The 251,873-nt window shown below is 41.4% G+C and overlaps 3 protein-coding genes and 1 non-coding gene across 21 annotated transcripts; 2 read left to right on the top strand and 2 right to left on the bottom strand.

Annotated features, from left to right (window-relative positions):
• Positions 1-30,687: 30,687 nt before the first annotated feature.
• IL23R (interleukin 23 receptor) lies at positions 30,688-88,622 on the bottom strand. Of its 3 annotated transcripts, XM_070486565.1 has the most exons (13): positions 87,748-87,850; positions 85,283-85,579; positions 84,608-84,699; positions 78,768-78,891; positions 67,783-67,934; positions 66,941-67,146; positions 66,150-66,310; positions 61,376-61,521; positions 55,882-56,038; positions 44,034-44,123; positions 41,477-41,582; positions 38,863-38,953; positions 30,688-35,620 (listed from the first exon to the last, which is right to left on the bottom strand). In XM_070486565.1, the coding sequence occupies exons 5-13, from the start codon at positions 67,783-67,785 to the stop codon at positions 34,973-34,975; spliced, it is 1,608 nt and encodes a 535-aa protein (XP_070342666.1). In that variant the 5' UTR covers positions 67,786-67,934; positions 78,768-78,891; positions 84,608-84,699; positions 85,283-85,579; positions 87,748-87,850; the 3' UTR covers positions 30,688-34,972. The 3 variants fall into 3 exon arrangements, with proteins under 3 accessions (XP_070342666.1, XP_070342664.1, XP_044605458.2); XM_070486563.1 differs by lacking the exons at positions 66,941-67,146; positions 67,783-67,934; positions 84,608-84,699 and adding an exon at positions 88,451-88,622; XM_044749523.2 differs by lacking the exons at positions 66,941-67,146; positions 67,783-67,934; positions 84,608-84,699 and adding an exon at positions 88,482-88,621.
• LOC123277768 (U6 spliceosomal RNA) lies at positions 68,931-69,036 on the bottom strand. Its single transcript, XR_006514984.1, has one exon. It is a non-coding gene; the product is annotated as a U6 spliceosomal RNA (small nuclear RNA).
• Positions 88,623-127,966: 39,344 nt separating the features above from the next.
• On the top strand, positions 127,967-183,695 carry C16H1orf141 (chromosome 16 C1orf141 homolog). 16 transcript variants are annotated; one of them, XM_070486546.1, is made up of 10 exons: positions 127,967-128,204; positions 131,152-131,327; positions 137,621-137,712; positions 141,314-141,471; positions 154,729-154,841; positions 162,617-162,684; positions 171,300-171,444; positions 177,670-177,739; positions 178,953-179,142; positions 180,844-182,981. In XM_070486546.1, exons 3-10 carry the CDS (start codon positions 137,638-137,640, stop codon positions 181,429-181,431), a joined length of 1,407 nt encoding a protein of 468 aa, XP_070342647.1. In that variant the 5' UTR covers positions 127,967-128,204; positions 131,152-131,327; positions 137,621-137,637; the 3' UTR covers positions 181,432-182,981. The 16 variants fall into 16 exon arrangements, with proteins under 16 accessions (XP_070342647.1, XP_044605373.1, XP_070342661.1 ...); XM_044749438.2 differs by having other exon boundaries at positions 131,146-131,327; XM_070486560.1 differs by having other exon boundaries at positions 178,953-179,023; positions 180,844-182,537.
• A 13,466-nt stretch (positions 183,696-197,161) lies between these two features.
• Positions 197,162-250,080, top strand: SLC35D1 (solute carrier family 35 member D1). Its single transcript, XM_044749049.2, has 12 exons — positions 197,162-197,711; positions 198,323-198,356; positions 198,454-198,540; positions 199,224-199,291; positions 200,900-200,971; positions 202,399-202,467; positions 205,103-205,205; positions 208,840-208,932; positions 226,936-227,003; positions 228,126-228,204; positions 231,523-231,605; positions 245,514-250,080. The coding sequence occupies exons 1-12, from the start codon at positions 197,509-197,511 to the stop codon at positions 245,620-245,622; spliced, it is 1,068 nt and encodes a 355-aa protein (XP_044604984.1). The 5' UTR covers positions 197,162-197,508; the 3' UTR covers positions 245,623-250,080.
• Positions 250,081-251,873: the final 1,793 nt, after the last annotated feature.

Below are 251,873 nucleotides of genomic sequence, written 5' to 3'. Positions count from 1 at the left end.
AAGATTTATCCTAGGGGTCGGCCTGAGGAGGAGTGGTTAAGCTTGCGTGGCCTAGGGTTTCCCCTGTGGGATCCTGGGCGCGGACATGGCACGGCTCATCAGGCCACGCTGAGGTGGCATCACACATGCCACAACTAGAAGGACCCACAACTAAAATATACAACTATGTACTGGGGGAATTTGGGGAGAAAAAGCAGGAAAAAAAATTGGCAACAGTTGTTAGCTCAGGAGCCAATCTTTAAAAAACAAGAATTATCCTAGTTAAAAGTGAGTTATTATTTTATTTCTCTCTCTTACAATAAGAAAGCAAATATTCTAAATTTGCTGTAGTGATGTGTGTCTCTCAGTAGTATGTTACCTAATAGATATTTCTGAAAAAAATCACAGGCTTTTGTTCCTTCAAGGTAAAGATAACATTTTAACACTGCACGAGAAAGTGCTATGAAGAGAACATTTGAAAACAAATATTTCAAAATTTTGCCTTTATTGTGTGGGTTTTTTCTTTTTTACTAAATATTATGTAAGTTTTAAAAAAACTCAGAGACAATTTGCTATCTTGTTTCAATCTTTTAATTGAGTAGTTCAGTGAATTTTGAACCCATTTGTTAAAAAAATCTAAAAATGCAGCAGCTTCTGATTAGTTTGAAAGAACAACTAATCAATATCGGGGTAACAAATTATGGTAACCAAATGTTAATAATAAGCTTGTATAATTCATAGATTAGCTTATTTTCAATAATTTTTAGTGAGAAGAAAGGCTTTTATTTTGTTAAATTATTCCAAAAGTGTATTTTACTCTTTATCTCAGTTTAAAATTTAATTTGTATTTTTGTGTAGATTTTACAATATTATTGTAAATATATATTTGCAATATATATTTATGCATATGTAAAATTTATAAGTAAATGAAAAAAACAACTGAACATATATTGGAGGTGTATTCTCAAATTCCTTTTTTCTGAGGGAGTGCACAATCTAAAATGTTTAAAGACCACTAGTCTATTAACTTCTAATTGCAGCATCTTATAAAATTGCTAAGCCAGACGCAAGATGGTGTTCCAAACGCATCCGAGCCATTTCCTGTATGGAAGCAGATGAGCGGTATTGGAGAAAGGACTTGAATCTGATTGTTAAGCAAGAACAATGAATTATGAGAATACAGTAAGATGCAGGGAACAATGATAGCCTTCATTCTTCTTTTCTTTTCCCTAGATGCAAAAAAAGTCAAAAGATGACCAATCTTACAGAGAGCAATTATCATCTTCTAAGTCTATCAGTGTATCATTCAGTTTTAGGGTAAAAGATCAGGGGAAGGTTTGTGCTAATCGTTACGGATAACAGCAGTTCTCTCATCCTGCCTGCATCTCCCCTGTATTATAGGCTCCATGAATGCCAGGACCACATCTGTCTTGTTTGCTCCCTTATCTCCAGCACCTGGCACAGTGAAGGGCACAGGTGCTCCACAAATGTTTACTGAGTTGAATTGACTTATTCTGGAGCGATCTCACTCCCTTTGGTGAACCAAAGTTACAGGTGGTGTTGAATCTTCAAAACTTTCAACGAAGTAAAAAAAACAAGTGGTTGGAAAGTTATCTATAGTTTTTCTTAGCAAGTCAGTGACCCTTCCGTATGGGATCTAACCATCTGTAGAGGGCTTTTTGTTTTCTTTCTTCCTTTCTCTTTCTCCTCCTGCTCCTTCTCCTGTTAGTATCTGGGGAGTTTCCTTAGTGGATGCGTGGCTGTTGGCAGTGGTTGCCTGTCTAGCGAGAGAAAAAAAATCTTGCTTCTGTGTTTTCTGAGAACAAGGCCTAAGTAGTGGAGAATGCCTGATGAAGCAAGAGCCTAACATACCACCCAGAGCATCAACCTATGAGCATTAGGATGCTTATTTTGAAGTCTAGGGGTGTGAGATGGCCTCCGCGTAGCTCTAGCTAGATGAATCAAAAGCTGAGTTAAGTGAATAACCACAGTGACAGCAACAAAGACTTTTCTAGGAAATACTAGCTCAGGTTCCATTGCTGGTACTTTTCCATTCCTTTAAGTGTCTATTTTGGTTCACTGCTGATACCAAAAGTCCTGAAAATACCTACTCACACTGTGCTGTGAACCGCTGTGTGTCATTTGTCAGAATAAATACTAAGAAGGTTGCCAACATAGTGACTTAGTGCCTCAGACAAATGTTGGCACAAGATAAGCTTAGTAAGAGGGTTTTGACGTGCATTTTAACCTTTTATTTTAATCAGGAGATCAGAAGCTAAGATTAATTATTCATCCTTGCTGCTTCACTGTGCAAAAGTTCCATTTCTAAAAGTTTTCGCTTAATTATTCGTTTTACTCATCTGTCCAAAGTGTCACACTTACAGGACACCAATATAACTCCTAAATTTACTTGTAATGTTGTATGTTGAAAGGCTTATATAGAAAACTGTAGTGTAAGATTCTTAGATTATCAGTAATCCCCAAAGATTCTTAAAATGCAGAGTTGTAACTTTTCCACAGCTGGCATTCAGCGAGCACAGATGTTGTCTATAGATGAACAGACCACAGGGAACATGCCGTGTCTTGGGGAGGAGGGATGCATTTTCAAGAGGTTTTAGGTTGCCAGAGCCCTTATTAAATGAAAATAAAGGTTAAAGAGTAAAATGAGACATGAGGCAAATTTAAAACACTGTCAGCTACAGGGTCCCATTCTGTATAAACTTGGTTTACAATCTGGCTCTGCTCTTCTCAACTGGTGAGTTACAGGATTCCTGGATTCCGTAATGTAATGGCTTTTAACCTAATCATCAGAGGCAGAATTTCAGTGGCCCGAGAGAAAGTGTTTCATAGGTTCTTATAAAGAAGAGAGTGATTCACATAAAAGACATTCCTGCACCAAACCGCACATATGTTCCTCATTTATTTAGTTAGTTACAGAGTTCCTCAATGAAAGCCTAATGTAGAGTACTCTGGAACGTGGATGCTCGGTGAGTATTAACATTCTTTTCTACATTTCAACCTTTTACGTTCCAAATATCCCTTTGCTCCATGCTTCCCAGGCATAGAAAATACTCTGATTTCCCCAGTGAGACACCCCAAATCCTGTCTGGTCGCTTCATCCAGTGCAGAGCCACGTTCTCTGAGTAGTGAGCAGTGGCAGCCACCTGTGGTCTATGACTCCTCTGGTCCGCTGCCTGTAATCCCCAAACGCACGTTTCCTGCTCTCCACTCCCCACCCACGATGTAAAGTGGTGGAAGGGCAACAACGAACGCTACCCCTTGGAAAGGAGGAAAATGTGAGACATCAGAAGTCGCTGGTGTGGAGCGCTGCTGTCTGCTGGATGGTGTCTTAGAGTTTTTGATTTTGACCTACAGGACCTCTGCTAAAACTGAGACAGAAAGAATCTCAGATAAGTATCCTTTCCTACTAGTCAAACACAACAGAGTAATATCAAATTTTAATAATTTGTCCTCTCCCCTCCAATCTTTCCCCCTAAAGTAATAGTTTTATGAGACTCTTTCCACATTTTTCTTCTTGCCATTATAGATATGTAAAAGCATAATAGGCTTTTTCTCTACATTTAAATAAAAATTGAGCCATGCTGTTCAACTATCTATGCATCCATCTGTCTATCTTTTTGTTTTTCTTTACCACATGGTGTAGACTTCGTTCCATAACATACATAATAGATCTAACTCATTTTCTCAATAGCTGCAAGTATTGCATACTATGCGTGTCCTAAGGTTTAGTCAACCATCCTCTTATTTATAGGTCTTCGGGTTTTTTCCAATTTTCCCCCAAACAAAAATACAGCATACTTACCAAAATAAAAATATTCTTACACACGGCTGTGTAAAAATATACAGTTCTTTTATTTGTGTGTAGTAAAGTCTCCCGTGTGGCTTGTTGAATCAAAGTGTAAGAGCTTCTTTACTTGAATGGATTATGCCAGATTATTATCCAAACTGTAGTAATTCACGCTCTTACTGGCATACCACATTATCACCAACAGTGAGTGCTCTCCATCTGCTGGAATTTTTATCAAACAGGTGAAAAGTGGTATCTCATGGATTTAAACAGTATACCCTTGCCTACGAACATCTTTTTCATACGTCTGATAGTCTTTACAAATATGTTTTATTAATTTATCTCAGTCTACTTTCAAATGGTGCATAATGCAGGAACTTCACAGCAGGGTACTTGTATCTTCATTTCTTCTACGCTATTCCATTGTACATTTTACTTTCATATTTATCATAAGTCCCACAATACGTTGTTACTACTTTTATTTTAACTGTTTACCTTTTAAAGAAGTTTAAAAAAAGAAAGCAAAAGTTTTCTATATTTTCCCACGTATTTACAATCACCAGTGCCCTCATTCTTTTGTATTGATCAACATTTCCATCAGGTATCATTTCACTTCCACTTTAAGAAATTCCTTTAAAATGTCCGATATTGCAGGTGTGCCAGTGATAAATTTTCTCAGCTCTTGTTTGTGTAAAAATGTCTTTATTTCACCTTCATTGTTGAAGAATTTTTTTATTGTATATAAAATGACAGGTGTTTTCCCCCTAGCACGTTGAAGACATTGTTCCATGTTTCTGCTCTGCATTGTTTCTGGTGAGAAGTTCTCTTGTACGTAATGTCTTCTTTTCTCTTGATGCCTTCAAGATCTCCTTATCACGGATTTTCAATATTATCTTGTGACGTGCCTTGGTGTGGTTTTCCTGGTGTTTATTCTGCTTAGTGTCTGTTAAGCTTGTTAAATCTGTGGGTTTTTAGTTTTGCCAAATTTCAAAAATTTTTCAGACGTTATTTCTTCAAGTGTTTCTTCTGCCCCACTTCTCAGGTTCCAGTTACACAGTGCTCTATATTCTCCCACAGGACACTGAGGTTCTGCTCTTTTTTTTCCAACTTTTTTTCTCTCTTTGCTTCAGTTTGGATAGTTTCTCTTGCTATGTCTTCAAGTTTATTGCTCTTTCTTCTGTAGTGCCAAATCTATTAAATGCACCCAATTAGTTTTACATACGATACTAAAATATTTATCAGCTGTAGAAGTTCCATTTGGTTGCTTTTTCATGATTTTCATCTCTCATCAGTTTTTCCTTTAAATCCTTGCATACATTTATCATAGTTGTAGTAAAGTCCTTGCCTGCTATTTCTATCTTCTCTGCTGTTTCTGGGTTTATTTTCATTGCGTGATCTTTCTCCTACCTATGAGTCACATTAATTGTGCTTCTTTGCACATCTAGTAATTTTTTTTCTGAATTCTAGAGATTATATATGTTATGTGATCTACAAAGGCTAAAATATTTGCTATTTTGTCCTTTACAGGAAAAGTTTGCTCACCTTGCCCTAGATGTATAGAATTGCATTGAGTATGATTGTCAGTACATGGAGTATGCAGCATGCAAGTCTTTTAAAGTCCTGTGCCTCACCCCTTTTTTATGACTAATACATCGGTACTTTTGTGTATGCATGTGTATGTGAGGAAGATTTACCCTCAGCTAACACCCATTGCCAGCACTCATCTTTTTTTGCTTGAGGAAGATTAACCTTGAGCTAATATCTGTACCAATATTCCTCCATTTTGTATGTGGGATGCCTCCAGAGCATGGCTGATGAGTGGAGTAGGCCGGCACCCTGGATCCAGACCTGTGAACCCCAGGATGCCAAAGCAGAGTGCGCAGAACTTTAACCACTAGGCAACGAGGCTGGCCCCCCCCCTTTTTTTTTCAGGCAAGAGTCATGAATACAAAAGAGTGGAGAACAAAATATGAACAATGCCATTTGTCCCACACCCCCATCACAGACTCAACAATTGTCACTCTTTGGTGTATAGGGAGATTTTGGTCCTCTCATAATCTCTTTCAGTCCTTCCACACCATACTTTGATAGTGACACTTTCTATTTTTTCGATTTATGCAAAGTTCCCAAGCAAACATGACTTTGAGCTGTGTCTACTGTTAACAATTTCTAATCTCTACACCCACTTTCTATTCATCGTATTCACAAACATACCCCTTTCTTTGTGTGGTGTGTTTGGGACCAGAGTATGCTTGTTGTTTCTTTACCAGCATTACTCATCTTGAAGTTCTTTCCACATCAAGGTGTGTGACTCTACCTCATACTTTTCTTAAATAACTTCCTCATATCAGAAGTATATATAGGCCACAATTCGTGCACTATTTCCATTTTAATAGACATTTTTATTTGTAATTTCCCATTATTATGCATGATATTGCAAGAAATATCCTTTATATAGTTTATCTACTTATTTCTGAACATGTGTGGTTATTTCATGGGATAAATCTTTCGAAGTAGGATTTCAGCATCAGGGAAAGTGCATGGTTACAATTTTTTTTATTGAGATATAATTGACATATTATGTTAGTTTCAAATGCACAACATGATGATTTGATATATGTATATATTGCGAAATGATTGCCACAATGTCTAGTTAATATCCATCACCATGCATAGTTACAATTTTTTTCTTGTGATGAGAACTTCTTTGATTTCCTATCTTAGCCACTTTTAAATATACAGCACACTATTAACCATAGTCACCATGTTGTATATTACATCTCTAGGATTTACTAATTTTATAACCAGAAGTTTGTACCTTTTGACCACCTTCACCAATTTTGCCACCCCCACCCCCTGCCTCTGGTTAACCACCAATCTGTTCTCTATATCTATGGGTTTGGTGTGTGTTTGTTCTTTTCTTAGATTCCACATTTAATGAGATCATATGGTATTTGTCTTTCTCTGTCTAACTTATTTCACTTAGCATAATGCCCTCAAGGTCCACCCACGTTGTTGCAAATGGCAGGATTTTCTTTTTTGTGGCTGAATAATATTTTATTGTGTGTATGTGTGTGTGTGTATATATATATATACACACCACATTTTCTTTATCCATTCATCCATCAATGGACATTTAGCAAGTTTCCATGTCTTGGCTATTTTAAATAATGCTGCAGTGAACAGGGAGTGCAAATATCTTTTCAAGTTAGTGTTTTTGTTTCCTTCAGATAAATGCCCAGAAGTAGAATTGCTGGATCATATGGTATTTCTATTTTTAATTTCTTGAGGAACCTCCATACTGTTTTCCATAGTGGAAAACAATATGCACCAATTTATATTCCCACCAACAGTGTACGAGTGTTCCCTTTTCTCCACATCCTCACCAGCACTTGTCATTTCTTGTCTTTTTGATAATAGGCATTTTAACAGGTGTGAGGTGATATCTTATTATGGTTTTGATTTGCATTTCCATGATGATTAGTGATGTTGAGCACCTTTTCATGCACCTGTTATCTATTTGAGTGTCTATGTGAAAAATGTTTATTCAGATCCTCTGTTTTTTTTTTTTTTTAAAGATTTTATTTTTTCCTTTTTCTCCCCAAAGCCCCCCGGTACATAGTTGTGTATTCTTTGTTGTGGGTTCTTCCAGTTGTGGCATGTGGGACGCTGCCCCAGCGTGGTCTGACGAGCAGTGCCATGTCCGCGCCCAGGATTCGAACCAACGAAACACTGGGCCGCCTGCAGCGGAGCGCGCAAACCCAACCACTCGGCCACGGGGCCAGCCCCAGATCCTCTGTTTTTTAATCTGATTTTTCTTTGCTATTGAGTTGTGTGAGTTGTTTATATATTTTGGATATTAACCCCTTATCAGATGCATGACTTGAAAATATTTTCTCCCATTCAGTAGGTTGCCTTTTTCATCTTGTTGATGGTTTACTTTGCTGTGCAGAAGACTTTTAGTTTGATGTAGTCCCGCTTTTTGCTTTATTTTTGGTTTTGTTGCCTTTGCTTTTGGTGTCAAATCCAAAATATCATTGCTAAAACTGATGTCAAAGAGCTTACCTCCTATGTTTTCTTCTAGGTGTTTTATAGTTTCAAGTTTTACATTCAAGTCTTAATCCATTTTGAGTTAATTTGTGTATAGAGTGAAATAGTTTCATTCTTTTCCATATGGCTATCCAGTTTCCCCAACACTGTTTATCAAAGAGACTGTTCTTTCCCCCTTTCTATATTCTTGGCTCCTTTGTTGTAAATTAATTGACCACAGATATGTGGCTTTATTTCTGGGCTCTCTATTCTGTTCCGTTGCTCTATGTGTCTGTTTTTTATGTCAATATCATACTGTATGATTACTATAGCTTTGTAATATAGTTTGAAATCAGGAAGTGTGATGCCTCCAATTTGTTCTTTTTTTCTCAAGATTACTTTGGCTATTCAAGGTCTTTTGTGGTTCCAAACAAATTTTAGGATTCTTTGCTCTATTTCTGTGAAAAACACCATTGGAATTTTGATAGGGATTGCATTCAATCTGTAGATTGCTTTGGGTAATATGAACACTTTAGGAATATTAATTCTTCTAATCTCTGAGCATGGAATATCTTTCCATTTACTTGTGTTTTCTTCAATTTCTTTCATGAGTTTTTTATAGTTTTCAGTGTACGTGTCTTTGACCTCTTTGATTAAATTTATTCCTACGTATTTTATTCTTTTTGATGCAATTGTAAATGGGATTGTTTTCTTAATTTCTCTTTCTGATAGTTCATTATTAGTGCATAGAAACGTAACTGGTTTTGTATATTGATTTTGTATCCTGCAACTTTACCGAATTTCTTTATTAGTTCTAACAGTTCTTGGGTGGAGCCTTTAGGGTTTTCTATATACAATATCACGTCATTTGCAAGTAGAGACAGTTTTATTCCTTCCTTTCCAATTTGGATGTCTTTTATTTCTTTTTCTTGCTTAATTGCTCTGGACAGGTTTTCTTTTATTATGTTGAATAAAAGTGGTGAGGGTGGGCATTCTTGTCTTGTTCCTGGTCTTAAAGGAAAAGCTTTCAGCTTTTCACCATTGTGTATGATAGTAACTGAAGGCATGTCATATATGACCTTTATTATGTTGAGGTACATACCCACTTTGTTGAGAGTTTTTATCGTGAATGTGTGTTGAATTTTTTCAAATGCTTTTTCTGCATCTATTGAAATGATCATATGACTTTTATCCTCCATTTTATTAATGTGGTGTATCATACTGATTGATTTGTGGATGTTGAAACATCCTTGCATCCCTGGAATAAACCCCACTTGATTATAGTGAGTTTTCCTTTTAATGTTTTGTTGAATTCAGTTTACTAATATTTTGTTGAGGATTTCTACATCTATGTTCATCAGGGATATTGACCTGTAATTTCCTTTTCTTGTAGTAGCCTGGTCTGGCTTTGGTATCAGGGTGATGCTGGCCTCGCAAAATAAGTTTGGAAGTGTTCCCTCCTCTGCTATGTTTTTAGAAGGATTTGAGAATGATTGGCATCAGCTCTTCTTCAGATGTTCATTAGAGTTCACAGGTGAAGCCGTCTGCTCCTGGACTTGTGTTTTTGGGGAAGTTTTTGATTACTGCTTCCATCTCCTTACTAGTAATCAGTCTGTTCAGATTTTCTATTTCTTCATGATTCAGTCTTGGTAGGTCGTATGTTTCTAAGAAGTTATCCATTTCTTCTAGGTTGTCCAATTTTTTTGGCCTATAATTGTCCATAGCAGATTCTTATGATCCTTTGTATTTCTGTGGTATCCATTTTCTGATTTTATTTCTTGGAGTCATTGCTCTTTTTTTTGTTGTGTTGTCGAGTCTAGTTGATGTCCCTTTTAAGTTTTTGTTTGGTCTTCTTTTCTTTTTTCCTCATTTATCCTCCATCTCCAGTCCTCTTCTCCTTCCCACGGCATTGACACTCTCACTTACGGAATATATGTCTTTCTAATCCACATTCCATATGTTTATTTACATACATATGAATGTGTGATAAATATCTAACATTGTTATGTTTTAAACATTTAAATGAATGGTACTATTTTATGAATTTAATACTGTTTTTACTTTTATTTCTGTCTCAACATCATATTTTTATGGTCAATTCGTGTTGTTACAAGCAGCTTAGTTTCATTGTTTCAGCCTGCTGCATAGCATTCCATCAAAAGTTAACCCACATTTCCGTATCCTTATTCATATGGATGGGCTTCTAGGTTGCCTCCAACTCCTTGCTACCACAAATAATGCCTGGATGAATGAACATCCTCAGGTATGCCTCTTGTGCCTGTACATGGATGTGTCTCTAAGGTGTGTACCCAGAAATAGAAGAGCTGGGTCCTAATGATTTGTTGTCAGTGCCGTTGAGTTGATTTTACTCCTAGAGACCCTGTGTACAGCAGAGTGGAACCCTGCCCAGGCTCTTTGCGCCATCCTGTCACTTTCTGGCACTGTATCAGACAATGTTCCACTGATGTTCATAGAGTTTTCATGGCAATTTTTTTCAAAAGGGGGTGGCCAGCTCCTTTTTCCTAGTCTGTCTCCCTCTGGAAGCTCTCTTGAAACCTTTCCACCATGAGCGACCCTGCTGGTATTTGAAATACCGGTGGCATAGCTTTCAGAGTCACAGGAACAGACAGCCACCACGACATGACAACCAATAGATGGGTGATGTGATTTCCTGACGAGGAAATGAACCAAGCCACAGTAGTGAGAGCATCACACCTTCACCACTACCCCACCAGGGCTGGCTGTCATAAATGATGCACACGTTGAGCTGTGCTACGTACTATAAGATTGCTCTCCAAAATTGGCTGTACCGCGGGCTGGCCCCGTGGCCAAGTGGTTAGGTTTGCGCGCTCCGCTGCAGGCGGCCCAGTGTTTCATTGCTTCAAATCCTGGGCGCGGACATGGCACTGCTCATCAGACCACGCTGAGGCAGCGTCCCACATGCCACAACTAGAAGAACCCACAACGAAGAGTACACAACTATGAACCGTGGGGCGTTGGGGAGAAAAAGGAAAAAATAAAATCTTTAAAAAAAAAAAAATTGGCTGTACCAGTTGGCACTCACATGAGTGGCACACGAGGATATCCGTTTCTCCTCCTCCTTTTCAGAATTTTGCATTATCCAATTGTATTTGTTTCCTATTGCTTCTGCAGCAAACTGCTACAAGCTTGGTGGCTTAAAACAAGACAAATTTTTACAATTCTGAAAGTCAGAAGTCTGAAATGGGTCTTAATGAGCTGAAATCAATGTGTTGTCAGGCTGCATTCTTTCCCGGAGACTCTAGGGGATAATCCGTTTTCTTGCCTCTCCCAGCTTCTAGGGTCTCATGTGTTCCTTGGCTCATGGCTCCCTTTCATCTTCAAAGATAACTACGGCCAGTCAAGTGTTTTTCACATCACTTGACTCATGCTCTCTCTTCTGCCTCTCTCTTTCACATTTAAGGAAGCTTTGGTTACATTGGGCCCTCCTGGATGATCTCCTTCTCTCAAAGTCCACTGATTAACAGCTGTAATGCCACTTGCAACTTTAATTCTCTTTTGCCTGTGTGTGCGTAGGATATCTCTGAAATAATGCAGGAGAAGCTGAGTGGCTATCCAGGAAGAGGACAATTGAGTGGCTGAGGAAGGGTGAGAGGGAATTTTAAAATAATATTTCTTTCTATGTGTACTTTAAAATTTCAAACTATATATATGGTATAGTCATTTTATTAATAATTTTTACTTAAAATTTTCTGCATAAAGATCTAGCATTGCTTATTATGTTAATTCTGATCTGTTTTATTGTTTGTTGGTTTATAAATGAAATCTTTTGATTATGTTCTCTAATTGGACATTGCTGGAACCAAGGGACACCAATGATTTTTATATACTGATCTTGTTCTGGTAAATTATTATAACAACCTTTGATGATAGTTTATCTTATTGGTTATCGTAGTTTATTTTGGATTTTTTATGTAAATTATTATATCACCTAAAAATAATGAAACCTTTGTCTCTTCACTTCTAATTCTGTTACTTCTTATTTCTTTTTATTGTCTTATTGTGTTGGTTTGGGGGAGATTTCCTAGTCTCACTTTCACTAATGGGACCGCCTTGTGTGGTTCAGAGGATCCCTCAAGCTTTCCATCAAGCACAGTTCCTAGGCTGTTTGCTTGTTCTCTTCAGAGGCAGTAAAATTTTAGTCCCAAAGGTCTATAATTATTTCCTTTACCCCCGTGAGCTGTTCTGTTTTAGCTCCTACTCGATGCTCTTACTTTGAGCCCCTCTTCATTTCTGGCAAGTGGGGCTGTTCTCTCTTGCTTTTGGCTTGGCTTTATATCGTAAACAATTTTTTTTAATATTCAGTATTTCTGTGTGTTTGGAGTTAGAGACAGCTTCCTATATCAGCTACTATCTGATTATCTGGAAGTCTCCACTTGCTATGCACAGAATGTGTCCCCCCTAATTCGCATGTTGACACCTTAATCCCCAATGTGAGGGTCTTTGGAGGTAGGGCCTTTGGGAAGTAATTAGGTTTGGATGAGGTCATGGGGATGGAGCCCTCGAGATGGGATTAGTGCCCTCATAAGGGGATGAGAAGATCCAAGCTCTCTCTTCTGTTGTGAGGAAGCCAAGAAGAGAGCTCTCACCAGAACCTGACCATGCTGGCTCCCTGATGCAAACTTGCAGCCTCCAGAACGGGGAGAAATAAATATCGTTGTTTACGCCACCCAGTTTCTGATAATCTTGTTATAGCGCCCTGAACTGACTAAGACACACCTGACCACCACCCCCCTTTTAATACCCATTACTGTCCCTATTTCTTTTCCCAGTCACTCAAATGTAGATTTTTTTTTTTACCCTCTTTGTTCTCTCCGTATTCTTTTTCCCTTGATATATTAGTATTCTATTGCTGCATCACGAATTGCCACATATGTAGCAATTTAAAATGACACACAGTCATGCATCACTTAACTATGGAGATAGGTTCTGAGAAATGCATCATTAGGCAATTTCATCATTGAGCAAACGTTATAAATGTGTACTCACACAAACCTGGATGGGATAGCCTATTACACACTTAAGCTATATGGTACTAATCTTTTTTGGGGGTGGGGGGGAAGATTAGCCCTGAGCTAACATCTGCTGCCAATCCTCTTCTTTTTGCTGAGGAAGACTGGCCCTGAGCTGACATCCATGCCCATCTTCCTCTGCTTTATATGTGGGATGCTGCCACAGCAATGGCTTGACAAGCAGTGCATACGTCTGCACCTGGGATCCAAACCAGTGAACCTTGGGCTGCTGAAGCGGAATGTGTGAACTTACCAGCCGTGCCACCAGGCCGGCCCCTATATGGTACTAATCTTATGGGACCACTGTTGTACATGCAGTCCATCTTTGACCTAAATGTCGTTATGAAATGCATGACTCTATGCTTATTATCTCACAGTTTGGATGGATAAGGAGTCTAGGCACAGCTCAGCTGAGTTCTCTGCTCAGCCTGCGAATCTGCTCAGGTTCACAAGGTCGCAGCCAAGGTGTTGACAAGGGCTATGATATCATCTGAAGCTTGGGGTCCTCTCCCAAGCTCACAGAGCTGTTGGCAGAATTCATTTCCATGCCACTGCAGAACTCATGATGGCTTGCTTCTTCAAGGCCAGAAGGAGAACCTCTCTGAACTCAGGGAGGGCCTCAGTCCCTCATTGAAAGGGCTCATCGGACTAGATCAGGTCCATCCAAGATAATATCCCTTCTGGTTAACTCAAAGTTAACTGATTTGGGACCTTAGTTACATTTGCAGAATCCCTTCGCCTTTGCCATGTGAAGTATCTAATTACAGAAGTGATAGCCCATCACTTCTGCCATTTCTGTTGGCTAGAGACAGGACACAGCTTCCACCCACACCCAAGGGGAGAGGATCATACAAACTTGTGCCTACAAGGGTGCAGGAATCCTGGGGCTGTCTTAAAATTCAGCCTATTAGGCTTGGTAATCTCATACTTAGATATATGAAATTCACTCCTCAGCAAGATGGACTCTCAAATCTGCATCTCAATTTCAGTTCCTTTTCCAATAACCATTTCAATTGTCTAATAAGCATCTCTGTCTTTGTGGTCCATTAGCATTTCAAACTCAACACAGTAAACCTTGATAGTCAAGGTGAATGAATATGTCTACTAATTCTTACATAAGGAAATGCTTGATTGGGTTCACAATTTAAATTTAGCCTTTAAAGCCATGAGTTTCCTTTGCGTATACCCATCCCACAAGCTAATCTTTTTCACTTTGTTAGGGCCGGTGTATAAAGAAGTTGAGTTTCCTTTGCTAGGCACTCAGCTGGGCTAACTAAGTGACTTGCTGTTATATGGCAGTGCCCCAGGATTCAAATATGCTTCAGTATCCTTGGAAATTACACATGTCATGCTCTCAAGGGTCTCTCTAGAGAAGTCAAAACCATGCACACTACAGGATCTTCTATATTCTCAAAACCCAACTTCCCTCCATGCCTCTGAACCAGCTATTTTTCAAGTTGTTCATAGGTTGGTTAATGTTATCACTGTCCTCCAATCCATCCAATTTCACAGCTTTCAAGTAGTGATGTGTGAACTTGAGTGGGGGATGTTTAAGAAAGGAATCTCCTGATGTAATATGCAAAAAGATTTTGTGAATGAGCGTATGTGCATTTTTTCAGGAATGAATGTCCTTAGCTTTCTTTAGATTTTCAAAGGGGTGTATAACTGAATAAAATTGACTTCGAGTAAATTTTGTTTTTTCTCTCTCTTTCTTAACTTTTGCTTGAATGTCAAATCCTTTTAACCTTGCCGCCTTGATACTTTTAGTATTTCTGTCATCACTACCAGCATCCTAGTTCAAGTCTTCATTGCCTTTGTATTATACCCCCAATTACTTTTTTGCCAATTTAATCTTCCTAAAGCTCGTATTTGAATTTGTTTAGCCATTCAACCATTCATTCAGTTTACAGTGCCAATCGCTGAGACTGCCAATGTGGGTAGACATTTCATGTCCTCAATCTTTTCCCATTTTAGTGAAGAAAACAAATACAAAAAAACAGCATATGTGCAAGAGTAAGGTTTAGAATGTACACACTGCTATGGGAATAATCAGAAGAGTATCTAACATTTTGAGGGAATCAAAAACAGAGTTACACAGAATGTGACACTCACAGCGGGTCTGGAAGAATGAATAGGAACATGGAGGATGCATGAGCCCAGTGTTTTGCACATAGAAGTTGCACATCAAAGTTAAATGAATGATTACATGGACAAGAGACTGACAGGCTGATAAGATGGAAAGGGTCTTTGGAGGAGAAGACAAAGGAAGAGGCATGTTATGTTTAGGAAATGTAATTGTCCTGAAGATAGAGAGCTAGTGAAGAACTTAAAACCAATTCTCAGGACTTGACCTAATTCTCTTAAGTCATTCTTGAAACAGGGAGAATGATTGGAGGAAGGAGAGAGTGGGTACTCTGTGAGCAAGGCACAGAGATGTAGAGGATAGTGTGGAATTAAGAGACATTTAGAAAGAGACTCCAAAATAAGACTCGACCAGGAGATTATGGAAAGTTACAGAGAAGATTGAGTCTAGGATGACTTGAGGGGTTAAGAAACTTGAAGGGGGATCAGGTCTGGGGAAGAAGATGATGGGTTCAGCTTTGGACGTGCTGAGTTTGAGGCAGCTTGGGGCTAGCATGGAGGATGTCTAGTAGGCAGCTGGCTATGTTAGCCTGGAACTTTGACGAGAGATCTAGCCAAGACATAGAGCTGTTGAAGTCATCAGCATGAAGGTGGTAACTGAAAACATGCAAGTATATAAGATCATCTGGGGAGATTTTATAAAGTTCCTGGGACCCTTAAAAACACCCACTTTAAAGGATGTGAAAAAAAATGAGATAGACAAGAAGTAGAAGAGATAAGAGAAAAATCAGGAAGAGGTCAGGAAAATCAGGAATCAGGTCACGGAAATTGAGGGCGTCGTCCTGGGAGTAAATGTGAATGGGAAATAGGCTGGCTTCACAAGAACCGCAGCCTCGCTTTGCATTATTTTAATCTCGGATTGCTTTAAGATGACCCACCTCTGACCAAACTTCCTGCCAGAAGTAAAAGTCAAACAGAGCCTCAAATTGCCTTTATAATTCTTCATGTACAACGTCTAGAACTCAATAAAAAAATAATCACGGGGCCGGCCCCCTGGCCAAGTGGTTAACTTCACGTGCTCTGCTTTGACAGCCCAGGGTTTTGCTGGTTCGAATCCTGGGCGTGGACATGGCACCACTCATGAGGCCATGCTGAGGTGGCACCCCACATGCCACAACTAGAAAGACCCTCAACTAAAAAAAAGAAAAATACAACTATGTACTCGGGGGCTTTGGGAAGAAAAAGGAAAAAAATCTTTAAAAAAAATAAAATAATTGAGCCTACAAAAATAATAATTGACCTAAACCAGAAGGAAAATAGAAACAGAGTCACAGGAGGTACAAACATTAGAGTTTTTAGACATGATTTTAAAATGCTATGAGAATATGTTTAAGAAATTAAACAACAAGTTGAGGAATTTTGTCAGAGACCTGGAAACTATAAAAATGAATCAAATGGAAGTTATAGAACTGAAAAATACAAAGTAAGAACTGAATGGATTGATTTAATAGTAAATCAGAGGCAGCTAACGAGAAGATAAGTAAATTAGAGTAGAGGTCAGAATAAAATATCCAAACTGAAGCCAGGAGAGACAAAGTGTAAGGGACATAAAGGACACAATAAAAATGTCTAATATATATGTCCCTGGAGTCCATAGAGAGAGAAGAGGCACATAGGACAGCATCCAGGATACACAAAGAGCTCCTGGCAGCAGACAACTCAAATGAAAAATAGGCAAGAGATTTGAAAGACACTTCCATGTAAGAGAGTGTTATGTGTTACGTGAATTGTCCCCTCTCCCCAAATTCATATGTTGACGTCTTAATCCCCAGCACCACATGATGAGACTGCATTTGGACATAAGACCTTTAAAGAAGTAATTAAGCTAAATTGAGGTCATTAGGACGGGCCTAAGCCAATGTGACTGGTGTCCTTATAAGAAGAGCAGATTAGGATGCAGACACACACAGAGGGAAGACCACGTGGAGACAGAGCACAGCCACCCACAGGTCAAAGAGAGAGGCCTCAGAAGCCAACCCTGCTGACACTTTGGTCTCAAACTTCTGGCCTCCAAAATCATGAGAAATTTAGTTTCTGTTGTAGAAGCCACCCAGTCTGTGGCTCTTTGTCACGGCAGCCCTGGCAAACGAACACAGAAGGTATTCACAAGGCCAATAAGCACACAAAACGGCGTTCTACCTCACCAGTCATCAGGGAAATGCAGATTAAAACCACAATAGGAGACCATCGCTCCCCACCAGAACGGCTAAATTTAAATGTCTAACAATGCTGAAAGTGTTAACTATTACTATAATTGTCGACTCAGTTAATAGATATTTATAAAACATGGTCCCAGGCACCACACTAGAGAAAGGGTCCACCGAGATTAACAAACAGCCTGTGTCCCCACCCTCCTTGAACTTATGGTCCAGGAAGGAAGACAGACCGCTGAGCTGGTTGGCAGAAATAATACGTGCTAAGTGCTATGACGGGGAAAGTGTAAGGTGCCTTGGGGACACGTAGCAAGAACACTAGCCTAATATGGGAGTAAAATCAGGGGCAATTAAGAAGCAGGTAAGCATTTTAGGGCTTTTGTCAGGAGAGTGGGGCTGAGGGACGTGGGCTCCACAAGAAGGCTGATAACTGGTGCTCCTCCAGAGAGAAGTGTTTCAAATAGCTGTTCAGCGCCTGTTCAAAGGTGAGGCAGAACCTGTTTGGGAGAAGAACAGAGAAGGACCGCAGGGTCTGCCCCAGTCTCTCTCCCACCATTCATGGCAATCCTGCTCTGGCCCCAGACTCACCAGAACAGGAGGCTGCAATCAAGGCTGGCTTCACAGGTGTGTGAGCTGTGAGGTTGCACGGGCCCTGAGCTTAGAAGAGCCCTGGGCTTGGTTTAACTCTCTGCTGTCACCTTCTTGAAATTCTTAATAATTTTTGAACCAGCGAACCCACATTTTCATTTTGCACTGGGCCTCTTAATTTCTGTAGCTGGTCCAGCCTGCAGCTCACTATACTTGAAATCCTAAAATGGCAGTTTAGCATGTTAAGCGGAGTTTCATATGTCCAGGATTGTTGCAAATGCAGACTCTCTGGGCCTACTCCAGATCTACTGAATCAGAATCTGCCTTTTAAAAGATCCCCCCACCAACTTAACGCACAGTAAAGTGTGAGAAGTGTCAGCTGAGAACACGTCATCCCCCATATGTGCTAACCCCTGACTCCTCTCGTGAGCATGTGACTCGGCCTGGCCAATGAGAGCATTGCATTCCCTGGCACCAGTTTTTAGTTTAGAGATAAGCATGTGACGCAGGTCATGCCAAGCACCTAAATATTGGAATCTGTGTAGGAACCACTCAGCTGAGACCATCTCTTTTTCCTTGGGACTGCTGGCAGTGAGAGTGCCCTGAGACAGGAGGTGTTCTCGGCCGCCATATGAAACCTGAAAATGAAACCAACACCGCAGAAGGACAAATCAAGGGATGGGGAGAAGCTGAGTCTCGAGGCCATCGCCTGAGCTCCTGGGTCAAGGACTCGAAGCTAACTCTGCCCCTGGACTTTTTAGTTACTTGATCCAATAAATTCCTATTTTCCTTTAAGTTCATTTGAGTTAGGTTTTCCGTCCTTTTCTACCAAAAGAGACTCCGTGGATAAACCCCTGTTCTGTTCATGTTTCTGTAAGGTGATTCTCGGAGGTAGAGAGATGTTTGGCTGTAATGGTGTGATGCACCAACAGATGCACTTTTTGCTTGAACTATTCAGTTTGTTTATTGAGTTGCAGAAATTCACCACATAATTACCAAATTTCCGCTTTGTTTTACTTTAAATGATCCCTGACCTGGATCAAAAATATTTTCTCTTTGCTTGTGTTTTTCTGCTGTTTCAAAACACGCAGTTTCAATTGTAGCTGTTAATGGAGGGCCGGTTAATTCCAACGTGTAATAACACGTTTCCTCCTGGGGTGTGACTTCCTTAGGCGGTTCACCGAGCCAACAATGGATGCTCAGAACGGGAAGCTCCTGTTTTCACATCAGGAATTATGGCTATGAGCATTTCTCCGACCAAACCGCTCCCCCCCGCCGTGTTCATTATCTCCTTTAATTGTAGCCTAAGTTCCATTATCTCAAGGAAATAATTAACCAAGCTTTTTCTTTAATACAACATCAGAGTCCTTTTTCCTTCAAAGCATTCCAAACCATGCTTTATTCATCTCTGACGACCTTGGTAGGTGGCTCAGGGCCCTGCGTAAAGTATTTTCTCAATACGTGCTTGTTGAATTCTGTTCAATTAGTCTACACACACTCATGACCAGGCTAAAGGTTGTAAAGCTTGTTAAGGTTACAAATCTAACTCGAATGTAGACCGTCAGAGCTGGAAGGGACTGAGAGATTCTTCAGCTGAAACCTTTTATTACTCTCTGTGTCTCTCTCCATCTGTCTCTCTGTCTCTGTCTCTCTCTCTAAGAAATAAAACTATAGATACAACTAAAGCCCATCCTGCTGCCCCTTATCTTCCCCCCCAGAGGTAACCTCCTTGGTGAAGTTGGTGTGTATCAATCCAGTGTACGTGTTTATCCTTTTATGATGTATTTTATTGTCTGAAAGTTTACATAGATGGGACCGTATTTACATAGCCTTTTGCAGCGTGCTGTTTTTCGCTGTTATATTCTGGAGTTTATCCTCGTTGATGCATGTGGATCAACTCTAGGGTCAGCTTGCACATGAGCACAAGGAAGCCCCTGCACAGCTTCTCTGCAGCGCCGTCCGGAGCAGTGGGAAAGTCAACGCTGTCCAGGGTGGGGATGGACGAGCTGAGGATTCTCCCTGTAGTGGGATGCCGACCCACCGTTACACAAGGAACTTCTGTATTTTACGTGGTCCAGAGAGGTTACATGAAATGACAAATGCCACTCAGGTAGTCATGGGAAAGCTGAACCTGGGTCCAGGACTCCTGGGTCTCAGCCTAGCGCTTTTTTTATTAACCTTATATTTTGAAATAATTTCAAACTTACAGAAAAATTGTGAAAACAATGCATGCAAAGAATTCCTATACATCTTTTACCAGATTATTCATAACATTTTGTCACTTTTCCTTTTTCTCTCTCTCTCTCAATACAAATTCTTTACTGAGCTATCTGAGAGAGGTTGCTTGCATATATTATGGCCCTTTAGCTATAATACTCCAGTGTGTTTTTATACAAATAAAGGTATATTTTTAAGTATTCGCAGTATAAGTATCAAATGCAGGAAGTTTAGCACTGATACAGCATTTAAAAAATAATCCACAGCCATATTAAAATTTTGTTGAATGTCCCACTAATAATCTTGGTAACAAATCTCCTGTCACGCTTGCCCTTGGCATAGGATTCAGTCCAGGGTCACGTGTTGCACTTGGTGGTCAAGCCTAGTTTTTAAATGATTTGTTATTGCCGACTCTGAAAATGTTTCAGTGATGTGCCTTTCGTGATTTCTCTACTACACGCACCTGCTGGCTTTAATATGCTCTGGGGAGAACCGCTATATTCTCAGTGTACTGCTGGCAAAAAGGAGATTCCAGTCTTTCGTGGCATGTAAATTTAAAGAAACTGTTTAAACAGCAGCTCCCACACCTTGAGGGATTGACCGTAGGGCACAGGTAGAATTGGGCACACGGAGGGAATGAGGTGACCTACGTCAAAAGCTTACTAGCTAGGTGAGCCTGGCAAGATGCATCATCTCTCTGACTCAGTTTCCTGAACTGTAGAGTGGCGATGACAATACCGCCCAAGTTGCTGGGAAGTTAAGTAATGTACAGGAAGAGCCCAGTACGAATTCGTGGAACTCATTGATAGCAGATACTTTCTTTTTTCAGTTTGTGCACTGAGATTTAGTGTCTGGCAAGTTCGTGTTAATGATTATGACACCCAGTAGCCCTGGAGTCTGTTTACAGCAGAAGATGTGGGAGGTGACACTGAAGTCATTTCTTCCCCAGTTTAGGATAGTGTTACCTGGCTTCTGCACGAACACAGATAAGGTGCTTTCTCTTTTACATGCTACACCACATAAAACTTGATATCGTGAGGAAGGTTTTTGTGTGCGTGGTCATAGAAAAGAAAATTTGCCTCAGTTCCCTTGAATATTTTGGTTAGCCATACTTTGCTCACATTCTGAAACTTAGTCATGTAATTAAAGGGATTTTCCCCATCTCAGATAATATGTAATATCTTTATCCAGGCATGATCGCTGAGATGGAAACATGCAAAGTATACACATTTATTAAATAAAAACATTAGTGCTTCCTTTCTATTTTAGTCTTTGAAACTGGAGGCACAAAGAGTTGATAATGCAATCCAGTGGTCCCTCATAGCTTTTAATATTTATGGTGTTTTCTTCAAGCTGAATTGCATTTACTGTGAATTCTTCTGTCTGTAATTGCAAAGAGCTTGACGTAGGGAGAAGTTGTCAGGATGGCTTGAGGTTTCACTCCAGGAACAATTTACTGAAAACAATGTCGGGGTATCTTTGTACAGTTGTCCCTGTTCAATTTCAGGTAAATTAGAGTAGAAGATAAAACAAACACACAATCGTTGCTAATCATTGTTAAAAGAAAATCATATAGATTCTGGGAGCAAAATACAAAGCTTTTTTCTTTTTAATTCTAAGGGGTTGTATTGTTAGGACTCTCAATTATAAATAACAGAAACACAACTCTAAGAAGCATAAGCAGAAAGACTGTATGGTGGTTTCTCATCTCCTGTAAGTCATGAATGTGGCTGAGCGTTATTAACAGTGAACACCAGGGGTCCAGATGCATTTAGAGTTCTCATTCCATCTCTCCTCTCTGCCCGTTTCTGTTCATCTGTTCAATCTTCTTGTTCTCTGTCTGCAGACATCCTCCTTTTATTCTGGCCACATAGAGAAAAAGACAGCTGATGACAGCTTCTGAACTGTGCATCCAAAATTCTGTGCCTGGAGAGAGGCTATGTTTCCCCAAATTCCCAGGGAAAGTCTTTCATTGGTCCAGCATAGGTCAGGTGTGCCCCTCTCACCCAATTGTTACAACCAGAGGCAAGTCCTGGGGAAGGCCTTTGATCGACCCAGCTCAGATTAGGATACCTCACAGCAATCCACTGTAGCTAGCTGGCCAGGGAACGTGTGACGCTGAAGGAATGTGTGGATGGGAAGAAAGGAGCAGTTCCCAGAAACAAGGAACTGGGGAGACAATAGATGAGTACCCCACACAACATGAGCGTACACCATAGGGCTGTATTCCATCCATTCTTTGAAAAAAGAATTTCTGATTACCTACTGCATCCATTAGAATTAATTCAGCTACAAATAGCAGGACCACCAATCAGAGTGATTTAAAAATATTCGTCTCATCTAAAAGTAGAGGTAAGTGCTCCAGGGCAGCTCCTCAAAATCATCAGGGACTTGAGGCCAGCCTGGTGGCGAAGTGGTTAAGTTCACTTGCTCTGCTTCATGGAGTTCGTGGGTTCATATCCCAGGCATGGACCTACACACCACTCATCAAGCCATGCTGTGGTGGCATCCCACATAGAAAATAGAGGAAGACTGGCACAGATGTTAGCTCAGCAACAATCTTCCTCAAGCAAAAAGAGGAAGATTGGCAACAGAAGTTAGCTCAGGGCCAACATTCCTCACCAGAAAAAAAAAAAAAAAAGCAGGGACATGGGCTCCTTCCATCTTTCTGCTCCACCATCCTCAGTGCGTGGCTCCCTCCTCCAGGTCATCTCATGGTCCCAGATGGCTGCTGGAACTCCAGCTATCATGTCCACTTTCCAGTCCTCAGGAAGGAGGAAGGAGGAGGAAGAGGAGAAAATATTATTCCACTCATCTCTCTCTCCTTTTAAAAAGACTTCCTGGGTGATGAGAGGGAAGCACACAGCTGGGCCTCATAAGGTATCTCATACATAAGGCCACTTCTCCAAGATCAGGAAACATAGCCAACTCACCTAATACATAGAAATAAGCACAGAGAAAGAGGCATAATGATGAGACAAAGGAATACTTTCCAAGCAAGGGAACAGGACAAAACCCCAGAAAACAACTAAATGAAACAGAAATAAGCAACCTACTCGACAAAGAGTACAAACAAAATATCGTAAGGATGCTCACAGATATTAGGAGAAGACTGGATGAACACAGTGAGCTCATCAGCAAAGAACTGGAAAATATAAAAAAGAACCAATCAGGAACGAAGAATACAATACTGGAAATGAAAAATTCACTAGAGGGACTCAATAGCAGAGTAGAGGATGCAGAAGAATGAATCAGCAAGCTAGACGAAGGACTAGAGGAAATCACCCAAGCTGAACAGAAAAGAGAAAGAAGAATTAGACAGAATGAGAACAGTCTAACAGAACTCAGGGACAATATCAGGCATGCCAACATTTGGATTATAGGTGTCCCAGAAGGAGAAGAGACAAAGGGGGAGAAAATTTATTTGAAGAAATAATAGATGAAAATTTTCCCAACCTCAGGAAGGAAACAGACATCCAAGTACAGGAAGCACAGAGAGTGCTAAAAGGAAAAAACATCAGGGTTGTCATTCAGAATGGAAGGAGAGATAAAGAGCTCCCCAGCAAGCAAAAATTAAAGAAGTTTATCACCAAGAAACCAGTTGTACAAGAAATGCTGAAGGGACTCATTTAAGTGGGAAAGCAATGACCACAAATAGAGAGAAAAAAGTTATTAAAAAAAAACAGGCAATAAAATCACTTGCAAAGATAAAAGTATAGTAATGGTAGCAGATCAACTATCTGTGAAGATGACATAAAGGTTAAAAGACGAATGTACTAAAATCACCTATTTCAATGATAAGAGGGTAATGAATAGACACACACTAAACAAGAGACTATATATGATTTCAAAAACACAAAATGTGGGAGGAGGAGAGTAAAAAAGTAGAGATTTTAGAAAGAGGTCAAGCTAAAGAGTCTATCAACTCGATATAGACTGTTATATACATAGAATATTAAATAGGGTCCACATGGTAATCACAAATCAGAAACATATAATAAGCAAGAAAAAAAATAAGACAAAAGAAATCAAACATATTACTAACAACAGTCATCAAAGCACAAGGGAAGAGAGCAAGAGAAAAAGAAAGGAACAGAGAAAAGCTACTAAAACACCCAGAAAAAAAGTAACAAAATGGCAATAAATACATATTTATCAATAGCTCCTTTAAACGTCAATGGCCTAAATGCTCCAATGAAATGCCATAGGATGGGCAATTGGATAAAAAAACAAGACCCATGTATGTGCTGCATAAAAGAGACACACTTCAGACCTACAGATACTCACAAACTGAAAGTGAAATGATGGAAAAATATATTCCATGCAAATGGCAAAGAAAAGAAAGTGGGGGTAGCAATACTTATATCAGACAAAATAGACTTTAAAACAAAAACTGTAACAGGAGACAAAGACGGGCACTATGCAATGATAAAGGGAACAATCCAACAAGAAAATATAACATTTGTAAATATCTACACACCCAACATAGGAGCACCTAAACATATAAAGCAATTATTAACAGACATAAGAGGAGAAATAGACAGTGACACACAATAGTAGGGGACTTTAACACTCCACTTACACCAATGGATAGATCATCCAAACAGAAGATCAACAAGGAAACACTTGCCTTAAAGGACACATTAGACCAGATGGACTTAGTAGATATATACAGAACATTCCATCCAAAAACCACAGAATACACATTCTTTTCAAATACACATGGAACATTCTCCAGGATTGATCACATATTAGGCCACAAAACAAGTCTCAATAAATTTAAGAAGATTGCAATAATACCAAGCATCTTTTCTGACCACAAAGGTATGAAACTAGAAATCAACTACAGTAAGAAAACCAGAGAAGCCACAAAAATGTGGAGATTAAAAAGACTTCCTGGAAATGACTCTAACAGCTTCTATGTATATGTCACTGGACAGAACTCAGTTGCATGCCCACATCTAGTGGCAAGGGAGGCTGGAAAATGTGTCTTCTCTCAGGGCGCATTGCTGCTTCAATAATAGAGGAGTTCTGTCAATAAGAATGTGGGAATGGATGTTGAATAGACAATTAGAATTCTCTACCACAGGTCTATGAGCAAGACACTGGAAATGGGAACAAGATGTGTGTGATATACAAGCAGACAACTGCAGCCAGTCCCTAGGGAGGCCCAGATGAGGGGAGAGTCAGGGCCAGGTGGAGAGGTCAGCCTGACACCGGGAAGCTGTCCCTCTTTTGTTTTATGGAAGTAAGGAGAGAGGATGGATGAAAGCAAGTTTGGATGGGGTGGTAGTGAGGTGGAGGGACTCCTATTGATTGTCCTTTGTTGTCCCTAAGAAGAGGAAGTGATGTGAGAATTGGGAGTGCTAAATAATAAAGGACAAAGGCAAAAAGTCCCTTTTCACAAGGGGGAGCAACGAAGTGGGTGGTTTTCAACCCTGGCAGTGCACAAAATACCCTTGATGAACGTTTAAAAAAGTATCACTGAGAGACTGGCCCAGTGGTGCAGCAGTTAAGTTCATGTGCTCCGCTTTGGTGGCCTGGGGTTTCCTGATTCAGATCCTGGGCATGGAACTATGTACCTCTTATCAAGCCATGCTGTGGTAGGCATCCCACATATAAAATAGAGGAAGATGCGCATGGATGTTGGCTCAGGGCCAATCTTCCTAAAAAAAAAGGTATGTTGAGACTGGTGGTGATGATCAGGCTTCAGTAGTTTGGTTTTTCCTTTTTTTTAAAGTCCTCAGGTGGTTCTAATGTTAGGCAGATGAGAACGGCTGGTCCATTTCTAGACAGCTAATCTGGTACAGGTTGTAGGAGCCCTGGGCCAGGATCAGGAAGGTGGGGTCTGCCCCCAGCTCCGCCGCTCTGCACAAGCCACCAAGCCAACCCGCTTCATTTAGAAAACTAACAGGCTAGATTGAAAGAAAATTAGATGACCTTTAAAACAATAAGAAAGAAAGAGAAGTGGGGGGAGGAGGGAGGGAGGGAGAGAAAAAGGAAGGAAGGGAGGCAGGCAGGAAGGAGCACATGCGTACTTTCTATGGGTTATCTCTACTTCACTATTTTAGGTAGAATTCAGTGACATTTCTTTACACCAAAGTTCATATCAACTATAAGAAAGCCCCGCCTTTTAGAATTTAGCTGTTGTTCTCTATAAGCAATTTGGTTAATGTTCTGCAAGGCGAGTACACCTGCTTGTCTGCGCGTTTTCTTTAATACTCCACACAATTTGCCTGCCCCAATTATCAGCCGGAGAGCTGTCTGATGAGTGTAGAGTCTAGAAACACTGCCTCCTGAAGAAATGAAAGATACTGTTTTCTCACTGACATGTTGTTAACTCTGCCGCATGAATCCATTTGAAGTAGGGGTTTTGGGCAAAAGTGAAAAAGGTGGTTGAAAATAACTGTCATGTAGAAATGATCCAAGAAATATAAGAAAACTGCACAGTTGAAAAGAAAAATGAATATTTTTGCATTGTATCATTGCTTCTTATCACACAGTGGCAGTTCGGAGAGAAACGACGACAATGGTGATAAATGAATAGAGTGTTACAGAAGAGCCCCGGGAAGCCCCTGCGGTCTGCCAGCGCCGCCATGCTTCCTGTAATGTCGCTTTCCTTCTTGTGGGAAGCAGCTGGAATTAATAGACTGGGGCACTGCCTATTCTTCATTCATTCTTTCAAAAAATATTTATTGGGCGTCTATGTACGGGCACCATTCTAAGCATTAAAGATTTATGGGGAAACACGCAGACAAATACTCCTGCCCTCACGGATCTTGTATTGTAGCGGGTGACAATGAACAAGATCAATGTGTGAAATGTGCAGTATGTTCGATTTCAGCTGGTGGTGAGTGCTACAAAGAAAGGAGAAGCGGAGGAGGAGAGCAGGCAGTATGGGGAGGGGGTATGCAATTTTAGATCCAGTGACCAGGGAAGGCCTTGAGTTAGTGTCCTAGTGAGCAATGCGACAATCTCAGGGAAGAGCGTTCCCGGAAGAGGGAACAGCAAGAGCAAAGGCCCTGAGGTGCTTACTAGGTGGCCAGTGGGACAGAGAGAGATAAACCAGGGGGGGCCTCATAGGTCACTGTAGTGACCTGGACTACTATTGGTTGTGGGGTGGGAAGCCATTGACAGGTTTGGAACAGACAAGTGTTGTTTCAGTGGGATCACCTAGTTGCATCTAGTTACTGTATTGAAGATGGCCCTTGGCAGACTTTTATAATAACCCAGGCAGGGGATGATGGTGGTATGAACGGGCGTGGTTGAATTGAGGTGGTCAGAAGTGACCTAATTTCTGGATTTATTTTGAAGGTAGGGTGGATAGGATTTCCTGACAGAGTAGACATGAGGAGTGAAAGCAAAAAACAAAGTCAAAGATGACACCTAGATTTGTGAGCAACTGGAAAAATGGCAATACTGTTTGCTGAGATGGGGACGTCTGTGAGAAGAGAAGACCTGGGAGGTCAGCTCACATTGGATCTTACAGGCTGTGAGGACGCGCAGACGGATTGTCAGACAGACAGTTGGATGTGTGCGTCTGGAGTTCAGGAAGAGGTCGGGCTAATCTGTTTTCACGACATGTCGATAGCGATTAAAGCCACAAGCATGGATAAGGTCACCAAAGGAGAAACTGAGGCCTGAGCTGAGGGGCCTCCAATCTTTATGTGACAGGGAGGCTAGGAGAAACCAGAAAAGGAGGCTGAGAATGAGCGGTCAGAGAAAGGGGTCTTGGGCATGTGGTGTCCTGGGAATGGAATGAAGAAAAGGTTTCAGGAAGGAGAGAGTGGACGACTCAGTCCAATCTTCTTTAGCAAGATACGCCAAGATCAGTGTCCTTGTCCCAGAAAATAGGCCAAGGCCAGAGAACATGAAACTCCAGCAATTGTCCAAGGTCACGTACTTGGGGTGCGGTGGATTCAAAATTCAAAACCCTGATCGTTTGACCTTATCCAGGCTCTTAAAGGGAAAATGAAAGAAGAAAGTTGAGTCCACCTATTTGCAACATCAGCTATGTTTGTGGTTCTACATGCTTGTCTGCAAATTTTTTGCTAAATGAGGATTTGCATTGCTTAGTAAAACAAAAGAAACAAAATGGAAAAAAGAATTTTAAAGAGGGCTTTTAAAAATCATTTCATTAAAGTGATGAGGATAGGTTGACTCTGTCACCTACTGTGTTTCTGAAGAGTCTCTGGGTTGTGTTTTGTTTGTTTTTGCATTAGAATTCCTTTTCTGCACTTCTCTGGGCTTTAGCAAGCTCCCTCCCTTCTCTCACAGGCTTCTGCTTCTGCTGCCTCTATTCAGTCAAGGGGAATCTCCAAAGGAGCTCATCGAATGGAATGTGCAATGAATACTAAAAGAGGAAAAATGAACCTGCAAATACTCGGCAGCTGGCAGCTTCTTAAAATCTCAATCTCCTCATTTAATGAAACACAAGCGATTTTCAATTTGAGCAGTAAGATAAGATACATCTACATTGAATCCAGAGGCAAAATGAGTGCTGAACTTTAAGTCCAGATAAGGAGAGGTTTGGAATGAGCATCTCATCAGCTAGGATCCAGTGAATATCAGATTTTGGACATCTTTAGGAACTCCCGAACAGGAAGGCAAAACAGCAGGAGCGGGGTAGGGATTCGGGGCTGGCGCTGTTCCCTGGGGGCACAGGAGGGGCCTGAGCCACCTGCACCCACACGCTTTCCAGCTTTCCTCAGCTCCTCTTCATTCCACCAGCTACTGACATTTCCCGCCTCTCCTCTCAGGTTCCTTGGATTCCCGTTATTGCTCCATCCATTTAGGCACCTATCTCTCCCCCCAAATTCTCTTATGTGTGTACGAGCATTCATTACAGGAATGAGTATAATACTGAAAAACTGAAAACAACCTAAATGTCCCTCAACAGGAGAACAGGTAAATATATTAAAACACATTTATTCTATGGAATGCTATGCAATTGTTTAAAAGAATAAGATAAAGCTATATATAATGACGTGAAGATTTCCAAGGTATATCAATAGGTGAAAATAGCAAGTCGTAGAACAATACCGTATGTTAACCATTTAGGTGGAAAAAAATTGGAAAGAAAAACACTACCTTGTTGAGAGTCACCACTTTTGATGATGGAGATGGGGTGTGGGAGGCAGGGGTGCCAAGAGGGTCTGTCACTTTTCACTCCATTTACATTGCTATTACTTAGACTTTTTAAAGTGTTTTTTCATGAATTACTACATAGCTTAGAAACAAAATTTTTTTAAAAATTCTACTACTGTACTCTTTCTCTCTCACTCACTTCTAATAAAATTCTCTGGCAGGATATGAACAGAAAGAAAGCAGCTGGGTTTATTGACTTCCACATGTAGGGAGGAGGGCATTTCCTCTCCCCAAATGGGGGTTCGTCTGGCCGGAGAACGAATTAAATTCACATGAGACAGAACAGCAAGAGAAAATTAAACAAAGCTTTATGAGGAACCATGGCCCGGGGCCTTTCTTCCCGAAGGAAGAAAGGGCACCGAAGAAGTGGGGTGCACATAGTGGTTATATACCCCCAAACAGGGTGTTTCACATAGGATTGAAATGTCCCTCCCACAATAGTCACAAGATTGCCCTGTCGGCACAGTGCTTGATGGACACAGCAGGTAGGTCTGCCGTCTCAGTGAGCGCCGCAGGGTGGCAGGTGTGTTACCTCGGGCTGGGGGAGTCACAGATGAGTGCTGCAATCGGTTCCCAGCCTAAAGAAAGATGCTTAATCTTTAAGAAATGCCAGCATTGGGAGGGGGAGGGAAGTTAGTTACAGGAGGTTACCAGACTAGCACAATAAAATGCAGATTTTAAGTCCTTGCCTTTGGTATTGATTAAGAGTTTTTAAAGAGAAGGTCATCTCCTTTCTTCTTCCTAGTACAGAGAGGGAGGCACCTTTACAGATAGAGATCTACCTTACAAATGCAAATGTGTCCTAACAAAGGGCAAGTTCCATTCCTCAGAGCCTCTTTCCCTGTCCCAGTTTATCAAAAGCAATCAGCCTCAAATAATCCTGATGCCAAAGAGACATATCTTGGAGTGGCCATTTCCAGGTCCCCACACACGTCTCACCCTTGGGCTCCAGTGTTTGACTATTTACAAGTTCCTTCCTATCTTCGACAGAGGCACTAATTTTGGGTATGCCTTCTTGGTTAGAAAAGCATCTTGTTTTGCTTGAATTTTTGAACCAATGATCTCAGGAAAGAACTGTTTCTGCAACACTTGCTTAGTATAGTTCTCTTTTTTCTTCTTATGTATGTAAAGAGGCCAGAATTGTCTCACTGCCCCCCAAAAAATGGATCATTTAAGAATAAATTCTTAATTTGTTGCTAAATGTTAATTATGAGTATTAGATAATAAGTTGTTTTCCATAACATAAGCATAAAGGAAATGTGTCTTCAGAAAATTGATGAAAATTCTGGCTATAAAAGTTGCAGAGGATTTATCTTAAATTAAGTTGAAAAGTGAAATTAGCAAAATGGCTAAGCGGCCTAACATGAGATGTTAATCGGAATTTAACGGTGTAGTCTTAGCGGTGGGAAAGACATAATAACACTCCGTCAAACCTTTGTTGGAGTTCTTTGTAGTATCGCCTTGATTATCGCATCCAGCAGTCCCACACAACCCATTCGGAGTCAGAATCCAATTATTTTATATTGGTTTCATGCTTTCACCCAAGAGAGCTCCATAAATGGTTTTTAATCACTTCTTTTATTTTAAATCAATAGTGTCTGCCAAGTGGGTAACATTTCCCATTAAAACATCACCTCCTATAATTGGTGTAATTACTTCATAAAAAGATAAACTGCAGCACAATTCGACAATCTTTGGGTTTATAAAATCTAATTACGTTCACAACACAATATTTTATTCTTAGTGATCACAAAAGAACATAAATTTGAACAAAATCCAGACATTTATGATAAAGCAGTTGGAAAGAAACAAGTTAATTATTGCATGTGGTGCACCTCTGTTGGCAGCCTCTGAGAGAAAGCTCCTTTTGCAAAGCCGTTCAGGCTGTAGGGAGGTTTGGGGGAGTCCTGGTCCCCTCCACCTGGGCCGGCAGGCTTGTGGCTGAGGCGGAGAGTTTGGTACAGTCTGAGGTACAGGCTTCTCAAGGCTGGGCCAGGACCCAGCTCCCCTAGGTGTGGAGAGACCCCCGGCTTGGATTTCCATGCCGCAGGTCTAGGCTGCTTCAGGGGCAGGTGGGAGTGGGGGCAGGCATGACCTTCAGCTGCTGTTTCAGCTGGAGATTTGCTTTCCCCTGGTTTACATTCTAAGCTTCTGCAACGCATTTCCTTTGGAGAACGGGGATCAGCGGCTAAAATTTATTTTTGAAAGCCTCTGCCCTATGCCATAGTCATGCACTGCCTCTATCAAAGGGAGGATGGCTGAAAATAAAATAAAAGACGCTGGGAACACCGTCCGGACCAGGAGAGCCAAACAGCAACCCGTGTTACCTGAGAACCACAAGCTAAAACGCATAAGCCTTCTTATATCATCAATATCATTTCTAATGCTGGTGGAAACAAATTCCTCATTAAAAAAAGGATAAAAAAAACACACACACAAACCAAGAAAACACCCCAAAACTGTACTTTAATTGTGCCTCCCCTTATTGCTTCTATGTAAGAAAAGGGAGGTAGGGGCGAGGAAGATTCTGGAACAGGAGGAAAATGGATTCCCCAGAATCAGCTTTAGTATTGTCCGGAATTGTGGCATTCCGTTTTCCTTCAGCATTACTGAGTAATGATCTGTCTTTGTTTCCTTGTATTTCTCTCCCCTTCTTTCCTCTCAAGGGTATCTCCAGGGGCTTTTTCTTCCTCTTTCTCTCTTCCTCCTCCTCCTTAACCCACACTAAGAAGCATGACACATCCGTTTAGGAAGCAGCAACTTACAAAGGCTGTGAGACTCAGAGAGAGAAAATTGATAATACACCCAAGGGCTAGATGGAAATGTGAAAACATACACACTTGTCCCCCAAATCTATAGAAAATTCTGGCCGAGGAAGGGTGAGGTGGCAGGCAAGTGGGGCTTGGGGCAACTTGTGCAGGAGGGAAGAAAGTAGAGACACTAGCCACTGGAGAGTTTTTCTATCTAAGGGACTTATCATTGGCAAGCTGACTCTCATACGCTGGCTCCTGCCTGTGATTCAGATGGCAACGTCAGTGTCCCCTCCTGGGAGACACCTTTCCTGACCGCCCAGCATAGTGTGGCCACCAAGTCCCTTTCCACCACATTATCCCGTTTTACCTCTCTACACAGCACTTATTATTATCTGGCATTTTTCTCCTTTATTTTTTTCTGCCTGCCTCCATCTCCTATCCTCACGGGCTTCCCCACTGAAATGTAAGTTCCTAGAAGGATGATGACTTGGCCCCATGTGTTGTCTGTGTCTTGCTCCTAGAATATAAGCCCCAAGGTTTTGTTAACATCCACATCACTCCCAGTGCCTGGCACATAGTAGAGACATTCAACACTTCAGTGGATACGTGTTGAATAAAAGAATCAGGGAAAGACAACCGTTGCCCGTTTACCAAGGTCGCATTGCTGACAAGCAGCTGAAATTTTCCGGGAGTTGGGGTAGTGGCAGGCACGTTGCCTCCATTAGAGGCATAGCCTCAAGTTTTAGTCTGTTGGGGCCAAGAAGGGCTAATGGCACAGATGGCACTAGCAGTGTCCCCTCAGTGCTGAACAGTGATGTGGGTGTGGGGAAGGTACCATAGGAAGAGAAAGCAGCCGCTCCAGCAGGTAAGAAGGAGAAGTGGTAAGGGAGACGCCCGTGGCAATGGAAGCTGCACAGATCAAATAACGCTGCCACCCCTTAAGCTTGACAAAAGCTTTTTTGATATGCAGCAGATTATAATCATACTGAAATACACTATGAAAATATTCCTCACACGTTAACAGCTGTCTTCATGAGGTTGGTAAACATCAAAGATTTGTCTCAGTCTTTTGTTATTTCTACCTCAAATACGACCTGCCTCTTCGCTTCGTGAGATTCTCTCTTTGGAGAGGAGTAAAGCAAAGAGGTATAATCATTTACAAGCCAAGATATTTAATATTAGCATTTCATTAGTGACTCAAAATATGCTCCTTTCAGAATACGTGAAGTACAACAAATGTTTACACATTTAAGGATAAATAGAATAGAATTTCACAGCACGGGCTACTTTTTTTTACACTGTGAATAGTAATGATCCATTTTGAGGAAAAAGGGCTTTAGTGAATGATGTAAAGCAAAATAAAGAGGATTGTCAATGTGAAAAAAGAGATGGACTGTGATAAATTACTTATATGATGGACCTTATGCAGTCTGCATGGATAGAGTAACCACGTGCTTTATCATCCAAACGGGATGCTTCTGAGAGTGAAGGGGCACGCTGGTCATAGTGAACTCTGGGACAACAGTCAGAAACCAGGACAAACCAAGGATGTACGGCCATCCTCCTCATGGGGACACTTAATGACAACAAAACAAAATGGCTTGCTCATGTGCTAAACACATGACAGGCAACTCGTTGTTTTTTGTTTAACTGTTTGATATGTTATAACAAAATTAAACTATTACATCTGAATATAAATTATTATTTTTGACAACTGTCAGAAGAGAAAGAGAAATTCAATGGGCAATGTACCCTATTTTCAAATCGTTCTGATCATTAGAAAATTTTTCCCCTTCACCATAAAAATGAATCGGTATAGAGAAGTCTGCTGGATACCATTTCTCAGCTTAAAATACGCATTTCATGTTTTTAAGATCACTCACCGTTCAACATTGACCTGGTTGGCAGATAGAGTTCATCTCAGGGCCCAGCCCTATCGGCCGTGCCCCTCAGGGGTGCCACGTTGACAGGATTCTGAGGCCACTTTAGGGCTCAGCAGAAAGGCACGTGGTGATCAGTTAGCGATGTCTGCAGAGACATGGGATGGGGGCAGTGGCAGGTGTGGCAAGTATTGCCACCTCAGATTTGGACAAATGTCTGTTTTAACAACACTTTTCTGACATATATCTAGTACATGGTTGATGACTAAAGAAATAATCCCTCCTTGCTGATCCGCTGCATCTGCTACCTCGTTAACTCTACTTAGTGTGATTGATGCACCAACTACGCCACGGGAGGAAAATGCATCACTCTAACGTGAATGAAGACAGCCACCTCATGATCGCCACACGTCACCGTTTCATAGCTCTCTTAGGCCAAAATCAAAAGAAGGAAAGATCAGATCCCTAACATCTGAATGGAAAGCGATAGAAAAAAATAACACAGCAAACAGGCTAGTTAATGGCGCCTCTGTTTCTATCCTTGACTTATTTTGTTCTTGGGGGCTATGTTTTTGCCTACTCAAGAGAATTTTAAGCAACAAAATGAAAATTAAATTTGCTTCTCCCCTTGCAAGCAAATATTAATGTCTCAACTTTAAAAAACTATTTTCAGCATTTATTTCACTGCCTCGTATTGTGTATTATTTATCCTTCATACAGCAGAGAGACCTGTTCTGTGCCTTGCAATGAGGAAAAATAAAAAGGATGTAGTCGATACTTTGAAAAAAATACAGGAAATATCACTAATATCGCTGCTTCTTTTGTGACCATGAAGTATGTTCCATCTTTGTCTTTTTTTTTTTTTTTTGAGGAAGATTAGCCCTGAGCTAATTACTGCCAGTCCTTCTCTTTTTGCTGAGGAAGCCTGGCTCTGAGCTAACATCCGTGCCCATCTTCCTCTAGTTTATACGTGGGACGCCTACCACAGCATGGCTGCCAAGCAGTGCCATGTCCACACCCAGGATCCGAACCAGCGAACCCCGGGCCGCTGAGAAGCAGAACGTGCGAACTTAAACGCTGCGCCACCGGGCCAGCCCCAGTATGTTCCATCTTTGGATCTCAGTTTTCTAATTGTCAAAAGTAGGCAGAATTAAATTCACATTGAGGGGTGAGCTCCAACTGGATTGTAAGGCGGCGTGCCCTTATTCATCTTGACTCCACAGCTCTACTCTTCCAAGAGTGAGATCCTGTTGAAGTGGCTTTCCAAAATATTTTGTGGAAAATAAGGATTAATAGATGGCAACTCCTCGTTCATGATCCCCAAACAGGAGACGAAGTCATCAGGCAGCAGGTTCTGTTCTGGAACAGTTTCATCGGGCGAAGCATTTTCCAGGAGCACGGGGCTTTCCCTCTCTACTGAGTTTTGCGTGTCCGGGGGACTGCACTCTCCTTGATTTAAAATGAGGCTTAATTCTTCGAGGAATAGTGTGTTGCTCAGTGAATTCATAGTTGCGACAGAAAGAGCAAAATTAGGATATTGTTTAACCCTGGCATTCTTTCCCAGGTCCAAGGAAGCAACCGGCCCGAGGGTTGAGGAAGCTGTCTCATCACCATTGCCGACATGGTTTCCCCCGGTGAGAAAATTGGAAATCTGGGGTTTGTAGCCGGTGTTGAGATCAGGAATGTACACGATTGTCGTACTGGTGAGTAGTGACTTCTGCAGGCGGTCCCTGGGCTCCAGAGATGCTGCATTCTTGTCCTTGTAGGCCGTGGGCTTGTGTTCTTCTGGGAGAAGGATTTCTATCTCTGTAATCACCGGATCAACATATAGGACCTGTTCACTGGAACTATTATTCATAAATTCATTTTTTTCCTGGGAAGAAAAGACATTGTTTTATTTTACAAAACACATTTAAAGAGGCCAACTGGATAATTGAATCAGGACTGGAATTCAGCTTTCCCTCAACCTTCCTTCCCCTCCCTTTTCTCCTGTTGTTTCTCTTCCCATACGATTTCCTGCTTTTGTCTCGTGTTATCCTGCTTGATTCCAAATCTTTATTAAATTCTCCCATGAGGAGACTGAAGGAAAGGAATAATAAAAATAATGCACAGTTTAAGCACATGTCTTGACTTAAAAATTTTAAAGAGAAAGAAATGTCTTGCATAGTAACTCGCATATTATTTCAGGGCCTTCTAAAATTTGGATTTTGGAATATGTTGGAATATTTCTTAATATAATGGGGCCTTACTACAGGAAAATATTTTGGTGCTTAAATAAAAGAAAAGAGGAGAGGAGACTCCTATTTTGCTGCCGTTCGAGAAGAAGGTTGTAATAAATGCTTTGTGCTGAGTTTCTAAAGGTGTGTGGTTACTTACAATTCAGACATGTTCGTGATGACTGGGAGGGTGAGTGAAGGAGATTTTTATTTGTATAAAAGCCTGATGACTCTTCTGGGTAAGAAAAGGACTCGAGGCCTTCCGGTTGACGGCTAGCTTCCCAGGGTAAACAACTGTCACCCAACACCATTATAGAATTATAGCCGCCTGCTGTGAACTGAAAGTTTGTGTCACTCTAAACCTCATATCTTGAAGCCCTAATCCCCAATGTGATGGCATTCAGAGGTGAGGCCTTTGAGGGGTAATTAGGTCATGAGGGTGGAGCCCTCACCAATGGGACTAGTGCCCTTCTAAGTAGAGACAGGAGAGAGACAATCTCTCTCCAGCATATGAGGACACAGCAAGATGGCGGCCCTCAGCAAGAGAGCTCTCCCCAGGAACCAAAGCTGCCAGTGTCGTGATCTTGGACTTCCCAGCCTCCAGGACAGTGAGAAACAAAGTCTGTTGTGTAAGCCACCCAGCCTGTGGCATTCTGTTATAGCAGCCCAAGCTGAGTAGAACACTACCCCTGAGTCTTTGAGCAGAAAACAAAGCCTCATCTGAGGGAAACCCTAAGGTTCACTTCTAACTCCAGGAGCCCAGGATGGGAAGGAAGTTTGGCAAAAAGGAAGACCTTCAATAAAGCAGTGTGAAGTGTCATTCAAATTTTCTTCAGCCTCCGCCTCCCCAGGGAACTTGCCGGGTTTGGGTTGGGATGGGCAGACATGTAGTCCAAGGTCAGAAAAAGTCAAAGGAACTAGACAGGCTACAGGAAACTGGGAATGCAAGGCGGCTGCGCTCTGAGGCAGGAGGCGTTCGCTTCAGGCTGAGTGGGGCATGGGCGGAAGTCGGACCACAGTGAAGGACACAGAAGAGCAACAGGGAGTATTCCAGAGTGAGGACAATACAGGAAGAAGAGGACCTGATCACAACGAGGTCAGGGACAATGCTGTGAGCCACAGGAAGTCCCCAATTCCCTAGGATAATTACTAGAGGAGCAAGATAGAACCGTAAGTGGAATGAACATCAAGACTACAGAACCTGTAGTTCTGAGAATATGCTCTTGTCGCGTGGTTAATTAACTATGTACTTCATTACACATGTGGGTTCAGTTGTTCTAGAGCATCCCTCCACTGTTAGTAGGCAGCATTACCTCCTTTGAAATCAGCCCCGTCCACACCCTTTCCATCCTTCCAGTATCAAGGGTCCGTCCTCCTTTTGGGATCACCAGTGACCTGCTCCTTGTCACATCCCATAGACTCATTTCACTTCTTATGTTGCAGACCCTCTACCAAGTGTTCAGCCCTGTGGAGCCTTGCTTCTCGACGCTTTGCCCACACGTCCCTGCACTCATTTCTCTGGCCATCCTATTCCGCCTCTTTCCTAGGACCACGTCACTTCCATCTGGAAACCCCTCACTGACTCCTCATTGTCTCAAGCACTACTTCTGAGCCCTTTAACAGTGTCCTCAACACATGCTGTGTGATGAAATCCCTCGGGAAGCTTTGGAAAAGACTGGTGCCTGGATGTCCCCTGCCCTCCCTCTCACAGAGATCCTGGGTGGTGGCCTGGGTGTTGGGATCCTAACACAGCTGGGAACTGCTGTCTTGGGGACCTCTCTGAGGCTGGGGAAGGAGTTGTTTAATGGGCTCACCAGAGCTCCAAAAAGAGCCACTTGTATTTGTTTTACAAATACTTGTCTTCCTCTTATCATTGGAACCAAAGTGTCCGTGGCTACAAACAAACAAACAAAAAATTTGTTTGAAAACTATTGGTCAACAGCATGAAGTCTGAATTCCATGACAACAAGACCTTCTGTGACCTGATCCCAGTAACCACTCCAACGTTATTCCAGCCATTATTCACATCAAGCTTTTCGATAAGGCAACACCCAACACGCTCTTCTCACTCCTGCGCCTTTGCTCTTGTTGTCCTCTCTATTGTGAATGTCCTGTTTCTCCTGAGCAAATCCTTCTCATCTTTCCATGTGTTTCCTCTGTACTCCCATCATTTCTGTCTCTGCACCTACACTGCCGCATTGCAATGCTTGGATGATGTGTCTGTCCCATCGACTGGGTTTTGAGCCCCTTGACAGCCAGGCCAGAGTGCCGGAAAGTAGGAGAAGCACACATAGCAGATTCCTTCCCCTCCTCCACAATCAGCCACAGTCCCTCCATAACCAGCAAAGTCCCTTATACCCTCTGGGTCTTCCCAGCGCACCCTTCTCTCCCTTGCTGAACTGGAAACATGGCTCACCCCTGGTAACACCATATCCCACAGTCCTCTCATATTTATCTTCTCTAATTCCATCGGGTCTCAGGAATGAAGTGGTGTCCTCCTTGGGCTCCACCTGCTTCTCCAATTTCATGCAAGACGGGGACTCCCTTTGTGTCTTTGAGGCTCATTCTGCTGAGATTTTCTGCCCTCCTCCTTTCATCCCTGAAGACACCTACCAATTGCTTGTGACTCTGGCACCTGGCCCACAATCTTCCACTCCACTTTTCTCTTTTGAATAGCATTGTTTCTTTCTTCCATCTCTATTTTCTCCCCCTAACTCCATTCTCTCATCTGTCTTAAGTATGATTTGAAATACGTATAATTTTGTTGCTACTTATGTTTATATAGTTGTGCTAATATGCACACACATTTATTAATTTGAACAGAAATTCTGCTCTAATTATTTGGACTGCACTCTTGGTCTCAGCTGCCATTTAGTTTTTATTTAATGGTTGTACTTACCTGTAGCATTTTCACAACATTACTGTTTTCCAAATCAGGGATATCTTCATGAAGCCACTTTGGTATTAGCAATAAGATTCTTCGTTTAATTCTAAAAACCAAAAATGACTTATTAGAAGAAGCATTTCATTTTAGGACCGGTGCAGACAATCGTGTGGGAGATTAGAAAATCAACTCGACTGGTATGCATAATAAAAATCAAACTTTCTGACGCAGGAGCTAAGATTTCCATCTCTCACTTTAAAAAGTTAAGTGGGAAGTTGATTCAATATCTTTGCAGATTTTCCTCCTTTCTCTATGGCTCTGCTTCTCTCTAATGAGCCGGAACATTTAAAAACACACTAGATTCAAGATAAGTGGGAGAATCACCCCGGAAGTGACACTGTACATGTGTTAAACATGGTAGACCATGACAAGCAGGAGAGGCCAGTGTGGAAAAGTCTGGAAGACTTAAGGGATATTTTGCAGAACTTTCCAAGGTGACCATAACCACAGAAAAATATTAAAGAAAAGAATGTTGTGTAAGAAAACCACATAATTTGAGCTCCTCTAATTCTGAATTTGTAATGATTACAAATACGGTTGAAATGATAGTGGTGACGCCAAACCTCGGTGATGTGGACGGAGCAGGAGGCTGACGAGGTTGTTTTGCAGTGGTGTGGCACAGCGAGAAGACTGGCTTTTAGTTAGCCTGGGTGCTTATTAACGATCACTGGGGTGGGGTGAAGGAAAGAAGAGGGAGAAGCTGTGAACACCCCGCTTCGTCCCACAGGCTGTCCTTTGGCACCGCCACTGTGTTGAAAGCGCTTTCTGCTTTTTACAGTACAAATTGATTTGGGCAAACAGGTTGTACCAGGAACTTAGAACAGACTAAGCTGATCTCTGGCGCATTTTTACGTGTTAATAATGGCCCATTAACCACAGATCTGACTTGTTTATCTGTTTAAGCTGCTTCTCTAAGGACTTTTACTAAGTAGCAACCAAAATGGCTGGATGAACTCTGGGAGCCCAATTTGACTCTGAACTGTAGGGTAAAAATAATTTCTTTACACATATTTATATAATTAATGATTCAGCTTTTTTACCAATTCACACTCTCTTTCTATATCTAAACAGACTCAATTAGTAAGTTCACATATTGTAGAAAAGTTTTTATACAGAATGCTGATACAGTGAGAACATATTTATATATATATCTATTTTTTTTTTTTACCTATTCTTGGTTTCATTATATTTAAAATGTTTCGCCCTCTGTTTTCCAATTCTGTTTCTGAAGAAAGGCTTTTATAAATAATGTATAGTTACAGCAAATAATAGTATCTGCTCACATGTAAAAAGTTGTATCGGAATTGTCTCTTCTTTCTTTTGTCTTTTTAAAAAGAATACCTATTTAAATAATTAAACTAGCAAAGAATTGTCCTATTTTCTTATATGTCATTACCGATAGATAGTTAACTTTTAGGTTATTCTTAGTAACAAGCTTAATGTTATTTCAAATTTCACACTAAATAGGATATCTTTGGATAACAACACAAATATTACTATTTTTATGTGGTACAAGTTTGAATATTAAGATATTTCAAAGGGCTTTATAATCAAGTATACATTAAAATAAAGTTCCATATTAGTTTGCCCACCTCACAAGAATACCAGGGATGTGTTTATTAATGTGTAACTTAAATACTTAAGTTCTGAGAAAAAAGCCTAGTATGCTCTATTTAGTAAATAAAAAAATTACTAGTATACTCTATTTAGAATAGCTCATTCCAAATCTTTCTACTGCATTTCGATTATAAATTTGAAAAAAAGAAAGATGATCTCATGAAGCAAGTGATGGCGAGAAGGAGAAACCCAGAGCAGGGCGGGCACAGAGCAGCCGTGTGTGTGAAAATCTGTCATGTGGCTGGGGGACCACCCCATCAAACAACGCTGGTCTAGTAACGGATTAAAAATACTCAGTGAAGCTGGGCAAATTTAGGAAAGTGAAGACCTTGAGCTCCTCCAAGTCTCATTTTTCAATAACTAGACATAGATCTTTACTAATACTATGTTGGAAAAAAAATGATTGAAGGAGGCCAAAGAGAACGGGCACTGGGGCTAGATGCCAAAACACCAACACAACTGGTATCAAAACGAGGAATTCAGATGCTGCCGCTTCTCTTCCCGCCAATTCCGGGGACTCACTTGGGTGGAATTGGAGGCGGGGGACGCTGTGAGCACTCTGAAGAATCCAGCACTGTAGGTAAACTGGAGGGCAGCGAGACAAGGCTGCGTAGTGAAGGAGAGAACATGGCTGTGATCAGCCAGGTCTGGACTCCTGGCTTCGGGCTTAGTGACCTTGGGCTGACCACTTCACCTCTCTCAGCCTCCTCCTCTCAGTCACCTGTGGAACAGGCCTTTGAGCTTTTCTGGCAGGGTCATTGTGAGGATAAACGAATGACATTTGTAAAGCGTTTGGCGTGAGTAGGTACTCATTAAACACTCTTCCTTTCGTTTTTCCTTTCTCTGAATAAAAATGTTTATGGATTTTTCTAGTAAATAACTGAATTGACTATATTTGGGTGGCACAAATATGTGGTTTAAATCAGCAAACAGAAATTTGACAAAAACCTACCCAGTTCGGAGGGATCGGTTAAAGATCCCAATCAAAGAGAGAATCGACAACATGACAGCAAAGGAGACGGTTCCCGATAACAGGTGAATGTCTTGTTGCCCGTTGTCTGAAAGGAAAGAAAAAGAATTTTAGCTAAGCATTCGTGTCCGTGTGATGCCAGAATCATTGCTCTCTCTACTCTGCTCAAAGCGAAGGTCATTGACCTCAAAGGAAAAGAGGGAGGGGGAATAAAATTAACCTTTATCTTGGACTTTAGTGACAGCCCTTCCAAACTGCTCACGGTTACCTCTTGTTTGAGAGAACTGAGCTGCATGTATCTGATGTCAGCGGGTTTCTAGAAGTGCATCTCTGGCAAATGTGGTCAGCATTAGACAGTTTTCTGAGCTTATGCATGCATATTTTATATAAAAGTTTCAGTGATAAACCTCATTTGGTTTGTTGGACACAAGTAAGAATTTCCAGTTGCTTGTAACAGACTCTAAAGTTGGCCACAGTCACAACTGAGGTTTTTAATTTTTTTTTAACCTTTTGTGCAAGAGAGAAGTTATGCACAACTTGTCATCATTCTTCAAAATCTATTGTTCATCAATTTTTTCCTGCTGAGAAATGACATTCACTCTACTTAGAACAATATATAAGAAAGAAATCCAAATTGCTATATATCTTGCTCTCACATTTTATTTTAAAAACAATGCTTTTCTTGCATTTTGAAGTTGAATTAATCACCTGAAATTTTTAAATAATTAATATAATATATTCAACATGTGTTACCTACCGGGCTCATCACATATTCTCCCTAGTACATGAAAAACTCTATTTCCTATTTTCAAATATAGACTATAATTGACACAAATTACACTGGAGTTGGTTCTGAGTCGTGCTGGGTACTGGCCTCCCTTCTGTGCTCCTTCCTGCCTTCCTCCCTCCCTTTGGCAAATATTTATGGGATATTTACCACGTGAGGGACACTCTATGAGCCGTGCCCTGGTGATTCCCCAGCTGCACCTACCATACACTTGGGGGTCTCAGGGTGCCCAGCCCCTGTCCTAAAGACTATGGGTGGGCAGGGGCCCGAGTAGCTGAGCTCACTCCAAAGCCCCAGTAGGGTATGGGATTAGTGCTTTCCTAGGACTAAAACTCTATTGCTGGGGCTGGCCCCGTGGCCGAGTGGTTAAGTTCGCGCACTCTGCAGCAGGCAGCCCAGTGTTTCGTTAGTTCGAATCCTGGGCGCGGACATGGCACTGCTCATCAGACCACGCTGAGGCAGCGTCCCACATGCCACAACTAGAAGAATCCACAACGAAGAATACACAACTATGTACCGGGGGGCTTTGGGGAGAAAAAAGGAAAAAATAAAATCTTTAAAAAAAAAAAAACTCTATTGCTAAAGATTTCAAACAACTAATGAGAGGTCATGCTGCAACATACCCTTGGGCATTCGTGCCTGGAAGAGGATAGAGAATCCCCACATCAAGATGGGGCCGGCAGAGCAATCTAAGGAGGAGAGCAGAGTGACTGAGAACACAACCTGAGAAACCCGGGTTTAAAGTGGACTCTGCCGTTTACTAGCTCCCTAACCCCAGGGCATAATTACAAACTTGCTGAAGCTCCAGTTTCCTCTTCTGTAAGACAGAGACCATGGTCCCTGTGAAATCGGCTGCCGAGAGCCCCTAGCCTCTACGATTCCCACGGAAACATCAAGGTGCAGGTCTGGGTGGGCATCCGTGATTAGGGGTCTGTTCTGAACCTTAGCGCTTGGCTCCTGGTTGATTCGCATCTGCAAGTTCAGGGCGCCCTCACCTTCTTCCTGTTTCTCTAGGACACTTACCACCACCTGACCTTCTTTTACGGTTTTTCTCCCCTGTCTGTCTAGAATGGAAGCTCCATGAAGACAGGGGCTGTGTTCATTTTTTCACTGCTGACTCCTCAGCCCCCAGAACAAGTGCCTGGCACAGAGTGGCGCTTAATGAATATTTGTTGAGCAAATAAACGAAAGTCTAAAGAATGTCAATATAACCTGCAAAAGTTCTTATACTACTCCTGCAGTATTTCTGTGCAGGAGATAAATGGTCTACGTGGTCAGTGGGGAATAGTCATGCCTGAAATTTTTCCATCTGAAGTTTCTCTTTAAAGTTGCATTTGTCCGTTGTACAACCTGATCTAATATCTTTTTATGCTTAAAACATCTAGGTACGTTCACCAATGGAAAATACTGAGTCACACTAACAAATAAAACGGGAGCTGGTTTGTATAATAGAAAGAAGGCAGACTTCAGGATTTAAAAAAACAGGATTTGGGGTCTTGGAGTTTTGGGGTCTTGAGCCCAGCACCTACTGAAATGAAAATGTATCCAATCCATAGCAAAAGGTGGCAAAATCCACCTAAACCACTCCTGAAATTCAATTTTAAGCAGATCTTTGTTGACTATTTTCCTATAGAAAGCATATGGCATATCTTATTATCTAGAAACAGGCCTGACGCAGGAATTTTCACTATAGAGGGTTCAAATGGATGATTAGTAAAGACTACTCAAAAAACCTGACTAGCATTTTCTTACCAGAAGTAAGGTGCCCTTTAAAAAGGGAAGTAATTAGAAGCCCAGAATTCTGAGAATCATGTTGGAATGATTTCCGCGTGACCTGGGGAACTGAAACGAAAGCAGAATAGCATTAATCTCTTACATTTTGCACTCAGGTTGACCAGTTTCCTGAGTGTTTCTTCCCTTGTTTGGAGATGATTAAAGTAAAACAGTAGCTTTAATAGGCTCGAAAGATGGACTGAAAGCAGTGGCCTCCAAGTATGTGTGTCCCGTCTTCTTTCTATTTAATTGGGTAAATCCTAAGGGGGAGACACTGAGAGGACGATAAAAACTACCTAGGGTTTGTAAACCTTCAAAGCGTGCCCACTAATTTCGTGAGGCTCCTAGGCAGCAAATAGCGAGGAGCTTTATTTCATTCACTGAGCCAGAAAAATGCACCATAACTGGTCTCTGCTTGGTTCCTTCCGGTAGACGGTGCAATAAAGTTCAGGTTTCCGTAAGAGTCTCCAAGACGTGTCACTTCTGCCTTTGCACAGTCTTTTTTTTTTTTTTCTTTTGAGGAAGATTAGCCCTGAGCTAACTGCTGCCAATCCTCCTCTTTTTGCTGAGGAAGACTGGCCCTGAGCTAACATCCGTGCCCATTTCCTCTACTTTATATGTGGGATGCCTACCACAGCATGGCTTGCCAAGCGGTGCCATGTCTGAACCTGGGATCCGAACCGGTGAACCCCAGGCCACCAAAGCAGAACGTGCGCACCTAACCGCTACACCGCCGGGCCGGCCGCTGCACTGTCTTTGAGATGCTGTTGGAGAACAGCATCTTGGCTCCACATAAGGAGCCCAGTTTTGATTAGTTGCCACTTTGAGGATGTAACACGGGGATGGAATGCCATTAATGACTTCCCTCTGCTCCTTTCCCGCTGGCAAGGATCCTGGCCAGCCCTGTCTAGTCATAAAGGCTGTCAGGACACTGCTGATGAAAGCTTCTGACCAGGGTGGGGTGACCAGCCTTGGCAGCTAACTCGCTTTTAGTCTGAACTCAAAAGAATCGTGGAGCTTCCTTACCCATCTCCTCTCTCCTGATAATTAAAAGCTGTCGATGGTGACTTCGAGGACGTGACTCTCCCAGCTGGCAGACGACATTCCTGAAAATGGTTCTAAGCTCTGGAGTCCCAAGAGTGCCTCAAGCCCTATTTATTCAGTCTTCCAATTCTTTTTAAAGAATTACTTTTGGGGCCAGGGAGAAATCACAACTTGAAGTGTCCTTAACTGCCACCGAGATATCGCAGGCCTGTATAATGAGCTATGTGGCCTGGGCAACTCTCTTTGAGAAAAATATCATAGAGTTCCAATAAAAAGGTTCCTACAGGTCTTTGGAAATTTTTGAAAAAGTCTGATCTGAGTGTAGGCACAGGCTCAGTGGAAGGGAAGTTTTCTAAGAACAATGAGTGGGAGATTTTAGAAGATAACATCAGAAAAACCGAAAGCTCTTTCCTGTGTTTTTATTCTGGCTTCTCTGCAGCAAGAGGACAATGTTTCACTGTGAATTGTGACAAATCAGAAATTCTTTTCAGCTTCTCAGTGCTTCACTAAGTCTCTTTTGTTCCCAAGTATGTGGTTCCATCGAACTGCGAGGGAGCAAGGTTGTGCTCCAACGGCCAACAGCCAGGTTTTTTCACCTAAATTATTGTTTTACAGGTTTAAGCTCATTCTCAGGGAGCCCAAGCAGGAGTCTGTGATACTCTGAAATTTTAAGAATAGCAATATTACATTAAAGTGTAAAACAATTTTCGGTTTGGCAAGATCATGGGTTTATAGCGTAAGTTGCTGGATTATTTTTGTTTTCACTTTCATGATTTTAAAATTAGCGTTTTTATTTAAAAGTAACACATGGTGCTGTCGGTCCAGGTTAGTAAGGAGCCAGCTCAGTGGTGTAGTGGTTAAGTTTTCACACTCTGCTTTGGCAGCCCAGGGTTGGCGGGTTAGGACCTGGGTGTGGTCCTACGCACTGCTCATCAAGCCATGAGGGGGCAGCGTCCCACATAAAAATAGAGGAAGATTGGCACAGACGTTAGCTCGGCAACAATACTCCTCATCAAAAAATAAATAAGTAAATATATAAATATGGAGTATTCTTTTTAAAAATACAGTTTAGTGTAATTCTGTTGTATAAACTGCAGAAGGTTATTTGGCATTGAAATTTGGTTATTAATTTGCATCACATAAAGATAATTTTCACATCTGAATAGGGCTTTATTAGTCCTAATAGAAAAAAAATATCATCTTCCTTTAGAATCTTTTTGTTATCATAGTTTCAAATTAACCAACTGCATTAATTTAAATTAGATTAAATTAAAGACATTTAAAAGAGATGCTTAATTATCAGAGGGTAATTTCACAGAGAATCAGATATCTGAAGTGACACAATTTGTAAGCAAGATTGTCAGAGAAGAAATCCAGCCCGATGACAAAATTTTCAAGCATAGGACTGAAATGAAGCCATATAGACTATATTCTTCACAGCATACTGCCACCAAGTGGCTAGGTCACTTCTTTTTCTTTCTTTCTTTCTTTCTTTTTCTTGTGAGGAAGATTGGCCCTGAGCTAACACCTGTGCCAGTCTTTCTCTATTTTGTATGTAGGATGCCGCCACAGCATAGTTTTCACAAGTGGTGTGTAGGTCTGTGCCTGGGATCCAAACCTGGAAACCCTGGGCCACCAAAGCAGAGTGGGTGAACTTAACCACTACACTACGAGGCCAGCACCCTAGGTCACTTCTTTTAAAATCATAGTTAACATTTTTCATTATAAAAGCAGTAGCTATAATATAGAAAAGAATTTTAACAGGAAAAATAAACAGGAAAGAGAAAGAACTATCCCTAATCCCATCCCCTTAATTCACTTGCTATTAGTATTTTATAGTATTTCCAAGAATATTAACACACAAAGGCATTCACAAACACAGAATGGTGTACACACACAGAGCCTTTACAGCTGAAAAACGTTGTTTATATCAGCTCCAGTCATCGGTGTATTGCTTAATGTGCCAGGAAAATCTCATGACATTTTCATTATTTATTTAATGTCTGTGGAGTTATGTCCATAATGAGACCAGTCTGTGCCTGTAGAACATTAAATTGTGCTTCTTACTCCGCGGCACGTACTTGAGTATACTCAGAAATCCCAAATCATCTGTAATATGGTAAGAATGTTTATATAACTTATACACACTGACATTGGACTTTAGAGTTGGTCTTCAAGAAAATAATGTGCTCAGAGGGAACTTAGAGTGGTTTCAAACAAAAAAATATGTAGTTCCTTATTCCTGGACAGAGCTAGAAGTATAACATAACAATATTCTGTGGCCCATCAAATACCAGCCTAATTTAATCAAATCTGCACAAAAGGCCTTGGTTTTAGTGATAATGCATTCCATCTGTTCCTTAGGGTGATAATCAGTCTTCCCAGCCCTTCCCTCTGTGTCCGCCGCCACGGGGCAAAGCGAGTTTTGCTTTTCTTTTTAAGCGACCATTTACTGGGGACTAGTTATGTTCCTGGTAATGTACTAGACTCGACCTGTTCTCCTTCTCTGAATGCTTACAACAACCTAATCAGGTAGATGAGACTATTGTCCTCATTTTACGGGAGTGGAAACTAAGTTGTGGAAAGGGTAAATGACTTGCCCAGAGTCACCCGGGTCGGGGTCGAAGACTGACAATTCCCATCCAGTTCTGACAACATCTGTGCTGGTCACTGGCCCCCGTACTTATCACCTCACTTCCGCAGCAGGATGGCTCCAGGCTCCCGTGCTAAGGCTTGTCCCTGGCTCTCCTGGGGGCGTGCCACAGTGTAGGAGGCACCCCACCACAATGGGCTATGGTTGGCCCAAGCCAATTAGCACTGATTTCTAGAATCTTTTAGTCTAGAGTTATTTTCTTCTGACAACCAACTATTTTCCTTGATTATACAAGCAATACATGCTAATTGTAGGATGCTTGAAAGTATAGAAGAGTATCGAGAAGAAAGTACAATTTTATCATTGTTCCCAAACTAGACACAGCCATTTTTCTACATTTGTGTATGTCTGCGCCCCTAGTAGAAATCATGCTCTTCACTAAATGTTGTCTTGTTTTTTCTTTCAATATCATGTCATGAACATTTCCTCATTTTATTAAGAATTGCTCAGAACTGTCATACTAATGGCGATTTAATATTTCATCATTTGCACTGTATTTATTCAATCAGCCCTTTACTGAGAAACTGATAGCTTGCCGGTTTCAAACACCAGATTTGGACTCAGACAAAACTCAGTTCAAGTCCCGGCTCCACCGCTCGGAGTTGCACGGCCCTGGGGAAGTTGCTCCACCACTCTGTGACTCACTTTCTTCATCTGTAAAATTGGATGATAACAGCACTTCACTCCTGAGGTCTGAGGGCAGTTCACCTCAAGCACTCGGTACCATGCCTTCACAAATTGAAAGTTTACTTAGTGTTAGCTACAGCTATTATTGGGCTCTTAGGTTGTTTCCAAATTCTTACCATTATAATTAGCTTAGGATAAACATCATTGTGCATAAATGTCCTTTCGAGGTCTCTGCTTATTTCCTAAGGGCTAGATTTCCGTAAGTGGAACTCCTGGGCCAGAGGATATAGACATTCACAAGGCTTCTTTATTTGCTTTTGCCTTTGTCAATCTTGGTCTCAAAGCCACACTGACCAAGGCCTGTATCTTAAAGGCTTTGACCAGAGCTGACATGGGGACCTTCTAGGCCCTTCTTTCAGGGTCTAGATATTCAAGAAAGAGGAGTCAGATGAAAAGAGACAAAGGGTGTGTTTTTCAAATTTTGGGAGTTTTTTTCTGTCCTATTTTTCTTAAAACATAAACTTTCCTTTGGTTTCCCTCTTTCTAATCTCCTTCTCCCAATATCTCCGTTGTTTCATAGTATTTAAGTGCTATCTCCCCAGGCCAGCTTAGCCCTGTGGTTGGAATTCAACCCTACTGGGCTGAGGATAAAGATTTGCCACTAGCTGGCATCAGTTGGCAAAGCAGAAGACAATGGCTGCAGAAGCCCGGGGAGAACAAACTCATTCCCACACCTTGAAAAACAAGTCAAACTATGAGTCATTTGACATGTTGCACTGCCACCCTTGGATATAAGGAGGGGAGGGTGTGCCTAGACAGGGTCGCGGGATTCTCTTCAGGCTTATACTCCAGGCTGTGAGTACGTTAGGGAGGAGAAAGTAAGAAATATATGTCTGGCAATCATATTGTTAAAGAGAAAGAAGCAGAGGAGGAAAAGACAAAAAGCAGCAGGCACCAGGGAACTTCCCTAAGTAACATGGACCACACAGAGGTGTGGGACTGATGTCAAAGTGTAGCAAAACTCTGCATGCAAGAATGGGCAGCTTCCTAGTTTTACCCAGTGGTTGGAGATTCTTCCAAGGTGCAGCCTTGCTCTGAAGCATAAGATGTACCTCTTCCTGAGTGGGAACAGTCTAGCGGACTTTCGCCATATTTTAGTTGCTCTGCACACGACATGCTTCTTTGTGGGCATCATAAAATAGGGAAGAGGCAGGTAAGGCTTTCCCGCTGTGGAAGCCTCAGTGGAGCGGAGACTCCCTCCCCCCATGGCTAGCAAGTAGCTACAAGCTGACGACCTCAGCCTGGCCCACCAGATGCCCTCGTCTCCCACTCACACAGGACACACAGCTCCAGGAAATCCCGTCTAGCAGCAGCTTTGTCTAAGGTCTGGTGACAGCAGCACCAGCGAGGTGTCCAGGGCACAGAGCAGGCTGTGGCAGTGACCACAGTGCCAGCTGCAGAGCCCTCACCAGATTCTTCCTAGGCAGCGATTCCGGCTGTGGTTCTGGCTCCTGCTCTCCCTTGGATACTGTTTACGACCACTTTGCCAGCTTTCCTACCTGTTTCCAGCTATGTTTCTAATAATTCCCTCTCTGCTTCAGAGAACCGGAGTTGATTTCTTTTGCTTGCTCTTAATCACAATGACTGGTAGAAATTACAATAGCATATGGTGAGAGGATAAGTGAGGAGATGTGGTAGGACAAATAATGACATCCCCCCAAAAGGTGTCCACGTCCTAATCCCAGAACCTATGAACAGATTATTTGATATAGCAAAGGGGACTTGAGATGGCGAGATTATCCTAGGTTACAGGAGTGGGTCCAGTGAAATCACAAGGGTCCTTTTAAGAAGAAGGCAGGAGGGTCAGAGTCAGAGAAAGAGATGGGAAGATGCTGTGCTTCTGGATTTGAAGATGAAGATGGGGCCAGGAGCCAAGAAACTCAGGCAGCCTCCAGAATCTGGAAAAGGCAATGAAACTGATTCTTTCCCAGAGCTCCAGAAGGAACATGGCCCTGCGGATACCTTGATTTTAGCCCACTGATACGGAGTTTGGATTTCTGACTTTCAGAACTATAAACAATACATTTGTATTTTAAGCCACTAAGTTTGTGATAACTTGTTACAGCAGCAAAGGAAACTAATACAGGAGATGACTCCTTCCTCATAGAAAAGCATAATCTTTGTTCCTTATGGGTGGATATTGCAAACCTCAGAGAGATTATGAAACTCTGATGAGCTGTTTTTATTCTATAGAACCCTGGTGATTTATTAGGCATAGGACATGAAGAAGATTAAATAAATCCAGACAAAGGTTTAAAATGATTAGTACTTCAAGGAAAACTGTGTGTCTGTTTAATAACCATGAATCTACAAATTTATAACCCATCTCAATATGAATGAATCAGAAATCTCTAATTATAAATAATGGAATTTTTGAAAAGTACATTCTGGGTGCCACCCTCTAATTTGCGTTATACTTAATATCACCTATATTTAGTTCCATTTGACATAACATTTGTTTTTGCTCTTTTAGCCACTAAATGTCCTGAAGTCCTGAAAAATTAATAAGAATCTCTAAGGAGTCATTGGTAATGCAACAACCACTAGTATTTTGTGAGAACAAAGTACAATGTGGTTTAATATCTTGCTCATACTTGCCTTCCTTTGGAGAATTGTCAAAAAAAGAATAATACGATTTCTCTGGGAAACTTTTCTACTGCAGGTAGCAATTCCAGCAAGCTAATTAGTCATTATGAAATGTGACTACCCTTCCATCAGGCCTCTGACTTGTCATCAGAGGGATTATGGAGTTTGCACCTTTTCTCATCACGAAGGGACCCGTATCACGGTGCAGAACTGAGCAACACTCCTACCTAGGAGCCCTCTTCTCACCTTTTTACATCGGCAGTGGGGAATTTAGGGAGCTGACTTTCACGTTTTCAGCGTTGGTTTTCTACGGTGACAGGTTATCTTTTCCCCTTTGGGGCTCTTTCCATACTGTGTAAAGAGCCCAGGGATTTTTACAGTGACCGTCCGGGTTGGAGGTCTAGAAACTCCGACCACAGTCCTGGGTGGTTCTCAGCCTCAGCTGAAACCTCACATCCAGAGGGCAGAGGGGTAACGTGGGACGTCGTATTCATAGTCCCACGTCCTGTGCTTCTGGGGCTCCTAGCTGCTGAGGTGGGCTGGGACGATCAGCGACTCAGGAAGTGGTGGGCAGGAGGAGGAGGAAGCAGAGAGGTGACCAGATGGTACAAGAGATAATGGCCTGAGGCTCTTACATGCCCACCCTTTCCTGCTCCCCAAACCATCACCACTAAGGCAATGGCTTCAGCAATCAGGTCTCCCCCACTCTGTCCACATTTCCTGCCCACCCCCTATGCCATCCTTCATGACACTTCTCCCTCTTAAAGAGTGCCCTCTGGAGCAGTGGTTCCTTCACCTCACTGCCAAGGAATCGCTCGGCGAGACGCTCAGGAGTCTGCGTTTAAAACTGGTTCTCAAGCATTTCAGATGCAGGTGGCCCACAGACCCCAGTCTGAGAAACACTGCTTTCTAGACACTTTACTGGACCAGGGCCACTGGAAAAACACATTATGAATTGCCCTGCAGTGGTCCTGTCTTGGGCAGGGCCACCTGTTCGCCCTGTACTCTGTCCTCATTTCAGACTGCCTTATCCAGTCCCAAGGTTCCTGGAGTCCTGTGGTTTCATTCTCATTGCCCTAACCCAAATCTGCTTCCACGTCTTGTATTCATGCCAAAGGATTTCGAAATAGTTGATAGCATCTTATGGTTAATAGTTGTTCGCATTTTCATAACAAACAGTACAAGAAAAATGAAGATCTTTTGGCATAGTTTTATTATAGCCAATGTGTGGAGGAGGATCTGGTGAGGTGGCTGACGGGAGGCTGACTTGGGACCCTCCTGGGTCTCTTGGGAAGGAGAACCGCAGAGCTAGAGTGGGGGTGCTGGAATCCCACAGCCTGATTATGCCCTGGCTCTACCATTTACCAGCTTTATAACATTTGGGAAAACGCTTAATCTCCCTGGGCCTCACCTTCTTCATCTGCACGATGGGAATAATGATTTTATAGGGCTGCAGTGATGAGGAAATGACAGTTCACATGTAAAATGCTTATCACAGTGCCTAACACTCAGGGAGCCTCCAGTCAAGGTTATCGATTATTATTTGTTATCCTGAAGTCTCCCTGGGTTCAGTCACTCAATTAGCTTCTTGCTATTGTACCAGGATAGGAAAATATGAGTCTCTAACCCAGAGAAACTTCTCTTGTGTGTTTGCTAAAGCCTGATGTTACATTCTAAGACACTGAGTTTTTCTTTTTCTTTTTTCGTGTAAGGCTTTGTTTTCCATTAAAGTCTGACCACTCCAAGGAAGCATAAGAGAGTAAGTCTCATAAGTCATTTAACCCTCACTCTAATTGAGTTTGTTCCGTTTCTCTTGGAGACCAGGTCTTTAAACGCCAAGGACAGGCACTCTCCAGAGGTAGGGTGACCCAGGAGAACGTGGAGGGCCCACCGACAAGCCATACCCACTTGGTGGTTTGCCCTCTGGTGCCATCTGGGCATAAATTTTGAAAGCGCATTGTTTTGGGATGGATAAACTCAGTGATACACGTGTAAGAATTTTACAGAACAAAACAGGAGATTCTTGCATGGAGGGAGCACTATTGCCTGGGCTGTGTTTCTTCGTAAACAAATAAACCTTTAATTAATCACTGGGAAAGTTTGACTGGGCAAAAACCCCATTATCAAACAAGTCGATTAACTAAAGTGTCACAGAACTGCATTTTTTATTTTTTCAATTGCGAAACAATTCAAAGTCCAGTTGTGAGGTCTGATTCTTACTGCTTTCATTTATCTCTTTATTTGTAATACTATGTAATTTACTTTATTATTTTTTTTGTTGACTGCCTTCTCCAGAATTAAGCGATCTCTCTTTCCTTTGCTCACTGAGGTTCTGCAAATACTTAGCAAGTGCCTGGTGCACAGTAGAGGCTAAATGAACGCTTCACGAATGACTAAATGAGCGACTGTCTCTCCATGGATACCTTTTTAAAAAGCAATTGATATTAAAGATTTGCTAAAAAGCTGTTTGGCAATTTACATCAAGCATCTTACAATGTGCTTAAGTCTTGAGTCAATAAGACCTAAAGACATAAGGAGAGTTTATATACAAAGCTATTTAAAGAAGTTGATTGATAATGAAAAAAATGCAATAACCTAGATATTGCTAAAATAGGTAAATGATTAAATAAATTATAGTACATCCATAAACTGGAATGCTGTGCAGCCATTAAATAGGTTTTTAAACTCCACAAGATAGATTAAATAAGAAAATCAGGATATAAAACAGTATAGACACCACAGCAACAATCATTAAAAAAATGTGTGCATAGGAAAAAAACAGTATTAAATCCATTAAAATATAAACAGCAGTTATATCTAGGCTATAAATTACAATAAACTTGCATTGCTTTTACAAGCAGAAAAAAGATGAATTTTCAAAAAGATTTAATATTAGCACTTTCCCCAACACACTTTCACTGTCTCTCGTTTCATGTGTCTTAGAAAGGAATGTGTTGATGGTTCCTCTTTGATGACATGTTAAACTTGGATAGAAGCAACTTTTCAGGGATATCTAATTTTAAGTGGTGTCTTTGCCTCTTCAGTGATTTTTTCCTTTGGAAACAAAGACTGTACATGTAGACAGGCTGGCTGTGGGGCTCCTGCACCCTTCCCCTGGGGGCTTACGACCTTTACCTCTAAGGGAGAACGTCTGTGGTCCTGTACTTAACTGGCAAGACACTTTAGGCAGCTGCTCCTCCACTTTGTTGTAATTGGTTAAAAAGAAATTGCTGAGGGCTGGTGGTGAGTAAGGAAATTTGTGTTCTAGTTTAGGTACCATTACCCACTAGCAACGTGCTATTTAGCAAGCCGTGCCTTGGTTTCCTCATTTGTAAAATGGTTCCAATTACACCTCCAGACATGGCTGATGCAAAGATCAGACAAGCTTATTCATAGTAATCCGTCGTAAGTGGCTAAGTATCAATTTGAATAATCTTGCTAGACAATTTCAGATTTCATCTTAAAATAATTGGATTATCAACTAAATTCTAACTACTATAAAATGGCATGTAAAGTCCTAAGAATTCTTAACAATATCAACTGAAGACAGAATACTTTAAATTAAAAACTAACTTTTAAGAAAGAGAACTGATGGGGTCGGCCACGGGGCCGAGTGGTTACATTTGCTCCCTCGGCTTAGGCGGCCCAGGGTTTCGCCATTTCAGATCCAGGGCGCGGACATGGCACCGCTCATCAGGCCATGCTGAGGCGGCGTCCCACATACCACAACTAGAAGGACCCAAAACTAGAATATACAACTATGTAGTGGGGGGCTTTGGGGAGAAGAAGAAGAAGAGGAAGAAAAAGAAGATTGGCAGCAGATTTTAGCTCAGGTGCCAATCTTTAAAGAAAAGAGAGAACTGAGACTTGGGATAATGTGTTTCTAAGATTTGGGCATTAGGGGGCGCCAAAAGAACTTTGTAGTTAGACTTCGCCGCTTCAGCTCCCTCTACTTACTTGGCGGCCATCAATATTTATAATGTATGTCAAAGTACTTTGAAACATAAAATACAATTTCAAGATGTTATATAATAACAAGATGATATGAACAATACTGTGATTATAATTAAGCCCTTCAGTTCTGAAAAGAAAAAATTAAATCTAACGTACAAGCTACCTGCAGCAGGGAGACCTCTCCAGCCTAATGGGGCCATCATGGAGTTATTATGCATTGTTATGACAATTACAATAGATTCCTTTTATTGTTTGCTTACAACTGAAGTCTGTTTGGCTAAGATTTTATTGAATGACATATGTAAATGGATAGAAAATTAATAATAAGAGCAGGGAAATATCTAAAGATAAACAAGAGGGCAACTAGATCTTGTTGAGAACAGAAATAATCCCATATATTTAAGTGTTTTAACTCTTTCTAATTGCTTTGCATATAGTAGGTAATCAATATTCATTGATATGATTTGACTTGTGTCTCTCTTAGGTGAATATAATTTATCAGCGTGGCCTAAAGAGTTTAATGTAACTCTTAATAATGCTTTTCAAAACAAGGTCTTAGAGTATTATAAGCCCCACAGTCACCCAGGACGTTTGGCAGAAAAGCTGACTGTTGAGCACCTCTCATCCCCCTACCTCAGGCCCGTGGACTCAGGCCCTCTGGAAGCAGGGACCATAAACAGGCGTGCCAGCTGGCTTTCGTGCCCAGGAATGTTTGAGAGCCATTATGTAAATTGTAGTCAGCCTTAACAAAATCAAAGCAAAACAACAATTTGAACGTTACCACCTGCCCTAGTTGGTTTAGTCAACTTTGATAGAAGTCAAGGAAAAAAACGTATATGTACTTAGAAGAGAGTCAGAGGGCAAAAGAAAAGCCTAAGAGATTAAATATGTAAAATCACTCACCTGCATCAGGTGTTTTATGAAAAAAAGGTGGACTCCAGGGCTGCCAGTAAATTTTACCCGTTTCTTGACATCTCACTTGAAATACGTACTCAGTGTTTGAGTCCAAGTAGAATTCTGACTGTTGCACGTATGTGAAATTGGTGTCAAATTCTTTAACCTAAAGTGGACGAATCACAATAATGAAATGATACGGTGTGCCTTTAAAACGAACAATTACTCCATTCAGCAGAAATGGATGGAGAACCTATGATGTTCCAGGCACTCTTCTAGACCCTGGGAAAACGACGAGCAATAAAGTGCTTTCTAGAAAACATGGCTATAAATAACCAGAAAGTGAAACGCACATTGCATTGTGCTTGACAACTCCCTCAAGGTTTTAAATCCCAAGAAAGTCCAAAACGTAACATATCCTTAATTTTGGAGTAGCTTATTTTAATAGGGTGGGAAGTGGGGGACCAATTAGCAATTGTTTGAATCCAATCTGTCTTCCTCCTTCTCGATCTCTCTCCCTGCAGCTGGATATTTAGATCAATAATTACTCACGAACGATGAAATAATTTCACTGGCTAATGATGACTTGTAGAAAAAATTACTCAAGCTGAGCTGTTAAATTGATTCTTATTGCAAATTTATGCAGATTCTATAAGGCCTAATATATATGTATGCGTGAGACAAAAAAATATCTAAGAATGTTGAACTGTGAAAATCCAGTGGAAGAGAAGCAGAAAATAGCTGAAGGATAAACTTACACATCATTTTCTGGGGCGCTACAGCCTACTGTGAAACATAATGAAAAACGCCCCCCGAACGAGCTGGTTGAGAGGGGAGAAACCAAGGCATTTACACAGCACTTCAGTAGGTTGTGTGATAAGCAGATTTACTGAAAAGGTGAAGCGCGGTTGAAAGGAAAACATAACGTATGTCTAGAAACGCATTTATGCATGCAGCAACTAGGAGAAAACAGTTACCAGACACTCGCAAAAGAGAAAGTTGAAATTATCAAGATTAAAAAAAAAAGAGCTAGTTATCAACCTCATTTAGGGATTCTTCTGTTAAAACCAAATCTTAATGTAAATCTTTAAAACTTGCAATGCATTGAAAACGTGATTCAAGAAAATATCTATTTGGGGGATGTCATGCTCCCTATAAGATAACATTGAGAGTTCCCATAAGCCATGTCTTTACCCATGGCCCTTGGAATTTCCTGCTTTGTAAATATGACTGGCGGCATCTGGGGTCTCCTGGAATCCAGGAGAGATTTTACTTGTGCTGAAAGTTTGAGTTTCAAATGCACTCTGCTTCATATTCGCTTCTCTTGGAGGGCAGTTGTTATTCTCCAATATGTCTCTCGCCATTACGTTTATAGAGAAGCCCTCTTGAAGAAGAGAAATGCCCTAAAGCACTGCCAGAGTTTCAAAATAGAAAGAAGAAATTTTTGTTGTTAATGCTGTCGAGTCCATTCTGATTCCTAGCGCCCCTGTAGACAGCAGAGTGGAACACTGCCCGGTCTTTTTGCACCATCCTCTCATCTCTTATCATCGCTCTCACCCTCTCTCAACACTCTCACCTCATCATCTTTCATCTCTCATCCACTTATCAAAGAAGAATTTTACGGAACTGTTAACAGAGTTGTTTCTGCTACGAGGCAAAGCTGGTGACTGCCTAGGACCTTGCAAGCACAAGATGATGCCTCAAAATGATCCTTGAGAGGCTAAAACGCACATTGAGAGAGCTGGACCTAACAGTGCCTATGGAAAGAGTTTGATACTGAGAGCAAGAAATACAGCTTTATTTTTTATAGCAGTTAATTTCTATTTAGAGCCTCAATTCTAAAGGTGGGGCCATCAGTCTAAGGTACCTCTTTCCTTAGGGTTATGTCTAAGTGTCTGGGAGCATCCTTGGGTGAAGGGAAGAGGAATCTCCAATCTATGCAGAGAGTTCTACAATCCCACTTGCTCCGACTCCCAACCTGGGACATGGCCCAGTGGGCCCTTCTCTGTGACCCACTAGTGTCTAAACTCTTTTGGTTCCTCTCCCTTACCCGACCCTGCAATGTACCCCTCTCTCTGCCCAGGTAACGTTTCCCCTGTGTTTGCTGGAGGAGGGAGGGGGCGATGCCTGGGAAACTTAGTCTTGACTAATCACATGTTCCTCCAAGTCTTCTGTCTTAGGCCAGCATTTACACTTTGGAAATGCAAGGACCAAGGATTTGCCCTTTCCTCTGTGGACTGTTCGGTTAGCCTTTCCTGGAAAAGAATGAATGCTTGATTTCGTGCAGCCCATGAGCTAAGGATGGGTTTTACATTTTTAAATGGTTGAAAGACAGTCAAAAGAAGAATATTTCATGATGCATGGAAATTACATGAAACTCAAATTTCAGGGTCCAAAATTAAAATTTTATCACGCCCCTTCATTTGCTTATTTTCTATGGTGACTTTCACGCTACAAATGTAGAGTTGAGCAGCTGGGACAGAGACCAATGGCCTCAAAGCCTAAAATGTTTACTCTCTGGCCCTTGAATAAAAAGTTTGCCAATACCCTGGTCTAGCTTAATTGGAGAAAGGAGTTACCATTTACCGGAACCTATAGCCAACATTTCCCTACCTTATGTCACTGCTGTCGGGCACCATTAAAGGCAAATAATAACACTAATAGCTGATGTTTCAAAATATCATCTACATAAACTAGACATTATAAAAATTAATGGAGATACAAAAATGATTATGGACCAGCCCTGTTTTCCAGGGGCCGATAGTTAAAGGATGGGGAAATGGAGATGGGGGGTGAGTATATACAGCATGGCGATTGCTCCCGAGGTAGGGGCACAGAAGGGGGCGAAGATTGCTGCTGAGGATCGTGAGTGCAATTCTGACACAAGTTTTAGGGAACAGGGAGACAGTTTGTGAAGATGACTAATAAGTCGATAAATATTCTCTCTGTGGTGTCGGCCTTGCAGGATCACCTGAAGGCCTGGCTGATGCCTCGTGGTCTTTATGCAGCTGAGCTGGAAGGGGCTGAAAAGCCCCCTCAGTGCGCTGGTTTTGATTTTCAGGTGGGCCACCTTTACTCTACCATGCCTGCGGCGTGGCTCCCCTTGAGGTTTACACGAAGAGTAACAGTAACAGCCGCATTCAGTGCACGTTAACTCTATTCCAGGCTCTGGGCTACCTTCTTACATCGTTTCATCGTCCCCACCACCATAGGAAGTAGGCGCCTATCTTATTCCCATTTTAGGTAACAGAATAATGAGGCACAGAGAGGACAAGGAACTTGCCCACAGTGGCACAACCACAAAGTAGCAGAGCCAGGCTGTGCCCCAGAGCCTGTGCGCTCAGCCGCCAGGCTTTCCTGCGCGCTGCCTGCCACTCTGAGGCAGAGAGCCTCCTCCAGCAAATCTGAGGGAGCCAGCGCCGAGGTGGGAGCACGTCTCCAGTCTGGTGTGTGCCCCCAGTCTTTGTGACCCTGACCGCCGGTCTCCCCACACGCAGGCAGATAGCACTCAATGTGTGACCCGGAGGAAACTGATGAGGCGGTAGATGTCAAAACCAAAGCTTCCCTCTGGCTCTTACCCACTGGACTTGGACTTTCCAGATGGAAATAGTAATCCGCCTTTTTCTGCCTGGGTGAGGAATCATAGTAGAAGGGATAGGATGCAGGTTTTTAATCAAAACCTGTTCTTTCATTCTCTGAATATTTTTGGGTGCCCAAAGAGATGGAGGGTCTGTGAGAGGCACTTAGTCACTAACAGAGTAAGTTTGAGAACTCGGCTTAAGCTCCTTCGAGCCCTGTGTCCTCATTTCTATAATGGAGCTGACACCACCTGTCTTGGAAGTTTGTTATGAAGATTAAATGAGACAAGCATTCTCTGAGCTCCTTCATTTGCCTTCTTCCGATAAAGAGATTTTGAAAAGTGAGCCCAAATTTACCTCTTAGGTTACTAGGTCTCACAGTAGCCTATGTAGCACACCAATGGGGGCAGAGGACAAGAGTTTCAACCGGGAAACAGCTGGTTTCTGAAAACCGATTTAGAGACACTGATAATATAATTCCTTTCTATTTTCTAAATGTTCTTATAGCCTCTTACCTTCTCCTACTTACACCAAATAAGGCAGTCTCATATTCTCAGTATCATCCTATGACCGTGACACTACACAAGGGCCACAGGTGTCCTATTGAGTAAAACCCCATTGATTCAAAATCAAAGACCTGTGAATTTTGATCATATTGGTTTAAAATTTACATAAAATTTACATATGCAAAAGATTGTCTGTGGTTTTTGTTTTGTTTTCATCTTGCTTGTCCCAGGCTTTCAGTGTGGGGTTGCTGTGCACACAGGTGCCCTAGTTATTTCATCAAGGAGTCCAGCAGGATCTTCATTTAGTCATTGACCAAAGGACACAGAACATGGACTTGCATCTAAGTGTAAGCTAGACAGCTATAAAGTTCACATTTCTGATCTAAGTGAACAGGAGGAAATAAACAAGATGACATCAGGGATTTACTGTGGAAGAGCAATCTTTAGAGAACATCACGAAATCAGTAGAGTTGTACACTCGCCTTCCTGACACTGTTTAAACCCATTGCTCTACAGGAAAACCGAAGCTCAGCATGATGAGGCGGGAACAGCAGAGGACTTTGGAGTCACGCTAATCCCCAAAGATTAGTGTTAAATACATACCATTTCATTTAACTCCCTGAAAACTGGTAAATTCACGTGATACATAACTCTTAATTAAGCAAAGCTGGAGACTCCATTCTTTAACTATGTTGACTAAATGGCAGTTTATTGTATTTGAAAATAATAAAATGGCATTTCTTTTCAAATACACCAAAATTGGAACTTTTTCAATCAGACTGGGGTTCCCCCATAGTTCAAATTAGTGAGTTCTTATTATAATGTTCACAGATGCTGTCGTGTGATATGATTTTACTAATGAACCTTGTACCTCTCTTGAGACACGTGGTAACTTACCGTTGGTATTTAAGGATGGTTAGCTTGTCTAGACTTTCACTTTTTACCTTATGCTCATCTAAGACTGAGCCTATGCTATAAAAATCTTACATTTTTGAACTACACATTTTTCATTTAAAAAGAGACACCCATAAATCTGAAGTTCTTTTTGAAATAAAAATCTCGGTTTTTATTTCCCTGGATTCTGTTAAATTTTAGCATGGAATCCTTAAATTTTACATCTGTGATCCTGGATGTAAATTTCACTCTGGAGACACCGAATTGCAAGGAGCTAAATAGACAGATCCCTTCTGGTTGGACATTTGTCCATTTAGCAATTTACAAAAGGCAAGAGGACCTTTTAGGAAACACCTCTGTTTGGAAGCATATGGTAATCATTAAAACCAGAGTGGATTGAATATCACACCAGCCATCGGATAAAAACATGTAAAATAGATCATTACAGGTCCACTGTGGTCACTGATGGTTGGTTGGCTTTTTTCCATTCACTTTCATGCTAAAGAATAGTGAAAGGCGGCTTACATTCCAAGTTTGGTTTGTTGTAGCCTTGTATCTCATTTCACAGGAAACCTTTTCGATTGTTGATTGACTATTCCAATGAATTATAGTCTTGGGCACTGTAGTATTTATATCCTCCGCCCCGGAAATGATGGACGCAGAAGGTATCACTAGAGAAAAACAGAGAAACAGAAACGAAACCCCAGATTTAAAACTTGCCTAGAGAGAAATCGATATCTTTTCATCAATATATAGACATGTTAAAACTCACAGTACTAAAAAACAGTCATGATCTAATGAATAATTAATGAGTTTTTTCTTTTTTCTAATCTATTATGTAGGAGAAAATTGCTGTTATTCAGTAAAATTCTATTCAGCCTATTCTCCATTTCTTTTTTTTTTTTTTTTTTAAAGATTTTATTTTTTCCTTTTTCTCCCCAAAGACCCCCCGGTACATAGTTGTGTATTCTTCGTTGTGGGTTCTTCTAGTTGTGGCATGTGGGACGCTGCCTCAGCATGGTCTGATGAGCAGTGCCATGTCCGCGCCCAGGATTCGAACTAACGAACACTGGGCCGCCTGCAGCGGAGCGCGCGAACTTAACCACTCGGCCACGGGGCCAGCCCCTATTCTCCATTTCTTTTAAATGGAACTCTAACGGTCTTGTCTTTCTCCCACTTCCCACCCCATTACAATCCTAACTAATGAAATTCCAGAGCCTGGCGTTCTTAGCAGAAGAGGGTGAAAAAGCTATAGAGGAGTTATCCTTTCTTCTGTGCATCTGTTTAGGGAGAGATGATATTTCGCATCCCAAATTCAGTTCAGAGAATTTGATATGATAAGATGTTAAATTGAGACCTTTCACAATATTATTTTGATTTTCTTGTGTTATAGGGAAATTTGTATGAATATTTATATTTATTGCTAACTTGTTTTGTTCTCCATTAAAATAAACCTGTACTTGAAAGTATGATTTGAACAAAGCAAGTCTCCAAGACTCTAAGATTTTACCGATTATCTCTTTGTTCTATGATAATAACTATGAGAAGGGAACTGAAATTCTGATTGGTTATCCTACTAGTTCTTTTGATGTACTGGGAACAGTGGTGTAACTGGAATCTCTAGATTTCTAAACTGTGTAAATACTGTGAGTCTGTTCTGTCCGAACAGAATAGAACCATGGCACTTTCCATTTCTCCCATATGCAGGATAGAAGAGTGAAAACCTATAATTTTGCTAGATGTATTTTTAACAAAGAGCTCAAGAGCCTGTTTGTGTGTTTTTAGGGACCATTGTTACAGTTTAATATTCTCTATGAAATAGTTTTCATTTATTCTAAGTTTATAAACTACTCTTTGGGAAAATTATTGTTTTATTATCAATAACTGTCATCTAAAATTATGTGCATAGGTATAGAGAAATATAAAAATTAAAGATTTGCTCTCTAGTAGCACAGTCTTATAATAAAATCCCTGGGCTAAACCTAGCATAACACAAAAGTAGTAGTAGCAGAATTAATCTAATTAAAGAGGTTACTGCACTGCACTTTTATCATCTGAGTTTCCTAGTAGGTTTCCTAGAAATCAGTATTCAGAGATTTCTAGAATCAGGGAAGTGGATCTGCAGAGCGATGAGACCAGTTGGGCCATTTCGGCTCCCTCAATGCTGTAGGTAAATCACCCGCCCTCTCCTGCCTCCCCTCTGAGTTTGGCTTCCACTGGTGTAGCGGCACAAGCATGCTGAGACCCTTTTGCAGAGAGAACTGCTCTGAGGAGGAGCCAAAAGTCTGTTCAGTCCTGAGAAATGCAGATCCCAGGAAGTCAGGTTCAGGTTGGAGGTTTAGCACAGAGCAGGCCAACGCGGTAGAGATCCAAGCCTTTAGGTCTGAATGAGCTCATATTTTTTCAAATAAACCTATGTTATATAACATGTACTTGATCACATAGCCTATTACACAAGACCCAGAGGTTGTATTTTTGCTCTCATTGCCCAGGTTTCAAACATTCCCATAAGATCTTACATTTTTAAAAAATTGTCTAATCCAGACCCAACTATAAAAGAGAGCTTAGCATCTGATAAATCATATGATAAAACCACAAAAGGAAATATCTATAATAAGAAGGAAATGATAAATATTTTGAAATGACCAGCCATGCATTTGGAAAACAAACAAATTCAATTAGATCCTGAGGAAGGCGTGACTCATTGGCTGCAGAACACCATTCCCAGCCTCCTTTCCTCGCCCACCAGAGGAAACTTCTATCCTTCATTTTACGGTAACGGTTCTATCGCTTTTCATTTATATTTTTTTACTTCACATGTGTTTATCCATAAACAATATATTGTTCAGTTTTGCTGGCCATGAAATATTTATAAATTGCAAAAGAAAAAAAAGCCCAAAACTATCAAATCATCATATATGCCATATTTTCAGTTTCCACTTGTATTGAAATAAAGAACCAGATTATCGTCGTTTGGTATCTTCCCAAAAGCATGTATTTACCATAATTATTCAATGGGGACGAGAATTAATGTTGAAAATGGCAGCCAGAAGCACTGCACTTTCCTATTCAAATTCATTTCTCTACAGGTTGAAGCATCCCCCGCATGTCTTTTGGCACGGTGTTACTGCGCTCTTAACTCAGCCCTGCCTTTCAGCACAGCCTCCTTAACTTAATTAAACCCCAATCCCGGAGCTGTTACATGCAAATGGCTCCCAGGAGAGTCTTCTGTCCTCTGTTTCATAGAACAGTCCATTTATCTAACTTGCAATGTCTCATTCTTAAAGTGTCACGAATGAACATAGCTCATCCATTAAGAATCTGGCGCTCTGTTGGGTGGAGCCTCCTACACTGTCAACTGGTATTTTTCCACTTTGTTCAGTGAGAAAGGAGGAGGAGAAATAACAACTCTGAACAATAGGCTCCCGGTCTGCAGTCTGAGAACTCAGGTTTGGAGGTGGTGGCCAGAGGAGACTTTCCCTTTAAGGGGGGGGGGGGCGGTGGTTACCTATCGCAAGTCTGGAACCAAATGTGGCTCTCCTCCTTACTAGCTGTGTGACCTTGAGCAAATTATTTTATCTCTTTCTTCATCCATAAAATGGGCACAGTAGTACCATGTATGATTGTTTCCAGAATTTAATGTGATGTTCATGTTAATTGTCTGGAACACAGTAGGTGTTCAATAAATAGATACGATGATACTAAGATCATGATAAGACCACAATGATAATAATTATGGCAATACTATTAATAATAATTTACTTCTTAAAAATGACATTGCCAGAATGATGCTAGACATGATAGCCTTTAAACGTCATTAACCCATTGAAGGGAACCTGTTTTAAGAAAGGTCATATTACAGCATTACGCCTCAAAATGTAAATTTACAAAAATGTGTAGATTATGGTCAAGAGAACTATAACTCCAAGAATATACAATACAATAGAGTTGTCGTTCCACCGTAGTCAGCAGTGTTTGTTTTCAAATCCAATATCCAGAGCATATGGACAGATCTTTAGACTAATCCTGTTAGTTGAGATAATTGGGTTTTGTGAAGAAGGGAGTTGAGAAGCTGAGATATTAGTTTCCATAGAAGACCCCAGTGATCTCCCAAAGATGCCCATGTTGTACCCCAAGAGAAGGCATCACATCCTCTAGGTCCTTAATCAGCAGGAGCTGTCAGACACATTGCATGTGCTTTTAAATAAAGACCGAGGACAGGAGTCGAGGAGATTGGAATGAGAAGCTCCCTAGCTCTGCAGTCTCAGATTTCCTAATGCTGCCTGGCCTCGGTTTCCCCGTGTGTAAATTATAGTCTCTCCTACAAAATAGGGTTCCTGTGAGAGCTAAATAAGATAACGTATGTGAAAGCGCTTAGCACTGAAGAAAATGCTCCATAAATGTTAGCCTGCTGAAATCACCCTTAATAATAAAACAGGAATAATTGCCCCTGGGATCTCCAAATGAAGGGTGGTTCACACTTGGTGGCTTTAGGCCTGGGATGAAGGTGTAAAAGATTCAAGGGCAATTACTTTTTGGAATTTATCTTGAGGAAACAACCAACTACTATGAAAAAATTAGCCAAAAGGTTGTTCACGGCAACATAGCTTATGAGGGTGAAAATTTGAAAACAGCCTAAATCTCCAACAGTAAGGGACTAAAGACATTCATTAAAAATAATATTGTAGGTTAAATTAATAGAAATATTTATTCCGTACTGTAAGTTAAAAAAGGCAAAGTCTAAAAATATCTGAAGCAAAAAATGTTAACCTTTGTTAAATCCGGTTTGTGAACATAGGGATGTCGACATGATTCTCCACAGTCTTCTATGTATTTTGCAAAACTTTTCAAAATAAAACCAGACAAAAACATAACTTGCACAATTGTGTCTAGAGCAGAATTCTTCAGCCTGTTGTGCTCCTCACAACATTAGACTCATAGCACTCTACAGTAATCCTTGTTTCTTTCCATCCTCTCTGGCAGATTGCAAGATATTTAGGGCAGCAGGTACCTTGTCTATCTTATTCTCCTTGGCTCCTAGAATAATGCTGAACCATAAGAAGTTATCACTAAGTATTTGTAAGAACACATACACCCGTGTAGAAATTAGACTGGAAGGATACACAGTGCAACGATAGCAGTCCTTATCTTTGAGTTGTCTTGGGCAGGTAGATTATGGGTGTTTCTTGTTTTCTTTATCATGATCTGCAGGACCTTTCAGACCTGGACTTTGTTTGACTAGGTCAGCACAAATTAATTGTTTCTTTGTAAAGACATTACAGACTTTCGTGTTCTTTACCTATATCATCCAGGTGAACTCGTAACGGTTTCGACTTCTCTGTGCCCAGCACATTTGCAGCTTGGACCCAAACCAGATACTTCTTGCCTCCTTGTAATGAATCAGTGGAGATGTTAATATAATCTGAGGTGAAATATTCTTGCTCTTCTTCTGTCTCTAAACTTAAAAAAAAAAGATTATAATCACCAGTTATGTCTGATTTGAATTAATTATTCCTCAATCTTTGGATGCTACCTGTTTAGGCTGCTTTCAGAATGCAAACTTTTACTGAAAAAACTGAATCAAAATTGATTTTATTTTGAGAATTTTAAAAAAGAAATGCAAGACTGTCCAGGGCCACAGCATGACTTTCATGGGCCCAGGTATTTTTGACCCCCTCTTCCATCAAGAAAAAAAAGTATATATGTGGGGCGGAGGTCTTTATGTTTATATATATACACACGTATGTTCACATAAGTTGTGTTTTACCATACAAAAGCAAATATATTAACGTTACACATGTTAAAATATTTTCTTTGACATTCATTTTTTCTTCTGATTTTAAGTGAAATGAAACATCTTTGTGGACTCCTAAAAGTATCCAGGGCCCTGGGCACTTTGCCCGCTGCGCCTATTGGATCAGTGGGCTCCGGACGTAGTCTGAAATAAATGAGCACCCTCTGCGAAGGAGCCTTGCCTAGGGTTCAGTCAGACACTGCTGCCAGACGTAGGTGGAGGGTGAGGGGTAAAATGGGAGGAGGGGTCAGGACGGGATGGCAGATCTGGGGAGGGGAGGGGAGGAGAAGACCAACCTTCCAGGCAGGAAAACCCAGCCTGTTCCAATACAAATCAATGAAATGACATGGCATTTTTTGGAACGTTCAACGAGTTCAATACTCTGCAGCGTGAATGTGCAAGAAGTAACTTGAAGTAGATCAGAGCAGGTCAGAAAGCCCTTCGGTGGATTTTGGCCGGATGTGGGGGCTGATTGGGTGCGGGGAAAGGAAGTCGTTTCTTGCTGAAGAGGATGGGGGAGAGAGAAGGAGAGACCCAGTTTGGAATGAGAGACAGAGACAACTATTAAATTATTACTTCAAATTATATTTATCTAAGTTTCTATAATTGAGTGACTGAGCGTCTCTAACCAGCCCATTAAACTTAGTAAAATTTCAAATGCTATTTGTTAAGGCTAAAATGTAAAATGTTATTAGTTGACGTTGGCTTTGGTCAGAAAGTTTGACCTCTCTTTTAAATCTTTTAAAAATGTCTACTCCACCATCTTTTTAGGGAGTGGGGTTGGGAGCAGTGGTGAGGAGAGTGCTGGGGACTGTTTCTTCCCTCCTTTTCCAGTTTCTGTGAGGGGAGATTGTCCTTAAACCTCCTGTCTCTTGTCCCACCCTTCCACCTGAAGCTGGGGATGACTCTCCCCATGAAGATCTGGGTGGTGGAGCCTCAGTCCTCTCCTCTCTCCCTTTTTCTCTCGGGAGTCCAAAGACCACCGAGGTGACCTGTTCGGGTCTGCTCCTCCGAGATGCTGTAAGAGTTAGAGGAGCGAGTCCCCGTGTGGGGACCTGCATTGTCCAGTCCTGGCTGTGACTGGGGGTGACGGCAGGAAACCTATTTATTCCAGGAGGACCAGTATTAGAAAGTTTACCATTGCCACATTCCAAAGCCATGTGCTCCATTATCAAGCTTCATCAGGAATACATATTATAAAAGATTTAAGATACGAATATTTTCATATTTTGATTGTCTCCTGCTGACTCTTTGATTTCCCTCAGTTGGTTCAGAACTCATGAGGAACATCTGCGGAGATAAAGATCGGCCCCTCAGACTCTCAAACATTGTTATCTACAATCAAGTCCATTCATAACAGGAAAGTGTTTTCACTAGACTTCACTGAGTTTACATTTCAGGAACCCTTTGAACTACCAATCTTTTTATTTCCTCTTCTTCGGCTTCTCAGTCAGAATTTCTGCATCCTTGGTAATTACATTGTTACAGTTCCATTTGTTCTTTAAGCCTCTTGTGATTTCTGCCTTGACTTTTCCTGTGAAACGGCTCTTCTAAAATGGCATCTTTTCCAGTGCAAAGTCCTCTGACTCCTCCTTTTAGCATCTGCCTCTCTTGATTACTTAAAATTCTTACTCCCCTTGGCTGCCCAGAGCCTGTGTTCTGGGCGAGAGCTCCTTCATCTCTTTCTCACATCTGCTTGGTGACATCTCTCCTCCGACCCTCCACCTGCCTTCTCCCCCCAGCTCCTCTAACTCCACCACATTGAGGGCAGCCCTCGGCACCTGCCTTTTTCCTCTGCTCTTCCCCTTGGCTCATTCACCTTCCTAGCTTCAATCGCTATTCCACACGGACGACCACCCCGTATCTACGCTCTCCCTGGGAGCCGCATTTGGACATCTGCCTGAGACCAGAACTATAGCATATTTACAGCCCAGTTCTCTTTCCATGTAAATCAGCACTTTATGCCAGTTTCTCCATTGAGGTCAACAGCGTACTGCCTTTCTGATAGCCTCAGTATGCCGTTTTTAACAAATTTCTCTCCACCATCCTTAAAAGCCAACAAAAGAAAGTGAAGGATTTTTTAAAATATTATTTTCTTATTTTATCTTTCTTCTGTGTTTTGGTAGTTGTGGCCGTGGTCTAGGCTCTGTCTCTATTTTATCTATTCGGTATATTATTGTACTGCATTGTGAAACCTAACCTGACATACACATGCTAACTTAGAAGGAAAATAAGCTTGGAATTTGAACAATGGGGAAAAGACAAGTACCCTACATTCTTGTCTTTAGAGAATAGAAATGCTTCACGCATTTGCATGTCATCCTTGATCAGGGGTCATGTCTTCTTCTCTGCACTGATCCAATTACAGTATTTGTGCTGCTGAGGCAAGCGCTGGCCTGATGTCTGTATCTAGAACCATCAACTGCTCTCTGTCCCAGAGGACTGATTTGATAGGTTTTGTGGGGAAGAAAGAGTTTAAAAATCACTGGCATTTCATGAAATCCCGAGAGCTCCACTTCAGGTCCTGTTAACTACTGTGTATCTATTCAGCAACTCCCAAATTTCTCCAGCCCCACAATATCCCGGCAAGGATGACAACTTGCCAGCCACTCAGATCTGTTGGAATCCAGAGTGAAAGCTTGCTGAGACAGAACTCCAGGGAGGAAAGGACGAACCAGCCTTACACTACCAAGCGATAAATGCGTATGTGAATCAAAATACTACAGAAATTACCTATCTATATTTTAAACATTGCCGCTACCAGAGCCTGATAACCTCAGCAGGCAATCAAGGGGTCTCTCTGAGGCTGGCACGGGGGGCGGCTGGGGGGCAGGGTTCAGAGCGTGCAGGTGCAGCAGCTGCTCCACTCAGCTCAGGTTTTTAGCTCTCAGTACATATTTTCTGGTGCTGCCTCTTTCCTCTGTCACGAGCAGGGAGCACTCTACGGACACCAGGAGAGGACAAGAAGGACAGATCATGGTGACGAACAGCACAGGGCTTGGGTTTTAGAAGCAGCGCTAGTTTCAAATCACAGCTCTGCCCCTCGATCAGTGGTGGGACTTGGAGCTAGTTACTTACCCTCTACATACTTCAGTTTACTCATCTTTAGGACAGAAATACAACATTGTTGTTGTTGTCATAGGAAATGAGGTAAGGAAGCAGGGAACAGGTGGACTAACCCATAATAAAAGGCTTATTAAACAAACAATTATTATTATGAATTAAAAGGTATTAATTGATGTGGATCAAGGCTGCCCCAGGTAGAGAAGCCCAAGGTGACCTGGCCTACATGCCGATCTATATGACCCGATGAATTTTATGGTGTGGATTAGGGCTGCCCCAGGGAGAGAAGCCCAGGGCATCCTGGCCTACATGCCAATCTATATGACCAGATTCACATCTAAAGTTATATGACCATACAATAACCAGACCCCATCTGCACTGAAAGCATTTAATGACTTTCTACATCATCTTTTCTTTGTCTAGTAAAAATAAGTCACACACCCATGCCTTATAAATTTAGCCCTAACCCTCAACACATTGCAGCAGCTCTTCACTGCCCATGGGTCCTGTCCCCATGCTATTCCATACCATTCTCTGAATAAAAGAGCACTACTGCCAGACCTTGAGAGTCCAAGAAATCTTTCTTTCGACTCCTTGACTCACCGACCCCACATCATTCATGACGTGCGACTTTTAAACATTCTAAAGAATACAAATGAAACCTTAAAAAATTGTTATATCTCAACAAGTGAAATTTCTTTGCTTGTATCTGAAGTCAGAGTCTGCCATTAAATTCAGGTGTTTACAATTTCGCCTCATATTCTTTCTGAAATAAGGTGGAACATAAACACATTAACAGAGAATTTGTCATAAATTGTGCTAACCTCGTGCCAAATAAGAATTCAAATGTGAAAATAAGAAAATGGTAACTATGTATAAGTCGTAAGTAGGGCATCTTTGAGTATTTTCCAGTTAGAGAAAACCACTTACATGTTCTTAACTGGTTTGTGGCTAATTCTTTTACCACACGTATTGAGACCGCAAGTCAAAATGGAAACGTATTCTCAAAGCGACATTAACCATAGTCACTAGGTAACTTAATTCTGCTTTTAAGGTCTACCTTCATATTAGCACCTAGACCACAAAGCAGCTAATTTAGATGAAGAATCCCGTAATAATGCCTGACTATACTTTAGAACTATTTTCACATAAAACTGTACATTACAAAGTTTTTGAATTATTTCTATTTCTTTTGTATGTGTGCTAATAATGCCTAAATTATTTGTTGAAGGAAATCAGCATGATGTATATTTCTCTGAAGTTTCCTGTGCACCCAGCCCTAGTTGTAGTTAATAGATCCTCAGTAAACACTGTTAATCTGTGGTGAAAACATGAATGGTGTCTTCCGTTGCTTTAATCACTCATTCACAAAGTTATTTATGTAATGCCCACTGTGTTCCAAGCACTACTTTAGTCCCTGGTGCTACACCAATGACCAAAACAGTTTGTAAAATCCCAATCTTCCTGGAGCACAGATTCTGGTGGAAAGAAGTAAATATATAATGCATCCTGTGGTGATAAATGTTCAGAAGAAAAATAAAGCAAAAAAAGGAGCTAGGAAGTGCTAGGAGTAGGGATTGGGGTTTTTTTAGGGAGATGGGGAAGGCCCATCTGAGAAGGTGACACTAGAACAATAGAGGATCAAGTCTTGTGGTCCTCTGGAGGAAGGGCATTCTGGGTGATATGCAAAGGCCCCAAGGTAGGACTTTAGTTGGACTGTTGAAAGATCAGCAAGGAGGTCAAGGAAGCTTCAGTTGAATGAGGGAGATGGAAAGGTGTTAGAAATGAGATCAGAGAGGTTTGGAGGAGGGAGAGATAAGCAGGCACTGTAAGGTCACATAGGGCCACTGAAAGTCTCTGGCTTTGATCTCTGCATGAAACAGGAGGTTTTGAGCGGAGGAGTGACATGACACGACCTGAGGTGTGTGTGAAAAGGTTTACTCTGGCTACTTATGAATAACGGTCTGTAGAAGGGCAAAGGTGGAAGCTAGGGCAACAGTTAGGAAGTCTTTGCATTAACCAAGATGAGAGATGAGGGGCTTAGACCAGGGTCTCATTGTAGGTAGTAAGAAGAGGTCAAATTTTTAAAGATAGATCCAGTAAGTTTTGCTGATCAATTGTTGAGGGGCATGATAGAGAGGAATCCAGGAGGGCTCCAATGATTTTGACCTGAACAATGTGAAGGATGGGGTTGCCGTTTACTGAAAGGGGAATGCAAGTCTGGGGAGAAGAAACTGGGTGTTTGGCTTTGAAAATGTTACCTTTGAGATATTTCTGGACGTCTAAGAGGAAATGTTGAGTAGGATGTTAGATACCTGGTGGCTGCAGCTCAGGGAGATGTCTGGACTGGAGATGGTTAAATTAGGGAGTTTTACACCGTACATTTGGATGAGATCTTTTAGGTAACGAGTGTGGATAGAGCTAACAAGAGATCCTGGGATAGAGCTCAGAGGCTATTACTTTCCTGGAAATGAAGAGGAATCAGCCAAAGAGACTGGGGAAAAGCATCTAGGAAGGACATAGGAACACCAAAAGGGAGTGGTGTCCTGGAAGCCAAAAGAAGGAAGAAAAAGCTAAATTAGATGCTCCTCGTAGTAAATACTCCTGCTAAGGAAGATCAGGACTGAGAATAAACCCATGGATTTGGCAGTGGGGAAGTCATTAGTGACACTGATAAGACCTCTTTCAGTGAAGGGCAAAGACTTGACTCAAGTAGATTAAAAAGACATAAGAGAGGAAGGAGAGGCAGAAAGCACAGACAACTCTTTTGAGGAGTTTTGCTGTAAAGAGGAGCAGAGAAATAGGGTGACAGAGGAGAGAGACCAAGGGAGAGTTGTATTTTTCAAGAGGGCAGATGCTACAACGTGTTTGGAAGCTGACGGGAACAATCTAGTAACAATAGAAAAAGTGATGCTGCAGAAGATGAAGAGGAAAATTGTTGGAGCAACGTCCTCCAGGAGGCAGGTGGGGTAAGAGCGAGTACACAGTGGAGAGTTGGCCTGAGGACAATGATGGTCCATCCACAGTAGTCGAAGGGAAGATCAAGTGTGTGGGTGCAGATGTCAGTAGATTGTGGCCTTTCTCACTGCTCCTGTTTTCTCAGTGAAAGAGGAAGCAGGTCACCAAAAGAGAATAAGGAGGGAGAAAATATGTTGGAGGCCAGAAATGAGAGAAGAAATAATGAATTATCTGGCTCAGTCGGGAGTGACTTGGCCAGTAAAATGTAGGGGGACCACTGGGTGGCTCTCTGGGCCCAGGTGAGCTCCATGGTCATGCGTATAAGGTAATATCAGTCAGTAAAGCTCGTGTTTGTCCCCAGCCGTAATTAGCTCTCTGAGGAGAGGTACAGAATCAGTGAGGAAATGAATTGAAAAATATGAACTGCTTATTGAGCCCTAATAGAATTCCTGAAACATCAGAGTCTTAATATTTGGAATAATATCTAAGAACTCTTTCTGGTTAACAGGAATACGCATATGGAGAAGATGTGGCAAAAACAAGCAGGGCTGATGAACTGGCAGAGCAGGCAATTGATTTTAGGGGGTCTGAAATGGCAGCTCATCTAAAAATAATTGCCCTATTGTTCTTTCACGGTGCCTGAAAATTCCACCATTGGTGTTATTCTAAAAAGCTTATGAGCTTGTCGTGTACAGAGATGGTGCCTGTCTAAAAAAAAAAGAACCTCTAGAGTTTAACACAGTGCCAAGAAGACATGAGATGTTAATAAATATTTGCTAAGTTGACTTGAATGGAATAGAATGAAGGGCCATCAGGCATTCATTTTCATTTAAAAAGTATTTATTGAGTAGAAGGCACTGCACCAGACATTACAAGAGCTTTCAAGATAAAGAAAGAACGTATTTACATGAAGCTATTGAAGGCAATAGGACAACAGTAGGTAGATGCTTATTAGCAGAGGTTTATTTTTTCTATCACCACACAGTGATACATAGCAAATACAGAGGGGTACAGGAGGTGTGTGAATGGCCATACAGCTCTGCTAATGGCGTCATCCCAAAGCTACTGGGGAGAGAGAAAATTCTTGAAGCGATAGACACAATTCCTCTACTTTACAACTTCAAGCCAACACCCAAGGAGGCCCAATGGCCCAGAAGCTGCCATGGAGGGAATGGCACCTTTCTACCACCAGTGGAACAAGTGGGTGGCCTGAGCAAAACACCTCTTATATTTGTGATTTTACGGGAAAATGGAACCACAGAAGTTGGAAGTGAAACCTTGCAGATGCTGAGCTCTACCTATCTGCCCGAGTGGAAAATACCCTAAAAACCCAGGATCTAAAAGAGCCTTTTTAAACCTGATGCTTACTACCTCAACCACAAAATTCATTATAAGTCAACTTTTTCCTGGAGGGAGAGTTTTTCGACAGTTCGAAAAATTGACTTTCTCATCTCTAATTTTTTTCAACTCATGGGCGCAGTTTTAATTAATTGTAAGAGGAACGGATGTTCATTTCTGTTTCCAATTTGTGCCTACAGGAGGTCATTCTTAGAATTTGCTAGAGAAAAACATTCATTTTTGTGCTAATCCTTCACATCCTTATGTCCTCTTTAAAATATGATAAAATTTCATTAATCTGGACTCTATCCATTCAAAATGTGGGTAGATTTGTTTAAGTTTGGCTATAATTTACTGTTGGATTTCAGGAAAGATTGTGAAAAAAACCTGATTTTTAAAATATGTACAACTTTGTGTAATTATTATTTAAAGAAACTATAATGGGAGAATGCAGAAAATGTCTATTTCTACTTATCACTTAGAATAATCACTCAATGAATATTGATTGAGCTCTTACACTGTGTCAGGCCCCGTTCTAGCCTCAAGAGATATAGCTGTGAACGAAACAAGCAAAAATTCTGGCCCATGTTGAGTCTACACTCTACTTTGAATGAATGAGTGAATTTACTATTGACATATACACAACAGCTAGAAAATTAGTCTTACTTAGAGCACATTTAACATCTCTTTCTAGAAAGTCATCTGTCCAAAATTAGTCACTTGAAAATAATGTAAACAACATGATTGTTTATAATATCCTGTAAACGATCAGTTATTTGTGGCTTTACATTAATCTTCTTTCCCAAATCAGTTGAGTTTTGATGTCAGAATGAACCAAACAAGCCTAGGGAGTCAGCCTTGGGTGTCACCATAATATTCTAATGTCACCTTTTTGGTTGTTGTTTCTAAGCATTTCCTATTTGCGCGCCATTTCCTATAATTTGCTTTCTTATAAGTTTTATAACAACTCAGTATGGTATTAATTATCCTCATTTCACAGGAGACTGAGGCTCAGCAAAGCTAAATAACTTTTCTAAGATCACACAGCTAGCAACTATGGCAGATACTGTTAGAAGATGGTACTAAAATCCATCTACAAGCCCTTCTCCCGGGTTCCCATCCACATAGAGTAGACGTGTGACTCAGTTCTGGCCAATAAGATGCACATAGAAGTCCATGGGAGGATGTCCTTTACCCTTCACCGCTTTTCCTGCCTGGAACTTGGATGAGAAGCGTAGAGGGGCAGCATCTGAGAATTAAAGCCAACACACTAGAGAGTGCAGTGGGGAAAGGTGGAAAGAGCCTGGACCGTGCAGTATCCTGGAATTATCCTGCCAGCTCTGACTACCTACCATGTTGGCTTGATGTAAGTAAAGCCTCATCTGATGGAGTCACTGCACTCGAGTTTTCTGATATTTGCATCATAAAAGACAGCTACCTGACTGAATAATTCTCAGAACTGGAAATCAGTGTAAAACGCTAAAGCCTCTGCTCTTTCCAGTGGATATCTCTGACAGTGTAATCTTTAGTAAATCCATTCTTAATGCTTTTAGAGTGAATTTTGAGTACTGAAAACAATCTCAGTACTCATAATTAATACAAATATTGCCTGCTTTGTAAAATAGATACGTCCCTCAAGGGCCATGTCTAAATAATGTAAATATATATAATTGAATGCATTAATGGATTTTAAAAGAAATCTATAATTACTAATTTTATAAAATATTTGGAAAATATTTTTATGATACTAAACAATATTTTTACGATACTAAATAATACTTGGTTGGCAAGTTTCTGTCTAACAAATACATTTTCTCAAGTTGTGGTATGTCTGTTCCAAATTTACAATGCAATTTTGTCAGGAACCAGAGAAAGCAGGTTAGTGGGGCTTGAAAGAATTAACCAACACCCGCTAGGATGGCAACAACCAACATGATAATAAGAAGTGTTGGCAAGGGTGTGGAGAAATTGGAACACTTATACACTCCTGGTAGGAATATAAAATGGTGAGGCTGCTTTAGAAAACACTATGGCAGCTCCTCAAAAGGTTAAACAGCAAGTCTGTTCCTAAATATCTGACCAAGAGAAATGAAGACATATGTCTGCACAAAAACTTGTACATGAATGTTAATAGAAACATTATTCATAATAGCCAAAAAGTGTAAACAACCCAAATGTCCATCAACTTATGAATGAATAAAATGTGATATATCTGTACTACGGAACATTATTCAGCCATAAAAAAGGAATGCAGTACTGAGACATACTATACCGTAGCTAACCTTGAAAATATTATGCAAAAGAAGCCAGTCACAAAGGACCAGGTATTGCATAACTCCTTTTATATGAAGTGTTCAGAGTGGGCAGACCCACAGCGGATGCAGGGCTGGGAGAGTTGAGGGGAAATAGAGAACGACTGTTAACAGATATGGGTTTCGTTTTGGCATAATGAAAGTGTTCTAAAATTTATTGTGGTGGCGGTCACACAACTCTGTGAATGTACTAAAATCATTGCATGGTATGTTTTAAATAAGGTGAATTGTATGGTATGTAAATTCTACTCAATAAAGCTACTGTATTTTTTTTTTTAAAAGAATTAGCCAACAACCAAGATCAGTGGGTCCACGAGACAGTAAAAGGTTCTAGGAGACAGGCACCAGGCTTTCTCTGTCAATTAGGCACTACCTAGTTTTTCTGCGAGCTTGAACTGTGGGGTTTGCTCCCTTACTGCCCTCATTTTCACATTCCTCAAGTTCACTTAGCAATGAGACTGTAGTTTCTTGTCCTCACGGCCTCTTTTCCTCTCTAGGGGACAGAAGTGAGGGGTAGAGGTTACGTCTCGGACCCACGTTAGAATCCTGTCTCCCTTACTCCTTAGCCAAGTGACCGTGGAGAGGTAATAGGGGCTCCTCAAGCCACCTATAAAATGGGAACAACAAAAATAGTCACCTCGTGTGGTTGAGCTGAGGACTGAAGATGTAATGGACACGAGGTATGGAGCGCAGCGCCCAGCATGTTGTATATCATCTGTCAACACGACCTTTCCCTGATCTCAGCATTTCCATCTCTCAGTGATGCCTGACAGCGCCTCCGTCTACCCTCTCCTTAGAATGAAAGATGTGAGCTTCTTGCCCACGCCAGGCAGCCAGTAACTCTAGACATAGCAATGTATTCATAGTATCTGTCTGGTTTTTACACAGAATTTCTTGAATGAAGAGGTGTTACTTTTTATGGTTCACTTAATCACAATTATTCTGAGTATCTAACAGGCAGAGAGAGAGAGAGTGAGATTGCAAGGTTATCCTCTTCCATAACGATGACACCTGGACGGCATCTCTTAGCTACGCCCTGTGATCTGGTTCCCCACCGCTTCAGCAGAAAAGAGCTAAATTAGGAAGAAGGCAGCCTGTCTAGCCTGGGCACAAATCCCACGTCTTTCCCTCTGTAGCAGCTTGGCCCTACGCCAACCTACCATCGCTAAGCCTCGATCACTGTGTCTGCAAAAATCGGAAAACAATTGTATGTACCTCACACGGTTGTATAGGAAATAAAATGATGTAGCACATAGAAATCTTTGGGTCCAGTGCTTGCCAGACGGTAGGGTCCCATAAATGCTTTTTTAAAAATAAGGAGTTTATGAAATTTTTGAGAATTACTAACAGAAAAAGTGTACTTCAGATACACTATTGAAGGCATTCTGTTTAAAAAAAGATAAAATAACAAAACAAGGCACATGGATAAGGTCACCAACTTATCCCAGTTTGCCCACAACTTTGTTTTTTTGAATTTAATGGTTTTATTTCCGTTTTTAACACTGTCGGAGGAGTTGAAAGCAGACTGATGCACATGGATATAGTTTAAACATAACGAAGAAGGATTTGAACTATGGACATTGAGGAGGGAAAAGGGATTTTTCATATGAACCTTTTCCTATTTTGCAGTTTCTAAATAGAAGATCTAAACATGCTTTTTTCCCCCAATTTAATTTACTATGAAGTAACACAATTTTTATAATCAACCATTTCTCTTTAAGTGCAAAACTTAGATTTTGGCTGCGTGATTGTCTTGGCTCGTGAAGTCTGGCTATGGTTAGAACACAACAAAAGAGCATTTCCACAAAGCCCTTCTTGACTCCAAGTAGAAAATTATTACTTTCATTTAATTATTACTTTCAGTTTTAAAACTGAAAATCCTGTGTCCCGGGAACTCTCTTAGTCTCAGGCAAACCAGGAGAGATGGTCAGCCCGTACAGACACCGAATTTAAGATTTGGAGGTCATTATTAATAAGTCATAGCTTCCATGAATTTAGTGCTAACTGTGGGCTGTGGTCCTTTAGCGGCCAAATTCTGCTTAAATAATTAGAACAATCCTGTGCACTAAGTTCTATTTTTAGACTCATTTTAAAGATAAAGAAATGGCAATTTGGAGAGATTAAGTTGCCTAAACCTTAGAAGGATATAGAGCTGGGATTTAAGCAAAGGTTCTTTAAAACTGCGCTGTGTTGTGTCACCCTTAGGCCCTGCCACCCGTCACCTACTGATGAATAAAAAGGGCAGAAGGATTAGAGAACCCACTGCCCCACAGAGTGAAAATATCAACAGCCTGAGAAGGGCTGTGGAAGTTTTCCAATCACAGTTAGGGAGTTGGGGCTGGTCAGGGTACATTTCCTGTTTGGGGCTGGCTTCTTGGATCCTGCTGGAGGCAGGACACTGGCGGGGCTGCAGGGGAAGTGCTCGTGATAAGCTGTGGAGGAGGGAACCTACCTCTTCACATGCACCACATAATTTGTGTCTATGTAGGTGGGCTTCCCGGCATTCCAGGTACAAGTCATGTTGCCTGAATATTCATAAATCACACAGGTTACCTTGTCAGGGACATCTGGTGGATCTGCAACAAAATGGATCACTTAGGAGCCACCATAGAAACAAAAGGTCTTTATAAAGTAGAGAGCTGATAAACTTTCCGTTTCATTTGGGTCAACCTGCTCTCCGCACCTCCCCGGTGCCATCCTTACCGGCTCACTTTGCAACCCACTTTGCCATCACACATACCCTTCTCCTTTGCACTTTTTACTACATTCTCCACTCCTTTGGGGATGTTAACATGATCAAGTTCATCTCTTTCAAAAAACCAATTCCTCCCCAAATTCTCTCCCATCAGCTACCACTGTATCTTCCTCCTTTCCTTCACAGCTAAACTTTTTAAAAGAGCCCATTATACTGGTGTTTTTCTTTATCTCCCATTTACTCTTTTTTTCCTCTGTTTCAATTATTTTATTGAGATCATAATGGCTTATAACACTGTGTAATTTCAGGTATACATTATTATTTATCAGTTTCTATATAGACATCATTGTGCTCACCACCAGTAGTCTAATTTTTATCCGTCACCATACTTATGTGCCCCTTTATCCCTTTCACCCACCCCGCAACCCCCTCCCCCTCTGGTAACCACTAATCTGTTCTTTTTATCCACGTGTTTGTTTATCTTCCACTTATGAATGAAATCTTGTGGTGTTTGTCTTTCTCTGTCTGGCTTATTTCACTTAACTGCATACCCTCAAGGTCCATCCATGTTGTTGCAAATGGGATGATTTTGTCTTTTTTATGGCTGAGTAGTATTCCATTGTATATATACACCACATCTTCTTTATCCATTCACCTCTCCCATTTACTCTTGAATCCCAAACAATCACAATTCAGCCTACAATTCCACCAAACACTGTCACTAAGGTCATTACTGACTTTCTCATCGACAGATCCCAGGGTCTCTTTGCTATCGTCATTGAGCTTAATCGGTGCAGCATTTGGTATTTTGGTCACTAGGTTCTTAAAACCTCTGTCTTTTTGACTCCCGTGAAAGAGTTCTCCAAAGTGCTTTTCTACTCCTCCAGCAGACTGTCCTCTCCTCTGGCGCCTATTCCATCACTCACTTTAAAAGTTCAGTGCTCGTACATACAATGGAGTATTATTCAGCCTTACAGAGGAAGGGAATTCTGACACATGCTAAGACACGGACGAACCTTGAAGACATCAGGATAAGTAAAATAAGCCAGACACAGAAGGACAAATACTGTATGATTCCACTTATATGGGGTATCTAGAATAGTCAAACTCACAAAGACAAAAAGTATGTCGAATGGTTGTTGCCAGGGGCTGGGGAGAGGGAGGAATGGGGAGTGATCGTTTAATGAATACGGAGTTTTAGTTTTGCAGATGAAAAGAGTTCTAGAGATGGATGTTGGTGGTGATGGCACAACAATGTGAATGTTCTTAACGCCACAGTACTGTACACTTAAGAATGGTTAAAATGGTACATTTTATGTTGTGTATATTTTACCACAATAAAAAAAAGATTAAAAAAATTTTGGTATTCACGGAATTCTATTTCAAGGTTCTCTCTTTCTCCCTTCCCTCACCCCTCCTCAGCTTTCTCTGAGTGGCCATATTACGGACAGCATTGTTAGTTTTTCTCTGCTAGCATCTTTCTTTTTTGAGAACTGACATCTATCTCCCCTTACACCCAACCTCATCCCCACCCACTCTACCTCCGCCCAAGAGCTGTCAATCACTGGGCTCCACGCAGAGTGTGCCTTGACCCAGGCTGATTTATTGAGTATTTCCCTTGGAAGTGAACATATGACTCAAGATGAGCCAATCACAATTCTCCCAGGGACTTTTCCTAGAGCCAATGTAAAAGAGGCACTTTCTTCTCGCTTGAAATTGCTGTCTCTCAGTAATGTGTGGCTGTGAGTTGCTGGCTGGCCATCTTGCTGTCATAGTGAAACAGTCTATTTAAGAGTGAAGCCAACAGAGGGGGAAACAACACCCAAGAGGTGGGAAAAGACGAGAGGGTTCTGATGACATCATAGGAGCCCTTGGGGCCTCTGGAGCCATGAAACCCCCATAACGACAGAACAGCCCCAGGAATTTTCATTTACATCATCCAATAATAAATTACCAAGACCAAAAATGAAGGATGGAAATACTGAGAGTTGATCATATGCTCGCTTTTCAGTTGTGGTTCTCTCAGAGTGCCTTACATACACAATTCTGTCTGAGAAACTAGACTACTCAGAGAATGACCAGACAAATGGGAGAACGGGGGCTCATAGTGAGTAAAAACACGGATATTTATGCACCAGAAGCTACACCCACAGATTTACCCTAAAGAGAAATATATTCCTGCACTTCACCTGCAAATCACTGACCAAGAATATTACTTGTAAAACAAATAACTATACGAAAAAATTTATCCTCATTGCAAATTGAAACAATAATAGACGTCATTTAGACTTATCAAATTGGCATGGATTTTGAAAAATGGTAATCTGCAGTGTTGGAAAGGACTCAGGGAAATCTTCTAACACACTGCTGGTGGGAGTGCTAATTGGGGCAACCTTTATGCAGAACACTTTACGTATCACAATCTGATCTCTAAAAACTGGAGTAATATCTTGCAACCCAGCAATTTTACATCCAGGAATATATCCTTCATGAAATATTCATAGATATCCAAAAATATTTGACTAAAGTTTGTGCCTGAAAGTATTGCTCATAATAATGAAGAAATTGGAAATGACCTTAATACGTAAAAATGAGGTTAAATAAACTATAATACACTCCTAAAATACATTCAAAAATAAAGTGATAGAGGACAACTTAAGCATCTGGTCTTTGGAAAGCACTAGAAATATGTTTAATTAAGTAATGACCACATGATAAAGTGAAAAAAGTAGGTTGCAAAATAATATAATATAGTGGTCTCATTTGAGAGAGAGAGAGACAGACAGACAGACAGACAGACAGAGGGGTAGAGGGAGACAGAGAGCGAGACAAACTTGAAAGACATATTTCAAATTATTAAAGAGGGATTCTGTTAGTGGTGAGATTACAGGATTATAGAGATGGTCGCTATTTCTTTTTTGCTAGTCTAAATTTTTAAAAACTTCTACAATGAATGTAATTTGATTTTACAATTAAAAAACTTTTCAAACAGTAAGAACACACTAAAGCATTTTAAAACATTTGGATGAGTTGTGGCATTGAGTTACAATGGGGAGAAATGGAGCTCCAAGTTGGGTAAAGAAATCCTTTAAGTTTTATTTGAGCTTTAATGGAGGTAGGTGTGGAAACATAAATTTAAGTCATTTTAGATATTTACTGTGTTGTGGTCCCTCATTGATTACAGTGATTTGTGCTGAAGTAATTTTTTCCTCTGGTTTCAGATGGAGAGTAACATTGATTTAGCTTCATAAAAGACAACTGTCTATCTTTTGGGCTATGTTATCCCACAGCATTCTATAGGAAGTGAATGCTCAGGGTTATAAATGTCTGATGTTTAATTAACTGTGCAAAACATCAAATGGATTCTATACACATATGCAAATAAAGACAATATTTGTTAATGTGAAGCGATGTAAAGATGGGAGTGTGACCACGGTTGTGAAACTAAGACCAAATTGTTAGATCTCATTGCCTGGGGACTCTATGTCCAAGGATAAAATCCTGTGATACAGCCAGTTACTAGGGGAGACCCTGAAATACACAAGGATGAGGCTGAAGTTTGTGCTCTTTCCTACCAGTTCAACCCCTCCTTTATTATTGGGGCTCTCATTAATCACAGGCAGGTGCCCTGTCAATTCAAAGAGTAGCCAAGGATCGTTTTCTACTGAGAGCTTCTTGAGTCAGAGGCTGTTAGTCTTTCATTCAATTTCTAGCATTTAACACATTTTTGGTGCATAGTAACCTGCCAGTAAAGTGTATCCCATGAATTGATTGCCTTGATGAATAAAATGGTAATAAGAAGAAGAACTGGAATGAAGAGAGGCCCAATGCTTCTGGCGAAAATCGCTCTTCAGTTCCTCGCCCAAGGAGAGCACAGGCCAGCCTAATTATGCCAGTATTGTTGCTTAACAGCCGCATTAAAGGCGAACATTCAGAGACTTTTATTGGATAATAAGTTTGCTTTCATCACAATAAGTAGAAATCAAAGATGGCTAAAATTTAAGTAAAAGATTTAAATTTTTAAATAAATGATTAAGTGGAAACATGACTATTCCATGTATGGTTTATTTTAATTTGGTATTTTTAAATGAAGAAAGACATCTTATAGTGTTTTATCCTATGATTGGTGTGAGTCTGATAGAACAAACTTTCCATAATATGTGCATTTAATCACAGGTAAGAATTTAAGAAGTGTTTAAGATTGTGGCTAAAAATGGAAATTGTGATGTTTGTATTTCACAAATAACACGTTAACGTAGCCAACCTTTTCAATATATTTTGATATCTTTTCAGAGAAAGCAATGACTCATTCATCTTCTGCCTTTTCTGATTTCTCTCCAGTCTAAAAAAATACACATAATCATTTTGTCCACAACAGTGAGGATAAGCTGACATAGTGAAGCTCACAGGACAACTATCCTGTGACTCAGTGAAAGCAGTGTGATTTCTAGAGGACCACAAAAACCCTCAAAAACCTTTTTCTGACCTACTTAAACAGGAAGTTTTGTTTGCTAAGAATGTAGAGGCCAAGAACACAGCGTTCTTGAATCCAGGGGTTTGAGTCAATTCTTACCTGGCAGTTACAAATTCACCCTCATAACCAGAGGTCTACGTAAGAAGTTACAGCTCATGAGTAAATAAATGGAAAGAGTGATGCTCTTTCTAAGCTGCCATGAGCCCGAAATATAAGTGCTTCTGTGATATTGCGCCGGAGGGGGAGCAAAGGCGTTCCCTGACCCCAAGCATTGCCTGGTGGCTGTGTTTGGGGGCCGAGGCCCTCAGCTGACACTGGGAGAGCCCTCGGGAGCACTCGGTCACCAACTGCAACACAGGCAAGGAGGCCACACTTCTTCTGTCTCCTTTCTCTCTCTGGCTTCAAGTAAAAACCAGCCTTTTCCCATAGCCGTGGAGGTGGCTTGCGTGCCCTCTGAAGAAATTGTATGTTCTCTCAACACCCCCACCTCCACCCCAAAGGATAAGTGGTAAAGTATTTAAGCATTAAGGGTCCTTCATGTTTCCTGAGGATGCGGACAAGCTAAGGTCTTCATACATCAGATAAGATGTCTGCCTGTGGTTTCAATTCCCACAATTTAGCACAAGTTTAGCACATTACCATTAGGTTAAGGCATGTGTGCCAACCTTATTCTGTGACTGTAAAACTTATTTCTTTCCTTCCCCAATTCACCTTCGCTCTTCTGTCTTTTGAAAATCACACAAGATCAGATGCCCAGAGTTCAGTCGCACAATGGCTGAACTTAGTGATGTATCCTTCGCAATAGTAGAACCAAGAATTGAGTATATAATTACACAAGTCAGCCCATATTACTATAATAACTTAAACATCTCCAGAATACTTTAAACATAAATTGAATTTAGCAAATATTTTTAATATTAACTTGATTAAATTTTTTCTTAACGACTATAATAGCAAACAAAGTCATTCACAGTTGGGGCAGTAGGATTAGGACCAGGGAATTGTATCCGAATCTTCCCATGCTTTATGAAAAGGAGGGATTTTTCAAGGTTTAGGCGCATTAGTGTTATACTTTAAAGTCTACAATATGCTTTCAAATAAATTATTAAAATTTGGTGCTTACCACAGCCGGGATAATTGGCCTCATTTTACAGACATGGAATTGAGGCTCAGATTGGTTAAGCAACTTTCCCAAGGTCACACAGCTGGTAAAGACTATAGCAGGAAGACAAAGCTAGTTAGTTTTGCAACTGTTTTTTCTCCCTAAATCTTAGCCTTAAATTTCTCAATGGAATCTGCTTCAAGGTTAATGATATTAGTTTGGAAAGCAAATAAAGAAAAAACATAAGTGAAAAGCAGATTAAAAGAGCCACATTTTTAACCTGAGGATGCTGCCCCTCACATGTGCTGTGTTTGGCCAGCCTAGTGTTGAAAAATTGTTTTTGAGTGCATTGGTGACATTTAAAAATTTGTAGAGCTCACATTAAAAACTCACATTTCTGTTTTCTTTTGCAGAGTCAAAAGATCTAGGAACACCGGGCCCTCATAAATGCTGCAGCTGGACAGCAGCCGCCCCTGTGGACGCCTCCACGCTTTCCCGTCTGCACACCGCCCGCCAGCCTCCTTAACGCGTGCCTTTCACCACCCCGGCCCCTGAAGACGTCTGAGTTTGCAATTCCTGTCTTAAACTACTGTAAGGAGTGAACTATTTCAATTTGCCTCTATTTTTAGACAAGATTGGTAATTACCAGTTAATCATTAGATTAGCTTTCATTTGCATTTTGAATGCGACACTTACATCCGGAAGAAATGTCTTCCCCGCATATCAATGTCTCTTGAAAATACCCCGGACACTCCGCGGTGCAGTACACAGAGGCGTGTGGTTCCAGAAAGCTGTTATACTGCAGCCGAGCTGTTGTTTTATTCATTCTTGTGATTTGAAATCTTTCTTTGATGCCGTTTTTATAAAAGTAAATTTTCCTTGGTTGGCAATTCTTAATTGCTGCTTGGCAGTATATGGAGACATTCATACCCATCTTAAAAATTTTGGCTGGTTCTACCCAGATGCGTCCAGAACAGTTTATATTTGTAATTCCTGGAAACAAATAGATAAAATAATAAATTACATGTAAAACATTAAAATAGGAGATTCAGAGGAATATACCATTGCATTTAAAATGTATCTTTTTCTATTAATTAAGTGATTTCCATTGGAGAAGAGTTTAGGACTGTGTGTGTCTTTCAATGGATCAGTTTATTATAGTATGTTTTGGCCATGCTTCTGTTCACAGCATGACACACAGCTAGAGTCGGTCTTAAAGCTTCTCTAATTGTCTAAAGAGCAAACAGAATTCCCTCTCCCATTTTAGAGAACTGAGGCTTTATGAGGCTACACCGTTTTTCAAAGGCAAGATCAGAAATAACAGTTGGCACTGCAGACTCCAGGGCCAGTTTAAAAAATTATATGGTGAATGTATTAGTTTTATCACAAAGAACCATTTATATAAAGTGATTTTCATAAACCCCAATGACAATGCAATGCAATATTAATTAAATTCAATTCACATCAAGGAAAACATACTAAAGTTTCTGTCAAATTTATTATAGACCTTTTCTGGAAACGCTTGTATTAAAATATCTTAAAAGGTTATCAAAATAGTGATAATTAAAGGTCAGTAGTTGATTTTAAATGACCCTTATCTTTGGAATACAAAGCTTAAAGAATTAACTTGTTGTATAATATAAATGTACCTCAATATTTCCATTTACGTAATGAACATTTACATATAAACTATAAATATTTAAATGTTGAAGTAGTGACAAAAGTAATTCCATCATTATCAACGGGGAATTGAAGCCAAAGGCATGAAAATAAAGTTTTAAGAAAGCATCTGACTGCTTTCGATGAGTTCAACATTCAAGATTAGACAAACTACATCTCCAGCACCTTAAAAAAACCTGTGAATACTCTCATGGAACCAATGTGAGTAGTGTTTGAGAATACATAGAAAATGTCAAAAATGTCAGAAGACCAGATTTGGACAAATGTTGTCCTGGTTTTCAAAAATCAAAGAAAGAAGAACCCCAGAAACTCTGTACCCCTGAGTTTCCCAACATTTGGGAATGTATTAGTAAGTCAGTGATTTTTCAGTGTATAGGGAAAATCAGTGATCCGTAGGAGTCAACATGGATTACACAAGAATAAGTCATACAAAAATAAGTTAATTTCTCTTTTTAATGCGTTATGAAATTAGTCAGAGGAAAGTTAAATATGTTATTTTTCATTTTAGCTAAGCTATTGAAAAGGAGTAACATAACATTGTAGTAGAAAACTTGGGAAAATGTAGTCTGGATGATATTAGAAATACTCATAGCAGATTGAGCAAAAATACATAGCATACTATCTAACGGACATCAGAGAGTCCTCTAACACCACGTCCCGGGCTCATCTTATTTCCCTCTGCTGTATATTGGTCACTTGACCCTATAGACAGAAGTCCTCCTTATCATTTGCCTATATCAAGAAACTTGGAAAAAGTAGTTAGTGTCTTATTTCCCCTTAATCTTCTTGGATAGCTGTTGGCCTGACTCTGGCAGGTCCAACACCCTGCTTGAGGGACTCCAGTCTGAGGATGGGGCTACCTCTCCATCTGTAATATAATTGCACCCCACTGTCTAGAAAACGGTTTTGCTTTTGTCACTATTCTGAGTAACTTGCATGATCTGCAAAGCTTCCTTTAAGGTCTAGACCCCTGCCTTGGTTTTGCTTGTCTCCTAGTAATGGAATCTCTGCCGCCTGCCCAGGACGCTCTTGGCCCCAATAGGAACACCCAAATGCCGATGGGTGCCCCTCCTGAACTTCTGATGACCCCCTTCCTGGATTTCTCAAAGTCATAGTGCCAGATGGTTGTGTAAATTATCAGTTATCAACAAATGGTTTGTGGAATTGAGTTAAATTCAAACGTCTGATGGATTATCATCTAACAGTCACCAAAGCTCAAAGAGAGAACATTCCAGCTCAAAGTAGTAAGGTCCTTCGTGGAAATGTTCATCTGTGAGTTAGAGGCCGTCTGTTAGGGATGTTTGAGAAGGGAATCCTGCATTAGGAGGGAGGTTGGACTTTTAAATTTCATTACAGATAATTTTTCCCAATCTAATAATTTTTGATTCTTCAGAAATCCAAGCATGATGCCTTGAAAATAAAAAGTACTTAATATTTTACTTGCTGAATAAAAGACAGGATAGATACTCAAAATACTATACCTCCATGACACCAACTGAAGAAAATGTAAAGGGCTATTATCACGTCCCACTGGAGTGTGACCTGGTTCATGCCGGAAAGCAGGACAAGGCTCCTGGTTCCCCGCTGGAAAAAAAAAATGAAAACTGTTTAAACTGTAATATTTTAATAAATTAGTAAAAAGCATTATATTTGTTCCTAACAGCTATTATTGTCTTTGATGAGAACCTTTGATTCGGAAGAAAAGAAGAAAGGAAGGAAGGAAAGAAAGGGAGAAAAGAAGTCAGTAGTAAGTGAGGAGGCATTCCACAGAGCTTTAGACCCCTGGAAAGTCACGGTGAATGGCCTTAGTAGGACATTTTGATCCCCGATAAAATGCAATTCCTCCTAAGCCAGTCTCTCTCCTCAGAAGTCTCCTCTTTCTGCTCTAACTCCTGATGATGAATTCTTCTCCTGACCAGATTTACGCGCCTATCAGGCTCCAGAAATACAGTCTTTGATGAGTAAAACTTGGGAAAAGCCCAAAATTTCAGAATGTCCCGAGAAAAAGCAGTGAAAACGAAGAAAGATGAAATGAGATGAAGGCACGTGTTCCATCGCCAGCTACACCTAGAAAAAGCCCTTCCAGCTGTGGAGAGCTCAAAAGGAACACATCAGTGACGTTCCAAACAAGGCAGCCATCAGCCGGCACCTGGAGTTACACTGTTCAGAGAATCAGCTACTTACGTTAAGTATTTGGATGATCATGTCTCTTTACCTTTCAACCTGTTGGAAGCGCATCATGTCACTTCAGAGCCAGGCTGTCACCCTCGTCACCTGCATCGTGTCTTTTTCCCCACTGCCCGCCTGGCCACGATCACTACAGATCTTCAGCTATGAGGCGGATGGAAATGTCAGCAGAGCCCCGACCTACATTTCAGATTCTTGAAGAGGAACTCAAAACCGTCCAGTTCAAAATGACTTGCTCTCATGTCACTATTTGGGAAAACCCAGTTTACCGAAAGTGATCTGCTTAGTCAGTACTTTTTTTTTTCTCAGCTTCATTTAAAATGATCTGTCTCTCCAAGAAATGGAACACATACACGTGGTTCGTCTGTCAAAATCTTTGACACCAAAAATATGCTTGGCTTTCATTTGCAGCCAACATTGATATTAATTTTAAACCTGTTTCTTAAAAAAAGACAGTTTAAATGCTACTGTCGACTGTTCACTTATTTAACAAGCATTTTTGAGCATTGAATATGTGCCAGGTATTGTTCTGTGTGTTAAAGATATGTTGTTGATTAACTACAGGATAGCTCCTTTATTGTATTGTTTCCAGTGATTAAATTACAGATTAGTTGCTTTGACCTATTGTTCACGGTTTTGCATGATTCTCCGAGCAAATTAAAAAATACCAAATATTTGGTTGGTTTATAGTAGGCATCACCGGGCCTTTCCCGGCCTCACTTTTCTTCCTGCCTCCTCTCTTTGTTCTACATGCATACCTTTTCACTCTTTATACTCCTTTCTCTTGTAAATGACAATTAATTTACTTGTTTCCTCTACAGTGAACTTTTTGAAGTTAGAAATTCTGTTCTGCCTTTTCAATTTTTCTATCGTTAGTCCCTAGACATTAGATACTCTGGGGGCACATTTAGATTTTTCCTGTCCTCAGATTCCCTCTAGACAGTGAAATCAGAATTTCTGTGGGTGGAGGCTGAGCATCAGGTGATTACAATGAGCAGGCAGGGTTGAGAACCAATGGATCACAGCCGTAAGAGAGTCCTTGAAGACCACACAGAAGAAATGACTGTCAACTGGGTTTTAATGATTAGTAACAGTTTTCCACGTGGTGAAGAGAAGGCGTGGGAAAGCACGTGCAAGTAATATTGATGCACTGGGACTGGCAAGTTGTTTCTCTAGATTGAGGGGAATAGCATTTCAGCTGGAAACTCAGGTCAATGGCAGATGCAATGGGCTTTGTATTCCTGCTAAGTGGTTTAAGCTTTATCTTGAAGTCAGTCCAGAAATAGCAAAGATTGTTAAGCAGAAATAACATGATCCGATCGGATATTAGAAAGATACTTCTAATTATTGCGTGGAGAATTTATTGAAGATGAAGAGCCCAGTCAGGAAGCTCTTGAAAGTCCAAGCTGATGAAGGCCTGATGCAAAGCAAAGGCAGTAAGAACTGAGAGGTGGAAACAATCGCTGTGTGGAGGCAGGTTGGGCAGGCCGTGGTGGCCGGTAAAGGAATGGTGAGCCTGGAGTTGTGCAGTGAACAACCTGTGCAGGAGGTTAAGGATCTAGGAGCATGAAAAATGACTCTGGTGGCTATTTTTGCTCAGCCAGCAGGTAATGACACGAACCTCGCACACAGAAGGAGGAGTGACCAGGGGCAGTGATAAATTTGGTTCCGCACATGTCAATTTGGGGGCGCTTGCCACTTGTTCACAGAGAACTGTCTGGTCGGTGTTTGTAGACATTGGTAAACTTGGGAGAGAAGTTTGAGCTGGAGAGCTAAATTTGAAGATTTCAGCGTGTCAATAGTATTGAAACTAAAATTAGAATAAGAGAACTCAGAGAGAACATCCAGAGGGACAAGGAAAGGGAGCAAGTGGTCAGAACCAGAAAATGTTGACCGAAGGACAAGAAGAGATCCAAGAAGGAGTGTGTGGCCAGTTTCGAATGGTTGGAGATTACATACAACAAAAACTAAAAAGAAGTGTTGGGTTTGGCAATAGTCTTCCGTGAGAACAGTTTCAGGAAAGAAACAGAGGTGGAAAGGAGATGGCAGTGAGTAAGAATAGAGGACAAAGGAGAGGATGCTGGCTAGTCTTTCAGAGATTTGGAGAGTGGAGATGGGATTGATGGAGAGCTCAGTGCAAATCAGGATTTGTCCATTTACTTTACTGGGGCTGGTGGTGGTCTTAACTGTCTTTTCATGTGTCTGTTTGCCCTGCATATCTATTCTTTGGTGAACTGTCTCTTCAAATATTTTGCCCATTTCTGCTGGTTTGTTGTTTATCTTATTGAGTTTTGAGAGTTATTTATATAATTTGGAAGCATTCTGCAAATATCTTCTCCTAGTCTGTGGCTTATTGCTTCATTTTCTTAACAATGTTTTTGGAGAGCAGAGGTTTTTAATTTTGATCAAGTCCAATTCATTAATTATTTTAATGGTTCTTTTTTTCTTCTGTCCTGTGAGCCTCTGCTCACATTTTGGTCGACAGATCCATACATAATCTTGTTTTATGCATTTTTCTGTTTAAAGACACCTTATTTAATATATGCATATTGTTGATTCATTAACATCGAACTCAGGGCCAACAGCACTATCATTCATGCCTGAGTGAAGCTTATCCAGCCCACAGATTTTCTCTGTAATGTGCATTGCAGCCTCCTTGAACTCGGGAGCTCTAGACAGAACTTCTGAACTAGTGGGCTATTTTAAACAGCAAAATCACCAGAAAAAGCACAAAATGTAAAGAATGTGGCACTAAATAGACTTTGGAAAGGACCCTTGTTTACAGCATGAGACCCAAAACACGTTCCTGAGCTGAGAACTTGCACATTGGGCCACTCAGATCTTTCGCCGTTCTGCACGTCTGCAAACAACTGACACACTGGCGCAAGGACTGATTTTGCGATTACAAGTCAATTTTAGCTAGTAAGTGAGTTCACAAACACAGAATCTGGGGACGATCAGGATGGACTATACAAAATCTCATCTGTAAGAGGTTTGGCTTCATTTGCTAATCAGAAAGCGTCCAGACTCATCGTCTTGGCTTTCTCCCCACAGGCAGGGCTGCCCTCTGGGTTTGCCCAGGTTAGTCCAATTTAAACTTGTCCCAGAGTAATTATAAATAACACTCCATTTTATTTTCAAAAGTATTCCATTTTTGGAAAATACATTCTACTGTCACCCTCTTGTAAGCCTGCTAGTAATAAACCTTGTTTATTTCCTAAAAGTTACACAACTTCAGCTTTTTCTCTAGCATTTGGTAAAAGTTTGGAATGGGTGTTGGCTGATGGGAATGAAAAGAGTGAGCATAAAATGCATGATTCTGAAAAAATATATTAAATTAGTAAGTGTATTTTGAGTTACATCATCAGGGCAAATACATCATAGTGCAATATTTTAGATTTTTCCCAACTTTTAAAAAAAAATCCACTTCAGGAATCTGAAAGCCAGAACAGAAGACAACAGCTAGAAATGTAATCCTTGTGGAACTGTGCTTTTCTATAAACTTACCTGCCTATTGCAAACTGAAAATATCTCCTCTTTCCCTGTCTGGAGGCAACAAACTTTGTCATAAACTAACTGGCTACGAGAAGGAGCTCCTTGCACTGGATTGGTTAGGATCTTTTAAGAAGTATAGCAGGACCAAGACCTGGGAGGTTCAACTGTTGCCTAGCAACACTGGTCTACCCACTGGAGAGCAGACCTAGAGGGATCTATCTTGCCTCAGGACCCAGATGCTATGCATGAGCGGGAATGAGCAGAACAGGAAGCGGACTGTTGATCCCTGAAGCAGAAACCTAGTGACTCCCTGACTCTGAGTAGAGGTCGAAAACCTACCGCCTCTATATGGGGAAGTGATATGGGAGCCCCAACATTATTTAAGGCCAGTAATCTAGTTACAGAAGGGGCCTAGGAAACTTGTCCTGAATTGGTGCTTGCAGAGTGAGTATGCTATTTTCACTTAGATTACTGTGTTTCTTTGAAGTGGCTTTAGAAGGGGAGAGCATCTGAATGCTGTAGTGTGTAAAACTTCTAAGCCATCTTCTGGAGGTACCACTGAATACGCAAATCCCATTAGGTAGACTTGATTTGGGCGGCATAAAATTTTGTGGCATAGCGATGTAGCAATTCTGTATGGGATGAGGAAATCAATAGGTTAATGGGTAGTTGGTTGAGTTGGTTTTCGAAGCAGAGAGGATGGCCATGGCTACCCATAGAGGCTAATGGAGTCTCCTAACGTGTGGGTATGCTCGTGGAAGACACCTTCTACATAACGGCATGATTCTTGGGAAGTTGGATGCAGTGGTCAGCCCAGTCTCTCTCTACACCTGGGTGGGAAACAGGTGTCCCCATTTGAAAGGACTTATGTACTACAGTGGGTGAAGTGTGATGAGTCCCTCCTCACTCCCTGCCTGGCACAAGACACATACCCCGCTCCTTCTTGGGCAGTCACAAATCGAACCAAGAGGACAGAAGAGGGCCTTTGGAAATGCAAGGCAAAAATGAGACAAGACAGGAGGGTTTTTTTTGTTTTTCCTAAAACAAATAACAAGATCTATGCTTTGAAACAACTCCCCAGTTCTTGGTAGATTAAGTCTAATTCTTTAATAGATTGCTAACTAGGAAAGTGGCTTCCTCCTCCCAATTTCTTCTTCAAAGAACCAGGAGAGAGGCAACTGCATGGGTGGGTTCCCAGAAATTGATGATGAAATAAGAAAAGCCCACTGTGACCATGGATGGACATGCTCAGTGAGCCCCTCCTCAGGGACTATTTAAGGTCATCTCTATACACTGCACTGAGGGGCTTGATCCTGGAGTAAAGCACTCTTCTGCTCTCTCCAGTATACTGTAGACTGTGTGTGCAATTAAAGTGAGGACTAATTTGATGTGTGATTTCGCCATCCTGCCTCTCTGCTGTTAGAGGCCTAACAGAGGGGCTGCACATTTGTTGAGAGCCTTCCTGTGCCAGCATGCACTGCGTTAGGGGCTGTGACCACAGAAGAGGATGGTCATGGCTTTCAAGGGCCTGAAGTGGGAGGAAAGAATGTATTTGAAAATTACAATGCAAGAGAATAAAATGCTAACGGAAAGATATGAAAAGAGTCAAGGGAGCAGAGGGGAACATACAGCAGCCGCAAGTCCACACTTTTGCAAGCTTCAGCCATGAGTGCCAGCTCCTACAGGAGTTTACCTGATCTGGCTCAATGAGTCAGGCTCAGTTTTTTTGCCTGTTCCCTCCAATTTGATCTCATACTTGTGTCACTGAACTGGATTTTATGGTACCAGCATCCCTCTTTCAAATGCCTCTCCAGCCACCCCATCATCCTCCAATGGGTGTGGACCACACCATCTCCTCTTTGCTTCACCATAGTGCCCAGCTCACTGATTGGGCCTGCCCTACCTTCCAATATTCACAACTCTGAGTAATTACGAAAAGTATAATTTTAGTTCCATAATCTTTATGTGAGAAAGTAACAGAAAATATTATTCATTTCAGAAAACTTATTATCAGTAATATTGAACTTATTTTTCTGACTTCATAGCCTTGAAGTTATAAGTTTTAATTATCTTGAGGATACTTTTACCTGGAAGAACTCATTCTTTGAATGTGCCAGCTAAACGAGATGTTGCTTTTTTTAATTAATTTTCTCAACCACTGAATTAATAACCCAATTATTCATATAGAGTTATGTAGACTCTTTGAAGAGAAATAAACATCACAAATCTTTTGACTCATCCAAAGGATGGTACCTACGTGGAGCTGTTCGATTCTTCTCAGCATCAAACACCTTCTGGCTCATTCAGCTCTCTTGGAGTGGGTGCTACAGGCTGAATCATCACCATTTCCTGTGAGGTGTGTGTTAAAGGGCAGCTTGGCCTTATTTCTTATTAGCGTGTTAGAGACTTAAGAAAGCTAAGGAGTGGAGGTGAATTCATAACCTCCAACGTACAACTCTGGCTCTTGGAGACTGTACGCATACTTGTAAGGAGGAAAATTTCCAGATTTTCAACTTCCGTATGCGTCTTTTCCTAAACCTGATGTTTCTGAGAATGAGCCTGGGTTCACAGTAGTCATTCTCTCTCTTTGTAAGGAATGGTGTCTCTCTCCCTCGGTTCTCAGTATCGTGCGTTACCCTTGGCATAAATAGCTCCAAGGGACCAAACAAACAGCAATGGAAATACTGGGTTTAGGGAGGCCTCCTGGGATAATTAATCTAGTGGCTTTAAACATAAGGCTTCCGCCTATATAAGTTAGAATATAATATATATATATATATTTGTTTGTTTGGTTTGGTTTTCTGTTGTTGTTGAGGAAGATTAGCCCTAACTACTGCCAATCCTCCTCTTTTTGCTGAGGAAGACTGGCCCTGAGCTAACATCTGTGCTCATCTTCCTCTACTTTATATGTGGGATGCCTGCCACAGCATGGCGTGCCAAGCGGTGCCATGTCCGCACCCGGGATCCGAACCGGCGAACCCCGGGCCGCCGGGAAGCAGAATGTGCGCACTTAACTGCTACACCACCGGGCCGGCCCCAATATAATATATATATGTTTTAAGTGAAGCTTACTGAAACACTTGTGTTTCAGCCTATGTTGAGATACTCTGAATTTTAGCCAATTTGAGCCCATTTTGGAATGGTCTGAATCCCAGGCATCAGAAGAAATACGGGGGATCTATGGCGATCCTCTTAAGTGTAAATGAGAGTTTTGATGGACTATCACATTTTCTCTAGACACATCAGATGAAATTCACGTGTAAAATGTTATTGATTTCTTTCAGATATGCTGTGCTGTATCCAATAATGTAGTTAAAGGTTATGCTATCAAGTCACATCATGGCATATTGGTTCCTACTACAGCCTAGTCTCATTTATTTCATCTTATAAAATGTTCAATAATTTCTATTGTCTATTTAAAAGGAAGTAAACTTAGGGCCAGCCCTGTGGGCTAGTGGTTAAGCTTGGCGCACTCTGCTTTGGTGGCCTGGGTTCGGTTCCCAGGCGCAGACCTGCACCAGTCATTGGCGGCCATGCTGTCGCAGTGACACACAGACAAAATAAGGGAAGATTGGCACAGAAGTTAGCTCAGGGTGAATCTTCCTCAGCAAAAATAAAAAATAAATAAAAAGATGTAAACTTATTTAGGCTGTTTGATATTTTAATATTTCAATGAAAAAATATGCAGGGGGAGATATAATTTTAAATCTACTTTTAAGGGTATTTAAGGAAGACTTTGGGAGACCACTGCACTAGAGCTCAACTCTACAAGCCAGACCAAAACCGGATGTGGAAAGAATGCACCAAAATATCAATAGTGGTTTCTTTGGATTATGAATTATGGCTACTTTTTCTTCCTTTTGCTTTTGTATAACTTTCTATTTTTTTAGGATGAGTATATTATATGTGATGATTTTTAAAACACTTAACAAATACTAAACACATTAAAAGACAAGGAAAACTTTAAAGGAAGGGATATAAGGGGAAGCCCCTTCCTAGCTGATGCGAAAATATGAGATAGCTGGAGGGAATTATTGACGCGTCTACTGATGCACACGTTTCACTGACGCAAATTTGGCTATAAGGGGAGGGAGACAGAGAGTTTTCATACCGTGAAACTCTCCCTCATTCTTCTTCTGTCCCCTTCAAAATAGACCTTGAACCTTTAGTGACTCAAGGAAAGAAGGCCATGTCAGAAATACAATAATAATAATTTTTTTAAATTGAGGTACAATTGACAAATAAAATTCTATATATTTAAAGGGTACAACATGATGGTTTGGTATATATATACAAATGTGAAATTATTACCACAGTCAAGTTAATTAACACACCCACCACCTCACATAGTTACCTTTTTTTGGTGAGAACACCTCAGATCTACTCTCCTAGCAGATTTCAAGTATACAATACAGTAATATTAACTGTACATTAGATCCTCAGAACTTATTCATCTTATAACTAGAAGTTTGCACCCTGTGACCAACATCTCCACATTTCCCCCACCCCACAGCCCCTGGCAACCACCATTCTACTCTCTGTTTCTATGAATTTGACTTTGTTTTAGATTCCTCACATAAGTGATACCATACGTTATTTGTCTTTCTCTGTCTGGCTTATTTCACTTAGCATAACGCCCTCCAGGTTCATCCATGTTGTTGCAAATGGCAAGATCTCCTTTTTGCTCATGGCTGAATAATATTCCATTGTATATATATATGGCATCTTCTTTATCGCTTCATCTATTGATGGGCACTTAGGTTGTTTCCGTATCTTGGCTGTTGTGAATAATACTGCAATGAACATGGGTGTGCAGATGTCTTTTCAAGATACTAATTCAATTCCTTTGGATAAATACCCAGAAATGGGATTGCTGGAGCACACGGTAGTTCAACTTTCAATTTTTTGAGGAAGCTCCATGCTGTTTTCCATAATAGCTGCACCGTTTCACATTCCCACGACCAGTGTATAAAGGTTCCCTTTTGCACATCCTCACCAACATTTGTTATCTCGTGTGTTTTTGATATTAGCCATTCTGACAGGCATGAGGTGATATCTCCTTGTGATTTTGATTTGCATTTCCTTAATGATTAGTGATGTTGGTGATTTGTGTATCTTTTCTGGAAAAATGTCTATTCAGGCCCTCTGTTGTTCTTTAATCAAATTAATTGTTTTTTGCTATTGATTTGTATGAGTTCCTTATATATTTTAGATATTAATACCTTATCAGATAGATGTTTTGTAAATATTTTCTCCCATTCTGTAGGTTGCCTTTCCACTTTGTTGATTTTTTTCTTTGCTGTGCAGAAACTTTTTAGTTTGATGTAGTCTCATTTGCTTATTTTTGCTTTTGTTGTCTGTGCTTTTGGTGTCACAGACAAAAACATCATTGCGAAAACCAATGTCAAGGAGTTTTTTCCCTGTGTTTTCTGCCACAAGTTTTACGGTTTCAGGTCTTACACTTAAACTTCTAACCCACTTCAAGTTGTTTTTTGCGAATGGTGTAAGACAGGGGTTCAATTTCATTCTTGTGCATGTGGATATCCATTTTCCCAGTACCATTTACTGAAGAGTCTATCCTTTCCCCATTGTGTGTGCTTGGTGCCTTCGTCAAAGATTCGTTGACTGTATTTGCAGGGGTTTATTTGTGGACGCTCTGCTCTGTTCCATTGGTCTGTGTGTTTGTTTTTATGCCAGTACCCTACTGTTTTGATTACTGTGGCTTTGTAATATAGTTTGAAATCAGAAGTACAATGCCTTCAGTTTTTTCCTTCTTTCTCAAGATTGTTTTGGCTATTCGGGGTCTTTTTTTGGTTCCCTCCAAATTTTAGGATTGTTTTTTCTATTTCTGTAAGAACTGCCATTGGAATTTTGATAGGGATTGTATTGAACCTGTAGATTGCTTCAAGTACTATGGACATTTTAACAATACTAATTCTTCCAACCCAAGAACACAGGATATCTTTCTATTTGTTTGTATCTTCTTTAATTTCTTTCATCAATGTCTTACAGGTTTCAGTGTACAAATCTTTCACCTCCTTGGTTAAATTTATTCCTAAGTATTTTATTGTTTTTTATTTTAAATGGAATTGTTTTCTTAATTTCTCTTTCAGATAGTTTGTTGTTAGTATTTGGAAATGAACTGATTTTTATATATTGATTTTGTATCCTGAAACTGTACTGAATTTATTAGTTCTAATTGTTTTGGGGTGGAGTCTTTAGGGTCTTCCATATATAATAGTCATCTGTAAACACAGACAATTTTACTTCTTATTTTTTGATTTGGATACTTTTGATTTCTTTTTCTTGCCTAATTGCTCTGGCTTGGACTTCCAGTAGTATGTTGAATAAAAGTGATGAAAGTGGGCATCCTTGTCTCGTTCCTGATCTCAGAGGAAAAGATCTTAGCTTTTCACTGTTGAGGATGATGTTACCTGTGGGATTGGTGTATATGACCTTTGTTATGTTGAGGTACATTCCTTCTATACCTAATTTGTTGAGAGTTTTTTTAATCATGAAAGGATGTTGAATTTTGTCAAATTTTTTTTATGCATCTATTGAGATGATCTTATGACTTTTATCCTTCATTCTGATAATGTGGTGCATCACATTTATTAGTTTGTATACGTTGAACCATCCTTGCACCCCAGGGATAAACCTCATTTGATCATGGGATGTGATCATTTTAATATTGTCATTTTAATATGTTGTTGAATTCAGTTTGCTACTAACTGTTGAGGATTTGTGCATCTATGTTCATCAGGCCTGTTGGGCTGTAGTTTTGTTTTCTTGTATCCTCGTCTGGCTTTGTTATGATGGTAATGCTGGCCTCATAAAGTGAGTTTGGAAGTATTTCTTCCTCTTCAATTTTTTGGAAGAGTTTGAGAAGGATTGGGGTTAATTCTTCTTTAAATATTTGGTAGAATTCACCAGTCTAGCCATCTTATCCTGGACTTTTCTTGTTAGGAGATTTTAGATTACTGATTCAATCTGCTTACTAGTCATAGGTCTATTTGTATTTTCTATTTGTTCATGATTCAGTCTTGTTAGGTTGTATGTTTCCAGGAATTTATCCATTTCTTCTAGGTTATCCAATTTGTTGGCATAGAATTGTTCGTAGTAGTCTCTCCTGATCTTTTGTATTTCTGCAGTATCAGTTGTAATGTTTCCTCTTTCATTCCTGTTTTCATTTGTTTGAGTTTCTCTCTTTTTTTCTTAGTTAAGCTTAAGGTTTATCAATTTTGTTGTCTTTTCAAAAAAATAGCTGTTAGTTTCATTGATCTTTTCTTTTGATTTCCTAGTGTCTGTCTCATTTATTTCCACTCTGATCTTTGTTATTTCCTTCCTTCTGCTAACTTTGGGATTAGTTTGTTCTTCTTTTTCTAGTTCCTTGAGATGTAAAGTTAGGTTGTTTAATTGTGGTCCTTCTTTTTCTTAATGTAGATGTTTATTGCTATAAAAATTATGATTAACAATGAAAGTTAGTATTTATTTTATATATCTACTATTATTTATATTAATATTATTCATTATTATTAATATTATTTAATATTATATATTATTCATTATTATATATTATTCATATTGGCTTTGATGGAAAATTTCTATTATTTGCTAAAAATAATAGACTAGAATAAAGATAGCTTCTTTATTCATTCACTGCTGTCAATCAGTGGGAATAAATATTTATAAAGTCTTTCATGATGCTCGAAACATTTTTAGAGAATCTTTCAGGTAAAGAACAACAGGAGTCAGGATGATCAAGGCGCACATTCGTCACTGTTGTGTAGGCCCCTCATTCGCCTGACCTTCACATACAATTCTAAGGGACACGTGCATTGTAAAGGTGATTTTAGGCTGTTCAAATTAACAAAGATACCAATAAAATATTCTAATTTTCAAATACATTCATGAAAACGATTTTGATTTTTGAGATTAAAAGTTTCTTCAAGAAAGGTTTAGAGTTCTATCAACTCAAACAAAAGAGCGAGAACCCGGCCACATGGAAGCTGATGATCTTCAGTGGTTTTCATCGCCTCTGCTCATCTCCTCCAAAAATAAAAATCTGAGACTTAAGAGGACTTCAGGTGGTACAATTGACCATGTGAAAAGCACCATTTAAATACTCCTCTTCAATTTTCAATTGTGTGCTCAGGGTTTTTTTGCTGGTCCATCTGAACAGTGACTACATTATGCTTTCAGGGCAACCATTTTAACACTCCTGTGACCAACAATTGTGAGCTTCTCAAAGTGGCATTTCAGTTTAGTGCTGAAAAGAATGCAGGAACAGCCTGGAAAATTGAGTGTGTGAGAAGACATACAGTGCACAGCATCGTCCAGGTTGTACGTTCTGTGAATGGTTCCAGGAGAAGATTCAGTCACGGAGGCTCACGACGAGCACGGGCGGAACGGTGGCATCCCGCTCCTGGGACTCACGTAGTGTACAGATTCCCACAGCTCCACCTGCCGTAGTCTCATCCTAAAAAGTCAAGTCCAGAAAAATCCCAGTTGTGGTATGCGAGTTTTATTTTTCCTGAAACACATTTAAAAAAGCACTTGGCTATTAAATGAAAATGTTCACCTGTGCACCATCTAAAATTACTCATTTATCACCAGGACAAGCACTACACCAAGAAAACTTGTTTGGAGTATCCCGTGTAGCAAACTACATTTTTAGAGAACAAAAAAAACTTAAAAAAAATTTTCTTTGGCATATTGTCTCTGCCATTCTGTCCATATATATATATGTTCGAAAAAAGAACTGAATGAGTGTGTTTTTGTTGTTTTTTATTTTTCTTTCTTCTCCCCAAAGTCCCCCAGTGCATAGTTGTGTATTCTAGTTGCAGGTCCTTCTAGCTGTGGCATGTGGGATGCATGACCTGATGAGTGGTGCCACGTCCGTGCCCAGGATCCGAACCAGCGAAACCCTGGGCCGCTGAAGCAGAGTGTGTGAACCCAACCACTCGGCCAGCCCCCTGAATGAGTGTGTTTTTAATTAACAATGTAAAACATACCATAGAATCATTCTTGCTTTCTAGAAGCATGCACTGAGGGGTATAATTTAAGTGAAAGGAAAATTGCTCTCCATCATTTTGCTCCGTCCATGTTTGTTCTGACTTCATGTACTTATCTTCACGAATGCATTCATTTTTTCAAAAGATATTTATTGAGCGTTTACTATGTTTGAGTAATTATTCCAGCACTGGGAATAAAGGGTAAACCAAACAGACAAAAGTAGAGCTGACCTTCTAGCGTGAAGAGACAGACCGTAAGTAAAATAAATAAATAAAATGTAGTTTTAGATGGTGATAGCGTTTGGAGAGCAGTAAAGTGAGAAAGGCAGGCAGAGTTCATTGTGCTCAGAGAAGGTCTGGCTGGAATATATCATTTGAGCAAAGATCTGGTAGAAGTGAGGGAGGGTCCATGGAGCTAATTTGAGGAAGTGCTTCAGGCAGACAGAGCGGTGTGGGCAGGGAGGGGAAGAGAAGGAAACTCTGGGCTCATCTGAGGAGCAGTAGGGAGACCAGCGTAGGAGGAGCAAGGTAAGCAGAGGAGAACGGCAGGAGATGAACTCAGAGGAAAGGAGGTCAGAGAACAGAGAAGTCACTGCCGTGAGGGGAGGAGGCAATGGTAAGTGGCTGCAATGATGGAGATGAGAAGCCATTGGAGAGTTTGAAGTAGAGGGGACAATGATTTGACTCCAAGGATTCTGGCCTCAGCAGCTTGAGTTGCTTAAAGAGGTGAGTAAAGTGGCCATTAATTGAGATGGGGTAATACTTGAAGGGGAATGGAGAAGGGAATTAGGAATTTGTCTGGGGACACGTTAAGTTAAGAATGCCAATTACACATCCAGAAAGAGGAGTTGAATAGGCAATCGGTCCTATCAGGCTGAAATTCAGAGGAGAGATATGGGAGGGATATAAACATTTGAATGTCATCTGTGCATAAATAAAATTTAAAGGCACAAGCATGAGTGAAATTACCAAGAAAGTACATATAAACTAGAGATAGAAAAGGGAAGGAGTCCCAGGACCAAGCCCAGAACGTTCCTGTGTAAAGATATTGGGGAAAACAAACCAAGGCAAATTTTCTACTAACTATCCTCAGAAAGTTACCAGGAAATTAATTTATTTGTGATTGGAAAAGTGATTAACTGCATATATCACAAAGCTAAAGGATCTTGAAGCTAAAATATACCTTAACCTAAAGGATGATCAGATTCAACCAGTTGACCTTTCGGCAACAAATAGCTTGACCTTTAAAAACTTAGCTGAACAAGTCATTCGTCCAGTTTCGATTTAAAGGTTTAATTTCAGTGAAATGATGTGCAATGAGTGAAATACGAACCTCCAGTACAGAGGAAGTGGATTAGAGTAAATGTGGGCTTAGTGGACAAAAGGAGGGCTCTGGTTATAACCCAGGGGTGTGGGTCGGGGACCACTCAATTCCACAAACTTTTACTGAGTGTCTATTATGTGTCAAACACTGGAGAGGGTAATTTGGACAATGCAAATATGAATAAGACTTTGTCTTCTTTTCAGAAAGATCACAACAGAAAAATGGAGAAAAAGGTAAGTAAAATGTGATAAGAGCCATAGAGAGACAGAAGCACCTCATGGTTCAAGCTAATGAAAGTGATTCTCCATTGGGAACATCTTAGAAGCTCCATAGAAGACATGATATTTGAAATACCCACTAAAATATGAGTAGGATTCGATTTTGACAGGTAGAAGTTATGGTATGGGCAAATGTCCTGGGGTGGGAAAGCTCAAGCATATGTTCACTGGTGGGTATTTATGTCCTCAAACCATTGCTATTGTCATCCATATCTCTTTCATTTTTTTTTTCTCCCAAAGTGCAGAAGCAGAGATTGCATAAATAATTATTAGTTTGAATCCATTGAGAAAATATGTGCGTATTTGCACATCCATGTTCATTGCAGCATTATTCACAATAGCCAACATGTGGAAGCAATCTAAATGTCCATCAGTGGATGAGTGGATACAGAAAATGTAGTATATACATATAATTGAATATTATGCAGCCCTAAAAAGGGGGAAATTCATATGTTACAACATGAATAAACTTTGAGGACATTATGCTAAGTGAAATAAGCTGGTCACAAAAAGACAAATACTGGATGATTCCACTTATATGAAGTATGGAAAGTAATTAAACTCATAGAAACAGAAAGTAGAATGGCGGTGGCCAGGAGTAGGAAGGAGGTGGAAAAGAGGAGTTGTTCGATGGATTCGGCGTTTCAGTTTTGCAAGACACACAAGTTCTAGAAATCCGTTGCACAACAATGTGTATACAGTCAACACAATCGTGTTGTGTTGGTAACGTTTATGTTGTATTCTTTTACCACAATAAATAAAAAGAAAAGAAAAAAGTGTGCATGTGCCCATACTCATTTGGTCATAAGTAACTGAACCCAACCAAAACAGCTTAGTCAAATAAAGGAGAACATATTTGTTCAGAGAAACTAGGAAAGGGTAAGGATGCAGTCGGTGGGGACTTAGCCACTGCAGCCACGAGCTCTTATTTGTCCCTCTAGGTGTCACTCTCTGCCTCCTGCTTCACCCTTCTCCCTGCAAATCTGCTTTCTCCACAGGGTGGCCAACATGGCTAATGATAATTCCCAGGTTTACGCCTTGGACTTTCTGCCACAGAAGGAGTCCCAGTGTTCTCCCTCCAAGTTCCAAACATTGAGAAGAGTTGTAAGTGGCCCAGTTGACCTCTGGACCAACTGATGACAGGATCTTGTAAGATGATATTACAAGGGGTCAGATCTTACGAGAACTTGGTAAGCCCAATGGGACCCATATGATGGGGAGGGGGGTGGGGGGTAAATCAGCTAGCTATTACCACCTCCATGCTGTATAACAAAGCACTCCAAACGAGTGGCTTAAAGCAGTGTCATTTATTTCCTCAGATCTGCAGATTGGCTGGGGCAGCTCTGCTTCAGGCTGCGGTGGCTAGGCTGGCTATATTCCACACGTTGGTCATCCTCCTCCTGGGGCCAGTCAGCTAGCCAGGGCACCTGAGAGACCTCTGACGTTTAGGCCCAGAACCATCCTAACGCTGCCACTCCCACTCACATGCGATTGGTCAATGCAAGTCACATGGCTAAACACTGGGTCAAGGGGAAGAGAAATGCTTTCTGCGCACAGTGAAGCTACAGTCAGAGTGGGATGGAGGGAAGTGAAGGGCCGGGCTAAATCATTTAATCTACCGCAGAGGATGAATGTGAGAAACAGTTCCCGGGGAAAACTGGATGTTAGGCAAACAAGACAATAGGTGTCCAGTATAGTATTATTACATAGACACAACACAATAAAGTTGAGTACAGTGGTCCCCCCTTATCCCTGGGGGTATGTCCCAAGACCCCCAGTGGATGCCTGAAACCTCAGACAGTACCGAACCCTATATATGTGATGTTTTTTCCCGTACATACATACTTATGATAAAGCTTAATTTATAAATTAGGCACAGTAAGAGACTAACAACAATAACTAATAATAAAATAGAACAAATACAGCAATATATTGTGATAAAAGTTACTGTAGATCTTAGTAATCTCAGCATACAATTTTTTTTCATTCCTTATTAGATAGAGAAGTTTCACCTTTTCACTTAAAGGAAGCACTTTATGGTTTCTCTTTGGCATATCTCAATTGCCAGCATCGCTGCTCTTGTGTTTGGGGACATTATTCAGGAAAATAAGTCTTCCTTGAACACAAGCACTGCGATACCATGACATTCTATCTGATAACCAAGATGGTTACTAAGTGTCTAAAGGACGGGGAGTATACAGTGCCCAGGGACGATGGGGAACACGCGAGATTTTACCACGCTACTCAGAACACACAATTTAAAACTTACAAATTGTTTACTTCTGGAATTTTCCACTTAATATTTCCAGACTGCAGTTGACCACAGGTAACTGAAACCACGGATGAGAGAGGATGAGTGTAGTAGATTTGATCACTCCCAAAATGCTGAAGTAGAGAGCGGTGGGAAGACAACTAGTCAGCCCTTACGATGCTACAAGCATTGCACTAGGAATTTTGTAGACATCACCTCAAAGGAGAAGCAATAAAAACTATGATTAACCTGCAACAGCGACATTTTGCCCATAAACTCTGTTAGGTTTCAGAGAATGTCCTTGAGGATTCCAAGCTAGCATGCCTTTTTCCAACTGCTGCTTCTCCAAGGGTGGGTCGCGCCCTCAACTTCCTAATCTGATGTCTGTGAAACAAAGGCGCCGGCGTGGAACAGTGGGAAAGAGACATGTTCTGAAGCCAGGGGGACCTCAGTTTACCTTCTATCCCAGCCACTTACTAGTTGAATGATCTTAGACAAATCAGCAACCCATTTTACCATCAGTTTTCTTCTCTGTAAAACGTGACTAAAATATATACAATATAGGATTTGGAGAGGATTGAAAGAGTGTATGTCTACAAAATGTACATCACGGTGTCTGGCTCATAATCATTCAATAAATGTTAGTTTCTTGGTTATGGAAGTAACAAATGAAATAAGGCAAAATTCTTATATTAAGTTCAATGCTTTGCTCTTTTCCACACTAAAATCTAACACCATTCAGAATGGAAAAATTCTCAAATAAAATGGAGCACAAGTTTACATAGAAAAATAAAAAGGAAAGCACTGAAGTTATTAGCACCATACTTGAAACCAAAATTCTATTGAAAAAAAAAGCGGCTGTTTGTTCCTTTTTTTTTTTTGAGGAAGATGAGCCCTGAGTTAACTACTGCCAGTCCTCTTCTTTTTGCTGAGGAAGCCTGTCCCTGAGCTAACATCCGTGCCCATCTTCCTCTACTTTTTTATATGTGGGATGCCTACCACAGCTTGGTGTGCCAAGCGGTGCCATGTCCACACCTGGGATCCGAACCGGCAAACCCTGGGCCGCTGAGAAGCGGTGCGTGTGAACTTAACCGCTGCGCCACTGGGCTGGTCCAGCAGCTGTTTGTTCTGTCAACTGTTTTTCTCGGAGGAATCTTCCAGCAGCCTCACCTTGAGAGTTTCCATTTCATGTTTCAGTCCGCAGAGGCGCTCACGTAGTTTGTCATTAAATTCTGTTAGAGGACAGTGGCCGAAACGCTGAGGAACCTGACACATCTTTCACCATTTACAATTTGCCAGCAGGATTCAATTATTTTAACTCAGGAGAGATGTTCACTTTACCGTCAGTAGCTGACTGACTTTCCCTTTCAGTATATTTCTTCCACATGCCTTCTTTTCTTCACAGTGTTGGGAAATCAAGGTGTTTGCGCTTGTAAAAACATTGTAATAAGGTAATTTACAGTATAAATGAGGTTGTCAAACTTCTACTTTCTGTTTAACAGAGTAAATCTTGGATGATTAATTTAATTAATTTGTCTTCTTTATACTTTGCATGTTTCATCAGTGGTCCTTGCTACGTACGGCCTTGTTTATAAGAACATTTATATTTTGCTGATATTTCCTTCTTAAGTTAATACTAATCAGTTGTTAAACGAAAGAATGATTTGATATGTTAGAGTTAAACTTTTACTCATGTTTCACTCTAAAAAACAATAGAAAACTTCATTAAATCCAGAGCACAGTGTGATTCAGTCGTGAAGAACTCTCAGAGAGTTTCATTGCTTCGTATTATATCATATATCTTTTCTGGATGCCAAAATTATAGATATATTCATTTCTTAAGTGAAAATTTTAAATTAGAGTTGCAAGAGAAAATAGTAAAGTTGACCAACTTTTAAAATTTTAAATTTTGCTTCAACAGAGCATATATTTTCTTTTTCTTTACTGAGCTGACACAGGTTTATAAAATTACGTACATTTCATGGGTACAACACTGTAAAGAATCTACTTTCCATCCATCACCATACAATTGGCCCAGTTTACCTATTTTTCCTTCTCCCACTTCCTTCCCCTCTGGTAACCATGAATGTGTTCTCCATATCTATGTGTTTATTTGTTTGTTCATTTTTTTAAATATTGAACATATGAATGAAATCATATGGTATTTGTTTCTCTTCATCTGACTTATTTCACTTAGCATAATACCCTCAAGGTCCATGCATGTCATCACAAATGGGAAGATTTCGTCTTTTTCATAGCTGAGTAGTATTCCACTGCATACACACACACATGCACACATGTATATATCTTCTTTACCCATTATATATATATCTTCATTACATATATATATATATATCTTCTTTACCCATTAATCTGTTGATGGGCACTTAGATTGTTTCCACATCTTGGCTATTGTGAATAATGCTGCAATGAACATAGGGGTACAGATATCTTTTTGAATTAGTGATTTCATATTCTTCAGATAAATACCCAGCAGTGGAATAGCTGGATCATGTGGTAGTTCTGTTCTTCATTTTTGAGGAGTCTCCATACTATTTTCCATAGTGGCTGCACCAGTTTACATTCCTTTACATTTATAAGAGAAAAGTGTGCTCTTTTCTCCACATCCTCTCCAACACTTGTCATTTCTTGTCTTTTTAATAACCTCCCTAATGATAAGTGATGTTGAACATCTTTTCATGTGCCTGTTTGCCATCCGTATGTCTTCTTTGGAAAAGTGTCTATTCAGATCCTCTGCTCACTTTTTGATTGGGTTGTTAGTTTTTTTGTAGTTGAGTTGTATGAGTTTCTTATATATTTTGCATATTAACCCCTTATCAGATATATGATTTGCAAATATCTTCTGTTCAGTAGGTTGTCTTTTCATTTGTTGGTGGTTTCCTTTGCTGTGCAGAAGTTTTTTAGTTTGACGTAGTCCCTTTGGTTTATTTTTGCTTTTGTTTCCCTTGTCTGAGGAGAAATATCCAAAAAGATATTGCCAAAACCAATGTCAAAGAGCATACTGCCTGAGTTTTCTAGGAGTTTTGTGGTTTCAGATCTTACATTCAAGTCTTTAATCCATTTTGAGCTAACTTTTGTGTGTGGTGTAAGATAGTGGTCTAGTTTTATTCTTTTGCATGTGGCTGTCCAGTTTTTCCCACACCTTTTATTGAAGACTTTCCTCTCTCCATTGTATGTTCTTGGTTCCTTTGTCATAAATTAGTTGTCCATGTATATGTGGGTTTATTTCTGAGCTCTCAGTTCTGTTCCATTGATGTGTCTGTCCATTTTTCTGCCAATACCATGATTGTTTTGATTACTATAGCTTTGTAGTATAATTTTAAATCAGAGAATCAAAATTGATTCCTCTAACTTTGTTCTTTTTTCTCAGGATTGCTTTGGCTATTCAGGATCTTTTGTCATTCCTTGAAAATTTTAGGATTTTTTGTTCTATTTGTGTGAGACATGTCAGTGGGATTTTCATGGGGAGTGCATTGAATCTGTAGATTGCTTTAGGTTATATGGACGTTTTAACAATGTTAATTCTTCCAATCCATGAGCATAGAATGTCTTTCCATTTCTTGTGTCTTCTTCAATTGCTTTCAACAATACCTACTAGTTCTCAGTGTACAGGTCTTTCACCTCCTTGGTTAAATTTATTCCTAGGTATTTTATTTTTTGTGTGTCTGATTATATATGGGATTTTTTTCTTAATTTCTCTTTTGGCCAGTTAATTGTTAATGTATAGAAATGAAACAGATTTTTGTATATTGATTTCATACTCTGCAATTTTACTGTATTCATTTATTATTTCTAATAGTTTTTTGATGGAGTCTTTAGAGTTTTCTATATATAAAATTACATCATTGCAAATGGTGACAGTTTTACTTCTTCCTTTCCAATTTAGATGTCTTTTATTTCTTTTTCTTGCCTAATTACTCTGGCTAAAACTTCCAATACTATGTTGAATAAGATTGGCAAGAGTGGGCATCCTTGCCTTGTTCCTCATCTTAGAGGGATAGATTTCAGTTTTTGTTCATTGAGCATAGTCTTAGTTGTGGGTTTGTTATATATGGCCTTTATTGTGTTGAGATACATTCTTTCTATACTCATTTTATTGAGAGGTGTTTTTTTTTTTAACATAAATGGATGTTGAATTTTGTCAAATGCTTTTTCTGCATGTATTGAAGTGATCATATGATTTTTAACCCACATTTTTTAATATGGTGTATCATATTGATTGACTTGAGGATGTTGAACCATCCTTGCATCCCTGGAACAGATCCCACTTGATCATGGTGTATGATCCTTTTAATGTATTGTGTCTTCAGTTTGCTAATATTTTTTTGAGGTTTTTTTGTCTATGTTCATCAGAGATATTGGCCTGTAATTTTCTTTTTTTGTGTTATCCTTGTCTCGTTTTGGTATCAGGATAATGTTGGCCTCGTAAAATGAGTTAGGAAGTGTTCCCTCCTCTTCGGTTTTTTGGAAGAGTTTGAGAAGTGTAGGTATTAAATCTTTGAATGTTCGGTAGAATTCACCAGCGAAGTCATCTGGTCCTAGACTTTTGTTTCTAGGGACGTTTTTGATTACTATTTCAACCTCCTTACTAGTGATTCAGGTTTGATATTTCTTAATGAGTCAGTCTTGGAAAGTTGTATGATTTGAAGAATTTATCCATTTTTTCTAGGTTGTCCAGTTTGTTGGCATATAGCTGCTCCTAGTAGCCTCTTTTAATACTTATATTTCTGTGGTGTCCATTGTAACTTCTCCTCTTTCATTTCTGATTTTACTTATTTGGGCCTTCTCTCTTTTTTCTTAGTGAGTCTAGCTAAAGGCTTATCAATTTTGTTTATATTTTCAAAGGACCAGCTCTTAGTTTCACTGATCTTTTCTACAGTCTTTTTAGTCTCTGTTTCACCTTTTTCCACTCTAATTTTTATTATTTCCTTCCTTTTATTGACTTTGGGCTTTGTTTTTTCCTCTTTTTTCCAGTTTCTTTAGGCGCGATGTTAGATTGTTTATTTGAGATCTCTTTTGTTTCTTAAGGTTGGCCTGTATTGCCATAAACTTCCCTCTTAGTACTTCTTTTGCTGCATCCCATACATTTTCGTATATCATATTTTCATTTTCATTTATCTTCAGATATTTTTTATTTCATCTTTGATTTCTTCATTGATCCAATAGTTATTCAGTAGCATGTTGTTTAGTCTCCACATATTTGTGATTTTTCCAGCTTTCTTCTTGTAGTTGATTTCTAGTTTCATACTGTTATGGTCAGAAAAGATGCTTGCTATGATTTCAATCTTCTTAAATTTATTGAGAATTGTTTTGTGTCCCCATGTATAGTTTGTCCTTAAGAATATTCCACGTGCACTTGAGAAGAATGTGTATTCTGCTCCTGTTAGATGGAAGGTTCTGTCTATATCTGTTAAATCCACCTAGTCTAGTATTTCATTTAAGGCTGATGTTTCCTTGTTGATGTTCTGTCTGGGTGAGCTCTCCATCGATATAAATGGAGTGTTAAACTCTTCTACTAATATTGTGTTTCTGTCAATTTCTCCTTAGGTCTACTAATAATTGCTTTATATATTTTGGTGTTCTTATGTTAGGTGCACACAGGCATCCCTCAGAGATATTGTGGGTTTGGTTCCAGACCACCACAATAAAGCTAATATGACAATAAAGCAAGTCATACAAATTTTTTGGTTTTCCAGGGCATGTAAAAGTTATGCTTACACTAAACTGCAGTCTATTAACTTTGCAATAGCATTATGTCTAAAAAATGTACATACCTTAATTAAAAAATACTTTATTGCTAATAAATGACATGAAGTGAGCAAATGCTGTTGGAAAAATGGCATTGATGACTTGCTCCACACAGGGTTGCCACAAACATTCAATTTGTAAAAAACACAATATCTGCAAAGTGCAATAAATTGAAGTTTAATAAAATGAAGTATGCGTGTATATATTAATAAATGTTATGACTTCTTGATGGACTGCCCCCTTTGTCGTTATATAATGTCCATCTTTGTCTCTTGTTACCTTTTTTTGACTTGAAGTCTATTTTGTCTAATATAATACACCTGCTTTCTTTTGGCTGGCATTTGCTTGGAGTATCATCTTCCATCCCTTCACTTTGAGCCTGTGTTCATCTTTCGAACTGAGTTTGAGTCTCCTGGAGGCAGCATATAATTGGGTCTCGTTTTTTAATCCAACAGCCACTCTATGTCTTTTGACCGGTGGATTCAACCCATTTTCATTTAGAGTGATTATTGACATATGAGCACTTAGTGCTGCCATTTTACCTTTTATTTTCTGGTAGTTTTATATCTCCATTGTTTCTTTTTCCTTGTGTTTTTGCCTGCCATTTTAGTGTGGTGGTTTTCTGTGATGTTTTCCTCAGTTTTCTCTTTTTTGTGTATTTGTGTCTGCTCTAGATATTTGTTTTGTGGTTACCATGAGGTTTGTCTGAAACAGCTCATAGATAAAATCATTCTTTTTCTGATGATAGCATCTAATCTTCCTTTGCCTATACAGCTTCTGTCCTTTTCCTCATCTCCTTTTATGTTTTTATTGTCACAAATTGTCCCTTTTTATATTGTGGCATTACCAAATTGAAGTAGCTATAGGTTTTTTCCCCTTTTTTTTGGTGAGGAAGATTGTCCCTGAGCTAACATCTGTGCCAATCCTCCTCTATTTTGCATACAGGATGCCACTACAACACTACTTGATGAGAAGTGCGTATGTCTGTGCCCGGGATCTGAACCTGTGAACTCCAGGCTACTGAAGTGGAGCATGTGAACTTAGCCACCAGGCCTGGCCCTGCTATAGTTATTTTTAATAGTTTTTTTCCTCTTACTGTTTATGCTATAATTAAGTGTATACTAAGCTATTCTAATATAGAATTGCAATTTTCTGATTCTGGCTGTCTATTTACCACCTTACTCAAAGTTTTGTGTACTTTTACCTTTTCATTTATGGTAGATGAGCTCCTTTCAATATTTCTTTTTTTTTTTTAAAGATGTTTTTTCCTTTTTATCCCCAAAGCCCCCCGGTACATGGTTGCACATTTTTAGTTGTGGCTCCTTCTAGTTGTGGCATGTGGGATGCCACCTCAGCATGGCCTGATGAGCAGTGCCATGTCTGCACCCAGGATCCAAACTGGCAAAACCCTGGGCCACTGAAGCAGAGCACGCGAACTTAACCACTCAGCCACAGGGCTGGCCCCTCAATATTTCTTGTAAGGTGTGTTTAGTGGTGGTGAACTCCCTCAGCTTTTGTTTGTCTGGGAAAGCCTTTATTTCTCCTTCATATCTGAAGGATAACTTTGCTGGATAGAGTATTTCTGGCTGGCAGTTTTTATCTTTCAATATTTTGGATGTATCACTCCATTCTCTCCTAGCCTGTGGAGTTTCTGCTGAGAAATCTGCTGCCAGCCTAATGGGGGCGGATTTGTAGGTCACTGTCTTTTTTTCCCTGGCTGCCTTTAAAACTCTTTCTTTATCGTTGACTTTTGACAATTTTAACGTAATGAATCTTGGAGAAGATCTTTTTGTGTTGAGATAATTAGGGGTTCTGTTAGCTTCTCGGACTTGTATGTCCAGTTTCTTCCCCAGGTTTGGTAAGTTCTCAGGTATTATTTCTTTAAATAACTTCTCTGCTCTCTCCTCCCTCTCTTCTCCTTCTGTGATACCGATTATCCTTATGTTACCTTTTCTAATGGAGTCAAATAGTTCTCATGGTGTTTTTTCATTTTTAAGAGAATGTTAGTTCTCTCCTCTTCCACCTGCGTCATTTCTAGATTTCTATCCTCAGGCTCTCTAATTCTCTCTTCCATATGGTCAGCTCTATTTCCAATGATTTCTACTGCATTCATCGTCTCATTTATTACGTTCTTCAGCTCCAGAATCTCTTTTTGTTTTTTTTTTTTTAAGTTTCAATCCCTTTGGTGAAGTATTCCTTGTGTTAATTAATTTTATTCCTGAGCTCATGGAAGTGCCTTTCTGAGTTTTCTTTTGGCTTGTTGAGTTTCTTCATGACAGCTGTTTTGGATTCTCTATCAATTGGATCACAATTTTCCTTGACTTTAAGTTTGATTTCCAGAGAATTGTCTCTTTTTTTTTTTTTGGTGATACCATGGTACTTGCTGAGCTGTTCCTCTGCTGGCACATTTGAAGTAGCGAATCCCTTTTTTATTTAGGTAAAGCTTTATTTACTTTGATTCTAACAATTCAACTCATTGGCACTTGGAGGCCTTTTAAAGTTTCGCAGTAGGTGGCGCTATAACGTGAGTTTTTGGTTTTTCTTGCCTGAGCTGCCTCTGGCTATATTTGAGAATTGGCACTTTCCACTCTCCACCACTTCTGCCAGAGGTGTCACCAGTGCCCTCTCATTGCTGCTTATGCCTCTGGGGTCGCTGGTGCCTTGCTGCTGCCGGTGTCGCTATGGTCCCTGGCACCACTGCTGGGGGCCTGGGATGGCAAAGGCCTCTACTAAGTGCAGGGTTGTTGGGTTAAGAGGGGGTGGTGCAGAGTCACAGGCACCTCCACAGCTGGAGGGACTGGGGCCTTGGGCACTGCCACTGCTGCTGCCCGGGTTCCTGTGGCCACGAACGCTGCTGCAGCTGAAAGGCTGGAGTTGTGTGTGCCACCTCTGCCACTGCTACGGGGTTCCCTGGGGCTGTGAGCTCAGGCACCACAGCCGGGGCCAGGATTGCAGACACTACTTCTGCTCTCTCCCCTGTTCCACCTCCTCTGTGTGTTCCAATCCACACATTACAGATGTGTGGCTCTCTCTGGCATGCTGTTGTGTTGGGCAGAGGAACCTTTGCTGAGTTATGGATGTTTTACTAGTTATAGATTGAAGGGGGAGCTAAAGGGAGTGTCTCATGATGCTGATGTCCAAAAAGCATATTTTTCCATAAACTTTTCACATTACAAAAAACTCTGAAAGTCTAATTTCCTTTTCTTGAAGATTTGTTAACCTCTTTAGATCACAGTAACCACAAGTTAGATACAGCACTCTGATTTCTTATTCGATAACTCTTTAAATATACCACAACCTCAGCTCTTTTTACTTTAAGTCATTTTCCCATTATGAATATAAGGCAGATAACTTAAAAACAAGAAAAAATATTTTTAGCTTTTTGGCATGCTTGTATTTGCAATAGTCACAATTTTTTTTTTTTTTTTTTTAGCGTAACTGATAGAAATGAAACTCAAACTACCTAAGCAAAAAGTGGTAATCAATGGAAAGAATGAGGCCTGTTATAGAATTGATGGGATTTCTGTCGGGGGCAGGTAACATCAGGTATTTCAGAGAGAGAAACTTCTAACTTGTCACAATCAGGATTCACGCTCTTTCACACCATTTATCTCTCATCTGCTTAGTTTTTCTAGCCTTCGTTCTCTCCAAGTATTCTCCACATAGAAGCCCAAGATTGCAACCTTCTTATTCTATGCCTGAAGAAAGAAGGAGTCTCTTTCTGAAAAAAATCTCAAAGAAGGACTCTGATTGCCCTACCTTGAGGTCTGCACTTACTCTTTACAACAATCTCTTTTCTTAGAGAGATGAGGTACCATGACTAACCAGAGCAGGGTCATGTTCCCATCCCCGTGGGCCAGTATGGAGGGATGTACTATAATTGACAGTCCAACCACAACTGATTGGAAAGGGGGAAGGGCAATTTTCCCAAGAAGAAGGGTAACTGTTAGCAAATGAAGGTGGGGAGGGGAGAGGTGTTCTGCACTGATTAAAAATAGCAATTTAATGTCTCTAGCCTTAATTCACTAGAATCTGGGCGTGTTGGACCTCTTGGTTTTGGTCTTCTCTGGACATGCCTGAAGGTCTGGTGGAGTTTGTAGCCTAGTATGTGTTTACATGAAGGACTTTGGTGCCTCTTTGGCAAGATTTCAATCAAGGGAAGGGAATGTCATGGCACAGAAGAATGGCTTAGGGACAATTGGCAAGGCTAAAGGAAGAGAAATGACTATGAATGTAGCACTAATTCTGTCTGTCTACGACTCAGATTATTTACTGGCTCAGCCCCCATGGATTCATGCCTGAGTCCTAAAGTGACATAGGTGCAATAAAAATGTAAGTAAATCTGGAGGGCTGTTTCACAGTGATTCCTGTGGGACGCTGAAGTGCAAGAGGTCAGCAGCATTCATGACAACAGCTCCTGTGGTGACCTAGTCCACACCCTAGTGTAGACATCTATACTCTCAACATCAGTTACCAGCAGAATTAGAGTGGACATTGACAGGCTCTGGTAACCATAGCAAAGACTTGGAAGGCAGCAGAATTGTCACTTTTGTTGTTACACGCATAGGCGACATGATCACATAAAGCCAGAGTAGGAGGGAGGGAGTTGACTGGGCGAAGCTAAGGTTCTTTTGTCCCACATGACATTGACCAGGGCTGCAGCCATCTGTGGCTCAAACAGTCTGGAATATCCGAGACAGCTCATTCACATGGCTGGCAGCTCATGCTGCCTGGCATCTGGGAAATCAGCTGGACTATTGGGCAGAGTGCCTCCATTTTCCTCCCCGTGTCTTCTCCATGGCTTCGGCTACTCACAGCACGTTAGCTGGTTTCCAAAAGAGAGTATCCCAAGCAGAGAAATTGGAAACTGCAAATGTCTTAAGCCCAGCCTTAGAAGTTGTACACTGTCACTTCTTCCACACTCTATTGATTAAAACTAAAGACAGGGCCAGTCCAGACTCATTGTGGGAATGGTTTACATAGAGTGTGACTATAGGGAGGCACAGTTCATCGGGGGCATCTTTGAAAACTAGCTACCACAGCCAGAGAATGCAGCTCTGTGACTGTCTTAAGGATCCTGCTTTCCCTACATGCTGTCTGGGAAACATATTATAGCTCAAAATATTATCCACTCACACATGTATTCATTAACCCATTCAACAAATATTTAATTATCTAATATGTGCGAGACACTGTGCATGGTAGTGAAGATATTAACATGAATGTAACAGTTAGTGAAATGAACACAGACATGGGAACAAAGAGTTCCCATGCAATGGCACAGGGCTGGAAAAGAGGAGGGCCATGGGAGCACAGAAAGGAAGAGATAGAATAAAGTGCCAGGGAAGATTTCTTCCTAAAAGGCAACAACTGAGTTGAATTTCAAAAGAAGCCTAGGAGAGGCATTCCCAGAAGGAGCAGCATGTTAGGAAGCAGAGTAAGGTGCATTTGGGGACCTGAATGGGATGAGTATGAGATTGAGGGGAGTGGCCAGTGAGGTAAGTGTTGTCAAGAATCTTGCAGCCTAGGGGCCGGCCCGGTGGCGCAGCAGTTAAGTGTGCACATTCCACTTCAGTGGCCAGGAGATCGCTGGTTTGGATCCCTGGTGAGGACATGGCACTTGGCAAGCCATGCTGTGGTAGCCGTCCCACATATAAAGTAGAGGAGGATGGGTACAGATGTTAGCTCAGGGCCAGCTTCCTCAGCAATAAAAGGAGGATTGGCAGCAGATATTAGCTCAGGGCTAATCTTCCTCACAAAAATAAACAAAGAATCTTGCAGCCCATGCTGAGGAGTTTGGGCAGTATCTGCTGGGGAATGGGAGGACATTTAAAAATTTTAAGTTAGAACAAGGCATTAAGATAATATTATTTTGAAGGGTCACCCTGACTGCACTGTGGAGTATGGATTGGAGATGGTTGAGAACAGAGGCAAGAAGATCAGAGATTTCGAAGGCTCTGGTAGCCGTCCCAACTAGAGAAATCGTGAGGGGTCAGCTAAGGCACTGTGGAAAGAACAGAGAGGTTGAAGAATTAGGGAGGAAGAGGAGATTTGGTGATTGATTGGAATATGGACAGTGAAGGAGAGGGAGGAGTCTATCGGCACATTGCTTGTCTTGGTCAGGACAGGCTAGGACATGCTGAGACAGCAGCAAGCCCTGAAATCTCCAGAGCTTACCACAAAGGGGTTTCCTTACTCGCATGGAGGCTCCTCCATCTGTAGCTATGCCATCTGGAATGCATGGCTCTGAGGTTGCTGGAGCCGAGGAAAAACAGATGGAGAGGAACACTCAGCCAGGAAGAGACATGTATCTCTTCCATTCCCATTTTACTGGGCAGAACTAGATAGATGATCCCAACCTAGTGGCAAGAGAGGTGAGGAACGTTTAGAAATGTGTGGATATTTGGTGCTGTTGTCATTAACAGTGTGGATTAGCAGTATGGACTCTGAAAACATGCTGCCCGAGTTTGACTCTCAGCTCCTCTACTTGCCAGCCCTGGAGCTGTGGGCGAGCCTCTGTTTCCTCATTTATAAAATGGTGTTAACAATAGCACTTACCTCACTGGCTTGTTTTGAGCATTAAATAAGGTACTGCACAAAAGACTCAGTGCCAGGGACAAGGTAGGAACTCAATCAATATTTATTATTATTATTCACATTAAAATGATTCCAATATTTCACTCTCAGTGACCAGGGAAACAGGGTGTGAGATGGCCCCAGTTTGGGAAGGGATATAAATTAACTTGTAGACATGTCGAATTTGCAGTGCCTGTGGGGCCTCCAGTGGAGACGGAGCCAATCACAAATGAAACCCAAGTGTCCGAGACAGACCTGGCTGGAAATACAAATCTAGGGATCATCAGCTAGTAGGAGATGACTTACACTTTGGATATGAGCGAGATTGCTTAGGGGAAGTGACTAGATTAAGGAAAAACAGAAGTTTGAAGACAGAACCCTGGATAACACCAACATTTAAGAGCCCACGTAGAAACAATTGGATCAGTAGGCAGAAACCAGATGGAAATGAAAAGGGAGTTTGAGGGAGTCTCAGTTCTTTTAGAGTTAATAACAATTTATCAATATCTAATTTTACACCTGGTTCAAAGATAATAATGGTATTTGATACAACAAACTTTTAATTAAATTTAATTAATAGAGTTTTAAGTAAATCATTATAAGTAGATTAAGAAGGAATGTGAATAAAACACAAGAAGTGAATACCAAAGAATGATTATAGTTATCAGCATTTATGATCATTTTTTGTCAGCATTTTGGTTAGGAAAACAACTCCTCTCTTACTGAGAAGAAAGATCTTCCTGTTTCTACAAGGAATGCCAACATAAAGAGACAAATCAGTCCTCAGGAGCAGCAAAAAGGAAAGAGAATACAAAGTAAGAAAGTGGTTTGAGTATTAATTCAACAGTTTCACTGCCCTGTGACAGTAATTTCATGACTACAGTAGGTGTAAAAATGAGCAGGGGCTGGGGGAAAAGGGAAGAACTGGAGAAAGAATCTTTCTGAAAAACCTACAATGTAGCAAAAGTAGCTTAATCTTCAACTGGAAATGGGCACATTTGGGTGAAGTTGTTTTGCAGCGGTTGTCATGAGACACTTGGTGTCATTTCAAGTCATTACTTGTATTATTTTAAACTATCTAAACTTTCACATACCGCCACCAAGTGGTAGGAGGGTGTATAAAATAAGAGGACAGCATTTTTCTTTTCATTTTATTCTTTTGAACCCACTTATCTTCTGAAACTGCATTTTATTCTACTGCAGTTAGACACACACACACACAGGCGTATGCGATGTTATTTATCAGTCCCTATGGCCGACTCTGTTGACGACCCGCCTATATCCTCTTGTCGACGAAAATAATCCATAACCAATCTATAAATGAGAATTTGGGTGAGTTTATTCTGAGCTAAAATCTGAGGACCATGGCCTGCATCCTTTCTTCCTGAAGGAAGAAAGGGCACCAAAGAAGTGAGGTGTACAGAGTGGTTATATACCCCCAAACAGGATGTTTCACATGTGATTGAAATGTCCCTCCCGCAACAGTCACAAGATTGCCCTGTCAGTACACTGCTTGATGGACACAGCAGGTAGTGGGTCTGCTATCTCAGAGGGCATAGCAGGAGGCAAGTCTATTGTCTCGAGCTGGGTGGTCACAGGTGAGCGCAGCAATCAGTTCCTAGCCTAAGGAAAGATGCTTAATCCCTAAGGAAATGCCAATGTTGGGAGGGAGAGGGAAGTTGCCCCTTTATCTCAAGGGCCTTTGTTCTTGCCATAGGGAATATCTAAAGCAGATATACAATGCATGCTCAACGGCCTCGGTCAGGCCCTTTTGGAAAGACAAGGTCAGGCCGAATTAGGTTTACACCAAATGTCTTCCTCATATACTCCAATATCCTATTGCTTGCCATTTTTATTTGTCACTCTTGGTCCACTTTCGAGGTCACCTTCGGCTTCATGGAGAATTCCTGTATGTGCCAGTGGCCTCTTACCTCAAGCATCTCTGGCTGTGCCTGGAGCTTTTCTCTGGTTTCAGGAGGGAGCTCAGCCCACTTCTGGGACAGGGTGGAGGTGCGCGGGGTGTAATGACCCACAATGACCATCAACCAATGGGGGATGAGTGCTGTAGATGGACAGCCTAGGGTCCTCACCCAGCGAGGGGCCATTCTGTGGCGTGTTCTCCATCAGTTCCATTCACTCGCACAGCTCTGGGGACTTGCACCCCAGCTGTCCACAGCAGTGACCCCCTCAGGAATGCACTGACTTTTCTTCTTTCCTGCTTCACTTCTTCATCACACTTCCTGGGCTCACCTGCTAAACGTACTGCTTGTACCAAAATCCTTGTTTTCGATTGGTCTGCTTTTGGGAGAATCCAAATAAGACAGTAGAATCTTTTGTAGTGATCTTTACATTTTCATAGCAAATCATCTTTAATTTTACTTTTAAAGCAGAAATCCTTCCCAGCACTATATGCTAAGCCATGCTACTCATCTCCAAACAATCTCAATATTGTTTGTCTCTTAGTGTTACCACCCAAGTGGGCTCGTCTGCTCACCACAAGTCATGCCAGTAGTCAAGAGGCAAGGTGGTAGGAGAGAAAGGACTTTATTACAGCTTGCTAGCAAGAGGGAGGATGGCCAACTCATGTCCAAAAGAACCATCTCACAGAACAAAGACTACAGGTCATTTATATACAGGGTGGTCTCCAGTTGGGGGGGGTGGCGGGTCTCTGGGTGGGGCAGACATCTGGTTCCAATTCCTAATAGTCCTTTGTTTTACTGGATATGCATCAGAGAATGGAGCAATGCCCTCTACCCTGATCTTTCAGTTCTCCTTGATGATGGCTATCAGCGTAGGCTCTCTGCCTGGGGGTCATCACATTCCTAGAGAGCTCAAAAGAACAAAATTATCATCTTAGAGCAGCTGGGAGCAGCCACAAAATCTACAGAGCATGTCTGGGCTAATCAGGTCATTTAAAGTTACAATATGGTTTCTTTTCTACAATATGGCTTCCCTTCTATCAACCTTCTGTTGCACTAGTATCATTAGCAAACTTTAAAATTTGTCTTGAGTCACAAATCGGGGACTCACTCTGCCTAGGTTTTGCCTGGGAAGCACTTGCACAGCCTTTGACTTTGTTATGTATGCTGCAAGGGGGAGCAGAAAGATCCCGGCTTTGACGGGACAAAAGAAAATTGACCTCTCACTACCTAAGTATCTTCGTCAAACTACTTAACTATCTGAGTGTCACTTTCTCATCCACAAAATGGGTGTAATGATCCCTACCTTTTATGCCTTTGGGGAAGATTAAACGCGGTTATGCCCTGAACACAGGGTCCAGCTAAAAGTGATCTGTTCTTTAATGAAAGAATGTAGATCGAGCATCCGGCAGAATACCTCACACATGTGTCTTAGCTCCTTTCTCCTTACCCTCTCTCTCTAAAGTTTTACCTTCTTTCTCTAAATGGTCCCAAGGAAGAAAATAACAAAAGAGCTATCTAGGACATAGTCTTATTTTCACCATAAAACCCTCCATGATTATTTTTCGTTATTTATAAGTGTTATTTATTTGCTCTTTAATTCTCTCCTTCCTATTCAATTCATCCTTTTTTCTCTCTCTGTCCTTGGGATCTTCCTCCGACCTTTCCTGTGGACACCACTCCACCCAGCGTTGCCTGGTTTGTCGCTGGTCTGCTAGGACTGTAATAATAATATTTTTATAATTTAATTTTAGAGTATTTCTGAACAGTTTAAAGAAATAAGACAGATTTCTTAGAACTTTCCTTAAAAGTAACAGAAACCCCTGCAAAACATTTCAAATGAGACATATCAATATTTTTAAATCACATTAAACTGGTTTTCTATCACAATTCTAGAAAAGTTGAAAAACTGGTTTTGGAATTATAATAAGATTCCCAACACTAATTCATAGCAAGAATTCTACATTCAACTCAGTGTTAGAGATTCTATTTTAATTCAGCCGGACGGATCCTCACTAGTGTTAAGTAATAAAAATATTTACATCTGATTTTATGAGTCATGGGAGCAACTAATCTATTATTTCTACTCCAGAAGACAAGCAACATTTAGGAGTCTTGAAGTCAGAGTTAAAATGTCCTGCCTACTTCAGAGTTTTCCTGCCTTAGGATCAAAACAGACTGCTGCATTGTACCTGCAAACCTCGCCCCCAGGGGAAAGTGCCACAGCCTGGAACAGAGCAGAGAAGCATTTAGAAGGAGGTTGTATCAAATTATCAACAACATTCCTTTGGTCTACTCTCAGCTTTTCTATTTTTCATTGGTTTATCCTTTACTTTTGAAATCATTGTTTTTTTAATCTTTAGCTTTATGTACTTTTATAAAAACTTTTTGGATGGCCAAATGAAAAGACATTTCAAAGCTTTTTTTTGCAAACAGGCTTTTGAATTTTCCAATCTTACAAGAAAAAACTTGGGGCCAGATTTAAATATTTTAGTAACTTGTTAGCTTCAAAAATTTTACATATTCATGTATAGACTCTACTATGCATTGGTCTTTGAGAATTTAGAAAATACAAAACAGTACAAAGTAATAAAAAATCTCTAAGGTATAATTTTACCACCCTAAGATAACCATCTTTTAAGGACGTTCTATTGCAGATCTTTTTCTGTGACTGGCGAGCCATACTTTATTTTATTCAAAAAGAAAAATCTATATGTAAAGTCTGAGTTTTTCAATTAACACAATATTATAAACATTTTCCTATATCATTAAGTATTCCTTTTGTGGGGGACTGGAATTGGCCACCCCAAGATATGTCTCTTTGGCATGAGGATTATTTTGGGCTGGTTACTTTTAAAAACTGCAGACAGGAAAGAAACTCTGAATAGTAGAATTTAACTTACCCTTTGTTAAGAGACATTTACATTTGTAAAGGAAATCTCCATCTGTAAAGGTGTCTCCCTCTGTGTACCAGGAAGAAGAGGGGATGATCTTATCGCTAGAAACTCTTACCAATGGGGAAGGCAAGGACTTAAATCTGCATAATAACCTTACCCTTGTTTACTGTACTTGTCTGGTACCCTCCCATAACTGATTCCCCCCATACCCAACATCCTCCTTTGTCTTTAGCTGAGGATGGTATTTAAGGTGGGGGGGTTTCAGCCATTTTGACAAGTTGCTCAGTTTGCCTGAGCCTCTCCCATGTATACATGTTATAAAGCTTTGTTTAATTTTCTCCTGTTATTCTGTCTCATGTGAGTTTAATTTGTTTTCTGGCCAGAAGAACTCAGAGCGAGTAGAGGAAATGTCTTCCTCCCCTACACTTTATATCACTTTTAATAGCTGCATCATATGTAACATCCTATGGCTAGTCAAAAATTTTGACAAGATAATATGAAAATAGTAGTAAAGATGATAGTCTTTGGAAACAAATGAGATAATATATGTGAAATTCAGTACAATATTCAACACACAATAAATTTAATAAGCGGTAATTCAATAAATAAATACTAGATAGATGCCATTATCTTATTTTTAATTTTTCACACCATTATAAAGAACGTTACATTAACATCATTGTTCTTAGTTCTTTGTGTATTTCTGTTATTAATTTCTAAATATAAATTCTTGGAAGTGGATTTGCTGGGCCAAAGTTTCCATATATTTTTAAAGGTTTTATATAAGTTGTAAATCACCATACTACGATTTATATGTCTATCAGTAGAGCATAGGTGTGCATGTTTCTCTATTCCTTTCCCCAACTTGCAAATATGATAAGGGGGAAGTTATATTTTGTTGGTTTAAGACCATATGCCTTTGAATATTTTGTTGATATTAAAAATATAATTAATGGTCATTTGTAGATATTCTTTTGCATATGGACTGTTTATATTCAACACACTTTTTTTATTATTGTATTTGTCCTTTTATAATGATTTGTAAGATTTTTAAGATACTCTGTTTACACATGTTGGGCAGTGTTCCAAGTTCAACATGTTTTAAAATTTTGTTATGATGTTTTTGACATGCACAAATTTTAAATGTTTATGAAGTTAGATCTAACAATCTTTTACTTTAAATACTGTGTTTTTGCAAGTTGAGCAAGCAAAACATTTTAGATGCTAAACAAAGGGATATGTTTAAAGTTGTGATCTTTAATAGGAGGAAAGGATTTATGGGGAAAACATCTAGGATTTAATAATTCAAATACTTGAGAATATGTGCTTCCTCAGTACTGTAGAATCAAGTTCAGGTAAGAATTTTGAATTTTGTGTGTGGACTTTGGGGGGATAGGGAGAAGCTGAGGAGCACAAAGACACAACTGAATCTTGGAGCTCTTATGCTCAGCAAGAACATTCAACCTTTCCCCCCTAACTGCCTAAAAGAAATTTAAAATAAAGTCCTGTCCCCAGGACAGGCCATCACCATAGATAACTTTGGGTTCCGGTAGACTAGGAGGATCCTTGCTAAGCCCACTCTTATCAAAGTCTATTTACCAAATATTTGCTTTGCCATTTCCAGGTGGGTTGCCTTCCTCCCCTTTGAAGCCCCAAATCGCTACCCCAAATGTCCCCCTTATCTGTAGATGAAGATGCTTAATCAGACAGCCTTGGCCAGTTGGCTGAGTTACTCAATGTCCCCTGAGTTTCTCCCATGTATACGTGCTATTAAACTTTGATTTTCTCCTGCTAACCTGCATTTTTAACTATTTGACCAGCCATAAGAACCTTAAGGAAAAGGAGGGCGCGGGATTCTCCCACTTCCCTGACAAAATCCAAGCTGGCTATGCACAAAGAGAACTTATTATCACATCAGCTGAAAAACCCTGGTGGTGGCTCTAGTTCCAGTGGTAGCTTGACCCTGGGCTCAAATGACACCAGCAGCTTCCACCTCTCGGTTTGTTTCCTCTGGGTTGGCTCTATTCTCAGGCTCTTCACTGGCCCCCAGAGCCTAAGGCAGACTAGGAGAAAGGAGGGTCGGCTCCCCCCAGGGCTCAAAGTCCCGGAATTGAATTTCCTAGGCTCTGACTGGCCTCACGTGAATCGTCTCCCTCTCGCTGAGCCACTCACTGTGTTTTGGGGGAATTGTGGCCAGTGGTCTCATTGGCACAGCGTAGATAACATTCTCCTTCCTTAAAGCCGTGAGCTTGAATAAGTTCTTCTAAAGTGCCTGCACTGAGGGAGCAGCATGAACGAATACACAGAGATGTGAAAACAAGGAATGTTTGACAACTTTACCTGAACTGATAAGGTTGTCATGTAGAGCGCCAGGGATTGACTGAGATAAAGCTGGAAAGGAAATCAGAACTCAGTTCAACACAGATGGGCTCAGATGGCAGAAGTTTCCATATTCTATGCTGTGTAATTTTGACTGTATTGTGAGGGCAATGTCAAGCCCAGGAAGGAATGAAGAGAGGGGAAAAAAGGAAAGAATCCCAGGGTAAAATAACATTCAAGGAGTGAGCAGAGGAATAGGAGTTCATAAAGGAAGGTGAGAAGGAAGTTGTCAGTAAGGCAGGAGAAGTCGCGGAGACAGTGATATCACTGAAGCCACGGGAAGGCAGCATTTCAAAGAACCGGAAGTAAAAAGTGTCAAATTCAGAACAGGGGTCAAATAACATAGTGTCTGAAAGATGTCCATCGGATCTGCTAATAAGAGAAATGGAATGAGAAGAGAAGGGGTCACTAAGGGCCTGAAGAGCCTCTTCTCTAGGAGTAAGAGAGGTAACGGGCTAAGAGGATAAGAAGTCGTGATCAGAGATGATCTATTAGGCCTCAAGACTTCAGACTATAGTTTTAGAGGATAACGAAGTAAAGGTAGCTTTAATCTGGGAGGTTAATGAGTTTTGGGGCAAAACTGTTGACTTCATGAATTTGACATGGAAAGGAAGACTACAAATCTATAAAAATGGGAAATGGCTGGGAATTTCCTGGTAAGTAGGTGTGGAGGGATGGTTGCATGAACCTCATAAGGGGAGGCTTTTCCTTATGAAGGAGGAGGGAAAGTAAAGAGGTGAAAGAGACAACAGTGACAAGAGATTTTCACATATTGAGGTATATGGGGTACCTATTCGACTTCAAAACTGATTCGGCTTGAACTAGAAAGCCTGACTTATGACCTATCGAACACACATTGTACATCTGCTTATCCACTAAACCAAAGAATGCACTCTCTTAAGACAAGAATGCAGACTGCCCCTCCTACCCCTATCGGTAATGCCCAGATAAGTCCCTTTACTGACATCATGGTCATGTTGACCTGCTCACTTGCAACTGAATACCTCTTTAAAATTTTGATGAAAATATATCTTGGGTGTGTTTAATGTATGTTCTTTGTTCTAAAAAGATATCAGACTGTACTGAAACCCACGCTTCTCCAGAACACCTTCTAGGGCCTTCCTGGGTTATAATCCTCACTCTGGCTCATAATAAACTCACCCTGATTCTGATTTATAGGTTGGTTATGGATTACTTGCATCAACAACAGGAAGGTTGAAGAATAGTGACTCTTCTCTCAGGCCTCATGATTTGTGGGGGGCAAGAAAAATAATGCTCCCTTCTCTAGAGGGGACAGAAGGTGGGGACAGGGAAACACAGGATTTTCACCATTTCTGAATGGGTAAAGAAAAATCTAGATACTTTCTACACCAAATGTAGTAGATGTGTAGTAAAGAATTTACAGTAAAGAATCTCTTGCCCAGAGAGAAGCTCTGGCCTTTGCCCTTGGCTTCTGGGAGGTCATCTCTGGGCCCTAGGAATGTGCCTGATGAACTATCTTTGTTTGCCTGGGGGTCTAGGGGCATACTGGATGGTCTAACAAAGTGATTTAGGGTGGCGGGCTGGCCACACCCATATAGTCTTAAAGTGGGGGCTTGTCACTTCAGAAAGACCAACAGTGTGACAAAGTGGAGGCTTTGGGCCCGTCAACCTGGAGAGTGAGATTAGCCACATGGGCAATCAATCAATCAATCAGTCATGCCCATGTGATGAAGCCCCACTAAAACCTCTGGACACCGAAGCTCAGGTGAGCTCTCCTGGTCAGTGGTACTCCTTATGTATTGTGGTACATTGATACTGGAAGAGTAACCTGTCCTGATTCCATGGGAAAAGGACAGCAGAAGCTCTGCAGTTGGTACTTCTAGACTCTGCTGTATGTACTTTTTCCCTTGGCTAATTTTTTTTTTCTTAAAGATTGGCACCTAAGCTAACAACTGTTGCCAGTCTTTTTTTTTTTCTGTCTTTTCTCCCCAAATCCCCCCAGTACATAGTTGCATATTTTAGTTGTGGGTCCTTCTAGTCGTGGCATGTGGGATACCACCTCAGCATGGCCTGATGAGTGGTGCCACGTCCGCGCCCAGGATCCGAACCAGCAAAACCCTGGGCCACTGAAGCAGAGCGCGTGAACTTAACCACTTGGCCACAGGGCCAGCCTCCACCCTTGGCTGATTTTAATCTACATCCTTTCCCTGTAATAAACTGCAATCTTGAGTATAACAGCTTTCAGTGAGTTCTATGAGTCCTTCTACTAGTTATTGAACCTAAGGGTTCGAACTTCGTGTCAGAAGTGAGGGTGGACTTGGGGAAGTGCCCTGTGACTTTGTGCTTGTCCTAAACTCCTTGCAGGATGAAAGATATCACTTTCTTTGCTTTCTTACAGATTGTAATTTATATTTTAAGCAGTTGTATGCTTTTTAAATAAAACATTCATTAGGCTCCTTTACCCAATATTTATCTATAATAGGTTCATGAATTCACTTAGCAAACACCTGTTGAATTTAACTGACAGCAATTAAAGCAGTTAGGAAAGAATTCATTTAAATTGCCTCTGGTGTACATTTTACCAAATTTTTGTTATTAAAGAGAAAATACCTTATGTTATATTAATACTTATTGTGTGATGTACAAATCACATCATTTCTTTGAGTTTGATAATTTCTAAAATTGAAGATGATATCTTTCCTATGGATAGTAATTAAAGATTAAGAATTAATGAAAGGTGTAGGATAAAATGAGAGATGTCATTGAAAATTTCTAGTTTAGTACCTGGCACATAGTGTATGTTCCATGAATATTAACTGAGATAATGATAATATTATAAGAATTTTATATGATTCATGCTTTATAAATTTTATTGACTAAAACTGTGAGTGGCTGATATTTCTGAACTCAATTCTCCTTTATTTAAGGAGCTCATTTCACCATTGTGCAAACTTATGAGAGCATTATAATAATCTCAGGCAAATCACCACCGTCAGCTAGAGTCTAGTTACCAATTCCATTCAAATCATTGTACTTGGATAGGATTTTTAAAATGTGATAGAATTAAACTACCTTACACTTTTATTACTGTATTTCTTACTTTTAAATATGTGAAATAAATTGATTCCAATGTTTTCATGCATTGCCTATGAATAACCATTTCTAGCTGGATTTTGATTACTACATAGCTACATACAACCACTTTTTTGGTAGTTTCTGCCGTTGCCACTAGCATGGACTTGTGTTGTGATGATTAATGCTGTTTTTTAAAGCTTTTATTTCTATTTTGATTTGTAGCAGAGAAGGCACATTCCTGAAATGCTTATCAACGTAACTCTTGACTAAAAATTAATCAGTGTTGCAGAAATACTCCACCATTCTTGATCAAGTCAAGAATGTTTCCAAGTCAGTCATTTTTAGGTGATGATTCTATTCTTTTCACTCGGTCTCCTTTCCTTAGCCTCTCCTTCCACTCTTTCAGCACAATCGTTTTTATATCAGTAAGTATTTGGTGAGTTGCTTTGGCTTTTAGTAACAAATTAAGTGAGTGAAACCCCTCCAAGGAGACAGAACTGCTCTCTCAAGACCTTTTCAAGCTGGAAAACTCGGGACACTGTTTCCATGGACACAGGACGCGTTGTCACGGGGCTAAGAGGGGAACAATTAACCCCCAGAGCCAGAAGAGAAAAAGAAAAAAGTGGCTGTGGTTGGAAGAGGCAGCGGCGTTGGCAGGCTGGAGATTAAAATTTGTGTGGAGACGGGAGACGAGCTAGGAAACATCGTTTTATCCACTCTTAGGCCCTTTGCGTCCCCAGGTCGGTGGACCCTCCTCCAGCGGGATCGGCTGGGGACAGAGACGGGCACCAGGTGAGACGCGCCCGGTGTGCAGCTGCGCTGCTGGGGGCTCCCGCCGCGGCGGCTCAGGTGAGGGCGGGACGCAGGTGGGGGGCGGGCTCAGCGGCTCTTCCAAGTTCGTTCAGAAGCCTTTACCTCTTCTATATTTAATATTAACGCGTTTCCTCACTTTCGCCCCCAATTTTGGCTTCCCTTAAAGGACAGCAGGCACAGAGTGTTTGAGTTGGTCTCCCTGGTTTCCACGCGCCCCCGCGCGCCCGAGAGGTCCTGGGGTGGGGGCGCCCCTGGGAAGGTGACCTGGGGTGGGGGCACCAGGTGTGAGTCGGCTCCAAGCTGCATAATTGGTGCTTTTCAAATTTGTCAGAGACAGAAGGGAGCTGGAATAAGCCGGTGGGAGTTAATCACCCCTGCAATAATTGTGGTGCCATTTCCAGTTTGCCAATGGATTCTTTTGATCGTTATCTGATTGGTTGCTCACCTGCATACTCCCCAGACCATATACATTGTACTTTTGAAAGATGTTTAATATTTTTCCTTAGAAGCTTACCATCCAACTGCAAGTTGGTGACGAGCAAATTTTAGTAGAGTTTCAAAATGCAAAGTAAATTTTCTCTCCGTCTCCCTTATAACCAAGAGGGGGCAAGAAAATACATGCTGTGGATCGAAGCACGTGGGCCAGGTCTCATAATTAAATCTTCGAATAATGAGTTTTCAAATTAGGTCTCAGGATTTGTGGGCTGCATTAGTTGGCAAGGGCGGCCGTAACAAAATATCCCAGACAGGGTGGCTACAACAACAGGAATGTATTTCTCACAGTTCTGCAGGGTAGAGGTTCAAGATCAAGGTGTGTGCAGGACCGGGTCCTTCTTGGGCCTCTCTCCTTGGCTTCAGATGGCCAACTTCTCGCTGTGTCCTCACAGGGTCTTGCGTCTGTGTGTGCTGTGTTCTAACCTCTTCTTACATGACACCGGTCACATTTGGAGTAAGGCCCAGATCATGGAAGTAAATTTTAGTTTAAGCCTCTGTGTTCTAGACAATTGCTCGGTCTGCTCTTTAGTTTGTGAATTTAGAAGCTCTCTTAGTTTTCTGAGGTCTTCCTTTAGTGGGAGACATTTGGAACTTGCTGAGGAGCCTTCTCAGCAGAGCCTACTGTATTGGCAGCATTGGGGGATTTTGTTTGTTTTTTGTTTTTTTTTCAGTCCCAAAGGTGCTAAGTGTTCAAATGAAGTAGTTCTCTTAAAAGTGACTTTTTAGTTCGATATTTTTATCTTGGTAGTGACTCAGCCTCTGATGTGCTTGTAATGTTGGCCCTGCAACCTTGAAATTGTTCTTGGATGCAGCCAAGGCTGCATGAGGCCTGGGGATGATTTGTGGTGAGGGTGACTGGGAAATTTTATTTTGCCCTGGTTGCCAACTTCTCTATTTCATTGTGTTCTTTTTCCAAAAACTGTCATTACTGACCCAGGAATTAAGAACATGAATCCAAGTTTCCTTTGAAAATAATTTTAGTGAGTTTAGATTTGGCAAGAACCGCATTTTATCGTAATTCATTCAACTTCATATTTCATCCCCCAGTAAGTCATCATGAATTAATACCATTACAGATAAACTGGGATTATGGTTTATCCGTAATTGGAGACATCTCTGGATTAAACTGTAATTTTCAGACCCCATGTAGGTGTCAAATCTTTGCCTGGTGCTGGAATGCTGAGGTGGGTAAATTAATTCTCGCTTTAAACAAGCTTTCAAAATGGTGGGGAAGAGATCTGCCAAAGAGTGAATCTCTGTAGCACAGTGTGCTGAGTTCTGTAACGAAGGACAAAGTACAATAGGAGCACACAAGAGAAAGAGATGGTCCCTGGGACAAGGCATGGGAGGATGTCCAGGAAAGTTTCACAGAAGAGGTAGCCTTCACTCTAGGATTTGGTAAAGGGTGGGATCTTGGCCGGAATACAGGCGGACAGGACATTCCAAGTGGAAGGAAAAGCGCGAGTGGAGGACGTGCTTGGGAAAAGGGCAGGACACGTCCAGGGAGTGGGGGTAGTAGAGTATGGCAGGACCAAATGGGACATGGTGGGAAATTAGCTGGAAAGGTGGACGGAGCCAGATCCTGGACTGTCTTTTCTTGAACAATCTTGTATGTGATCTGAAGAGTTTCCTTGTTATTCTGGAGGTAATTGGGAGAAAACCGAGGGCTCTGGGCTGGAGCCGGAGCTGATCAGTGTCCTGTTTGAGGAAGACAGCTCTGATGGCGTTCTGAAGGATGGATGTTTGAAGGAAGAGAGGAAGGAAAAGGGCAGGCAAATTGGGAGGAGTATAGCATAGCAACCCAGGGGAGGGAAAGCGGAAAGCTGAAGGTCCGAAGGAAGCCAGTGGCAAAGGAACTGGAGTCAGGGATCAGAGAGGGCTAATCTGGTCGGGGTCTATGCTGCCTCACTGTGGATGGAATTATGTGATTGGCTATTGAGCACTTCTAACCCCAAGATTCTATGGGTTTCTGTGACCACATAAGAACCCTACATTCCAGAGGAGAGCATTTCCCCCCACCTGTAAGTACGTATAAGAACGCTTCAGACATATCCGTCTGTATTTAAGAAGTGACAGCATCTCTCCCACCCCCAGTGAACATCAGTTGAAAGGGGTATGCATAAATCTATTTACTTGAGCACAAACGAATTTTGTTTCTTTGATGAGTCTCCAGCGTGGGGACATGGTAATGCTTATCAGGGTTGTCTCCGTAAATAGTCACCATATATTCAAGGCCTACGTTTGTGCTTTATAGGACATTGAGTTTTAGTTTCTGTTCACTGGACTCAGAATAAGAATTTAATAGAAAATGGAGAAGTAAAACTATGAGAAAACTAGAGAAGGAAAGGAAACAGACGATCAGATGACATGGTACAGAAGACACTGAACTGCTGAATAACTTCTCGTTGTTTCCCAACTTCCCGAGATTTAGCGTGGGTGTAATTGAAGAAATATACCGTGAAGGCAGCAAGCAGGCCCGCAGACATACGGAGCCCATTGGCAATCAAAAGGTGGCGAGTACGGCAGAAAAAACTGAAATGATATGCAGATGGAGAACATGCATTTTGCAGCATTTATAGGTAATCCTACGCATCTTATCTCTAATTGGTAAGTGTATCATTACTTATATTTACTTCTTTTACTTACCAAACACTTATATGTCGCTTACATTCACTCATTTAAAGCTCTTAACGTCTCCACGAAGTAGGCACTTTTGTTATTCCTATGTTGCAGATGGGGCAACACAGAGAGGTTAAGCAATTAGCCTACAGTCACACAGCTGGTAATCAGCAGAGCCAAGGAGTCAAACCCAGGCAGTCTGACTCAGAGTCCATGTTCTTAACCTGTGCACTATACTACCTTTCTAAGTTTGACGGTGGGAGAGAAAGCAATGTTCTTAACACTATGGCTTGGTTTGGAAGAACCTCCACAGGACTCTGCCAAAGATGTGTGCATACTCCTATATGTAAATGCAGGGTAAAAACAGGCATAGCGTTTACAGTCATCCGTTTCCTCTTTGGCTGATGGTTAATTCATTCATTCAGGTTGTTAGGTGTTAGGGATGCAAAGATAAATCAGACACGATTCCTGCCTTCAAGAAACACACAGTCTAGAGGGGGAATCAAATGAGTACATCGCATGCTTGGAGAGAGGGTGAGAGGTACTAGGAGAACAGCCTACAGAGGCAATCGTGTGAGCATGGACATGGACAGCAAGTCACAGTGCATCAGGGAGAGCTTCCCGGCAGAGGTGGCATTTGTGTTGGGTCTTTTTTTTTTTTTCTGCTTTATCTCGCCACACCCCCCCTGTACACAGTTGTATATCTTAGTTGCATGTCCTTCTAGCTGTGGGATTGTGTTGGGTCTTGAAGGATGAATAGGACTTAGAAATACAGCGAATGGAAGAACAGCATTGTATGCAGAGGGAACAGCAAAGGCAAAGCAACAAGTAAAGGAAAATACAACACATTTGAGGCACTGCAAGTTGTTCATCAGGATTGGGATGTCATGCCGACAGGAGGAGGAGGCAGGTGAGGGAACAGACTCAGTCAGAGGCCAAGCCACGAGCCCCGCGGGAGAAGCCAAGTAGCTTGACCTTTGTCCTGAAAGCTGTAGGGAGGCGCTGAGGCTTTAATCCAGCAGGCAGGCGATTGCATTTTTCTTGAAAAAATAATTCGGACGCTGGTGAAGGTAGAATGGGTAAAATAGAGGATAGAATGGATCAAATGCACAGATGTATTGTGAAACTATTGCAAAAATCCAGGCAACAAGTTATGGAATCCTAAACTCTTGGATTGGATAGCAGGAGAAAAACTGAAAAGATGTGTAGGGTGTGGCATATACAAGAGAAAGGGATTCTGTATATCTAGGGAAGGGTAGGCTGGAGTTTTCCTGGAGAGTGGTGTCTAAATCCTGGTTGGGGAAGAGCTGCATCAGAATGGCTTTAAAAAATAGACCCTGGTCTTCACTCCATAAATCCTGACTTAATGGATCTAGGGTGGCAAGTGCAAATCTGTATTTCTTTCTTTCTTTCTTCCTTTCTTTTGAGGAAGATTAGCCCTGAGCTAATATCTGCTGCTAATCCTCCTTTTATTGCTGAGGAAGACTGGCCCTGAGCTAACATCTGTGCCCATCTTCCTCTACTTTATATGTGGGATGCCTGCCACAGCATGGCTTTGATGCGGGGTCTGTGAGCCGAAGAGTCGAAAGAAAGATTTCTTAGACTCTTAAGATCTGGCAGTAGTGCTCTTTTATTTAGAGAATAGTGTGGAATAGCATGGGGACAGGACCCATGGGCAGTCAGAGCTTTTGCTGCCCCCAGTTGAGGGTTAGAGCTAAATTTAAGGCATAGGTATATGATTCATCTCTTTACAAGACAAAGGAAAGAACATGAAAAAAGAGTTAAAATGGTATCAGTGCAGGTGGGGTCTGGTCATTGGGTGATCCCGTGACTTTTAGACAAGAATCAAATCGGATTAAGTAAAGGTTAGAAAGGTTAGACGCCACCACCCTAAACCAGTTACATGAGATTGCCAGACAGCAACCAACTTAAGTTCTTGCCTTCCCCCTTAAGAGCTTCTAGGGACAAGGTCATCTCTCCTCTTCTTCCTGGTACAGAGAGGGAGGCACCTTTTACAGATAGAGATTTACCTTACAAATGTAAATGTGTCCCAACAAGGGCAAGTTCCATTCCCCAGAGCCTCCTTCCCTGTCCCAGTTTATCGAAAGCAATCAGCCCAAAACAATCCTGATGCCAAAGAGACATATCCTGGGGTGGCCAATTTCAGGTCCCTACAAGGTCATCCCCCCTTCCTTCACAAACGCAAATGTCTCAAAAGAGCAAGCAAAATTCCAGTCATCGGAGCCTGCTTCTCATCTACAGTTTTAAAAGTAACCAGCCCAAAAATCCTCATCATAAACCATTTTAAAATTAAGCAGCCTAAAAATCCTCATCAGCTTGACAAGCAGTGCATAGGTCTGCATCTGGGATCCGAACTGGTGAACCCCGGGCTGCCAAAGCAGAACATGCAAACTTAACCACTGTGCCACCAGGCTGGCCCCAGGACTCTGTATTTCTTGGAAGTTTTTGAGTTCATTCTGCAGTGTAACTATGGTTGAAAACCATTATGATTCCTAAGTTTGTGGGCTGTATGCCTAAGAGATAATTAGCATGGTAATAAAGGTTGGAAGAGACTTTTGGCTGAGAGAGAGGAAGGATGGGTTTGCTTTTAGACCTACATTCGGGCTCCCTGTGGGAAATCGGGATTGAACTAGGTATGTAGGTTCAGAACCCAGAAGAGAGATTTTGTTTGTAAATGGATGGTGGTAGATGAAGACATGGGTTTTGGAGGTCATCCTGGAAGAACACACAGAATGAGGAAAAAGATGGCCGAGCACTTAGGGAGACTAGTATTTAGGAAGTGACCTGAGGAAGAAGAGTAAGTTGAAGACACTGACAAGGAATCTTCAGAGAAGGTGAGAAGATGTTACTGTTGTCGTAGAAACCAAGAGAGGGTTGATTCACAGAAAGGAGTGGTCAACATTAGCAAAAGTTGTAAATATTCAAATAGGGTAAATAAGAGCGGAAGAGTGTCCACTAATTTATAAAATGGTGACCCTGGTGACCTGTGTGAGCAGAGTTAGTGGAATAGTTTAGAAAGAAGCCGAATGATGGTAGGTTAAGAGGGAAAAGGGATGTGAGGAATTGGAAGCCTGAAGTATAGACTACAGTTTTAAGAAATTTGGCAAGAAAGAGAAGATGAGAGAGAATAATGGCTAGTAGGGTCATGGGAAGAAGTTTTTCTTTTTTAAAATAGAAGAGATTTGAGAACGCTGGGGAAAATAAACTAGTGAAGAGTTGAGAGATACAGGAGAGAAAGGATAACCGATGGAAGTGACTCCAAAGAGGTCAGAGGCAGTAGGGTCTAGAGTACACTGGGAGGGATTGACTTCGGATGGGAGAGGCAACACTTCCATTAACGTTAAAATACAGGTGAGGTGGGAATGGATGCAAATAAGACATTCGTATGAGAGGTAGAAGTTGGACAAGTTCTTACTTGATGGTCTCCATGTTTTTAGTGAATGGGAGAGGCCATCTACCTTGCCTAGGAAGATGCGTGTCACAAAGAACAATGTCTGCCAGGTGCCAACTGCTTCAGTAAATTTGATAGGATGCTGAGCACAATGTCTTTCATGCAATACTTGCAGGTAGCCAGTGGCCAAATGAACAAATAAACGCTCATCATCAAATGATGATGCGTGCTCACAGAAATAGAATAATGAAGCAGAATATATGCCCAAAGAAACAGAAACAGGAAGTAGAAGTATGAAACCAATATGCTGGTTCAAAGTAGACATTAAAATTAAAGGCTGAATCAAGAAAGGACTGAAACACAGGAGGTCTAATTGAAGAACATTTAATGCAGTCTTGATACATTTTGCATTGAAAGATTGGTTTTTAGTGCATGCAAAACATTTGGGATACACCATCATATTAGACCTGGCGTTCCTTTGCTCGCAGTGTTGATGTGAAGAGGCACAGGCGAGGCCCTTGATGCCCTTGGTATCATGATGAAAGCAAGCAAGTTGGTTTGTGGCATTTCCTCACCTCCACTTTCTCCCAGGGCCATTCATCCATAGGAACCACTGCACATTGCCAAGGACCTAGGAAAACATTTGCAAACTGGGGGAAAAAAAGAAAAGAAAAGGTGTTGTCTCCAAAATCTGAAAATAAAACTGAAAACTAAAACTAATAACATTCTGTCAATTTCGTTAACTGTCAAATCTAGTATTCGTACAATTGTCGTTCACCCTTGAAAATACTTGGTTGGCTAACTTTCCTCACTTCAGAAAAACTCATGATATGCACAGCAGCTTGCCAGAAGTCATATCATAGCTAAATAATTTACACATAGCAAAATAATTTTAAATCGAAACCGTAAATGTTCTCTTAAATTACAGCTGTGTGTGTCTAAAAAAATGGGCTGATGTGTGCATCTTAAAATGTCTGATGTGGTGCTGAAGATGAGGGACTCTAAAAGTGAGAGGTATAGAGTGTCTTCCTCTTTTAAAAGATCTGCCTTCTCTTCCCTCTCACAGGTCAGCAGCACGTCTCAGTTGTCCCTCTGTCATTTATACCTTCCCCAAACTGGGAAACATTCGCTTCTATATGCTGCTTCTTCCAGTTATTTACCCTTCTTTCCCTCGTTGAGAAGTAGAAATCCTTGTCCCCAGTGAAAGATGTTGGTGAGAATTATGGGAGTCTTCTCCCCCTGCTTGAACTCATATCATGTTTAAGGGGCACACAGAAACTAAAATTCCTTAGGTGTTCTTGCGATGTGTGAGAGGGCTGGTTCCTGGGTCTGGAAAGACAATATATAGTGTTCACAGAATCTACATTCTCTTCCAAAGTCTGTGCCCTCCTGTCCTGTAGGCCCAGAGAGGCTGAGGCATTCACTGTGCCCGCAGCCTTGCCCTGCAACCTAAGGTTATGTGGTTTGTAACAAGGTGGGCTGTCTGCCTGCAGCCCCACGGTCCAGAAAAGCCTTGGTCACACTGGACTGCTTCCTGGGATGGAAGGGGAGCATCTGCATGTAGCAGAATGGCAGAAGGCGTGCTGGGATGGAAAAACCTATCAGAACACCAGGAATTCACACCCAGGGCAACACACGGTGAAAGAGAGAGCAGAAAAGAGAGCTAAAAGAAACCAAGTACAAAATAAAGTGAGCTTTTGGCATAGGATCCTTAATCCTTGTCTTTTCAAGCATTATTATCTCTGTGTGATATTGATTGAATAATATACAGTCTGGGAGAAATAGCATAGTATTTTTGTTTTGTTTTGGGTTTTTTTGGTGAGGAAGATTGGCCCTTTGAGGCAGATTGTCACTGAGCTATCTGTGCCAATCTTCCTGTTTTGTATGTGGGACACCGCCAACAGCATGGCTTGATGAGCAGTGTGTAGGTCCACATCCAGGATCTGAACCCTGGGCTGCCGAACAGAGTGCAAAAACTTAACCACTACACCACCGGGCCTGCCCCAGCATGGATTTTTTTGAGTTAGAAAGAACTTTAGTGTTGACATTGATGTTCATTAGAAATATTGATGAATTCAGTACTTGCTGCGAATTGTATTAACTTTTACACTTAAATGCCACTGGAGCCCATTCAATTCACTGAGCAAAAATATGTTGAATGCACAAGCATCTACTCAAATTTTAAAAATAAATAAAATAGAGGAAGTTTTGGGTTAATATTCCTGATCCCATTCTCCCCCTAGCTATTTGTTTGCACTGTAAGGCACTTTGTGGCTTTTAATTTTCTCCTCTGAAAAGGGAGATAAATTAGACCAGGTCCTGATGTCTAACATTCAGGCCCCCAAGCCTAATATGGATCACTTGACCCCAGATGAAATTTTCACCATGTTAACGCACGAGCAAATGTGAACTGTTACGGCAGTAGCACCTAACCAGCCTGGCTGCCGCTCCTGCCTTCTAAGTCCTGTATGAACAGGCTTCCATCATTGACCAACTCAATTGGAATGCAATTAGTTGTATAAATGTGAGCTCTTTGCATTTACTTTCATTAAAATTATATCATGACAAAAAGAAAATAGATGTAAATCAAGCCACACGCCCTTGTTTCAATTCTGAGTCACATCTGTTTCTCATACGGTAATCTTGGACTTTCTCCAACTCACATGTGGGATTTCTGATCATGTGACCTTCTATCCAAAACGTGGGTGCCTCCACAGGTCTATGATTGATTCCATGATCTATATAGTTCTATTTTTTACCCAAAACAGTAATGTAAAGATGGGTCTTTTAACTTACACCTAAATAATCAATCGTATGTTTAAATTTAAATTGCTTTAGAGATTTCTTCTTTTTTCTCCTTTTTAAATAGGAATTTACTGACTGACAATGGCAGGAAAAATCTTAGAGAAATTAGATGTTCTGGATGAGCAAGCAAAGATACTCCTGGCCCGTAGAGCAAAGGTTTGTAAAATAAAAGCTAAAACTCAACTTAATCATTAAAAGGTTACTGTTCCAAATGTGAATGATTACTTTTACTTTTTAGCTAATGATGCATTCATATGAAGACACAAACTAATTTGTAAAAAACAAATAATTAGTTGAAAGATTGTCTATGTAAGTGGATACTATAATTAATTAAATAACATTAATTAAGGTACCTTAATTAAGGTAACTTCTAGATAGCTGCCATGTTTGGTCATGGTGTAGCTAAACTGCTTGAGATTAAACAATCTTAGGCAGTCAGATAGTAAATGTGACTACTCCTGTGGTTCTTACTAATATGTTACACACATAAAAAGTTATTTGGTTTGTTTATTAAAATGAAGAAAATATTTTGTATAGTTACCAAATTAGAAATAGTTCATAGACATTAAAGTAAAAAAGGTGAAACTCTTATAAAATTCAATGTAAAATATTAGCAAAGAACATAATTCTCAAAAAACAAGTTTTTAGCACATATGAGCAATTTAATTTGGTTACACAGACTTGCAAAATAATATAACAATGTGGATAAATGAGGCGTGGATAAAGAGCAGGGAGTCTGAGAAATTAGGAAGACCCCACGGAGAGGAACTCTTAAGTGAATGAATGTATTTGTGAATCTGAAAATGAAAACGTTGATGTGTGAATAATGATTTGATTTTCTTTTTTTTCCATAATTATCTCCTTTCATTCAGAAAATAAAGTAGAGGAATATTGGAAAGTGAAATAAATTCATTCTATTATAGCTATCAAAATTTTGATATAGCAAACCAGGAGTAACTTAGGAAGGCAACCATGTTAGACTTAGATATCCCAAAGTTCATTTCCTTTAGATTTTTTGTTTAAAATGAAAATAACATAATTCAGAAAATATAATCAGAGATAAATCTATTTAATTTGCCATGAAACTCCTTTCTTATATATTTTAAGTTATGATTAGTAATTCTTGCCTTTAGTAAGAGCTTCCTTTGTACAAAGCATGTCTGTGCCTTATCTCGTTTTGTGTTCCTATGCAGAGTTCGTCTCTGGAAATTCTTTTAAAAGTATAATCATTCCTTAAACATTTCCTTATTTTTTAAATTATAAAATCGAAACACATTTTTGGAAATAAGTTAAGCAACATATAGATATGTATAAAGAAAATTATACACAAGGAAAATTACGTAAAGAAAAATGGTCTCTGGCCTCTTCTCTGCAACCCTTTCCTCTGAGGCGAACAAGCTCTAGCAGCTGGGGTTTATCCGTCCACATCTTCTTTGTGCTCTTACAAAGATACACAAATGCGTAATATGTGTGTGTGCATACACGTCTTTACGCGTAAGCATTCATAATATAAATATACACGCACATACGTTTATGAAGGTGGATTGCCTTTCTTTTTTATTGACCAAAATGAGATAACAATATATAAATCCCTTTGGTAATTGCCTTTTTATTTTCTTAAGCTGTTCATTTTGCAATAATCATAGACCCACAGGAAGTTGCAGAAACAGTACAAATAGTCCCATTACCTTCCACCCCGTTGCCCCTGGTGGTGGCATCTTAATGTAGTTCTAATACAATCTTAAAACCAGCATGAGTCACAACAACACCGACGCTGGCATATTACTGTTAACTAGACGACAGGCTTTGTTCAGCTGTCACCATTTTGTAACCTTTATTCATTTGTGTGTGTAGTTTTATGCAATTTTATCCCATTACGGATTTCTGTAACCACCACAACAAAGATACAGCGTGTGTGCCTCACCATCAAAAAACTCCCCCGTGTTACTTCTTTGCGCTTGTGTCCACACCCCACCCCGGTTCCGTCTCTGTCCCTGGAGGTGGCTTACCTTTCTCCATCTTTATAATTTTGTAATTTTGACAATGTTATATAAATGGAATCATTCAATATGTCAAATTTTGACATTGACTTTTTCACTAAGCATAATGCCCTTAAGGTCCGTCTGTGTTGTGTGAATCAATAGCTTTTTTTTATCGTAAATAATGTACAAATTTTATTGCCAAGCGATATTCCATTATTTGGATGTGCAGTGTCAACCACTCACCCATTGAAGCACATTTGGGTTCTCAGTATTTCGCTTTTAACAATAAAGCTGCTAAAAACAATAAGATGAGATAAAGTTGCTATGAGGACTGGCCCTGTGGTGTAGTGGTTAAGTTCATGTGCTCCACTTTGGCAGCCTGGGGTTCACAAGTTCAGATCCCGGGTGTGGACCTACACACCACTCATTAAGCCATGCTGAGGCAGCATCTCACATAATAGAAAATAGAGGAAGACTGACAAAGATGTTAGCTCAGGGCCAATCTTCCTCTGCAAAATAAATAAAAATAAAAAGTAAAGCTGCTATGAATGTGTACAGGTTTTTGTATGAACATAAGTTTTCATTTCTCTGGGGAAAACACCCAAGAGTGTGATTCCTGGTGCAATCTATGTCTCTTAAACTCAGCAAGGTCAAGGTCACAGGTTTGGTTTGAGTTCACCCTCCTCAGCCTCAGCCAGGAAACTGCCTCCAGGAAATAAGTGGTGCCATTGTAGGGTTTGCCTCGGTTTGTTTTCCTTCCCTCAGGGATCACAGTCCTGCTCTGCCTGTTTCCTAATGCCTGATTGCAGTTGTTTGTATGTATTTTCTCAGATTTTCTAGTTGTTTACAGCAGGAGGGCAATCCCCCGTTGCACACATTGGCAGAAGCAGCCGTTTCCACATCCTTTTTTTTTTTTTTTGTGAGGAAGATTAGCCCTGAGCTAACTACTGCCAATCCTCCTCTTTTTGCTGAGGAAGACTAGCCCTGAGCTAACACCCATGCCCATCTTCCTCTGCTTTATACGTGGGATGCCTATCACAGCATGGCTTTTGTGAAGCTGTGGCATGTCTCCACCCGGGATCTGAACCAGCGAACCCCAGGCCGCCGAGAAGCAGAACGTGTGAACTTAACCGCTGTGCCACCGGGCCGGCCCCCCCACATCCTTTGACTTGCTTTCCAACTTCTCATCTCTTTATCCCTCTGTGCTGTGCTCTGAGAGAATTCTTTAGAGAAGACTTTTGGCTCCTGAATGCACTTTTCAGCTATATCCTTTTTCTTCTTCAGTCCATCTGTATAAATATTTGCACAAAGTCCTCTTCCAATTGCTTTCTTAGCTCTGTTCCTGGCTCGTGTGCCCGGAGGAAGGTTGGTTGCTTCGCCACGTGTGTGTCTACAGGAAAAGGAGCAGGTTGCAGAGACCTGCCTGCTGTGGCTCCAGCAACTCTCCACATCAGCATTGTCTTGGCTGCATATACGGGTCATTCGTAAACGTTGAATTTTAGAATTCGGAGGGAGCCTCCATGATGATCTAGTCCAGCGCCCTCATTTCACAGATGGGAAGAGAGTGGCTCAGGTCATGCAGTGGTGGTTGTTAACAAGGCCCCCAGTTGTCAATCTGGGAGATTTTTCCATTATTGCCTGCCACATAAATTCTGTGTGTGTGTGTGTGTGTGTGTGTAAATAAAGTGAGATTAATTTTGACCTTTTTACACAGGATTTTTTGCTATATGAAAAGTACTCATTTTTTTCAATGTTGTACTTTGGCTTTGCTGCAGAAAAACAGGCTTCAGAGTCAAGTAAAGAAAAAGACTTTGGTGACACCCCTGACATTTGATTTTCAGTTGGAATTTGAAGAGCCTGTTGCTACATCCACACGTAAGACAGTATCAAAGATCGCAGAGGACAGATCATGTGGCATTAAGCAAACAAAAAGGTAATGGTCACAACTGTCTAGAACTCTCAGTTTGGAGTTGGAAAGCACTGCTGTATATTTGTCTTGGCTTATGCGGTCTGTATTACATGTAAGCTTTGTCAAGCATAGGTGTGTTTCATAATGGTGGTAAGTTCCAAAATGCTAGATTAGCATTCTGAATATTCCTAATTTATAAAATATTTGTTATAATATTCATTATTGCAGGTTATAATTGCAGATAGTAATAACAGTTCTGAATTTTTAGAGAAAGACTTTTCTTGAGCTCTATTATACTGTCCCAAATTAATGTCAGGATTTATTTCAGACTTTCACCAATATACTTCAAAAAGAAAGTCTACCTAGAAAACTAAGTATGGCGGTGTACTGGGTGCTTCCAGAGTGCTGTGTGCTTCCAGGGTGCTGTGTGCTTCCAGGGTACTGTGTGCTTCCAGGGTACTATGTGCTTCCAGGGTACTGTGTACTTCCAGGGTATGTGTGCTCTCAGGATACTGTGTACTTGCCGTGTACTGTGTGCTTACATATCCTGTGTACTTGCAGTATACTGTGTGTTTGCAGTGTCCTGTGTACTTACAAGGAGTGGGATGAATATGTCATGCTTGGCCTTTCACTGGCATTGTGTATGTGTGTAATGCTACGTAACTTTTTAGGCATCAGAAATGTAGCGGAGAGCCCAGACAAAAGAAATACTGAGAAGTAGAATCCATCGAACTTCAAATCAATTGGACCTTGGTGGTTAGGTGGATACTGTTTTTATCTCATTTATTCTGTATAACAATCCAGTGTGTTACGTGCAGTTTTACAGATGAAGGATCCAAATCTCAGTGAGGTTAAATAACTTGCCCAAGGTCACACAGCTAACAAGTGGCCGAGGCTGGATTTAAACACTAGCAGTCTGACTTCAGAGCCTGTGTGCCTTATCACTGCTCCGTTCAATAGAGTGACTTCCAGCTTCTGGGCTTCGTGGCTGGGTGCACATGGCGCCTTGCACTTGGGTAGGGAAGATGTCCTGAAGAGCAGATGGGGGTGGAGAAGAGCATACAGTGAGAAGAGCTGAGCTCTCTTTTGGATTAGTTAAGTTTTCGATACCTGAGGGGCATCAGGTGATGGTGTCTGGAATGCAGTTGGATAAACATGGCTAAATCTAAAGCAAAACAAGACACAAAATACAGCTCACCCAGATGTTTGTTATTCCTGACTTACCAGGACATTAGAATATGTTTCCATTATGGAGCCTCAAGAAAAAAGAGTTTGTTTCTAGCACAAATAAATATGAATGGTTTGCATAATGTAGCTTTTCCACAAACTTCTTACCTTACTACTTAGTTTTCATGTAGATACAGCCAGTGACTTTACTTCAAAATCATTTATAAAACTATTCATATTAAAATAGAACATTTTAATAATACACAGAATAAATGCATAACATGGTAGTTGGGAATGTGGAGAAGGGAAAAAATAACATATATTATTTTGTATTATTTTTTGTTTGTATATGTTTTTAAACTTGTCTATGTGTGTCATTACGTAACAGTATAATATATGACTAATGACCCATCAGACACCCTTGAAGACAATGTGCAGTATATTTTATGGCAGTATTGTCCAAGATGATACTGTTTCTGCCCCTTTCCTGTCTGACAAGACCATTTCCTAATTTTTAAAGGCATTATTGATCCTGTGTTAATGTAAGACCAACAGCTGAGTAATGTTCCCTTTCAGTTAAGTGTACACCTGGCTAACTTGAAATTTGAAATCAGTGTCTAAATTATAAAGACAAAGAGGCACATACTTTCAAGATGCAAAGACCAAGTGAATTTGGTTTGATCAGTGCCCAGAGGACCAAAACTGGCAAAAAAAACCAAAAAAAACCAAAAAACAAAAAGTACAGGAAAATTTCAAGAATTTACACAAGAATCAGGGTGTAACCTAGGCCAATGGAAATAAAACTTGACTGAAGAAACTAAGAAGGCTCAGTACATGTGGCAAAGGCCAAGCAGCAGCTTTCAATGTAGGCTGTGGTTTTTGCTTCCAAGACTGCTTCTGTCTGCCCTCTGCCTGTCTTCCTCATGCGGCGGCTTTGTACTGTTTTCGAGAGTGAAACCAAGTTCTTTAGATGTTGGTGTTTTGGGGAAAATGATAGAGCTCCTAGTAACACTCATAGTTTTAACACACTTTGTATAATTTTTCTATAAAATAGAACTATTTAAAATAGCAAAACATGAGTTAACTTGCTGCTATCTGTAAAAAGATAACCCGATTAATTTATGAAAAATGAAGAAATAAAACATGTTGTAAATTACCGTTTAACTCTCTGAACAAATTAAGCATAGCTTCTTATGGCTCCCATGTGGGTCTATTTCTGTTATCTTTTGTTTCCCTGGGTATCGGTCACATATGGTTTTATCTTCTCACATGCCTAGTTATTTTTTATTGAGAACTGGACATGGCATTTGAAAAAGTGGAGATATAATTTGAAGCTGTAGGTGATGTTCTCTTCTCCAGAGAGGACTGTGCTGGCTTTTGTCAAGTGGCTAGACTAGGGGCATCAGCAGTCCTAGATCAGGGTAGAGATGATTCAAAACTGGACTTCAGGTTTTTCGAGGGTTGGTCTATTTATGGTTCAACCTTACTTCTAGGTTATAAACCTTTGGGGTTTCAACCCTCACCTGAAGGATGTATTAGGACCCTTCCTCTTTGGTGGGCCCTGAACTCCAGTTTTGTTCCCACAGCCCCATGAGTTTGTCAGAAGCGCCACACAGCTTTCTTGCTTCTCTGATGCTGATTATAAAATTGACAAAAACGCAGCCCCGAATGCCAGGCTTGCCCTCTGAGCTTCTGTCTTCCCCTAGCTCATGGCCCCTCAATTTCTTCTTGCTTTGGGAGCTCTCAGATGTCTTTAAACAAATGTTTTCAACATTTTGTATAGATACCTAGTTGCTCTAGAGAGATAGCTGGTCCAAACCACTTAGTCTTTTATTTTCAGAAGTGGAATCTAAATCGCTATTTAATATAACCCTAGATTTCACTCATATTTGAATGATTCTCCTTCTAACACAAGTTATTGTTGTTTCTAGGGCTCTAAACCAAGTTCAGATAAAAAATCCTTGCAAATAATAAGTTTATCTTTGTTAACAAAGCTCTGATATCACATTCTACTGTAATCTTCACTTATTGATTTGACTCTATTTATCGAGTGACTGATAGACTCTGCGGATGCTGCAGCAATGGTGAAATATACTTATGTGTTGAAGTTCAGTGGGGGATTCAGAGAAGCGAACAGGCAGGCATCAGTCACTGCAGAGAGAGTCCCAAAGAGAGGGTCAGCAAACGCTTCCTCGAGGAGGTGGCACGGCGGGCGAGACCCAGAGAGTTAGCGAAGAGGCAACAAGATTTGAAAGTGGGAAAGATGTTCCAGTCAGGGCAATAATATGGATGAAGTGTCACCCAGAGGCTAAAGAAAGCCCAGCTCATTTGAGAATCCAAGAATAGTTCAGTGCTGCTGGTCTTGACTGGGAGATGGGGTAGAGACTGGAGGGTGACTGGTGAGAAATGAGGCTGGACAGGTAGTAAAGGCCAGCTCACCAGGGGCCTACGAGCGAGGTAATGAACATTGGACAGCCTCCTATAGCAGCAAGGAACCACTGAAGGGCTTAAACAGAGCAGAGCATACTCAGATTCAGATTTTAGATATATCATTAAGTAGCAAAAGGAGTAATTAAAAATTCCATGGGCTCCTCAGAGAACCCGACCTTTTTCTAGAATTTGTAGTATCTCCAGAAACTACCTCTTCCAGGAAGCAAGCCATCTTGCAATAAGTCCTTTTCTAACCATAACAGAATGATTCCTTAAATAACAGAGCACCCGGCAGAAAGTTTCTATCCTCATGTCAACAATGATATGCTGGTCCTGTTGGTTATAGTGGATAGAGTCGACTCCCCCACATCTTGAGATGCAGCTCCCAGGCTTATAAATTATGCTACTTACAGCTCAGGATACCAGCCCATGCCAGTGCTCACACCCCTTGCTCCTATGCTGCGCCAAGATGTCAGATCTAATTCACTCAACTCTCAGCTTAGCCTAGACTTTGTGTCATAACTGCCACCACCTGGCCCAGAGACTTTTCTGGGAGCTACATGCTTCTTTCATTTTTGATCTCTAGCCTCTTGCTATTCAAAGTGTGGTCTTCCACCCAGCAGCATCGCTGTCACCTGGGAGCTTGTGTGAAATGCAGAATCTCTGACCCCATCCCAGACGGAAGCTGCATTTAACAGGATCCCCCAGATGACTCCTAGGGAAACTGACGTTTGAGAAACACGGCTGTGGCCCAGTGGTCCTCAGACACAGAGGGCTTGTTCAAACACAGATTGCTAGGCCTCACTTTCGGGGTTTTAGATTCACTAGGTCTGGGCTGGTACCTGATAATTTGCATGCCTAATGGTTTCCAGATAATTTTGATACTGCTGGTCTGGGGACCACCCTGTGAGTCACTGCTCTAGCTCATGTCCCACTCTTTTCATGCCACCCAACACTTACATCTGTTCTAGTTTTTCCTTGTCTTGCTGAATATCACAGCAGCTCCCAGCCTAGTGCTGTGGTCACCTAATGGGGGAAACCCTCCAGGTTTATTTGCAGCTGAGCTTTGCTTTCAGAGTAGTAATATTCAACCCACCTGCACATTAGTATTACCTAGGGACCTTTAAAATATTGTATTCTACTTAAATTAGTTTGGAATGGGGCCCAGGCATTACTATTTTTAAGATTCCCCAGATGATTCTTACATAAAGCCAGGATTGAGAACCATTGAAATTCTTAAAGGGGCCAGCCCAGCAGCGTAGTGGTTAAGTTCGTGTGCTCCACTTCAGTGGCCCAGGGTTTGCAGGTTTGGATCTTGGGCACATGCCTAGCATCACTCGTCAAACCACACTGTGGTACATCCCACATAAAATAGAGGAAGATTGGCACAGATGTTAGCTCAGTGACAATCTTCCTCAGGAAAAAAGAGGAAGATTAGCAACAAATGTTAGCTCAGGGCCAATCTTCCTCACAAAAAAAATTTCTTAAAGTTTCTTTCTCAGTTACTCCCAGAGACATCTCTTCCATGACACTATTAGCTCAGGATTTCTGCATTTTTCTTGGATAAATGGGGACTGATAAAGGTATTCCTCAAATACCCAAAATTCACTAGAAGGATCTTCCTAGGATTAATTTCCTGATAAGCAGAGAGTTTTATAATTATTCCAAAATGTCTCTCAGTCTTTTGCCTTTAATTTGTATATAGTCTTTAAGATTTCTCAATAAAAACCAAACGTACCCTTCTCTGCAAATTTTCCTAGTTGGACCTTTCATGAAAGAGCCACACTCATTTTAACAAAAGTCCCTTTAAAAAATTACCTGAAACAAAGAATTTTTTAAAAGAGAGACAAAGTGATTTTTCCATTACCTAAGCATTCAGCGCTGGATTATCAGTTGAAAGTGGCAATTTTACCACTTATAAAGTGGGACAAAATAGGACACAAGTTAAGGGCAGGTAGACAGATTAAGAATATTTTTCCTTTAGATGAATAAGGGTTTCTCATAAGAAAAATTATTTTCTTAAAAATAAATCCACATTGAGACCTGCCAATATTTCTTTTAGAAATATTTTTATGACAGGATAAACTTACATATAGAAAAGGTAAGTAAATATGAATAGAGAATACAGTTGCAGCCAATAGTGAAATTTAATTGGCCAAATTCTTTCTTCCCTTATTTTAATATGCAGGTCATATACTCCAAGTGACTTAGGTAAAGTGTGACTTATAATAGGTAAGTGGGGTGGGGTGGGGCAGGGCAGGAGCAGGAACCGTGGAGAAGGGGAGACGTTTATGTGAGTAGAAACAGACTGACGCCTTGCTCGCTACCCACACAATTTTTCAGTGACGTGGGCACAGGCTCCTTTGAGGCCCCATGAGGATTCTGGGAAGGGGACAGCCTTATCTCCCGCTCTCTGTGGGGAGCTCCACTATTGAGCTGGATGCTTCCTCCTCTCTGCAGCTGGAAGAGGACGCCGATTGTTGCTCAGCCCTGCAGAAACCTGAGACTCTAGAGCAGGGCTTCTCAAGAGTGGCTGCTCACTTGAGAGCTTTTGAGAAAAATGCTGAGCCCTACCCTGGAGACTGCGGTGTAACTAGTGGGGAAGAGTCTGGGCACGTGGGTTTATCTCCAAACACCCCGGATGATCCTAATATGCAGCTAGAAGTTTGAGAACCATTTCCAGAGGCTTCTTCGTGTCTCCCTCCCTCAATCAAGAAACCCTCGCATGACAGCTTGTTTGCCACTGATCCACTGCAAAAAAATCTTGGCTCTCACCGCCTGATGCGACCTGAGTCCCAAAGAGCCCGACCTGTGCAGGTGCTGCAGGAGCCCACAGCCTTGGAAGCGAGCGGTCAGACAGCAACCACGGGTCATCCAAGGGGACTCGCAAGAAGGAGGGAGAGGAGGCCGAATGGTCAGGACAGGCGACTCCGAATGAGGCGGAGTTAGTGGCAGAAAACAGAACTTTAGAAAATATGGCTTTTAAGGACAGAAATAATCAGAGAAAAGAGAGATTTAAAAAAATGTTCTGAATCAAAAACTGAGTAGGGAAAATTGAAAATAGAATGCAGATGAAAACTGGATTGATAATCTAGAAGACCAAATCGAGGCATAATCTTACAAAAATAAAAAAAATATGGAAATCAGATTGAAAAGAGATACGTAGTACAGTTTCAGAATACTCAATATGTGAATATACTTAACACATAAATCAGGAGAGAGAGAAACAGATGATGAGGAAATATTAGGAAGAATGCCCTTATTTTGAAGATAGACTCAATTTTTCAGATCAAAAGGATTACCAAGTACTAAATTTATGGTAAAATTACTTAATTCCAAAGGCAGGAAAAAAATCAGTTAATTACAAAGGAAAGGAAATAGAATGAGTTTCCTTTGCATCTCTGAGGCTAGAAAACAGCCAACCATTTTCAACTTTTGCACGGAATGGCAATCCAAGAATCCTCTCTTTGGATGAATCCTCATTTATATGTGAGACTAAAAGAGAGACAAATTTTTGGACATGAAAGACTTTAGAATGTAATCTACCTATGTATTCTTTCAAGGAAACCTACCTGGAGAAATATTTCACCCAAATTAAAATTAAGTATGAATGAAATGAAGTTCCAAACTGGGTATTTTTATTATACAAAAACATATTTGAAATTATCCCATGGGGCCAGAATGAAGCTCTGGACTTTGATCTCGAAGTGGCTGTCCTATAAAAACATAAAGCGTGACAAGGGGAATAGGCCGTAAGAGATTGCCAGTTGGGACGGGGCAGTTTTTAGAGCAACCGCCCTGCCTCCATCTGAGCTGGGCCCTTCTCTTGGATTTCCTCCTTTATTGTCCAGCGCCACTTCAGGCCCATCCCAGGACGTTAGCAACCTTCCTTCAATCCCGGCCGATGCAGCGCAAAATCAAGGCCTTCGCCTATATTCCTTTTAACGACAGGATATAGTTCCACAGGGAATTTTTCTAAATATAAAACCAAAAAAGAGGGGAGGGAAGGGGGATGAATAAAAACACACACACACACATATATATATGTGCTTATATATATATGTATATATAAGCAGTCCCAAACTAATACAACTTACAAAAAACAGATTTATGATTTTATGTCAGTGAATTAACCCATCACATTTATAATTCCAGGTTCCATTCCTTATATTCTTTGAGAACCCAGTGCTAGGAACACAGTGTTTATTCCTAGGCTCTTATCCTTCCCATTCCTTCTTCCTACTGTTGGGAGAAAATTCTCCATGGGTCTCCTGTATCTCTGCACATCTTGCGAGCAGAGCCGCTGGCTGCCTTTGTTACTATCTTTTCAAGGGTGTTTGTATAGCAAACAGCCTTGGAAGACAGACAGTGCCTTCCTCTGAGCACGAGCAGCTATGTTACTCTCTGTTGGGTTATCTTAGCTCAGGATTCCATTCCTGTAATAAAACCCGCTGTGTGCCAGATGTCATCTGGCCCTCTTCTTGTTGCCCTGTTGAATGGGGGCACAGAGAACTGGCACAGAAGGTGCTACCCCTACTGCTGTGAGCAATAAATAGTCTTTTGTCCCTGACCCAGGAGTTTTGTGTCTTCTGCCAGCATGTATGAAAGTGTAGCAGGCTGACTTGTTAAGCCTGTAAGTAGGGTCAAATCTCAGACCTTTCCCGGTTCTTCACATCTATTTCTAGGAAAGAAGCTTGAGAGTAGAACAACAGAAGCTTTCACCATCCTTGAAAACTAAGTGGTAAAAGTAATGGTGGCTCGTTCCTCAGTGAGTAATAGGACACCCTTGTCTAGGTACCTGAGAGTCTAGAAGGAATGTATTTGTGGACCCATTTTCTCTGTCCTGTGGGTCTATCTGCTTCTAGGCAGCAGGGTCTGTATTTTAGTTACACCTCAACTAAGCCCATAAAATTAATCCGTATAATAAAATTTAAAAAAAGAAAGAAAACAACATGACAAGAGACTATGTAAACTAGAAAAGAAAGTCATCATCAGTTGACCACAGATTTTGTGTATATTTAATCTTATAAACCAAATATCCAGGACTTAGTTCCATTTCTTTCTTTCTTTTTTTAAAGATTGGCCCTCAGCTCACATCTGTTGCCAATCTTTTTTTTTCTTCTTCTTCTCCCCGAAGCCCCCAGCACATAGTTGTATATTCTAGTTGTAGGTCCTTCTAACTCTGTTATGTGGGACGCCGACTCAGCAGGGCTTGATGAGCGGTGCTAGGTCCGCACCCAGGATCCGAACCACTGAAACCCTGGGCCGCCAAAGCGGAGCGCATGAACTTAACCACTTGGCCACAGGGCCGGCCCCCATTTATTTCCTATAAATCATGTTAAGTATGCATTTGTTGAAGGACCAAAAGAAAAGCTGTCATCTCTTAGTACTTCCACCAAACTCTGGCCTTCCTCTCATAAGCACCCTGAATCTTTAAGAGCATTTTGCAAAGGTAGCACGTCTGACAATCTTTTACAAAAGAACTGTCTTTTACAGAAACACCACCTTGAAGCTGCTTCAGAGGCGAGTTTTGTCAATATTCAAAGGACTCTTTAAATGGTTTCTGAGCATAGACAAAGATGGAGTCGTTCCAATTAATTTTGTAAAGATAGCCTTGATCCTCAAGTCTGACCACAAGAATATAAAACCATTGCTGAATCTAACTTATAAAAAAAATTTTTCTTTAACTAAAATAAAATATTAGTTTTACTGTTTCATTGCCTCTTGTCAACTCAGGAGCATATAGCATAAAAGAGTTTTATGTTTCTCCAATTTTACTCTGATCATTTTGGTTATGAAAAGCCTGTCTAATTTAGTATTTTGATCCCATGTACCACTTGAGGCTTTCCCTTCCCCCATACAAGCCAGTCTAGAACATTGGAGGAGCTGAAATGGAAGAGAGGTGTGGCCGGAAATTTGATTCCCCCAGGGGTGCGTGGGAGGTGGGCGTGGTCTTCCTCCAGCACTCCTCCTGCTCTTCCCTCTTCTAGTCTCCTTTTCCTCTGGCATGGGAGTAATGATGTGCTAAAGCCAGCGTGTGATGGGTATTAGCTAAACTTATTGTGGTAATAATTTTACAATATATACATATATCAAATCTTTGGTTGTACATCTAAAACTAACACGATGTTATATGTCAATTGTATCTCAATTTAAAAGAAAAAAAAAGCTTTTCCTGGGTGCCCACTATATAGTAGCCTCATTTAGGCATTTGGAGGGAGAGTAGGGTGGGAGAGGGTGTTTGCCCCAAGGGAGAGGGAGCCTCAGAATTTCTATATTAGACATAGTGCTTGCCCTGAAGAAGTCGCAATTCTTAAAATTGCAAGAAGTTTAAAAAAAAAAAAAAAGCCTAGTTCCTTAATGGGGCACATGTGAGAGTTCCTCAGAGGGACCAGTTCCCCAAACGAGGAGAGCCTCCTTCAGCTATGCCTCTCCAAATTCTCCCTCCACTCCTATGCTCTCCAGGGTATTCCACAGCTTCTTCTGCTGAGGATCTCGAGCCTGGCAGTTAGCAATCCGGGTGGGGTAGCAGCAAAATGGCCCAAGCCTAGTTATCACCTCAGTGTCCTTTTGGCCCCCCAAGAAACCCAAGCATCCTTGCCATGCCAAACAGTGGGATGCAGTGTGCTTTACCCTTACCCCCTCACGCCACCCTCTCCAAATTTCTTTTCAGCTAGCTAGACACAGGGCAGATCAGCAAATGTGCTGACAGCTGTGCAACTGAGGAATGAGATGGCAGACTCCACCTTTTGTAGGCACCAGTCTTTATGAGTGATTCCTCAGCCTGGTGGAGAAAGCACCCCTGAGCCCTCCCACACTGAGAAGAGAGAGAAAAGCCACAGCAGACCCTCTGGGGTCAAAGGCTTGTAATTCTGATGTTTTTCTTTTCCCCCCACTACAGTTTTCTGCTATTTGGGGTCATGGCGGAACATCTAGCCCCAAATATTGGTGGATCTCTGTAGGGTACAGGGTATGCTCCTTTTCACTCAGCTGTAGCGTAAAAAAGTCACCTGGTCACCAAGTCTAAGTTAATGGATAAGCACCACTCAGTAACTCACTATATTAACAAAACGGAATCCAACACTATGTTAGATAAATGTTACTCCACTATGACCAAGTGGAGTAAATTTCAGGAGTAATAGAAACTACCACTCATTGACCTCTTACTATGTCCCAGACATTTTGATAAGCAATTCCTAAACTTTATTTTACAGAATTCTTGTAAGAACCCCATGAGATAGGCATTACCCTCATTTGGCGTAGGAGGAACTGAGATTCAGAGAAACTCAATATTCTGCAGAAGTTCGCATAGTGAGAGTCTAGAATCAAAGTCGGGTCTAACTCCAAAACCCGTGCTCTTCAGTCCATCAGAAGGAAACCCGTATCCGAACAGCTCTATATATTTTGCAAATGTATTTGAAAAAACAGCTTAGTAAGATAAGGATAAAAATTTATCTCCTAACAAGACTACGTAGCCAACACGATCCTTAGGGTGGGACCCCTTACGCATTCCCGTTTAAATTAGAAACAGAAGGATGCCATTCTCACTAGAATACTATGCTATTCTAGAAGTGCTTGTCAATGATATTAAACAAGAACATAAGATAAAAATTTACATGTTTTGAAAGGAACAGATAAATTATTTTGTGAAGATTAAATGATTGTTTGCTGAAAAACCCAAAGGGAATAAACTGAAAACTCATTAGAAATTATAGGATTATAAGAAAGCTCAATAAAAATTTACCAAAACAATTCATACATTCAACAAATATTTATTACACGTGTACTATGCGCCAGTCGCTGTTCTAGATGCTAGGAATACAACAGTGAGCCAAATAAAGACTCTGCCCTCAGTTTATGTTCTAGGATAAGGTGGGGAGACAGACAATAAGCTAAATAAATGAGTGTATAAGATCCACTAGTGATGAATGTTACGAAGGAAAATGTAGTAAATTGGAGGGATTAAGATGACAGGGCTTACTGTTTTAGAACGGGAGGTGAGGGCAGAAAAGACCTTTCTGAAGAGGTGGAAATTTGACTCAAGGGAGTAAGCCTGTCAGTACCTGAGGGAAGAATATCACAGGAAGAGGGGAGAGCAGGTGCCCAGGTCCTGAAGTGGGAGCGTAAATTCCTTTCCTTAAACCGAGCAGCCAGCAGGTTCACTCTGCCTCCACGCAGAGGTGAGGGATGAAGGGGGTGCACGGAGAGAGGCCTGGAGGGGCACTCCAAGGAAGTTCTGCTACTTAGAAACATGAGAAGTGGGGGGAGAGCTTCCGTTTTGCCGTGAGAATTTTGAATTTTCTTTGAGTCTGATAAGGAAACAATTGGAGGGAAATGACAATCACATTATATTTTACAGGTGTCACTACGGTTGCATTGAGAATAGACTGTTGGTGACAAGAATGATAGCAGAGAGAACGGCCAGGAGAAGGCTAGAGATGTGTAGAGGTAGTTCAGATGAGAGGTGAAGGGGTCCTGGACTAGGGTGAGAGTGATGAGGAAAGAAGTGGTTGGATTTGGGATATATTTCTAAAATCCAGTGAGATTTGCCAACAGCTTGGGAATGGGCAAGGAGAAAAAGAGAAATCAAAGATGAGGGTAGGGGCCAGCCTGGTGGCATAGTGGTAAGGTTTGCACGCTCTGCTTTGGTGGCCTGAGTTCTCATGTTCGGATCCCAGGTGCAGTCCTACACACCACTCATCAAGCCGTGCCTGGCAATGCCCCACATACGAAATACAGGAATATTGGCACAGATGTTAGCTCAGTGACAATTTTCCTCAAGCAAAAAGAGGAAGATTGGCAATAGATGTTAGCTCAGGGCCAACCTTCTTCTCAAAAAAAAAAAAAAGAAAAGAAAAGGAAGGAAGAAAAAGACCGCAGAGTTTTTGGTCTAAGCCTCAAATGGGGATGGGGAAGCGTGGGTAAGGAGCAGATTGGGAAGAAGGTGGAAGCAAGAATTTGACTTTGGATATAAATTTGAGATGCTTATAATACATCTAACTGGAGAAGTCATGTAGCGGTTGGACTTATAAATCTGGAGCTCAGGGAAGGGTTTGGGGTCTAGACTGTAAATCTGGGGACATCAGCCTATAGATAATATTTAAAGATGTGGGACTGGAAGATATCAACTAAGGGTGAGTGTCTGAGGACTGAGGACTGAGCCATGCGTTACTCCAGCATTTCGAGGTCAGAAATATCATGAATTATATAATACCATTAACTTGCTTACATACCACCAAAACTCAGAGCATTTCGTGGAGAAAAATTGCTGTTTACAATAAATAAATGCTGTACTCCTGTCTGGTGTACTATTCTGGTATCTGGGCCAACCTAGTGGCATATCCCACCACTTTGACTCGGGCCTGGCAATGTCCCCAATACTCAATGAATTTCCAGCATATTTTTTTAAGGGGTTAACCAGCTTGTGAATGACAGTTTCCTGGAGAGCCCTCAATCCTGTGACAGCAGCAGTTTCCTGTCTCTCTCTCCTTCAAGTGATTGTCACTAATATTTGCAGCTCCTGCTTTATCAGTCCTAATCTTTGCACTTTGTACTGTAATAGTATTAATATGACATCTAAGTTTATCTAGCTGGGACTTCACTGCATTTCTCCAAATTTATTTCTTAAATTAGTTTTGTAGATTTTCTGATTATTTTAATTTGGGTTAATTTTATTTCTTCCAGGTACACCTCCAAAAATGAGCCTAAACCTAGAAAAGTTGATTTTGAAAAGTTAAATGTGAGCCCTCACTTTTTACCAACAAATATAAAAAAAAATCAAGAAAGCAAGTCAACAGGTAATGCTCTGTGTAACATATTTACTTCTTCTTTGCTTTATTAATAAGGGCTTTTATTATATACTTTATTATTCATTAATGTGTGTCAAAAGTTTTTGATAGCTTGATGTCTCTGTTGAAAGCATTTGCATAAGAGTATATGGGTTATAACCGCAGTGTGAAAGATTTCAATGTGCTGTAAAGAAGAATTCCCTAAGAGGAAGAGATGTTAAATGTCAGAATGGACAATTTATACAATTCACAAATTAAAAATGTATCTTTATGTTTATTTTTTTAGAAAGAAAATATCTGAGTTTTCTTTCAGCTCAACCCTAAGAGTTTCCTTGTTATTGTTTAAAAAAAAAAATCAAGTATGGACATCTTGCTTAATAGAAACTTACTTTACAGGATTAGCAAGTTTAGGAATCTGTGAGCTAGGAACCAGCGTTATACATCCTCAGAGAATGTGAGTGTTTTGTGTTGCCTTTGTTTTTCTTTCTCTGGCATTACCAAAAAACCGTTCAATTGCATCGTTCTCATCAACATCCTTGACTGAGGCCCCTTGGCTCCACATTGCCCTGTAATGCCCCATCTCTCTGTTATTCTTCATAATCCAACTTCTCAAAAGATTCGTTTACATACACTGTGTCTACTTTCTCAGCTTTTGTTCAAACTGCAGCCTACCGCAATCTGGTTTCTGTCTCTCCATCACTCTACTGAAGTTACACTGATCAAGGGTGCCAGTGATCACCATGCTGCTAAATCCAAAAGCATTGTGATTTTCTTCCACCTTTCAAAACTAGTTGATCACTCCCTCCTTCTTAAAACCCTCCTCTTTGGGACCCATAGTTTCTGTTTTCCTGCTATCTCATGCCTTCTCAGTCTCACTTCTTAATTTCTCTTCTCCATCCTTAAAATGCTGTATTTGCTCAGAGCTCAATCCTGAGCCTGCCTCTGTTTCTACACTCTCTCCTTGGATAATCTTATCCAATCTGTGGTTTAAAATTTTATAGAGATGCCACTAACTCCTTGATTTATGTCTCAATCCAGACCATCCTCTGAACATCAGATGCCTATACTAAGTGACCTATTTGATAGCTCCACTTACACTTCTTACAGACATCTTAGACTTAACATCCAGAAATGGATTTATGATTCCCTCTCCCAACCATGTGTCTCAAACTTTCTTTCCACTCCCCCACCCGATCATCCCTGCCTTGGTACACTGGACCACTTTGCCAAGTGGCTCAAGCCTGAACCTAGAAGCCATCCGCGATCTCTTCTTTCTCTCCTTCCTAAAGTCCAGTCTATCAGCAACTCCTTTCCATTCTAACTCATCTTGAATTAATCTATTTTCATCATTTCTGCTGCCACCATTTTAATCCAAATAGTCATCATCTGTTGTCTACACAGCCACAGGAGCTTACCAACAGGTATTTCTCGTTTCATTCTTGCCCTCTTTCTAATCAATCTCCTTCTTATTAAACCATTTTAAATTATGAAATAGCATGCATAATAAAAAATGAGTATAGCATAAAAATGCACTGTATAATAACCAATTATAAAAAATAAAGACCTATATAACCAGAATGCAGGTCAAGAAGTAAAACATTGCCAACAACCACTCAACCTTTTCCAAATCATTTCTCCCTCCCTTGTTCCTAGAGGTTGCTACTATCCTGATTTCTGTGGTAATCACTTCCTTGCTTTTCTTTAAATTTTTACCATCTGTTGTATGCATCCCTAAAGAATGCAATTTAGTTTGCCTGTTTTTTACTTTATGTAAGTGTAATCATGCTATATGTATTCACTTGTATTTTGCTTCTCTTTCTTATCCTTGTTTGTAACATTCACTCACAATGTTGTGTGGAGGTGGACTTCTTTCATTTTCATTGCTTAGAGTATTCCATTGCATGAATATATCACAATTTATCCATTCTATTGTTGAAATTTGGGGTTTTCAGTTTTTCAACCATTACAGTGCTGAAATGAACATTCTTGCTTATGCATCCTGCTGCATATGTATAAGTTTCTTGAGAGTATATATCTAGGATTTATATTACTGGGTATGCTTACCTTTAACTAGTATAGATAACGGCAAACTTTCCAAAATGTTTGTACCAATTTACACTCACATCAGATTTGTGAGAATTCTCTTTGTTCTGCTTTCTTGCTAACATTTGGAATTGCCAATTTTTATTTTAGCAATCTACTGAATATGTAATAGCGTGTTGTTATGGTTTGCTTTTGCATTTCTGTGATTACTACTGAGTTTTAGAAGTTTTTCTAAAGACTATGGACCAGTTGAATTTACACTTTGGGAAATCATCCAAGTTTTAGCTCATTTTAAAATTAGGTTTTTGTCTATTTCTCATTGATCTCTTTATATATTCTGGTGATTAGTTCTTTGTTGGTTTTATGTGTTATGAGTATCTTCTCCTTTTCTGTGGATTTTCTTTTCACTCTCTTTATGGTGTCTTTTTTTTTTTTTAAGATATATCCATTTACAATATACAGAAGAAATGCATTCAAACATTGAGTTAGCATAATCACTTTGTAGGATTTACCTTAAAAACCACATTGCCCACAATGATTTTTTTTTTTTGCTTTTTTTTTTTTTGAGGTGATGGATATGTCTTTTTTTTTTTTATTAATGTTATGATAGATTACAACCTTGTGAGATTTCAGTTGTACATTTTTGTTAGTCATGTTGTGGGTACACCTCTTCCCCCTTTGTGCCCTCCCCCCACCCCCCCTTTTCCCTGGTAACCACCGATCAGATCTCCTTCTCAATATGTTAACTTCCACCTATGAGTGGAGTCATATAGAGTTTGTCTTTCTCTGACTGGCTTATTTCGCTTAACATAATACCCTCGAGGTCCATCCACGTTGCTGCAAATGGGCCAATTTTGTCTTTTTTTATGGCTGAGTAGTATTCCATTGTGTATATATACCATATCTTCTTTATCCAATCATCAGTTTCTGGGCATGTAGGTTGGTTCCACGTCTTGGCTATTGTAAATAATGCTGTGATGAACATAGGGGTGCAAGGGACTCTTGGGATTTCTGATTTCAGGTTCTTAGGATAGATACCCAGTAATGGGATGGCTGGGTCATAGGGTATTTCTATTTTTAACTTTTTGAGAAATCTCCATACTGTTTTCCATAGTGGCTGCACCAGTTTGCATTCCCACCAACAGTGTATGAGGGTTCCTTTTTCTCCACAACCTCTCCAACATTTGTTGCTCTTGGTTTTGGATGTTTTTGCCAATCTAACGGGTGTAAGGTGATATCTTAGTGTAGTTTTGATTTGCATTTCCCTGATGATTAGCGATGATGAACATCTTTTCATGTGTCTATTGGCCATATTTATATCTTCTTTTGAGAAATGTCTGTTCATGTCCTCTGCCCAATTTTTGATCGGGTTGTTTGTTTTTTTGTTGTTAAGCCGTGTGAGTTCTTTGTATATTATGGAGATTAACCCTTTGTCGGATAAGTGGCTTGTAAATATTTTTTCCCAATTAGTGAGCTGTTTTTTTGTTTCAATCCTGTTTTCCCGTGCCTTGAAGAAGCTCTTTAGTCTGATGAAGTCCCATTTGTTTATTCTTTCTATTGTTTCCCTCAATTGAGGAGTTATAGTGTCCGAAAAGATTCTTTTGAAACTGATGTCAAAGAGTGTACTGCCTATATTCTCTTCTAGAAGACTTATTGTTTCCGGCCTAATCTTTAGGTCTTTGATCCATTTTGAGTTTATTTTGGTGTGTGGTGAAAAAGAATGGTCAATTTTCAATCTTTTGCATGTGGCTGTCCAGTTTTCCCAGCACCATTTGTTGAAGAGACTTTCTTTTCTCCATTGTATGCCCTCAGCTCCTTTGTCAAAGATTAGCTGTCCAAAGATGTGTGGTTTTATCTCTGGGCTTTCAATTCTGTTCCATTGATCTGTGGACCTGTTTTTGTATTTATGGTGTCTTTTTGATGAACAGAAATTCTTTCGCTTAATAGTAAGTCAAACCAAATCTTTCCCCATTTGGTTAGTACTTTTTGTACCATATCTAAGAAATCTTTCCCTACTCTGTGGTCATGAAGAGCTTCTCCTATTTATCTTGCAAAATATTTTAGTTCTTCTTTTTACATTTGGATATAAAGTCTACTTGGTATTAAATTTTGAGTGAAGTAATGGTCCAAGTTAATTTTTTTTCATGTGGGTATCCAGTTATCCCAGCGTGAGGTTAGTGCTCTGGGCTCTTCTGGAGTTCTTATTCTGTTTTATTTTATTGTCTATTTTCTACATCAACACTACACAACATTAATTTTTGTAGCTTAAAATAACCCTTCATATCTGGTAAAATAAGTCATCCAATCTTGTTCTTCAAGAGTAGCATGGCTGGGGCTGGCCCCGTAGCTGAGTAGGTAAGTTCGTGCGCTCCGCTTCGGGGGCCCCGGGTTTTGCCAGTTGGGATCCTGAGAGCAGACATGGCACCACTCATCAGGCCATGCTGAGGTAGTGTCCCATATAGCACAACCAGAGGCACTCACAACTAGAATGTACAACTATGTACCGGGAGGCTTTGGGGGAAAGAAGAAGAAGAAGAAAAAAAAAAGATTGGAACAGATGTTAGCTCAGGTGCCAATCTTTTGTTAAAAAAAAAAAGGGTATCATGGCTATTTTCTATTTTCCATTACGATTTCTTCTTTGACCCATTGGTTATTTAGAAGAATATGTCTTAATTCAAAATATATGAGGCTTTCCTAATTATCTTTTGGTTATTTCTCTTTAACTCAATTATATTGTGGTTTGAGGATACACTCCATATGATTTCAGTCCTGTATAATTAGTCAACACTTGCATTATCCCCCAGTGTGTGGTCAATTGTTGTAAATGCTCTGTATGTGCTTGAAAATAATATTTATTCTGCAGTTGTTGAGCATGGTGTTCTATACACTTCTTTTAGGTCAAATTTGTTCATTGTGTTTTTCAACTCTTCTCTGCGCTTACCAATTTTTCTGCTTGCTTGTGCTCTCAATTACTGAAAAATTTTAGACATTTATTTTCCTTTGTAGTGTTGTCAAATATTGCTTTACAGGTTTTTAATATAGTTTAGGCCATGTTATTAATTACATAAAAATTTAGAAATATTCTGTATTTCTAGCAAATTGAACCCTTTTTTCATTATGAAGTGATTGTTTTATTATCCAATATTACTGTAGATACCTCCACTTTCTTTTGGCTAACATTTGCATGGTGTATCTTTTTCCATCATTTTATTACCACCTTTCTGTAATGTTATGATCTGGATTTATATCTTATATTTATTGTGTTGTTAGATGTTTAAATCTACTCTGATAATCTTTGTCTCTGAAATGGAGCATTTAGTCCATTTACACTTAATGTAATTACTAGTATCTTTGGATTTAAATCCACCTTTTTATTTTGTTCTTTCTATTTGTCCTCTTACTTCTATGCCTCTTTTTCTGTCTTCCCATGTCTTCTTTTGGACTGAGTTTTTAAAATTTCACTTTTCCCCTTTACTAATTTGGAAGTTATGTACTTTGTTTCTATGCTTTAAAGGATTATCCTAGAAATTACAATATGCGTTCTTTCAAAATTTAATATTAACCTCCTTCTGGACAATAAAATGATCTTAGAACACCTTAATTATTTTACTGCCATATTAAGTTTTATGTTATTACTAAAGTCCAAAGTCTCGTCTAAATATCATCTAAATCAGATACGAGTGAGACTCAAGGTAGGATTCATTCTGAGGCAAAATTCCTCTCCAGCTGTGAACCTGTGAAACCAAAATAATTATGTGTTTCGAAAATACAAAAATGAGACAGGTAGAGGACAGACATTCCCATTCCAAAAGGGAGAAATAGGAAAGAAGGAAGGGGCAATGGGTTGCGAGCAAGTCTAAAACCTAGTAAGGCAAACTTGATGAGATCTTAAGGCTTGAGAATGATCCTCTTTGCCTTGACCTCTGCCTTCAAGACCCACCTGGGCAGAGGTGCTGCCCCCACAGTTCTGCCAGGTGGAGGCCACCACTCCCCCTCAGGACTCTGCTAGGCAGGGATCCCATGCCCAGGGCTCTGCCTTGTAGGGTTGCTGCCCCCAAGGCTCCAGGCTGCCCCACCCACAGGGCTTTGGGCAGAGTTAGTCTGGCCTGTTGAAACCGAGGTAATGGCCTCCGCTTTCAAAATTGAGGAGGCAGCCCTGATGATGTCTGAATCACCTTCACAGTCATTCTTCCCTTGTTTTGAAAAATAGCACGTTTGCGGCAAATAGCTCTATGCTCCCATCCTGTAAAATCCAAGAGGTCTGACAGCCTTCCTTCATTTTATCCCACCTCCAACCTCTTCTGTTCAAACTGGCAGTGTGGACTCCAGTCTCTGCTGGGGTGGCTGGGTGGATCCCTGGCTCACACCCATGCCATCTCCTTCTCACATGGCCAATCCACAGCACCCTTAGTGTTCTCTCTGAATATGCCCTCTCATGTTTTATAATATAGACAGGCTGAGCATTTTTCAGATCCTAAATTCTGGCTCCTTTTTGCTTAACAGTTCTGGCTTCAATCTGTTTCTCTCTTCTCACGTTTTACCATGAGCAGTCAGGAGGAGCCACGCTGCCCCTTCAACACAGCTTAGAAATCTCACCTAAATATCCAGTTTCATCTCTGGAGAGTTCTACTTCCACAAAACACTAGAAAACAAACACAATTCAGCCAAGTTCTTCGCCCTGTTACTCTCCTGTGGGGGCTCCACCCCTATGACCTTACCCAAACCTATTTACCTCCCAAAGGCCCCACCTCCAAATCCCATCACATGGAGGATTAAGATATGAATTTGGATGGGGGTGGGCAGGGCGGGGAGGCTGTGTAACAACTATTCTGTCTAAATTATACCTCCTTCTATTACTCTCCCGAAACAAAATCTATCTATTTCTGTCACAGCACGTATCTCAATTTATAGCTATTCACTCCTTTGTTTCTTTGCTTGTTTTCTGTATTACCCACTAAAATCTGTACATTATTGGGTAGGAATCACAATTCCAGAGTCCAAACCCAGTGCCTGGCATATAGTAGGTGACCAACAAATAAGTGTTGATTGAATGAATACCAGAAACCTTATTAAGTTTCTTACATCTATTATCTCATTTAATCCTCACAGCATCCGTATAAGATAAGTAATATTATTTTCACTTAACATATGAGAAAACAGTCTCAAAGAGGTTAAATAACTTTCCTAAGCCTACATAACTCACACAAAAAAAGTAGGTTTTGGTCTCAAGCTGTCTAAATTTAAAGTCTGTATGCTTGACCGTACACTATACCTACCTTAAGAAAATCCAGTAAATGATAATCCAGATTAATAAAACTCATAATTGGAGATGGGGGGATTCAGGTTAAGGGAATTCTTCTCTTTTTAAAAGAATTAATGAAAAGATTGCTTTGACTATCATCTATGATTTTATTTTATTTAGAAATTCATTTTTTCCCAAGAAGATATAGCTTTATTGTATAATACTAAATAATCAAAAGTTATATTTTATCAATAGAAATTCACTTAAAATTTTTTTTTGTTAAGGTAGAAATTCACTTTTAAAGCAAATTATTCTAGATTTACATTTATTCTATATTTAGCTCTAAAAATGTAAAAGCAAATGTGTATAGAAGCAAATAAGATTATCGAACCACATTTCTCAAAAGTATACTATGACTTAAGAAAATGGTTTGTTGAGTTAAATTAGAGGTAGTCTAATAGTACGGAAGTATCATTTGTGTTTCAATTTGTTTCTTTAGGGCCAGTAGAAGAAAATTCAAAATCAAGGTCTATCAGACCTTTTCATTATCTTAAGGATACAATTGAGGTAAATTTGATTTGTATGCTTATAATTGCTTAATAGAAATTCAAATCAGCCCTAATAATTTTATATATGCTCCTATAAATCCCAAATTCAAATGGGATTCAAAAACATAAAATTTTAAAGTGATTTTATCTCTAATATTATATGAGACTTTATGTATGGGGATAATAGAGAAAATAATACATTATTTGTTGGACAGTCTTTATAGTAGAAATTGTTTATTGCGTATGATGAGGGCCAGCAATTATCATAAAGTCAGTTAAGAGAGGACATCATAAAAAACATTTAAGTTATGCATAACTTAAATATTTTATTTTAATTAAAAATATGAAAATATACATCCATTTGTTAATCTTTTGATGTGTAGCCAAGACCATTTTTTGAGCATGCTATAGTTATTTAAATTATATGATTACAATAACAGCTACCATAAACAGGTTTGGGACTAAGAGTATTGACTTTTTTTTTAAAGATTGGCACCTGAGCTAACAATTGTTGCCAATCTTCTTCTTTTTTCTGCTTTTTTCTCCCCAAAGCCCCCCAGCACATAGTTGTATATTTTTGGTTGTGGGTCCTTCTAGTTGTGGCATGTGGGATGCTGCCTTAATGTGGCCTGATGAGCTGTGCCATGTCTGCGGCCAGGATCCAAACTGGCGAAACCCTGGGCTGCCAAAGGGGAGCGCATGTTCTTAACCACTCAGCCACGTGGTCAGCCCCAGAGTATTGACTTTTGATAACCACTTGAGCATAGGTTCATGGGCATACTGAAAAGTAGCTGACCAGCCCTGAGTATTGAGCACACCTCGGATATCATTCAGTTGATTTTATCTAGGAGACTAGAAGGAGAAATTAATCCAGAGAATCAGCAAAGGAAAGTCAATTTAAGAGAATCTCTTAGTTATTAATTATACTATTATTAATCCCAATTATTGCTAATATAGAAAATAAAACATGGAAAAAAACATACTTCGGACCATAGTTAATAACACGTTGTGATTTTTGTTGCATATTCCTGCCTTTTATAATTTTGAAAAATATTGACAAGATCCACTATCCAGATTATTGGTTTATCCTCATGTGCATGGTTTATTTAGGTTCGCGTTTAATACATCTCCCAAGAAATATATATTATAATGTCACAATAAGTTTGCTCATCATAATAAATTTACTAGCATCTTATATAAAACATATAACATTTAAATTTTTAAAAACAAATTAAAATATGCGTATGACTTTAAAAGCTAAATAACACGGAAAGGCTGATAAGAACACAGAGCCCTTCCGTCCTGTAGTTCCTGTTCTGAGTTCCTTTTTCAGAGGCAACCATGTTTAACCTTTTTGAGTTTCAATTCCTCTTATGATTAACTCCATAATTCTAAAAAATGAGCTTCTACTGCTGTTTTTTAAAAATGTATCAACTTGAAACATTATCCACTGAATTATTACTAAAAAAGATTTGAATTAGCTTGTTTACACTGCTCTGCATCTCACCTCTCCCCTTCTTTCTTCTTCTGAATCTTTGAAAGTTACTTTTTTGCTTGTGTTGTTAACTGTTGTATCTTGAAATAAATATCTGCATGTTTTTTTTTTTTCCATCAACTTTAATCACTACCTCCTGACTCCTCTTTGTATAAGATGAAGATCTTAGCAGTCTCATCCTTTCCTCCAGCTCTCCTTCACACCTTCGTCCCTGGTCAAATATATTTTTACTTTTACATTTTTTAGGTCAATGATTATATTCAGCCTTGAAACTCTGATTAAGCCCTTATGTCTTGTCTGTGGGTTAATTCTAAAATTCAAAATGCTACGAACAGCATTTGTGTTACTGTGACATTGTAAATGATCATTCATTGTAGGACAAAGTGATGTGCTGGCATTACATTTCTTCTCAATGGGTATAATATGAAAACAATAGACTCTCCTTTCTTATTTTCCATCAGTTACTCAAAAGTGATTCCATATTTTAGTTTCCCTCATATTTAGACCTTGACTATCTTGTAAACTTTTGTGTTTTTCTCTGGAGCTTCTAGTTGCCTTTCTCTTTTCTTGTGGAGAATAAGAACAAACATCTATATAGCACTTATGTGTGCCAAGCGCTGTTCAAATATATATATATACACATAAATACATATAAATTACATCCTCAACAACCCAGTGAAGTAAGTAGTGTTATTATTCCTATTTGATAGATCAGAAAAAAGAGGCACAAAGAAGATAAGCATCTTGGCTGAGATCAAATTATAAGTGACAGAACCAGGAAGAACCCAGCGGTCTGATTCATACTCTTTATCTCTAAGATACACAGCCTCCCAAAAAGAAGCATGTAACTTTCTTACTATGTGTGAATTTGGTCAAGCTTCCTTACGCTTTCTCTCTGTTGAGCATAATCCATTCCAATCCTCTTCGAGGAATTATTCATGGAGCCCAGTGACTTCTTGTTCTAAATTTGACCCATTGCTTTTAAGGGTGCTCTGCTGTTGTCACTGTGTCATTCCACTTTTGGTTTAGTAGCCAGATTCTAGTATCCTGTGTCTTCTTATTCTTCTTGGATTTCATCTTTATTTTCCTGGAATGTATCTTCAAGAAACTTCCCTAGAAATGGTACATGGATGTCTGGGAATGTATTTATTTTTTCCATATACTTGATTGATAATTTGGATTAGAATTATAGGTTTAAAATCGTATTTTCTCTAAACTTTGGAGCGAGTGCTCCTCTGTCCTATGCCATTGAATGTTGCTAATGAGAAGTTCTCAGTCTTTTGTAAGTGACCATATTTTATTTTATCTGGAAACTTTTAGGATCTTCTCTTTATCAATGTTGTTTTAAGTTATCTTGAGGATATGCCTCAGTGTGGTAATTACTTCAATTTATTCTGTTCAGTGCTCAATGGACCCTTCCCTAAGTCAGATGTCTTTCTTTGGGTCTTAAGATGTCTATTACTTTTTTTTCTAATTTCCTTTCCACTATTTTCTCCATTCTCTAATGGTTAGATATTAGACTTGGGTTGATTCTCTATCTTGCTTTTCTCTGTTTTTTTGTCTCTTTGAAATTTTGCTCTTTATTATGGGAAATTTCCTTAACTTTTTCTCCTGGTCTCTTTACTGCATTTTATTTCAGAAATCATATTTTAAATTTCCAGTGTTTCTTTCTTGTTCTTGGGGGTTTTTTTGTTTCCATAGAATCCTGTTACATTTGTTCGCAAATTTTTCTGAGGATATTAGAGTTTATTTTTTTAAGCTATTTTCTGTTTCTTGAATAATCTATTTCTTCTGGTGTCAGTGTTCCTTTCGTTGATCATGATATGTATCTTTGAAATTGCTGATTTTTTATCATATCTGGTAAATCTTCATTTGTTCGTATTTAAGAATGAAGATGTAGGTTAATGTTTCTATGAAACTGCCATTGATTTTACAAATAAGCCCCTCTCCAGAATTGAAAGCTAACTGGTCTGTGTATATAGCAGAGTTCTCAACCAGCTAGATTTATTTTAGAGTAGGAAGGTAGAGAGGAGGCAGTTTGCCTGGTAGCCCTGCCTTTGGATCCTAACATGAAGAGAGTTTTACTCTGGGGAGCCAAACCCACATTGGCAGGAAGTTTATCAAGAGAAGGACACTTATGTTAGCCTAGGATTAATTAAATACCACTGCCTGTAACTCTGTGTGTGGGATAGTGTAGCTGGGAGATGCGGGAAGTGGCAAATGGTTCAGAAATTCCGCAGACACAATTTCAGTTAACCTATCTCTTTACAACTTTTGTTCTCATTCCCACAATCTATACCTGACAACTCTAAGCCTGAAGTCTCTTCAGAAAGATAGAAAGATAGCATAATATTTTTTTAGTGACTCTGCTACTGTACTTAAAGCTTCAATTAACTTTCTGTCTTTCAGAAATTTGTCTGAAATCTCTTATGGGCTGGGCTGACTTCTAAGTCTCTCTCTCTCTCTTTTTCTCTCTCTCTCTCTCTCACAAACTCACACACACGTGTGCACCCGCGCTCAAATGTGGTGCACGTGCACCACACACACACACCCCTCCCTGTTCTCTTTCTATTGTAGGTTGATTATTTTTTTTATTCCTTTGCTGTAATTGTAAAGGGATCTCAGTAGGGCATGGCTGTAAATGGCCTGGTCCACCCTCTTGACTCAGAAGGACCACTCCTCTTCAAAATGAACATCTGCCACTTCCCTTCACCTGCGTTCACACTGGCTCCTGAAAGGCCATGCTCCTTCAGTAATTTCTGGTTTGACTTTCACTACAATGCGTCTTACACAAATACATCATCTGTTTCCGTAGCTTCGCCATAAATCTTCAAGGTAAGAGATGGTGAGGGACCGACCCCAAGTAGTAGGAAAGGGAGTGTAGTGGAAGACACTGATTGGAGAGAAATTAAGTAGTTAGACTTCACAGAATTTTTAACTGGCTGGATGTGGTGCTTAAAATAATAATTCCCAAGTTACTTGTTTGGAAAACTGGATAAACAATGGTGCCATTAACTGAAATTCCATTAATTTTGATATGTTATATTTCCACCATCATTCATTTTGAAAATTTATTAGTTTCTCCTAGGATCTCTTCTTTGAGATATGGATTCTTCAGAAGTATGTTGTAGAATGTCCTAATATTTGGAGTTTTTCTAGATATCTTACTGTTAATGTTTTCTAATTTAATTCTTTTGTGGCTAGAGAACATATTCTATACGATTTCAGTCTTTCTGAACTTATTGAGACTGGTTTCAAGATTCAGCTTATGTCTATCTTATTCAAAGTACTATGTACACTTGAATAGAGCATGTTTTCAGCAGTTACACGGTGTGGTACTCTATAAGTATACTATCTATATGTTATAGATGTATAAAGATGTAACTATACCTATGAATTAAGTCACAGTGATTGTTAGTTTTGTTCAGATCATCTGTGTCTTTACTGATTTTTCTGTCTTAGGTAAAATTGTACTTCTTCCCATAAAGATTTAGAAGCTTTTTAATTTTATAAATCCATTTACTACCTACATCCTTCATAGTATAGTTTCCTAAGTATTACTATAAAACCTACAGGATGATATTATAATTTCGGCTTTCAGCAATCCTATACGTTTTAAAGAGAGTAATAGAATAAAAAATAACCAAATATTTATCAGAGCTGATGCTCTTCAGTACTTCCTGAAGATGCATTTCCATCTGGTATCATTTCTCTTCAGCCTAAGAACTTCCTTAAGCATTTTTGCAGTGAAGTTCTGCTGGCAGCAAAGTCTCTGTTTTCTTTTACCTGAAAGTGTCTTAGGGATCTTGAAGCAAAGTTTCGCTCGATACAAAATTCTGGCTGATAGTTTTTGGGTTTTTTCTTTCAACATATTAATAGTGATCTTCCAATGTCTATTGGCTTTCATAGTTCTGACTTCCAGAGTTTCTGACGAGAAGTCAGGGGTATTTTGAATTGTTCCCCAGTATGTAACTTGTTTTTCTCTGCTGGGAAAATCTACGTTGTCTGCTGAAAACCTATATGCCTATGATCCTAAGCATGGTTTTCCTCATATTTATCCTGCTTTGGGTTCACTAAACTTCTGGAATTTATAAATCTATGTCTTTCATCAAATTAAGGAAACTTCTGACCAGTATTTCTTTTGATACTTTTCTACTTCATTTTACCTCTCCTGTCTTTCTGGGATTCTTATTGTACATATATCAGAACTTTCATTATTGTCTCACGGGTCCCTGAATCCCTTTTATTTAAAAAATATTTTCCTCTTTTTTTAATATTAGATAATTTCTATTGATCTATCTTAAATTTTCCTACCTCTTTCCTCTGATTATCTCCATTCTGTTTTAAGCTCAACCAGTGAATTTTTTATTTCAAGTGTTATATTTTTTAGTTCTAGAATTTCCGTTTTTAAAGATAGTTTCTACTTCTCTGATAAGATTTCCCCTTTTTTCACTGATTGTGAGCATATTTTACTTTTCTCATTGAGCATAGTTATAATAGCTGCCTCAAAATCTGTTAATTCTAACATCTGGGTCATTTATTTCAAGGTTGGTCTCAGTCAATTGTCTTTTCTTTTGAAATTAGGTTTCATTTTCCTGATTCTTTGTACCTCAAGTTGGATTTGTCCTGAACATTATGACTGTTACAATATGGAGACTCTGGAGTCTGTTATATTTCTACAAAGAGTAGTGATGCTTCTGTTTTAGCAGTCAATTAACTTGATTGGGCTCAAAATATAAATTCTGTCTCTTGAGCAGAAGTTCAGATTTCAGTTCAGTTCTTTTATCCCGAGCTGGGATGCTTGCAGTTTTCCCTAAACATGTGTGATTCAGGCATCGCTGAGAGACTTGGACAGAGTTTATACTGGGAAGGTGGTAGGGCTACCATCTTTGACTCTCTTTTTTCTGTCATTCCCTTCTCACTTTCCAACAGCTTTGGTTGCCCTGAACTTTGTCCTCTGGTTCTTCTGGCCAGAAAGAAAGTATTCTATTAGAGTTTTAGATGCCCCGTGCAATGCCAACTTCAGCCTGCCTTCAAGCTAAAAGCCATAAAAATGGCAACTTTGTCCCATGTAAGTCAGTTATTCCAACTTTTAATGCTTTTTCTTTGTCACTTGCTTTTGTTTACTCTCCAGGACCCTCAGGTAATTTGTGTGAGTGTGTGTGTGTGTGTATTTTTTCTAGAGTATTTTGTCTAGAATTTATTATAGTTGTTATCCGAGACAGAGTGGATCTGACAGGGGCTTAGTCATCCTGAATCAGAATTCTCCAGAGTTTTTACTACTTCCATTATCTTTTCCTATTGCATTGCTCAATACTTCTTAAACATTTATAAAAAATAGTGGTGATAGGTGTCACTCTTGTCATGCCATAGACTAGTGTATTATCGTTAACTATGGCTGTCGGTTTTATATAATTTTTAAAATCATGCTAAGATATTCTTTATCGTATTAAGAAAGTATTCTTTCTTTGTAATTTTATTACAGTTTTTATCAATGATGGTTGTTGAATTTATCAACTCTATTTTAAATATTGTAGTTATTAAAATAATTACATTGTTTTTCTCCTTTGACCTATTTGGTGATGAATTGTGACAATATATCTATTGGGAAACTTTAATTTCTTGATGACTTATTTGGCCATTATTAACTGTTCTATTAGTATACTGTTGAATAGTATTTTATTTTGAATTTGCAAAAACTCCTGAAGCCATGTGTGAAATTAGCTTATATGCTTCTTCTGGTGCGTTATCTTTTCAGACTTTGGTATCAAGACTACGCCAGCTTATAAAAAGAACTGAAAAGTTGTTGTTGTTTACTTTTTAATTTAATTGATATTATATTGCATGATAATTATTTGTTGCATACAAGTTTGAAAGATTTTTATCGATAAATCTATTTGGGTCTGGTTACTGTTTTTAAAGGTAGTTATTTGAGACTCATTTACATTTCTTTTAAGAATTATTGGTATGTTCAAATTTTCTACTACTTCTCAAGTCAATTTGGGTGATTTTTCTTTATGTTAAACTTTCTCTGTTTGACTTTCAAGACATCTGTAGTCTGTCCCTCTCACAACTCTTCTTCTTACCTCTTCAAACTTGTCTCTTATACTCAATAAATGATAAATGCCTCTTGCTCTAAATATGCTGTTTTCTTGACCGTCTTATGAATACTCCAGGTTTATGTCATTGGTCATATGTCATTATGTTATATGCCTCTCTGGAAATGCCCTCATCTCCAAATCCTAGAATTAAGTTCTTCCTCGTTGATAAAATTTTCCCTGTCTATTCCACGGAATTGATATCCCTCTCGTCTGAACTCCTCCTCATTTATTGATCAGCTTGGTTCTTAGTGATATTACCCTATTACATTATTTACTAATGTTCCATGTATGCTAATCATACCTATCCAATAAGAAAGTGAGCTCTTTGTGGCCTAGATTTTTGTCATATGCTTTATTCCTATCTCATATTATCCAGAACTAAATATATAGTGTGTCTGGTGTGAAAAAAAATTGTGAGTGCTAAACAAATGTTTGTTTGGTTTGTTGATGGAGAATCATAAGTTATGCAGTTTGTACTTATATGTGCATGTAGATTTTTGGATATTTAGATATTTGTGTTTCAGTAAAAATATATGGATCCAATGTGAGACCCTAACCCAGGAAAAACTGGATCATTTTTTTCAAGTTTCTCTTTCTTTGCTCAGAACTATTCTGCTGTACCTACTCTATGTATGAGACAATAAAGTTTCTGTTCACACGGAGAGGGCTTTTTTTCTCAGTATTTAAACTTTAGACTTTCTTTGCATTTGGAGAAATAAATTTTATATGCAGATAAACTCTATGTTTTAGAGACAAAGGAAATAAAAGTTAGTGAAAAGTGTGAGCATAGGCAAATTTTAAAATTTCTGTTGATTTCATTCCTCATCCATGAAGTGGTAATAACACCCAACTCATAGGGTTATTTTTTTTTTTGAGGATTAAATAAACATTGTGTTTGAAAGTATTTAAAGAACTAGACAGCTGTTAGTCATCATAATTACATATTCCAAATGTGAATAATTAACTATAAATTATTTATCCATATACACATGGAAAAAATAATTTCTAAGATAGTTTCCCACTTTTCCTGATGTCTAGGTGGAAAATTCTAGGCCTGTGCATCATCTATATTCACAGCCTAGACGAGCATGTGGAAGAACATTGGGTTCTACAGTCTTTTCTCCTGTACCCACCGTCCAATCGAATGCTTATAAGAAGGAAAAAGACTCTGCTTTATTTACAGGTATATACTCTTAACTTTAAGACGTAAGTGTTAAGAAAATCTTTTTTTTTTTTTAAGATTGGCATCTGAGCTAACAACCGTTGTCGATCTTCTTCTTTTTTTTTCTTCTCCCCAAAGTCCCCCAGTACGTAGTTGTATATTCTAGTTGTGAGTGCCTCTGGTTGTGCTATGCGGGACACCACCTCAGCATGGCCTGATGAGCGGTGCCATGTCTGCGCCCGGGATCACAACCGGTGAAACCCCGGGCCGCCGAGGCGGAGGGGGTGAACTTAACCACTGGGCCACAGTGCCGGCCCCAAGAAAATCTTTAACCAAGGATCATATTACCATGTATTTCACTACTTAATAACATCTAAAGACTTCCTATCATAAAAATGGTAAAGTTCAGATTACTTAGTATGGTATATAAGATCTTTCCAGACTCTATTCATTCTATCTCTTTATCCATATTGATTCCAGACGCACTGAACAGTCTGTTCCAACTACTGTGTGATTTGATCCATTCTGTTCTCTATGCTCGTATTATACTTCCCCACCTGATAGATTCCTATGCATCTTTAATAGTTGGGACACTTTTAGCTGCAATTAAGAGAAAATCTGCCTACATGTGGCTTAAACAATAAAGATATGTATAATCTCAAATGAGAAGAAGTCCATTAGTAAGGCTGTTCCGGGGTTGGTTAATTCAGGGGGTTAATGATGCCATCAAATACCCAGTTCCTCTATCCTTTCTCAACTTTCCTTAACTGTCTTAGCAAGTAGTAGTCCTCCTAGCCTTGCTGTACAATATGGTGACTGCTGTTCAAGAGAACTTGTATGGGTAACAACATCCACTGAAAAGGAGGAAAGCTCTTTGGTCCCTTGTAAGAATGAGGACAATATTCCCCAAAGCACCCCCAGCAGACCTCCCCTGTAACTCCCTGGCTGGAATTGCTTCATGCACCCCTATCTAAACCAACAAATCATTGTCGCCTTAGATTAGTTTCCAACTTTTAACATAAGTCACAGTAAGAAATACTTTTTATATCCCAGTCTAATACACACACAGACACACACAGAGCAGAAGATTCAGATTCATGGAGCCCTAATTATTTGTTTTTCTCTGCTAGTTGAACTTGATTGCAGTAATTTAGTGTTTTGTACAGTTATTACTAAGGATCCATGTGATGCACTCATTCTATTTCAATTTTTAAAATGCTAGTCAGGAGATACTAAATTGATTTATTGTCTACGTTGATGGGTTGTGGCTCACATTTTGAAAACACAGGCTTAGAATGTTCAAGATTCACTCCCTTGAGTTAGGAAGGAGCCCAGCCTCCCTTGAACGACATGGTTGCTTGGAGGAAGATGAATAAGATAGCAAAAAAAGAGATGAAGGGACTGTTAAGTAGGCAGTCCTCTGTTTCCCACACTATTCTTTAAGACTCCACTCAGATGCTGTATCTTCTCTCAAGTGTTCCCTGAAAGCAGCGGCAGGGTGTTCTACTCTGTCGGCAAAGCAAATTTCCCTTTGTAAAATTTCTTAAGTTTCTCTACAGAAGGGGCATTATAGTTCTTTTATCAAAGTCCCATATTAAGACTTCTGGGAACGTTGGCAACATAAATATAAGTTTATCTTGACCAAAATGAAAAGAAAAAGAAGAAAAATTCGTTAAATTGAAACTAGGACATTAATCCCAAACTCAAAAAAATCTGCTGCATATTACAATATGAAGTAGTTTGAAAGAATTTTCCAGAAGTTGATTCACAATTCCGTCTCCTGAGAGGAAGGAAGAATATTGAAAGAGCTAGTAGAAGATATGCTAAAAATATTCCCGTTAATCATCACCTCCCACCACACACACACACACACACACACACACACACACGCACACGCACTCAAAGAAAAGGAGTTAACCAATGGTGGGTCACGGAGAGATGGAAAATCCTCCCCCTTGAATTCCAAGTCAGCAGCACTCCAAGTCTGTCTTAGCAGTGTTTTGAGAAACACGTAATGACCACACTTAGTCAGTTATTTCCCTGGCTTCCTAGTGTTGCTTCAGATGTACTCAGTTAGGGGGAAAACCTCCTAAATTGGAGGAGTCAAGTCGTGCAAGGAGGGTCGACAACAGAAGAGACATGATGGAATTTCCTAGGAACCATCTTTGCAAGTGTGAATAATAGCCACCAAGATAACTGCGTGAAGAAAAACATAGGTCCCCATCAAACAGCCTAAGAGCCACGAGGCCTTTCTTTGACTAAGTTCCTCTCAAAACCAAATTGCTTAGCCCAAGAGAGAGGTAAAAAACTGGAACCCAAATGGCACCTTGCACATAAATGGACAGTGTTCTCCACCACCACGACAGCAGAGTCATGAAGAGGTCTCACACACATGCAGTGCTCAGAAACAGGTTTCCCCAAGATTTTTCAGGGCTCCAGCTCCCCCATCAGTCTACTCAGGCAGATACAGAAAAAATATCTGGATTTACACGTTAATTTCTCAGGGGAGAATTTAACAGTACTCAGGTAAACAAGGAGAGCATCCAAAGAAAATGTACCCCTATTATTTTTGGACTAATATCAAGCCCAGGTTTAAGTGTCCTGAGTCAAAGGTGAGTAGATAGAAAAACAAAAACAAAACATGGGACGTATCAGAGATTCTGTAGCCAAAAAAGGAAATAATTTAAAAGATAGCTGACGGTCACATTTTTTGTATCCCATACAACAGGAGATAATTTAGACAATAATCATTTTTTGTGCTCAAGAAACTAAAGAAAATAAGAATTTTATGAAATAAGATTTGAAAATATAAAAAGTAATTGTCAAGGATGAAATTGTGCTATCTGAGCTAAAAACATTTTTTAGGAAAATCACATAGAATGCCATGTGAAGGCACAAAAATGTGGCTAGATTAGACAAGACAGTAGATTGAGGGGAGAAAATAGATATCCCACATTGAGTTAACCAGTGTGTTTGAAGAGGAGAACAGAACAAGTTGAATGAAGTGACTGAACGGGGAGTGGGGAAACTATCTGGAGATACTGGAAATGCTCAACATCTTGGTTTTGGTGATGATTGCATTAATATATATATAGTTGTCAAAAATCATCAAACTGTACATTTAAAATGTGTGTATTTAAATGTATGTAAATTATACCTCAATAAAGGTAAATTGAAAAGAAAACAAAGACTAACACTACAAAAGTCTAAAACACCAAAAATATAATAAATTAAAATAATCTGTTACATCTAAAATAATCTACAGAAAATAATTTAATATTTAATAATCTAAAATAATGAGAAAAGTGTTTGTATAAATGCAGGGAATATTAATAATATTTCATTTAAAATACAAACTAAGATTAGTTTTTAAAGTCATGAATTATGTTATAATTAAATATATAAATAATTTATCAGATTCTGTGCTCATCATTGTTTCCTGCATCCTGCCATCTGTGTTCACTTTTATTTTTCTTGAATGACATCCTTTAATAGTTCTTTCAATGATGAGTTGTTGGTTCTTAACTCTTTTTGATCCTTGTATATCTGGAAGTGCCTTTATTTTGCTGTCACTCTTGAATAACAGTTTAGTTGATATTGATTTTTAGGTTGAAAATTATTTTCTCTCAGCACTTTAAAGATACAGCCTCATTCGCTTCTGGAATCAATTATAGGTTAGAAATCTCCTCTTGGTCTAATTGTCACTCCTTTGTAGAATGACAATTAATGTCATTCCTTTACTTTCTGGTAATTTCGGGAATTTTCTCTGCATTCTTTATGATCTGCATTCACTACAATGCATGTAGGTATAGATTTATTCTTATCTCTCATCCTCACTTTGTGAAATACACTTCTGTTAGTTAGAATTATTGGCCATTCTCTCTTCAAATATAGATTCTCCACCATTTCCTACATTTTCCTCTTCCAGAACTATTAGACAAAGTGTTTGTCTTTCAATCTATCTTTCATGTCTTCTAATGGTTCTTTCATATTTTTCATTTATCTGTCTGTGCATTCTTAGTGAATTCCTTGGTGTTTTCTTCCAATTCATTAATTCTCTGTTTGGTTCTGTAATCCAGAGTTATATTATTTATTTCCAAGATTTCCAAGTGTTTTTATATTGACTTGTTCTGTTTTTTTTTTCACTTCAGCCTGTTTTTATCTCACCATATCTTGTGTTTTTATGTGAATAGTTTTTCGTTTGTGTCTTTGAAGTTCCTAAACATGCCATATTTTATCAACTCTAAGATGTCACCAATGATACTGTCAATTAAACTATGACAGAATGCTAACATACACCATAGAATTGAGATATGGTAAGAATTTTAAAGTTGTTTTTAGGTTTTTCTATTTAATTTTATTGCCAAATTTATCTTCTATTTGTTGACTTTGCTGATTGTCTTTCTTAGCTTTATATTTTTCAGTGTTTTAGACTTTTAGAAGGTTCTCTCTTCCCTCAACACTTACCCACTTCACCTTCCTCCTTCCTTTCTAGACGTTTTACCACCCATTGCTGCCACTCAGACCTCATGGCCCTCAGGCCAAACTAGATTTGAGAGTTGTGAATGGGGCTCCCCCTCTGGGAGATACTGGGGATATGGCAGATCCAGTCATCGTGCCTCGGTGTGGTTTGACTTAGTTCCTGGTCCCCAGTTGGCAGTGGGAAGGATTGATTTCTAGTCTCTTTTCGCAAGCCAGGGAACCTCCACCCAGCCCCTTATTTCGGGCAGTGCATCTGTCTTCCTCCCGTTTGCCTTTCCCATTTCTGTAAATGGCATCTACCCAATTGCTGAGGCCAAAAATCTAGAAATCATCCTTGATTTCTTTTTTCCCCGATATTCCATATCCAATCCACCAGTCAATATAGTTCGATCTACCTCCAAAATATAAGCTGAAGCCCACCACCCACTCTGCTACAATCCTTGTCTAATCCACCAACATGTCTTATCTAGACCACAGCAACAGTCTTAACTGTTACTCCATTGCCACTCTTGCCATCCACATTCCCCCTGACTTCCACGGACTGTTCATCTCTGAGCAGGCAGAGTGACCTTTCCAAAGAATAAATCAAACCACTTTATTATTCCATGAAAAACTCTCCAAATGATCTCTATTATAACCAGAATAATATCTTAACTCTTCACTATGGCTTATGTGGTCTTATATGATTTGCTACCTATCTCATCTTACCCTACTCTCCCCCTCACTCCTGCACTCCAGCAATGCTGGCCTTTCGCTGCCTTCAGCATTCCAAGCTGATTGCACAATGAGACCTTTACCCTAGCTCCCTCTGCCTAGTAGTCTGTTCCTCCAGCTCTTCACCTGGCTGCCTCGTTCTCTTTCTCAGATTTCAACTCAAATATCCCCCCCTGAGAGAGACCGCTTGTGGCCACCCTAGGTGAAGTACCATGTTCATATTTTTCCATAATACTCACAAGTAGTTGAAATTATTTTATCTACTTGTATGTTGGTTGGTTTGCTTGTTTATTGGCTATTTCTTCCTTTTAGAATGGAGCTCCCCAACCAATATACTGTGGTCACCTGTTGTGCTCGAAGGTGTTAAAGATGTGCTGAAATATTGATTTTCAGCCTTCAAAGACTGCTGGGTTGGCCGCGAGGTAGCCTGGCTACAAGTGCACTCAAATGTTTATCCCAGTGTACTGTGCAAAGAACATGAATTAAAATGTTTGCCATGATGTGGAAAGGTTAGGAAGCTTTCCGCTAGAATAGAAACTACTTGAGGACAAGGAGAAAGCTGGATTTATTGCTAGTAGCACGTGTGTCTGGGAACACTCTTAAGAAAGTAGAGAAATACTGGAATGGCCACCAGGCATGTTTGGAAGAGTTCAACCTCTGACACTTTCTGAAAGCCTGGTGGCAAGATCTGTTTGCCACCTGCTAACTCACTTCCCTCCATGCCACCAGCGTTTAACCATCTGAGGCTTCCTGCTGGCCAGTGATGGCTTTACATATTTGAGAGACATGAAAATTTGGGAATGCCTTTCTTTCACAAAAATCTCCAAGACCAGTTTTCTGTTTGATCTGTCTTAGCCAAACATTAGATTCTTGATCTTCTCCAGTTCTATCTTGTTCACTTGAGAAGTTTTACTGAGTAGCTATGACAGATCAGGCACTATACCAGGTGGTTTCCATGTGTTATTTTACATTGTAAAATATTTTATATAAGGTATTTTCTAAATGCCATAATATTTATATGTCTTTGATGAAAATCTTTTATAATTTCAGCTCAAACTGACAAAAAACCTAGGGAATCATTTGATTTGGTTGGTCACTTAGAAGATTATGTAAATAAAAGGTAATTTATTTTAAAATTTTTAATGTTTTATTCTGTTCAATGATGTTTGTAATAGGAAGAGTTCTGCTTTTATTTTCTAGTAGACAAGAAAGAATTTCTTCTGACTTCCTATTACCATTTAGGCCATGCTGTAAGCCAATGACTGGTCCAAGATTGCTCAGCTAGTCAGCATCACATTCAGACCTTAAGCACATGTTCTCTCTGCTGCAAGTTTACAGTCAAATGGAGAGAAAAACAAGGAAAATTAAAGGGAGAGAATACAATTGTGTTTTTGTAGTAGAGACAAAAATTTAATTTCACTGCAACATGGATGTGCTCTTTCTCACGAGATCCTAAAACTCTGTGTGATGAAAAAAATCGTATTAGTCCAGCGTGTTTTAAACTTTGGAGCAATAAGGTATAGCCTCTTTAGGTTGAGCTCTGTCTTTGTTTCTTTCTAAGATGGTATCTGAGTATATGAATGAGCAGCTCAGTGGACTTAGTGACACTAAGAGGGAGTTGACCAAGAATGTTGGTCACTGCCCTTGTACCACTGGTCTCATTCCTACATGTTCTGTGGCTGCTGACATCTGCAGCTCATGAACTTCTGGTCTATTCTCTCTGAACTTAGATAGGGGCTACTCTCAACTCTCATTAGTATGGTGGAGCTCTCTGAGTCTCTGTCATGTCCTTCATCTGTCCTTAACCTGTCCTTTACCCATGCCAAGGCTTTGCTATGGCAAAGGCCTCTGCAATGGCAAGCTCCTTGACAAGCCTAAAGTCAGTATCCATGTCACATGTGACCCAAGGGAGATCTGGAATGAAACTGTGTCCTCTCTCTGCCTAACCACACCATTCCATCCTGTTAACAAAGCTGGGGCCAGCCTACGTTGGCATGAAGCTGCCCTGCGAAGCACTTGTCTCCCAGAATCTCAGTGAAGGATGTGGCAAATTTCTCTCTACTTTTGCTGTTTCTCCTCTTTCTACATAACACCCCTCCTCCCTACTCAAAAACCAAAGAGGCACACATCTTACTGTCTTGCTTCCGCCTCTGATTTTGCTATTTCCCCTACAAACCAGGCAGGAAGGGATGGTCTTGTCAGGTTGAAAGTCTGTGGCAGAGGGTTTGGGGGAGGTGTTGGCAGTGCCTTTGAGGACTAGGGGAGACAGACAAGAACTGACAAGCTGAGATCAGCCCTGTGAACATTTACGCTGAACTTGTGTTCATTTTCAGAAGAAAATCTCCTCTGCAGACGAACGATTCTAGTACAAAAGAAAATAAATCCACCACAAATTACCAATTAAGTGAGTATTGTTTAGTTAGAAAGAAAAGCTTGCTCCCCTTGTGCTTCGAGGATGAATTGAAAAAGCCAAATGCCAAGATAATCAACATTAGTCCAGCAAAGACAGTAACTTCTCACATGGTAATAAGAATATCTACTACTCTTGAGCAAACACATGTATTATTACTACTTGTGGGAATCTTAGATTCTAGTGACCAGAGCTTTGATAAATCCTTCTGACCTCTTGGTTTCACATTCTGAAGTGACAACAACACCAATTCTTAATGCTCTTTTTAGAATCACCACTCCAAAAATGGGGTGTCCTTTGCACCAGCTGAAAATTTTGTTTTTCTTTATGAAGAAGGCTTTTTCAAATTTTCTTGATTATAAAATAAATATAAAATTCAAATGATGTTTTAAAAAATGACTGCCCGCTATTTCACTTTTCTATCAATCTATTTTGGGTATTTCAACAGAAAATACATTCATAGACCATCTGGTAGCTCCCAGAGTCTCTAGGAAGGCTGCAGAGACAACCTGGCTTGTAAGCTTAGCCAGTCAGGAGTTACACCATTACAGCCCCAGACCGCTCCCTTGGGGCTGCGGCTTTTGTAGCAGATAACAGTTTACTATTCTGATGCTGGGCTGGGGACATATTTCTAAGACCTTTGCCACTGCTGCCCTTCAAAGCTAGATATATCTACCACCATCCTCACTAGAATAGTTTTCACAAGGCCCAGTTGGTCACAGTGCTTGCTTTTTCTGAGCTGAAGACTCTCACAGGTGCATCTCATTGGCAGAGCCCAGGTCACACGCCTGTGCCCTAACTTCAAGGGCAGCTGATACCTCTGCCTAAGGGGACATAGACTGATAAGGTGGGAAATGCCAAAGGTGGTGGACAGACCAACAACATGACAAACCTCCAGTACTCTGCCTAAATGGATAACATTGGCATCACCACTAGATTGCAAGGCTAGATCTTTTGTCTTTTCAGTATCATAGGCATTAATGTAACTTTCACACTAAGTACACTAACAGACAATTCGATGATCCTTGTTTCTTATTTTATTAATTATATTTCTAAAGGAAAAGTAGCAATCATTGACTTAAAGTTTGCAAACTAAATACTGGCAATATGCATATTTGACTGGTTCCTTTGGAATTAATCATTTTACCTTATAATGGAAACATGGGAAAGAGTTTAGTGAGTAGCTCATACATACAGATTTTCTACTACTGTGATAAAAATAGTCTATTTTTAACTCAGTCCATTACTTTGGCTATTTTATTCCAAAGCTATGTATTGAGCACCTTTTATGTACTAAGTGTTGGGGTACAATAATAATCATTGTAAAGATAATTTTATATTTTCTGAATTATTTATTAGGATATCCAGACTTTTAATTTTTGTTTGTAATCAGTTATGGTCTTTGACTCAATCCATTTTTTTGGTATGCTTCTTGTTTCCGGGCATGGAAATCTAAGAAATGTCAGAACAGTGTTCCATTCTACCAACTCTCCTATTTCCCAATGACAACACTCAAACATTTAAGAAATATATTTATTTCTTTATATCCACTTTATTTCAAAAAGGGTTTTAGGAGGCCAAAAGTTTAGATTTTGCCTCTAACATCTCAACAGAGTATTAAGAAGAGAAGGAAGTATGTCACATAAGAGTATATCTTTTTTGTGTGTTCAAATATCATGATTGTTAACGGTATTAAAAACTTCTATGTAGTCATTTTTAGAATCTTTTACCATTTTATTTTCATGTTTAAAAATACATGTAGCCTTCTTGCCTCAATAGACTGATAACTAAGTACTCTTTTCTCTAATCCATAGGAACAAAAGGACACAAACCCCATAATTTTTCATGAGACTGGATATGTACAAATGTTACTTTTGACAAAAAATAGGCTTCCTTACCATCCTATGGAAAACAGAAACATTTACCCATATAAAAGAACAAATTTGGTTTTAGAAAGAAATCGTGAAATTCTCAAATCTTTAATTAGTTATCAATCTGTTACTCCTTCTAAACCTAAAGGAGCTCTTTCGACAGAAAGGAGGGAAGGTACACAAGCTGTGCCTTTTGATGTGCACCATAGAGCTGCCAAGGATAACTCAAGGAAGGAAGCTAGTAAGCAGACATTTGACAACATATCCTGGAATAAACTCTGTAATTTCTCACAGACTTTTTCCAACATAACAAAAAAGTTTGTGGGTTTCCTTGAAAAAACTCTTACTCAAGAAATGAGTGCTAAAACTAGCAAATTTGGAAGAATGCTTTCTACAGTAAAACCAGTGAGCAAATTTAGTGCCTTACCTGTCAAATATTGCTCAAAGCCTTTAAAAAATAAACTCGAAGTCCATAAGTTAAGTAATGTAACGCCGCTGGACGATTTGTTAAACTTGCCAAATGAAAATTAAACAGCTCACAAAATATTGTGTATACAGCGATATTTGGGTAGCAAGAAGCAAATCATGAGTTCCAAGATCATGGAAGAAATTCTTATCTAAATAGTAACGTTCTAATGGATGGTGTAAGAAAGCAAAGCATAGAAATTGGAGTTACAAATCAACAGTGGTCTGTTCAAGAAAAGCCAACATTTTTAGTAAATACAAGGACAAAATCAGGAAATAATTATCAACAGGAGGAACTTGTTCATGAACTTTTGTTATCTCAATTAGATTCCTCAGCCATCAGCATTCCTACAGTAGAGTCTGTTGGGGACCAAGAATGGCGTAGACTGATTTACTACTGGACACCAAATAACAGTACTACCTTGCTCTGTAATTGAATATCAAATCTGATAAATGTACCTTTGACTTGCTGCATGTGGAATTAATTGTATATCTGTATTTTAGATAATAATTAGAAAATAGTATTACATTAGCAACTCATGCAATTAAAAAGTCTTTGTAAAATTTCAAATAGCTGTTTGTTAGTAGACGTTGGAACTTCATTGCTATATAATGCCTTTTCCAAGCATAACTTTGACTTTTTTCTGAATTGTTAAATAATTTAAAAGAATAACTCATCTTTAATAAGCTAAATAATTTTGGCAGCAAATCCTATAAAGTATTGACCATTTTAAGTATATTATCACATAGCTATTTTACTGTTTCTCATCAACTTCTCATTAACCCCAACAGCATAAAGACAGAACTCAACTTAGAAACAAGTTGCATTTCAAAAGTTCATTTGTAATCCATTTGTTCAAGGACTTTTAAAAATCTTAATTGTTAGTGCTTGAAAAGCATGGGTTTAATTAGAAGCCTTTCAGTTAAGGGAAGGCTTTGGGGTGTTTTGGAAACTTTCAAAGGTGAGGACGTAACCTTGCTCCGTTTCATCTGTTTCCACTCCGGATTCCTCCTCCTTCTCCTCCTTCTTCCTTTTCTTCTCCTCCTTCTTAGTGAAAAGATCCCAAGGTTTGCATCCTAGGAAAATAGAAAAAGTATAAAATAAACCAAAAGAATTTATGAATAAGAAATCAGAGATACTTAAGTAGAAATAAAAGTATAGCTTAAAAGGATAACAAAAGTTATTGTTTGGTGTGTTTGTTTTTAAAATATATAAACCTTTCTCAAGCCTGATTTAAAAGGAAGGAGGGATTACAACTGAGAAAAATAACCATAGAAATATGAGAGAATAAAAGAATCATAATCACTATTACATGTAAATTTATGCCAACAAATTTTAAAATCTAGAAAATAGTGGGTGATTTACTATCACAAAGGAAATGATGGGGGGCCAGTCCTATGGCATAGTGGTTAAGTTCAGTGCATTCCGCTTTGGTGGCCTGGATTCAAGGGTTTGGAGCCTGGGTGTGGACCTACACCACTTGTCATCCATGCTGTGGTAGTGACCCACATATAAAGTGGAGGAAGATTGGCACACATTTTAGCTCAGAGCTAATCTTCCTCAAGCGAAAAAAGAGGAAGATTGGCAACAGATGTTAGCTCAGGGCTAATCTTCCTCAGCCAAAAAAAAAAAAAAAAAAGGAAGTGATCAAAATTGACCCTTGGGAATGGATATTTTGAATAGACCAATTTCCTAGAAGACAGTGGCATGCACCAGCACTATATGAGTACATAAATAGTTTTTCTCACTTTATTATTGAAGCCAGTGTGGTAAACAGAATTCCAAAGATGTCTCCCCAAGATTCTCACCCCTTGTTATTCAATCAAACACTAATCTGAATATTGTTGCGAAAAGACTTTGCTGATGACTTTAAGGTTACTAACCATCTGACCTTAAAATATGGAGATTATTCTGAATTATTAGTGGGCCCAATGTAATCACAGGATCCCTTAAAAGCAGAAGAATGCAGAAATCAAAGAGATGCGGCAGAAGAGAAGGTAAGAAAGATGGGGTAGAAGTGGAAGCTGGAGATCTTAATTCATAAGGGCAAAGTTTTTGAGCACTTGTTTACAATATCCCCAGTTTGTTCACAGTTACTCATTTTGTCCCTATTTGCCATGCTTCTGCAGAGCTGGAGTGTCTTTTCCTATCCCATTGGCTTGGGCTTGGTCAGGTGACTGACTTTAACCAATAGGAGGTGAGCAGCCATGACTGGCATGTTTCGCTTGGTTTCACTTGCTCCTGTCCCCCACCGTGAGAACAGCAGGTCTCAGGCAGTGGCCACTCCTTGAACCTGGGTGCCAGTATGAGAAGATGTTGGGAACCAAGGCCAGCTGAATCCTGCAAAGCCCAGAAGAGCCTCAGCCAACACACAGCCCTCGTGTAACACAATCCAGTCATAATTTTTTTGATGTTGTAAGTCATTAAGACAATGGAATTGTTTCCACAAGGTCAGACTAGTTCAGTCTCCTTGGGACTTTGATCCTGGAATTTAACGTTTCACGAGGAATTTTATAGATGGAGAAGGTTTATATTCAAAACTCGGCATCTCTATGTTGTTAGCATTTTATTATTAGAGTATGTTAATCTCATAACAGTACCTCTGATGAATTATACTGGGCAATGGGCTGGCTATAATTTGAGATGGGAAATAAAATAAGAAATGAAATTTTTATCTTGACACATCATCCTCTTGGAGTTAATTTAATTAATATAATGATTAATGTATATTTTAGAGCCTTCTGGATGCAGAATTAAACTATTGACCAACACTCCTAGGATAGTCCAAAAAGGCACATGGGGGAGCCACCTCATAAGGTAGGAGCAGAACCTCCCTAAAAGCTGCTAAGCTCTCTCCAGAGAGTGCTAGACACACCCTTGACTGACCAGAAATTTAGTGGCTAACTTCAAAAGGTAAGGGAAAGTTAGGCAAGGACACTTCTTTCCCTGCTCCTCTTGTTTCCCTATGGAGAGAGGGACTTCTCTATGGTAACACTCATGGTCTCTGGCACCACTCGTTGCTCACTTTTCCCCACTAGGAGGAGTGAGAAGCCGCATTAGCGGTGGTAGCAATTAGCTCAAGTTTCTTGACTGGGTAGGACTAATATATTAAAAGACCATAAGCACTAAGGAATTGATTATTCTCTTCTCTTTCTGCCTCAGATCAGAGGGAGCAGCAGTAGATGCAGTAAATGTGTGCATTCTGCAGACTCAAACGTTCCGTTGGGTGGGCAGTCCCATTCTTGGAGACAGGGAGGCAGAACACAGTCCCAAACAAGTCTGTTTAGCTCTCAAATCTAAGCCATGCTCTCCAAACAGCTCGAACTGTGTTAGGATGGAGATCAGCCTACCCTCTGCGTCTATCTCTCAGTTGCTTCAAAATTTGGGTGGGCAAGATGGGCTTTATTTCTTAGCCCCCTCCTACACCAACATATTTTTTCCACTGTACTCTCCCAAAATGCCTGTTGTCAAAGATACTGGTTCCATCATACGACTGAGTGTGGATGTGATGGGGTGGGAGGGAGAGAACCACCAGCGCAATTCAGACTGCTTACAGGTCATCAGTCTTTTCCTGGAACTCAGAGTCTAATGCCCTGGACCGGTCTCACCTATTCCTACACCTACCTCAGCTCCTAAAACACCAGACTGGGCTGAACCTAGTGTCCTACTTGTTCCAGCATGGTGACTGGAAGTTTAACATAGGTGACCTACCCACAGGGAATGCCTTTTTTGAGAAGATACATCATTAAATCTGAGATGACCCTTTACCGCCTTGACCATACTGTAAGCAGCACATCTGGAAACTGTTCTTCCTGTTACACAGGGCATTAGAATCTTTGCATACCCCATTTAAATCTCTACCCGAGTGCCACAAGATGTGTGTACTCTGACCAGGAGCCCACACCCAGGTACTCCCATTTTAAAAGAGCAGACCTAAAGTTCCACTAATTTTGACACATTTGTTCCAGCAAAATCTCTCCCTTAACTCTACTATTCTCTGTTACTAACCTAGATGTCCCTTCCTGGTACCACCAACAAATTTACCTTGATCGCATCTTTGGTAGCAAAGTAATTTCTCCTTTTTTCACTTCCTCTTCTTTTTTCCTACCCCCATCCCCATCACTCCTAAACACACACACACACACACTAGCAGGGTAGATTTTTGTGGGACTATGCAGCCTCTGAGCTTAGAAAATCATAGTCATATAAGTTTGCCTTTCCCCAGAGCTGAGAGCGCCTTCACGGTTTCAGTATGTGCTGACCATCCAGCCTTGGCTTGAATACCTCAGGTGGGAGTGATGTCACTATCCTCAAAACAGCCCATGCCATTTTCAGGTCTTGCTGATTCTGCACCCACCAGGGACCTGACAGGAAGGAGATGGTCAAAATCACCCACCATCAAAGTGGATAGTTTGAGAATTTAATAAGGGGCTACTTGCCAAGGCATCAGCTCAGTGTAAGGAAACTACAAAGGATAATGTAATGCTCTAGAGCTGGTAAGCACCCTGGCCTGCGGGGCTGAAGGGACGGTGGGGTTAGAGGAATGGTGGCAGAGAGGAGCATGTGGCGGCAACATGTGGTAACACCCAGGGAGGAACCCGCAGGGGTGATAATAGATACCAGAACCTCACTCTTCTCCTGCCCTCTTGTGCCTTTAGTGCCTCCCGTGGGCTACAATCAACCAAAAGTCTGGGTTTAAGACAGGGTTGGGACTAGAGTGAAGCAAGAGACGCAATGAGGGCCCAACAGAGGAGGAGGCACTTTCTGTCAGGGCCCCCGAGTGGGTGCCTCCTGCAGTGTCCTGCCCCGGGCTCCTCTCTCTCCTCGCTCTGGTCCCAACCCCAGTTTAGGAGAGCCCATTGATGTACTCCACAGAAAGCCCCCTCCCGGGGCACGGAGCTGAGGATCCTCTGGGAGATACTCAGTATGCACTGTGAGGAAGTTCTTCACAGGAGATTCAAGTTCTGGGGCTTCCACTGAACCCACTTGGCCCACTGCACTTGATCCAGGAGCGTTACTAGACCAAGTGAGATTTCTTCTAAGTATAATTTTCAAAAAGTTAAAATGCATGGCTCTCATAAAAATGTAAAATGAATGCATGTCAGATTGTATTCAACCCATTAATTAATGAGTAAAGAGTAAGATGTTAAAACCAGTTCAAAAGAAAACCTACAGACAGATTTATATAGTCAAGTCAGCCAAAAGAATGTTAAAGTGAATATGCTAATGAATGCAAAGCTGGTTAATATCCTATAGGGCAATAAATTTAAAACTTAAGGGCTATCTTTTCTCCCAGAGGGAACTCAATTATATCTCTACAAATTTATTTGCATCGCTACAGACAAGAGTCACTTGCATTACACTGGTTTTCGACAAATTAACTTCTTCTAAATAGAAAGCCAATCAAAGGTGCACACCCCCATAGAATTAATTAATCCACCAAAGATCCATTCGGCAATTCCCATCATTCTACTGGAAGGACATCCAGTTATATTTCTTATTTCTACTATTGGATAATTTTTTAAAACATTTCTCCTCTGCCTGGAAGCCATTCAGATACTTAAAGACATCAGAGACATCTCCTTTTTCTCCAGGAGTCAGGTCCCCAGGATTAGACACAGGTGTGCTGCGAGCAGGACAGTGTTGTATTTCAATTCCAAGGGGAGAATCAAAACCAGTCATTGTTAAAGCCTAGGGGATAGTATTAAACGTAAATCCTATTTACCGCCTATTTCACTCTAAAGAAAACCTTCATTATATACATTCTTTTCCCACAAAAGAGGTAGGACACAGCATTTATAGCTGTAGCAGTGGGATGACAAGAAAGAGACAAAGAACTAGTCAGACAGGTAGTCACAATGTAGATTCCAAAGTGGCATTTAGTTTGTCAACATGCCTAATTCATTTTAGTCAATAGTTAATTTGATCCAAACACTACATTTCTGTGTGAACCAGAATCAAAATATGGGTTCTCCATTTCAGATATGAACTACACATGTTTAGGGCAATAATTGGTAAATTGATGCCTCTAAAAACAATTCTATTCCATTCTTTTGTCTTATTTTTTTTTCCTCCCAGCATCCTTACTATCTTGCTCTTTTCCTCTTTTCTTTCATTGATTTGCTTAGGACCTCGGAGGTAAAAAGGATCTTGAAAATCTTCTAGATCAGAGCTGTCCAGTAGAATGTTCTACAGTGATGAAAATGTTCTATATTTGTGCTGTTCGATCCAGTAACTGCTAGCCACATGTGGCCACTGAACACTTAAACTGTTTCTAGGGCAGGGTTTCTCAAACTCAGCCGTACTGACCTTTTGGGTTGGATAATTGTTGTTGCTAACATTGCTGAGAAAATTCATCCACCGTGCTGAGTAGGTGCGTGCACCGTCATCCTAACTTTAGCCTTGTTCTCTCAGCAGTCTTATTTAACTCCTGTTGACTTCCCTTCACACATTCCATGGTGGCTGTTCCAAACTCTCATGCCTTCACCCTGCCCGCCAGCTCCAAGAATAGGAGGAAAGCAAAACCAGTCACAGCTGTAATATGAGATTACTTCCTCGTGTAATCCTAAATTTACTTAAAATTTCCACTTCCCATGTGGGTGACAGTACCAATCATCTCTGAGTTTCTCCATGCTGTGAGAAATGCAAAGTGGGCTTACTTGTCTCCTTGGATCTAAGAGAGGGAGCTCAGTGTAGTGAAAAGAACATGGCATGGAGAAACAAGAGGCCAGGGTTCTGCAACTGGTTCTATTAATGACTCACATGGGGGCCGAGTGGTTAAGTTCACACGTTCTGCTTCATCAGCCCAGGGTTTCGCCGGTTCGGATCCTGGGCACGGACATGGCACTGCTCGATCATCAGGCCATGCTGAGGTGGTGTCCCACATGCCACAACTAGAAGGACCCACAACTAAAAATATGCAACTATGTACCGGGGGGCTTTGGGGAGAAAAAGGAAAAATAAAATCTTAAAATAAAAAGACTCATATGGTTGACTGGGCAAGGGTTTCAACCTATGCAGCCTCAGATCCCCCACCTGCATACCAGGGAAAACTTCTAATGATTTTTCCCCCAAGATTTTAGATGATCTTTCCAGGTTTAGATCTTTAAGATTCTACCTTCTTCTTCTTTACTGTTCAACTTTTAATCCAAACATGTTTATTGAGTACTTACTATGTGCCATCACTGTGCTAGCTCCTGGAACTGTAACAGTGACTAGAACAGACTTGGCTTACACCCTCATATAATTTGATGGAGAGGCTGAGTACTCGTCCAATGCTCCACCCTGGGAAAGCTCAGCTCTAGGGAAAGCATCAATCTAAGCAATAAGCTTGTATGGCTCTATTCTTAGGCTAACCCGCAGGGTACCAGGAGGGTGAGATGAGGCCTCCTCCCACTTCATGATTTCTCCTATGCAGCTATGTTGACTGCTTAGGAGAAACAGGGATCATATGCAAAAGATTTAATAATGGGCACAGTACAGGCATCGGCCAATCAAACTTCTGGCTGAAGCAAGATGTCACTCCTAGACTTACTGCTTTTGTTGCTGGTTTGTGGGGAGGTCTGGGGGATTCCAGAGCAGGAGCTGGGGTGACCATGGCAGTAGGTCAAATCTCAGAGGACCTGAGGAAGTTACTGTTTATCAGTGTTTATGGAAATATTCCTGTATTCTAACTACAGAGTGACCATACTGGTGTGCTGCTACTGAATATCAACCGTAAGTAGAATTGATGAGGCAATGTGAACACACCGCCATGTTATGCATCAACAACACTGGCCTTTCCAGAGTCTTTGGAAGACTGTGGTACCTCAACATTTCTTAGAGATGCCTGTTTGGATGTATATATGTATGTAAACCCTCCATTTTAACTTTAGTTTCCTCTTTTGACTCTATGCAAGTTTCTCTCCAGGACCTCCCTCTCCCGAGCCTTCTCATAGTTCCACCTACTTCTGAGTCCAAATAGGCCCATTACGTCCTTGCACTGACATGTTGTCTTAATATGTGGAGTGATTTAGGATCCGGACTACCTCATTTGGCTGAATGCGTTGTCCTTCCTTGGAAATAACTCTGATGATAGTTCTTTTCTGCCAAGTGTGGATAAGCCATATTATGCTTCTGTAATCCAAATTATCCAAAGGACTAGTCTATTTCTCCTCTCTCTCTCTCCCTTCCTTCTTCTCTTTTAACATATGTGTATTGTACGCTTACTTTATATAAGGCACTGTTCTAGGTACCAAGAATTCAGCTGTGAGCCAAAAACAGTCCTCCACTCTTATGGACATGGACCATGAAGCTAATGAAACTTAAGTTTCATGGTCCTCACTTGTATGAACTTTTTCTAACGCCTCAAAAGGGGCCCTAGAAATATATTCACCCAGTTTATTTACTTTATAAAATTTGCAGAAGTAAGATATGTTAGCTGCAACTGCTTAAGAATGCTGTCTCTTCCCACTCCAATTTTCCACCATCATACTTCCACTCCTATCAGATAACATCTGAGTGACAGAAGGTATTTTTGGAATCCCTCTAAGGAGGAATTGAGTTAGGAATATATCTGGTTTAGTAGGATGTATATAGAAGGTATGCAGTCACTTTTTTTTTCTTTTTATTTTATTTATTGGAGGAAGATTAGCCCTGAGCTAACTGCTGCCAATCCTCCCCTTTTTGCTGAGGAAGACTGGCCCTGAGCTAACATCCGTGCCCATCTTCCTCTCCTTTATATGTGGGACGCCTGCCACAGCATGGCTTGTCAAGCAGTGCCACATCTGCACCTGGGATCCGAACCGGCGAACCCTGGGCCGCCGAAGCAGAACTTGGGAACTTAACCGCTGCGCCACAGGGCCGGCCCTTAGCAGTCACTTCTGTATAAAGTTATTTAGTTGTTTCGGTGTGGGAATGGCTTCAAAGAATACTCCTACGGTCTACTGTGCTCCTTTATCTACCATGTGACCCAAAGTTACAGGTCCAAAGGACACATCATGAAAGAAAATGTGTCCACAGTGGCTGGTTCTGAAAGTTCGTGGCCTGATGAAGGGAAACAAGATCTGAAACATACAGAGTCTGAAGCCATCCATGAAACCTTCCTCCAATTATCAGACAAGTACAGTTATTAGCAGAGAATTTGGGTCTGATCAACACTTAGTCAAAACAGAAGTTCTCTCTTGTTGTCTCAATAATGTTTTTTCTGTTTTTATGGGAATCATGCCAAGTATAACTTAGAATTTCTGTGCTTGTAGGGCACATATTTGTAGCAGTACTACAGTGACTTTTTCTGGATGTGAGGATGAATGTTTTGTAAATCCCATTTATCAATAATCAAAACAAACTGGTCAAACCATGCTAGAAGAAAGACTGAATTATTTTTCCATTATCTATCAAAAATACATTACAAGATTATCACAGACAGAAGCAGTCAAAGAAATATTCAGCCAAAAATTAGCGAAAATTATAGAAATGACAGGCACTTAATAAAAATATTATCATATTAATATTCTGCTATTTGTCAGATTTTAAAAATTTCTTAGTTCTGATTTCTTAAGTAGATATCCATTTTCGTACCTCATTTTACATTCTTAATTTTGCATTTTTTTCTTAAAGAGGGCTCACAAAAGCTTCAGGTCTCATAAAACTTGGATCCACCTCTGCTGACAGAGCTAATATTTTGTTGGGAGGAGACAGAAAATAAACAGTCAAGAAGTGGCAAAGCAAAGAGGAAAGATAAGGTCGCGTTAGAGAAGAGAGGCTGGGAAGTTATGACATTTTAGATAGGTTGGTCAAAGAAGACACTTCAAACAAAACCCAGAACACAAACTAAGACTGTATTTGAATTTCACCAGTTTTTCCACAACGTCCTTGTTCTGTTCCAGCATCCAATTCAGGATACCACGTTGTATTTCTTCATCCTGTCTCCTAAACATCCTCGGATTTGTGATGGTTTTAAGTGTTTGCTTGTTTTTTATGATCTCGAGAGTTTTGGAGAGTGCTGGTCAAGTATTTTGTAGAAAGTCCTCAACTTGGGTTTGTCTGATGTTTTCTTATGGTTTGACTAGGGTTATGGGTTATGAAGGGTACCACAGAAGTGTCCTCCTGATTGCATCATATCGAGAGTTCATGTTAACAACATGACAATAACATCAAAAAGAATAAAATATTTAGTAATAAAGTTAACCTAGGAGGCAAAAGACATGTACACTGAAAACTGCAAAACATTACCGAAAGAAATTAAAGAAGACACAAATCCATGGAAGAGGATTGGAAGGCTTCATGTTGTTAAAATGGCCATCTTACAACGTGCATGCTACCCAAAGCAATCTACAGATTCAATGCAATCCCTATCAAAATCCCATGGCATTTTTTTCAGAAATAGAAAAAACAATTCTAAAATTCATGTAGAACCACAAAGGAGTCCGAATAGCCGAAGCGATCTTGAGAAAGAACGCTGGAGGCTTCACACTTCCTGACTTCAAAACGTATTACAAAGCTACAGTAATCAAAACAGTATGAGACTGACATAAAGACACATAGACCAATGGGACAGAATAGAGAGCCCAGAAATAAATCCGTGTGTATATGGTCAGATGATCTTCAACAGTGGTGCCAAGACTACACAATGCAGAAAGGATAGTCTCTTCAACAAATGGTGCTAGGAAAACTGGACATCCATATGCAAAAGAGTAAAACTAGTCCCTTATATTACGCCACATAGAAAAATCAACTCAAAATGGATTAAAGACTTAAATGTAAGTCCAGAAACTGTTAGATTCTTAGAAGAAAACAGAGGAGAAAAGCTTTATAACATTGGTCTTGGCAATGATTTCTTGGAGATGACACCAAAAGCACAGGCAACAGAAGCAAGAATAGACAAGTGGGACTTCATCAAACTAAAAGCTTCTGCACAGCAAAGGAAACAACCAACAGTGTGGAAAGGCAACCTGTGGAATGGGAGAAAATATTTGCAAAGCACATATCTGATAAAAGGTTAATATCCAAAATATGTAAGGAACTCCTACCACTCAATAGCAAAAAAACAAACAACCTGATTTAAATGGGCAAAGGACTTGAACAGACATTTCTACAAAGAAGATGTACAAATGGCTAGCAGGTATATGAAAAGATGCTCAACATCAGGGAAACGCAAATCAAAACCACAATGCGATATCTCCTCACACCTGTTAGGATGGTCATTGGAAAACAGAAAATAACAAATGTTGGTGAGGACGGGAGAAACTGGAACACTTGTGCACTGTTGGTGTGATTGTAAATTGGTGCAGCCACTATGGAAAACAGCAAGGAGATTCTTCAAAAAATTAAAAAAAGAACTCCCATATGACCCAGCAATTCCACTTGTGGGTATATATCCAAAAGAATCGAAAACAGGATTTCGAAGAGATATTTGCCCTCCTGTGTTCATTGCAGCATTATTCACAATAGCCAAGATATAGAAACAACCTAAGCGTCCTTCAGGAGATGAATGGATACAGAAAATGTGGGATACATGCATACAGTGGAATATCATTCAGCCTTTTAAAAGAAGGAAATCCTGTCATCTTTGACAAAACGGATGAAATTTGGACATTATGCCAAGTAAAATAAGCCAGTCACAGAAGGACAAATACTGCGTGATTCCACTCGCATGAGGTCTGTAAAGTAGACAACCTCAGAGAAGCAGAAGCAGAAGAGTGGTGCCGGGGGGCTGGAGAGAGAGGATGATGAGCTTCTGCTCAAAGGGTCTAGAGTTTTAGTCATGCAAGACGGAAAAGTTCTAGAGATCTGCTGTACAGCAACGTGCGGAGATAGTTAAACCTACTTTACCGTAGACTTAATTTGTTCAGAGGGTACATTTCATGTCACGTGTTTTTTAGTACAATAATAATAAGAATAAACTCGTTGCGAAACTTGGGTCACGTAGATTTTCTCCCAGAAGTCTTCTGGTTTTACACTTAAAACTGTGATCTACTTTGGGTTAATTTTTTTATAAGGTGCATGGTATGTGTTGAAATTCTTTTTTTTTTTTTTGCCCATGGACATCCAATTGTTCCAGCACTGTTTATTGAAAAGACTATCCTTTCTCCATTGAAATTGTGTACCTTTGCCAGAAATCAGTGCAAAGGTCCTGAGGTGTAGTGTGCTTTGAGTGTTCTAAGAAGAGCCAAGAGGCCACCATGGCTGAGTGGAGAGAGGTGGAGTGGAACGGGACGGAGGAAGGAATCACAAAAGGAACAAGAGGCCAGATCACGCAAGGCCTAAGGGCCACTGTAAGGTTTTGAATTTTATTCAGAGAAAGATGGGAAGTGATTGGACAGTTTTGAGCAGAGGCGTGATGTTTTTTAGGTCACTTCGGGTGCTTTGGGGAGAAAGGATCAATGGGGAAATCCAGTCTTTCCAATCTTATATAACTTTTTAAGATATGTTTTAATCTTTATTCAATTTATCAAACAATGTATAAATCCCCCATATATAATTCTGCAATTAATGTTACTGAGGTTAGGAAACAGGTCTGAGTACTAAAATACCTACAAGTACCTAAAAATCTAAATGCCTCTAATAAAAACCCTACTAGAGTGGGGGCGCCTAGCACAGCTTCATGGGCGCCTAAGGCAAAGGCTTGATTCCATCGGACTCGACAGCATTTTACAGAAGGTCCACAAATCATTACTGATGTTGAGAAATCCAACACAGTTCTTGGCCTGTCGGTGGTTGATCTGGACAAATACTTGTTAACAAGTAACACGATCATGCTGAGAAAAACAACAGTGGTTGCTTCGATCTGTACTTTTGGGAGATTTATGTTCATTTCATTTCAGGTCGACTTTCTGCAGGTCTGTCCCGGCATTTCCCACTCCGTGGGGTCATCCTGGAACTACTGTCTGGCCTCTTTCATTGGTCTCCATCGTCACCATCTGGCTTTATATAAGAAGGTGTCATTTTCATGCAATGCTAGTGGGAACAAAAACTGGCAGGAGCTCTTTGGGGATCAATTTGTCAATTCTATTAATCAAAAAAGACCCAAACGTAGCCTTTAATTAAGCAATTCTGCTCCTAGAAATTTATACGTGTACAAAGTTGAATGGACAAGAATAAAGCTGCATCGTTTATAAGCTGAAAGCTGGTAACGACGCACATGTTCCTAGGAAGGGTCACGTGAACGGTGATACATCCGCTGAGGGAATTCTCTGCAGCCATTAAAAAGAATGAGGTAGGGTTTGCATACTGCCACAGAAAGGCCTTCAAGACATAGTAAGCGAAAAGAGAAAGGCTGCATGATCATAACGGTAATTATTCTTCTTGCAAATACTTGTAAAGTGTGTACTATGTTCTAAGCACTTTACCCGTGTTAACTCATTACTTCTCAGCACCCCCGGGGAGGTGAGTACTGTTGTTATCTCCACTTCACAGATAAGGAAACTGAAGCAGAGGAATGTCAAGTAACTTGTCCAAGGGCACAAAACTTGTCAGTGTCAGAGTCAGTGTCTGGCTTGAGAATTGGTGTTGTTATCTGGTTCTTTCCATGGATGTTAAAAAATGTATCAAAATATATGTGCGTGTTCATGTATATGCATATGTATGCACGTGTGCATGGACGTATGTATTCGCACATGCACAGGAGGTAGCTCTAAGCACAGCCTCCCAACTGTTAGCAGTGCTTTCCCTAAGACTGGGTTGGGGAGGGCTGGCCCCGTGGCCGAGTGGTTAAGTTCGCGCGCTCCGCTGCAGGCGGCCCAGTGTTTCATTGGTTCGAATCCTGGGCGCGGACATGGCACTGCTCATCAGACCACGCTGAGGCAGCATCCCACATGCCACAACTAGAAGGACCCACAACGAAGAATAAACTACGTACTGGGGGGCTTTGGGGAGAAAAAGGAAAAAAATAAAATCTTTAAAAAAAAAAAGAGCGGGTTGGGGTGGGAGAGGAGGAGGGGAAGATATTGAGGTGATACAAGTCTTCTTTGCTTGTTCGCTTTTGTTATTAGGGATGTTATAATAATTTTTTTCACAAAGGATGTTTCTGAAATATAGTTTTCTAGTTATTTTTCTTCCACTGCTAGCACTTAAGGAAGAAATTAGGCCATTTTCTTCATTGTTAAAAAGGTGTACTGTTCATTGACTCATTCAGCAAAAATATCTAAACTGTGCTGGGTGTCCCCGCCTCTCCCGGTCCTCAGGGAGCTCACTGTCCACTGGAACAGATGACACATAAACATGTAATTCCAGAGCCTCTATAAAGGGGATGCACAAAGATGGGGTGGGAGGGGCACAAAGGAGAGATGTCAGTTTTGTGGAGGGCAGGGAGAGGTAGGTTGAAGGCAGGTGCCCAGGGAGGCGGGAGTGTTTTGCCTAAATACTGAAGGAAATGTGAGAGTTCTTTCGGGAGGGGAGCAAGAGAAAACATCCTAGATGGAGGGAATAATGGGAGCAAAGACAGAAGGAAAGACACAGGAACCACAGTGTTCTTCAGGAGAGGGCATAGTCAGCTTGAGCTGCAGCTTACGGATGGACATGCGAGCAGTGCCTCTTGAGACGGGGGCGGGAGCCACATCACCCAAAGCCCTGCGGGCCACATTACGAATTTCATCCTGTGGGCCAGTTTTTCCCAAGGAACATTCAAAGAGCACAGGTGTTCGCAGAATAAGTCAAAAGACACTGATGAAAAGATATAGATATAATGGAATATTATCCAGCCTTGAAAAGGAAGGAAATTCGGACACATGCTACGCATGGATGAACCTTGAAAACATCAGGCTAAATGAAATAAAGGTCAGACACAAAAGGATAAACATTATATGATTCTACTTATATGAGGAACCGAGAATAGTCAAATTCACAGAGACTAGAATGGAGGCTACTAGAGGATGGGGGGCGGGAGGGAGGAACAAGGAATTACTGTTTAGTGGTTATAATTTCAGTTTGAGACGATGAAAAAGCTCGGGAGATGGGTAGTGGTGAGAGTTGCACAACAATGTGAATGTACTTAATGCCACTGAATTGAGTGCTCAAAAGGTGTTAAAATGGTACATTTTATATTATGCATATTTTACCACAATTTAAAAGTACGGAAAAAAAGAAGTAAAGGGGATGCGGACAAAATATTTACAGAAATAATTCAAAGTTCTTTTTCTTTCCTGACATTAAAATTAGATGTCATTTCTTTGCTTAAGGTGATAGTAATGATTCATTTCTGTTACATAATAACGGCTACTGTTTACCGAAAACTAGCTCTGTGGTAGCTTTACACTCATAGAGATGAGGAAATACAGGCCCAGAGAGGTCAACTAAATGGCCAAGAGCGCATAGCTGGTGAGGGGGCCTTTCTAGGAATCCTAGAATTGGAACTTAGCTCCCAACACCTTGCTCTTTCACCAATCCCCAAGCTGCTTGATCATCTTTCTACTTTTTAGGATACGTCAACATTTTTCTTAAAAAATTCTCCCTTGATCTGCAAAGAAAGTATTGCTTGGCGTTCCTGGGTTCAGAAAGTGTAAGGAGCCTGGGCATCGCAGAATGAAATGTTCGTTGAGTGTTTACTTTTGACCCACATCTGATACTTTTGAAGGGCTTTGCCCCTCTGCAAGAGAGACCAAAAGAGCGCTCAAAATGAGTCTTAACGCACACACCGTCTTATCTGCTCAGCCTGCCACCTGTCACCGCGCGCTCGGGGGTCTGTCCTGCGCTTGCGGGAGTTGTCTGGAGAATACGGCTTCCAGCCCCCAGCCCCGCAGCCCGGCGGCCGCCGGGGACCCCGCGCGGCCCGTGCGCAGGCGCTCTGCGGCGCCGTGGCTCCGCGCCGCTCCGCCGCCCCGAGCGCGCCCTCCCCGGCCGCTGCCCCGCGGCCTGCCCGCTCCGCCCCGCACCGGGGGGCGCGCCGCCCCGCTGCCGCCCTCGCCCCCGGCCCGGCCGGGCGGGCGCCGTCCCGCCCCCTGACCCCGCGGTGCACCCCGCCCGAGCAAAGTCCCCGGGGCGTGAACCCTGGCGCTCCGACTCCGGGGCGGGGACGGGCGGGGACCGGCGGCGGCCGTGCGGGTTCGGGCGGCCAGCGTGCAGTCGGCCCAGTGCAGCGGCCCCGCGCGTCCCCCGCAGCGCCGCCGCCGCCCGCGCCCCCCGCCGGCCCGCCGCCCCTCGCCGCCGCCGCCGCCGCCGCCGCAGCCATGGCGGAAGTCCACAGACGTCAGCATGCCCGGGTGAAAGGAGAAGCCCCCGCGCGGCCCTCCGCGCGCCGACATGAGGAGGCGCTGGGCATGGCGCCGGCCGAGCCGCTGACCGTGCTGCTGAAGCTGCTGGCCGCCGCCTTCTACGGCGTGAGCTCCTTCCTCATCGTCGTGGTCAACAAGAGCGTGCTCACCAGCTACAGGTAGGCCGCGGCGGCGGGCGGCGGGCGGCGGGCGCGGGCGGGGCGAGCGCCCGGACTTCGGCCGCGGAGCTGGGGCGGGACGGAGTTGGCGGCGGGGCCGGGGGCGCGGGCGGGCGCGGGGCGTGCGCGCGGAGCGGGCCCTGGGCGGCGGGGCGCGGGTGCGGGGCGCGCTGAGCCCCGTGCGCGCCGGGCGGGGCGGGCAGGGGCGGGCGCCTCCGGCTCCGCACCCCGGGCCGGGGCTGGCCTCCGGGGCCGGCGAGTGCCGCAGCCCCCGTGGGAGGGGTCCGCCGCTGTCACTGGGACCCCGATTAGAGGGGGGAAACCGTTAGAGCAACCTTTGCCTTTACTTCTTGAAAGATCCGTTGCAGGCAGCCAGCTGCAGCCGCGGGATCGCACCGGATGAGACAAGTGGGCGCCCGAGGCTGCAAAATCAGAAGGGTTGCCTGGCCCCGGCGGGGACTTTTCTCCCCCGTTTCCCTTTGGATAAGGGGCAGATAGTGTGTTTTGTATCAGAATGCGCTTTAAGGTTGTCGATGTGCAGATTGAATTCACAGAGCTGCGTTGGGGTTTTTCTGACCCTCTGTTTTTTTTTCTCTCTCCCGTTTCTGTAGGTTTCCCTCCTCCCTGTGTGTTGGACTTGGCCAGGTTAGTTGGAATCTTCAGCATTACGTGGTTTGTGTCGTTAGAACTTGTGTGTGTGTCTTTCTGTGTAGAACAGTGCATCTGTGTGCTCTGTTTACAGATGGTGGCCACAGTGGCAGTCCTCTGGGTGGGAAAGGCGCTCAGAGTGGTCAAGTTTCCTGACCTTGATAGAAATGTACCTCGAAAGGTAAAAAAAATTAAAGTAATACTTTATTTTCTGAAAAGAAGTCACTATGTATATTTTTTTGCATATTTAAAAATTGCAGCCTTGAAATCGCCCAATCCAGAGTGGGTATAATGAGGGTGAAGAGTAAAAGTAGTAACGTGTATTTAAAAAAAAGTCTCACAATCTCTTTAAAGTTAAGGAAAAAAGCCCCTACAAATCTTGTGTTCTGTTTTAATTAATGAACACTTGTTGGGAGTACGACGGTTTTGCATCTTCTGCATCTGTCTAATTTGGCTGGTGTAGGCTGCATTCATTCACTGTTCTGGGGGTTTATCTTCTTCTTCTGTCTGCCTCTGCTTGTCTCTGCGTGAGGATGAAATGCCTTTCCTTTTGCTGGTGGGCTAATGTGTTGTCATGTTTTAAAGCAAAGGATGCTTCTGTGCCCTATGGTTGGATCATACTCATATTTCTGTTTCTTTTCCCCTTGTCCATTCTTTCCTCTCTCGTTCTACTGTAGTAGTGCTGTTTATCCAGGAATAATGTTGTGTGGGTGCTTCATGGGGACCACAATTGTGTATGAGAACTAACCTTATGTTTTAAGTGGAAAGAATTTGATCATATAAACAAAACTGTTTCTGTTTGACAGGACCTTGTTTTAGCTATCTTTATTATTGAGTTTTGTTATCCCTTTTTAAATTTTCTAGACGTTTCCACTACCTCTACTATATTTTGGGAACCAAATCACGGGACTGTTCAGCACAAAGAAACTGAAGTATGGATAACTTTATTTTACTAGTGAGGTTAATATAATGTATTCCTAAAATTGTAATTGAATGTTAAATATTTAACACGTTGTTATTGATTCTGGAAAAAAATGAAAGGACTGGAAAGTTTCTGTTATTAAATAATGAAGATCACACCAAAGGCTTCTGTTTAAGTTCTTTAAGTTTGAAGAGAAAGAGGAGTTTTTGTTTGTTTTGGGGTTTTTTCACTCACTTTGATGATGGAAGTCTTAAAATGTTATAAAATCTGTGCTGGGAGATTTTCATTATTTTTCCAGACCTGCAATAGTGGAGGATGTATGCTCGGCTTTTGGGATTTCAATTCTTTGGCACACTTCATAAATATTATATTTTAGGCAAATTCCTCAAGCCAAATAAGAGGATGGATATGAGAAGTTTGCTGGTTTTTCTTTTACCTTGAGGTAGTTAAAATAATATTAGATGGAGCCCTAATTCAAGTATGATTAATACTTTCCCCGGGCCGGATAACTGCAGAGGCGGCATAGTCGCTTTTAGAAAGAGGCAGTAGTTCTCTAGCCCGTGACAGCACTGTCTTGTTATCCTCTAACCTCCCAGTTCTTGACTTCTCCACTTAAGGAGTGGAGTATATATTGGGTGTCTGTGATATTAAAATTATACACATAGGGAAACTACTTAACAGAAACCCATGGCTTCACCCCTTGCATATGAGCTAAGCCCCTGCTATATTGGATGATTGTAAAACAGAAGGAGGAGCTCTCTAAGGATCAGAGGCAGAGAGATTTTCATTTCCTCTTTCTTCAGACCCCAGAAACCTGAGTGAATGGCCACGGTGAATCTCTGGGGAGGGTGTCCTGGAGGTCAGATTTATCATGGGTGGGGGCATCCTTTTCCATCTCATTACCCGGTCGGAAGGAAATGCAGGCCTGCTGCGAAGTGCTGCTTGTCTGGAGTTCGCTCTTTTTCATACTTTGTCATCCATCCGTCCATCCATCCATCCGTTCACACCCTATCTCTGATTCCCAGTATAAGGCACTTCGGAGTGAGATGAGATTTATTCACAAATGACTGTATGGCAAGAGGCTGTCTGTTGGATTAGTGCAAGCAAAATGCTCTGAAACTTTAGAGGAAGACAAAATTACTTCCACAAAAGGACAACCAAGGGATGTTTCTTGGGGGAGATTATCGTAGATGTGGTTTGGAGGGTTGAGGGCTGGAAAGGGAGGTGAGTCTAGGAAAGAAAGGAGGAAGACGTCTTATTCTCTTAAAGACTAGCAAGGTTACTGTTCAGGGTGTTTACCTGACACGCAGACTAAAATTGAAAAGTTGCTCTTAGTAGTCTTTGATAATAAATGTGTGATCTCTACCATTTTATAGTTAGTTTGGTGTCCTCATCTCTAGTAGTTTTATAAAAGCAACCCCATCAGGCTTTCAAATAAGAATTATTTGTAGAGAGAAATAAAGGTTTAATTTAATCACAGTTTAATCAGCATGGAATTTCCGTAATGGAAGGAAGAGATTAGCATTATTTTAAAATACTAGTTTGGAGAAACTTAGTTTAAAAAAAATAAAATGTTAAACTTTGTTTCACCCAATTACCTGTTTCTCTTTTTTTGCAGCTTGCCAATGTTTACAGTTCTGAGAAGGTTCTCCATCCTGTTTACAATGTTTGCTGAAGGAGTTTTACTCAAGTGAGCTAAATTTCTAATATATCCAGTCTTTAACCAACTTTAGTCACTTTGAAAAGCTGCCCAGCATACATGAGATATTAAAATTATTTGTCTTGTTTCTACTTTATCTTTTGAGACGTTTAGGCGACTTTCTTCCTTTGCTGTAGGAATTGATAGTTTATGGGAGCAGTAATTGGGAATGTTACGAAGGAAACCTGTCTGAACGTAAGATGTACTTTCCAGAATTCGTATACCTACTGCTGCCGCTGGGTGCAGCCGGGTCAGAAGCACCAGCATAGGTTTTCAATAGTGTTCACGTCTTGGCTGCTTTTATCACGAACATGTGAGACCCTTTTCTACTTAAAGAAATTCTGATTTGAAAAGTTCAAATGCATTAATAATCACAAATGAGAAGAATAAGAAAAAAATGAGTATGCTTATTTATATAACAAAATAAGTTTTTGCTTCATCAAAGGGGTTCTTTTTTTCTTTAATTGAGTTATTGATAGGTTACAATCTTGTGAAATTTCAGTTGTACATTAATGTTTGTCATTCGTGTTGTAGGTGCACCACTTCACCCTTTGTGCCCACCCCCCACCCCACCTTTCCCCTGGTATCCACTAAACTGTTCTTAGTCCATAATTTTAAATTCCTCATATGAGTGGAGTCATACACAGATTATCTTTCTCTCGCTGGCTTATTTCACTTAACGTAATTCTCTCAAGGTCCATCCATGTTATTGCAAATGGAATGATTTTGTTCTGTTTTGCAGCTGAGTAGTATTCCATTGTATATATGTACCACATCTTCTTTATCCATTCGTCTGTTGATGGGCACTTAGGTTGCTTCCATGTCTTGGCTATTGTCAACAGTGCTGCAGTAAACATTGGGGTGCATAGGACTTTTGGGATTGCTGACTTCAAGCTCTTTGGATAAATACCCAGTAGTGGGATGGCTGGATCGTATGGTAGTTCTATTTTTAGTTTTTTGAGGAATCTCCATACTGTTTTCCATAGTGGCTGCACCAGTTTGTATTCCCACCAGCAGTGTATGAGGGTTCCTTTTTCTCCGCAACCTCTCCAACATTTGTTGCTATTAGTTTTAGATATTTTGTCATTCTAACGGGTGTAAGGTGATATCTTAGTGTAGTTTTGATTTGCATTTCCCTGATGATCAGCGATGATGAGCATCTTTTCATGTGCCTATTGGCCATCCGTATATCTTCTTTGGAGAAATGTCTGTTCATGTCTCCAGCTCAAAGGGGTTCTTTTAAACATCCAATCTCTTGGAAACGTTTTTCCAGTTCCTTCTAAACATTATCCATTCCTCGGAAACATGATTGTTTATAGGTTTATTAAAGAAAACATCATATGTTTTTTGCTTGTGTTCTAAAGTGAGTCTGTGAATAACTGAAGTCACATTTATATATTAATTGTTTTATTTTGTAGGAAGACTTTTTCTTGGGGTATCAAGATGACTGTATTTGCAATGATTATTGGAGCTTTCGTAGCTGCCAGGTAAGATGTGGGCCTGTGTAAAACCTATGAGAGCACATTAGAAAGTATCAATAGTTATTCATAATAAATGACCAATTACCAATAAAGAGAATTTTTTATAGGCTGGATAAGAATCATGTCTTGAAAAGCATCCAAAAGGCTCTTCAAAAAGCTAAATCTTGGGGGCCAGCCCAGTGGCCGAGTGGTTAAAGTTCTGCATGCTCTGCTTTGGTGGCCTGGGTTCATGGTTTTGCATCCTGGGTGTGGACCTACTCTGCTCATCAGCCATGCTTTGGAGGCATTGCACATACAAAGTAGAGGAAGATTGGCACAGATGTTAGCTCAGGGCTAATCTTCCTCAAGTGAAAAAAGAGGAGGATTAGCAACAGATGTTAGGGTGAATCTTCCTCACCAAAAAAAAAAAAGACTACATCTTTTTGGTTGTATTAAGAGCAAGCCAGGCAAAATGAGATTATTAGTATTTTTAAAAGTTAAATTCATGTAATTTAGCGTTTATTTTACCATCTTCTGCTTATTGGGCACATACCATGTGCCATACAATATGTTCAGCATTTTACACATATTTATGTATTCTTCACAACAACTCTGAAAGATATGGGTATAGTTTTCCTATTTTATAGTTGAGGAAACTAAAACCTAAGTTCAAAGACTTTCTCAAGGTCACACAGCCAGCACACCGCAGAGCTGGAATTTGAACCTATGCCTGCCTCCAGAGCCTGCACTTTCATAGCTCTCGGGGCATTCTTTTACTTTGCATGCTGGTAAAGAAAATAGTGTCTCATAAAAGGCAAATGACCAGGAATTATTTGCCTTGGGGAATAGTAAATAATAGAATTGCTTTATTTGGCCTCACTTAAGATATATCACAAAAGCCATAACTTAGATATTCTATTAAATTATTAAAGCTTTTTCCATTGTTCTTACGTTTTAGTTTTAAAATGAGTGGAGAAAATGTATACCCAAAGACTGAGAAAGTTAAAATGATGGCCCAGAAGCCTTCTCCAACATTTTGCTTTTCCCAGGGCCTGCATATGTGGGTTCGCTAATGCCACAAACTCTGTGGGACGTGTATTTTCCGTCTGGGAGTTCAGTGTGCTATTGGATTGGCTCATTCATCATATCCCTGTGGTGTAGGTGGGGGGAAAGTATTATAAGTCAAGTCCTCTTCCACCCTAAATCTCCAAGTGAAATTTTGTTCCTAAAAACAGAGGCTAGAACAGTTGGTTACTAGAGTTTTGTCGTGTAGCTGACTGAATCTGTCTAGGCAGCACTGCTTCCTTGGAGGAAAATTCTACCCGAGGCCCCTCCCTTTCTTTTTAGAGCTGCCCTGCTTGTCTTTGAAGCATTTCCTTGAAGCTGGTGGGATACAAAATTGGGGCAAACAACAGGAGTTCCTCAGGGCTAACTGGCCTGCAGAGAGTTTCTGAGGAGGAATGCTCTCTGGACCAGCCTTGTCTCAATGAGAACCTTTTGCTTCCGAAAGAGACTGGGAGGAAGGGAGTCTGAAGTTAGAGGGACCTCAGGCTGCTTGGAAGAGCAGGTGTGCGTTAGTTAGGCTGTTTCTGCCTCAAATGGCAGTGGCTTGAAGCGCCTCAGAAGCCTCGTTCCATGTGGTAGTTTAGCTACAAATGTGTAGTGTCTTTGTAAAATGACAGAATGTGAGGCCGCTATTTTAGCTAGGGTGCTAAAGTATGCTGAGGGCTTACTTTACTGAGATTTTCATTTATTCTGTTCAACTTACTAAGTTCTTATCGTGTGCTTGGTGTTCCACTAAATACTAGAAAACTTCAGTTTCCCTAATCCTGCCAGTTATACCTCATATGCAATTATTTAAGTATTTGAGTTCATGCTGTGTGCTTCGACACTGTTGTAGCTTCATCTTGATTAGGACTAACCGTGATCCACACTTCAGAAATGCCACCCAGGGGGCCAGCCCGGTGGCACAGCAGTTAAATTCACACATTCCGCTTCGGCGACCTGGGGTTCCCCAGTTCGGATCCCGGGTGTGGACATGGCACCACTTGGCAAGCCATGCTGTGGTAGGCGTCCCACACATAAAGTAGAGGAAGATGGGCACGGATGTGAGCTCAGGGCCAGCCTTCCTCAGTAAAAAGAGGAGGATTGGCAGCAGTTAGCTCAGGGCTCATCTTCCTCAAAAAAAAAAAAAAAAAAAGAAATGCTACCCAGTGGCCCAACCACCTTTGCAAGGTAGTCCTACCTGTTATGTGACCCTTGGGAAAATCACGTTAACAACTTTGTCTTTCAGTTTCTTTGTCTGTGAAATTGACCTCTGATGCCTTCTGCCTGCTTCAGGTGGATTGTAATGGTGAATTTGGTTGCTGCTTGTTGTTTGCTGACTCAATTTAGAGCAGTGTGCTATTAGCTGACATGATTGGTTATTGCTAATTTTTGTGTTTAAATGCTAGTGCTCTCATTTCTGAATACTCCCTTATTAAGTATGAAATTGCACACTGTAACCAGGAATCAAGAAATACCAGCAGCTGATAAAATGCCTGATGTTCACTTACCTAGATAACAATATGTTCTTGCAAATATTGTAGTTCAGACCTATCTAAAATTAAATGCACGTCCATTAAATGTAACTTGTTATTAAAGTGTTCCTTATGTTTTGCAGCTCTGACTTGGCATTTGATCTGGAAGGATATGTTTTTATTCTGATAAACGATGTCCTGACAGCAGCAAATGGTGCATACGTAAAGCAAAAATTAGATTCAAAAGTAGGTAGCAATTTAAAGCTTCTTTAAGACATGGTTACTGATGTTAGGAATGGTAATATCAAGTCATCGGGGGAAAGTGAGGAATAAAGAAAAATACTTAGAAGGGATGGGAAAGACGGGATCTCTGAGGGTAGAATGCCTGTAATTTGATGCTCATGTAAGAAACTTTATTTTTCAATTAATGAATTAGCAATTGGATTTAACTCTTGGCTTTTCTGGAAGGCATTGGGTGAATGTTGACTTTGAGTGAGATAGGGGTGTTAGTAACGAGTGCTCTTGAGAGAAAAGTGTCATGATGTTCATGGCTGTGTTCTACAGGACTTGGTGAGGGGCCTGGGCAAGAGAGAGATAACTGGAAGCTCTCGAGCCGATTGAGGAGAAGTGGGTGTTGGAAGGGGCACAGAACAAGATGGACTGCATATTTGTCCTACAAGCAGGGAGCACTGGGGTCGCTGTCTCTCTCGGGGCAACGCCAGTTCCCCGGCCTCCATCTCTTAGGCATGAGCTCTGTGTGCGCAGCTACTTTCCCTCAACCTGCAGTGTGCTCACAAAGGCTTTCCAGATAGCTTTTGTTTGCTTGCGATATGCTTTGAATATAGACACACTCAGTTTTAGTTTTAGATCAAGCCAGGCCACCAGAAAGCTTGAGTACCTGAGCCACATTGCTCTTGCTGCATTGTGGTGTGAGCATATGTCGTTGTCACAAGAAGCTCTGTGGCGCTCAGCTCTGATATCATCAGGTCGTTGTAGAAGGAGTTGTTCTTTCTCTCATCCTGTGTCCTATATAAGGACCCACATGAGATATTTATCGTAGATGGCACCATAGTTTTTCCTGAGCAGCTGGTGTGTTTTTAATCTCTTCTTTAAGTCTTGTAACTGACCATGGCTTTATCTCATTTTCCTGCTCATGTTTTCCCTTCAGTCAGATAACCTGTTGGCTTGGTTTTTGGTGTGCTCTGTTGTATGTACAGTATTTCTGAAACTCAGGGCCTTTCTTGGAGCTCAGATCATCCCCTCCCTACTCAACAGTAGTGTTGGTATCGAGTTTGTATCGTCTCGGTGGGGGCTTTGCCCTCTCCTGAAAGAACCGTACCATGCATGGCCATCCCGGGAGCTTTCCTTATTCTCAGAGAATCTTTATTTTGAATATCCTTGAAGAGCTGGGGTCAGTGTAGATCTGGTTCCAACAAATTTTCTTTAAATATGCCTTTCATGTCTTTTTCTCCATTTATTTGCCTTGCTGGCTCTCTAAGATAATTGCATTTTAGTGGAAGCTACTATTAAAACATTTCATCTTTTTGAAATAGAGGAAAGGGAGCAGTTAGAGGCTTAGTTCTACTCTGTTTTTTCCTTCAGCCCATTTGCTGCTTTGGAAAATAGGTATGAATAGTAACATTTCGTTTGTCAGGCAGCCTCGGTTATCTAAACAGTGCTGTCCAATAGAAGTTTCTCTGATGATGGAAATTTTCTGTGTCTCTGCTGCCATTAACAGCAGCCGCTAGCCCCACGTGGCTGTCGAGCACTTGATAAGAGACTGGCACGACTGAGGAGCTGAATCAGCAGTTTAATGTAATTAGGTGGAGCAGCCGAGGGCTAGTGGCCGCTGCGTTGGACCGCACATTCTAGGGCGCATCCTAGAACCTGGAAGAAAGCAGAGAGAGTTTCTGAGTATTTTATTCCCGGGAGAGCTCCATAGTTCCTCACTCAGAAGTAACTTAAGACTGACTCGTATAGGAACTTTTGAGCATATTGATCTGCTTTTCATAGTTTATGGATTGGGAGCAACACATTGGAAGCTGGAATTCTGTTTAGAGGCACAGAGGCACAGTAGTCTGAAAGGTCAGCCAACAACAGGTCAGAAATAAACAGGGCACTGTAGAAGTCCAACGGAAGGGCTCAAAAATGATTCAGGGGCCATTAGACGGTGTTGAGGGCAGCACCATAGAAGAACACGGTGCAGGAACACAGGTTTGTGTCGATGCCTAACCTAAGTTTTATCCATGTACTCAGTGTAAGAAGGCAGGGAAAAAGGTACTCAAAACAAGTTAAAATGTGAAAAGAAAAACAACAGTTTGGCATTTAAGTTTTTGCTGTTTGTCGGGTGTGTGTGTGTGTGTGTGTGTGGACATCCTCTCCTTCCTGGATAACACCCTTGTCTCTGGCTGACTGGGCACCTGTTGTTAAAGGCTGTTTTGTCCTGGTCTGGCTTTTTTCTTGCTGCCCTAGGGATGAGGCACACTTTCACTGATGCTTGTGGTGGCCGGAAGCCATCGGTTATTTGGTTTATCTAAGAGGCAGTGTGGCCATACCGAGACGCATTTAGTAAAGCCGGAGTTTTAGTGCATACATAGTTTCAGGACTGCTCATAATCATCGTCCTTTCAGCGTGAGTCATCGGGCAGAAAGTTAGTGCCGCATTTCAGACTGAACGTAGCTGTTGCATTTAAAGCATTTTTAACTTCAAAGCAGTCACACTAGTAACAGATTTATGGTAGAAGTAGTAGAAACATGGATAATCGAGAGGAAGAAAACTAAGTCTGTAATCCTACCGTCAGGTGAGAAGCAGTGTTCTGGCGGATGTCCTTCAGTGTGTGCACATGGACACACTCAACTGTGGAAAACTTTAAACAAGGGGGATGATGCGTGTTTCCTAACCTATATTTTGTTTAGTGCTGTTTCATGAACACATTTCCTTGTCAGTCGGTATTATTAAACGTTTTTAGTGGTTGCATACTGTTTCATTATGTAGTTATGTGACAGCCTAATCAACTAGTTTTCTCTCGTTGGGTATTTGTTTCTAGTTTCTCGAAGCTGCTTTTGAGAAGGAGTTTGACTTTTCCCATCTTTCAGTGATCTTTCAGTCACAGAAGTTAGTCAGGTATCGCCTTCTCCTCTCTCCTCCAAACTCTGGCCTCCTTTTTCGGCGACTCTGCTTCCTGCTGAGTGTCTCAGGCATGTGAGAATCAGAGTGGACCCAGCGGTCTCATAGGCTCCCTGTGTTTCAAGACGTGTGTGGTCCTTCGTTGCTCCCCAGTAGCTGAGGGCGCAACTAGTCATCCTGTGTTTTGGGAGTTGTGGATACCGTAATCTTCATCTGTGTTGTGGCTCACTTGCATGTTGTCAGAAATACTTCACTGGGAAGCTCTGTGTCTGTGTTGGTCTAGGTATGACTCTGTGTGCCTGGATCTGTCCTTCTGTCTCTCCTAAATGGCCTCTGTTATGGTTCCGAAAAGCCCATGACTGACTGATGACTTGAGTCCATTCTGGAAAGGGACGGGCCACAGGGGTGTGTGTCTATAGAGCTGTGTGTGTGTGTTCGGAAAAACGTCTTCCCCACTTGCTGTTTTGAGGCAGCAAGTTGATGTCATTTTTATTTCTCTGATCTTAAGCACTCAAGGAATTTATTTCAAATGAATTTAAAATCTTGTAAGTTTGCTTTTTTGTTTGTTTTGAAAGCTTAGGTGATCAATGTCTGCAAAACTTCTGACTTGACTAATTTGCTGTGTATTTTGTAGGGGAGGGGGGTGTGTGTGTGTGCGTGTGCGTGTGCGTGTAATGGGGGTGACACTCTGTATGGACTTGAGTATTTCTATCCGCTAGAGCCAAATGAAACAGCTAATTATGTCCTGTCCTAGGAGCTGGGAAAGTACGGTCTGCTCTATTACAATGCTCTGTTCATGATTCTGCCCACCCTGGCCATCGCGTATTTTACAGGAGATGCGCAAAAGGTAAGACTTTCTAATTATGGTTCAATGGCTTATGTTTTTGAATTGTATTATTATTTACGATCAGAAGATAGACTGGGGGGTTGTTAAAAAGAATGTGCTTCTTAAGTGTCCAAAACCAGAATTTACTTTTTAGCTTGCTGATGTCATGCTAACCTTTTCTCTTGGCGTAAGTATTGGATAGTCCTAAAATCGCTCAGAATAGCTCTGGCTGTCAGTGTAAAAATAGCGCCTGCTAGCTGGTGCCCTTCTCTTCTGTGCCAGCAGGACAGAGGAAGGGAACTCTTACATTAAACTGCAAAATAGGAGCAGTCACGAACCATTCTTGAGAAACGAAAAATCCTGAAATAGCAGAATTCTTCAAACCCAGACAAAATGCTAGGCTCAAATCTCTTGAGCTCTGTTTTTTGCACAGTTTTCACCTGGCTTAAATCCCAAGCTGGTTTTTTCCCTCAGGAGCTATTTAGCACTTGTGTGGCGACTTAACCATATAAATAGCAACTAATAGAAGAGTTTACTCTTTCTGCAAATGTTTAGCCAAATAAATCCAGAATAGAGGAGCAAAATAAATCCAGACAAGAGTTTTTTCTCTAAAACAAGCTCGTATTCATAGGAGAAAAATTGATACCATTTTGTTAGAATTCACACAGTTTTGCAAACTAAATGGAAATCTAGAATTCTGCCAAGGATTTCTGTCCCAAGAGTCCGTCTAGCGATTCTTCTGGCGAGTAGTTTCTTCAGAATAAATGTGTTGGTTATTTACTCTAATGACAGTGACAATTCCCACAAACCAGTGGGAGCCGGAATAAAGAGAAGAGGTTTTTGAAAGTAGTTAGACTGTAAAAAATTGTTCTTGCATCAAAGGCAGGACAGGAGTGACTGCTTATAAAGCTGTTTTGTGTTTTCATCAATAACTCTTTCTTTTAAAAAACTGGCATAGGTCACCTGGAACATGTGTCAGTGTTTTAATGAACTGTGACCTGGCTGCCAGCATGCCTAAGAATGGCTCCAAAGTAGGACACAGAGCTATTGCTCTGACTAATAGAGGGTGTTGAATAAGTATCCTGTGGCTTTGAAAAAAGTGGGAAGAGAAACTAACATCAATTGATTCCCTGTTATGTGCTGGTCACTTTGTGTACGTAATAAAATGTAGTCCCCATAATGCCCTAGAACAGTGGAATTATCCCTATTTTACCAGTGTGGCAGTAGAGGTTCAGAGAGACTGAGTAGCTTGCCCAGTGTCGTACTGTTGGTGGGTAGTAGAGTCAGGATTTGAACCTAAGCCTGACTCCAGAGGCCGTGGTCTTTCCTCAGTGTTCTGCCTCCCTTTCGAAGTGTCTGGCAGGAGCACCCCTCGCTCTGGCTTTGGGGCAAGAATGAATGTGAAATAGCCAGGCCGCTCATGGCAGCACAGAGGGTTCAGAATCTTGAGGCCAATCTGCACTTGGGAAAGTTGGAAGAATTAATGGGGTTAGGTATTCTACAGACTTGGCAAAGGTAGAATTTTCATTAACTTGAAACTTTGACTAGTGGCTTGTAGCTACTTGAAAAAATTGACCAAGGAAAATATTTCTTCATTCCTGAGTAATGATCATTTATCTAGAAGTAATCTGCCAGGTTGTAGCATAATTCATGCATATTTCAAAGTTCAGTAACACACATTCAATTTGAGATGCTTCAGTATAATTAAGAAGGTTTATTCATAGTGGAAAAAATTACTTTGTCGGCTATATTAGGATGAGATTTAGGTTTTTCTCTTACTCTTTTTTTTTTTTTTAAGCAGAGGAGTCGGATTTGAGTGATCTTTTTGTTTTTCCCAATGAAAGTGCCAGGCAGAGTTCAAAAAGGTTTATTTGGAAGAATAATGGTTTTTAAGAATGACAGAATTCGTCTAGGTACTTTGAAGGTGGAATGATAGATTAATTATGGAAGCTGAACTCACTGCTGTGTAATCAAACCCCATCGGTGTTTTGGGTTTCACATACATTTTTCTTCATCCTCACTCTTATTAGTAATTAACGTGGTTCTTATAAAACATTTAGTGGGGTGTAGATGGGCACACTGGCTAGCAGTCTTGCCATCTCATGCTCTTTTTCTTAACATTCTTTCCTTAACCTGCTCTGCCTCTAACAATCTCCAATGGTTATTAAGTGCTATTGTGTGTAGTGCTAGGTGATAAGGCTCAGGTGATAAGAAAAAAGAAGATGGCTTAGATGGTGTTCTTGCTTTTGAGGACCATACGGTTGTCTTGGGGAGCAACCTTGTCAACATCAGAGCAATGAACTGTTACGAGTTCTGCGGGAGAAGTGTTTCAGGGGCATTGTTGGGTGTAAAATGGAAGTGGGTCAGTTCTTTCTCCTTGTTGGGGATGGATGCCTCATGGAGCTTTGCCTACAAACAAAATTAAAATATGAGTGATGTGAATAATTAGTATTGTTTTGGGAGGCTGTGAATTAAACTTGAAACTTAGAAAGTGAGAGTTCTAAGTCTGTCACTGTTCCTAAATTTCTTGTGAGCTTATGAGACAAGTCACTACGATTTCATTCTATGTTCAATTTAGATTGGTGTTTCTAAGCATCTTTCTTATGCTAAGAAAGCCCTGGGCCAAGTTCTCTTGGGAATATGTGAGAAAGAGGAAACAGTCCTTCCCACACAAGGAAGACGTTTGGCGTGCTGCAGAGATGGTGTAAGATCTAGCACCAAAGCGCGTGCCTGTCAGTCAGTCCTGTAAGTGTTCAGGTTAGGAAGAAATCGGTGTGGGCTGAATAGCAAGACGGGCTTTTTAGGGGCTGGCCCCGTGGCCGAGTGGTTAAGTTCATGTGCTCCGCTTCCGTGGCCCAGGGTTTTGCTGGTTTGGATCCTGGGTGCTGACATGGCACTGCTCATCAGGCCATGTTGAGTCAGCGTCTCACAGCAGACCCAGAAGGACCTACAACTAGAATATACAAGTATGTACTGGGGGGCTTTGGGGAGAAGGAGGAGAAAAATAAGATTGGCAACAGATGTGAGCTCAGGTGCTCATCTTTAATAATAAAAAAAAAAGATTGGCTTTTTAGAGGAGCTGGGGCTTGGTTTTCTTATCCATCGAATGCAACAAGTACTGCTACCCTGTTCTGGGGGTGGTTGTCTGAGATGTAACTTAGAGAGGAGGCTGAGTGGCTTCCTGTTGTTAACCAGCACAGAGACAGTGGGTGGAGCCATGGGTGACCTGCTGTGTTCAGGAGGCTCGTAGAAGAGGTTGCAGTTCATTTCTTCCACTGGAAGGTTCTGTTTCTTAGTCATCAGTGGACTGTTGGTCCGAAGTCCTGGCAAGAGGGGTTCACATTACAGAGTGGGGTTTGTAGCAGGATTCAGGCGAGAGTTTTCTAGTAAGTCGGGTTCATTGTCCCTGTGTGTCTTTTAGACTTGTGCTTTATTCCAAAATATGCATACATATAAGTAGACAAACATTTGTGTATGTGCACATATTTTTTTAAGAGTAAACACTTGTGTGTGACAGTTTGTCTTTAAATAAAGCTCTTCCCGTATGAACAATCTGAGCCTGCTCCTGGCCTTTGGTAATACTTTACCTGGAGGGTGTGATGCCCTGTGCCTGACCGGATGCTTCCACGTACTCCTTTCCCTCATCCTCGTTGTCTGCCTGTGAGGTGGTTTGTGTGATTTATGGAGGGTGAGGACGTGCTTAAGGTTGCCCAGCGGCAGAGTTCCGCAGTAGAACCAGTCTGACTGACTCCAGATAGGTCCCTCCCTGGGTGCCTGGCTACATCTGTCTCTCAAAGCCCGTTGTTCCCTCCCTGACTTATTTTCCCTCCTACTGGGACTCCATGCAGGGCTTTCTCACAGACCAAGCGCTTGGGTGTGAGAAACGCTTCGCAGTAGTATTAGAAGTGGAGCCTGCAGCTTGGCCTTGTGGCCACTTAATTGTTAGAAATAATCATGTTTCTTTCATTCAGCTAATATTTATTGAGTGTCTATTATGTGTCAGGTGCTGTTCTAAGTTAAAAAAAAGAAAAGGCACGTCCCTGCTTTCAAGGAGCTTGCGTTCCCACGGGCGGAGATAGACTAGACATCGTTGCGTGCTGAGAGCTGTGTAGAGCCCGGAGACAGGAGAGGGGTGGGAAGTGCTGTTTGGGTAAGAAGGTTAGGGAAGGCGCTTCACCTGGGCAGACTCCGAGCTGAGTGGACTGGGGGACCCGATTGTGTGACTCTTTGGGAGGAGTGAGCCAGGTCGAGGGGAGAGCAGGTTCTCAGTGGTGAGGCGGGAGTGTCAGCTGGTTCACAGGGAGCATTTTCGGAATAGGGAGATGCCAGGAAAAGTCAAGGTGGACCTTGAAGGATGTGGAGGAAGAGAAGCAAAGGGAGTGCTCTAGGTTGACTAATAGCAGGAGCACGGGCACAACTGTAAGACCGCTCTGCAGGGTGGTCAGGAGGTGGAGGTCAAGGACTGGGCACTGGGAGAGACCACAGTGAGCCTCTTATTTTCAGTAGTTCCAGCCTCTTATTTCACAGATGAGGAAACTGGGGGCCAAAGAGGGCTCAGGACCAGAACCCAGATCTCCTGACTCTACTGCTAGTGCTCTCGCCCTTCCCACCACATCACAGCCTGCTCCCTTCTCAGTTGGGACCAGTGCTAGACACAGGAATTTGAAATTGTGCAGATAGTGACAAATCCCTAAATTTTTGTGATGTAAGTGGTACAATGGAGAGACTTTGGGGCTGGAATGCAGACCAGCAGCCTCCAGTTCTGCCTTGACCGCTGTCTGACCCTGGACAAGTCCCTTCTGCTCTCTTCCCTGCTTTGTCGTGTGGAAACTGAGGATGTTGCATCAGCTGAGTTGGTTGGTTCTCTGGGTAGGGCCCTTTCCGGGGCTGAGATGGTTTCTGAGAAGTAGGACACATGCCAGTGTGGAGACCAGGCTGCTGTGCTGACAGTTGGGTGAGCAGCTGCTCCTGGGCTTCTGAGAACCCAGGCTAATAACTGCTCTCATCTGTTGGACCCCTGGCTGTCCCGGCCCTGGGCCATTTTGCATGGAAGCTCCCTATGTATTGAATGAAAAGATCTCCAAGATATGTTGTTAAATGAAAAAGCACGGTGTAACACAATGTGTATGGCATGCTACCTTTTGAGTAAAATAAAAAGGGAAAAACAAGAATATATACACAGGGGTGGGCCCTGTGGCTGAGTGGTTAAGTTCATGCGCTCTGCTTCAGCGGCCTGGAGTTCACGGGTTCGGATCACGCATGTGGACCTACCCACTGCTCATCAAGCCATGCTGTGGTGGTGTCCCACATGGAAGAGCTAGATTGATGTACACCTGGGGTATACAACTATGTACTGGGGCTTTGGGGAGAAAAAAAAAGAAGATTGGCAACAGATGTCAGCTCAAGGCCAATCTTCCTCAAAAAAAACCACCAAAGAATATATAAACACATACCTTTTATTCACTTATTACTTAAGTAAAGAAACTCTGGAAGAATGCACATAAAACTGATAAAGTAACGGCCAATGTGTGTGTGAGAGAGAAGAGTAAGTAGAGAACAGGGACGGCAGGGAGACCTGTTTATCTTCTTATGTTGGATTGTAGAACCATGTGGATGTATTTTAGATTAAACCTTACAAAAGGAACAATAAAAAAAGATGAAGTTTTTCTATAAATAATATGACCATCCTGTGATGAATCATAAATTTAAAAATAACTGCGGGATGTGGGACAAATTAATTCGTTCTCATCATTCAGAGTGGCAAGCTCTTGACCCTGGATGCAAATGGAAGCAAAATCAGATCCCAGTTATTTTCCCCAAAATCCCACTGTAAACCTCGTTGGCAGCGGAGGGAAGACTTCCCTCTGTTAGGACAGGAATCCCGTCCGAGGGCTCTGAAAGGTCAGCTCCCAGGGAGGCAGAGTGGTGCACGGCAGTTGATGGGGCTGACATAGCCTTTCAGCAGGAATTGAAGGCTGAAGAGGAAAACTAAATTACCATCAAAATGGAAAGGCAAGATCTAGACGAACAGCTCATCCCAGTGGATAATGATGCCAGTCCTTGGCCAGTCATCCTGAGAAACCAAACGTGTGTGTGTGTGTGTGTGTGTGTGTGAGATTAAAAAGTTTATTCAGGGTTCTCAAAGTCCTGGGATTTTGTGTGTGTGTGTGTAATTAAAAAGTTTATTCAGGGTTCTCAAAGTCCCGGGATTGCCAGAAACCAAAGAACCAATATATTCAGCATTCTGTTTTTTTAAAACATATGTCTTCTAACTTTAAAACGTTCTCCTTTTTTAAAAACTATGTATCCTGTAAAAGCCAGCTTACTGTTAATGAAAGATAGCTCGTTAACCCAGATAAGGGCGGAACAGGCATCAGTTGACTAATGACTTCCCGCAGTGTCAGTCAGGACACACTCTGTTTAAACTTGGTGGTGGCTGCCTCCTAAAGGGAGTGTCCACAGCACAGAGGCATGATTCACAGTCACAGGGGCTGGAACTGGCTTTCTGACAGCACACGCTGCTAGGTGTGCTCACGTCAGGATGGAGGAACAGACCCCTTGCTGTAGGTCTCACAAGGCCAGCACTGTAGGCCCTGGGACCTTGTGTAGTGTCTTCATTCTCTCGCTGGTTAAGTTACATGGCTCAGATGCGTTTTACAGAAGTTGCTGCACAGATTGTCTACCTGGAGGTGTCTCTTACTCAGCATAGCTGACTGAACAGTGAAGAATTTTTAGGCTGTTTAGCCTGTCTGAGTTATTAATCTTTTCTGGGTCACTCCGTGGACCATATTGACTTATTCCCAAACCCTGAATCCTTCTCTCCGCATAGACAGGTCCCTTCTGCCTTCTGGGCCCTGGCGTTCTCATACGTAAAACAAGTGGGTTGGGTTAGTTATTCTTTAGTTAGGAATGACTAGATCTACACTTTGCCTGTATATTGTTTGACTGACAAAGTAATGTTTTTAGCCATTCTTTCCTTTGAGGATATGTGTTTTTCAAATAAGAGTCAGTGACCCCATTGGTAAGCTGGAGTGTGTTTTGCCATGATACATAGGTGTCACATAGGTGGCAGAGCCAGTGAAGATGTCTGAGTTCTGATTCATTGTCTGAGCTAGGAGCCGGGAGAGGGCAGGAGACACTGTGGCAAATGGCTACAGTAGTGCAGAGGATGGGGTGGTACCCAGGACCTCTGGCTCCATGAACTGACTTTCCCGGGGGCGCCAGGGAGCCATGCACGTCATCTGCACCACTGACATTATCTTCCGTCTTAGCAAGTTTCCTAGCAGTTTACTTTCTAGGATAAGGATTCCAGTTTTTTCTCAATAGTTTCTTGAGGAAAGAATTTTCAAAACAGAATGGTATCGTCAACCTTCTTCCTTTACCATGAAGTCCAAAGACTAAGTGGTTTATTTATTTTTAGACTTTATAGCGAGAAGGGAGGCACGAACACACACAGTGTCCCAGTCGTGCTCTGGATTTTACTGCTGGCAACTCTACTTAGCAGATTTTCCTGGGAGTGAGAGTGGGTGCATCTAAGACTCAAGTGCGTGTTGAAATTACTCCGTGCTTCGTGCTACATTGGGTCGGCTAGTGGGCGCTAATGTGATCTTGTGCGCGTGGCAGATGTTGCCCAGTCGCACAGCGTGTTCTTGCTGAGCCTAGACATAGCCTCAGTCTGTTCCCTCAGACGGCGGTGCACACAACCAGAGTCAGTCCGGTAGAGCTGGTGCGTAGGGCAAAATCTGATTGTATTCCTGGACCAGATTTTATTGATTATGTCATTGATGATGTAGTCTTATTGCCTAATCTTACTCGGATACTCCCGTTCTCTCTCAGTTTCCTTAACCTAAGCAACTAAAGAGCATATGTTTTCATTAAGCCTTTTTTTCCCCAAATGTTTTTGTTTAACTGAAAGTTTCATTCAAACCAAATGCCTAGTTTTAGGAAGCGGTAGGTCCATATGAGCCATTTGCCCATTGATTATGCCACGTTCTCTTCACGCCCGTGCTGGGTGTTGGCCAGTAGTACTCCATTACACTGCCTGCACCTGTAGAGCCAGGGACTTTGTTCAAAACAGAAGGAAAGGGGGCCGGCCCCCTGGCCAAGTCGCTGAGTTTGCACACTCTATCTCCCTGGTTCGGATCCTGGGTGTGGACGTGGCACTGCTCGTCAGGCCACATTGAGGAGGCATCCCACATGCCACAGCCACAGGTGCTCACAACTAGAATCTACAGCTATGTACTGGGGGGCTATGGGGAGAAGGAAAAAAAAGGAAGGGAATCCTGAAAAAGCATCTTTGTACATTCAGTCTGTAAGCACAGCGACCACTCAGCCAAGATTGAGGATGGCAGGGCTTGTGGCAGAGAGCCCTTCCAGTTCTGTGTCACAAGAATGACCATGCAGGTCATTTTCTGCACAATGGCTCTTTGTCAGCTTTCTCTAGAGGCAGAAGTTTTGTTTTAACTGTTTTTTTCCCTGATTAATAAAGTGCATGTTTACTGTGCCTTCTGTATTTCCTATCTCAGGGAGAAGAAAAATTCACTTGCGAATCTATCCCTGAAAGATAAAAGTGGTGGAAGTTTAAGTGAAGAATAATTTCTTCTGTATGTAAATTTTGTGTGCAGTTAAAGTGTCTGCCTTTCATTCTTTCACTCGATTCTCACAAGAGGCAGATGGAGCACACTGTTTCCCTGTTTGTAGCATAGGTGGAGGCTGAGGTTAAATGACTCTGTGATGGCCTCACAGAAAATTGATGGCAGTTTGACTTAGAACTCCACTTTTTGACTCAGTGATGCAGTAATCATAGCCATGTGGAGCCACCTAGGAGAAGAAATTCAGAACCTATTTCCTTGGTTTTCCCCAGGAGCACAGATAGAAAGATGGTAGGTGATGGAGCTGAAAGGTACTTACCAGCTGGATAGTTCTGGGGAAGTTACTTAACATTTCTGAGCCTGGAACACAATAGGCACTTAAAAAGCAGTAGCTTTGATTGTTTTTTAGCTATCCATATGGTAGGGAGAATGGTCTCTGTTGTTCTGTAGGACTGTTTGGGTCATAGTTATCCTACGCCGTACTTTCAGATGGCTACAGCTTTTTCTTTTGCAGCCAAAGATCCATTCCTGTGGCAAAGCTGAGGAATGCCACGGGCTGCTGGCGCCATAGACTGGCTTTCCCCAGAGACAGGCCTGTTATTTAGGAAAGAAAAAGTCCCATGAGAATTATTTTTCTATTTTTGAATTTTATATAAATAGAGTCATGTCCATGAGATTTATTTTAATCTACAGATATAATTAGGTTCCCAAAGGAGACTGTGCAGTGTATATTTGGGTCATTTTTCTGAATACCATTTAATGCTCAGTGTGGAGAACCTTGGGCTTGAAGCAGATGCAAGTCTACCACGTATTAGCTGTGTTACCCAGAGTCAGTCTCGTGTTGTCTTCTGGGGGCAGGTCAGGCTCTGCCGGCCTCTACCTCTCGCGGCTGTCGTGGGAGTCAAATGCTGTGACGTGTGCAGGAGCACTTTGCAAGCGATAAAGCACTCCACAGTGTAAGGCAGTCCTTTTGTTGCCGCAGTTTGTTCCTTCGTTCTCAGCAAACCTGAGCAACCATCTTCCGCGTGGTGCACCAAGGCCTGCCGTGGGGCCTGGCGCGGGACTGGGCCTTGGTCGATGTCCAGTTGTGCGTTGAAAGCAGAGGAGATGTTTAGAGCTAAAGGAGGAAGGAGCTCAGGTATATGGAGAGGTTTACTTGAGGTCTTTGCCAAATAACTGATTACTTTCCACTCCTAGGTCATTGATTAAAAAAATTAAAAAGTAATGTTTCTGTGTAATAATTGACATCATTTATTGAACTGGACTCCTTCATGTCAGGCGCTGGCTCCTTACAGTTTCTAATTCTGACAACAGCCCTGCAAGATGGGCCTTATTATTCCTCTTTTTATGTATGTGGAAACTAAGGTTCACGTAATCATCATGGTGCAGGACGACAGCTTACTCTCTTAGTGACTTTGTGGTGAAAGAATAGAGTAGCCAGGAAAGGAGGATCATTGGGAGTTGAGGAAGGTTCTTTGGCCTCAGATTTCTGTTATGTGTTTTAGCTTGGGTGAACTATCAGGCTGATCCAACATGCACGTTAGAACTGGAAGAAGCTTTAACATGCACCCAGTTTACCCTCCCTCCCAGCAGAGTCTGGCATAAAGAAGCGGTGGGGAGGTGGCACAGGGGACTGGGCTCCTGAACCCTGGGCACTGCTGCTTCAGGTACAGTGGCTCTTCCCGCAGGATATGAGTAACCTTTCCGAAGAGACTTCCGATGCCCATTTGCTGGTTGCTGGGTTATGCCGTCTCTCTTCAAAGAAAAAAATTTAAACTTCTTGCAAAAACTGATGAGTTGTCTGCAGTTAAAATGACCTTTTACCATTACAAGAAAATTTAAAATTATGTAGGTTTAATATGAAACTTGGAATCTATTTAGTAGCACGTACAAGTGGGTGTGTGGATATATTAAAAAGCAAAGCACCGCTCATCTGCCTGTGGAAAATGATGCTGAACCACAGGTCATGGGTGTTAAGTCCACCTCAACTAGTATTTGTGCCTGACACTTCAGGTGCTTGGAGCGATGCAGAAGTGACACATGACACAGTCCCTGCTCTCAAGTGATTTATAGTCCTGCTGGTAGAGACTAGTCTCCTGGGTCCCAGGCCAGTGCTTTGTTGTGCTTTAATGATTTTTCATCAGACAGCAGGTTGTGTTTGTAGGTGTGAAAGAGCATAGCATGAGACTGTATGCATGAATTCTTTCATCTATTCTCCAGTCATCCAGCAGTTATTAGACACCTGCTGTTTGCTGATCATTTTGTTAAGCACTGTGGATAGAGATAAACCACCAAGGCATTCACAGTGTTTGGGTAGATAGTCATGTACATGCCTTATTAGTGATAAAGTGTCAGTATCTGCACAGTTGGGCAGGGAAGAGACTAATGTGCAGTGGAGGTTTTGTGCACAGCCTCCCAGTGGAAGCATTGTTTGAGATAGGATGTAATTCAAATCAGTAATTGAATGTGGTCTTTTGCTTCTGGCCATGATGGAATAACAGGGATGGGACCTACCTTCCTGCCTTAACCTACTAGAAACCCAAACATATGTGAATAATGGTTTTTAGACATTGGACAACAGGCAGTGAAGGATTGTTGAGAGAGAATGGATTAGAAAAAGAAAGATATTAAAAAGACCTAAATGGAACTTTTAGGGATGAAAAATACAATAATCTGAATTGAAAAATAAAGCAGAAGGTATTAAACAGCAGATTAGACACTGCAGAAGAAAAGATCAGTGAATTAAAGACATAGCAATAGAAACTGTCCAAGACAAAGCACATGGAAAAGAAAGACTGGAAAACAAATAAACAGATTATTAGTGACGTGGGATAATATTAGGCGATCCAACATGTGTGTGACTGTAGTCCTGAAAAAGGGTGAGGAGGGCCAGAAAATTGAAGAGTTAATGGCTGAGTTTTTCTAAATTTGATGAAAACTCTAAACCTACACGTACAAGGTCGTCAACAGATCTTAAGTAGAATAAATATAAAGGAAACTTATACCATTAAAGAGTGATGTTTCATAATGCTAAAAGGGTTAGCATATCCAGTGGGCTTAACAATCCTGAATGTGTATGTACGTGATGAGAAAGTTTCAAAATACGTGCAGTAAAAACTGATAGAATAGAAAAGATAAATAGGCCAACCTACAATTATAATTGGAGATTTTAACATTCCTCTTTCAGTGATTGATAAAACAACAACTGAAGTTCATTAAGGATATAGAGGAGTTGAACACCATCGTTGACCAATTTGACTTAATTGACATTTATAGAACACTCCACTCAACAAGAACAGAATAGACATTCTTCTCAAGTGCACATGGAACATTTACCAAGATAAACTGTAGTCTGGGCCATAAAACAAGTGTTAACAATTTAACAGAATTGAAATCATACGAAATATGTTCCCTAACCAGAACAGAATTAAACTAGAAATTAATAACATATGGAAAACCCCCACGTATTTGGAAATAAACCCACCCCCAACTAACAGGTCAAAGAAAAAAATTACAAAGAAAATTAGAAAATATTTTAAACTGAACGAAAATCAAAACACAACATAGCAAAATTTGTGGGATGCAGCTGAAGTATTACTTAGAGGGAAATCCGTAGATTAATGAAATTCATCTATTAGAAAAGAAGAATAGTTTAAAATCAGTGACGCAAGTCTCTCTCCCTTAAGAAACTAGAAAAAATGAGCAAATTAAACCCAAAGCAAACGTAAGAAAGGTAAGAGCAGAAATCAATGAAACAGAAAAGCAATAAAGAAATATCAATGAAACTAAAAGCTGGGTCTTTGAAAAGATCAATAAAATTGCTAAGCCATGGCTATTGATCAGGACAAAAAGTGAGAATACACAAATTACCAGTGACAGGAAAGAAAGAGGGATGTCATTACAGAGCCTGTGTATATTCAAGGATAATAAAGGAGTATTAGGAGCAACATATGCCCCAGACGCAGAAACTGAGGTGAAATGGGCAAATTCTTGAAAAAGACAGACTACTAAAGCTCACACAAGAAGAGAGAGATAACCTCAATTAAATTAAATAGATAACTCTAGTTAATTAAAAGCCCTAGTTAGTAGGGCTACTTACCCTATTTTTATTAAAGAAATTGAATTTGTAGTTAAAAATCTTCCCCAAAAGAAAACTCTAGGCCCTCATCACTTCACTGGAGAATTGTACAAAATGTTTAAGGAAGAAATAATGCCAATTCTACATAAATTCTTCCAGAATATAGAAGAGCAGAGAACATTTCCCGATTCATTTTATGAGGCCAGCATTACCCTCTACCAAATGACAAAAACATTACCAGGGGGAGGAAAAAACTATAGTCCAAAAAAATACCAGCAGTATGTAAAAAGGGCAGTCTATCATGACCAAGTTGTGTTTACCTCAGGAATTAAAGTTAGTTTGACATTTGAAAGTCAATCCGTGCAGTTCACTATAATAACAAGAGTAAAATAGAAGAACCATGTCAATAGATGGAGAAACTCTATTTGACAAATCTGACACCCATCATGAATTTAAAATTCTCAGCAAGCTAGGAATAGACGGGAACTTGCTCAACCTAATAAAAGCCATCTACCAAGAAAATCTGTTGCTAACATACTTAATGGTGAAAGACTGAATACCTTTTCACTAAGATTGAGAACAAGGTGAGGATGTCCGCTCTTATATAATGTTCTATTCAACAATATACCAGAGGACCTAGTCAGTGCAGTAAGGTAAGAATAAGAGATCAAAAGTCAGAGATTGGAAAGGGAGAAGTAAAAATGCCTCTATAAAAAGCATGATCTTATATTTAGAAAATCCTAAAGAATCTAGGAAAGAGTGATTAGAATTAATTAGTGTAGCAAGGTTGTGAGATACAAGGTCAGTAGATAAAAATCAACTGTACTTTGGTTCACCAGCAGTGAATACTTGGAAACTAAGTAAATAATACTGTTTACAGTAGCTTCAAAATTATGAAATACTCGGGAAAATTTAACAAAATATGTCAATACCTGTTACACTGAAAACTGCAAAACAGTATTGAGAGAAATTTAAAAAGACCTAAATAAATGCTTTTTATATTTATGTGTGTTTATGAATTGAAAAACTTGATATTGTTAATTTGTCAGTTCTCCCCATATTGATCTATAAATTCAACACAATCCCAATCCCAGAGCAGGATCTTTTGTTGAAATTGATAAACTGATTGTAAAATAGTCAAATCAATTTTGAAAAAGCACAGGGTTGGAGGATTTATCCTCCTTGATTTCAGGACTGCTTATAAAGCTACGGTAATTAAGACAGTGTGGTATTGGATTAAGGGTAGACAGAGATCAGTGGAACAGAACAGAGTCAGGAAACAGAAATAGACCGTGTGGTCAATTGTTTTCGTCATGGGTGCCAAAATAAATCAATGAGGAAAGGATAATGTCTTCAACGGATGGTATTGGACCAATCTGATAGCTATATGCACAGAATGAACCTTGACTCTTACCTTAGGAAATACACAAAAATTAACTTGAAAAGTATTATGAGTTATGAGTTGCATTGTGCCTCCCCCATTCATATGTTAAAATCCTAACCCCCAGCACCTCAGAATGTGACCTTATTTGGAAATAAGGTCGTTGTAGGTGTAATTTGTCAAGATGAAGTCATACTGTAGTGGGGTGGACCCCTAATCCAGTATCACTGGTATGCTGATAAAAAGGGGACATTTGGGCACAGCCATGCACATAGGCAGAACGCCGTGTGAAGATGAAAGCAGACATCAGGTTGATGCCTCTACAAGCCAAGGAGCACTGAAGATGGCCAGCAAACCCCTGGAAGCTAGGAGAGGGCCGGGAACAGATTCTCTGCCACACGCCTCGGGAGGAACCAACCCTGCTGACAGCTTGATCTTGAACTTCTGGCCTCCAGAACTGGGAGACAGTAGATTTCTGTGTTTAAGTCTCTCAGTTGGTGGTACTTTGTTATGGCAGCCCTCGCAGACTAATACAGAAAGCATCATAGACCCACATGTAGAACTAAGAACCATAAAACGAGCAGAAAACACGGGAGAAAGTCTGTGACTTTGGGTTAGACCCAGGTTTCATAGGAAAGTCATAAAAAGCAAGAATTACAAAAGACAAAATTGACAAGTTAGACAACATCGAAATTAAATTATTTTGCTTTTCAAAAGACACCAGTAAGATAGTGAAGAGGCAAGCCATAGACTGGGAGAAAATATGTGTAAAATCATATATATCATGTATATATGATTAAAGACTTGTATCCAGAATATATGTAAAGGAAAAACTCTTACAACTCTGTAATAAGAGAAATAACTCGAGTAAAGTTTGGAAAAGATTTGGACAGACGCTACACCCAAGAAGCCATGCTGATGGACTCAGCCTCATTCTTCATTAGGGAGATGCAAATGAAAGTTACAGTGAGATACGTTTCCTTCCCCACTGGAAGGTCTGAGACAGTCGGAGTGCTGATGAGAGTGTAGAGCAGTGGGCTCTCCTCCGGTGCTGCTGGGAATGCACAGTGCTACAGCTACTCTGGAAGACCGGTGGCAGTTTCTTATAAGGTTAAACATACCTTTACTCAAAGAACCAGCCATCCCATTTTCCAGGTATTTACCCAAGAGAAATAAAAACGTGTCCACAGAGAGACGTACTCAGAGGTTCATTATAGCTTTATTGTTAGCAAGTCCTGAGAACAACCCAAATAAATGTCCAGTGACTGGTGACTAGATAAACCAATGGTGGTATGGCCATAAGATGGAATACTAATCAGCAGTAAAACGCGCGAATTACTGAGACAACAGCATGATTGAATCTCAGAAGCCTTCTGCCAAGTGAAAGAAGCTGGACATAAAAGACTGCATACTGTAGAATCCCATTTACATGAAATTGTGGAACTGCAAACCGCAGAACTCTGGTGACAGAAAGTAGACCCCAGGCTCCCAGGGCTTGTAAATGGGGGAGGGCATGGACTGTAAGGGGATAGGAGGGGACTTTCTAGGGGGGTAAATATTTCTCTTTTTGTTCCAGTTATACTGCAATATAATTGACATATGGCATGGTGTACAGTGTGTTGCTTGAGATGCGCTCATATACTGCGAGATGATTGCCGCAGTAGTGTGGGCACCACTTCCACCCCCTCCCCTCATTAACTGTTTCTTTTTTTTATGGTGAGAACATTTCAGATCTACTCTCTTAGCAACTTTCAAGTATATCACAGTGTTGTTGACTGTAATAACCATGCCGTACATTAGATTCCCAGAACTTAGCCCTCTTATAACTGAAAGTGCGTATCCTTTGACCAACATCTCCCCATTTTGTCCACCCCACTGCCCCTGGCAACCACCATTCTACTCCCTGTTTCTACAAGTTTGGCTTTTTTAAGATTCCACATATAAGTGAGATCATACAGTATTCATTTTTTTCTGTTTGACTTATCTCACTTTGCATAATTCCCTGAAGGTCTATCCATGTTGTTGCAAATGGCAGGATTTCCTTCTTTTTCATCGCAGAATAGTATTCCGTTGTATATATATCCCATTTTCTTCATCCGTTCATCTGTAGGTGGACACTTAAGTTGCGTCCATATCTTGGTTGTTGTGTGTAATGCTGCAGTGAACATGGGGTTGCAGAAGCTCTTGAGAGTCTGACTTCATTTCCATTGGATATATACCCAGAAATGAGATTGCTAGATCACATGGAAGTTCTATTTTTAATTTTTTGAGGAGCCTCCGTACTGTTCTCCACAGTGGCTGCCCCAGTTCACATTCCCACCAGCAGTGCCCCGCCTTCCCGTTTCTCCACCTCCTCTCCGACACTTGTCTCTCATGTTTTTGATAGTAGCTGTTCTGACAGGCATAAGGTGATATCTCATTATGGTTTTGATTTGCATTTCTCTGATGGTTCGTGATGTTGAGCACCTTTTCATGTACCTGTTTGGCCGTTTGTATGTCTTCTTTGGAAAAATGTCTACTTAGGTCTTCTGCCCATTTTTAATTGGATTATTTGGTTTTTTGCTGTTGAGTTGTATGAGTTCCTTATATATATATTGGATGTTAACCCCTTCTCAGATAAATGGTTTGTACACATTTTTTTCCCATTGCCTTTTCATTCTGTTGATGTTTCTTTTGCCGTGCAGAAGCTTTTTAGTGTGATGTACTCCTTCTTACTTATTTTGCTTTTGTTGTTTATGCTTTTGGTGTCATATCCAAAAAACTGTTTCCAAGACGAGTGTCAAGGATCTTTCCCCCTGTGTTTTCTCTTAGGAATTTTATGGTTTTAGGTTGGAATTTCTTTATCATGGTTGTAATGGTGGTTACATAGTATATACATTTGTCAAGACTCATTGAGGTATACACTTAAAATTGGTGAATTTTCCTTTTTATATGTTATGCCTCAACAAAGAAAGAACGTCTGCTGTCTTGTCAAGTGCTCTGTTAGGAATATGAGTAGCTAATGTGAAGTGGGTCCTTTCCCGGAGCTCACAGTCTGCAGACACAGTGGAGAAGGACCGCGGTTCAGAGAGATCAGAGCGTTGGAGAGAAGCACCGTAGGCACAGAGGAGGGAGTTCTGGATGAGGGGAAGCCCACAGAGTCGCTGCCTGAGTTTTAGCTTGTTGGGTGAACAAGAGTCAGATGAGTGTTGCGGGAAGGGCATTCCAGGCAAAGGCACTGAGTGTGAAACTGCGTGTTCTGTTTCATAAGCCACAAGGAGCTGGGTATTGCTGGAGCCCTGGAGCTCTGAGATTTATGTCCACATGGCCAGAATTGAAGCTGGACAGGTTGGCAGGGAGCTAAAAGGTGGACTGTTTCTCAAATTTGCTTATGAGCCTCATTGCAAGAGAAGTGGTGTACTTGAGAGGGACACCCTCCCTCTGGCTTAGAGTTGAGGTGATCAGTGCACCCTTTTATTTCTCTTCATTCCTTTCCTTTTGGCTTAAAAAACAAAACAACAACAAAAACCTTGCATTTACAATTAACTGTTTTAAAATAGTAATTCTCCCTGGAGAGACCTCAGCTGAATTTGTGTAACTCAGGCTGTCCTTGAGCTTTTACACATTCAGAGAGGAACTATGTCTTGATGTTTGAGAAAGCCTTTCAGACCAGCCGTCTGGGGGAGCTCTGAGACCACAGGATGTGGCTTGTGCCTACGGGCACATACCAGTCTCTTTGTACCAACAGGGAGCAGTGAGAAGCTCCCTCACATTACAGTTTGCAAAGGAGGGAATCTTCTGAAACTGCTTGTTGGTGCAACTCCATTTGTATGAAATTGTGGAACATGACTGTTGGTGGCGTGATGCGGAGAAGTGTGTGTGTGTGTGTGTGTGTGTCTAGTGGGAGTGGGTGCAGAGCTGGATTTTGACTCGTGACTGGAACAGCTGATTTTGAGGGCCTGCTCTAAAATCGGATGTTTTCTCGTGTATTACAGGCAATGGATTTTGAAGGCTGGGCCGACACCCTCTTTCTCCTGCAGTTTACACTCTCCTGTGTGATGGGGTAAGCCTTTTCTGCCTTGTTAGCAGGTGGTTTTCCTAGAGAAATTTCTTCTAGAGTCCTTTTGCCTCATTCCCCAGTATCCTATTCTGTCTCTTGATTGTGTCAGCATAGGATGTTAACCCCTCACATTCAGGTGATTTCACAGCCCTTGGGATTGTGGCCTCAGGGCTACTGAACTGATCTCAAAGTCATGCTTAGGATGGAGAAAATAAACTAGTATCTACCCAATAACCTAGTATGTGATAAGCACCATTATATTTCAACATGCGTTCTTTTATTTCATTCCTACATTAACTATTTTACAGATAGTGTTGCCCCTTACCTGTGAGAAAGCAGGCTCGGAACCCAGGTGAATTGTCTTAGTTTGTAGTTAGCAGGTGGCAGTGGCAGCCTTTGAATCGGGGGCCGTTTGACTGCTCTCTGCCGTGTTGTCTTCCCCTTAGAAGGGTGTGTGTGGAGGGCAAGTGCATGTCCTCTTCTCACCTCCATAGAGCTCTCACGTGTTCCTTCTTCAGCCATCCGTCCAGGTGACATTTCTCCCTGGGTCTGGCACAGGCCTGGCACACGGTGAGAGGGTGCTTGAGACTAAAGTTGACAGGGCACCTTAGTACTGAGTCGGGCTCAGCAGCCTCAGTGTAAATCTGAGTTCCAGCGGCTGCCACGTAGTTGTTAAGGGAACCTAGATCCCTTCATGAAGTAGTTCTGATTTGGTTTTCTTCCATCTGTAAGACTCTCTCTGGCCTTCGCCCTGGTCCGGAGGTCCTGTTGTCCTCAGGGGAGGCGCACAGCCCAGCTGGGCTCTGTGTGCTCTGAGCTCTCTGTTTGGGTTAGAGGAGTAGGAGCATGATCTAAAAAGGGTACTCAGGGTTGTGAAGGATGGTCTCCAGATTTTGGTGAGGATAACTGGGAAAACACCTGGTCAGGAAATGCACATGTGTTTCTCTTTCGTGACATTTTAAAAGTCTGCAGCTGCGGAACATGCAGGCTGAGGTGGGGAAAGCTCACAGTCGGTGGTGGAAAGTGGCAGCCCGGCCAGCACTGGCTGTTTCTCTTGGCTACAGATTATTATGAAGTAAGCAGCTGGGTCTTACTTAGAAGATGCCTGTTCCTTCTGTGTTCCAGGTTTATCCTGATGTATGCCACAGTGCTCTGCACTCAGTATAATTCTGCTCTTACGACCACCATAGTTGGCTGTATTAAGGTGAGTTGAAAAAATACTGTTATCTTTTGGGTACCTGCTTTATTTGACACTTGTTCCTCTAAAATAAGTCTGGCTATGGCCTTAAGCCCCATAATCCTTATTTCCTCACATAGTGTCTTGACAGTTTGACAGCTTGTGGTAATGGTTTCTGAAGCAATCTTTTAGAACTCGAGTGCACAGTCTCCACTTTCGGTCAGCTTAGCTCTGAGGAATGTGGGAAAAGGAGCGTGGGTTAGCGTGAGGACGGATTCGGCCTGCGTCAGACAGGGCAGACGGCGGCTCAGCACTGAGGCCTGTCCCTTTAACCTCTAGTGGGAACGGGTTTGTTCTCTGCCTCACTGGGTTCTGGCTGTTTTGTAGGGAAAGGATGCCTGCCAGAAGCTAATCAAGGGAGTGTTCCTCTGTGGGAGCCAAACCTTGAATGGGCCACTTTTAAAAGCTGACATTTCCAGTGATGTCATTTCCTCCTGATCATTCCATTTGAGGGAGGCTCATTTGTCATCAGCCAGGAGGGCCAAGTGCACTTGGAGATTGAGCTGAAGTTAGTGGCATGAAGCCCGAGGCCTCTCTCGTCGGACTTTGTTTTTTTTTTTTTTAAAGATTTTTTTTTTTAAAGATTTTATTTTTTCCTTTTTCTCCCCAAAGCCCCCCAGTACACAGTTGTATATTCTTCGTTGTGGGTCCTTCTAGTTGTAGCATGTGGGACGCTGCCTCAGCGTGGTTTGATGAGCAGTGCCATGTCCGTGCCCAGGATTCGAACCAACGAAACACTGGGCCACCTGCAGCGGAGCGCACAGACTTAACCACTCGGCCACGGGGCCAGCCCCCGGACTTTGTGATTCTCATGCTTTAAGATCCGCAAGGCCACTGCGTGCCTCACTTCCACAGTGTTAGCAAGTTAGGCTGGCTCTCTAAAAGGTGAGGCCGAGGCAGATCCTTGGTCACCGGGAGGAGGTTGCGGTGCCCTTGGGACTTTCTGATGCCCCATCTGTCAGTGGTGAGGGGAGCAGTGGCAGAATAAGGTTTTACTGCCTCGCCATGTTGCCTCTGCACGCCTCATGCATGCTGCCCACCTCATGCGTACTGCCCACCTCATGCGTGCTGCCCACCTGACCTCTAGAAACTGGATTTGGGTTAAAACTCCACGAAGTCTGTGGCTTCAAATCATGGCATTGGAGAGTTTGTGTGAATAGAATTCTAAATTAAGCTGTAACAAGTGGGTTGTGTGAATTCCATGAAAGCTGGAGACAGTTCGTCTGCGTTCTGAGGCCTGGGCTGGCCGAGGCAGCTTTAGCCCCCGGACGGACGCGCTCTCAGCTCTGTTTGGTTATGTAAAGTGAATGCTTCCAGAGCACAGTGGATGGCTTGCATCTGCTGAAGGAGAACAGCAGGAACACAAGGAGCAGGGCAGTTCGTACTGTGTTTTTAGCCAAGGACAAGGATGGTGCGAAAGCCTGTGTTTAATGTTACTAATTCAGCCTCTTTGCTTAGACTTTTAGTGTACTTTATTGTTATAGCGTGGGGCACAACAATGTGTTCGTTAACATCGAGTCCAGTACTTTTCTTTTGATATCTCCTCCTCCCTATACTAGTCCAAGAACCCTATGGACTTAGTCCAAAGGGATCAGTTTACTTCCAAACTCTAGAGGGAGGGAATAAGCTCGATTGTCTGATTAGTTTACAGTTTCTGTGGCTTCTCACGCCTACTGGGGTCGCTGTCGAAGGACGGCTTGCACTTTCAGACATGTGGGATGCGCTGACGCCCTGGCCGGTCAGGGCCCCGGCCAGAGTGGGGCTTCTTCCGTTAGCCTCCCTGGGTCATTGTTCCCCCAGGGGCTTTAAGCCCATAAACCCTTGTGTCAGCATTCTGTGTTTCTCTTAAGTGTTGGGGGAAATTACTTAGGATAGCTAGTTAAAAGTGGAAATTCCGAGGCCTAACCCAGATATGTTGACTCAGAATCTCTAAAGTAGAGCCTGGAAATCATCGGTTTTGACAAGGTTTCCAGGCGACTCTCAGGTGTGCTGGAGTTTGAGAATTGCACTTAGTTTTGAACTAGCAGCGTGGACTCTTCTGAGCTTCCTGTAAGCTCTGCTTTGGGGACGTTGTGGTCTTTTCCTGATAGCAAACCTTGGTTAGGATGCCCTTATAACACACCCACAGTTTTTCTAACTTCTGACTGATTTTGAGCAACAAGGATTGGGTTCTCTGTTTTTTCCCCCGTCTGAAGTTCTCTGGGCAGTTTATGCAGATTGTTCGGCCCTCTCCCTGGATCTCTGCGTTCTGGGAGAAGTCCTGTTCCGCACTTTTCGGCTTGCTTACTGGCCTTGTTTACTGTTTCATGGGATTTAATTTTATTTTTTCCTCTCAAATACTAAGAAAATCCACTCTAAAGTAACTTGCTGTGTCCATCGCTAGGCCTAGAAGAGGCTGATGTAATTTTCAATGCTCTCTCAAAGGGCAACCCGTTATAAAAATAATTCTGAAGTTTGTTTTGACCTTTTTAAAACACTGTGGTGCTTTACTTTCTGCTTCAGAGGCCTAATCCAGGAGAGCCCAGGTACTTAAAATGCTTGTGACATTTACCGTTTATGGCAGTAACAGCAGAGGGAGGCAGGGACTCATGGATGTAAAGGAAAGGAGGTTGGGGAGAATTGAATAAAAGTTTAAACTTTGGAAAACTTTTATTTCACGTTTGTGGTCTGAGGGTAATTAAAAAGGAGCCAGATACGCCCAGATGTCGACAGCTGGCAGTTTAAGGGAGTCAGGAAAGGCGATTTTAGGAACCTACTTTAGGTGACTTCCTGTGTGTTTTTTAAGATAAATCAAGGAAGATTCCTCTAAAAACAGTCTTCAAGTTGGGGAACTCTGCTCCGTCCCCTTTCTCCTTTTCAAAAGATGCTGCCTGTGAGCAGGTCGTCCTCCTTCGTTCTGCCCTCACGAGGCGGCGGTTGTCCAGTGGGAGGTGACTGACTGTGCCTCACTGTTTTCCCCGGCAGCAGCAGCATCTTCTCTGTTGAGGTTCACGGTGTCAGCCCTGTCACGGGGCGGGGGACGTTTGATGGTCTTGTCAGTATTCTGCAGGATTGTGAACGCTTTCAGCTTCTGGAGAGAGAGCCTGAGAAGAGGCTGACCTCATGGTCTCCTTGTTAGTGTTCTTGCTCACGCTGCACTCATTTTAGGATCGGCAGGTTTTTGTTATTGTCTCTTTGTTTTTGTATTTTAAGGGTCGGTATTGGGTCATAGTGTGGATGAGTTTATGTGAATATTGAAAAAGCTCGGTTAAACCTATGTAACAGTATTGCCATTTTTCTTTTTAGAATATATTGATAACTTACATTGGAATGGTCTTTGGTGGAGATTATATTTTCACATGGACAAACTTCATTGGCTTAAATATCAGGTAGGTTAAAATATTTAAATGTAACCACTTTGACAAGTGGGGTTTGGATGCTCACATGATGTTGTAATAAGGTTGGGCTATTGATTGAATCCAGATTTGTTCACTGATTAAACAAACACTTGGGATGCTTACAATTGTGCTGTATATTTAATGTCAGTAGATGATGCTTTTTAAGAAAGGGGGAGAAAACGGTTCCATGTTCTGTGCACAGCATTTGGGGAATCTCTGGGAGTTGAGCTCCTTTTACTCAGCCTTCGGAGAAGAGTCCTTTATTTATTATGCTAGACGGCAGTGCAGTGTTCTCGAAAAAAGAGTGCGCTAAAGAGTACCAGCTCTGTTAGAATTGTTTTAGGTGTATCTGACCTTGGACAGGGCACTGCGTTTCTTTAGACTTTATCTTCATCACTGCCGAGGGTGACTCGTGTGATGGATCTTTCTCAGTTTGAGAATTTTGAATCTCATGGTTTTAAATACTATTGATATACTTAAAAATTCTCAAATTTGTCTTTGGGCTGGACCTCCGTCCTGAACTGTGACTTGTATAGCTAACAGTCTGCTTAATATCTCCAGCTGACATGGCCAAAACTGAACTTCTTATATTTCCTCCAAAGTCTGCTCCAGCCACAGCCTGTACATCTCACTTGATGGAGACTCCATCCTTCCAGCTGCTCAGTTCAGAAACCTGGGAGTCATCCCTGACTCTTCAGTGTTATGCCTGATATCCAGTGTGGTAGCCAGTTCTGGTGGCTCTGCCCCCAGAGTACACCGTCCAGAGCGCCATCTGCACTGGTCGCATCATCACCCAAACCACCACATCACTGTCCATGCTTTCACGCTTGTGTCCTTGCTTTACCTCATCCCCTTCCCCCAGTCAGTTCTCAACAGAGTAGAGAGTGTGTTTCTTGTAAAAGGTAAGTCAGAACATGTCACTCTTCTTTTTACCACCCCGTGCCCCCGTGGCTCTCCATGTCCCAGAGTCCTGACAAGGCACTCCAGGATCTGTTCCCTCGTTACCTCTCCGATTTCTGCCCCTGCTTCTTTTCTTCTGCCTGACTCCACTTCATCCACACAGACCTCCGTGATGTTTCTGTAGAGTGCTGGGCATGCTGTCTCTTAGGGCCTTTGGACAGGATGTTTCCTCTCCCTGGAGCACTGTTCTGCCAGATGCTTGCGTGGCTGTTTCCTCTACCCATGCACGTTTCTGCTCAAATATTCCCTCAAGGAAGTCTGTCCTGACCACCTGACTGAGAACTGCAGCCTGCCCTTCCCCTTCGGGTGCTCCCAAACCCTCTTACTCTGCCTTTCTATTCGTCCTTTCCAGGGCACTTACTCTCTTTCTAATATACTGTATAATTTGCCCATTCGTGTTTATTGCCTGTTTTCTGGCTGCCCTGCTAGGATGTGAGTTCCATGAGGGTCGTGATCTCTGCCTATATTGTCCACTGAAGTTTCCCCAGTTCCCAGAATGAATCCTGGTAGTTGCTTAATAAATAGGTGTGTAATGGATTCTATATGGATTGGTGAAAAAGCACTTGGAAACTACAGAACTCTCTCCTAGAATCTGGTGGTATCATCGTTTTAATTTTCAGCAAGTTATATAACTCTCTGAGCTTTTATTTTTTCAAATGTAAGCAAATGATAATACCTATTCTACCTTCCTTATGGATCAATATGAGAATTTAATACTAATATTATTACTTGGCTAATAATTCATTGTTGCCCTTTCCCTGACATTTATTTGCCACTATTGTTGTTTGTCTTTTAGAGGAAAAATCATTTGTTGTTTGTGGGGCAGGAGTTGGTGGGAGGGTGGGTGTGTGGACCTGAGGACGGCATGCTCCAGGAGGAGGGTGAGTGGTGCATCTCAGCCCAGTTCCCAGCTGCGGTCCTGATGCTTGCCGTCCCAGCGACTTTGAGTGAGCTGTTTATCTTTCTGAGCTTCAGTTTCCTTGTGTGTTGCAGATGAAGATACCTTTCTCTTTAGAGCTGATAGAATGAAATAATCTAATGAATGGAAGGTGCCTGATTCACTGGTTGCTCTCTATGCTTAGTAAATGTCAGTTTCTTTCATTAACGTCTGTGAGTAAGGGCCAGGATAAGAGGAGCAGCACAGTGAACTAGTTCTGATCTGGACGTGGCCAGTAATCTGGATTAAATCTGGATTGAAGAATCATATGACACCGTGTAGACCTGACTCAGAGATGTCTTGATTTTCTGTTTGTCCCCTTCAGGTACCATTTTGGCTTCACCAGAATGGAGCAAAAGCTTCTGTTTGCATTTTCAGATCTCTGCAGTTCAAGTCTCTTATAAGATAACACAGTGGCTTAGAAGAAAGGTTAGGTATCTTTTCACATTGCAGGCTGTTTTAAAAACACTTCAGTGCCTGAGTATGTTGACTGTTAGAACTTAGGTAAGCCTGACATGTATCGAATCCAACGTTTCAAGCATTCGCGCAGTGGAATTTCCTTTTGCGTCAGATAGTTCTGGCTAAACAGTACCATTTTGCTAGCAAGGTAGTTGATAATGATGTCATTGGTACTCTGTCCCTATGTAGTATTTTTAATAATTTGTAATTGCTGTCACGTTTTATTATAATCAATTTTACATGTCATATCTAATCCCTGTTTCGTTATAAGGTTAGGGAGAAGGAAGTGATGTACTTAGCCAGTCAGCATTCCAATTATTTGCCGAGTTGGGAGTAGAATCCAGGTGACCTTGTGTTCAAATACTCTTTCCATTACAGTGTGCTTTTCAGCTTTTGTAAAGTATATATTGTCTAATTTTTTTTCACTTTTTCTCTTTAAAATGAAAATTATGGTTTTACTGTTTACTTTTTTTGACTTCCACTAGTTGGTAAGCAGACTCATAGGTTGTGGACATTACTTTTATTTTTTTTAGTGTAAAACCCAAACTTCAAGTGACTAATTACTAGATTTCACTTTGATTGGAAATGGTGTCAGTCTGTTCTTGGCTGACTGCACTTTGAAGGAAATCACTAATTGAACAGTATTCTTAAAGGATTCTGTGATTGAACCCAGATACGTCTCACTCCCTCCAACCTGCCCCGTGTCTGCTGTTTCAAGAAGAGTTTGAATAGCGCTCCTGGTCAGGTTCCAGTGCGGGAAGCCAGGGGTGTGTGCTGGTGGCTTCTCAGGCTCCATCCAGGTTTGATTCTGTGACCTGAGGAGGCTCTTTTCCGTAGGGCTCTCTTGGGAGCCTTGCTGTCCCCAGCCCCGTTAAAGGCCTCTTCCATGGCCGGTTGTGAGTGCTCCCCAGGCCCACAGCAGCGGAGGGGAGGACCCGGGGGGGCAGCGAAGGGTGGTGCGCGTGGGCGTGTGTGTGTCCGTCGGAGGCTGGGCTCGGGCCTGAGCAACACAGCCTTTCCGGGCAGCGCTTTGTCACTCAGAGCTGCCCAGGCTAGACTCTGAGAATCTCTGCAACTCATCTTTGTCTGGGATTCTTTTTTTCTTCTGTTTTTAAAAAAATTAATATATGATTTAAATACAATAAAAGTCGCCCCTTTAAAAAACAATCCAGCCTTCTAAAAATCAATAAAGCAATTATAATTTTAAAAAAGTTCCGCCTTTTTAGTGTACGGTTCTGCGAGTTTTGACAAATGCAGACAGTCATGTAACTACCGCTACCACGTTCAAGATATAAGACAGTTGTATACCCTCTAACCTCCCCATGTGCCGTTGCACTGACCTCTCCCCTACCCTCAGCCCCTGACAAGGATCTGTTTTCTGTCCATTTCGTGTCCAGAATGTCATATAGTGATACATAACGTTAGGTAGCTTTTGGTCTGACTTCTTTCACTTAACGTGGTATTTGAGATTCTGCCTTGTTCTATATATATCAATAGTTTGTACCTTTTTATTGCTGAGTATTATTCCATTAAGGATTTATCACAGTTGTTTCTCCACTCACCAGCTGAAAGACATTTCGGTAGTTCCCAGTTTTAGCTGTTTTGTATTAGCTGCTAAAACATTTGCTTTGAAGTTTATGTGTGAACATAAGTATTCATTTCCCTTGGGTAAATACCTCAGAGTGGAATTCCTGGGTTGTATGGTAAGTGTGTGTTTAACTTTATAAGAAATTGCCAAACTATTTTCAAAAGTGTGCATAGCATTTTGAATAACCACCAGCCCTGTATGAGAGTTCCAGTTGCTCCACATCCTGCCCTTGGTGTTGTCACTTTGTTTTTTAAATTCTAGCGATTCAAATAGATTTTAGTGGTATCTCATTGTGGTTTTAGTTTTCCTCATGGTTAATGATGTTGAGTGTCTTTTCATGTGCTTATTTGCCATCTGTATATATTTGGTAAAATGGCTCTTCAAATATTTTGCCCATTTTTTTTTTTAAGATTTATTTTTTTCCTTTTTCTCCCCAAAGCCCCCCAGTACATAGTTGTATATTCTTCGTTGTAGGTCCTTCTAGTTGTGGCATGTGGGACGCTGCCTCAGCATGGTCTGATGAGCAGTGCCATGTCCGCGCCCAGGATTCCAACCAACGAAACACTGGGCCGCCTGCAGCGGAGCGCACGAACTTAATCACTCAGCCACGGGGCCAGCCCCTATTTTGCCCATTTTTTAAAAATTGGGTTATTTGTTTTCTTAATGAGTTTTGAGTGTTCTTTATATATTGTAGATACAAGTCCTTTATATGATATGTGATTTGCAAGTATTATTTTCCAGTCTGTGGCCTGTCTTTTCATTTTCTTAACAGTCTCTTTTGAAAAGCAAATTTTTAAAATTGTAGTAAAGTCTGATTTATCAGTTTTTTCTTGTATGGGTTGTGCTTTCAGTGTTGGATCTAAGAAATCTTTGCCTAAGCCAAAGTCACAAAGACTCTCTTCTATTTTCTTGTAGAAATTTTATAGTTTTGGGTTTAAAGTTAGTTATATAGCCTATGTGATGTGAGGTCTGGATGAAGATTCTTTTTATTGTGTGTATGTTTTTTAATATAAATATCCAATTATTCCACTACTTTTTGTCGAAAATACTATTCTTTGTTGAATTGACTAGTTCTTCATAACAGTCTTTGGAAGTTCTTTTATTATCAGTGTTTTATAAATGAGGGGGCCGAGGCTTCAAGAGGGTAGGTAAGTGGAGCACATCCTGGACATGTGCGATGAGCCTGTCTCAGTCTGCCAGGCACTGTGCTCTAGAGAGACACGATGCTTCCCTCGCATCTGCCAGCATCACACAGTGAGTAAGTCATGTCGTGAGGACTGTAACGAGATGTATTGGACTCCAGAGTCCAAGTTCTCACCTCTTAATGCATTGTCATTCACTAAATGACTTGAATGATTATAATGTCGCCTAGTAAATCATATGTGTATCCAACGCCGCTTTAGATTTTCAGCTATTTGGGGCCAGAAATCACTTGTCTTATTTAAAGTTGTGTCAGTGTTTATCAGTGCCTGGCCCATAATAGGCATTCAGCTAGTAATAATAGTAGCAAAATACTAGCCAATGTTGTTTTTGTGTACTTGCGCTAGGCATTGTCCTAGGTTCTCCGTACTCCGTCTTTATGACAGCCCAGTGAGGTAGATACTGTGAACATTCCGTTTCACAGAGGGGCTGAGAAACTGGCCCATGGTACCCAGCTGGTGAGTATCCAGTCTGTGATTTGCCCTCCCAGTCTTCTTTCTTAACCACAGTCTAGTGAATGGTGAAGAGATGACTGAATTATTGTCTTTTCGTATCCTTTCGTGATATGTCATCACACTGGTACATACTCAAGCCAGCCTCCTTTTGTGTGACAAAAACCATTTGACTGTAGCTTCTGAGGCCAAAGCAGGGTCTGCACAGCTCCGGGATGGGGCAGGGTGCAGTGCAGCCCGGAGTCGAGCTCCAGAGCTTCCTGAGGCCCTGGGACCAGCTGACTCTGTCCAGCGCCTGAATCGACAGGTCCCTCATTTTGGACTCCTTTGCCTGTTTCCTTCGAAGTGAGTGTTGCTGCTTAGTTCCAGACTGCTTCTCCTCCTGCGTGGTTCCATCCTGGTAGACTCTCTTCTGGTTCCAGGCTTCTAAAGTAAGGACATAGCATTTCCTTGGCTCAGTGTCCTCTCGTTTGAAGTGAGAAAATGCCACGTTTTGATTTATCGGTTAGTTGCTGCTGATGGAACATCTCCTGGGCTATGTACAGAGTTTATTGTATTATATATAGCTGTTATATAACTGGCATCTCACTGGAATAACTTGCACTTTTGAATAGTAAGTACAGAGATTAGCTAGGCCTTGGTGATACCATAATTCCTGACAGCAGAACACTGAACTGGAATATAGCAAAAAATCAAGGCTCCGTTGCTGCCGCTGCCGCTCGTGAGCTGGAGTCGTCTGTCCTGATTCTGCCACTGCACCTCCCTGGTTCACCCTGACGCAGTCCTGTGGAAACTGCCCTGTGGCCAGCAGGTGTGAAGTTACTTTGCAGGAGACTTAAGACATTTGAAGGAGCTTCCTCCAGGTGTAGAAAACACGTAAAATACACGATCCTTTTAGTTCTGATGGCAGTCCTCCACCCACATTTTAGGGATTTTTCAGAGGCTGGAAAGAAACAGGAGTACACAGGTAGGGGAGAAAATGCGGGAAATGCTTGAGTGGTTTGAGCCCCAGGCTGAAGAGTAGGACTGAAGATGTCAAGAAAGCAAAGCAAGGGCTGTTTTTAAATATGTGAGAGATCCCCTCCTTTGCAAAAAACCAGACAGTAAGACTAGGTAGGAAACAGTTTCTAGGCTTGTATTCTCTTTTCCCCTTACTGTTCTCTAGTGCAGTCTTTAAAAAAACCCCTACCTGTTTGTCCTTGGAGCCTCACCAGAATCCTCATCTTAAAGCGAGCGTTTGCCTGACTCACGTCAGTTAACGAAGCAAAGAATATTCTTGTCGGCCCATGAGTTCCAAAGAACATCAGAATGGGATTGGAGAGCCTTTTATTTTGTTCTGAATTTCCTCCTGGGTAAATTCCTAAAACTCCCATGCAGATGAACTGGTCCCCATGGCGGCCAGACTCCTGTGACTCAGGTCCTTCTGCAGTACATGTCCAGACCAGCACTTACCCTGGAACGTAAAGGACGTGAACAGGGGTCCGGAAGGCAATGGGTGGGCGTTAGTGTTCCTTCAGCACCTGGTGCTTGATGCCACCACCTTTACGCTGTTGCCTCAGGTAAGCATCCCGAAGTTCACACGATCGTGCAGTCGAGGCTCAGAGAGGTGGAATAACTTCCCCAAGGTCACACAGCTACCATACTGAGAAGCAGAGCTGAGATTCTGACCCTGATCTGACTCAGTCTTCCTCAGGGTGTAGCCGATTGTGGGCGCAGGGGTAAGAGATTAACCTACCCCTCTTTGTTTGAAGGTTCCCAGAGTCTCCTTGCTTACCTCTGGCCTTACCGCTGATTCGTGTGGAGGCTCCTGCCTCCCGTGGGGCAGGGGGAGAATCAGAACTGTTGAGCCCCTTCTGTACGCGTGTGCAAGGGAGGGACTGCTTTGTGCCCTGAAGCCGCGGGCTAATTTTATCTTCAGGGAGTTTGTGAACCAGCTGTGAGGACTCATTTACTCGTAACAAACGTGTCCTAGAGACCTGCCACGTGCTGAACACCGCCTCAGGCAGTGGGGATAGAGCTGCTCTCAAAACTGTTGCCCTTTCTGGCGTCCCCTTGGTGGGGGAGACAGGATGAGCGAAGGTAACTGAGGGAGGTGATTGCTGGTGACAAGTGTCAGCCGTGGTAATAGTAATAGAGTAGAGCAGGGAAGGGGGCTGGCAGCCTCGCGGGGTGGGGGTGCTCCCTGAGACCTAGAAATGGAGGGAACGAGCCACACTGATTTCTGGAGGGAAGAGGAAATGAAAAGGCACTGAAGTGGGAGTGTGCCAGATGTGTACAAGTCACAAAGAGGAGGCCGGTGTGGCGGGAGTGGAGTGAGTGAAGCGAGATGGGCTGCAGAGGTAATGAGGCGGAAGGGCAGACTGAGGACCACCGTTAATAGATAGGAAGATGTGGGTGGATTTTTAAATAGAGGAATGATGTGATCTGGCAGTTTTATTTTATTTTATTTTTGGTGAGGAAGATTGGCCCTGAGTTAACATCTGTGCCAGTCTTCCTCTGTTTTGTATGTGGGACGTGACCACAGCATGGCTTGATGAACGGTGTGTAGGTCTGCACCCGGGATCTGAACCCATGAACCCCAGGCCGCCGAAGCAGTGTGTGCGCACTTAACCACCATGCCACTGGGTCAGCCCTGTGACTTAGTTTTAATCGGCTCACTCTGGCCACTGTGTTGAGATTAGATGAATAAGGAGAGAAAGTGTGAAATGATTATGTTAACAGCAGTGGCTTTCATTTATATAGGAATCATATGGCATTTATAATAACATTAGGCATTTATGTGGCATTAATAATAGCAGTGAGGAGGCATTTTCTATACATTCTCTCCAAAGAGCTTTCAACAGCTGTTGTCACACAAGCATTGCAAGGTAGCTGTGCAGACTGGCTCTGGTAATAAAGGTGGTGGTTGTCTCAGGAACTGAATCACACAGAGATTTGCTGGGAGGCGTTCACTGAAGAAAGGGTCCTTAGGCTAGGCCTTGACCAGTAGGTGGGACTTGGAGAGGTGGGCGAGAAGGGTGGGTATCCAGCCATGAGTGCTGTGGCAGCAGAAGCGTGGAGCTGGAAGTGCAGGTGGGAGGTGGGCAGCGGGTGCCCCAGGAGGGCCAGAGGAGGAGGTGTTGCACGAGGGTGACACTGGACAAGCAGACTGAGGCCACGTGTGGGAGGTCTCCTAGCAGAGGAAGAATGAGCACAACCAGGAGACGCTCTGAGAGCTGCTGACAGGCCACAGGTGGTAGAGGTTAGGTCGAGGCTTGCTCACGCACAGACGGTAGAGGCCTGGTCGGGTTAACCAAAACCAGGAAGGCCTCCGAGCTGAGGGCTCCTTGGCTTCTGGGTGAACGGCTGTGGGGCCACGTGGAGTGGAGAAGCAGCTGCCACCACCCCCTTCTTCCTGCGTTCGGCAGGACCAGCCCTGCTGTGCTTGGCGCCTCGACTTGCACCTCTGTTGCGTGTCTGCTGTGCGCTGATTAACCTTTGAAGTGACCGCTCGTCCTGTTAGGTAATTTGAGTATGTAAGTTAGTTCAGTAGGATTGAATTCTCGCTCCAGTCCTGTACGAGTGGTGTTCTGCTCGCCGTTTCACAGACGAGAGAAGTAAGGTTCTGAGCGGTTGAGTAACTGCCTCCACGTCACAGACCTTTGTAGATGTCGGAGTACACAGTTATTTTGCTCCCCGCTGTGTCACCTCTGTGTTTCTCTCTGTTCAGGTTGGAAAGCTCTGGAAGGTGAGCAGTACAGAGGCAGTACAGCTGTGCTTTGTCTGGCTGGTGAGAAAGATGAGGAAGGACGCCCCAGCAGCTGCCCTCTGGGCGTAAGGGGGCGTCCCTCTCCACCGTCGCAAGGATGCGCCCGGGGGCCCGGCTTCGGTTATTGGGCAGGAGCTGTGTCTGTTAGGAAACAGCAGTAGGAGTCAAACTGTCTTGGTCCCTAGATTTTGATGTGGATGGACGTGTTTTACATCTGGAATATAAAAGGCAGGGGCTGACCTAAGAGGCGAGCTATGTGCTAGACTGACGTGTCCGCTACCGGGGAGATGGAGGCAGCGGCCCCGGGCTCCTCCTGCCTGGCCTGGGGCGGCGTCCTGAAGGCATCTGTAGCATTGTAGGACGGATATCTCATTGTCCGAGCCTGGTGAATGTGTCTGTGGCTGTCCATCTTGGGGACAGGTAGGTGGTGTTCTCATGGCCTTGGAAGCTCCGCATGGGGCAGGGCAGATGAAGAGGCCGGGCTCAGCACTCTGCAGGCAGCCATCGGTCTCCTCACTGGGCCCTGTCTTTTCCTTCTCTCTGTCTCCTGGCTCTGTCTGCCACAGCAGGTCTCAGGGAGATAATAGTTGGTACCACTGTGATCTGAATATTAGGCAGATGGAGAATTGCTTGAGCTTTTAAAAAAATGAATCTTTAGGATGGTTGACTTTATAAGTACCAATTTCACAGTACCAGAAGTCGTCAAGTTTAATGTGAATATTTATGGAGTCAGTAGATTAATGAGAAGTTATTTGTTTGAAGTGGTAGAAGGTCCTGATTCAGAATCGCTTGGCAGTGATGTATAAAAATTCAGATGTAGGCCCTTCTCCCCAAGATCTTGGCTTTTCCCTTTTTTTCCTCCATCCTTCTCTTCCCCTCCTCCCAGTTACCTTGAATTCTCAGAGCTGCTGGGAAGCAATTTATATTCCTTTCCAGCATTAACTCATCACTGCTTGGCACATCGTATCCCTGCTGGTGAATATCTGGTTCTCTTCAGGTGATTCAGGAATGGCCATTTCTGAAAACTTAAGTATTTGGTAAGTGAGGAATAAGGATGAAATGAAAAATCTTGTATTATTGCCTCCTGTTGGAACTTGTGAGAATCTGAACAGTGTGTCGTCTTGGATCTCCAGAGTTTAGAGCAGCAGTCTCTGTGTTTTGGTCTGCCTCTGGTTATTTACACAGCCGTGTGGTGTCAGGTTGAGTCTGTGCCCGCTGCACCCTGCCTTTTGCTCACAGTGCCTCTGGCCTCTGCTCTGAGAGCCAGCGCTGACGGCAGGGGAGGGAGTCAGGGTTTCCTGCTTGCTCACTGTGTGCCAGGGTTACGGCCTCGTTCTTCATGCATCTTGTCTCATTTACTCCCCGAACAAACCTGGAGAGATAATATATTCTTGTTTTATTAATACAGGAATAGAATCTCAGAGAAATTAATGTTTGCCGAAGGGCGCAGAGCTAGCAGTATATTCAAGGTTTGAGCTGAGACCTAACTCGAGAATCCGTGTTTTTCTTGTTACAGTAACTACCCAGGGGTGTCAGGTCCAGGATCACCAGAAGGACCAAGCCGAGAGTGAACTCCAGGGCGGTCTTGGTCATCTTCTGTACTCCCTGCTCCATTGTTTCTCTCCTGGTGAAATCAGCTTAATATGAGCATCAGGTTATCTTGACTGGAGAAGTAAGAGAGCTCAGTGTTACCTGTTAGGTTGTCATGGGAGTCCGGGAAGCTAGAGGAGGGTCGGCCGAAAGAAGGAGCGGTCCTTGGCTGTGTTGTGGGGAGGGGGGCCGGAGGCGCGAGGAGAGCGGTGGTCTGTAGATGTACATGTGAACCTCACAGACTTCCCAGCCTCAGTCCCCCTCACTCAGGGGCCACGGCATGCCTTCTCCTCGGGTCCCGGCCCAGCGACGGCAGATCATCTACGTGATGCACCAGAAGAACAGGCAAAGTTTCCAGGAGAGTCAGAGCAAATTCTAAGGAAAAAAAGAGATGGGGAAAAGCTCTCAGACGAAGGATAAAATAGTCTCAGGAGCGCTGCGCAGGGCTGGCTCCGGAGGCTCCGTTCTTCTGTGGGCCATGACGGTGCTCAGGGCAGCAGGTCTTCACTGGGCTGCAGAGCTCCGGGCCTGCACATGCACGAGCGACTCTGAAGAGCTAAGACCTGGGGAAATTTCTAGGCCGAGGGGAGCAAGATGAGGACAGGTGCCCGCGATACCAAGTGGAGCGGGGGCCATAAGGGAGAAGCCGTTTTGGGGGGAAATCAGACTGACTAGGCTGGTTCTGCTCCGGCACTAGGATGCCTCGTGATCCTGAGCATGCTATCTGACGACTCTGGGACTCAGTTTCTCCACCTGTAGAAGGAGCACCTTGCAGGAGCACTGCAGTGGCTGGAGATGTATGTAAAATGCTCGACACCTAGTAGACTTTAATAAATGGTCCCAATTTGATGTTAGTGCTGAGTGCCTGCTCTCGCTTCCTTATTTGTGGGAGCCAGCCCCCTCTCACCCCGCTGCAGGGTCTGCGGCTGTGATCCCGAAGCCCAGAGGAGAGTAGAACTGATTTCAGGTAAGCAGTGAGTTTGTGAGTCAAGTGGTCAGGCAGAAGGTGGAGGCCAAACCCGGGGCAGAGACGTCTGAAAGCAGAGCCCAGACCCGGCCGCCGGCTGGAGACCCAGGGAGTCACGGGTGGCAGGCTCAGTGGCAGAGCAGGTCACGGCCCCTGCTCCCCCCTAGTTTGGGGCTTGGGGCAGGAGGCTGTGTATCCCCCGTGAGTCCCTGTGGAGAAGAGACAAGAGAAACCACTGTCCCCAAACAGTGAACCCCCCTGGTGGTAGGTGTGGGGGACAACTGAGTGGTCCAGAGGCTGAGGCCTCAGGTGATAGATCCCCCACTGTGAACGTGATCGTGGTCAGAGAAACCAGATCTCTGAATCTCCCAGGGTCTGCGTGTTCACTTACTGATGGTGATATTTTTCATTCTTATTAAAAATAACACTTTGTCTTGAATGACTATTTTTGAAAATGCAGAAAATGCAAATGAAAAAGTAATCACCTATACAGGCAGACCTCAGAGATATTGGGAGTTCGGTTCCAGACCACCACAGTAAAGCGATTGTCACCATAAAATGAGTCACACGAAATTTTTGGTTTCCCACTGCGTATAAAAGTTATGTTTACTGTACACTGTAGTCTATTAAGTGTGTGGTAGCATTATGTCTAAAAAAGTGTCCATACCTTAATTAAAAAGCGCCAACCATCGTCTGAACCTTCAGAGTCGTACCTTTCTGCTGGGGGACGGCCCTGCCTCAGTGTTGAAGGCTGCTGACTGACCAGGGGCGGATGCAGCGGTTTCCTAAAGTAAGACAGCGGTGAAGCCTGCCGTGACAAACGCCTCTTCCTTACTGTTCGTGGGTTCGTGGGAGTAGTGCGGCTTTCGACTTGCCTTCCTCATGAAGCTGAATCATTGCTAGCTTTCGATTCAAAGTGAGACACATGCCACCCTTCCTTTCACTTGGACATTTAGGGGCCACTGTAGGGTTATTGATTCGCCTAATTTCAATATTGTAGTGTCTCGGGAACAGGGAGGCCCGAGAGGAGGGAGGGATACCGGAGCAGCTGTCGGGTGGAGAGCAGTGAGGACACACAGCGTTTATCGATGAAGTTTGCTGTCATGTGTGGGAACGGTTTGCGGTGCCCCAGACAATGAGAGTAATAATACCATAGATCCCTGATCACAGGTCACCCTAGCAAATAGAATAATAATGAAAAGGTTTGAAATATCGTGAAAATTATCAAAATGTGACACAGAGACACAAAGTAAGCAAATACTGTTGGAAAAATGACACCGTTAGACTGGCCCAACACAGGGTTGCCACAAACCTTCAGTGTGTGAAAAGGCAGGATCTGCAGCGTGCACTGAGGCAAGGTGTGCCTGTAATCTTATGCCCAGTAGTCGCTGTTGGGATTCTTGTGTTCCTTCCGGGCTTTTTTCTGTTCTGATGCATATCGATGTGCATATTTGTGTTCATCTAAAGACAGTGGGGTTAGACAATATTTAAGGTTTTGTGAGATTAGTTTTCCATTAAGTTGTCCTTGCCTGTTTTCATTTTATACCATTTTAATGGATGCGTAGTGTTCTAGTGTATGAATTTATATATTTCCCCACTGTGGGACGTTTACCCTTTATCTGATTTTCTGCTGTTATAAATTTTGTGGTAAACACTTTGTCGGTCAGTCTGGGAAGATGTACACACTTCTTCCATGATGGAGATTGCTAGGTCAAAGGATAAGCAGAATTCTAAGGTTTTTGATTTCAGTGAACTGTCTTGCAGGAAGGGTATGTGAAACTGTCACGCCTGCTGCAGGTGGGCACACCTGCGTTCCCCAGGTCCCTCCACAGCAGTGACACCACGAGGAGGGAGTGTCTGTCTCTCTTCGGTGGATGAAGCGCCGTCCCTGTTTGACTGACGTGCTGCCGATTGTGGGGGCGGCTCCGGCTCGCACCCTGTCTCCCACACGTGTGCTGCTCCTGCCCTCCTCGCTGACGGTGGTTTTCTCTTTCGCAGCATTGCTGGGAGCCTGGTGTATTCCTACATCACTTTCTCCGAGGAGCAGCTGAGCAAACAGTCAGAGGCCGGCAGCAAGCTGGACGTCAAGGGGAAGGGAGCCGTGTGACCCAGGACTGCTTCAGCCGCGCAGGCCAAGCCTCTGATCAGCTCGGAACACTGGCACTTCTGAGGTGTCTGGATTGTGGAGAAAACACCATTCCTTTGCACTTGTACAATCTGAGGATTGATTGCTGCCTTTTAAAATTTTATGAGAAACTTATAATTGACTCTATTTTAAATATGCTGTTTGAATTAATTTATATCAGACTGGAAAATGTACTGGGCTTTTTAATTTATTTTTCTTCTGTGCCGACAGTGAGACATCAGTGTTTTGAAAATGTTTTATTCCATGGTTTGTCATTCCGGCATCCAGGGAGCTGCGCGGATAAAGTGCTCCGGCCAGAGCCGTCTTGTTCACGTCGCCGCGGCATCTGGGGCCAGTTTAGGCTGATTTCTGCTGGAAACGCAGCCAAGTATCTGAAATTTCTCTCCTTTAAATTTTTCTTAACGATTGCATTTTCTTCATGAGCATACCATATGCATTCGCCACAGATGACCACCTTGGCACTAAAAAACATGTGGGGCTTTGAAGTGTCTTGGTTTCCGTGTTGGCTTCCCCGAGAACTCGCAGGATGAGCAGAGTGCATTCCTTGAAAAGGTGCCGTGCCCTCTCTGTTCTGTGGGATGGGGATGGTGAAGGCATGCAGGAGGGAGGCCTTTTCTCCCTCATTCCTCCAGCTGGTCCATCTGCTCAGCCAGTGTCCTGAGTGTGTCATGTGCGGGCGTGGTGCTGCGTGCAGACATTCTCATCTATTCATTCAGCCAGAGTGTCCTGAGTGTGTAATGTGCGGGCGTGGTGCTGGACGCTGGGTGCAGACGTCCTCGGGGGAGTTGCGGATCTCACTCCCGCTGTGGTGAGAGGGTGACAGAGAACATAGTTGTCTTGGTCCGTTCAGAGGGTGATGTGACTGAACAAGTCACAGAGGCTCGCCAGCTCTCGGGACCTGGGATCTGTGGAGGGGTTAGAAGCCGCTGCCCCCCGCCCCTGGGTGCGGGAAGCTCCTGCTGCGGCGGCCCGGCAGCTGCTGTGCGGAGCTGCATTCTGGCCGTGCAGCCCAGCCCCTGCGCCCTGAGCGAGCGTGCGCCCGGGGCCCTCCGCCTCCCCAGGCTTCCCTCCTCTGGCTGTGGTTCCTGCTCTTCCTCCTCTCTGGATCAGTAGGACTGGGGCTTAGTTTCTGAAGGCATTGGTGTGAGGGAAAGGCCAGTGGGTGTGTGGGTGTTGTCAGGGCGTGGTCCTCAGCAGTGGCAGTGTCGGAGCCGTCACCTTCCTTTCTCCTCACGTGGCATGAGCACCCCTCTCCCACCTACGTCCCATGTCTCTTGGCTCACTTAAGTAGACGTGCCAGCTTCTCCCAGACCCGTGCCGCATCCGAGGAGCGCAGCGTGAATGGGCAGTGCCTGCATGGCCTCTCTGGGTGGGGTGGGGAGTTAGTCGCAGTCCTGAGACTTGGCTCAGAGACATCTGGTGATGGGGACGAGTGTTCGCTCCGGCGAGGAGTGCAGTCAGTGTCCCAGAGGCTGGTACGTTTGCACCGTTGCCCACACTAGCTTCTGTTTCGTTGGATTTGGAATCCACTGGGCTCTGTTGACCTAAACAATTAGTATTTTGGTGCCTCAGCAGGAGACCTGGAAGGTGTTTTCTTTTTCTTTGTGAAGAAGAATTATATTGAGGTCATTTTCATGTTCATGTTTTTCTCTTATTTTGAAGCCTGGCCAGTGGTGCTGGGTCCCTAAAATTAGCCTCATGGCTGACTCCAAGTTACAAGCTCCGTGTAAGAGGTCCCCAGGCTCGCTTTGTCCAGTATCATCTGATCTGAGAAAAATCACACTTGGAGAAGAGGCTGTTTTGTGTAGGATGCTTCTTCCTGTGCCTGTTTCACCAGTGAGGAAAGCTCAGAGGAGGCAGTGACGCTGCTGCTTCCGCAGAGCCAGGCTTCATCGACAGTTGCCTTCCCCGAGCCACGGGGAAGCGCGGGGGCCGGCTGAGTTGGTCCCTGGAGGTCCCGGGGCTTTTTGGACCTTCCGGGCCGGCCTCAGTTGAGAGGGGCGTCCGGCTCTGAACACCGGCCTCGGCCTGCCTTTGCCCGGGTCCGGCGGAAGGGCGCCGAGAGAGCCGTCTGAGGGCTTCTGTTCTTCCTCTGTCAGCCACACGAAGCAGGGGCTCCGGCGGCAGAAGTAGTTGTGTTGTGGGGTCTCTCACTGTGAAAGGCCTTTGGGTGTGTTGAGAGGCCGGGACCCCGCGGGGGGTTGGACTGCTGCTTGGGGTCAGGTTCCCTTGAAGACCTGTCGTCTCCCCAGGCTCGGTTGAGAAAGGCTTGTCTAGGCAGCGCTTCACTAAATACGCATGAGCTCAGGGCCCTGAGCTCCGCTGAGCTTTCTCACTGACCAGCAGCGGTGAGCAGCTCGCAGCTTCTGCCCCATCCGCGTGCTGAGTGCCGGATGCCCCTTCCACGGCCCTTGACGTTTCAGGATACGCGAAAGCAGCCGGGGAGGTTGTAGGTGGAATAGACCGGCCACCCACTTTTGGCGTCTGTTTTCAGTTATGTTCAGGCTTGGTTATAGTGCACTAGAGGTTTATGTGGTACGCCAGCATCGCCCAGAATGTCTGGATTTTGGCCCAAGTTACTATCTTAGAGGATAAAAACTCTTTGAGCTATTAACTGCCTCCTGGGAGAAAAAGAGGCAGTATACGGTTAAATCCTTAATTTTCCCTGAGACAGATGAGCTGTGGTGGGAATTCTGAAAGCCAAATTTTATGACTGGTGGCGCCTCTTCTTGAGTTGGCGCCTCTTCTTGAGTTGGCAGACTTTGGCCAGTCTGCTTTTAGTCAGTGCCGCGTTGATTTGAATAACGCTGGTTGCCCAGAGTCCGCTTTGCCACCGTGTCAGGTGCTTGTTACTTCCCTCATATGGCTGTTGACTTTGTGAGTCTATCATTTGTAGGATCCAACTCACATGTGGGTTAAAACAAAAAAGTACATTTGCAAGTTTTCTGTAGCCGCGTTGTATCAGGCATCCGTGGAAAGTCTGGGTCAGTGAAGCTGGGGTGCTCCTCCCGGGAAGAGTCGAGTTGCTGCCCTCACCACGTCTGCCCGCCTAGGCAGGACCTAGGATTTGGGCCCTGCCTTTGCTGTCGTTGTGGTGGCCTCACTCAGTGAGCGGAGATTACTGAGCGTCTGTTTCATGCTGGGCGTTGTGCGAAGCTCTGGGGACACTGGGCTGACCGGGCCGTGGTGTAGTTCTTTAGCCGGGGCCTGACTGAGGGAAAGCAGCAGGCAGAGGAGCCAGTAGTCTGCGGATGAGAGCTGCCTGCAGTTGCAGGATCACAGAGGGGGCGCCTACCTGCAGGCTGAGGCCCGCTGGGCTCCAAGAGCACGCTGGGCTTTCAGCTCCGCGCCAAGTGCCCGGCTGCCAGGGTCTGTGGATAGCCTGGGTCCCTCCCTCTCCTGCACGCGTGCCTGCTTCCCCAGGACTGTGTAACGTGGGTTCCTCCCAGGAACAAGGCTGTAACTCGCTTTTCCCTCAGAGGGAACAATCCTAATATTCAGAATAAATGAGATAATGGTTGTGACACTATTCAGCACAATGCCTGAGACACATTAGGCACTCAGCAAATGTTGCTACTGTCATCATTTCACCGCAAGACTGTAGGCAAAACAAGATTCTTAATCTGTGCTCCCCATGTGCCGGAGGTCTGGGTGATGTGTGTATTTCTTGAAAAATGTGACCCTGTATCTCGTTGCCTCTGGAACGTCCAAGTTTCTGTTCATGGTCTTCCTTTCTAGAGAACCTACTGGATGTTACTGTGGCCACTGTGTGATTCAGCTGATTCCACCTGTTTTTAAAAAAGAACAGAATTACTCATATTTTGGTGGTAAATTTCAGAAAAGGAAGAGTTACTTCCTCTCTTAAAGGAGAATAATCACACTTCAAGGATAGTGATTCAGTTCGAACCTTCCCCGTTTGTCCCCTTAGGGTGGCCCTGCGCAGCCGGCCATTCCTCCGTCCCTCCTCGGAGCCGAGCACGCCGACCGCGCAGCCTCTGGTCCAGGCTGCCCTCCAGTGCTGGGGAACTTCCGGCACATCGCTGTTTTCACTCCATCCTCTGGTTCTTACTGACAGGATGCCGCTCCATCCTGGTATGGTGGGTTTTTTTGAGCTTTCTTTTTTGAAAATACTTTTTAAAAAGGAATCTACTGGTTAGATTTATTGTCTCTCAAAAATGTTTTTAGAGATTATTTTGTTCATAAATGTTTCTTTCTCATGCTGATGATCAACTGATTTTTGTCTACAAATGTTGGCCTATTATACTATTTTTTCAGTGTACATTCTATTTACCAAATGATCATTTTAGTGTTTTTAAAAGGTATTGAGAGGATCGAGATATGTAAATCAGGTGACATAAACATGAAAATTATGTGCCTAAATATTTTTGTAAAGGTGTGAAATAAATACTTTTTCCTGAACACATGTATTAAAATTCCTTTCTAAGTTCATACAAAGACAATCAAGGGCCGTAAGTGCCCACATTTAAGAGGATGGCCTCCAGTCCGTTGACTGAGACCCAGTAATAGAGAAAGTACTGTTTGCCATTGTGATATTTTGATTTATAATAAGAAATATATATCTGGTCTGCATTCCCGTTCCTGGCACAAAGCTCCTAAAACCCTTGTAATTTCCTATATTTGAGCTATTATAACATCTTTTGGTATAATATTTAGTTTTGTTCCAAGTTCTTGAAATAGCTCCAGAGCCGTAAAGGTGAAGTGGGTGTCCTTTGTTATTCATAACAAGCCTCTTTCAACCACACTTGAGTTTATGTTAATAAGGTGACTTTTGGAAAGCCCCTAAGGATGGGAGCTGGTTGCCAGGGGAACCAACCCTGTGATTTGTGTTGGAATTTTCACTTCCCCTCTCCCACCACCACCTGGTGGAGGGGCAGCAGGCTAGGGGTTAAATCCGTCACAAAGGGCCAGTGATTTAATCACTCCTGTCAACAGGATGAGGCCTCCGTAAAAATTGCTGAATGTGGAGGATTGGATAGCCTCCGGGCTGCTGAACACATGGAGGTGCTGGGAGGCTGGAGCTCCATCCATCCATCCTTGATGGGCGCTTGGGTTCCTTCCACTGTTTGGCTGTTGTGACTAATGCTGCTAAACGTGGGTGTCTCAGTCAGTTCGGGCTGTAACAAATTACTGTAGACTGAGTGGCTTAAACAGCAAACGTTAATTTCTCACAGTTCTAGAGGCTGGGATGTCTGGGATCAAGGTGCCAGCAGATCTGGCGTCAGGTGAGAGGCCACTTGCCGAGTTGCAGATGTCCATCTTCTCATATTCTCACATGGTGGAGAGCAGAGGCAGCAAGCTGTCTCGCATCTTCTTGTGAGGGCACTAACACTGTCATGAGGGCTCCATCCTCATGACCTGATGACCTCCCAAAGGCCCCATCTCCAACTACCATCCCATTGGGGATTAAGGTTTTAACATAAATCTTGGGGTGGAGAGGCAAATCCAGAGTAATAGGTTTACAAATAGGCTTTCAGTACTTTTGGAATTGCTAGGTCATATGGCAATTCTTTTTTTAATTGTTTTTAATACTATTCTCCATCATGGCTGCACCGTTTTACATTCTCACCAGCAGGGCACAAGGCTTCCAGTTCCTCCACATCCTTGCCAGCATTTGTTATTTTCTGTTTTATTGGTGGTAGCCATGCTAGTGGGGGTGAGGTGATAGCTCACTGTGGGTTTTGATTTGTATTTTCCTAATGATGAGTGATGTTGAGCATCTTTTCATAGACAGTCCTTTGGAGAAATATCAAATATATTATTCGTCAATATTTTCTCCCATCCTATAGTCTGGCTTTTCATTCTTGTTGACTGTGTCCTTTGATGAAGTTTTAAATTTTGACATAGTGTGGTTTATTTTTACTTTTGTTTACTATGCTTTTGGTGTCATATCCAAGAGATAATTGCGAAATCCGTTGTCATGAAGCTTTTCCGCTGTGTTTTCTTCTGAGAGGTTTATAATTTTAGCTCTTACACTTAGGTCTTGGGTCCGCCTTTGGTTAGTTTCTGTGTATGGTGTATGGGAAGGGTCCAGCTCCACTCTCTGCATGTGAACATCCATTTTGCCCAGCACCATTTGTTGAAGAGACTGAAAAATAGTCTTCAAGTTTGATTTTTTCCTTCTAATCGGTGAGATCTCTGCTCTTTGATTGAGCTTTTGCTGGTTTATCGTCTCACTGGGCTTCCCCACGGCT

The sequence above is a fragment of the Equus asinus genome, chromosome 16, assembly GCF_041296235.1.
Source record: "Equus asinus isolate D_3611 breed Donkey chromosome 16, EquAss-T2T_v2, whole genome shotgun sequence".
Lineage (NCBI taxonomy): Eukaryota > Metazoa > Chordata > Mammalia > Perissodactyla > Equidae > Equus > Equus asinus.
The sequence above is the reverse complement of the archived record's forward strand: the minus strand, read 5'-3'. Positions and strand labels throughout refer to the sequence as shown.

What these genes read in the sequence shown, in the direction of transcription:
- IL23R (XM_070486563.1), bottom strand. Translation starts at nt 88,471, where the DNA reads ATGATCATCCAAATACTTAAC. An exon ending in TATGTGGTGCATGTGAAGAG is followed by an intron (nt 66,311 to 78,767) that starts GTAGGTTCCCTC and finishes TTTTTTTTTAAG; the next exon opens with TTTAGAGACAGAAGAAGAGC. An exon ending in AACCGATCCCTCCGAACTGG is followed by an intron (nt 38,954 to 41,476) that starts GTAGGTTTTTGT and finishes TTTGGTTTTTAG; the next exon opens with AATTAAACGAAGAATCTTAT.
- C16H1orf141 (XM_070486546.1), top strand. Translation starts at nt 137,638, where the DNA reads ATGGCAGGAAAAATCTTAGAGAAATTAGATGTTCTGGATGAGCAAGCA. An exon ending in GGCATTAAGCAAACAAAAAG is followed by an intron (nt 141,472 to 154,728) that starts GTAATGGTCACA and finishes TATTTCTTCCAG; the next exon opens with GTACACCTCCAAAAATGAGC. An exon ending in ATCTTAAGGATACAATTGAG is followed by an intron (nt 162,685 to 171,299) that starts GTAAATTTGATT and finishes CCTGATGTCTAG; the next exon opens with GTGGAAAATTCTAGGCCTGT.
- SLC35D1 (XM_044749049.2), top strand. Translation starts at nt 197,509, where the DNA reads ATGGCGGAAGTCCACAGACGTCAGCATGCCCGGGTGAAAGGAGAAGCC. An exon ending in ATAGAAATGTACCTCGAAAG is followed by an intron (nt 198,541 to 199,223) that starts GTAAAAAAAATT and finishes TAAATTTTCTAG; the next exon opens with ACGTTTCCACTACCTCTACT. An exon ending in GCTGAAGGAGTTTTACTCAA is followed by an intron (nt 200,972 to 202,398) that starts GTGAGCTAAATT and finishes TTTATTTTGTAG; the next exon opens with GAAGACTTTTTCTTGGGGTA.